The following is a 288358-nucleotide window of genomic DNA, read 5'->3' as shown; positions in this document are numbered from 1 at the left end:
GAAATCCTCCTCTTCGAGGGGATGTTGAATTGCTTGAAAATGAAATTCTTATACCTCCTTGTGAATTTTTGCTCGCCTCCACATGGAATTATGATTTTATGAAGTAGAATGAGGGTCTCCTCTTTAATACTTGAAATCTTGACTCTATAGCTGCTCCCAAGCTTGAAGGAAAACTGAAAATGCTCAATTTCTCTTGAATGCTTGATCTCTTTTATGCTTGAACACTTGATGTAATTTCATGATATGTCAAATGAGAGGGGAAATCCCTCTTATATACTTTCGAGTAGGATTAATTGAATGATTTTTTGACTTTAGCCGACATAGGGGGATTTTCCCACTTCAAATTTGAGTTAGGTCCAAGGGAGGGGATCAAGATAGGCCCCAATTAAGGGGTCCCAGGGTGCCACACCCTGGTCTTGCCCTAATTTGGGGCAGGATCAAGGTGGCCCTTGAGTGTATTACTGAATTGCAAGGTGTTTTTGGAGTGCATGAGCATATTCAAGTCTCCAAACAGGCTGAGGGGTGCAAACACTAAGGTGAAGACCCAAATGCAGTCAAAAATTGCAAGGGGTGCAATTTTAGGATGTTAAATTTAGCCCCCACTATAGCGGGATTATGAGCTTACACAAATACTGTCGATAAAGTACAAGGAATTCAAATTGAAAGAATTTCACCACGTTAAGGAGACAAGATTCACCAAGCCGCCAGTGGACTTTGGAATCTTACGACTTCAATGATAAGTTAAAAGGGAAGATCACGAGAGAGAAAGTGAACCATGGCTACAACTAGTAAGGTTCTCTTACTATGAGTCATGAAAATAATACATGAAATTACAAAGCAAAGACAAAGTTCGCTAAGCAACTTTGAGTATCAATAGACATAATCACGAGTGGAGTGTATGTCCCCATGTTAAAGCAATTGAGTACGCCTTGTTGGGAGCAATTTCTTTAAGGTAGGATACAACCCAAAGAAGAGAAGCACGTTATCACAATAATTTATCCCCCAAGAGAGGATAAATCAAAGGATAATGAACACAAAACACAAAGTACGAGGTGGTTTCACCTAAATTTGGAGTCAGTATGATTTTTATGATAACTCATGTATATTATGTATATGTATATGTGCATAGAATCTTCCTCATCCCCCAAAGAAAGGAAACCACCATGGAAGAAGGGAACACATGTCTTTTGAGTCAACATGGGAGAGACCAAAAGAGATCTCAATGCTTTGCATCATCCTCAAGTAGACAACACTAGGGGCAACAAATAGAAGAATAAGGAGAACAAATAGAAGAATTTCACAAATAAGCAAGAGAGAGAGAGAGAGAGAGAGAGAGAGAGAGAGAGAGAGAGAGAGAGAGAGAGAGAGAGAGTCTATGGTGCTAATGAAGCTAATCGAGCACATTATCCTCCCCTCGATCTTGTTGATCATTATTTCAGGAAGGTGGATAACATGCAAGAGGAGCCACATCAAGCACGATAGATGAAGTTGTCGCAAGTTCCAAACAAGGACCATGCTCTAATGATAAGTCACTTTGTTCATGACTAGGAGCTAGGATTAATGCTTTTGAAATTTTTGCAGATAAGTCATGGTCAACATCAACATATTCATATTCATCATTAGAAATATTAGGACCTACATTTTCATCATTAATAACATTCTCACCTATTTCTTGATCAAGATTAATAAGAATAGGAGCTCTAATAGGAAAAGGACTTGAGCCATCATTTGTCTTAAGCATTTTGCATCTTGGAGAATTAGGTTGAACATCTTGTTTAGGAGAAAATGGAATTATGTCAATTGTTGGTGTTTTAGGAGAAGAAATGGTTTGGGAAGCAACTTCACGAGCTCTAGCACAATGTCTCCATCGGCGTTCTCTCGCACAACGATTTCATCTAGTTTTGGTTGAAGGTTGAGAAGGTTTAGGTTCATCAAATAAAGGCTTTGTCTCTTCTTTTAGGGAAGGATGAATGGGTTGAGGTCTTTTAGGTTGGACAATAGGAGAGGCCAATTCCTTCTCTCTATAAGATGAAGGAGGAGGAACCACATATTATAAAGGAGGAATGGGAGGTGTAGGAAAGAGACTAAGTCCATCATGAGGAGAAGGGGTAGGTCTATCCTTAGGAGGAATATATTGTTGTTTAGGAGAAAGAGTTTTTATATCTTTGAGAGGAAGAGTGGACTCATCCATAGGAGAAGAGAGAATATCTCTTTTCTTAGGAGAACGTATACTCTTCTCTTTAGGAGAAGGAATAGATGCCTCTTTGGGAAGAAGATTATTTCTTTCCTTAGGAGGAAGAATAATCTTATCTTCAAGAAGTGGCATATGATAATCAAGAGGAATGCTAAGTGTTGTATTTATAGCTTTAATTAATGAAAAAATCATTTCATTTTTCTAGTTTTGATATGATCTAAAGAGAGCATCACTTCTAGGTTGAAGAGGCTTGAATTGTTCAGACCAAAAATAATCAAGACAAACATCTCCGTGCCTCAGTGTAGGTTGAAATATGATATGATTAATAGTTATGATTTACCAATATGAGGAAATTTTAAACACTTATGAATAGTAGAAGCGATTTCTTTCATGGAAGAGAGCCAATGATGTCCCAACTTCACACGAAATTGATCGGATGTAGGAATGATAACAAATTGAACATCTAAGATTTTAGAGCCAACATCAATAGGAAGTGTTATAGAACCAATAGTAGGACAAGAGAAGCCATCAAAAACTTTAATTATCACATCAATATCATCATATATCACTTGATGCAATTGCAAAGTAAAAATAAATTCTCTAGTTATCACATTAACGATGCAAGTATGATCAATAAGCACTCCTCTAGAAGGTATACCTTTGACTTTCACACTTATGTATAATGGGTTATTAGGTGCCTTAATGGTCTCACTAGGATCAAATGTTATGCACAAATCCTTAGGGGGTTCTTGTTGAGCTACAAGGTTCACCACGTTATTTGTTTCAAGGCCAACATCATTGGGAGAGAAAGAGAGATGACTAGTCTCAATCACATTAGTGGAATGGGATCGTAAAGGATTAGTGAAAATTTGAAGGTTCTGATTAGGAGGAGCTACATATTTGTCTCATTTATCATTCACACCTGCCATAGATATAGTATTGTTATCAATCAATTCTTGAATCTTACTTCTCAATGAAAAACACTTTTCAGTATCATGACCAGGCTAACGATGATATTGACAAAAAGATTTAGCATCAAAGTAATGTGAAGTTGTCTTAGATGAGTCAACTGGTTTGATTTGGGGAAGTTTTAAAACATTCCTTTGTATTAACTGAGACATAATGCTATGTAAAGATTCATTCAAAGGAGTAAGCTCTTTCTCTTTTAAAGAATTTAGACAAAGGAGGCACACCTGTAGTGGGTGCTACTTGAGTGTTGTTGTTGTCATTAAACATTGATGAATTCTTTGTTTGGTTTGAACTTTGCAAATGGTTGTTGAGCATTATCACCCTTATCACTCAAATCCATGGAAGGAGATGATTGTTCCAATTGACTCGCAATTAATTGATAATTGTGAAGTGCCACACACAACTGCGGAAAGGAAGTAAATTCCGTTAAGATAAGTTTATCCCTAATATCTATAACTGAGGACCTAATTCAAGAGGCCCAATAAAACCCTAGTTTCCAAAAACTCATGCGAAAACTTATAGAATCCGACAAGGGAAAATACTTTCTAATGTAGGCAAGCAAAGACGTTAAGATTCTTGTGTATTTTGATATGGACCAACTAACACAACAAAACCATGAAACAAGAGAAGAGTCAAGAACACCCAACTATAATACCAACGACCATGATACTAATGATGGACCAAGGAACAATGATAACGAGCCCTTAAATGCATTAACATAATAAATCCAAGATCTTCAACAATAGATGCAAGACATGCAATAGGGAACAACAAGGTAATATTCCTTGGATGATATTTTCCCCTATCCATTCGATCGAAGCTTAAACATGATACCGTTTCCACCCAACTGTGAAATTCCCAAGTATGACAAATATAATGGCAAAAATGACCCCCAAGATCATGTAAGAGAGTTTTGCACCATGAGTTTGTAATTCACATACAATGACACCTAGCTAATGAGATTATTTCCAAGAAGCTTAGGGGGGGAACCGTGGAGTGGTTATCAAAACTTGCACCGGGCATAAGATCATTTGAGGAGTTAGTAAACAAATTTGTATCACAATACTGCTATAATATCCAACATGAGATAACCATGCTCGATCTTTGCAATACAAAACAGAAAAATAATGAAACATTCATGACATTTCTACAAAGATGCAGATAATTATTTTCTAGATATCCTCATCTAGTACTTGAAAAATAAAAGATGGATGTCTTTATTGACAATCTAAGTAGCGAGATGAGTTATCAACTCCAATTGCAATGTCCACCTAGCTTCCAAAAATTAATCGTAAATGGCATCAAAATTGAAGAACCTTGATTAAAAGAGGAATCTTAAAATTCTCTAAAAAAGGTACCGAATTTTCAATAATTATAACCATAATAACAATAATACCAACAACAATGTTGACAAGTCCAAATTCTAGACAATAAACAAGATCATCGTCAATGATGGTGTATTTGACATTCATAATGTAAAACCAAAACAACCAGTGTTGAACTTATTAGGCACTACACCAGTCAACAATACAAAAAACAACAAACCAAAACCATCCCCTATACCATATCGAAGGAAGTTCACACCTTTGGGACACTTACTTGAATTAGCATTAAAAGAACTTTTGGAAAATAAACTCATAACATTACCCAACACAAGAGATTTTGAACCACAAGTCAAACCACCATGGTTGAATGACACACATCATTGTGAGTATCATCGAAACAAAGGTCACCGCACTAATGATTGCCAAAGATTGAAGAACTTGGTTCAAGATTTACTAGACAAAGGTGACATAACGGTGGACGGACATAAAACCAATGATGATAATGAAGCGTTCAAAAATCCCCTTCCTAATTATGACAAGGGAGCATCATCTTCATCAAACAACAAAGGGGCCAGTATCAATCACATTTATGACAATGTTATCAATCACATCTCAACATATGACAGCCAAATCAATGTCATTAAGATCAAGGATAAACAAGAACATCTCCCAGTGAATGTGACCGCACGAGTTCAATCTGAGTATGTATTGAAAGGAAATGCATCCAATACACCTATTCATCCTAAAAATCAATACAATTTGGTAGATCAATTGCAGAAAACATCGGCCCACATATCAATATGAGAGCCTCTCAAAATTTCACCAGTGGACAAAATATTTTGGAGAGAGCTCTTGTAGACACTACAGTTCCAAACGATTTGGATATTGATCAATTCAAAACCATGGTGGGACATTTAACTATGCCTCACAATCTATCCTTTGCTGAACATGATAACGTCTCTTTGAGTCATCTGCATAATACTCCTCTCCATATTGAAGTTTTGGTCTATAAACATCGGGTAAAACATGTACTAAAAGATGGAGGAGTTGGCCTAAATATTTATACTCTGAAACTTATCCGTACATTGGATTTCTTAGAAATAACCATTGATCCTAAGAAAAAGATAACAATTAAAGCATATGATGATGAAGAAAGATCATAAAAAGGGCTAGTGGCACTACCCATCCAAGTAGGACTAGTTCACAAGGACACTCTATCAAGTCCTGGACATAGACTTGTCTTACAAAATACTCTTGGGTCATCCCTGGATCCATGAGATGTAGGTGGTACCATCTACATACCACTAGTGCCTAAAATTCCCATACAATGGACAAGAAATTTCCATATCAGCAGACACTAATCCTTTTCAGTACTGTGACAATATCAAGGGAACTCAAATTGTCCTTGTACCACACAACAGGGAAGCTCTTGCTTCCACATCACCAGATAGTAAAAACTGGCTCAAAAATCTATCCATAGATTTTGAGAAAAATATGTAGTTAAAGGACAAAGGCAAGGGAGAATACTCTTTTGAACCATCCTTATGTCTATCAAGGTTGCCAATTTCACCAAGGTCTCAGACAACCATCAACATCCAAGAAAAAAACTTCACAACCATCAAACTCTTTGATGGTGCGTTTATTCAAGAAGGAACATAATTAGCAGATGAAACAAAAGACAAAGATGCCTTGAACTGGCTATACAAAGATGAAGAGGACACACAAGCAACAATGTTAAGTGTCACAATCCCAACAAAATAATATGGCAATGGATTTAGGATCATGCAAACGATGAGATACATAGGAAAAGGTCCTATTGGCAAAAGAAAAGAGCATATTCTAGAACCCATACACCTTCCTACTCCAAGTCCTAAAGATAAATTAGGAATAGGCTTTGGCCAGAATATCCCAGTTTGCAGGGGACACACAAATCAACAACAACATTAACAACAAGAATCTGCATGGCAATAAAATCAGCAACAAGAATCTGCATGACAAAAATAACAAAAACAAGAAAGGGCACAATAATGAGAAGAAAAAGAAACAATCCAAAAGTGACAAGAAGAGGGATATGCACAATGACAAGAAGAACTTGACATTAGGAAGGCATAAGTGACTCAAAATTTCTATGAGCAATTTCGTAAACTACTGGCCAGTTCTGAAACAAACTCAAATGAGTGGGAATGAGATTCTTATTCTAATGAAACCTGACATTGATATAGATGTGGTTCATACATATACACCAAAACTCTTCGAAGGAAAAATCTCAAGGTCTCAATCATTTGAATTTGGACCACATATCTATGATTCTAGTGAGAATGAGTATATTCGATACGAGATAGGCAATCCTGAAGAGAGTACAATCATAGGCCTTGATCTTGTTATTGCCAACCTTGACAATGTTTCCATCACGACTCTCACAAAATTAGACCTTAACCCACCTAACGATTCCTTACCCCTCGGATATCCCGAACTCATTGAGTGGGAACAAACTGAACCCTTCACTATACCCATCTTTTAAGATGATGTTATCCATTACCTTTGTGCAGTAAACCCAGAAACATGCTCCACTAGTGAATCTCCTAATGATGTCTTCAACTAGGGGAGTGCCAAGTCTTTCAATCATAAAACAAATAAAGACCAAATGGATCTAATGGTGAAAACCATCTAATGACAGTGTTAAATCCTAAAAAAGTAAAAAGAAAGGACGTATCCAATGGTGAAAACCTGTTTGAGGCACTGATGGATGAAATATTTGACACTCTTCCTGAGCACTATCAAGAGAGATCACGAATATTGATTGAGTCGACACAATCAATAAATATCGACACTACAAAAACAACAAAGACATTACATCTAGTGACATCCTTAACAGATCAAGAGAAACCAAGTTTCACAAGGTTTTTTGAAGAAAATAAAATAAAATTTGCTTGGTCATATGTAGATATGGCAGGGATAGATCTAGAATTGATCATGCACCATTTATCCATCGCTCTAGGAGCGAAACCTGTCAAACAAAAGATGAGAAAAATGAATCCACATGTGGCACTTCTAGTCAAAGCAGAACTTAAAAAACTATTGAATGTCGGTTTCATCCAATCAATCGACTATGCAGAGTGGATCTCTAACATAGTACCTATTTCTAAACCGGAAAAAAGTATAAGGATATGCACCGAATTCAGAGATTTGAATAAGCATTGCCCTAAGGATGATTTTCCTTTACCCAACATCCACACAATTGTAGATTTAACATCAGGACATGCCATGTTATCACTTGTGGATGGTTTCTCGGGCTAAAAATAAAATCAAAATAGCACTGGAAGACCAAGATATAACAACACATACATGTCCATGGGGTACCTACTACTGGAATGTCATGCCTTTTTGCTTAAAGAATGTAGGAGCAACCTATCAACGAGAAATGACCACAATCTTTCATGATATGATGCACACATTCATGGAAGACTATGTAGATGGCCTATTAGACAAATCATTTACAAGAGAAGGACATCTGGAGATTCTTGACAAAATCTTTCAGAGGCTAGAACAATTCAATGTGTGACTAAACCCAAAAAAGTGTGTCTTTTGTGTAACATTCGACAAACTATTGGGATACATACCATCAAGAAAGGGCATCGAGGTAAATCTCAAAAAGTACAAGCAATCGTGGAGATTCCACCTCCTAGAAATATTAGTTAGTTAAGATCTCTATAGGGATAGCTACAATCCATTAGAAGATTCATCGCTCAACTAGCCAACAAGTGACTCCCTTTCACTCACCTACTCCACAAAAATGTTCCTTTCAGATGGGAGGACAGATGTACAAAATCATTCCACCAATTAAAGCAATACCTGATGAATCCATCCATATTGGTACCACCAATAGTAGACAAACCTCCACTTCTCTACATATCGGCCACCGAGGTATTTTTAGGAGCTTTATTAGCACAAGAAGATTCAACAAGAAAGGAGAGAATGATCTACCACGTCAACAAAACATTGAATGGATATGAGATCAACTACACGTTCATCAAAAAGGCTTATTTACCAGTGGTGTTCGCTTCCCAAAAGTGGCAACACTACATGCTAGTTCATACAATCAAGCTAATATAAAAAATAGACCCATTGAAGTATTTACTCAGTAAGGCTACTTTAACAGGAATACTAGCCAAATGGGTAACGATTTTGAGAGAGTTTGACATCCAATACACATATAGAAGGGAAATCAAAGGTCAATAAATAGCAAATCAGTTGGCTGGGGCACCATTAGAAGACAATCATCCACATCATATTGAATTTCCAAACACAGATGTCCTATCCATCACAACACAACTGTAATGCCCTGCCAGGAACCCTAAAGGAAAACAACACAACTAGGCAACTAAAAGGGTGAAATAATTTTTTTTTAAAGACTAAGTGCACTAACTAAAACCATTGCACGTTTAATAACACAACGGAAGTCTAACATATGATTTCCTAAGGGTAACCAACAAAGATTAATTTCGTAGATTATATTAACACCACAGTTAATCCATTTAATTAGATAAATTGAAAACTTAAGTTTAAAACTACACATACATCCAAATTTCATAATAAAGAAATAAAAGTATTCCAATGTATCCAATTTCCATAAACCATTTAACCATAAGATCAAAACAATAACATTCATTTCACCGACATAATAATATTACAATATCCATAAATACATGGCTTCCAATAATACCACTGGTTATAAAGATACAATATCAAGGTTACATAAAAGTCTGATACAATGGCCACAAGGTCTCAACTGAACAATGATCTCGAACAAGAGCTGGTACATAAACCACAAACCAAGAAACACTAGCGAAGCCTTTCCTCGCCTGAAGATACAATCCAGAACATCCGATGGGAAGTGGCACTACCACCCAACCATGTGATCCCGAAATGGAACCACCCCACCGTGCTAGGAGATAGTAGAAAACCCTCAAGCAAGCAAAGTAAGACAAGTACGAAAGGACTACAAGACTCTGCAAACATCCATGTGACTCAACTCACAAAACACTAGTGACTCTAAGAAGAGAGTGTCATCGCATAGCTTGATGGTTACCATGGTACAACCTCCATAGGTCCCGGCCCCCATACTCAGGTTTCTCCTGGTAACCTCTCCCGAGCCTCCGGTTCCAACTAAGTCTCATGCGGACCCTACCAATCCTTTCGTGAAGACAAGGTGGTAAGTTTTCCATTCCAGGCCTTCTCGTAACATTATGAGCCCTGTACAAGCACTCACCTATGCACGAGGTACACTTATCTTAATTAATGTTTATCTCACTCCCACCCAATATATTATTATGTTATCACTTTTTAACTAACTTTCGACGGGTTATCCTGTCATCCACTTCGGGCACAACCCCCACTCGAAAGCCACTCTCTCTCCTAGGACACAAACAGGAAATGTTTCTCTCTACGAGAACTCTATGGCGAAACAGACAACCATAAACAATCTTGACAAGCACAGGTGAAGGATACACAAATACCAACCCAAGATTGACCATTTGGACAAAACACACAATGGCTCACATCAATAAGGTTATACAACAACACCTGACCAAGGAGAAATAATAACATAGGACACAATGACAACTCAACAAGAATTGCAACGAAATTAAGCTTGACTGCAAACACCATTTACACAAGATCCTAATACAGACAATCTTTTCTTAAAACAACCAAAAACATAAATAACTTGCAATTAAAGATTTTCCAGACAATAAGAAAATACAACTGTTTTAATACAAAGAAATCAATCTGTCATTTGTCCAATAAAGTTAAATAAAATCACATTAAAATTAACCCCTTAATTATATGTTCATGATTAATTTACAAATAAACCCGATTAGATTATGTAGTCACATAAATCTGTCCACTTAATTAAATGAATACTTAGTATTTATTTGATTATTTAACCATCAATTAATAATTAATTAAATTAATATTTAATTAATTCATCTTAACCCTATTCTCCTATTAAATAAATAAATTATTCAATTTATTTGATTTAATTCACTTAACCAAATTCAGACCATTAATTAAATAAATAAATCATATTTATTTAATTAAATCTTCTCTCACATTTAAATAAATTAATATTTATTTAAAACCCCCAAAATCCCACCTCTCACATTTAAATAAATAAATCATTTATTTAAATCACCTTTATCCTCCAACCACTTGTATTTTCCTACAAAAGCAAGTTGCACAACTATTTTAAATAAATTATTTATTTAAAATCCTATTTATCCTCACCCAGTTGAAACCTTTAATGGTTTCCCTTAAAGTATTCAAACTTGATGGCTTTAAAGTCTTCAAACTTGATGGCTTCCTTCTATAATCTTCTTAAGACTTTAATGGTTTTCCTTAAAGTCTTCAAGCCTTTAATGGTTTCCCTCAAAGTCTTCAAGCATTTTAATGCTTTATCTTCATTTTTCTCATTTAAATAAATTAATATTTATTTGAATATTTATCCAAATGCAAATTACACCATTTAATTGAAATAAATGATTTTATTTTAATTGAAAATACCAAAATTTCTCCCACTTGCATTTTCCTACAAAATCCACTTGTATGCCTAAACCCCTTCTAGATTCTTCTAAACCCTTCCTAATTAGCTTAATCCATCCCCTAATTATTGTCACATTCTTAAGCAAATTGGAGTCACTTCTCAAAGACTCCAAAGTCTTTGAAAAGCAATTAATGCTTTGTGTGTTCAACAAATTAACCCTCAAAGTCTTGGATAACCTTTTGAAAGCTTTCAACCTTCAACCACTTAATCTCCAAAGTCTCCAATAACCATTAATGGTTAATTCAACCCTCCCACATGGTTAAAACATTTGTTTTGACTCAACCTCTACCCAACCCAAAGGTCTCATCAGGCCATTAATGCTTTGACCATGATTATCTCTTAATCATTTGCACAAAGGTTTATCCTTGCATTAACTCCTAATCCAGTGGGTAATCCTAATTTAGACTTGACCCTTACCTTCTAGATAACCATGAGGTCTTCTCAGACCTTTAATGCCTCCAACCTCTTCTCTCAACCCAATCCTATGTTAACACTTGTCACCATTTTATTGGTGCCAATTGTGCACATGGATCCCCAACTTTCAAACTTGGCCCTTGATTAAACCATTCAATCTTAACCCTTCATTTCCCCATTTCTTCTATAAATAGAACCCTTCTCCTCAAGCAAAGAGGAAGCATTTTAGAGTATTATTGTTATACTGGCATTAGCATAGAGCTTTTTCATAGCATCACTATCTACTCTTGCATAGTATTTGCTTATCATATTCAACCATCTTGAATCTCCATATGGCATCCATGGCTAGTGCTAAAAGCTGAGAGCTACACTCATTTGGGACTTGGAGAGGAGAGAAACAAGGGAGAAGCATCAAAAGGCATCATGGAAGCATCTTAGGGAGGCTCTTCTCCTTTCTTTTATTTTGTTAAACTTCTTTCATGCTTTTTGAAATCTCTCTTGATATGTTTGGAATGGTTTTTAGTTCTTTGTTTTGTTTTTATGGTTGAAACTAACTTATTAACATTGAACTTTGTTGTTGCCTTGTCCCCATTTCCATGACATCAGATTATATTAATAATCTAAATTAAATTCCAAATTAAAAATTATATATATAATAATATAATATAATAACATAAATATATATACTCTACGAATATAATATTATACAATTATATCACATTAAAATATATAATAAAAAGAAAATTTAATTTTGAAATATCTTTCATTTCCAAAATAACATAATTAAAACCACGGAAAATACTATATATATATATATATTATTATTATTAATTTAATTTTTTTTTTAATAATTAATTTAATTTATTATTATTATTTTTTAACATACAATAACCTAAAAACCAGTAAATTCTATTTTCAACCAAAATTTATTTCCAATCAAATTTATTAAAAGGGAAATTAATTAATACATAATTTCTCCAAAATAATATAATAAAACAAATTCCCTTAACTTTTAATAACACAATAAATTTAATTAATGATTAAATTTATTTCTAAAATAACTAAATAATTTCACATAGATACACAAATATTAAAAAGGACTCCCATAGCCAAGTATCGAAACAAAAATCAAACAAGAGGGAATATTTTTTCTAAGAATCCCATTCCTCCCAAATCTTGCAATTCTCCATGCATCATAAAATCTTGATGAATTTTATATAATAATTTTCCTAATTTTCCCAAAATTACTTTCTTCCTATAAACTAGAAATACATGTCAGGCATGGATTTCAAAACAAAACTTGAATTCATCAGAAGAGGGTTTGTATTCGACAATAATTTAACACACACACATCAATAAGAGAAAAATAGAAATATTTACTAAAAACCCACAACTAAGAATTCATCCAACCTGGTATTGCTTTCCTGGAAGAAATTTGTAGACACGCCCTAACTTTTTCAATAAGCTCCCAATAAATTCCTTCACCTAAATTCCTGACCTGTTCCTGTGTATCTAAAACAATGACCTATTCCCCTATTTAAACTAAAATTCTAGGTTCAATAGCTTTTTCTCAAAAACCTAAATTCAGAATAAAAGTAATTTTATTTTATTTTCTAATTTTATAACAAAAGATAAGCTAACATGCAATAATTTAAAATCATTATTCTTTCTTTTCTTTTCTCATGCAATTAATTAATTTTCTAAATAAAGAATTAAAACAAAACTTTAATTCTAATTAATTAATTTTCTAAATAAAGAATTACAACAATACTTTAATTCCAATTAATTCTTTTTCTAAATAAAGAATTAAAACAATACTTTAATTCCAATTAATTCTTTTTCTAAATAAAGAATTAAAACAATATTTTAATTCTAATTAATTATTTTATTCATTTATTTATTTACTCTTTTATTTATTTATTCTTTTATTTATTTATTCTTTTATTCTTTTGTTCATTTATTTATTTATTTATTCTTTTATTTATTTATCCTTTTATTTATTTATTTATTTAAAATTCTAGGAAACAATAAATATAATTAATCTAATTTATTTTTCCACTAAAATTTAAATAAAATATATTTCTAATATCATGCAGCTTGCAACTTAATTTAATGATTTTTTTTTAATTAATTAAATTTATAATCTCAATGCATACATAATTAAAAAATGAGATAATTTCATAAACTTAATTAATTAATTAATTAAATCCACTAAAAACACTCAAATTAAACAACTCTCGAGCAATTACCCATAAAAGATAAAATGACAAAATACGAAGACCGAACTAACTGACAAGACGACCAACTGACAACACTCATACGAGTGTAATTGAATAAAATAGGGTCAACTACTATCTCCTCTACTTCCATTGGAAAATATAAGGCACACTCAGACCTGTGAAGCCAGGTGGAGACGATACCCCGTACCTACCCGATACTTGTACCTGCAATATCCTGCATCACTGAACCACACATGTATATATATACAATATAGGAAACACGACATACACACCGATGAAGGAGAATCGCGACGTTCCCTGTCTCACCGAAATGAGCGAAGGAAAATCGTCCCCTTGCATCTAATACACTTGCAAACACACAACATATAATTACACATTGCATAGATAAAGTAAAATGTTAGTACATAACAATAATCCATAAAATGCCATAAATCACAAATACTGAAATACTGCAAATAAATTATACATCTCATCTCCAAATAAAGCATAATGTCATAAAAATCTGAATAAGAAATCATGGTAATGTATCCACTGAAAACAACCAATAATAAAATATGAGTTTAATAAGTTCAAACAAGTAGGGGTACGACAACAACCATGGGTCTTGTACTTTGATGGATCATACACTCAACATGGATCAGGTGCCAACATCCTATTCATCACCCCATAAGGACACACCATGCCAAGATCTTACAGATTAATGTTCCCTTGCACAAACAACATAGATGAATGTGAAGCTCTAGTCACAAGAATCAAAGTTGCAACAGAATGAAAGATCATAGAGTTACAGGTCTATGGAGATTCCCAATTGGTCATCAATTAGGTAAATGATGACTATTAAACCAAGGATGAAAAGTTGATGCCATATAAAAGGATGATGAATGACTTCAAGAAATACTTTGTGGATATCAAATTTGAGAAGATTCCCAGCCTGGATAACAAAGCTGCAGATGCCATGGCAACCATTGCCTCACTCCTACAAATACTAGAAAAACATAGTTGTTATGAGTTTTTGGTGGAGCAATTGTTTATTCCTGCCCACAACAATCCTGAATCCCAAGTCATATGCCACCTAGCCGGCTCTGACTCTCCACTCTATGGAAGAATCTATACTTACTAAAAGACAATACCCTTCCACTAGATTTATCCTAAAACAAGAAACACAACTTTATACGTCAAGCAACCCATTATACCCTAACCATTGATACACTTTATCGATGAGATCTTGATAGTACTCTTCTTCATTTTCTTGACAGTAACGAATCTGAAACCACCTTGCAAGAAGTTCATGAGGGTATTTGTGGTATGCATTCAAGTAGTCCTACTCTAACCAAGAAACTTCTAAGCCTAGGATACTACTGCCCAAACATGGAAAAATAATCCTATCAGTTTGCTAAGAAGTGTTAGAAATGCCAAAACCATGGTAATCTTATACATACACCATCACAAGAATTGCATCCGTTCACTACATCATGGCCATTCTGTCAGCGGGGACTCGACCTCGTGGGTAAGATTCATCCCTTCTCCTCAAATGGGCACAAGTTTATAATCTCAATTGCTGAGTATTTTACAAAATGGATTGAAGCTATTCCATTGATTACTGTTACCAGCAAGCAAATATCTTCCTTCATCCTAAACTATATCATTTGTCAATATGGTATTCCCACTTCCATTATCATTGATAATGGTAGACCTTTCAAAAATCAAGATGTGCAAGAACTTTGCTAAAGATTTCATATCCAACATAGCTTATCCACACCTTATTATCCTCAAGGGAATGGCCAAGCGGAAGCTTCAAACAAAACCATCTTGAAAATCCTAAAAAAGAGAGTGAATAATGTTGGTCGTGATTGGCATGTCCAACTAAATCCTACTTTATGGGCATACTGCACTAGCATCCGCACACCTATAGGAGCTACACCATATGCACTTGTATATGGCTCAAAATACATCTTATCCATTGAGGTTGAAATAACTTCACTCAGAGTATCATTGATTCAAAGGACTTATCCCAAAAGAGGAATATCCGGTAAATAGACTACAAGAGTTGGAATTGCTAGATGAACACCACCAACATGATTTTAATCATCTAAAGGCATATCAAAAAATAATGTCCAGAAGCTATAAACACAGAGTGAAGCCAAGAATATTTCATATTGGTGACTTAGTACTAAAAGAAAATTCCCGCAATCAACGGGATTGAGAAAAGAAAGGCAAATTTGAACCAAATTGGCTAGGTCCTTTCGTCATCATATCAACATATGGATCAGGGGCATATCAGCTATCTACATCATAAGGGGACTTTTTTTTATGAACCTATCAACAAAATCCATCTCAAAAGGTTCTACACATGAGCCATCCAATGCACGAAAAAGAAAAAAAAGAAAAAAAGAAAAAAAATACAAAAAAAAATCATAAAAATCAAAAAGTGCAAGAAAAGAAAGTAGTGAAAACCTATCAACAGGCACTATTTGTGATAGATCATCTCTCCTATCTATTTATACATATGTCATACCTTTTACATCCATTTCATCTAAGCCATCAATTAGTATTCACAACTTACAATGGAGTTCAATTTTGGATACCCTTAGCATAGTCACTATTTGTAATTGTCAAAACAGTCATCTGCATAATGACTCACCATGGCTTGGTAATTAAGTATATATATCCATATCAAAATTTGTATCTAATACTGGGGGCACAATCCTACACTCAGTAGGGGCAATCCATTTTTAGGCTCTAACAAAACAGACAACCAACAATAGAGAAAAACACATCATATAAATCAAAACACAACTCAATGTCAAACATAGAAGCACACATTTCAAATCAATCGTTAGACTCAACTTCAAGATCGATAAAGAAAAACAAGATGGATGATAGATTCTGAATCATGGTTTGATTATTGTAGCATGAGGTTTGATTGTTTGTATCTTGATTTTTGGTTGTCAGATCTCCAGAGCAACTCAAGGATGTCTTGAACTAGAGAAGCAAGGAAGGGGTTTGATATTTTGTTTGTCTGCTATTTGTGAGTGGATCATTAGTACTATGCCAATTGGTCACAAGACATGATTGGAAACATATCATTGCAGACATTTCAGATTTGCATATACCGATGGTTCACTCTTGCCTATTTTTACGCAAACAACACTCAGGTCATCTTGGTTCAGTTATACCTTGACGCTTGTGTGATTTTGCAAAATCAAAATCCATGTAAGTTATACTCAGGTCATCATGGTTTAATTATACCATTGATGTTTGTAATAAACTTCCAACATTTTAACATCTCCATGATGATAAAAAAGAGCATTGCACAATCCGAGCAAAAAAAAAAAAGAGCATTACACAATTGGCCAATGGAATGACAACATTGCATAGATAAGTTTGCATGGTTACCATAATTACATATCATTTAATCATTATCTTTAGTTACATATCATTTAATCATTACTTTTAGTTGCATATCATTTTAAATCATTATATATTAGTACATTTAGTTTCTTATTGTATAGATTGCATTTAATTGCATTTGTCATCATCATTTACACATCATTCAAATTCCATTTAGCTACATTTATCATTATCATCACATTAGTGCATACGCATAATTTATCCATACCATTAGGGGTATTTGCATCAACATCATCATACATCCATACATCACATCAACTCATAAAGAAGAGGCATCCATTCATAACATTATAAATATCATATCATAGAACATTATACACATTCATATGCATTAATATCATTCACACAACATCATTATTTGCATAATCCATCATCATACATGAACATGAATCAACAAATCATCATATAGGCATATTCAACATATATCACCTTCAAAACATATAGATCACATCATCATGAAATCACTCATCCAATAGAAAACACACAACACAGACATCATAAGCATCAAATCATATCGATATGCATATAAGCCCTTTAGAGTATAAAGTAAGATGCATTCATCCATACATAAACATAAACATCATCATACATCAAATTTATGGAAATTATCATAATTCCATATAAGCATATGCATTAACACCATCATAATACATGCATATCACAGGAAGATCATATAGCTCATCGTAAAAATATCATAACCATCATATGCATTCATAAACATAAATCATGACATATAAACATCTATAAGCATATAAGATAGAAATCATGACATCCATACATATGCATCATCATATAAAATCACATTATCATATACAAGTACCTCATGTGGATCCAAGGAAAATCGCTACTGCATCTCATATAAATCTCCAAAATCATGTCAAGAAGAGTGGATAATCCATACCTCTTGATAATATCTCTATCAGCCTGTGACAACTGAGGAATCAATGTCCATGTCTCCGAGAATCACTCCTGAGATTGAAGGACACCTAACCTCTCCTGCATACTACCAACATATCAAGCCTATCAAAATCAAAACACATTAGATCATGGACATAAATAAATCTATTAACTTTACCAACTCTATCAAAATCAACCAACAATCAATCAATTAAACCATATAAAAAACAATCAGATCCTGAAAACTGTATCAATATCAAAATCAAGGAGATCACATTAAACAATCAATCCAAACAAATCATCAATTAAATCAATTAAAAATCAAGAAGATCAATCCAATCAATCCGAGATTAAATCAATCTCATTAAGCATCATATTGTAATCAAATTGCACCATATCAAAATCCAAATCAAATTACACCATATCAAAATCCAAATCAATTAGATAAAAAAGAACCATATCGAGATAAAAAAGACCCATATCGAGATCTAATAGATCCAGATCAAAATCAAGCACAATCAACTTGCCCCATATTAAACATATCAAAATTAATTAACCCATATTGAGAACCATATCGAGATCAAAATATAGAACTCAATCAATCCTATCTAGAACCATATCAAAATATCAAAAAATCAAACCAATCAGACCCATATCAAGCAACATATTGAGATCTAAACGACCCACATTGATACCCATTGATCCAAATGACCCATATCAAAGTTAATCCATATCAAAATCCATAAACTCAAACAAATTTTATATATTTCGGTCCAAAAGCACTAACACAGAACTTATATGCACTAAATTGCTTCCCATGCACTGTATTCCATGTCAAATGCGCTAAAATATACTGCCAACGTGCTAAATCACAATAATGCGCTGAAATTCAACATGTATGCGCTATGCTGATAATCCAATGTGCTACATTTATATTATGCGCTAATCTATGATATCAAAGTGCTACACTATCCTGCGTATGCACTAATTTGAGTCTATGCGCTAAACTATTATGCAGATGTGCTAACCTATTCATCAAATGCGCTAGAGTTGTGCCCTAGCTAATCTATGAGCTAAAATCGCTTATGTATGCACTAAACTCTAAACCTAATGTGCTAAACCACGAAAAATATAGGTCAAAAATGTGAAAAACGTGCGAAAAATTATCAAAAATGTAATAAATAGGCATGGTTTTCGAGCACTTACTAGTGTTCCATACATGGCGGGTCTCTGGAAGCATCCGACTCGCTCAAATTGGTGGGTGTGGTACGGAATCAACATTTTTCTCTAGAGCTCTATTCTCTAATCACAAGAGGACAAATGTTCAAATGAACTTTCTTTTCACTTTTTACCTTTTAATAGGGGTAAAAAGAGGGTTATTAAGCGAGAGTGCATTTTCCCACTTATTTAACCTAATTAATCGACAACCTAGATCATTTTTTTTGGGAGATGAATCAATCTAGACATTTTGAAAAGATTAAATATCGTAAATCTTTTGAAATATTCAAAAAGTCATCATAATTTTCTCAAATCTCAAAAAATCCCCGATTAGAACCAGTTGGAGGCGAGGGTTTGATGCATTAAGGTGGGCAACTCCATGTGGCCATCGTGTAAGTGTAATCAAACAAGTCTCACATCAGGGGTTAAAGGTCTGATCATGGCCTAAGACTTAGGAATTGGTGGATTTGCAATGGCTTAAGAGTATTCCTTTAGTTTTTTTGGTGAGTTAAGGTTTGTGTTTACACACTCCTTTGTAAAATAGGCCTAATTGGCCTATACTGGTCTCCTAACCAAAGTAGGGTTTGGATTCTTGTGTTCCCTACCTGTAAGAACCCTTAGGATATGTTTTGTAACTCCCAAAAGGGTATCCAAATCTGAGATTTTTTGTCTAGTCTTTTGGAGAAATAAAGAGTTAAGTGTGGAAAACCGGTCTGGCAGGGCTATTAGGTTTTGTAGGCCTTGTTGCAACAGTTACTTAAATCAGTAGAGGGAACCCAAATTCAATGATTGAAGGAGGTCTCCCTGACATAGGGGACTTCAAATGAAAACTTAAATAGCCATTGCTGCATTGGAGAATGGACCAAACCATTGTTGACCATAGGGTCCTTGTATCGGTCAAAGAAAGAGACCTTGTACCAATAGTATTTTGTTTGAAAGAAAGGGATGTGGGACTTGTCAAACTGATATTCCTTAACCCCTGGGAGTGTTGTGTGATTGCTAGGGTCCTTGGTGTGTACTAGGATTAGGGGAACCTATCCTATACCTATATCGAGACTGCGCATCAAATTGGTATTAGAGCATAGGAGGAATCCTTTTGGGAAGAAGAATAGTACATGTTAGTAGAAGAATCAAAGGGTGAGGCTAGAAGAATGCCTCCAAAGATAACAAATGTGGAACTTGCGAGGATGGTGCAAGAGAACAGAGAAGAAAATGATCAGCTTAGAAGGTTGATTGAGAAATTGGAAGGCAGGCTAGAGAGAGGACCTAATGGCTCAGAGGAAGTGGGAGAAGAAGAGGAGAACCCACAAGGGTAGGAAGAAGAGGAAGTTCCTGCAGAGCATATGTACCTGGTCAATGCCTTGAAGTCTATGGAGAGGAGAACCATGGACCATAAATAAAACCTTCCTATTTTTCAGTGGGAAGATGGATGCCGATGGAGTGATGGACTGGATAGAGTCCTTGAACATTTTTTTTGAATGTGAAGACATTTTTGACAACCAAAAGATGAAGATTGCCAAGTAAAAAATGCAGGGAGCAACCCTGACATGGTGGAACTTTGTGCAAGAAGAAAGAGTAAAAGAGGGAAGAGGAATGATCACCTCTTGGAAGTAGATTATTACAAAGATCAAGGGAGTATATGTACCTGAGGACTATGAAGTCCAATTACACAGGAGAAGGCAGAATCTCAGACAGAAAGAGATGGATGTGTGTGCATATACTGAAGAATTTTAGAATTTGAGTATAATGTCTAAGAAGGTTGAAGATGAAAGTGAAAGAGTGGAAAGGTACCTAAACGGCCTAAGGTGGAACATACAAGAAGAGTTGAACTCTTGTGCCCTGACACTGTTCATAGATGCTATCAATTAGCATTAAAGGTAGAGGAGAAGCTCAAAAGAAGACAAGAGAAGAGAAGTACAAGAAGAGGTAAGCAACCAAGAGGAAGGAGCAACTTCAGAGGAAGAGGATCAAATTTTGAGTTTCAAGGAGAGAGCAGTCAAGAATCCTCAAGGAATGAAAACAACAACAAACGCAACTTCAGAGGTATAAGGCCAAATTTTAGAGGAATATCACCAGGAAGAGGAGAAGGACCAATAAAATGTTTTAACTACAACCAAGAGGGACACATTTCCAGTAGATGCCTGAAGAAGATGGGGTATAGTTCCCAAGGAGAAAGAAGAGCCAATCTAACCCAAGAATCAGATTACCAAGGTAGTAGTAAACCTAATTCATATGGTTATCCAAAGACCGAAGAGACACTAATGTTGAGAAGAACCCTCTTGAAGGTACCAACACCTATGGAGCCACCTCAGAGGAAGTCTATCTTCCACACCACTTGCCAATCAGGAGGAAAGGTATGTAAAATCTTGGTTGACTCAGGGTCTACTGAGAATTTTGTGTCAATAGAAATGGTAGAGAATTTGAAATTGAGGATGATACCCTCCATACCCCTATAAGGTGTCTTGGCTAACAAAAGGGCAACAAACACTTGTAGAAGAGCAGTCATGGGTAGAATTCCAGATAGGAGCATATAAAGATAAGATTTGGTTTGATGTTGTTAACATGGATGCTTGTCACCTTTTGTTTGGAAGACCATGGCAGTATGACCTCAAAGCACACCATGATGGATTTAGGAACACCTACTCCATCACAAAGAATGACAAGGTCATAGAGCTACTACCCCTAACTGAAAAACAATGAAGTGCAGAAAGAAACTGAGTCCAAAGTGATGATGATGGAGGGAAAACCATTCCTCAAGGAGATAAAGATGGAAGAAGGAATATGCTTTGCATTGCTTCCAATACCAACCTCAAAGGAGAAGCCTATTGCAGATGACAAAGCAGAAGGAAATGACAAGGATCTCAGTCCAGAAGTGAAGGAGATCATTGGTAGATACCAAGGCATAGTTGCAGATGGAGTGCCAAGGAGTTTGCCACCAATGAGAGAGATCGGTCAATGTATTGACTTGATCCTAGGGGCTACATTGCCTAACAAGTCTGCATACAAACTCACACCACAACAAAATGAGGAGATGGCAAGGCAGATTCAAGAGTTGTTAGACTCTGATTTGATTGGAAAGAGCCTTAGCCCATGTGCAGTACCTGTAGTTTTGGCACCCAAAAAGGATGGAACATGGAGGCTTTGTACTAACTCAAGAGCTCTCAACAAGATCACCCTAAGGTATATATTTCCAATGCCTGGGATAGAGGATTTGCTTGATTGTTTGGGGGGTGCAAAATATTTTTCTAAAATTGATTTAAAGAGTGGATACCACCAAATTAGAATTAGGCCTGGTGATGAGTGGAAAACAACCTTCAAAACAAATGAAGGGTTGTATGAGTGGAAGGTTATGCCATTTGGCTTGTCTAATGCCCCAAGTACATTCATGAGACTCAGGGATGAAGTTTTGAAAGAATTCATAGGGAAGTTTGTAATAGTGTATTTGGATGACATCCTAGTATTCAGCATGACAAAGGAAGAACAATTGAGGCATCTAGACATGGTTTTGAAAAAGTTGAGTGAAGAGGAATTGATGATCAATATGGAGAAGTGTTTGTTCATGCATGAAGAGCTCATCTACCTAGGATTTGTGATCTCCAAAGGTCACTTGAAGATGGATTAGGATAAGGTAAATGCAATTCTTTCTTGGCCTACTCCTAAGACTATTGGTGAAGTTAGAAGTTTCCATGGATTAGCCACATTTTATAGAAAGTTCATAAGAGGTTTCAGTTAGATATGTGCTCCAATGTTGGAAACCATAAAAGGTGGTCAAAAGTGTAGGTTTTCTTGGACAAAGGAGGCAGATGAGGCATTTGAAACTCTCAAGAAAAAGGTAGCTCAACAACCAGTACTTGCTTTACCTAATTTTAACAAAGTGTTTCAGATTGAATGTGATGCTAGTCATGTGGCCATAGGATCAGTCATAAGCCAAGAAGGCAGACCTATAGCATTCTTTAATGAAAAAATCAATGAGGAAAAGAGGAAATATTCTTCTTATGACCTAGAAATGTATGCACTAGTTCAGGCATTGAAAAAATGGAGACACTATCTGCTACCAAAGGTCTATACTGACAACCAAGCCTTGAGTTTGATTAATAGCCAAGAAAAGCTAAGCCATAGGCATATGAAGTGGGTAGAATCCCTACAAGCCTATACCTTCTCCATAAAACACAAGAAAGGAGTAGTCAACAAAGTGGCTGATGCACTGAGTAGGAGAGTGCTAACCATATCTAAAATCCAATTAGAAAGCATTGGGATTGATGCAATGAAAGATATGTATGTTGCAGATGAGGACTTTAAGGAGATTTACAAGGCATGTACTAAATTTGGTGAAAGGTATCATGTGGATTTTTCTGATTTTCTGATCCAAGATGGACTTCTTTTCAAAGGTGGGCAGTTGTGCATACCAAAGTGCTCAATGAGGACTAATATCATCAAGGAAAAGCCTAGTGGAGCTATGATAGGTCATTTTGGTTTGGACAAGACACTTGAATTGGTAAGAAGGCACTACTTTTGGCCCAAATTGCAGGTTGATGTAAGAAAATTTGTAGATGCATGCACCATTTGCCAAAAGGCAAAAGGAAGAAGTACCAATGCTGGTCTCTATCAACCCTTACCCATTCCCTCAAGAACTTGGGAAAGTGTGTCAATGGAATTTGTAATGGGTTTACTTAGGACCCAAAAGGGGTTTGACAGTGTATTTGTGATAGTGGATAGGTTTAGTAAAATGGCACATTTCCTGCCATGTAAGTCCACTAGTGATGCATCTTATATTAGAAGATTTATTTTTCAGAGAAGTAACAAGGATTCATGGAATTCCATTGAGCATAGTGTCTAACAGGGATGTCAAATTTGTTGGCCATTTTTGGAGAACTTTGTGGAGTAAACTCGGCACCAATCTGTCCTTCTCATCAGTCTATCATCCACAAACGGATGGGCAGACATAAGTAGTAAACCAGTCATTAGGGAATTTGTTGAGATGTCTTACAAGGCATCATGGTGAAAATTGGGATTCAATCTTACCTTAGGCTAAGTTTTCCTACAATGACATTGTAAACAGAAGCACAAGGAAGTCACCATTTCAGATTGTGAATGGGTTTCATCCAAGAGGGGTATTGGAGTTGAGAAAACTGCCCCATATGGATCCCATAAGTGCAGATGGTGAAAGGTTTGTTGAAGCCATAAAGGAAGTTCATGAGCAGATCAAAGTACAACTTCAAAATTCATCAGAAAAATACAAAGAACATGCAGATCAAAAAAGGAGAGAGGTACAGTTTCAAGTTGGAGATTTGGTTTGGGCAAATTTGAAGAAGGAAAGGTTACCCAAGGGCAAACACACTAAGATCATGTAAAGGAAAGTAGGACCATGTCAAATCTTAAAGAAGTTTGGCACCAATGCTTATGAAATTCAATTACCATCAGACCTAGGCATATCTCCTATTTTTAATGTTTGTGATCTAACTCCTTTTAAAGGTGACTCTAATGTAGGTAACTCACAATAGGTCCTAGAAGAAGCAACAAATATAGATTTTCCCAAACATGAGCCACCTAAACTTGAAAAAGTGTTGGACACCAAGATTGTAAAGAAGACCAAGAACAATGAGTACAAGAAATACTTGGTCAAATGGAAAGGAAAACCAGACTCTAAAGCCATTTGGTTGGATGAAGATCAGATCAAGTAGCATGACACTACATTACATGACCTCATCTCAAGTGGAGTTGAGATTCATTCACCCTGGGAGTATGGTGCAGAAGCACCTCATGACTAAGATAATAAGAGCAATAAGGGCTAAAGGGAAAACATGAGAATGTGACCTTTCAATCTATGTAATAGGGTAGTCTTGTTTGTTTGATGTTTGATTTGTTTGTAATAAACCCCACCTTGTTACCCAATGACATGGATTTGACAAATTGATAAGCCACCATGGGAATATGGGCCTAGGGGTATTTGGTTGAGTATTTTTCTAGGTATTTATGTGTTGGAGATGTCTTAGGAAGGTTTAGGACACGTTTAAGCACCTCTAGCTAGGCAGATTTAACATATGTCAAAAGTTGCTCAAACTTGACAACTTTTAATGACAACTTCTGGTTGCAAATATCAACTTCCTTCCAACGGTCACCTCGGTTAAAAAGGTGGCTGATAACCATTGAGGAAGGTATAAAATTTCATCCCCAATCATCATTTGGAGGAGAGAATGACTTTGTAAACTTTTGGTATCATTGAAGTAATATATTTCTGAGAATTTACTGCAATTCCGTTATTCTACGCGGTGTACCGTACTGTATGATCATTTTGGAGTTAGGAAACCAATGGGATGTGTTAGAGTGGCCAATCACCTTTTAGAAGCATCAAGTTTGAGGTCCTAATTCGCCAAGACTAGGAAGAAATTGGCAAATTTTTGGAAGTGTTCTAGATTTGACAGTTTTGTCTAGGGTTTTGCAAAGAAATGGCCTTACCTTGCCGATCCTTCATTTGTGGTTCACGGAATTGGAGGGGATGCAAGTATGGACAATTTATTTTAGGATTTTGAACTCCCTTTGCAGGTTAGGACCAGTTGGAGGTGAGGGTTTGATGCATTAAGGTGGGCAACTCCATGTGGGCACCATGCAAGTGTAAGCAAATAGGTCTCACATCAGGGGTTAAAGTTTTGATCATGGCCTAAGAATTAGGAATTGGTGTATTTGAAATGGCTTAAGAGTATTCCTTGAGTTTTTTTGGTGAGTTAAGGTCTGTGTTTACACACTCCTTTGTAAAATAGGCCTAATTGGGCTATACCAGTCTCCTAACCAAAGTAGGGTTTGGATCCTTGTGTTCCCTACCAGTAAGAACCCTTAGGATATGTTTTGTAACTCCCAAAAGGGTATCCAAATACGAGATTTTTTGTTTGGTTTTTTGGAGAAATAAAGAGTTAAGTTTGGAAAACCGGTCTGGCAGGGCTACTAGTTTTGTAGGCCTTGTTTTAGCAATTACCCAAACTGGTAGAGGGAATGATTGAAGGAGGTCTTCCTGACCTAGGGGACTTGAAATAAAACCTTAAATAGCCATTTTTGCATTGGAGAAGGGACCAAACCATTGTTGACCATAGGGTCCTTGTACCGGTCAATGAAAGAGACCTTGTACTGGTAGTCTTTTGTTTGAAAGAAAGGGATGTGGGACTTGTCAAACTGATATTCCTTAACTCCTAGGAGTGTTGTGTGATTTCTAGGGTCCTTGGTGTGTACTTGGATTAGGGGAACCTATCCTACACCTATATCGGGACTCTGCATCACTTGCTTTCTCCTAAAAAAGCCACTTGCATGCCTAAATCTCTTCTATAATATTCTAATCCATTCTAATTAAGAATAATTACCTCTTAAACATTTGCACAATCCTTAAGAAAAGGGTCACTTCTCAAAATCCCTTAAAGTCTTCAATAACCATTAAAAACTCTTACATTGGTTAACTCAAACTCAACCCTTGGTTAGAGACTTTCTCTCTAGCTTAACCATTCTTTAACTCATGGGTCTCTTCAAGCATTCATTTTTTTGACCATGGTTATCCATTAACCCTTGCACAAGAGTTTATCCTTTGGACAAAAGGATTATCCAATAACTCAACCCTAACCTTACCTCCTAGGGTAACCACCATGTCTTCTCAGGCATTTAATGCCTTTTCTCGCTCCTCTCAAACAATATCATGTTGACAATTGTCACCATTTCAATGGCGAAAATTGTAAACATGGATTGAGGATCATTCAATCTAACCCTTATTAAGATTATTCAATCTTAACCATCCAATTGCCTATTTCTTCTATAAATAGGCCTCAATTCTCTCATTATCATCATCCAAATTATAGTCTATTTCATCAAGCATTGCATCTCTTTGTTGAAAATCATTATCTTAATAATTTATAAGTATTTTATTATATTTTACATATATCATGTTAGCATAACTTGTTAGTTTCATTATCATAACTAATCTTCATCCTAGTAATTTCATCATACTCATATAGATCTTAGTTGTATGTTGCATATTGGATCATTTTTATCCATTATCACTCGTTCTTGGAGTTGTCATTCCTAAGGTCAGTTGCTCAATGATTTGAGAGCAACCATTGACTTGAGGAATCCTATGAGATAGAGAACAATGATACACCTTTTGAAGGATTTACTTGTTTAACTAGTGTACCAAGTTAGTCTTTATAGTTAAAGTTTCATTGGTATGTTATTTTCTTATCATTTTGATTAATCAATTGACACCACTATTCAGACGTGCAATGATAATAACATTGTTAAATTTATAAACAACATTTAAATTAAATGGCCAATAAAGGATTAAAGATGAGTTCACCATTTAAAATAAGCGTTGACAAATTTTTTAAATAAAGGACAATTTGCAAAATTAAGGGAGGATATTAATTAGTCAAATATGTTGTAATGATGATAAGATTGTTGAATTTACAAATAAGTTTGAAAACAAGACTTGTAGTACAGGAGAGTTCTTGCCAATCCTGCAAGGATGATCCCTCAATTTACAAGTCTCTAATTGTAGCGTATTATGCAAAATGAATACAAGTGCAAATAAGATGAAAATTTGGTCTCTTTACAACCTATCATCTTAGTTTTTGAATTAACTTTGATTGTGGTATGAAGTCATTGAACATACAAGGAAGGCCCAAAAGATATCCAAAGAAGCAATGGAAACCACAATTAGAGTATCCTATTCCCAATGTTGTTAAAACTGAAACTCCTCTAGACCAGCTTAGATGCACAATCAATAGTTAGAAGAAAAAATAATAATTTCCATGAGGCTAAATATAGCCTATGGGATAGACCCCTTAAAAAATCAACTTCCGCATTACAACTCTTTCCTAGTATTAAGTGGGTTGTCACTCTCGGGTAGTTAGGTGTTAGTTGGTTGACGATTATGTGCCTCTTAGCAACCGTTAGTTTCTTTAAATATATTGTGGACCACCAAGGAAGGTAGTGCAGTATAGCTGAACCTATTGTAATCCTTGGCCGACCATCTCTGGTCTTCTTCTTTGTAATAATTAAATGTGCAAATAAAGATATATTTTACTATCATGTCTAATGTGCATTGTCATGTACAATATTATTTCTTATATTTAATTTATCAGTTGTACCAAAAAACATTTTGGTATCGTTGCCTTAAAATAAATTGGGTCAGCCTTGAGTGATTCATGTCCATAGACCCCATTAAAGGTGAGAAGAGGCCATAGGCTGGTCAAGACCAATCGATTAGGTGATCTGCCGACCCTCGGTTGGAGGGAGCACAGAAACGAGTTGGAACTTGGAAGTACTTGGAGTGTTGGGACACTGGAGGTGGATGTGTAGAGGACACACACGTGCTCGAGAGTGCAAGGAAAGCACTAGAACGTAACCGTCAGAATATTCCATGAAAGTGTTGGGGATGCTGAAGGTGGACGTGTAGAGGACACCTGTGTGGATGAGAGTGTAGGGAAAGCACCAGAATTTAGCAATCAAAATAGTCCACCCAGGTCCAACAGACAAGGCAAATACACACGGTACCTTCTGAGTGAAAACAATGGTGAACACCCAAGAGAAGTAGAAACTGTCGAAGTTCACAGGGGATGGATCAGAGGACCCCGTATGACATTGTAAGACATCTATAACAATATGGGAGGTGAGTAGCCAATATGACAAGGACTACTAGCTGAAGGCATTTCCTGCAACTCTTTGGGGGATTTCTATTGACTGGTACATAGACCTTGATGCCCAACACAATACGAGATGGAGTGATCTGAAGAAGACATTCCAGGAGGAATTCAAACTCCTGAGGGATGCCAATGAGATCGTGGCCAAAATATATAATACCAAGCAAGGGAAAAATGAGAGTGTATGCGCTTACAACCCTAGGCTCAAAGAAATGTTGAACAAGATGGAGAACCAGCTAGTCGACGGGTTGAAGAAGAGGTGGTTCACAGAAAGATTGATGCCCTCACTATGCAAGAAGATGAAAGAAGTGCCTTTGTCCTCGTATGCTGATGCTTACAATTGGGTGATGGACATCAAGAGTGAAAACAAAACCTCCTCCCAAGAGAAGAGGAAGACCGATGATGATGAGAGCACCAAAGGTAGCAATAAGGAAGAATCCAAAATTGTACAAGCCCTTTGACGGGGTATGTTGAGAATGATAAAAGAATTGAAGGTTGAGAAAGGAACTAGCAAAGAAGGTAATGAACAATGGTGTACTGAGTGCAAAAGTGAGGGGCACACGAAAGGGAATTGTCTTGGAAATATGTTTTGTGAGATTTTCCAAGTGCTGGGGCATTCAATCAAGGAGTGTTCGTACAATTTGAAGATGAGAATTACACAAGTACTCTTCACACAGGGAGAGTCTAGCCCATCGAAATCACATAATGTATTGCCAAGCGCTTATTGAAATCATTAAGGGCGAAACCAAATATACTATGACTCTAGAGGACATCTTATCATATAGTGCCAACAATGTAGTGAATGTGGACACTTTGCGAGAGATTGGTAGAACAAGAAAGACAACGTACAATTATTATGCAAATGGTGTGGATCGAGTGACCATGAAGACACCAACTGTCCAAAGAAGAAAGGGGTAAATATGTTGGACATCAAAGAGCCAAATGAGGAGATACTCACAATCATGAGGTTACAAAGCAAAAAAGAAGTGTACCCCAATCTTGTACGGAGAAGGAAAGACTCTAAGAGGCAAAGGCGGATGTTGAATGGGAAATGGCAGAGGAGTGAAGAGCCTCACATGATGCCACCAGTACTCTACCACAGTTCGAGTTTGAGAAAACTATCATAAAACAAATGTTGCAAGCTACTGTAACAATACAGGTATCTGACCTTCTACAGACTATGCCACAATTGAAATTGTCCCTCACAAATATAGTTGGTGACAATATCATGGGCTAGGAAGGTTACGAGCCAGCGAAAAAATCACCTGACACATCTACCATGCACCAGCCAACGATAAAACCATCTGGCACATCGTTCGTGTAGCCCATGCTTCCCACTATGAGCATTAGTCAGGAGCCAGCTATAGCAGAAATAGAGATCATGGGACAAAAGCTAACCAATACCATCGTGGATGGTAGCTCTGGATTAAATATATTTATAGAAAATACATGAAGGGGTCTAGCATTTGAAGAAGTTCGTACAACATGAAAATATAAATATGTATAAGGAGTTCGTATGTTGATTGGAGAAGCATGTATGATTTTCAAAGGGAGAAATCATATGAGCAATGACAACTGAGGAAGTTCTTACAACATGAAGCAAAAACCGTGCATGGGAGTAGTTTGTAGAAGGTTGTATGGGTTCAATATAGGAGACATCTTGGCAAGTTGTACACATAGAGAAGGCAGAGAGAATCGTACGACTGATTATATACACTGTGAAATCTTCATTTTCTGGCTTCATCAATGATGTTTTTGGCCTCTTAAAAAATCTAAAAAATGATTTGCATAATGGATTTTTGTATGATTTTGAAGATCTAAATTTGGTGCCGCTCCAAGACCCTGTGAGGGGTGCTGCCCCTCGATCCCATTGGGGGCATTGCCCCCAAACCCCTATTTGATTTGGCAAGTCCATTACAATTTGGGGTTGTCCAATACAAGTCATTTCCTACACTCTTGTCATTAGTCTTTCAAGGTGTTACTTGATGTTTACTTGTCATCTGGAAGATGACTTTTTCTTTTAGGGGGGATGATGTAGTTGGCATAAACTACTTATTGTCATATTTGATAATATTTTTTATCTACCAAAGTATTAATTATTTGTATTAAGTGGGTTGTCACTTTCATGTAGTTAGGTGTCTGTTGGTTGACGGTTTTGTACCTCTTGGCGACCGTCGAGTTATTTAAATATATTGTATACTGCCAAGGAAGGTAGTACGATATAGTTGGACCTATTGTAATCCTTGATTGACCATCTCTAGTATTCTTCTCTGTAATAATTGTATGTGCGAATAAAGATATATTTTACTACAATGTTTGGTATGCATTGTCATGTACAATATTATTTCCTGTATTTAATTTATCAGTTGTACCAACAAACAAGGCACACTCTTTCCTCCCAAGCTTCTTTCGGTCTTTTCCAATGCCCATTTTCACATAGGAGCTGCTGAGAATTAGTTTATAATTGAGCAATGAGGATTTTGGCTTTCCATGATATATTGGCCCCTATGTACGCTTTTTGATGATGGTTACAAGAGAGGTAAAAATCTTCAATATAGTATTTTTTATTTTTCTCTAGATCCTTACCCCAAGTCCACTTGTGGAATTTATCTATAACATAAGCCTTTATTTCCTTACTATTCATGGGATACATGTTCAAGTATATATCCCATTCTCTAAATCATTTGCTTTTTTGTCGCATCTAGGTCTTCTTTCTTTTGCATAATGTGTCATTGAAGACGACCTTAGGCCATCAACCCTCTTCCATTTGTTCAATTCTTTTCAAATAATTAATGAATCTCGCTAAAGTGATTGCTTCCATCGGCACAACCCCCACTTCACTCAACATGATATCATAGGGGGCTAAACTTTTGAGTTTGAACTTGTTTGTAATCAAGCATTTTTTGATTTTCTCAATTTGTTTCCACTGTAAGTCAAAGGTGCAACTGGCCCACACTTCACAACCATAAAGTACAACCGGAAGCACTAAAAGCCTAAAGAGAGTTTTGGTAGTGTTCCAATCCCATAACTCTGTCTCTCTGTACCTATTTTGAAAAGCATAAAATGCTTTCCAACTTCCCAACATTCTCATCTTTTTGCAACCTTCCCAACTTAGATTTTTGTTGAAGTCAATTATGAAGTACTTGTAGTCTGCCACTTCTTCATGAACAATGCCTTCAAAGGAGAACTTATGTTGGTTATACTTTCTTTTGTTGGAGAAAACAATCACTTTCGTCTTGCTAATGTTGATTTGCATACCTATGGTTCTACAAAACTGCTCAAGAGAGTGTAAGTGGTTTCGTAAGCCAAGAGTAGACCTAGCAATCAAAATAATGTCATCCGCATACAAAAGGAGCCTTATCACAAACTCACCCAATTGAACACCATCACCTTCTTGAAGGTTCAACCATTCTTCAAATTTGACATTGTCTAAACCGAAGAGTGTAGGGGACAAAGGGCACCCTTGCTTGACCCCGATATCACTCCTGAAACTTTCAAAGATGCCAACTGAAGTTCGGATTTTGACTTTAACCTCCTCATACAACCAATGAACAACTGCTCTAAGATGTATATGAACCCGTATTTCCTCCATTCTTTGCCAAAGCTTATCTCTAGGGACCGTTTCAAAAGCCTTTTTGAAATCCATAAAGCATCAAAAAGATTCCCCTATTTGCTCCCAAACTTTTTCAATGATGTGCCTTATGATCAATTGTGTAATTCTTAGGTGTAAAACCTATTTGCCCTTTAGCACGTTTATCACTTTTTTCCACTCACTTGTTGACTATGTTTTCTATCATACTGCCAAATAACTTCACAAACAAAAGATTTATCATAATGGTTCTGTAATTGGAGGGATTATTGACATCACCACTCTTGAAAAGAGATTTTGCTAAGCTAGTTGTTCAATCATAAGGGAACCATTGTTGAATGATGTTATCGAAATTTTTTGTGATGTGAGGTGCAATAATTTCCATACCCCACTTTAGATACCTCGCTTGAAGTTCAACTAGATATTTTGGTTTACCAGCACCCAACTTCTTGATACCCATCTTGATCTCTGGAATAGTGAAAAGCTTAATTGTGGTGTTGACCAAAGGGGGGAAGGCAACTTGTGAATCCTGCTCATAAAGCTGCTTTGCATAATCGAACAAACTGTTATATAGGCAACTGCCATTTTATGTTGTTAACCAAGCACATGGCCCGATTAAGGAAACATATGGAAAGAGAATGACATAAGGAGAAGAGGAAAACAACCAAAAGGCTGACGCATTTGTGTGACACCATTAATTCTTCATGAACACCGCAATTTGTCGTTGAGAAGCTTCTTCACAATGTATGTGTTGTTGATCATGGCCACCAATCTTGAATAAAAAGGGATTTATATTCCCATTCAGGTGGATCTCATATGTTGTTTCATAGAGTTTGAAATTCAATGATTTTTTTCTTTTCATCGTTCTTCATTACAAAATTCAAACAAAAGATAACTCAATTTCATTAGAGATGGGTACTTTTTTGTGAGTCACGTAGTCAATGGTGGAAAAAGTTATATACACAATCACAGGATTCTCATAATCAATCAGACCAATTCAAGGTTCATTCATATTTTCTATCTTCAAGATTATATGATAACATAATTACAAAGTTGACGAGTAGTGTTTAAATTCTATAGTTTAGGTCTATGAACAAACTTATGAACTCTTTCAACTATTCTGATATTATTGTGATATACTTTATATGCTGCAAAAGCTTTTCTATATTCTACAGAAGAAAAAAAAGAATTAGACAATTAGGCAAGAAGAGGTTTTTAAAAACTTAGCAGTTCAAAAAGAACTTCCTGAGAAATAATATGAATCGGATGACATGCTTGCTGGCAACGAAGTGTGGGAGAAAATTTTGATGTAGCAACCTACCACCAAAAGAAAAGTGTTGGGGGAGAGGTCTCTGCTATAGCACGTACTAATGTCAACTGGAAAGAGACTCCCGATGTGCATGTTTTCAAAGTAGATCTCCCTAGACTGAAGAAACAGGACATAAAAATCGAGGTGGAAGATGGGCGGATTCTACAGATAAGTGGAGATCATATGAAAAAAGAAGATGGAACACAGATTGCAGAAGACAAATATGAAATAGAGAAAAGTCAAGTTAAGTTGCCAGAGGATGGTCATGGCAAGAATAAAGTAGAGGAAGAGCATAATCCATAACAACAACTGTATTTTGCATCACCATAGCATGATGAAATGCTAGTTCCTATGAAGGAGCAGAGGTTTGAATGAAATCGGCATGGTGATGGAACCAGTGAATATCGATACAATGAACCTGATTGATTTGGGAGTGACGTGTTGAGTCTTTGTGAAGATTCTGGAGAGTGCAGAATGAAATTTCCAAATTGGACGAAGATTCCTCCACTTGCGTTTGGCCTCTTGACACTTTCAACGGATGCTTGCTGACTCGAGTATGGGCCCTCACAGTCATTTAAAGGTGTTGAAGTCAGATAGTGCTCTTGCACCATTTTCTCTACTCAGAATCATGCAATTGCAGCCATTGCTTGTGATAGTGCAGCTGTGTTTGCATGGAAAGTAGAGACCCTTTAGGAGTACTAGTGGTGCACAGAAAGGGCTTTGGATTGGGGCCCTGGTGGTGATCCAGATCTGATTGTGGATGATGGGCGAGATGCTACACTGCTGATTGATGAAAGAGTTAAGGATGAGGAAGAGTATGCCAAGACTAGGAAACTTCCAGACCCAACATCAACAACAAATCCTGAGTTTTAGATTATTTTGGGATTAATAAAGGACGGTCTCAAGGAGGATCTTCTCAAATATCACAAGATGAAGGATAGGTCGGTTGGCGTATCTAAGGAAACAACTAATGGTGTTCACAGGGGGAGAACAAGTGACCGTGATGGAGGAAAGTATTTTAAATCAGAAGAAAGTGGTGTTCCAAATTATGGATTAACGAGTGAAGTAGTACGAGAAGATTTCTTTCACTCTGATTTGACATGGAGAAAGCTTATTCGAAGTGTTCATGAACAAAGTTTGGCAAAGCTCAAATCTTCTATGAGTCTGATCATAATATGAGTTTAGCAATGAAAATGCAAGGATGTTATGGTGTTATGTCGGTTGGATTTCAAGGGGAGATAGTTGGGAATGTGAAGCCCAACGGTCATATGACCTTTCGCCTTCCCCATCTCTTCATTTGACAACTGAATATGAATGTATAAATGACTGGGTGCAATCTCTGTATGGTGTAGTGAGATATTGATTAATAGAGAGAGTTTCCTGCTTGAGAGTAGATGTAGCCTTCATGGTGAACCACTATAAATTTCATTGTTTCGTGTCTTTTGTTTATGTTATTTTTTTTCTACTGTTTTGTATTAATTATATGTTCTTCTCTGCTCGTTTAAATTAACAATCTTAACACTCACGAAACCAATTTTAATTTTTGACAACAAGTAAATAGATTTAAAATACTTGTATTAACAAAGTGAAGACATTTAAAGTGTGGAAAGTAAGAACTAGACTTTGTTTTGAGTAGTGACACCTCCCAAAGCTCCTCCATTTCCCATTCCCTGATCATCACTTTTTCTAGAAAAATTTCTCTTAGCAAATGATAGTAGGACGTATTCATGATAGGTGGTACACAAGTGACTAATAGGTGGTTGGCCAATAGCCCTTCATGAAACCTTAAAAAAAATTTGATTTGTAATTTTTTGACTCTTATCATCTTAAGAAGGCCACAAGTCACTTGGTTTAGCTTGCATTGACCTTTACTATATTTACACAATTGATCCCACCCTCATGCCCTTTAAAGCCAAAGGTAAATTTTAACATTTAAACCGAATTTTTATTTTCTATTGAATTTCTTACACGTGAGCATTACAATAACATTTGGTGGGTATTTTAATAGACTAATTAGAGAGAAGCTTTAACCATGAGTTGTTTGTTGTAGATTTAGTATGTTTCTTGTATCCGCAATACCATGGCAACATGTCTATTTCCTACTATGATGGTGGTGTGGCCGTATTTATGTATTTTTCCCCAAAAATATAAATTAAAATTATATTTGGTCATATTTATGCACTTTACCCTTAAGTATGATGTAAAATTCTATTTCTTTAAGGGTTGATTTTTTTCATCGTTGTTTACCCTCTTCTGCTTTTGTGTGTCTCGTCTTCTTCTCGTCTCAAAGTCACATGTTGCCATTGCTCACATCTACTTGTAGGCTTTCAAACAATACATCAAATTTGTATGTAGGGTGCTTGTGGGTAGGGCTTTGGTTTGCAATTGTTTCTCACACAATAATGATTTTATTGCTCACCATGCTAGGTCTCGTTAGGACCAATGGGTTTTTCCCCTTCACATTTTATCTCTCTTCACAAATCACTTTTATATATTGGGGATTGTTAATTGTTAAGTGTAATATGTCAACGAAGAATTTATATTTTGTAATGTCTTCACTTTGAAATAAAATTTAATGGGAAATAATAAAATTAAAATTACAAGTATATAAATTAAATATTAAAAAAAATATAAAAATAAATTTAATTAAGTTAATGAATGATCAAAGGCATGAAATGATAAGTTGTGACTCATTCAAATATGAGATATAAAAGGGAGATGAAAACTCATTTAAAGAGGGGGATAATTTGGGAATCAGAAGTGTAGATCTGATTTAAATAAGTAATGTAGATTTGATTGTGTCCATTCCAAAAGGCATAAATAATGAAGAGTTGCACTCTTTCAAAGGGTGCTAATGGTGAAAGGGTTCGTCTCTTGCCAAATGGAATACATGATGAGGAGGTGTGACCTCTCCCTCACATGTAGAGATATAAAGGAAAGGAATAAAAGCACCTCGGTGACATCACCATCAACCAGATCAGAATTGTTATTAAGTTACATGCAATAACATCCTTGTTCTTGGTGTCATACTTAATAAAAGACTAATAGGAGTCTTGAATTAATTATTGATGCAGTGTCCTAAAATGCGCCTAGTGCATTTATGACACTTACACTTGATGCCTAGTGCATTTATGACGAACCCATAATCAAAATTATGTTATTTTGGCATCATGGGCTCGAAAGACAAGGTTCCTTGAAATGCCTTGAAAGCCCCTTTGGCCCTACTTTTTGATGGACATCAGTGTGATGCGGGGATGTCCGCATGCCACACCAACGCCCAGAAAGATGGTTGAATCTTGAATTTGGCAGAGAGTCAGACGTTGGCCGATGCGTGTCCTTTGGCTCACATTTCACCGTAACGGCTCTTCGTGCCCCTTTCGGGTTTAAGAACCCTTCCTCACTCATTTGAAGGGTTCTTGATCTTGGGTTCTTGGGTCTTGGGTCTTGGCTCTCATTGTTCTCTTGATATCTTGCTCCTCTCTTCATGCTCTTGGACATACACTCTACCAATATCAAGCTACAATCATCTCGTGGTGGCTTCTTACCAACAAAGCGATCAAGTGGGCTTCGTCATGCTCTCGAATCCAAATACGAGGGGTTTGGTTTCATGCTCATTCTCTCTATCTTTTACCAATCTCTTTTAAATGCAATGAATCCTTTGCATTGTTAAATATTTATTTCCAATATTCCAATATCTTCCAATATTTATTGCATGCAATAAGAGTTAGCTTCTTTTAAACGAAATTTAGTTTCCATTTGCATTTATTTTCCAATTTACCAAGTTCCAATTTATTTTTCCAATCTATCTATCTGGTTGTCTATGGTGGTGGAAACACCTAAACGAGGGTCTAATTGAGGCAGGCCCCTACACAACCCCAACAATTTCCCTGTCTCGGTGTGTGCAGGTGTCATACAGATTCTACGCGTAAAGAACTACATGCAGACTTGTTTTTGGGACTATCTCTGTCCACGGGCCGTACGGACTACAACACGTCGCATTGGTGTCCGCGCCCCGCGTTGGCGTCCTAAACTCGAGAGCTCCCTGGTTGGAAGGTATAACCTGTTTCTAGTGTTGAATCATTCTATAAATCCAATTTTTACATATTTATCATTTCTGTGTTGTAATTCTACATTTTAGTTAGTGTAGTTACTTGCTATCCCCTTGCTCATCTTAGTGCTTGTTCGAAGAGGTAGCAACAGATAGATTTTCCTTCTAAGATTTGTCATCTTGGAGGGGGAAAATCTCCTCCCCTACAATTGATATTCACATTTGATTATGAGCAACCAATAATGATTGCAAATTATGAATATCGCTACCTTAAGGGAGGAAAATCAAATTGAAGAAAGATTAGTTAAGTTAATCATAGAATCTTCAAAACAAAATATAAAAAAATGATTGACACACCTAAGCAACATCCATAAAAGGAAAGGCAATGACCTTTTAAAGGGGACGTTGCCACTAAGAAACTCATGACCACTAATTGGTGGCCTTCCACCATGGAGGGAGGGGAATAAATAGCCCCAAACATTTGAAGAAAGAACATGGAGAAGGAATCTACTCAAACCTAAAGGAATAAGAATTGAAGAAGGGAAGAATACTCCAACAAAATCAAAACACATAAAAGGGCAAGCAAACTATAAGAAATTTCCATCATCACATTAATAGGCATCAAACAATTTTGGAAGAAGAGAACATAAAAGGAAAGATCAAATATGCAATTATCATTAAGACAAGGTGATACTCTAGTATGAGGTTTATGTGCATATATTTGATGATACTTTCTGCATATTACTATTTGATAGCAAATAGTTGTTATGATTATTCAATATAGTATACAATATGTTATCTCCAATCTGCTCATTCATACTATGTGATTACTTATGGCTATTTAACATGGGATATGTGATATCATATGATGCTTTATATGTATATATTTATTCTGTCTAATTATTGTAATCAACCATGGTTGGGAGATGAAGGATAGCAATAGGGAGAATGGTGTTGGGGTCACCTCTAAGCATGCCATCTCATATGTATGGTAGGGTCCACATGAGGCCAAAGGGGGGCGAAAGTGCTATGTCTTTGGGATTAGGAGGGTTAGACTTAGGACACCCTATTGACGAAATGCTTGTCCTCTCCATATGGTGATAGATGGGATCATGTGAGTTGGAGAAAGTGGCTTGATTGCAGGATAACAATTGAAAGACACACTATCAAGTGTGGTTTGATTGAGGGAGAATGACTATTAAGATACCCTATCAAGTGTGGCTTGGTTAAGGAAGAATAGTTGTTAAAACACCCTACCCATCCTAGTTTTCAATGATTGGTATTTCTTTAGTTATGACCTATGATTCTAATCTCTATATTTACAGTTATTTGTAATTGTAAATTGCCTTATGTTTCATCATAATCATCATTCTTTACTTTAGGCATCATCATATTTAGTATGTTTGTAACTATTAGACACTTATATGTTATAATTGGTAGATTAATTTCCTAACTTGTTTGTAGGGTTTTTCTATTAAAGAGATAAAGGTATTCCTTCTCTAACCCACCCTTAATAGCTAAGAATTGTATTATAGGATAACCTAGGCCATTTTACACAAGGCGACATTACATATTTGTTGTTGTTCAATATTAAAAATGTTGTGTTTGCCTTTCTCGTGGATATAACCAGATTGGTGAACCACATAATTTGTGTGTCATTTTTGTTTGGGTGCTCTTTTTGTGGCATTTAATTCATTTTAAATTTTCTCAATTATTTAACAATTGCTATTAGAGCCAAGGAGAAGTTGTGGAGAAGTTGAGGAAGATAGAAAAAGTAGATAAATGGAGAATTGAAAAATTCTCGGGGTAAAACTTCAGAATGTAGAAGCTACAACCAGAAGCATTGCTAGTTCAAAAACACCTTGTAATAATGCTCAAAAGAAAAGCAAAGAAGCCAATTGCAATGTCTGATGAGGAGTGGGAGAAATTGGAAAATAAGGCTAAAAATCAAGCAAAGGAAAAGTAAGTGAATGCTACGTACGAAGAGGATGTAGGTGCTCTTGTTTTGTCCATAGGAGAAGTTACAACAAGTGTTGGATTTTGAAGCTTCTTTTTTTAAGATATATGTGTTGTCATTGATGTCAATCTAGTATACTTGTATAGAAAAGGATTGTTACTGTTGAAGATGTTGAGAAATGTCTAGGATCATGTTTGACATAGATGTTTGAGAGAGATGGTTTGATATGTGATCAACATTATTGAAGATAGTCTGGAAGATCATCAAATGTGTCCACTATAGTATGACAAACAGTTGGTATGCACTTGGTTTAGTTTGTTGCACATGCTTCATACTTTGGGTGAGAAATGCAATCACTTTAATTCATTTCTTTTTGTTAAGAAGACAAATGAAGGTTAGTTATGCCTCTGGTATTACTTGTATGGCTATGTCAATTGTCTAAGGAATAAACAATGTGTTTTTCCTAAGTCTATGAGATCATATTTTGATCTGCATTCTACTGCCTTGCATCATCTGGTTATGTGGTTTTGGAGTTAAGTGTTGGGATTGAGGTGTCTTAACCATAGAGTCCAAACATGTTTATTTTATTTATTTATTTTATTACCACCCACTTTGGAAGTCATAAAAAGAGGGGACTAGTGTCATAGGTTGCTATGTTGGAACTATGACAATTTCTTTTATCTACTGTGACAACTACCAGTTTGATGGAAGAGTCATGGAGGAGTTATTATTTGGGAATTGGTGTTTATAGTGTAGTTCACTTTTGACAAGTGGTGTGAGGTAGGTGTTGCATATGGCAAGGTGACTGTTAGGGATGAGTTATTTTTTGTTATTTTGGAAGATACTGTGTGCAATGTGTCATGGGTTTAGCAAGTTGTTGTTTATGACACCACATAACTCTTTGGCATTGGAGTTGATTTTGGAAACCATGGGCGCTTTTCACTTGTGTTGAACTCTATAAATTTGTGGCTTCTTAGTGTATTTTGTATGATAGGTTGGATATCTTCTAAGAAGCTTTTATGTATCAGATATTCTCTAGATTTCTCTACTATTGGATTTACTCCTAAAGAGCATAGACTTTAGACATTGTATTGCAATTGTTGGTTTTTGCTGATAATACAATTGAGTCTGGCTTTTGGAGGGTGGGTTTTTCTTGAAAGGGTTTTCCCACATATATCTGGTGTTGTGAGTTTATTTGTTTAAATATAATTTTGAATGTGTTTATCTAATTTGTAGCAATTAAGGGTTTGTAATATTTTTATTGCATCATCTCTCTTGTTAGATTTAGAATTTGGAAGTGTTTATTCTACACTTGGCTTCCTTTCAATTTTAAGTCATACACATTTCTGCAGTAAGAGTTATAAGTGTCTATTCTCCAAATTAATGTATATCAGAGTTATGTATCTCAGAGGCTAATCATAATTATTTGCATTCCTCCAAATGGATAGTTTTTATCATACAGACTTGGGAATATGTTCAGGAAGGTATAAGGGTTCACTGATATGTGTTTTAGATGAAATGATGCTCCACAATGCAATATTCATTATGTTGAGGTGTACGAGTCAAACCGATTTGCCCTATTTCTGTTAATTTAATGTGTTTTTTGTTTGTTCCAACACTTAATGGTTAATTACTTCAAGGGAAGGTTGTAGGGGTGTTGTATATGGCATGCATTGCTTTCATCTTGGTCGGCATGATGATTTTGGTTTCTCCCTTGTGTTGTAAAGATAAACAGTTAACAATTTTGACAATGATGTTGGTGTTTGGATTGACAGATTGAGTTCCTTCAATTGCAGTTGATCTTGACCTATCTTATTATCTTTGAAGAATGCATTGAGATGTGTTTGGGGTTCAACCATGTCTTTGGTTGATCCACAATCTAATTTTGTTTGTGATACATATGTTTCAGAGCTGACCTATGTGTTACATCATGTTTCTTCTATAGGTCCTATCAAAGCTGATCTAATTGGTATTTTGAGGCATTGTGGAGGATATATAGGGAAGGATAGATTATTTGTGAAATAAGTTGGATGGAATGAAATGGTGATGTGTAAGTTGAATATGAAGTGTGTGAAGTCAGTTTGATGGAGTAATTGTGCTACAAAGGGACAACAACATTGACATATGTTAGAGGCTTCTATAGCAATTCATATTCAGGTTTTCATTGTAAAATTTGTGTCTTACTACCAGACAATGAGTCTCCTTAGCAAGTCCTTATTTCATTGTATCTTTCTTTGTAAGTTGTTTTCGAGAGTAGTGAGCTTTCTTGGCCAATGAGCCTTAGAACAAATATTGTAATATTTATTTCATATAGTGTGAGTTAACTCTCACTGTGGTTTTTCCCTCATTGAGTTTTCCACATAAAAATCTTAGTGTTCTTGTGTGGTGTATGCTTTGTTTCTTTTATTTCCTTCAATAGATTTGACTTTACTTTTAAATGGCTAATAGATGTTTAAGATTTAGCTAATGGTGATTCATTGCCTCCCCCCTCTCAGCATTTGGGTGTAATCAACACTTTTCATGCCACATTATACAAAGAGTTCTTTAAAAACTATCAAAAGTTTAACTTTGGTAAGGTTTATCTTGGTGACAATGAACCTTGTGACATTGTCGACAAAGGCAATTTTTATTAAATTAAAAAATTGAGACATATGGGTATTACAAGATGTTAGACACACTCCTCAACTCAAAATGAACATGAATTCTACAAGACAATTGGATACTCAAGGTTGTAGCATGCCTTTTGAGTCAAGCACATGGAAGGTGACAAAAATGAGCCTTGGTAATCACAAGGGGATGAAAATAAGGAACTTTGTATGTGCTAGAAAATCAAGTGTTGTGAGAATTGCAATGTCAGTTGCGGATAGTGACACAAAACTTTGGCAAAGGAGGCTTAATCATATGAGCCAAAAGGGCCTTGATATTTTACACAAAAGGGATCAACTTCCAACTTTGAAAGTAGTTGATTTACACTTGTGTGGGCATTGTATCTATGAAAACCAAAGGAGGATCAAGTTTTCTACCAAGGGACATGACAAGAAGACAAGACTGTTGGATCTAGTGCACTAAGATATACTTGGCGCCATGGAACTTACATCAATTTGTGGGTCTAATTCCTTTGTTGCTTTTCTAGATGATTGCAAAAGAAAAGTTTTGGTTTATATGCTAAAAATAAATTTGAAGTGTTTAGCATATTCAAAAAATTTAAAGCACTTCTAGAAAATCATACCAACAAAAAAATTAAATGCCTAAAAATGGATATTGGAGGTGAATTTTGTTTGATAACATTTGATCAGTTTTGTGTAGAAAATGATATTATAAGGATTAAAATTGTTCCCTTAATAAATCAAGAAAATGGTGTAATTGAGACAATAGATAAGACTATTTTGGAGAACGCACAAAGTATCCTCTTGAATGTCATTTTGGGAAAGGAATTTTCGGCTGAGGTTGTTAACACAATAGCATATTTAATCAATTAGAGTTCATCTCCTTGGTTGGAGTTGAATGATTGAATGAGTTTTGATGATGTCCATGAGACCATCAGTCTATGGGACCAAGAGTATTCTTGTTAAAAAAATTTAAATTCTTTTCATTGTTGCTCTTCTATTGTGTATCTTGCTGAAGAAGCTTGATGTTTTATGTAGTCTTGTTTCCTCGAATAACTCATTTAGACCACACCCTTGCAAATTGTCTTCACATTGCTTATGAATATCCTTGTAAGTAGCACACTCAAAGATGAAATGCCATTCAGTTTCCAACACCGCTTTGTTTCAAAAAAGACAACTTATTTCACCCCAATCCTCCTTAGGGACAACCCATCTACTCGTCTCACATCTAAGATGGTGGGACCGAGTGTTAATTTGCGCAACTAGAGATCTAGCCTTTCCCTTAATTGTTGCCCTTAGATATATTTTTCACCATTCTCTTAGAAGGGGTTCAACTCTTTAATATAATGTGCTTTGTTCCAACCAACCTACTTTGTACATATGACAGTTCTAAATTTTTCAAACACACATTTTTTATCTCATCATTATTGTTGGGACAATCTTGCATATCAATATTTCACTTGTTGATCCAATTGTTGTTTTCTTTCATCTAAGTCTTCTTCATCCATTTTAATTCATCCCCAACAACCATTTTCGACCAGTGTTGCTTGTCCATGTTTTTAACTTTTTAAAATAGCTTAACAAACAAACTATTGTTGAAGCCTCCATTAGAGACATTCCTTCTTTTGTCAAAACAATCTCATAGAGGACTGTTGACTTGACTATGAGACTACTAATGATTAGATGCTTTGGGTTTCTTTCTAATTGCCTCCATTTGTGGTTTGATATGCTACTCCCCAAAATCTCACAACCATAAAGAACAACTAGCGTAACCAACAAACCAAAGAGGGCTTTCTTGGTTTTCCAATTCTACAACTTTGTCTTCCTACATCTATTTTGCAATAGATAAGAAGCCTTCCATCCTCCGTGTATCATTTTAGACCTACAAGTTTCCCAATTGAGCTTATGATGAAAATCAATTCCCAAATAGTTGTATTCTTCTACTATCTCCAATGAACAACCATAAAACAAGAAGTTAATTTCTTGTTTCTTTATTTTCAAAGAGATCGTGACTTTAGCCTTATTGGCATTAACTTGCATTCCAACCTTTTGACAAAAAATATCAAGAGCTTTCAAATGTTCCTTCAAACCGTTCATAGGTTTTGCAATTAAAATAAGATCATCTGCATACAAAAGAAGCTTCATCGCATAACTTGCAAGTTAAATACCTTCTACATTATTATTGTTTATCCACTCTTAAATTTTATCAATATAAAGGCCAAACAAGGTCTAGGGGAGAGAGAACACTTATGTTTGACCTCGAAATCACTACCAAAGCAGTCAAACATTCCATCTTTTGTTATGGTTTTTGCTCTAACCTGATTATAATGTTTATGGAATGTAGCTCTAAGTTTGTCAAGGATCCCAAGTTCCTCCATTCTACCCCAAAGCTTGTCCCTGAGGACCAAGTCAAAGGCCTTCTTAAAGTCAACGAAGGAACAAAAGACTTCTTTCCCTTGGGAATCCCATATCTTCTCAACGAAGTGTCTAAGAGTGATGCAATGATCAATGGTGGAGCACTTTGGTTTGAAACCTACCTATCCTTTTGCTCATTTACCTTCTCTTTCTACCCAACTACTAATTTTGTGCTCTATCATAATCCCAAAAATATTTTTGAGAAGCGAGTTGATCATAATAGTATGATATTTAGAAGGATTGTTAACATCTCCACTTTTGTGTAAAAGAATCACAACACTTGTCCATTTAGCCAGAAAGTCACTTTGGGTAACTTTGTTAAAAATTCTTCTGATGCGAGAAGCAAAGAGATTTATTTCCCAGTTTAAAAATTCAGCTTGCAACTTCTCATTGTATTGAGCTTTACCACTTGCCAAGTTTCTTATACCTTGCTTGGCATCTTCAACCAAAAAGAGCTCTTTTGAATAATATATTGTAGGAGGTTTGTCTTTATCATGGACCCGCTCAGAAAGGAGCTTTGCATAATCTAACCATTGAGCATCTGTGATTTTGTTCTTCGTTTATTTTCTTTCTTGCTAAAGCTCCCTCCAAAAACATTGGGGTTGTGTTTCCCAAAGAGATTAACTCTCCCAGCTATCACATAGTTTCCTTTTTTCCATTTTATCAAAATATCATAATTTGTTTTGCTTTCCTTGTTTGAAATGTTATCTTTGTAACATCTTCTAGCTACCTTGCATTCCTTGCCAAACTAAGGATTAGCTAGAAAAGAGTTTACAGGCCCCTTCTTAGGTTAAGATCTTTTGCACCCCTTTAGTGTCATGTGGATTAACGGGATCATCATACTATTGTTGATGTAGTCCTCTTCTTCACTATTTTCCTTGCATGATATGTTATTATTTTTGTTTGAAGGTGATGTTTAAGAGCTACAATGAAAATCTAGTGATTCTTATGGTTCACAAGAATTTTACCTTGCAAATGTACTTTTTTATACTTGTGCACAATCTGCTCTATCTGTTGGTTGTTTGTATGGATGGAGAACTTAACAAAGAGGGACAAATGATTTGATTTCATCCCAATATGACAATCCTCAATAGTGAACTCCATCAACCTATGAGTAAACTTTTGTGAGAAAATAACATAATCCACCACACTTTGCTCGTTGTAGGTTTTGCATGTAATACCTCTAGATCTTGGTCAGTTTTTCATACTTGTTAATAACGATATCATATAAGTTGCATAAATATAGCAACTCCACCCCAAAATGAGAGACACCTCTATTTCCATCTTGTGAAATCCTTAAAGGTTGATCCTCATTTTCCTCTAACCAAAGAGGGTTGTTGTCATCCTCTTCTCTTCTTCTTAACTAAATTGACTGATTATTAGTTGTTGTTGCATTAAAGTCCCCCAATAAAATTATTTCTCCTGAAGAGTTAAAATCATAAATGTCTTTTTTCAATGTTGCATAGGGATCTTCATTGTCCAGGTTCCTCTTTTTGTATATTCGTGAACTTTTTGGAGCAAAGTAACATGCTAACACCCTGATAGTAACCTCATTGTCTACTATTTTCATCCATATATATTTCTTATTGCATCTTCTTTCTCTACTTTTACTACTCCATCCCACATTTCTTTTACTCAAACCATGATCCTTCCATGTCCTTTACCAATTTCAGTCCTTTCATTTCAAACTAAAATTTTATTGAGTCTCTCAAAGTTTGGCAGTCTACATCATCATGTTCATTTCTTTCTATGAGAATGATAACGTCCTTCCCGTCAGTTATGGGCCCCAAATCCGATCCTCTCCTACACAAGTAACTTCTACAATTTCAATTTATTATGGGAAGGAAGTCCCGTGGGGATCCAACTTCCTATTTGTTGTGTGGTTGGTGTTCACTGATTTGAGCCTTTCCATTTTCAGCCGCGACTACTTTCCTTCTCTCATTGTCCACTTTTTCCCACTCCTTCCTTATTTCATCTTGTTGGGCAAGTGTCAATTCTTCATAAAAGTAAATATGGCTACCTCTAAGCAACCCTCTATTCTTTAAGATTGCATTCCTATCTTGCATTCTTTTGAACATAACTCTTACATGTCTATTTCTTCCATCTTATGTTTTCTTTTCAATCCTGTTTGCTTGTTGTATACAACCTATCCACTTCAATTGGTCCTTCCTCCTCCATAGTCCTTCAGACCATTCATGATGGTGTTCATAGCTTTGACTTTTTTGTCTTTTTCCTCTTTTATTTGTCTCCTAGTATGTTCTTAACGATTTCCTTTTGATCATTAGATGACCGCTTGACAATCTGTGTCCAGGATTTAGCCTCTTCTATTTGAGCTCTTAGTTTGTTTTCCCTTTCCTCCATGCTCAAAATTGCTATTTGAATATTTTCCATTTGCATTATGCCACTTGCATTCATTGCTTGTTCTTTGTTTTTGCTTCTTTGACTTGTTCTAACTCATGTTTTATAGTATTTTAGCTCTCCTTGTTCTCTTTCCATATTGATTTGTAGACTTTTTATTTGCTCTTCGAGCAACCTATTTTCTCTTTGAAGATATTTGTTAGACTCTACAATTTGCTTCAATTTGATATTCTAGAGAACAAATGACAAGGAAATCAAATTTCACTTGCAAGTGTTAAGGAAGCATTTGTTCACATTTGACAAGATAAAAAAAACAGTTGGATGTAGAGTCAAAAAGGTGTATTTTTGTTGGATAAGTCGATGACAAATATTGTTATTGGCTATGGGCTCTTGCTGAGAAACAGGTTACTCACATAAAGCATGTAATTATCAATGAAAAAGTGATGCCAAGTTTGTTGGAATAGGGGAAGCCTATAAAAGAATACGTTCCATTGAATGGAATCAGAGATGGAACAATTGCATTTAAACCACAACATCATGCCCACTTGTAGCGACAACAAAGAAATCATACATAGGAGAATCTTCAATGTTTATTCCAGGGTCTTTAGAACCATCATGGAATATGGGAAATTCTTGTTTATAACATCATATTTATGTGTACTAGAGTTGATAGGCTTATCCTCATATAACACCTTCGCCCTACTCTCATTGTATTCCTTACAACAATAGATATCTACTGAGTTCAAAAAATACAAGTTGCTTGCTCTAAGTTGTGTTTAGTTTTCTGTTGTATCGATTTTAAAGGTTATAAACAACTGCATTACAAATCTTGAGACATGCAGAGAACACAATGATTAAGTCTGTAATTTCATGTCTCACAGAAAAAGGCATGCATGGTAAATAAATCTTTTCATAACATAATAGATGTCATCAATTTCAGTCCTAGTATGTTTTGTATATGGCATCCACAAACACCTAAGCCAATCACAATGAAATAAAATGAATTTTTAATTACTAATCACTAAAACATTCACATCTTCCAAATCCCAAACATCGGAACAAAAATGGTGATAAATATGAGGTATTAAAGTCATGGAACGACATGAACCATAATATGTAGTTTATTAGGTGAATATCCAGTTCTGGATTTGGATACCTTGGTGACTACTGCTGGGCTAGTGACGACCTTCTTGCGAGTGAGACTGCTTTGCCCAGACCCTTTGCTGGGATGCGTAGCTTTGCCCGTGTGGCTAAATCTACTGCCCAACCTTCTAGGGGGGTTCGTCCTCTTCCTTGTGCCAAGACCTCTCCTGTTGTGGTTTGTACCTGTGAGGTTATGGAGAATGTTGACTTCTATCAACGCAGTGCTTTGGTTTGCAAATTTACTAGGTTTTGGCCTTCCCTCTCGAACCTTCATCGCTAGGTGAGTGATTCTTGGAAGCCCCATATTTCTTATGGCATTGAGCTTTTCCCTTGTGCTAAGGGGTTTTTTGTTGCTTCCTTTGCCTCTCGTTTTGCTATCGAAGGTGTTTCTCAACGGGTCACCTTGCTTCTGATTGTTCTCTCTCTCGCCGCAAAGGTGCTGCTACTTGGTGGAAAGATGCTACGGAGGACCACTTGACGATTAATGCTTCAAATTCTATTTCGGTTGATTCATCCCAAGATGAGGTGCCCCTTACAACTGATGAAGCCCTGGTTGATGTTACTATTGTTGTGGCCCCTTCCGCCCCCTTGGATCCTCCTCCTGTTGCTCCTGCTTCTCACTTTCACTCTGCTCCTGGCGTTCCTTCTCTTGTTGTTGCTCCGCTGCAACAACTTGTTGCCGCTCTGCAACAGCAGTCTAGCAGTGACTGTAGGGTTTTCCCCGCATGTTTCTGCTGCGAAAGTTCCTACTGATAGTGTTGCCTGGACGGTGGTTTATCGTAGGTGGAAAGGAAATTCTAACCACCTTTCCCAAGCCCTCTTTTCTCAAGAGTCGGGGTTTTCTCCCCCCTCTTGATTTGGTTTGGGTGTTGATGGTTTAACTGGTTGGTTTAGCCGGTCCAACTTTGTCCTTTTGGGGTTTGCACCCTTGCTTGGTCTTTAATTTTGTTAGCCTTTGGCTTTGTAATGGGTCACCGACCTTCTTAACGCTACTTTGTTTCAAAAACAATTAGCAATAGTCAACACTAATCGTTGAGGGATTGAGGTCTCTTTGTATTGGGTCAACACCCTTGTTAACGCTGCTTTTTTTAATAAAAAACAATCATTTATAACTACCCTGTTTGTTCTTTAGTTTGACAGAATCAAAGATTAATCTTCATTGCTCGATGCCACCATCAATACTTATTTATAAAGGATAACAATATCAATCAAATAATTTTTGAAATCACCCTTCATAAGTTTAAATATTAGGTCTTACACTTAAAGAAAAGGAGAGGATGAGGTCAATAGTCAAAAGATAGTAATGTAATAATTAAGATAAAGATTTCTTTTAGTAAATTGGCCATCATGATTTAACATCAACATCAACATCAACATAGACATCAACATCATGAAATATGATATAAAAAAATAGTTTAGTTTAAGGAAATGGAAGGTGAGTTCTTTTAAAAGATATTTTTATATAATGTCTTAATATGATTAATAGTGTCATGTGACACAATCTAGCTTTAATTTGACTTATCTCCTAATTCATATCCATTCACGTTTACTTTCATACATTTCTACACATTTTATCTTATTCCCACTCTATTTGTACTTATTTTCATGCATTCTCGTCATTATTAGCACATATTTTTATATGCATTCTTGATCCCAAGGCCTTGCATTCCTCATCCTAGGTCAATCTCATTATGTGTGAGATAAATTCCACATGGCACACATTTGATTCAATATTCAATTTAAAAAAATCAAACTTTAGCTTCTCACCATTACCTTCTCATTATTGAGAGTTGGCTTTGTATGCATATATACACATTTTTATTATGTCTTAATTTAAAAATATTTATTTCTACAATAGTCCAACAATATATAACCCCATAAAGCATTCTTTCTATCACTCCTCCATTTTAGGCCCTATTACCAATTGGAAATCAAATAGATAAAATATTAATAAAAATAAAATAAAGGGTAAAGAAAGAATTAAAAACCAAAAAGAAGAAATGAGATGTATAATGGCATTTAAGCTAATGGCCTAACAAAGGAGACAACCTAAATTAAATGAGCAATGAAAGGGATACCCACCTTTGCCTCATCATGTTATCCTTTACTTTTCTCTCTCGTCTAAACTCTCATAACTTTACTTTTGCTTTGGGGAAAAAGTTTCATAACAAGTACGCGGGAGGAATGCTTATGTTTTATTGTTAATTTTGGAGTGGAAGTTTCTTTTGTTATTACAAGTTTTAGGTAGTGATATAGAATGAATGTATTTGAAACTCTATTGCTTTACCTAGGTATATTGTTTGATTGAATTGTGCTTTAACACTTTATCTTTTTGGGATGATTTCACAATATTTTGAGGTTCATTAGAGTGATTTGTGAGTCATGTTATAAAAATGGGAAATGTTGAGATCGCTTGTTTTGATATCACAAATGAATGATTTTAGATTTCAAGCCCATTTTAGAAACGGTTATATTTTCAATTATAAAATAGCATTTGGATGAGTGCAAGATCATGATGGGCCAGACTATACTTTTAAGTAACAATCAAGGTACATAAAAATTGAGAAGCAAATTCACATAAAATTTTAAATAGGTTATCAACATAATTGGAAACTATGTGGGAATATAATTGTTGCATCACTTTGCAAGATTGGTACTAGCTGATGTTTCACTGGCCAATGGACACTTACTAGCTTTTTATCATTGTGGAACCCATGTTGCTATCACGACAATCCAAGAGGAAAGGTTAATAGGGATTAAATTGCTAACATTATGATCACGCTTCAAATAGGATTCAACCACTTGATGCCAATGTGTTTTCTAATTCAGCTCATATTTCAAAATTAAAAGAGCAAAACATGAATGGTCAAGTTTCCAAATATAAAAGTTCAAAGAGTAGAGTTAGTAACTTTTGGTAGCAAAAAATTTCAAAAAGCATTGACAATTGCAAACATTCAAGCAGGGTTCAAGAGGATAGGAGTACGACCATTTAATCTTGATGCACTTATGGAGTATATGCATCATAGTGACACATTTTATTTTAGTGTATAGGATGATACTTCTACACTGTAGAATATTTCAAGTCATTTAGGAGTTGTCTTGTATTTAGAATTTATAAACAACTTTACATTAGAGATTGCATGTGAATGAATACTTTCTAAAACACTTTGATCGATTGATAGATGAAATTAATTATGCAATAACAAATATTTCTTTGGAGATTAAATACATGTTGGCATGGACAAAACTCAACATGGTCAATAAGGACTTAATCTTCCCACTTGACCAAGAAAACAATTATGGTTAACGGAAGGAGCTATGAGTTTGGTAATTATCTTGTACTACCACAAAGAATAAGAAACACTTTCTTTGCCATCTTTGCGATGAATGTTGAATGTGTTAAGATGGTACATAAATAGATTCAATGTTGAAGATAATGGTATAGACTTGAGAGAAAGTTAGGAAAATGGTGGGAATTCTAGAAAGGTTCAACATGAAAGTCATACAAAATAAAATCAATTATTAGGAGCCCAAACTAACTCAAACACAACCAATTTGTTAAAATTGTTATTCAAATTGTCAAGGAATGACCAAGGAATAAAAAGGATAATGGAATTCAATTAGATTAACAATCTCAACTTCTAATAGTAGATGATCACATGAATAATTTGATGTAGTTTGATTGGAGATTCCAATGGACTATCCAACCATGCAACCTAACATCAAAACAAACACAAATAACAGAAAAATATCATGGAAATTTATTAAACATTCTTATTTGTTTAGGCTTGCATGATTATCACCATGATTACAAATTCTCACTTTGTTGCAATGGGCCCTCTAAAATGCAAGATCACAACCGTTTCCTTATACTTATTATAAAAATTTATACACAAACGGTACTATAACTTAAATATATAATTACACTAATGATCTTTTCTACACCACATTATTATCTCCCTAAAGATTGCATTCCATGTCATACTCCTAGATCTCTACTCATAGCCTTGATCTTGGACCTCATAGTCTCACTATAATTTTGTTCTACCTCTTTGCTTACTTTTAAACAATCAAAACTCATGTATATATAACACTCAATACTTTTGTATGATTTGCATTGTCTACAAGATGGCACTAGCCTCAATGCTGCATGAACAATGTTTTCAACGAAAAAACAATTTTTCAAAGGGCATGTGCACAAATACGACAAAAGATTAGGAACCACCACCTACTATGTTCAACAATGTAACACCTCCTTATGCGTCCACGAACGTTAGGATTCCTTCCTAAGTCTTTTATCTTGCCTTTTTTTGCTTCAGTTCATCCTTCTATGCTCTCTAGTCTCTCGAATAATTCTCTGGTAGCCATTGGAGCGTATTGCTCTTATAGACATTTTTTTGGTATTTTTGCATCTTCGTCGTGCTATCACCAATATCGTAGCTTTGTGCATTTGGGAGTTCTATGTTGCTTCTTCACTCCATCAAGCTTTCGCTTCTCTAGTGTTGAAGGAGAGTTTCTTCCCTTTCGTTTAGGCCATTTCCATTATCTCCATTAGCATATCATTTATCTTGATTTTGTGTGTGTTTCGTTTATCACTTTATCTATCTATCTTGGTTGTTCATCGAGGTGGAAACACTGAAATATGGATCTAATAGTGGCACACCTCTTAAACACAACCCCAACATTTTCATCTCCACTTTGTTTTGCGCAAGTTATTGAAGAAGATTCACATACGTTGGACGCTTCAAGTGTTGGGTGTTTGTGAGCTTCTTTTATCCCTTTTTGCACTTTTGTAAATTTAGTTTAGCTATTACTTCCTTTCATTATTTTTATTACATCTAGTTAAAACTTGAACTCTAGTCTCATTTGTATTTTCTAGTACGGTCTCCATACTCTATTTGTATAAGACACCAACGCATCGTGCTATCATCTACAACTTGCACTTGTCTCCTAGACAAAGAGCTAGCAGAGATTACTAGAAGTTTTTATTTATTTGTATTTTCGAGTTCTATAGTCAAAACATTTTTATCTATTGGCACTTGACAACATTCATGATTTGTGCGCTTGTCTCCTAGACAAAGAGCTAGCAGAGATTACTAGAAGTTTTTATTTATTTGTGTTTTCGAGTTCTATAGTCAAAACATTTTTATCTATTGGCACTTGACAACATTCATGATTTGTGCTTATCCTAAGTAGAGAGGTAGATTAGTGAGTCCTCGAGAGGCTAACGCATGCCTTTCAAAGTGGTTCACTTTTTCCCCCATCCACACCAACCTATCCATCAATTAGTGACCTATGGCCTTTTACGATTTCCCCAAGAGTACTTTGACATAGATCTCTTTTGACATCAATGATAATGATGGCAACAATTTTATTTATCAATATTTGCTCTATGAACTCTAACATCAATAACAATATGTCTTCTCATCTTTGACATCGATGACAATATTTCCAACACCTACATTTATATCAATTATCTTAGAGATTTCCATACCAAGCGACAGTAATATAAGAGCCCTAAGATCCATATGCAAGAGTATGACCTTAGACTCCTCAATTCTAATGGCATTCCCTAAGGGGGTTAGCAATTGAGGTAAGAAAGCCCACAATAGAGGAGGCACATTTTTAACTGTCACCCACCTAGTGTAGGATAACATAAGCACTTCCTCACTTAGGGCATTCGATGACTAGAGTAAGGTACGAAAAAAATAATTCCCTGTTTCCAATAATGTTTGTCAATAACAACTTGCACTTTATGATCTTTAAAGGAAAATAGGAAGAGATCATGGTAGATCATCCAACAAAATGAGACCAAGACTCCCATTTCCCTAGCCCATACATTATTCATCCAAGAACTTTCTTGTAGGTATCTTGCTACTATCTAAGCCACCAAAAAAATAGCAACATTTTTAACCTAAATATTTCATTGTTTAAAGCAATAAGCATATCAGACTTAGAAGAATGACTAATTTCCTAGGGCTGGTGGGAGGACACTTACCTTGACCCCCTCACTTGAATGCTCCTTCATCGCCTTCACCATTTCCCTGCAAGACAACCTTTGCAATGACTAAAACTTTCGTTTTCTCCTCTACAACCACATCACGAAAGGATTTTACTTTGTCTTTAGTTCCAAATGCCCCTTCTAGGCCATCAAAAGGGCCACTAGGTTTGCTAGTACCCACCTCTAGTAATGACTTGTAACTCAAACATTAATAAATCCACAATCCTAAATGTAGCAAATAGATAAAACAAATTGAAAGCAAGCAGATAGCAATCAAGAAAAATCCAACAAGAATGAGGAAAAGACCAATAAGGATAAAGATGGCACCAAAGAGTGAGGATCACCAAACCTTAATGGAGGAGAGCCAAAGCCTCCTCTACCAAGACCTGCTTTGCAAAAACCCTAAGCCGCTCCTCTCAGCTGGAAACCCTTTGGATGTGAGATTGATATGTCACAACCTTTTGAGGAACCACTATATCATTTATCTCTCCACCATATTCCTTGTCTGACACTTCAATGCCTTTCTTTTTCTTTTGGCTTTCAAACTGTCACAAAAAGAAGACACTTAAAATGATGCACTCGTTACAATTCTTCATAACCCTGTGAATCGCGAGATTGAATTGATTCAAGGTATTCGAACCAGCAAAAGGGTTTTTGAGTCAATGAACTCTGTATTAAAAAAAGTTGTTATCTTTGCGTTTGTTGAATGTAAGTAATATTAGAAATGCCACCAAAATTTAATGTTTGTTTATTAGATCTGTATTGTTAGGGGATATCTATCCATTCATTTTTAAAATGTCTTCCACAAAAAGTTACAGGTTTTATTATCAAGAGAGATCAAAAGTGTGCCTTTAAAGAATATATTCATGAATTGATATTGTTTCTGGTTATGTTGAAGGTCTAAATAAAAACTGTGATAAACTTTCGCTTAATTTATCTGCGAAGGTTTCACAGTACATTTCTGCAGCTAGTAATAGTGAGTTGTTTCAAAGTTAAGAGGTTGGTTGCTGACATGTGTTATTATTTCTCACATGTTACAATGCTTCTCGATATCTCAAAAGAAGAATTTTATAAACTAATAAAACATGGTTCCATAAATCGCTCTAAGGATTATAACAAGCATAAAGAATTGTGGCCAAATTTTAAAGATGAGCAACCAACTGAAAACAGGTTTGAAAACAATATTAACTCTCCTTGCAATGGCATAAAGAAAAACAAAACGGTTAATGATGATGGCCCAGATGATTGGATATGTGATGATTAAATGGATGGTAGAATTGAACAATTGTATGTGGACCATTTCTTTATAAAAATGCTGGTTTTTCTTCGGTTGACCAAGCACATGATAAAAAGGCTAGAACAAAAATATGACTAAGATTATTATCATATTCTAATCTCTAATATATACTATCGATGATACTTCAGATGTTTTCTGATCTATTTGATTTTGACTGCTGCCATTAATTTTGATCTTGTGATCCAAGGTGCTGCATGTGTCATAACTATGATTAGTAGCTTCTTGTTTTAGCATTGCGGCTAATATTTTGTAACCCTTTGTTAACTATCATGCAATATTAAAACAAATGTTTCAGAACTGAGAACTTACAACTTTCAAGATGGAAGTCTCCATACTTATACTACACTTTTACCATTCTCTTATGCACAAAGAATGCAATGTCTAATTAGAATGATGTCAGATGGCAAGGGATTAATCAACCATTACCAAACTTTTGACAAACTAAAAACCATTCATGAATTTGTTACATTCAAAAAGCATGAAAGGTGATGAAGCTAACTTTCAACATGGAAATCTTCATACCTTTACATTAGTTCTACCATTTTCTTATGCAAAGGCAATGACACGTAGATTACAAGAAAATATGAAAGCATAGATGATGTTGAATGACAAAGGATAAATCAATAATAAGTAAAACAAAATAAACATCAATCCATGAATCTATCCTGTTCAAAAAGCAGTAGGTGATGAAGCTGCCATATAACTAACTACATCCTATACTCAGAATTCAAAAGTTCGTTGGATGGAAAGAATCAGGGAGTATCACATGTTTCCTTTGTAACGAGAAATATTTAATGAACATATGATACATAGATTGCTTGCAACCCTGTACACATTGCATCGTTTCATTAGAACTCGTTTTTTAAAAAACCCAGCTCACAGAACACTTTAACAACAAAACAACATTTGGATGCACCATTCTCATCAAATATTTTGAAAGATAATAATGGTGCTGATGTACCCTATACCATACAACACACCTGAAAAGCAAAACACATTATGAACTTATGTATCTTGCTTCACTCCAAAACAAATATAGTTAACATCTGTATTATCTGATAAGTTCCAACTGTTCCTCAAAGGATCGTAGGTAAGCCCTGCCATTTCCTGGACCTGTTTGTGTTTGCCAACATAGTATTACATAACAAGTAACATGGATTCGAGAATAATGATTCCCAATACAATATAATTTTTCATGCAACCACATGGGATGGGTTTTTATCCTTACCATAATGGAAGCATGCTTCATGAGCAAAACAAGTTCATTTGGAGTAATTAGATTGGACCAATCATGTGTTCCTCTTGGCAGCTGCATGAAACAATTTCCATGTCAGTAATAGACAACATAGGAAATCTATGTTAATTCAACAGTATTCTATCATTTATATACAAGCTTGAAAAAGGTTCTAGTATTAATGATCTAAGAATTTACCTCTTAAACATTCTAAATATACATTCTCTATATTTCTGAGTTTCAGTGTGGTATTGGTACAAGAGTTCATAGTTTGAGGACTTTGTGGACTCACCGCGGACTATCCAAGATTCCCGAGTCTGTCGGCGGGCCAAGTCGACTCGCCATGGACTTGTGAGCCAAGTTAGGGAGGGTCCAGGACAAAGACTCCCGAGTCTGTGCTAAGGACTCTTGTGAGTCTGGTGTTAGGACTCCCAAGTCCTGATGAAGGACTCTTGCCACTTGCTGAGAACGCCCAGTCAAGGTTAAAACATTTTTTTTTTTCACTTTTCCTCACTTTAGACATTTGTTATTGCTAAAAGCAGGAAGATGTGGTCTTTTTATTTGTTGTCTTTAACATTTGAACATATCATTATATGTAATTTTGTAAACATTTGTAAACATTTATAAACTTATGCTGCTGCTAAACATTTTAAAGTTTGAAACTCTTGAGTATGAATGATGAAATTTCAAATATTGAGTCTTTGGAGATCATATGACATGTGTAATGTTTCAATTATGGCTCTTACGTTCTCTAAATGCATTAATTTCTTTTTACTTTTTTGTAAAACTATGGTTTTCTTTTATGCGGAGTCCTTTCCTAAGTTTTTTTCCGAGTTTGAGTCCGAGTCCAATTTTTGGGCTGCTGAGTCTGCTGCGAGTCCGAGTTTTCCAACTATGAGTTCAATAGCTCCCTAATTTTTCTTTGTTTCATTTAACCATAACAGCACAAATGAAGGGGGGAAATCATCTTGGATCCTAAGCTGACTCTCCATAGATGCACAAAGAAGTTGAAGACTATGATAATCACAAACTACCTAAGTGGAAGAATTTGTCAAAATTCTACGAGTTAAGGAACAATAGTATAACGTCAAGAAATTAGAATATAACATGTGTTAAAATGATGTTGGATGATGTTTGCAGAAGCCCACATGCCAACCACATTCCGAAAAGAAATTGCTTGTTTGTAGTTCTCACACAATACCAGACTGTCCCAAACCATGGCCAAGACATCTTTAATCTCCTTTGCAAGTAGCTATACATGCCAACCACATTCCAAAAAGAAATTGCTTGTTTGCAGTTCTCACAGAATACCAGACTGTACCAAACCATGGCCAAGACATCTTTAATCTCCTTTGCAAGTAGCCACAATAATTAACTCTAATACCATATCAAGAATTTTGAAGTTTGATACCTTTGAACAATGAAATCAGACATCCAAATTATTGTTGTTAGTGTCAACTGTTATATGACTTATATCAATAACTATTAATCTGAATCCTAATATATTTAATGTTGTTTTACTACAGTTGTTGCTATCACTGCTGTCATGATTAATTTAATTGTTGGTATTGTTGTCACGATATATTTATTGCTGTTGTTACGACGCTATCATGTTATGCTACTATCATGTCTTTTTTTTAATGTTACGAACAATTGTTTTTAGAAACATTATAAATAATTACTTCACTTTAGGGGACACCTTGTTGTCCCTAGGATGGTTGAGGGATGTTTGAGATGTCCCTGGCTGCCTGAAGGATGGCCACACACCCCTAACTATTTCCTACAATCCCCTAAATGAGGACCTGTTTTTGAGACATTTCCAAAATTTGCATGTTGGGAGGCACAACCAAGGGACATTCCTTAAGCATTTTGAGGATGTCCTCTGTCATCCCACCATCCCTGACACACCTAAGGGATGGGGCCCAGTGTTTGAGGAGTGGAAACACGTTCCCACATAGCACAAGGTTAGACTGATTATTATAGAAAAAATGCTCAATAGCTGTAAGGCACACAACTTAATATAGTATCTTATACAAAAGATTTGGAAGTAATGAACTATTTATTCTGGCCACAATTCTTCACATTAATTGCAAACTAAATACTGAAAATAACCAAGGTAACCCGGGGACGCGTCCCCAGCCTGAAAACCCCCGTCCCAGTGCTGGGGACTTGGGGACGGCCAGGGGATGTTTCCCCCGTCCCCAAATTGTCAAGAATTTAGAGGGGACATCCCCGAAACAGGGGGACATCTGCCCTAGCTGTGGTGGACGTCCGTACGTCCCGGGGACGGCTGGGACGTCCCCAATCCGTCCCAAGGACGGTGAGACGTCCGCCACATCTAAGACTATTAAAAAACATAATAAAAATAAAAAAATGTCGTATTTTCAAAACAAAATTTAAATTTTCTAATATGGGCCCCTATTAATTCAAATTGTTATTTAAAAAATTAAAAGGCAACATTAATTAAATTTTAAATTTATTAAAATTTAATTCATATCAAACGTTTAAAATTAATTCATATTATAAATAGAAAATATTAAATTGTTAAACATTTAAAAATTTAAAATTAATAAATAATAAATTATAAATAGGAAATCAGAATAATAGAATATTAATTCATTAGTACTATTTTGATTTTCATATCGTAATTGACAATGAAACTATATGGCAGCAATGTAGCCTTTGGGCATTTTGACATTTTGTATGTTACTTATTTAATATCTATTATGTATGATATGCATATTGACAATGTGAATGAATTGAAATTCTGAATTATGAATGCATAATTACATATCGAGTATTGACAATGTTGTATGTTTAGAATTTACATTCTAAAAATGTTTTCATAGTATCATACACATGCTATATCCATGTTTTCATATGAATATAATGTATATATACATGCTTTATCCATGTTTTCATATGAACATTTAGAATTTTCCTATATATTTTAAATTTTCCCTATATTTTATAAAGCCGTCCCCTTTGCCATCCCCCGCCGTCCCCAAATTTGGCAAAAAAATTTGCCGTCCCAAAAACGCGTCCCCTGCCGTCCCAGGAAACGCATCCCGTCGTCCCCTGTCGTCCCCATCCCGAAAACTCAGGGTAACATAGAAAATAACTAAAACTAGTTTTAGCAGCGAGCCTTCTAGAAAAATGACAAATACTAAATCTGGTGGAGTAGCACACATAAACATAGAAAGCAACTAATTTTTAATGTCATGACAACATAGCCATACAGACTTACAATACCTAAATTATCAATTCTAAGCTTGTATTGTTTCTAGCAATAAACAACACAAGTAACTACAATGCCATTAATAACAAGATTATTTCATTATTGCTGCTCACCTTGAGGTGGTGGTCACCTTGTTTCTTATTATAGGTATCTTTATGGAGCACATGGAGCACTTTGATTCCTTGATGGTACATGTGGCTATAGGGATTGTTGCCTTGTTCACGTTTGAAGTTACTTGGCTCCCCCTTATGTAATGTGTACAAGTGGGAGAATGTTATGAATTAGGTTTTGTACATCCTACATAATGTTTATGATGTTTAATGTATTATCATGTTGTGGAGCACCTAGTGGATCTAGTGATACATACATCACTAGGAGTTAACATTCTTGGGGCCACTTTGTGTTGTATGTAACATTGGAAAATTTATTTGATGTGGGGCCTCACATGGGCAATGTATTTAATTTAATATTGGGGAAATATTAATAAAGTACCCAATATTAAATAAGGCATCAATGGTATTGTAATCACATGGTTTTAGTCAATAGTTTTATGCAATACCGCTTAGTGGTTTAGTGTGACTTATTTCTATAAAAGTAACCACAAGGAGAGTTGTCTGAGGTTGGCTAGTTGGCCATTTTGAGTAAAGGGTTGAAAGCACAGTTGAAAAACTCGGACTCGGCAATGACTTGGCAAGCACAAAATATTTAAAAAACGTAAGATTTGCAAAAACTCGGGGTAAAACTCGGTAATGACTCAGCAACTTTATCGAACATTTGAAAGTATTTTTAAATATTCTTCAAATCACACATTTATATAAATTTAATGTCATTAAATTTATTTTTTAATTATATTAGAATAAACATATATTAATAGAAAACTATTTAAGTCATAATAGTATTAATTTGACATCATAGTATTTAAAATTCATGTCTCATAGTATTAATTTTACATTTAAATATGTTGGGTTTTTATGTCTACAAGTCTTTCCGCAAGTGACTCCACTGAGCAAATGACCCACGAGTACTCGTAGAGTTTTCCAACTATGGTTGAAAGCATCTCTTGTTTAGCATTTGTGAGGATTTGAATCATACCATCACATGAATGGTTACATGCTTGTAGAGAGCTTGTGTTTCAGAAGTGTTCATGGAGGACTCTCAAGATGTATTATAATAGTTTCATTGCTCAATAATACATGAGTGATAGATGCTTTTCGAGACTAGGCATTTCCCTCTTGAGTGTTTTCCCAAGGTATATCTTGTGTCAGCTTTGACAATATGTTGCCTATTCTCTTGCATATGGATTCAGCATACTTCTTTGCATAGATTTCTCTTCTAGGTTATGTGGAAATTGTCATCATATGGCTGCAAGTTTCCTTTCAAGATTTTAATTTTGTCACATTTAGGCTTCATGTTGAAATTTGTGTGTTTAAATTGCATTTGAACATCAAAGTTTGTGTCATGTCCTCATCCATTAATCAGATAAACAATTGTACATAGTAGTAATACTTAGGTGTATGTTATAACAATCGTAGCATAGACACATTGTGGAAAATTGTCTTATTCCATAAGACTTCACGATTTTCCTATCAAGCCTCTAAGTGAAACATAGAGAATAAGAAAAAGCAAACTCAGTAATTGTTTAGGAGGAAGGTCACCGATCATATTTGCTAAGCAATGGAGCAAACACATAGTGCTAGACTAGATCTGACGCATGTCAGATCTGTCTACCTTTGCAACAATTAATTACTAATACAGGTATAAAAGAGACAAGAAAAGCTGCATTTAAGATTAGAAGATATAATAACTAAACAAGGTGGTAGATCATTATAAAAAATGTATGAATTTCACATTAACATGCACATGGTTATGAACAGGTATCTTATGATAGCGATTAGTAACAAATGGTTGAGAATTAAGTAAATATCGATCAGCAACTAACCGTTCCATTGGTTAGTCATCCCAGCTAATGATTTAGATCAAAACAACTACAAATGATCATAAAGGTACGATTTGAGAGAAATAATAAAGAATTGTGGAAGGCAGTGATCCACTCCAAGGGAGATGAATGAAGAGGTGAGAGTCTTGTAATGAAACACCACCTATGAAGGGATATGGTCATAACAAGGGGCAGCCGTTGGAATCTATAAAAGTAGATGGTAATTCCAAAGAAGGCAAGAGACGAAATTAACTGGACTATTGACGAAATTCAGATCTGGTTTGTATTGAATTGCAAAGGATTTGCATTCTGGTCTTGTGATAACAGACTGGTATGCTGTGCTGACTTATCCAAAGATGCTTTCTTATTATTATAAGATAATAGGATAATAAGATAATAAGATAATCAGTGATATAAATCAGAATGTCTAAATTCTTTATAGATCAAGCGATATCAATGTATTCATAGCCTAAGTACTTAACAAATTCTAATTCTTCCCCAAGGAGAGGCATGGTGTTGTTAGGGAGAGGTGGAGCAAATCCATCCAAAAAATAGATGAGCCCCAAGGGTGAATGAACTGGTGATCCTGAAATCTAGGCTGTATTATGAGCTCCAAGGGTGAATGAATTGATGTTCCTAAAATCTAGGCTGCATTATGGAAGTGGTGTCATCACGCCCTAGACAAGTAAATCCTCATCCAAGGTTGACAATTAGTGGTATATTCCTCTTAATTTTTGCAATAAGAGTTACAAGCAAACACCATAACCCGTTAAGGTTAGAGAAATAATCGAAACTAATGAAAGGGAACCCTTCCACCTTTTGTTCACTGAGAGCCCAATCTGGGAGGGTGAGAGCATACGGTGTTCCGAGCATTGTTAGCACCATAAATCAAACTGAAATTACAATGCATAGGTGGCAAGCCAACCCCTTCTGCTTATCCAACAGGATAGAAACTGAACTCTTGGCGGTAAACCAGCCAAGGGAAATAATGAGAAACTGAAACTCAATCACTCTACCGCGTATTTCAGCAAGAGGACATTACATTAAGCTATCACTCTACCACATATTTCAGCGGGAGGACAATTGCATAAAACTTATCACTCGACCACTTATTCAATGGGAAGACTGAGTACATAAACTGAATTACAAAGCAAGGAAGGCAGCTAAGCCAACCTCTTCCACTTATGCAGTGGGAACTACAAATAAGAACAACAAGAATGATTGATCGATACTACTGAAACAATCTTACAAAATAGAGATATGAGATAAGATAAGAAGCTTAATGCTGATCTCAAACAATTCACTATCAAAAACACACCACACTTGAACTCTACTGCTGTTCTAATTCTGCAAGCTAGAAAACACACTATCCAGCAACTACTAGAAACACCAAAACACTCATAACTTTCTCAAAACTAACTGGAATCACACCAAATAAAATGCAAATGACTAATATAACATAGGCAACCAATCCAATACCTCAAACTCGCAACTTGGAAGCCACGAATGTGTTGCACGCATCCCAAGTAAGTCTGAAAATGGCGCTACAGCAGCAAACTTCGATTTGCAACCAAAAATTGTGATGACCACCAAAAGCCACGCCAAGATAGGAGAATGATTGTCTTCCCAATACGCTTCCAAAGAGTCGATACCCAAAACGATGCAATCACTTGGTCAAGAGGTATGAGCAAAATATGGTTTCAGCAACTCCGCGACCAGCAACAAGGAAACACTCCAAAATCCACACAAAACTCTCCACAATTTGCAAAACACTCACGAACAGCACTGGAATTACAGGAACACAGCCAGGTACTATCTTCCAAGTACGAAACTAAGACTTATCTAGGAAGCCACACTTCAAAGCTCAGATTTTCAATCGCCAAACCGGCAACATAACAATGCAATTTCATAAGATAACCAAAATGAAAGCCCAAGGCTCTTATTTATAACTTCTTGCTCCACCAAATTCAAATATGAATGCACACAAATACACCCAAATTACATGTCCTCCAAGGCTCCTAACACATTTGAATTCATTAAACATGTCCCCTCAAAATGGCGTCCACTTATTTCCAACTCCCTAGGCAAAGTTCGAACTTTTGCTAGGTGAACAACTTGCAATATTAAAAGAATATAAACTTGACACGTTTAATCACTCTCAATGCCACCTAACTAAGGGAAATAATAATTTTAGTAGCATATATTTATCCTTTTTCCTAAGTCACCCAGAACACCATTAATCAGTAATAAAATAATTAAATATTAAACCTTAGGATAAGGAAATAATATTTAATTCAATAACTTTTAACTCTGGTACTGATTAACATCAAAATCAAGGACGAAGTTGTGCGACGAAGACCATAGAATTGCACTGAATCGGGTCCCTGTTCGAGACTACTAAAAATAGAAATGCTCAATACTGCCACTGTCTAAAAATAGTAAGTCATGAAATACTTCTCTAAAAATCATGATCTTTGCACCCAAAAAAAGAGCTTGGAAAGCTCAGTAAAACAGCATCATCCAAACAGCCAAAGCCTAACTTACTAAAAATAGTAAGTTCTCACTTCACCAAAGAATCCAATGCATGTTATGCTACCCTGGAGCTCATGAAATACCCAGAAGGAAACCATAGACAAAACTGAAGAATTCCCTCCTGATAAACCCTAAAAAGCTTGAGCAGAACTCCACAAAAGTTGGAAACCCTAATTCTCCTTTCCAAATAGCCTACGGGTCTCTGGAATAGGCCAATGGACCACTGAACTAATCACTGCGAAGAAGGGGACATTACAGTTAGAAAGGATTAAGATTAGAGCTTGAATAAAGACAATATCAGTGTACTATAAGCAGCCATAGTTATTTAATATGTAATTAATATAACATAATAAGTAGTAATGTATGTTGCTCTTTAGGAATTGGTAGCCTCTTAATAGAGGACATTAAAGTTTGAGCTGCAAGCATGCAAAAGTTCTAATTATATGATACTTTTTGCATGATGTAAAAGTGGGATTGGACACTTAAGTTTCAAAGTGCAAGTCTTACGAGGTTTCGTTTGGGAGTTTCTTTTTAGAGGTTGCAAGAAGGGAATTGGACTCCAAAGGTCAAGTTACAAGTCCAAGTTGCAAGTCCATGTTGCAGGCCAAGTTGCAAATCCAAGGTGCAAGTGCAAGGTACTAGAATGTCAATTGCATGACTTGCGGTTGCCTCCAAACCCTAAAGCCCAAGGATAGAATTATAAAGGTCAAGCTTTAGTTGTCTCTTTGCATCTAACCTAGTATTATCTAGACCTCAAGTTTTCGAGAGAATTTTTAGTGGAAATCTCAAATCTTTGTCAAATCTTAGTTTTTGTTCTCATCACTATGATCTAGACCAAAACTCGCCCATGCTGCTTCATATGCTGAAAACGTCAGAAAAAAGAGTTCAATTCATCATTTTGTGTTTTCTAATTTGTTGCTAAGGGGAAAAAAGCCCTCCCAAGCATTTCCAATCTGATTTCCATCAATCCTTGTCAATTACAAGTGGATTTGAAGAGGATTTGAGGTAGCTTTTAAAGCAAGATCACATTCCCAAGTAGGTTTTCTGATTGTTTTTTCCTATATTTTTTAAAACATCTTGTTTTTTATTTTTTTTGCATCTAGATGAATACAAAATCATTCCTAAGTAGTCAAAATTGATTTAGTCATATGAACAAGATTTAACACCATTTTTGACAACTTTTTCACTGTTTTTTCAAGAATCTCTAGTTTTCAAAAAAATTCAAACCCTAACAGTTTTTTATTTTTATTTTTTGAACTTTCAATGATGTCTAAAATTATTTCAACTAATTTAAAGGTGTGCTAAATTTTTGTAACTAAAATATTAACTTTGTCTTTTCAATTTGTATGTGTAGGTTAAAAGTTAACCATTAATTTATAATGGCAAATATAGGTGGTTAAACTTTAGCTCCATCTTCAGGGCCTTCCCTATCAATAGATGCATGCCCATCTGGATATGTAGGCACCCATCCTAAAGGTGCAAGAGATAAGGCTTGGAAGTATGCCTTTGAAGGACCGGAACTTGGGTCGGTGATATGCATTAAATGTGAAAGAGTATTTCATGGAGGCATAAACAGCCTCAAATACCACCTTGCAGGCATCGAGAAGCATGATGCTAGGGAATGTCTTTGGGCCAAAAAAGAAATAAAAAGAGATGTTAATGCTATACTTGCAGCCAGGGAAGAGAAAAAGTTGCAAAGGGAGAGGACAAAACTAGCCATGAGAGCAGCCATAGCTAAATCTCAAGGTGCTTCAATTGACCTTGAAGAAGAAGAAGAAGCACTTCAGGGCATAACGGGCTATCCTTGTGGCCCACATATTCGCAAACCCAACACCACCTTGGCCACCACTTCTTCTTCTAATAGAGCACCTATTGCATCACCAACAATACCACTATTTTGTGCACAGGAACACACCTAGAGCACAACCATCATTAGAGGCAATTGGATGGAATAGGAAGGTGCATGAGAAAACAGACATTGCATGTGCTGATTTTTGGTACTTCAACAACATCCTATTCATTGTGGCAGACAATCCTTATTGGCTTAATTTGGTTACCGCATTGACAATTTCAGTAAAAGGATACAAGGCCCTTTCTCACAAGGACTTGGGTGGGAGGTTAGTAAATAGTCCACTTGATTTCATTTTTAACTGTTTTCCTTGTTTATTGAATCAAAATTGTGTACTAAGACCTAATTTCACTTTGTACTTGTAGGTTGCTCACAAATACAGTTGATAGGGCAAAAGAAGTGGAGGACCAAAGAAAAAGAATGGAGAAAATATGGCTGCACTATTCTTTCTGATGGCTGGACAAATGGCATAAATCGCACCATAATCAATTTTTTGGTTGCTTGCAAGAACAATGTGGTGTTCTTGAAATTGGTGGATGACTCCAACAAGGTGAAAAATGCTGAAACTTTGGTTCTAATGTTCGAGCAAATTGTCATGGAGGTGGGAGTTGACAATGTGAAGCAAATAATCATGAATAATGCAACAGCATATGTGGCAACAGGTAGAATCCTCCAAGATAAGAACCCCACTCTTTTCTGGGCACCTTGTGCAGCACATGTCCTTGACCTTCTTTTGGAGGAAGTAGGAAAACTTGATTGGGTGACACCAATTATAGAAGATGCAAAGAGGATCACAAAATATATTTGCAATCACCCTTGGGTTCTTCACTTGATGAGAAACCACACCCAAGGGAGAGATTTGGTAAGAGCACGGTCACAAGGTTTGCAACGATTTTCTTGACATTGCAAAGCATTCTTGGTGCATTGACGGCTTTGAAACAAATGTTTGTGAGTCAAGCATGGCTAGACTCACCTTATTCAAAGAAGCCTGAACGAGAGGGTGTTGCATGCATAGTCTTCGACAACCTATTTGCACAAAGAGCTGCAGAGATTGTGAAGGTAACTTCAAAACTTGAATATTAAATTATTCTTGATTCATGTCTCTCATTATTAATTTGTAACTTCAATAATTAATCTTTTTGTAATTTGTATTTTTCAATTGTAGGTGTCAAAGCCCTTGGTTAAAGTTCTCCCCTTGATAAATTGGGATTTTATGGGGCATGTTTATAAGCCCATGGATAGGGCCAAGGAGTCTATCAAAAATTACTACAAGGGGAATAGACTCAAATTTGATCCCATTTGGGAAATTATTGATAAAAGGTGGAACAATCAGCTCCACCAACCCATTCATGTAGTAGGGTGCTACCTCAAACCTCATTTTAAGTTGGAGGATTCTTACTCAAATCCTAATGGAGAGGTCATGGAGGGCCTCACTACATGCATTCAAAGGATGATGCCTGAGGTTGAGGTGAGAGACCTCATTGTGGCTGAACTCCAAAATTATGAGGAAGCAAGTGGTGAGCTATTCTCTTCAAAGCTGGCCAGGAGAGGAAGAACCACTCAAACCCTAGGTATAATATTTGCCATTTGAATTTTGGAGTCTAAAGTAATTGATAATTTGATAAAATATGTTTTCACTCTTCACTTTGCATTCTAACTTTTCAATATTTATTTTGCAAATGCTTGGTGGCAAAGTTGGGGTGGAAATACCCCAAAAGTCAAAATATTTGCCCTCAAAATCTTATGTCAACCTTGTAGTTCATCTAGTTGTGAGTGCAATTGGAGCAAGTTAGCTCAAAAACACCACAATGACCTTGTTTTGTGCAATATAATCTTCAATTGCACTTAAGGAAGGTAGAGGAAGCATTAACTGGTTCAATTGATTTGGAAAATATAGATCTTTTCAGTGGTTGGACATTGCAAGAGCAGCCTCCATTGTTTACTGAGGATGACATCTATGAATTGGAGAGGCAGGCTATGGAGGAGGAAAGGGGTGGATTTGGATTCACACTGGATGACATTGAGGAGGATGAGGATGATGAGGAGTCAGTGCCAATGCCAGGAGCAGCTAGAGACAGAGCTAAAACAAGGATGGAGGTTGAGCCACAACCTGAGCTAGTCATACCAAGCGAGGAGGAACGACCACAACAAACTTCTAGGACTAGGCCCTCTAGTTCTACCTCTCCTCTAGTTTTTACTAGAGCTACAAGGAGGAAAATGTAATTGTATTGATATAATTACTTTTCGGTTTACAAAAACTATTTAGTATTTTGCTTCCAGCCATCAACATTCCTCATGAGGATGCGATTTTGTACCCACTTTGCATTTGAATCAATTAAATATATCTAGACTCAGCTTGTTTCTTTTGTGTTCTCATTTATTGACTCGTTGGTGCATCTCCTCATTGAATTTTGCAAAAAAAATGTTTAAGCAATTTTTTAAGTTCTCGAGTTTTTTGCAGAGTTTTCAATGATTTTTTGCCAAGTTTTTTTTTCAGGCCTTGGCGAGTTTTTGGTTTTGGCAAGTAATTCAACTATGATCTACACCATGTCCATGTAAGTCTTTTACTTGTGTCACCATAGTTGGTACATTGTTGTGTGTTTTGGTGTGTTGTTGCATTGTGTCGCAACACCTTGATTATGTAGTAGATGTGCAATGTGGCATGTTTACCAGTTGCATTTGTGTCATCCATTCATCTTGTATCCGTTAACACCTAAGACATGAAATTGGGGCATTATACCTTGTCCTTAACCCTCTAAAGCAACCAATTTCTTTATTCCATTTTGCATAGTTTCTTGAGGGAAATCCTTTGACTACATGAGGAACTACTCTTGATCAAATGAGGTGAGTAACAACTTAGGTCCAAACCATTAGGAACCCTTATAGATTCCAACAAGGTAGCATGAAGATCACAAAAATGCCTAAGAAAATAAACAAGAACAATTATGGAAACAAATGGTGCCTACAACTCCACTCGGCCTCCTAGTCATTTAGAATGCTTGGCATCCTACTCATTTCAATTTTATCTACTACTTTTGAAGGATTGTTGTGGAAGAACTAGTCACAGGAGACAAAATTAGAAACGTAAACTAGAGATGTTTGGAGACACAACTAGGACATCTCCCATCACTACGAACGTCCCATTCTTGTCTCTAGTACGGGAAATGCGTCCTGATATCCAAGAAGCATCATAATGGGGTCAAAGACATGTCTCCCTCCTAGTATGGAAATAATCTTTAAGGAGAACCAGCATACTATCATCACTTATTTCCATAATCAAGTATTGTTGTTAGTCTTTTGGACACTATGTTAAAGCCATTTATGCATTCCTTGGCTCTCAAAAAACTTAAAAAAGAGGTTTCAATGGCTCAATATCAAATGCGAGCATAGCAAAAACTCCAAAAAGAAGCAAAGCATGCACCATTTCTCACTCAATGCTCCTTCTAGTCCAGCCAAAAAGTGGCACACATCATTTTTGTAATCTACATATCTTGTTAACAAGTAAGGCTCTATTTATCAATAAGAAACAAGTTTTCATTTTCTTCAATTTTAAAATCAAATTATCTACTTAAGTTTTCAATATAATTTATTTAAAAAGAGAAGATTTTGATACACGTATCTTTTCAAACATTGTTTTCAAATTTTACATTCTTAATTTCTTCTTAAATTTTATTTTAAATGCTTTATATTTTTGACATCCTATAAGGTTGTTGAGACTTAATTCAACTTGCAAACAATTGTCTTGAGACAACCTATGAAGATGTGAGAAGAATCATGCACCACGGTTGTCAGCAGCCTTTGAGTTGTATAGATGTGATCAAACATAAAGAGAACCCAAAAAATGAAAAAATATATATTAAGTGATGATTGGTGACTTGATGTAGACTATTTGTTAAGTTTGACAACGTCCATAATGAGTATGATCAGATTTATTAATATGGAGCAACCATGTTTGGCTGAATTCTATGATGACATTGATTTGATAACTAAAAAATACAAGGCATTCTACTAATGAAAGAGCAAACATCATTGGAAACACTTTCAAGCAAGTGAAAAAATCATCATTACATGATGGAAGAATATGTTCATCTTTACGCATTTCCTTGCCTTTGTTCCAACTCCAAAATGTAACAATCTTGACATTCTTTCTTCAGGCTGGAGGGTTTCACCATGCAAACATTGAAGTTGTTGATAAGTATAAGGTAGCACTAGCTACACTTCCTTGACTCCAATATAGATGACATTCTTGTGTGCATAGTTATCAGTCTCGCTAGAAAATTCGGAAGTATCCTAACTCATGATCCAAAAAAAACTAAACAAGGCCTACCTAACTATCTTTCAAAATCCAATGAATCTGTCTAAACTTGTGAGCTTGGAAGAATAGCCAGTTTCTTCTAGACTTTCGCAACCCACTAGGAAGACTCAGCCAGCAAATATAAACATGAAAGAACAAAACAAATACCTTGATTTAACGCAAAACACCTCAACCTAGACCTAATATAATAGACAAAAGATACATGCACAAAATAAAAATAAAAAAAACAAAGGTGATTTTTGAACAACAATAGACAACAGAAACAACAATCAAAGCCCATCCAGTGCATATAGAGTAGTCCATTACGGATTCAGAGAAACAAAGATTTAATTTGAAGGAGCAAATTAGACGAGAAACAAGTGAAACAACAAGAGAAAAGTGAAGATATCATATTCTTCTTCATTTTGCTTCTTGTTCTATAATACATTCTTTATCCTATCTTTATATGTGTTAATCAACAAATGTAAAACTTTGACCTTGATTTTCTAAGATCATGCTTGCAAATTGTAATGTCCCAAATTAGAATATGTGTCAATCATGACAATAACCTGATATTCTTGTGCAAATTCTAGCACTATTTGATCACCGAGAACCTAGAAAGGGTGGGTTAAGAGCATACGATGTCTAGAGTGTGAACAATATTAAAAAAATGTACACTTACTAGTGGCAAGCTGCACAATTTAAGATGCATGCAATAACAATTATGAATATTAAATAGATTATTTTGGTAGCTAGGTTATCCAAAACCCCATACAGAGATCAATAACAAAATGCAAATTGGCAGAGAATCGCCTATGTTTATACATCAATATATTAAACCTCTAAAACACTTTAATATCAACAAGGAAAGCAACGAACTAGTCCATAAAATGCTGATATAATGTGTAGTTCAGCACTGATATATAGTTACATGATACATCAATCCCAAAAAATAATTCTGAATGGAAATGAAAGCAGTGACAAGATTTTGTAACTAATTGACTGAAAAGGAAATGAAGTTCATATTCACACAACAGGATAAATACTCAATGAAAACCTGCACAGCAACGTCTGAGTGGTAGAGCCATTGTAAAGGGAGGTACAGCAATGAAATAAGGATGCAATCAGGCCTAAAATGATACCACATGCATTTGAATCTTCACAAAATTGCTTACAGATGTACAGCTGTCACGAAAATCTTTATAGAACTAGTGCAATAGACAATCAAACTTCCCAGATGGGTTACGACAGGTCCCATGGGTTCATGTAAGGTAGGTTTGAGATAGGCCGCTCCTTGAAAACTTGTACTACTCCTTAAATTGCATCAAATGTATTGCTGCAGATCTGTATGGTTGTACCCAAAGCATACAGAAACTGTGAAACTTATGCAGACAATTAGAAGATAAAACCAGTACCCAGAATGGGATGGCATCAATCAATCATAAACTGCAGGCTGGTATTCACCTTAATAAGAGTACAACAGGAGTTACAATGCCCCTAACTGCTGCAATTCCCAACAAGATGAACAGATGGACCCAAATTCGGGATGATTGGGATAATATTCATAATGTGTTGTCATTTGACCATCATAATATGTACAGTAGACAACATAAACTATGCAACATAAATATTGATTTAATATTAATCCCTTCATAAATAAAGATGGATCTTTCACTGAAAATATATGATGAAACACTTGAATAATGAACGTCTAGAACTGCACAAGAACAAACCAAATTGAAATAAACATCTAGAACTGTAGTAGTAAAGATTACTATAGCAGCGATATGGATTACTGTAGCAAAATTCATAACCTTAAAAATCTTCAGTAATACTCAAGAAATTGGAAAAATCTTCCAACTTTCAACACACGGGTGTGGAATCACTCATGTGAATCAAAGAGCTTTTGTCCTTCAATCCACAACAAAAATTTGGAGGGTTTTCATCCTCCTTATCTCTAGCCAAATGGATTTTCATCCATAGGCAGAAAGACGAATACAAGGGTTTCTTTACAAACAATGGATGCCTCCTCCTTTCCAAAATCTTTCATTTTATAGACTCTTTGAGGGAATATAATATTTTTCTTTTCTTCCCTCCAAAGTTTAATCTTACAAGTGTCTACAAAGGCCTTTAAACAAAACTTCACTTTTGGCCCATTTTCCAAACGAGAGTTTATTAGGTCCACTTTTAAACTAGACCTTTCATATAAAGATAATAAGAATAAGCTGCCAATTTAGCAATATTATAAATTGAAGTCATTAGGAAATCAGTACAACTTATAATATAATTTTGTTTATTTTCTTAGCTTTATTTCAAAAGAGGACATGACACAAATAATTTGATTCCAATAAGAAATGACACTTTGTAATGTCCCCTTCTTAAGCATCAGCTATTTCTAGAAGTTAGCTTATGACTTTGGTCCCCATAGGCTAACATGCTTAGCAAAGGACTCTTCTAAGGTTGTTCTATGGCTCTTCAGCTGACCTTTTGGTGGTTATCTTGGTGTTCATCAACTCAGTATCCCAGTTTATTTGTGGTGTGCCTTCTAGATATCATTCATGACACTTTGATTCACACTTACTTTTTTAGTAAGTCATTTGGATGTATTTCACATATTTACAATTTATAGTAAGTCATCGGGGTGGTCAACTGGCATCATATCTATATCTGGAAAGTGGATAGTCTCATGAATTGTTATTGGCATTTATCGAAGTATAATGATTTAATTTAATTTAGTAAAGCCTTATCAAGCATTTGAAAGACTTGGCTTTCATTTACAGGAAATCAAAAGACGGAAACCCTTGGAGTTTCTTAGTGGTTTGGACGAAAACCCAAATCCATCTTTAGTGTGGATTCATCAAAGACTCAACATTGTGCATCATTTTTAGATTTGGAGGTTTATGAAGGAAAATCATATCAGCTAGGCTTTGAAGTTTATTTGCAAGTAGAAGACATAATGCTTCAGATTTGGAGTTTGGTGTGAAAATTAGTTTATTTTAAGTTCTTCGATCCTATTGTTGAAGACATCCAGGGATAAATAGCTTTGGGAAAGCTTTAATTACATAATTGGTGAGTTAAAGGTGATATTTCTCTATTTACCAGCAGCCCCTGCATTTTCTTCACTCAGAAAAGCTACAGCAAACTCCTTAGCTGCTGCAATGCCCATTTTAAAGGGAGTTCCATTGATATTGAAGCTGTATAACATATTCTGAGAACTTGTATGGTGATCATTTCAGTTGGAGGTTGCATTAATGCTCTATTGTTGCCGTTGAGAGGTGGATTCCAAGTTCTGAAGGTGCATTCTTATTGCTGTCCATATTCTGCCCTTGGCACTAATCTACACTGTATCGAAGGGAGTTGAAATACTAGAAGATTTCTGTTACTGCAAAGCAATATCAGACTTACTGTATCTTATGACTGTAATTGGCAAATACAAGGTCAGAGATTATTTGTTTAAGTTCTATTCTGAATCTGCTTTATGTTCAAATGTGTTTGCTTAAAATATTGTTGAATCTTTAAATTTATTAAGCACAGTATGAAATTCCAAAACATATTGCAAATTTGGACACTATTGTAAGTTTGAAAACAAACATTTAAACAATCGGCAACTAAGTCTTTTAGGAGTAGCAAGTTTAATGTCTTCACCAGTGAATGCATGACAACTGTTTGGTAAAATTCCTACATAGCTGAGTGGTTAGAAGAGTGTGGAAAATTTTACTGGCAAAACTGGGGTGGGACATTTCACATTTGTTCAAAACATGCCACAACAAGTGCTAAGAAAGAGGAATTAATTTGCAATCATTGCAAACATTTATTGGAGGTATTACTTGCCTAAAAATCTAACTCACTTGTATACCTAGCTGAGACACTTCTTTCTACACATAAGCTACATTGGAAGATGTGTAAGAATGCAAACTCAGTTAAACACCTTTGAGAAAAAGGAACTTAAAAAAAGGCAAAGAGAAGAGATGGTAGCCATGGCCAAGAAGATGCTTCTACTTCTAAACTCTCTCCACTGTCTTCATGTTTGACAGTTTGACAGCTAGCGTTGGCCCTAGAGTTTGTGGATCAAGATTGAATTCCTATATATTATCACACACTTCTCTAAGTTCCCAACCATCATTTGAAAAAATGGGTTGGCCCTTGGCATAGAGAAAAACAAAAGGCAGCAAGCAGTGCTGATTGAGATTTTCTATTGTTCAATTGCATTTCATGTGGTAATGTAATCAGTTATGATTTTTGTTTAAAACTATTTTTTTTTAAATGAATCATTTTTGTTTCTTGATTTTTAAAAGTGAATTCTTGATATTTTTGTTTTATTTCAGATCTCCTTAATGCTAAAATTTAGTAGATGCCATTAGTGTTGAAGCAGTGCTCAAAACCCCTAATAATGAAGAGATAAAGGGCCCAAGTTTGAAAGAAAAACTAACAGATGTCAGATGGATGAGCAGCACGACATAGGTTAGAAAAAGGCTTACAGCATCATTTCCAATGCTTGCATTTGGTAGGAATATTCAAAACCATGACGCCATCAAATTTCCTTGTTTCTTTCTCCAGTCAAGTCAATGTTGTGCAAGTTAAAAATGGACTTCTCATAGAGAGACATCCATTTCTATTTTGGATTCCATTTCAACTCATTCATTTGACCTTATATTGGAGGATACTAGAAAACTTCCATGGGTCAAACCTATTGTGGGTCATGGTTCCAATATCTACAAATATATATACAAACATGGTTGGGTACTTAACTAGGTGAGAAACCATATAGATAGGTTGGCAGTTTGTCATAATGTGACCTGTTTTGTCACCAATTTTATCATGTTGTGGTCTTTGCTTCAATAAAAAAGTTGATTCTAAAAGTGTGTTTGCTAGTGAAAAGTGGTCCCAACCTTCAAACTTGGGAACCGATTTTGGAATTAATGTTGTGGATTTGGCATATAAAGAGCACTACCTTTGGCCTTCAACAAAAAATCGTAGATGATGTTAGTTTTAGCAATCAGATTAGCAGTATAGAACAGAAAATCAGAATGCAAAGTAAATAATATGCATAACACACATCTACCTTGGGAAAACCTCCCTCTTGGAGGTGAAAAAACCCAGCAACAACTATCTCAGATTGTATTATATTAACCATAGAGCAGATTCACAATATAGCCTTCTAGGGCACAAGCACAACTTATCTGAGATAGAAGAATCAAATCCCTGTAGCTCAATTTGGCAGCCCAGATTTGAGTTCGCTGTCTTTGTATGAAGTTTACTCAGCCTTGCAAGATGTTCACTCAATCTTGATAGGGTTCGCTGGGCTGTAACTCTACTTCGCTTGCTGAAGATTGTAGATCAGAACACAAGGGCAGATCGCTGACTAGTAGTTCGCTCCCAGATGGAAGGAGTTCACTGACCTCTAGATTATGTTCGCTGATCTTCCAATCAAGTTCGCTGACTTCTAATACTGATTCGCTATCCTTTAGATATGGTCGCTGTCTTCTAAATGAGATTCGCTGATCACTGAAGATAATTTGCTGATTACAGAAGGCAATTCGCTACTTGATGAAGATAGATGATATTCGCTGAATGTGTGTCTTGTGACCTCAAGTCACTTCCTTTATATACATGCCTTTAACCCTTATGCCTAGGTCGGCCTTGGTGCCAAATTACATAGAACCTACTCCAAGTTACAAGTTACATATTCAATAGGTCCTGACCTATTGAATTACAAGTTACACAATGAATAGGTCTTACCCCATAACCATTATAGGTTACATAAGTTGAGTGCCCAAATAGGGCCTGCCCTTAACATTCACAAGTTACATTGATATCTATTTGGGCCCAACCCAATTGCAAGATATCCAAATTGGGGCTCAGCCCTAAACATTAATCAATTATATCAATACAATTAATTTTAAGGCCAAGGGCCACATTAAAATTAATTACGCTAGGGGTTCGACCTAGCTACATTTCAACACTCCCTCTTAGCTAGGGAGGATCGCTTGAATAATCTACAACGTGACCATGCTTCATGGACTCTTTCCATGATATCCATCATGCATTCCCACAGAGGATGGTTCCAAGATACATCATGGATTCCTTCCATGATATTCACCATGCATGCCCGCAGAGGATGAATTCAATATACATCATGGACTCCTTGCATGATACCCATCATGCATACCCACAGAGGATGGATCCACCTTGCATTGCCCGCAAAGGGTGGAAGAGGTCTTTCACCTCAACTTCTCCCAGAGAAGAATACAACACCACCTTGCATTGCCCGCAGTGGGTGGAAGAGGTCTTTCACCTCAACTTCTCCCTGAGAAGGATCCAATGTCACCTTGCATTGCTCGTAGAGGGTGACTCCACCTTGCATTGCCTGTAGAGGGTGGAAGATGCAACTTAGTGCATCACTGGGACTGAGACTCTGTAATGTTCTCAGTTGGGGATTGGATTATTTGGCGTTCAAGTCCTGAAAACAAACGTTAGTATACAAACAATATGAAAGATAATTAAACATATATATTTATTTGTGCAATTATACAAGAAAGAATGCTATACGTTATTCTACATATTTAACAAATAATGTTAACTGATTTATTGTATCTATAAAAAAAGATACAATACTCAGTTGGACCTTACCTGGATTGACCCAACCCTCTATTGAGAAATATTTCTCAGTTAGGAGCAACCCAGGATGTCGTCCTCCTAAGGTCTCTATTTGGGATCTCTATTAATGAGTGAAATCATTAATGTTCTCAAAGCTTGGCAGAGATCCCACCCTTGCTCAAACTTCTCTATCTCTAACATATGCATATGGTTAACCTCTACAATATAATATATATTGTCTCTAAGAGATTCCCTATGAATCTCTCTCTGGATTCCTCTTGGAATCTTGGCATTCAATTATGCCCTCTGGTCTCTATGGCTCCTTTAAAAGGAGCAATCATCGTAGACATTATCAGGGACTTAAATATAATTCTTCTCTGAAATGCCTCAATGATCCCTAGCTCTGTAAATTGCCTCTGAAGCAATCTCTATTTCCTCTGTTTTAATTCTGAGTGTATCTCTACAATCTTATGGTAATTGTTATTTAACATCACTAATATATCACTATTATATTATAATCCTGAATGTATCTCTGTCTCTAGAAGTGTCATTACAATTCTGAGTGCATCTCTATTATGCTAATTCTGAATGTATCTCTGCAACATTGAATCTAAATGCATCTCTGATATATTAATTTAGAATGTATCTCTGTTATTTACCGGCTATTCTACTTTAATCTATCTTGCGGTATGATTCGAATTCCACGACATTATTCATTAAGTATTTCCTACGGTTTAGGGCAAACCACTCACCGTTCACTTGCCGGTGGTGTATCCTAGATATGCTGGGTACGCTCTACTCCTTCCACGGTTTTTGCTTCCAACGTGGCTATCCCTATTAGCACTATCCCCCTTTCTTCTTTATATCTCTCAATGTGAGGGAGAGGTCATACCTCTTCATCATGTATGCCCTTTGGCAAGGGACACACCCTTTCACCATTAACACCCTTTGAAAGTGTGCAACTCTTCATTATTTCTGCCCTTTGAAAGGGACACAACCTTTCACAATCAGACCTGCACTTCTTATTTAAATCAGATCTGCACTTTTGATTTCCAAGTTATCCCCCTCCCAAATGAGGTTCTCTTCTCCCTTTTATATCTTATTGTTGAGGGAGTCACAACTTTTCCTTCCATGTCTTTTAACCATTCATTAACTTAATTAAATTTTAATTAATTATATTCTTTATATTATAATTTTATTTTTAATTTTTATTATTATTATTTATTATTAAATTCTATTTCAAAGGGGGGACATTACAGACTCCCTCTCAGCCAAAACTGTGTTCTCAACAACTCCAAGTTTCTCTCTGAAGTATTCAAACTTCACACGAGCTAGAGGCTTGGTGAGAACATCTACAATCTGCTCATCAGTGCTGACATATTTCAGCTGAATGGCACCTCTTTGTACCATATCACGAATATAGTGATAATGAGTTTCCACATGTTTTGACCTGTCATGAAACATGGGATTAGCAGACATCTTAATACAACTCTGATTGTCACAATGAATGAAAGTGGGTTCCCAAGGTTGTCTGAACAACCCAGCAAGAAGCTTGCGAAGCCACATTGCTTCTCTTGACGCTGCCCTTGACGCAATGTACTCAGCTTCTGCAGTACTTAATGCAAGTGAGGACTATTTCCTGCTGGCCCAGGAGATAACAATAGAACCTACACTAAAACAAATTCTTGAAGTGCTCTTTCTATCAGTTGCACTTCTTGCCCAATCAAAATCAGAGTAGCCTTCCAAGGTGATGACAGTGTTGATTGGATACTTCAACCCGTAGCCAACTGTGCCTCGCAAAATATCTTAGAATATGCTTGGCTGCAACAAGATGAACATGCTTCGGTTTGTTCATGAACTGGCTAAGGGCACTCACTGCATAACAAATATCCGGTCTAGTGTTAACTAGATACATCAAGGATCCAATCAATTGTCTGTACTCCGATGGATCTGCAAAATCAAAGTTAGTTGTAGAAACACTGCAATCCATTATTCAAGATATCAATTCATTGGATCCTTGGCATACTTCTAACTCTAGAGAGTAATACATTAGGCCTAGTTTTATTCCAAATTTTGAAACTAACTCTTTCTAGTTAGAAATCGTATGTAAATCGGAATTAGCATTTCAACATTAAGCCGATAGGATCAGCATCATGCTTACAAAATCCTAAGCTTATAGAATATTGTCAATCAAAGCATTTTACTGAGGATTGTAGAGAACATAGAACTCTCTCTTAATCCTTAATATAAAGTTGTGACAACCAGATCTTAAGAATCCACTAAGGAAAGCAACCATCATGAGTTTTCATAAGTAAGAATGAGAAATGCTAATTTTTATTTTCCCTTACTTTCACTTTCTACGAAAAGGACCCATAGCACAATCATTGTGAACATGGCATACCTTCAACCATCTTCTCAAGTGAAGGAATCAGCTGAAAGCTTGTATAGGCTCTCATGTCTATTCCCAAGCTCCCTCTGAAGCTTGAAGCATAATAGTTCAAGACTATCTTGAAGAGAAACATCAATCAAACATGATTCAACATCCCAATAGAATGAATTAATAATAACATGAAAATTCATGAACATGATTCAAATATAAGAGAACTTATCTCTTTATTGGCTAGACTCCCACACAATCCACCAACGTTCTTAAGTTGTTCCACTTTCAAGCCCATGGATCTCCGATGGCTACGTGGCCTTCGGCCCTTGCCATCACATATCATCTACCTTCAGCTCAACGACGACATATTGAGTTACACGTAAGGGTCACTTGAAACTTCACCCTTCAACCCTGTGAATTGCCTTAATTCAAATTTGGTGGCTCTCTAGTCACCAATCGCTCTTCCTAAATGAGGCCGCTGTGATATAATATAATCAATTCGAATACCTTCAATCATAGTATAAAACTACACAACATTCTGTAAATTGTTGAACAAATAACAATAAGATAATCGTGCCTGTGCAAAGAACTGAAAAATGTCATATGTTGAGCACATTTGATCATATTATTGTATTATTGAATTGCAAAAATAATGACTGATCAAAAGAACTAAAACAAATGTATGTCTTCAGAAAAACAGTGTACATAAGCCAAGTTGTCTTTCTAGCCAATGCATAAAACTAATCAGAAGGAATACAGGATAATTATGTAAGCACCAACCACTTAATTGAAGAGACACATTGTATAGTTGAGCACAAACATATGATTGATAAATACCAAAAAGAACTGAGGCCAAAAAATCTCCATGGTGGGAGCGCCCACATCACTCTAACTGAATAATGTTTGTTCAATAGGTTAGATACTTTTATTCTGCATTGTTCTTAGGTTTCATCATCAAGAAATTGAACAAAGTCTAAAGTATATTCTGCTTTAATGAAAAGAAATCAAAAACTAATCAAGCATTACTATTTAATAAATGTTTACTTCAAAATGTAATAGGGAGTGTTCCCCATACAAACTAAATACCAAGCATATGAGCCACGATGAATGAAGAAGAATAGACCACTATATATTAAATGTTTCCAACTTTATGATATATTTAGATCACCGCATCAAAGCATAATCAATATTCAGATAAATAACATCATTGCATATTCCTCATAGCAAATCATGGATTTGGGTTAAGAATAATGTTGAGGTATGCATACTTAGAATAGAGAATAACCGAATACCAACTTCCATAACTCGAACTAGGGTTGGAACAAATTCTTAACACAAAGACAAAGCTTGAACTAGGGTGATAGTCAAGAACCCTAGGATGACAATTATACAAACCCTTAATAAAATACAAGGAATACTAGGGTTTGAAGCTAGAAGAAAACAAATGCACAAAACCAACATATCTTTGATGAGATAGTTAACAAACAAGAAAACCCTGTGTTCTATTTAAGACCCCAAACTAGGGTTACAGCTAAAAGAACTAATACCAATAAGAACAAAGCAAACATATACAAGTCCTCAAACTAAGCAAACCCTTCTTAACAGAAGTAAACAAAAGAGAGTAGAGGAATAAGGACACATGTATTCTAAGATTTTATTTGAAGACTTCATACTCTTGTTACGGCCCCATCGATGCCCTCAATCTTCAAGCTGTTATGTTGTTGTAGAACTATTTGATTCAATCGATTCCCAATCATTCATGCTATACTTCTTCAGCCCTAGTCTGCAAAAAGAATACAAGATCTGCCTTCAAGCTATTCGGCTTTATAGAAGGAACCCACTCTGATACCATGTTAGTTTTAGCAATCAGATTAGCAGTATAGAACAGAAAATCAGAATGCAAAGTAAATCATACGCATAACACATGTACCCTGGGAAAGCCTCCCTCTTGGAGGTGAAAAAAAACCAGTAACAACTATCTCAGATTGTATTATATTAACCATAGAGCAGATTTACAATATAGCCTTCTAGGGCACAAGCACAACTTATCTGAGATAGAAGAATCAAATCCTTGTAGCTCAAATTGGTAGCCCAGATTTGAGTTCGCTGTCTTTGTATGAAGTTTACTCAGCCTTGCAAGATGTTCGCTCAGTCTTGATAGGGTTCGCTGGGCTGTAGCTCTACTTCGCTTGCTGAAGATTGCAGATCAGAACACAAGGGCAGATCGCTGACTAGTAGTTCGCTCACAGCTAGAAGGAGTTCGCTGACCTCTAGATTATGTTCGCTGATCTTCCAATCAAGTTCGCTGACTTCTAATACTGATTCGCTATCCTTTAGATATGGTCGCTGTCTTCTAAATGAGATTTGCTGATCACTGAAGATAATTTGCTGATTACAGAAGGCAATTCGCTACTTGATGAAGATAGAGGATATTCGCTGAATGTGTGTCTTGTGAACTCAAGTCACTTCCTTTATATACATGCCTTTAACCCTTATGCCTAGGTTGGCCTTGGTGCCAAATTACATAGAACCTACGCCAAGTTACAAGTTACATATTCAATAGGTCCCGACCTATTGAATTACAAGTTACACAATGAATTGGTCTTGCCCCATAGCCATTATAAGTTACATAAGTTGAGTGCCCAAATAGGGCCTGCCCTTAACATTCACAAGTTACATTGATATCTATTTGGGCCCAACCCAATTGCAAGATATCCAAATTGGGGCTCAGCCCTAAACATTAATCAATTATATCAATACAATTAATTTTAAGGCCAAGGGCCACATTAAAATTAATTACGCTAGGGGTTCAACCTAGCTACATTTCAACAGATGTAAGGTCTTATTTCATTCCTCTTTTGCCTACTTTACTAGTTTTGTGCCATTTTAATTTGTTTATGATATGTTCTCTTCTTTAATCTCACTATTTATTTATATTCTTTTTAATAATAAGCATCTTTCATGTTGTTGACCAAGAGAAACCCAAATATGGCCAGTGTATAAAGGCATGGAAGAGGTGAAGGAAGCTGTTTCAGCCATCTATTGTAGCTTGACGGCACATATTGCCCATGGGCAAACATTTTTCATCAATAGCACCATCAACTTCATAAGTCATTACATACAAGTCAATACATGGTGGTGCCTGAATTTAAGTATACATGTACTTTCACCTCTTGCATCAAATTTTTGTCATGGGCATATATTTTAGCTCTCTATTTATTTTTATTATTTTTGAAATATTAGAAGTTTTACTTTGTATTTATCAGAATTTGCAAAGTAGTTGAATACTCCATTTGCATTATAGAAGGAAATTATACATGAGTATGACTGCAACCGTGTGCTTTATCTGGCACTCACGGGTTTAACAAATCACTAACAAACTAAGTAGATATGCTAAGTTTACAATATTATAACAAACATAAAACAAACACTAAATAGGACAAACCATACGGGCAGTGATCGAATATCCAACAGTATTGACTTTGCTTCAACTGGTCCTTTTATTTTAAGAACAACCAGTTGGCAGTCAAATAAAGTAGAAAAATCAGTGCATCTGCATTCCAACTTGAGCTTCACATCATATGAGCAAGTTAAGTCCAAGGAATGAGGAGGTGTTTGGATGTAGAGCAAGAACATCCAAACTTGAATGTTTGCTTGCAAATAATTTCTGAGTTGACATTGGTATAGAGGGCATGAGACTTGACCCTCTAGACAACTATAGATATTTATCTTTCGTTGAAGAATGCATTAAATCATCAAATTGAAATCCATATGTAGACGTTTAGTTTTTCCAAAATATAGAGCACTAAAGAAAAGTGGTGATGCAATAAACACTAAAATGAGAGAACATTCAACTAACAAAAAACAAAGAGATGATATAACAGCACACTAGTCTATGGGAATAGAATAGATATTTCATCATAAACTAAGAATTAAAAATTTCTCTGAATATAATTTTTCATTTGTGTCAAGACCGCATTATCACCATCATAACATTCATTAAAATGGCAATCAGCCAGTTCATATTTAAGATTAGCTCACAATAATTAAATGGAAAACAAAATAATATAAAAAGGATGCTAAAACATACCCAACCTAGGATATACTCAGCTGCAACAATGGCTGCAATATATGATCGTATTGTCCGATTAATAGTTGAGATAAATATGGCTCCATTGTTAATAGTCAATGCTGCCAAATATTTGCAAAATTCCTGAGGGTTTGCAACATGCTCAATCACCTGCAAGGAAATTAAATTAGTTGTTAGCAAATCTTGTGATTTGAATAGTGTGCATGTTAAATTTCTTGTAACTATGGCTGAGAAGGCCATCACTCACATAAATATCACTGCACCTGCCTTCAGTTCTTTTTCATTCGAATAAATCCATTTTAATGGTCTAATTGTGATTTATTAATTTTGTTTTCTGGAAGTTGACCCTACTTAGAGTAAAGATAATCACTGAGTAAATATAGAAATAATTCATATGATGTTTCACATGAAGCAGTTACATCCAGTGAATAAAATGAGGTGACACCAATATCTGGGGTAAGAGAGTGAAAGTGGTCAAATTAAAGGTGATCATGCTTGATGAAAACATAATCACTGAACAAATGCATATATAATTCATAAGACATTTCTTATGTACTTAAATCCAAAGAATGAAATGAGGTTATACTGATAAATAGGGTCACAGAATAAAAGCAATTAAATTAAGAAATTCAATCTGATCCAAGCATGTATTATAACTTCAAATAGTGTAAATTTCAATTTTTATGAGAAAAGTGCATATTGAATATGTTAACTATAAATGATAGGTTGACAACCATTATCTACAGAGATGTCACTGCACTTATCTTCAGTTCTTTCTCATTCAAATTCGAAAACTGTTCTAGTCTAGTTGTCACTTCCGAATTTCATTAAGTGGGAGATGATGCTACTAAAAGTAAAGACAGACATTAAAGATTACAATGACAATTCATATGATATCTCTTATGAAGCAATGAAATCAAAAGGATGAAATGAAAATCAAGACAGAGAACTTTAAGTAATATGATCACATGCAAACAAATCATACATTGTATGCTATGAATGCTCAATTTATGAAAAGAAGAACAAAAACCTGCAAACCATCATTCACACAGATATCACTACATTTATTTTTCTATCCTATTTCATTTAAATCAATCATTTTTTCTAGACATTACTTCTTTATTGCAGTTCCTACGAGACAACCCTACTTATGTTGAAACCAAAGATCACACAAAGCAAAATGAAACCTAAAATTTACATCATGAATAATATAAATGAACACAAAAATATTTTATGCAGGGTCATTTACATCTTTCCTACAATGGCTTAATATATGCCTCCATTTTCAACCACCCAAACAACATCCCAAGAAACCACCAATCTAACTTCTTACACAAACCATCCACTAACAAGACTTAACATATTACACACACTAGTATTACATTGCAAACACAAAACAAAGGTGATAAAAAGTTAATACTAATACACTCATTCCTATCACAACACTTAATACAATACAAAATAAAACAAGTTTTTGGATCACGCCAACCGCAAAAGCCAACCAAACACCCCTTCTCCCCTTCACCCCAACATCCCTTGACACTCTCTCAGTCCCCCTTGATCAAAAAAGGGTGAACAAAAGATTCTAAAGCATATTTGATAGCTATTTTGCAGCTCCACAAACCTACTTTCATACAATTGGTGCTGGTCAACGTGTGCCTCTCACTTGACATGATCATTTTGAAGTATCATCCACTCAACCTGCCTTTGACCATTTAACCTCCATACTGTGAGAACAACATGTGTTGCTCAAGCACAATGACCCTATCTCCTTTGATCAACTTGTAACTATAATTATCAAATATATCAATATAAGATTACATAAACCTCTTGCTCCACATCCTCTATGGCCAACATTATCAAACTATATTGATCACCAAAAGCTCCCCCAATAGTCATGATAAAAAATGATATGATAACATATACACCATCTCCAATCTTTATCAAAGCTTAAGAAAAAGAGAACCAAAATCGGACACACTGGCAAAAGAAAATTACAACATGCATTGCAACAACTATAATCCACAAATGGAAACACCATCTTCTCCTACCAAAAATGTCGTAGTGTACCCATGTAATGGCTGCTTTTTATGTAGTAAACATGCGAGGGACCCACAAGCCCATTTCTATATTTCTCACTAGGTGGGAATGTGGGAATGGATTAAAGAGAAAATAGATAAGAAGCTTAGGAGGTGGAATAGACACTATCTTTCTCTTGCTGGGAAAGTGCAGGTCTGCCAAAAGATTCTCTCATCCTATAATATGTATTATACCTCGGCCTGGCTCTTCAGCAACTATCAGTTCTGTCACATACAAAAGCAAACTAGGGAATTTCTATGGTCAGATGGGAAAGGAGGCAAAAAGAGGCATGCTGTGAAGTGGAAGTGGTGCATTATGAGAAAGAACAAAGGTGGGTTAGGTCTTAAGGACCTATGGTGGCAGGGTATCTCTTTAGCGGCAAAATCGATTTTCAAAGCTTTACAAGGGGATGAATCTTGGAAAATTGTTATCAGGCACAATTTATCTAAATTTGTTCCCAAAAAATGCCTTACCTGGAAGGGATTGTTGCTCAGTGACATCATAGCTGGGGTATTTGATGTTAGGCTGTCAGGTTCAATTCTTTTCAAGTTGATCTAGAAGGTGTTATTTTAAACCCTAGGTATGTTAACCAGATTTATCTAATTGATTATGCCCTAGGTTGTATTCAGATTTGCAGTATTTTAGTAAACCAACATAGATTAAATTGTGCTCTAGATTGTGATCAGATTTGCAGTATTTTAGGAAACCAACATAGATTAAATTGTGCCCTAGATTGTAATCAGATTTGCAGTATTTAGTAAGCCAACATAAATCAAAAATAGCACAGAAGACAAACAAGCATACCCTGGGAAAACCTCCAAGGAGGAAAAACCCAGCATGAAAGATCCACAGGTCAGATTATATATTCTCCTCTAAAATATAAGTACAATACTTAGCTCGAATCTGATCTTCATATATCAGATCTGTCCTTGTATGCTTCAATGACTTGCATCAAAATCTACCATGTCCCTTTGGACAATTTCGCATCAAGCTGAATAAGTTCGCACAGCAGAGCTAAATCACCTTTTGATATGATTAAACTTAATTGAAATGACTTGCAAATTGTCATTTACTTATATGCATCTTTATTCCTTTTAAGTCGGCCTCCTTGTAAATCGGCCTCCTTATTATTTTGGCGCTAATGTTTATTTTGGAGTGTATTTAGCGTGGCATGGAGAATAAGGATGGGGTCACGTTATTTTAGGGTAGGACCCAGTCCTAAAAGGGGTTCGGATGTTGCCTTAAGGCAATCCAAACCCCTATACCCCTAGTTACAATCAACAGAAGGCTTGGGAGGTTGTGAGACAATATATCTCTCATAATGACATTATATGGGAAGATAGGGAGATATGTAGAGAGAGATCTATATGGTGGATCTTAAGTATAAGGACAAACCACTAGCCTTGCTCCAAGAATGCTCAACCAAGGTATAGGCCTTAAAGGGGATGGAAAAACTCTAAGATATAATCAGAGAAGGAAACTTACTGAGCTGGAATGAAGACATTCAGAAATATGATGTCCCATTACCCGCTGGAAGACATATACTGTGCTTAGGGAGGCATTTACTCCTCTTGCCCTTCCCAAACCATGCATTGTAAACAACTCCAGATGTGTTTCCTTCAGATGGCTTGATGGATCCCTGTTGCCTAACACTAAAACCAAATCCATATACAAAATCCTTGCAGATGATGAGTCTATTTTCACCCATGTTAATGCATGTTGGAAGATGAACCAAGATGCGGCCTTTTGGCAGAAAGTGTTTAATACCCTATGGTGCAGACCAATTGAACCAAAAAAAAAGTACTTCTTTTGGCATCTCATCCTTCACAAACTCCCAACCAAGAAACCTAACAGTGAGCCCAGCATTTGTTCCTTCTGCAGACTGCATGAATCTGTCAATCACTTTTTTTTTGAGTGCCTGTTTGCCAAAGAAGTTTGGACTATATTTGGTATTTGCATTGGCACTAATATTATTGTTTCTAAAGTTATAACTGGTTATGTTCAGAGCCTTAAGAAAAATATCAATGTTTTTTGGTCTGTTTTTTTATTTTTCTTTAGAAATACTATGGCTAATTTGGAGATTCAGGAACGATAATGTGTTCAGTGGCAGGGATTGATCTGTTACTGAGTCTCTGAGACTCATTTTTCTTGATATTGACTTGTACGTAATGGTGGCCATGGGACTGGCTAGAAGAAAGTTTGAGAGACTATTGCAGGAAGGCACAACCAGGGTGTTCACTTGGGAGATCTCCAATGGCTTTCATGGACCAGGCAAACCAAGGAAGGATCCCCCTTTGAGATTGGATTAGGAAACTTCATTAGAGATCTTAATGAGCAACGGAAAAAAGAAGCACAGGAGAAAATGCAGGATATACCAGTGGTAGAGCCTCTCATCTACCCACATCTTGACCCCATTATGTGGGGTAAGGTGCTGATGTGGAAAGATGGACCACATGGTTGGACTGCTTGGGTCGATGTTATTGTGGACTCCAGTTCTCCTGATGGGGAGATTCTCTATGAGTAGCATGATATAGTTTGTTTTGTATAGACTGTAATCATCTTTTGTATTCACACGTTCTATTTTGTATATGCTACCAGTATGTGTTGTTAATAATTGGGTAGGGATGATGGGGTATGGATATCCTCTAGTTATGGTTATGATGCATATATTGATCAATGGTTCAAACTGATACTACAGCCTTTTTGTATTGTGCTTATATCATATTTCTCTCAAAAATTACTAGAGATATATATGCCAGCAAGGATTGGTTTCATTTCTTTCTCAATACTAGTTTTTGGAGTTTTGGACAATTTCCTATATTTTATGGTTATTTCCTAAGTTCTAGGATGTCAATTAGAGGTGAAACCTATTGTCCTCGTTTTTTACTATGTCACAAAAACAGGATAACCCCTACAAATTTTGTCCAATTTGTAGCTCATGTGCTCTAAGCACACTTTTTGAGGTAGTCTTCATCCCCCCTCATGCATGATTTAGGACCCTCGATTCTCGATTCAGAGGTTCTAGTCCTTTTTTGGGTCTTTTTAGTTTTTGTGTTTTGGTGTAAATTGGATTTACAAACCCGAATTACACCTCTTTTATGCACACAAGTGTAAACCGGGTTTACAAACCCGAATTACACTTCCCTTCAAATTTTATAGTCAGGTGCAAATTGGGTTTTTAACCCTGATTTACACCACTTCATAGCCAAGTCTCTCATGTCAGGCGTAGGTCGGGTTTATAAACCCGAACTACACCTAAGCCTTAGAAATCTAAGACACACCTGTTTTTGGTGCAGGTCGGAGCTATAACCCCAATTTACACCAAGTCCTATTTCGGTGCAAGGCAATGTTATAACCCCAACCTGCACCAAGTCTGCCCATTCTGGGGTAGATCGGGGCCATAACCCCGCCTTACACCAACATCGGCAATCAGCAGTGCTAGTAGAGGTATATATCGAGGTCGTATCCCTGATCTACACCGAGTCTCCCCATAACGGTGTATGTTGGGGTTATAACCCCAACCCACACCGTTTTCCTTTTGCATTTTTTGCCAAGTGCTAAGAGTTGGTGCGAATCGAGGTTGTAACTCGAACTTGCACCATGATTCTTTCTTAGGTGTAAATTAGGGTTATAACACCGATTTGCACCAAAGACAGTTTCTTTCCTTAGTTTTTTGTATAAGTGCATTTCGGACTTATAAGCCTGATATGCACCTATATGATTATTGACCCTCTCCAAACGCAAATCGGACTTATAAGTCCAAAATGCACTTCATGAATCACACCTTTGGTCTTTTTTGTCCAACTTCGGGAATTCTTCAAATGCATTTCTGCAACTCCAATCAAGATGCCAGATTCAGCACATTGGGATCAGATGACTGTGAAATACAGGCTACCTTGCGACAATATGAAGATTTCTTGAAGAAAAATGGAGACAGCAATGAACAAGACGAGGCTCCAGACACTTGGTCATTTTTATGCATCTCTAGTTTAGTTTCATTTTGTAATCTCAATTGAGACCTCAAGTGTCATTTTGTATTCATGCTTTTGCATCTAGAACATGCACGAGTTCTAAGTCAAATAGGACTTATTTGATTTAGTCATAGTTTTTCCTAGATTATCTCATTGCACCTCACCTATATATATGAGGTTGCTCTTTGTAATAGGTAGCTAGGATCTAATATCTTTAATCTATATGCAACAAAACTCTGTCGAAGCAAAGAGCATATGTGAAACTTTGTGTTCCTATTGCTATTTTGCAAACTTATCAAATAAAAAGAAAGCTTTGGCATTCAGACTTTGCATTGGATTCATTGTGGTTTATGGCAAGAGTGTTCTTATGTCATTCTTGTTGTAAATTCTTATTTTGCTCAAATAAAAGTATAGTTGAGGACATATTGTTCAAGAGTAGAAACAATTGTTGGTTCGTGAACTTTGTGTCATATCTCAACTCTTGTTAATAAAATTAGGAATTGGTGAATGTGATATAATTTTGAAGACTTTGAACTTCATATTGGTATTTTCAAGATAAAACTTAGGTGAAATATAGTAAGATAGCACTTCGAAGACTTTATGCTTTATTGCGCCATCTTGGAAAAGGAAATCTTAATTTGAAGACTTTGAGCTTCATATTATTGTTTCAAAAAAATATTATCAGAAGTTGTAATAAGGAATCAGATTAAAGACTTTGTGCTTTGCTTTGATTTTCTTAGTTAACACATTGGGTTACAAAAGTATTTGTAAAAAGGTTGATAGGATAGCAGTGAGTTTTAAGACTTTGAGCTTAAGCACTTTTTCCAGTCCCGGAGAAGCAATGGAGGACTTTGGGCCTTTATAGAAACTTTGCTTCTTTACTTGTTTGTATTTTAATCATTCCTACAATTTGAGTTAATTTGTAACATTGAAATTGTGAGAATTATTGCTGCTCTATATTGTAAATTCTTTCCTAAAAAAAAGAGGAGAGAATAACATCTATTCTGAAAAAAGAGGATAAGATGATGCATCACCCAAGTTTAGATTAGAAATTGAAAGTTGTATCTTGTTAGAAAGTAGAGTAGTAAGTTAAAGGGGGAGTCTTCCCTTAGAAATTAGAAGAGATTTAATGTCACGCACTGTGGTTGAAACCACAATTTTGTAAACTCACCTAGTTTGCAAAATTTTCAACCAACAAAGCCCTCCCCATTAGTCTCCTCATGGGGAATTTACCATATGGGAACCTTTTTACTATATGCATTCTTAATGCCCTAGAAGATTTGAAGTGTACATCTCTATTATAAGTGCTCTAGGGAAAACTTGTTCCCATTTCCTATGAACTTTTGAAGGGCTATAAAGGATAAGACCATGCTACCTAGCCTACTATTGGATTGTGAGTGTGAGTCAATTAATCATAATGCTTTAGCTTAGGTCTTTTTGGTGATTGGTTCTAAAAATATGATTGATATATTAATAAGCATGCAATATTTGTTGGTTATTTGGGCAATTTAATGTTATGGCACTAGTGCTATGTTCTATAATACTTGATTATTAACATTAAATTTGGAATATTGTTAATTGTTCTTAATTTCACAAGTTCATTCTATGCTCATTTCACACATTTCAGACCTAGCGAGGGTGGCTACATCAAGTAAAGATCATGTATCAATTGAAGGGCAAATAATAAACATTCATTGATCCAAAGATCAAAGGATGAAACCCTTTTGGTTTCTTGTGGGCAATCTCATCTAGGGATTACACTAAATTAAAAGCAATCTCCTTTCTATTATTGCTCTAGTTTGTTGCAAATGTGGAGCAGTAATATAGTGTACAATTAGTTCTGATTTATGAAAAGATCTTCCACTATGTGCTTGAATTCCAATTAGTTCCACATTATTGTTAGAGATGATACATAGATCATGTTAGAGTCACTCAAGGACTCAAGCTCCCATGATCACCCATAAAACCTAAATATCTTTCCACAAGCAAGAAAAACAAGAGCATAAAATTGCAATAATGGATGCAAAATATATTTAGATCGAATATGAAAAATGAATGTGCATTATGCATACATACATGTAAAAATGAGACCTTGCTTAAGTAGGCAAGGTGGAGAGTTAGGATTAACTAGGATGATGGTAAGTGTCTTAATCCAATGTCATGTGATAACTAGGGGATAAAAATCATGTCTACTAGAGACTTCTACAAAGATTCCTAACTCACTATTTGACTTAACATGTGAAAATGTGTGAATAGGGCCTAACTAGGAACTAGTTCGATAATGTCCCTTGTTCACATAACGAAGGGAAAAACCGGATAAGAAATACGCCTATTCTCACCAATAATTATAATTACTCTATTGATGTATTCTAGCGAACTTTATCAATAAAATGTGATTCCAAGGTTATTGTTAGGCTTTACTTTGTTTATGTGGTACATTCTTATTTTCTTCCTAGCATCATTCTGATTTATTTTAAATAAAAATAGATTAGATAAACAGCATCACAGTGTACCACAGCAAATTTTATGGCAATCTATCAACCATGGACAAAAACGAGATAGCTCTAATGGATTAGGAAAGAGTTGTAAGAACCCCTGCCGATTCTGCCTTAAATTTTTGATTTTGACCTATGGGCATTTTGGTAAACAATTTGTGTGCAAAGTCTGATTTTTTGTCTTTGAGATCTGATCCATGGTTTGAATGCTTATGCTTTGTTACCACTATAATGACTCGGTCTAGTTTGTTGGGTTTGACATTTCGTCAAACACATTGCATGAATTGACTGGTTTTATGGTTTCTTGTTTGCTGTTTGAATTTGAGGGTTTATATTCGATGCCAACCACATAACAATGCATGGAAATGGAACCAACACTTGCAAATAATTTAGACAATAGAAACTTAAGGAAATTGCATCATGATAAGCTTAAATCAGAACTTAGTGTTCACTAAATTAAGACTGCTACACTTCATTTCAGACAGTAACTTCATACAAGAGAGTTCATCATCCAGCAATATAAGCATAATCAGTTCTTTACATACCCGTCTGTTTGCTTGCAAATGTGTCATCCCAAAAAGGGTTCAAATGCAACCCGATATGAAAGTAGAAGGGTCTGCAACTCTAATGATGAAAATCTGAGACAAATTCTGACCCCAAAACGAGAGTAATGGCAGCCTCTTCGAACTTCTGTCACCTACGTGTGTTCCTTCCAAAGTAGCCGCTCAATACCTCAATTATAACAGTGAAATCCTTTGCCATTGTAGGCCGTTTGCTGCAGACCGACCCAAATATGGTTAAGGTGACAACTGTTCCGAAAGTCGTGGCTGAAACAAGACGTCTTCAGTAAAAACGAAATCCAGCTCGCATAATATGATGGCTCTAACTCCGTACTATAAATTTGTGTCTGGTAACTGGAATGATTCTGAATGGCTGACCTGGGGCTACATCAAGATCCTATGACTGCTAGGAGAAACATCCTAGGATTTGTATGCCCTCAAAAAAACTTTCACGGAAAAGAGTGAAGAAAAATATGTCGAATGAATTTCCCATAACTCTTTTAATTCCTCCTTATATCGTGCCTTTTCTCATCCACTAAACATATATATAAGGTTAAAGTGAAAATCAGAACTCCTGATGGCATCTCAACTAGTTTTAGGAGTTATATTGGTGTCAAACAAGGGTGTCCTCTTTCCCCTACCTTGTTTGGCTTATACATTGACAAACTTGAAGAATGGTTAAACATGCAGAATGGTGATGGTATTCAATTGGGTGAATTTGTGATAAGGCTGCTCCTTTATGCTGATGACCTCATTTTGCTTGCTAATTCCGCCCTTGGTTTGCAAGAGCACTTATTTGCCCTTGAGCGCTTTTGCAATATTGTGGGAATGCAAGTTAATATCAGCAAGACGAAAATCATGGTTTTCTCAAGTAGAAGGAAACAAGAGCAACATAAGTTTTACTTTGAAGGTAGCATTCTTGAAGAAGTTGCAGATTACAAATACCTTGGAATTGATTTCAACAAGAGTCTTAGTTGGGAAGGTTGCAGGAAGAAGAGAACTCTAGGCGGCTGGAAGGCACTCTATGCACTTCAAAATAGATGCAGAGAGGCTGAGCTTTGGGATTGGAAAACCATCCAAACACTTTTTAGGCTTTTGGTGTTGCCGGTTATTCTATATGGTTGTGAAGTTTGGGCCAGCAGTACCTTTGATTCTCAATGGAAGCAAATTGAGAGAATTCAAAAACGTTTGATCACAAGCAAGTTCAAAATTAAAAGCACGGTCCCATATGATATCATGTTAAGTGAAATGGGTGCTGCCCCTATTGAGGCAGCTGCTATGGTGCATCTCATTAGCTATTTAAAAAGAACCGAGCAAATGGGAGAAGATAGATGGCCTAAGGTTGTTGTCAGCGACACTTTGTGCAAAAGGAAGAAGACGTGGATGAAACAAAACATCAAATGGTTGAAAAAATGGGATATTTATTTGAACTCATGCCCCACAAACAACAAGGAGATAAAGGTCTTCGTTATGGAAAAGTTTTACAAGAAAAATTGGAGTATTGGGTTATGAAGGAAGAAACAATACTATATTAATGAGTTCAACCCCAATTATGATCATCTTCAAAAAGTCTATATAGGGGCTAATATATCATGGAAGGCTAAAATTCTAATCGCACAGCTTAGAACCAACTCTCACCAACTTCGGTGTGAGACCGGGTGGTGGAAAAGGCCAAAAGAGATTTGGGAAGAAGGAGTTTGCCCGTTTTGCGTCAGCGGGAGTGTGGAAACTGAAAAACATTTTATCTTGGAGTGTGAAGCACTTAAAGTCAGCCGGGAGAAGTTTGCCAATTTCCTAACTGCCAGCACTTGGTATAACCTGTTCAGCGAGGAGCATATCGTGAAGATGGGTGCTCTCATCATCAGCCTGAATAAGCAGAGATCAGACCTTAAAAAACTGATTCAGCTTGATCAGATTGTCCCATAGGCTATTCTTAGCCTCGTGGACGTTAAAATTCTTTCTTCTTCTTCTTCTATATATATATATTAACATTTACTTTGATTTCAGCCGTCCAACATATATGTCTTTATCTGAGGCTTATGATAAATGGTTCGCCCAATGTGCTAGTTGCCCCATTCACAAATGACGTGACTTAAGCTTTAAGTATAAGAGTCACCCACGAAATATTAAATATTTCAACTTAAGCCTTCTTTAAAATAAATCTCCCCATGACACATTAGAAGAATCGACTTAGGCACCAATATAGATTGCCTTATAAAATTTAATTGGCCCATATAGATAAGTCGGTCCCCATTAATAAATTAACTTAGGCTTTAACATGATGGGGAGAATTGAATAATAAAATACTATTATTTTAATTTTCCTTTGTTTTCTATTCCTCCCGATTAAATAATATTTCCCCTGACTTGAGGGACCTTATCTCTTTATAATTAATTAATTAAATTAATCAATATTAAGTCATCTTAATATATTTGACTTTAATTTTAGACAATAAAAAATTAATTTAATTAATTTGTCACTTAAAATTGGGGACATTACAAGGGCATATTTGTTTCAGAGAATGACAGCAAATGACACCAATGTTATGGATTCAAAGTAGCATGCCAACTACCATTCCTCCACAAAATCAAAACCATATTCTAATTAATACATTTTTAGAGATGTGAAATCTCAACATTACATAGCCGACCAGTGGTTGTTCAAATGTGTCCCCATACATTTCAAAGAGGGGAAAGCTCAACTTAAATAACTAACCAACAATTGGTCAAACAAGTCCATACATTTCAGAGAGGGGAAAGCTCAACATTACATAGTCAATCAATGGTTAGTTAAATGAGTCAAAACAATTCAAAGAGGAGAAAGCTCAATGTTGCAAACCAGTCAGTGGTTGGTCAAACCAATCCATACATTTCGAAAGAGAAAGGTCAATGTTGCATAGCAGACCATCAATTTATCAAAAGGTTTCCATTCTAAAAGCCATTAAGCCCATCTTCATATGAAGGAATAAATAATCAGATTCCTAGACAATTACTTTAAAGGGGTTAGATGTACTCTTTATGGAGTATCAAAGGAAATCAAAAGACATCAAGGCTATGGAGTATCATGGATAATCATGAGATTTCTAGGCTATAGAATCCATACAAACAATCAAAATAATGATAGGAGAGATTTGCAACGTAAATTGAATAAACTTAATCCTTGTACCTTTGATGGCAACAACAAAATATCCAATCGAGCATGGTTTGAAAAGTTACATAATTTTCATTCAACCCTATTGTGGAAGAGGATATCATTCAATTCCTACATTGCATTTGGAGGGCGTTACCTATGATTGCTGGTACCATGGTTTGATTACCTATGGGCATAGCCTTCTAGAGACATTTGATGATTTAAGCCTAAGATCGATGGACGGCTTTGAGGGTAAGGATAAGAAGTACTCCAAGGATCTTGCTAGAATCAAACAAACTTTAGTGGATTCATATAGCATTGTATTTCAATGAACTGTGGTCATGGTATCCAAATGTATTGAAAAGGAGAATCAAATTTCTCTTTATTGAGGTTTATTTGAACCCCTCAAAGGTCTAGTTAAAGGCATTGTGCCCTCTTCACTATAAGATGCTATTACTAGGAAACTAATACTTGAGCCTTTTATACTTGGAAGAATATTTTCATCTCAACCTAGAAAACCTACAATGGAGCAGCGAAGAGGAACATTTCACAAATAACAAGAAGATGGCAAGTTTAATTCATACTCTCAAAGAGCTACACTTCCACCCATCACAATTAAAAAAATAATGAACAAAGTTGTGCCTTATACACAAGAAGCATTGAAAGCCAAGTCACATATGTACAATAGAACCACTCTTCAAATTATAAGGAGAAGCTCCCTTCAAACTTGTAACTAACCTAAATTGCACAATATGTACTTTCTTATTCACAATATTTACAATGTTTTGTGGGATGATTTTCAATATATAATACCAAGAAACTAAACAAAAACCTATCTTTTTGCTTTCTTAATATAGACAAGGCAATTCAACACCTCAGCACTAGATAAGAGGTTTTGGGCCTTTTTAGCAAAACAAATCCCTACAACTACATGTGGGCATTGTTCAACCATATAACAGGACTGAACAATACAAGTACACATATAGATTGAATAGACGGATATAAGAAAACATGATGGCTTTGGCAAAATAAATGAAGAACTCAATACAAGGCCACAATATCCAACTTCAAAAAGACTTGTAATGCAAAGCTTGCAAATTTGGAAGAAGCTATTTGATATACCACAGCACACAACAAAACATCACAAGAAGATAAACATAATAAATTATATTCTATGAATAAACATTACATTTTGGATTAACAATCACCAATAGTTTGTGAACAACAATATGCAAGCTTAAAAATTACCATAAGAAATCTAAGTACAAAATAGTGTTAGAATTAGTTATCACTGATGTGAAAGGGAATCATTGAAAGAACCAATTAAGTTTGGTGCCAAATTAATGGCACCCATAATGGTGAATTCGCCCATTCACATCGCCCCACCTGGTGACATTGCTATAGCAAAATCAAGTTATATTTAAACAGTATTATGAGCAACTCCTCTATGAAGTTTCCGCCCTCCAAGGAAAAATAAATTAAATAAATTTATTGTTTGCTAAGGGCCAACCACACAAGTATATAGCTCGCATTTAGTGTTTTAAAAAATGAAAATAAATATTGTTCATGAGGTCAACCTCATTTATAAAGTCGTCTTATTTGGGAGACTTAAAATGAAAAATTTATCTTCTATTTGGCCAACCTCTTTGGGAGATTCACCTCTGTTGGGTGAGGAGGCATTTGATGGGGTATAAAAGAAGGTACTTTGGTGGTGTAGGCAGCAAGCGATTAATGAATATCTTTCCTATTTAAATCAGACTTAAGTGAAATCTAAAGCAGACTTTAGAGCAGATCTAAGGCAGATTTTTACCAAATACTAAAGCTGATTTAAGGCAGACCTTCAAGGTGATTTAAGAATTAAGCCAGATTTGTAGATCTTTCAAAGCAACTTATAGTAGATTTAAGCCAGATTTATAAGGAGAATTATTCTCAAAAAGACTAAGACTTCGTTGTGGTAGAGGTTGGTGCCTCTCAATAGAAGAGATTGGTGTCTCTTGCTAAGTTGGTTCTTAGTAGTGGGGATTGGTATCTCTAGTGGGTTGGTGCCTAAAAAGATAAGCAGGGATTGATATCTCCAGTAGGTTGGTGCCTACAAAATTTGTCAAAGAAATTTCTATAAGCAATGGTTTTTTTCCCCGAATGGGTTTCCATGTAAACCTTGTGTTCCTCTTATGCTCTTATTTGTCAAAGTAGTATGATTGATATTATTGTGATTGTTAAATTGAAACTGTGTGCGCAACAATTGGTATTAGAGTTTGTTCCCACAAGTATAGCCTGACTGCTAGAAGGTAGATCTCAAAGAGCACACATGGCCTATCAAGAAGAATTCTCCTCAAAAAGAGCTCCATTATTCAATGGAACAAACTATGCTTTCTCAAGCATAAGGACGCGCACTTACCTAATGGCTCTTGGGTTTGATATTTGGCAATCAGTAGTGGATGGTTATGTTGCAATGCACTTTTGTGTGGTCTATCACAATTGGAGTTTGTCAAGGTGATGCATTGTGTATCAGCAAAAGAAATTGGGATCAACTAAAGAATATCTATGAAGGAGATGATAAGGTGAAGAAATCTAAGCTTCAAACACATAGAAGGCAATTTGAGAGTTTGAAAATGAAGGATGAAGAAAATATTGTCACCTATCTACTTCACATAGATGAAATTGTCAACACAATAAGACGTCTTGGTGAGACGGTTGAAGAAATAATGATTGTGCAAAAGGTATTAAGGTCTCTTCCCTTCAAATTTGATGCTAAAATTTTAGCTATTGAAGAGATAAAAGGTCTTAATAAATTCCCAATGGGTGAATTGCATGAGATCCTCATAGCATATGAAATGGAGATCAAAAAGGAGAAATCATCCAAGCAAGAGTGAGCCTTCAAAGCCTTAAAGAAAATGTAGAATGAGGAACCCAAGCCAAGTGATAGTCCCCATGATGAATTAGACGAAAAGGAAGCTAATTTTGTGAGGAAGTTAATGAAAGGATCCACCAAATATAAGGGTAAGTTGCCTTTTAAATGTTTTAGTTGTGTAAAAGTAGGACATTTTGTTGTTAAATGTCCATATAAAAACAATTGATGATGAGAAAGAGCATAATGTGAAGAAAGATGGAAAACGTCATAAAAATAAAAGGGACTACAAACGTGGCAAAATGAGAAAAAGAAGAGCTTTCAAAAGAACAAGAAAAGCTTCTATTCAAAAGAGGGAAGTAGTTCATCCATAGAGAGTTTCTTCGCTAGCAATAAAGACGAGATTCTATTCATGGCAATACAAACAAAAGATGACATCTTGAAAAATGAAGACAAAGAAATTGAAGGGGAAGAGAATGTCAAAATAGATGGGGAAGTAGATTTAGAGGGAGAACTCATGTGTGCCCTAAGTAAATTAAGAAACTTAAGAAGGAGAACCTCAAACAAAAAATTCAACTCCAAGAGGAAAATAAATCTAAGGCAGAGTTATCACAAAGTATTATAGAGGCAGAACGGATTATCATAACTCTAAAAATTCAAATTGAAAAAGAAAAAAGGATTTAACAGAACACAAGAATTCAATTGAAGAAAAAAGAAGAAAATTGTGAGAGCCTCAAGTCTGAAATTCTTTCCTAAAGGAACTAGAAGAAACAACCTCTAAGTTAAACAAAAGTGTCAAGTTTGAGAAGAGTACCAAGATCTTAGATGATATCATCAATGGACAGAGGTCACCATTTATCAAGATAGAGGTCCCAAGGAGCCACCAACAAAGGCAAATGAGGAAAACCAAAGATCTATGCTAATATTCTCAAAAGTCCTAGGTATCACAAAATATCATCACTATATATTTTATTCTAACAATTTGTGGAATATGCATGTTAGGGGTAAAAACGTATGTTAGTATGAATAATAATTATAAGTGTGTTATGTGTGGTTATGTTTTGTTGTTGCCGAGAGGTTCCCGTCAGGTAGTTGGGAGTTGGTGACGGTTGGCAACTTGACCAACCGTCGGGTCTATATATTGTTTGGTTGGAACCTCGGCAGGGGGGATTATGTATGGACAATTCTGGACATTCGAATAAAGATATAACTTTCTGGTCTACTTATTATCATTTCTCATTTATGTTATGATTGTTCTGTCCCATGAATACTTGGTACGTGCAGGGAATATTGTGTTATCTGATCATTCACCAACTATACATTTAGGACCAAACATTTTGGCGTCGTTGCTTGAATGAACCTGGAGATAACCATGGTTGCAGACGGAAGCAATTAATGGGCCGACCATTTAACCAGCAATTAATTGTCGTGGACAGCAACATGCACGAAGAGAGTACCGCGGAAGAGGAACGAGAGGATCAGTTGATGGCAGACTTGGTGGAGTTGTGGGACATGTCGGTCACGCAATACGTACGGCGAGAGGCTCAGGAGAGAGCCGTCTCGGAAGGTACGGTACGTGGTGAACTCACCGTCAGCACCCCCGTCTTTGACCTACTTATTCCAAGGTTACTCGCCAAGAATTTGATTGCACTCCAAGAACAAAGGGAGGAACCGGCAAAGGAACTTCGGCAGCAGCAAGTTCTCCGACGGTACGAGGAACGGAGTCGAAGGGAGGAAGAGGAGAGGGAGGCCAGTCAGTGTCGTACCTCTGGCAATTGATGCCCCTACGACCGAACAAAGACAGACGTACCACTGCTACCGAAGGAGTAAACGAGGGAACTGTATGACGATCTCTCCGCATAAGAGAACAGGTCGATAGGAGACGGCGACTAAGAGAGGTTGCCGACTCGAGGAGTCCGGAGAAACACAGCAGAAGTCGGAGTGTGAGTCGGAGTCGTAGTCGGGAGAGGCAAAAACCGTGTATGTGGAAGGAGTTGGCTGAGGTCACCAGGAACCTGCCACTTCCAGACGTAGTGGAGGAAGATCTCGCCGACTAGGCCCCACACTTAAAGTCAAGTGAAGAAGACTCCAGAACCGAATCACAAAGAACCCAATCGGAATTTTCCGAACAAGGAGAGGATGCGGTACGAGACCTGCACGAGGAAATTGCCACTATTTTTGAAGCAACATTGTCCGGCATTAAAAACTTGTCCTTGTTGGAAGGCATCAAAATAGGAAGATCGGATCCAAAAACCCCGAGAAGGAGGGACTATAGAAGTGAAGGTGACCAAAGCCCGGTTGGCAGGGGCCCAACCAGACCAGGAGCGTACGGTACCCTCCGAACACATAGTACCTTCCCGGCATATAGCCATTTCCAAACCAACATAAAACCGCACAGAAAAGAACGATGGCACACACCACAGAGAAACAAAAGCTTCCAAAATTCATGGGCGACAGGTCAAAGGACCCCGTACGGCATTGCAAGACACGCGTCACCATCTGGGAAGCAAATGGCTAGGACGACTGGGACTACTGAGTGAAGGCATTTCCGGCCACTCTGTGAGGAATAGCTATTGACTGGTACACAGACCTTGATGCTCAGCATAAAACATCCTGGAGCAATCTGAAGAAGGCCTTCGAGGAAGAATTCAAACTCCTACGGGATGACAACGAGATTGTGGTGGAAATTTATAACACCAAACAAGGAAAAAACGAAAGTGTGCGCACATATAACAAAAGGCTGAGGGAATTACTTAACAAAATGGAGAACCAGCCGGCAGATGGCCTCAAGAAGCGGTGGTTCATGGAAGGATTGGTACCATCCCTGAGAAGGACGATGAAAGTAGTCCCTCCGCAATCATACGATGAAACATACAACCGTGCCATGGATATTGAAAGTGAAAACAAGACATCCCGGGGGAAGCAACGAACCAGTGATGGTGACAGCACGGACAAAGACAGTGACGGGGGATCCAAAACTGTGCAAGCACTCCGGAAGGATATGATGAGGATGATGAAGGAGTTAAAAGGTGGCAAAGAAAGTGGTAGGGAAGGAAAAGAACTATGGTGTACTGACTACAAGACTGAAGGACACACTAAAGGAAGTTGTCCCCGTAAAGTTTTATGTGACATCTGCCAAGTAATGGGACATTCCACTAAGGAATGCCCGTACAACTTGAAAGCACAGAGCACACAAGTGCTCTACGCCCAACCCAACCAAGCCACACCGTCGACGACACCGTCGAAGCCAACACCAAACTATGACGCCTCACCTGGAGGGTACAGAAACAATCGGGGGGGTAACAACATATCCAATAATAACACACCGAGGAGCAGAATTCAATACGACGGGAAGGGGCGACCCATGATTCAGTGCAGGAAGTGCCACGAATGGGGTCACTTTGCTCGAGAATGCCAAAACGGAGGTGATGTAGGAAGTTTGTTGTGCAGATGGTGCAGTCCAGGAAATCACGACGACATAGATTGTCCAAAACAAAAAGGGGTGAACATGCTCGATGTGGAGGGATCAAGAGAAGACGTACTAGCAATCACAAGGTTACAGAACAAGAAAGCCATGTACCCGGACCCTCGCACAGAAAAAGAAAGACTCCAGGAGGCAAGGGCGGATATCGAGCGGGTGATGGATGGAGACTGGAGGGCCTCGCACCTGGCTGCCGATACACCAATCCAATCGGAACCAGAGAAGAATATCATCAAGCAGATGTTACAAACCACAATACCCGTACGGGTGTTGAACCTTCTACAACCATGCCACAGTTAAGGATGGCTCTAACAAATGTAACCGAGGACACTACCATCGGTCAAGAACACCAAACGATGACAAAGTCTGGTACAAACCCGGTACGGATGCCATGAACCCTATGCTACTAGCGGTGGGCATCAGACAAAAACCCACAATGGTAGAGATGGATATATTGGGACAAAAGATGACAAACACCATTGTTGATGGTGGGTCCAGAGTTAACATACTGCCAGAGGAAACTTGGCGAAACCTCGACAAGCCGACTCTATGGCCACCAACCTTCCACCTAGTCGGTGCGGATCAGCACGACATCAAACCCCTTGGCACCCTCATGGCACAAAAGGTGGTAATTGGGACGCAACACTTCCTTCTGGATTTTGTAGTCATCCCTCTAGAAAGGAAAGCATACGACGCTCTTCTAGGAAGGGGGTGGCTGATCATGGCCAAAGCTAACCACAATTGGAAAAGGAATACGCTTTCAATCGAGAGTGACGGTCATAAGTATGTAATCGATCTAAGGAACCAGTCCGTTAGCGAAGAGCTCACGTCATCGGACTCCGACTCAAAAGATTCAAATAGATGGGAGTGGGGTTCTACAGGAGACAGAGGGAAAGAACCCGACGAGGAAGGAGTGTTGGAACTGGACGAATGTTCCAAGGATGGAACCAGTTTACTGGCGAGACTTTTTCATCGGCAAATGGAGGACTATGAGGTCTTCCACCCAGAGTGTCACATGCTTCAAATATGTGAGATAGGAGAATCAAGCAGTGGGATGGAAGAACAATCCTTTTCCTCGGAGTGCGGTAGATACCAAGAGGGAATGGCACGGATGGACGACACGCCAACCCACCAGTTTGAACGGGATAAACCCATCAAGTACGAGGAAAGGGATGTGAAAAAAATCAATCTAGGCAAGGACGAGGACCCGCAGGTGATACTCGTAGGGGATGACTGGAACCCCATACTAGATCACTTGTACGACATACGTCAGTCGAGGGAGTGTTTGAGTTATTTGTACAGCGTACGGTCGACAAAGAAGGGAGAGTGGTAGTGTTTGAGTTATCTGTGCGGCGTACGGTCGGCAAAGAAGGGAGACTGGCATAGCCTATACGGTGTATGACCTGCAAGAGGAGGAATATCGTACGACGGAACATTGCACCCACAGGAAACTAAGTCATACAATCTTGTACGACTAGCAACAGATAAAGGAGAAAGACCGTACAATCAGAAAAACAAACATATCGTATGTGCAAGATCCGTACAATCCCCTCCTTCGTGGTGTTTGTACACGCAGGGAGTGGTTGTATGAAAATTTTGAGGGTATCTGTGCAGAGATTTGTGCCATCCATGTGAAGTTGAGTGAAGAGTGGGCACAGGTTGAAGAGGCCGTACGACTAGGGAGTGGAAGTGCACGAGTTAATCCGTATGATGTAGAGGCAACAGTCGCTCCAATGGTTTGTACCAGTATAGCAAACCAGACAATGGCAGAGGAGGCCGTAATAGTGAAAATAGAGGCTGTCGTACAAGTAATTGGTACTAGTACAACATGTTCAGGTACTGGTACGACTAGCACTAGTACAGTACCTGCAGGTATTGGTATGGTTCCAGTAGGAACTGGTACGTTTCCAGCAGAAACTGGTACGGTGGCAACAGAAACTGGTATGGCGGCAACAAAAACTGGTACGGCGGTAGTATAAACCGGTACGGTATTGGCAAAAACTGGTACGGTGCCAACATGTACTGGTACGACAGAAACTGGTACGGTGCCAACATGTACTGGTACGACAGAAACTGGCACGATGCCAACAAGAACCGGTACGGTGCCAACAAGTACTGGTACGGTCCCAACATATATGGGTACGGCAGGAATTGGTATGGTGCCAACAAGAACTGGTACGGTGCCAGCAAAAACTGGTACGGGTGACTTGGAGGCAGAAATCAGTATGGTACCAGCAAAAACTGGTACGGGTGACTTGGAGGCATTAGCAGCCCAAGTGGCAAAGCTCACCTTACAACTGGAACAAAAAAATAGAAAGATACTGGAAGCTGCTCACATGGTAAAGAAAGCACGGGAACGACAACTGCTGGCAGAAAAGAACCTAAAACTTCAAGCCGGACAACAACCTCCTCCTGCGGCAACTACAGGAACGCCTCCTCCCTCTTCTAGGTCTTAGCTATGTTTTATATAATTCAGTTTCTCTTGTCTGAGTCGTCTAGAAGACGACTACGTTTTTGGGGGGGCTAATGTTAGGGGTAAAAACGTATGTTAGTATGAATAATAATTATAAGTGTGTTATGTGTGATTATGTTTTACTGTTGCCGAGAGGTTCCTGTCAAATAGTTGGGAGTTGGTGACGGTTGGCAACTTGGCCAACCGTCGAGTCTATATATTGTTTGGTTGGAACCTCGGCATGGGGGATTATGTATGGACAATTCTAGACATTGGAATAAAGATATAACTTTCTGGTCTACTTATTATCATTTGTCATTTATGTTATGATTGTTCTATCCCATGAATACTTGGTATGTGCAGGGAATACTGTGTTATTTGATCATTCACCAACTATACGTTTAGGACTAAACAATGCAATATATAAACTATGATGCTCTAGTTCTATTATTTACATTTATGACTGCACACTACTAGAGACGACAAAAAACCCATCCTAGATATTTTATTCTAACACTAGAAATAGAATATCTAATAGCCCTTATCTAGACTATGTATGCTTTGTAGATTTCATGATATTATATGTATAAGATAAAATCTATACATTTGTTTTGATGATGGCAATGATAATAATAGTTAAAGTTTGATTAGCATATTTAAGATGTAATGATTTAATTATCACTATTCATTGTCTAAATTACACAAGTCAACATTCATTGTTTATCGTGGCATTTATTGTTGACATGATTCCAAGGATGTTTTATTTTGGAGATAGTAAATTTTTTTTATTGGGATGAGTAGTGGCCTCAACATATACTTGATAACATTGTTTGCCATTTTCATGTTGATTATAGGATTTGTTGGAATGGGCAATGCTTTGAGGAGCATATTGTTTTTGTTGTACAGTACAGAGAGGTCCATGGCATTTATCGTGTTATTTAAACTTAAATTATATTGTTCAGCAATCGAATGCACTTGAAGTGGCAATTATAATGCAAATCTAAAAGTAAAGGGTATTTATAAAGGCATGGAATCTGTAAGATTCCCTTTCTACCCCGAGTTGAAATTTTCTGATTTTGGTTTGTTTTCTTGTCTGATTTTCTTTGACCAGTGGAAGAGAGTGCTTGGATTTGGTTTGTATTTTGAGTTTTATGATGCCAAACAATAATACAATGTTTGAAATGGAAACTAAACAAAACAATGACACTTTTTTGGAGTTTTCTACTATAAAATAATAGACAGATAAGGAAATCAGAATTCTGATTTTTATTGCAGCAAACACCAATAACAACAAATGGACAATTTATAACATCCAAAGTCACAATGGGCATACCAGGAGTCTAGCACTGACCTGGAGGTGTACTTTTATTTGACTAAATGGATGAATAATGCAATGTAGGAGCTTCTAGAGGGTTTCAACTGCTCCAAAGTGATTTATTCTTATCAACTACAATTATCTTAAACTTTTATTGCTGAAATAGGTAGATCTGGATCAAATCCCAAAAAGCTGCCATGCAACATCTCTGGATTTTGACTAATTCTCCCACTTATTTGCTCATATCATCCACCTGTGTTGTGATAACCCTGAAAAGGACATTTATTTGCTTATTCCTGCTGCTAATAATGGATTTCTAATCAATTTCAAACCCTGATCATTGCTGATTTATTAATTTGTCATCCCAGGAGTCTCCAAAGTGCATGGCCTGCCTGGTCTGATTTGCAATTTAATTCATCATTTTTCATCACTGATCTGTCCTTCCACAACATTAATAATAATTACCACAACCTGATCTGCTAATATCAGTCAACAAACAACACCAAAAATGACCCAAATTGCTTCCTGTAAGCTGAATTGGTCGCCAAATAATATCATGTAGCCAGATTGGAGGAACGTCCAACCTATTTCCTCAGAAGTTTTCGTTCTTAAGGATGAATCTTGCCACAACTCTCAACCAGAGATCTGCTTCAGATTTACCAATGAAGAAAAATAATCAAGAATGATGAAAAATGACCTCCAAATGCCTTTTCAAAGGCTCCAAACCCTAGGTCGTCACTTTTAGGGTTTCTATGATTTCACTTTATTATTTTTAAAAAAAATACAAGTCTTCCTCTAAAAATCGACCCCTTATGCATTATATTTTATTATTATAATGTTTTCCCCTTCTATTAACACATTTTATGCCTCAAACGGCTAGGAAAAAGGGGGCCAACTTTATATAAGTTATTTTATTATAAAGTCATTATGATATCACTTTAATATAATTTATTTAAATCCATAGCTTAGGTATTTCCTTATTTACTCATAAAATGCAATCCGGGACTCAAATCTGAATTTCGTTTGAAGCATTGTAGCCACTGATGCCACCTAAGTCCTGCAAGCTAACTGGTAGTTCCTCCTAAAAAATAGGAACATCGCTCCAAACTCCAAAAAATGCTCAAAAGGCTCCTGCTCTACTTTGTGGTCCCCCGGATGGTCATCCAGTCAACTGCCAGTTCTCCCTAGAAAGTAGGAACTGTCGTGTAAATGCTCAAAATAGCCCACAGAGCCCCTGCAAAGCTCTATGCCCCTCCAAAAGAGTCCCCTAACCATCTAGTTGACCTATGAGAACTCGAGTGATAGGTCAACCCTTTGCTCATCTCCTGTCGCCTATAAAGGGGACATTACAGAATCATAGTTGTTATTTCCCTTCAAATGATTGTCATTTTTGTAAATAATACAAGTATATTTGTTGTAGTTGCATTTTAAAACTTTTGTGTACCAAGTTACCTAATGAGATGATGTGGTAGTGTTATAAGTAGTAATGGTGTAATACACAAAGATGAGACAAAACATGGCGTGTCTTTGATGTGGCATGGTCTAATGTCCCCTACTAGGACTTAACTCAATGTGCCCTAAATTTCTCAATTAGGGTTTGAATAATACTTGGGAATGGGAATTGTTACTTTAGTATCCTGATGTAGGTCCAAAATTGCCCTAATTTGCCCTAAGTAGGGTTTAATATGATGTTCGGAATTGATATTGTTGTGTTAGTCCCTTAATCTTGAACCACCAATCAGATTAGTAACACAAAATAAACATAATATTCAACAATGTACACATATAATTTCCATGCTCATGATATTCAATTAATGCCTTTGGAGCTCCATCCAATCAATCCATTGCTATTGTGAAGTACCCTGAGAGATCACACAAGGCGCCTTTCAACCAATCCAACAGGTTCAAGGACAATGTAATTACAACCATCTTATTTCCTCCTGCTTAACTCTTTGGAGTTCAGGGATACAGAAGCACATCCATCATATGACCTCCTACTTAACCCAGTTGAACCTTTGGCTACTTGCCCTCCTATATTGTATTGTATCTCCCCTCCACAACAAAATGTTTGATTGGTTGGGGTTCTAAATAATTTATTCATTTTATCTTATTAGGTAAATATACAAATTTAGAAATGTATAATCAGACTTAATAGAGCAGAGATGACATTATTAAGGTCATATGAAGACTATTTTACAAATAAATGTATATTTACTCACAATGTAGATCATACCACCAAAATTAATATGAATACTCAGATTGCTGATAAAATGATTTGTATATCTCTCTCTGAAGGGTATGTGATTGCTTCCCTTGCTGATAACGCAGATATTTCGATGCTGCTCTAGTGCTCAATGCTTTGGAATTTTCTTTCTCTTCCTCTCCCCTTTGATGCTAATCTGGACTTGCCTTATATAATACCTCTTCACTTGGGATGAGAAGTCATGTCTATTCCCAAGAAAACCACTGTTCCCAAAGATGTGTCCTTTCATATAGGATCGCTGCTTGTTAATTTATTTAGTTATTAACCTTAACAAATTGCTGACTACAAGTGGGATACTTGATCAACTAATGAAATATTTATTGTGTTTGTTATCGCTGACTAAGTAATGATTACTATTGCCACCCAAGGTAATTGTTTCGTTGTTGCTGATCGCCCAAGTCTTTGGCTGTGATTTGTATCCCATGCTTTCGCCATCAGTCCATCCATCCATAAAGGATATCTCAGACTGCTGAAAATGTATGTCTTGCTGGCGTTTAAAATTGTTAAGTCTTAATCAATGAATGTGGTGATTATATTCCTCATAATATGATTGGGATCACGACATTTTCCTCCCTCGGTTATCTTCAGATTACTACAACTTATGAAATTGCGAAGTCTTGCTGTGCAAGACAATTTCATATGCAGATTTGTTGGGAAGTCCGATTGGGGATATGAAGCATGGAATTAAGAAACATGAGTGCCATAAGCATGCATATCAGTGATATCAATTGGCAAAGAGATTTCAAACTTTCAACAATCACAATCCTAGCATCATTCTATATTAGGAAAAAAAAATTGAACATTCTTTCCCTATTTCTTTGCTTTCTTCTACAACAAAATCACGATTACAACCGCTTCTGACTCGAGCATCATGGATAGGACTCTGATATGTGATCGTAACCATTATATCTTACTTCATAGTAATTTGCCTTCTTTTTAATGTTAATGATGCAGAATACTCACTCGCTTCGTGCCCACTTTCATGAACAAGGAATCATAAAAGAACCCATACTGAATTTACCATTATCTTATTATAGACAGAAAAACCCACCTCAAGTGAAATTACAGCATCAAAGTGTTCTTCCTCTTGTACCAGCTGCTCTGTCCAAATAATATGCATTAATGTTAATTTTCTATAAGTTAATTTTCTATCATAAGCTCAAATATAACTATTGTGTCACCTACGTATTTAAATGATCGAGATAAAACAAACTATTTATTTCTCAATCTGCTAGCATGTTACTATATCATCTAATAATAAGCAATAAAGTTTGTGATTAAAATGACAACCAAAATTAGACAATTTAGGCATACTATTAGAATTAATGACTATCACCTTTTAATTGGAAAACCAAGTACTTGTATTAATATAGGTAATTTAACTACAAAATAGCAGACCATATCAGTTTTGCTAAAGACACATCAAAGAATTAGGTGCATCTAAGAAAAAAAAACACCCAGATGTGACATACATCAAAATCTAATGCATATAAACTTAACAAAAACGGTAAAACTGAATAAAAGCCATAGAAACCCCAAAAGTTGCAACAAACCAGACGAAGAACAACAATTTGTTTTAAACGATATAGAGGGTAACTGACTATCATGAAAAAGGCGCAATTGAGGATGGCGTGTTCATTCTTCTACTTAAAGAATTCAATGTTTGATTTTTCTCCTGTAATGTTTCAAGAATCTTTTTGTCTTGTTTTATCAATGTTCTCACAAAATTGCATCCAAACTTCATATGAGCATAATGAGCAGAATGGCATATGAAATGAACTTGAATTAATTAATTATATTAACGTATGCATATGACCAGAAGTTATTCCAAAGGGCTAGAAAGTATATGTAGTTATAATAGGAAAGTTATACAGTAGAAACAACACTCTTGGGTCTAGGAAGGGAACCAAATGCTACAAGCTTAAAACATTAAGCCAATAACTCATGTAGCCATTTAAAGGGACTTGTGGAAAACAATGTATTAAATATTTTGATCATCTAAGTGATTAGAAAAATTAGTTTCTACACACTTAAATGAAACAAACATTTGTTTACTCTATTTTTTATGTATTAAATGTTCCAAGGCAAGAAAGTGATCGCAAATATACTGGCATCTAAGAAAACAAGCTCCTTTTCTCAATAAACTCCTCATTATGCTAACACCCTACTATGATTGAAAAAGCATAGTTTCAATAGTTGTCGAGTACTTGCAAGCTTGACAACTATGCCCGACTGTTTTTGTAAAACAATAAACTAATGATCAAACTTATGTCTCTAAACAAACAAGTTTCAGCAAGTACATGTTATAGACTTGCCACATCTATGTAATGTCCTCTACCGGAAGGCTTCCTGTTTTCCAATAATTATTAAGCATTATTATGTCTTAAACTAAGTTATTGAGATTACAAAACATCTAATTCCTCATAATACAAATAATACTGATTAATTTAACGGTTTGCACACAATTCTTCCCTAACTCTCAAAGAGGATGGTGAAATTACTGTGCTAGGGCGCTTGGAAACCGTTCAAGAACACATGTTCATGCCCATCTTGAGACTCTCCCTCAAGGCTTTAGAAATGTATGTCCTTACCCCATCTTGGCACTTACCAGTCTTGTGACAGAATTACTCCGCCTCTCCCTACACAAACCAACCCATGCTTACGAAGGCATTAGCGAAAGATCAATTGCTAGACTATGAGTATACTAATTTCTCATCTATTATGAATATATATATAAAACTAGGTATGATTGTCATACATATTGCAGTCTATATTAATATTACTATTAAATTCTGCATAAGAACATTATTAAGCTTCAACTATTAAGCACATCCCCATGCATACCACCGAAAAAAAGGATGTTAGTTAATGACAGTTCTGATCTGACCAATGGTGATGTCACTAGAGGCTTTTCAGTTTTTTCCTATATATTTCTCAATGTGAGGGAGAGGTCACACCTCTTCATCATGTATGCCCTTTGGCAAGAGACACACCCTTTCACCATTAGCACCCTTTGAAGCAGTGCAACTCTTCATTATTTCTGCCCTTTAAAGGGAAACAACCTTTCACAATCAGATCTGCACTTCTTATTTAAATCAGATCTGCACTTCTGATTCCCAAATTATCCACCTTCCAATGACGTTCTTTTCTCACTTTTATATCTCATGTCTGAGAGAGTCACAACTTTTCATTTTATGTCTTTTGACCATTCATTAATTTAATTAAATTTTAATTATATTTAATTATATTCTTTTATATTTTAATTTAATTTTTAATAGTTTAATTTCATTATTAAATTATATTTCAAAGTGGGGACATTCTAAACTATTTGACAAATCTGCCATATGAACTTGCCAAACATTGCAAATCCATGCAATTTTGTTATTTTAAAGCATATTTACCCATGCCATTTTCTCACATAGCATTTGCAACTTTCCTTGAGTGAATTCAAGCAAGTTCAATGGGGATCGCAATGGCAAATTTGTAAAATTTCAGGAATCGAAGTCAGAATAGTTTTCTATTTTTATTTGTTTTTCCAAGCATCACAAATATATTAAATCTTTTCAAAATGTTATACTTAGGTTTTAAAGAAAGTTTTGAAAGCATTGAATTTGATTTGTATAAGTTTTAACAATGATTTAAGCTTTTGTTTATGAATTAAATTGTTAATGTTTTTTCTAGGTAGCATTTAGGGTTTATGGTATACTAAGTTACTGAATCACACAAGCTGCCCAACAAATTTGGGGTACAAAACATCCCAGAATCGAATTCAGCTGTGAATCACCTATGGATGCGCACAAGGCTAAGATTTGCCCAGACCGAACCGTTTTTGTGTGTGCCCTCAAGTTTTCGAACAAACCCGTCGTTAACATTGCAATTCTGAGATGAATCCAAGATGTCTCAATGCAGTAAAAAGGTAGAAAAGTTGGGAAACCCCTAATGATAAAAACGCGACATGATTATTTTAATTTCATTTTGCACACATTTCTCAAGCTGATGAAGCAAACACCAAAGGGATTACAGGTTGGTTTCGTCAATGGGGTTGACGGTTTATTTTTGTAGATTTTGTGCCTTTGCATTTTGCATAGTATTCATTTGTTTTGTGTATTGTTCTACGAATATACGACTTTTGATAAAAAATAATGTAGTACTTATAAATATAAAAACAAAACACTACTATTATTTTCTTTATAGATTTTCATTTTTTTCCATTCAAATGCCTCTACTGGTATCACTATTAAATATTAATTTATTAAATATTTTAAATATTTAAATGATAAATAAAATCTAAAACTAATTTATTTCCTTGTTTTGGTCTCGTAAAATTCAAATATTATACTTATATTAATAATTTATTAAATATGTCCAAGGGGTTGAGCTTAACTGGTTAAAACATTGGGTTCTCACTGTGGAGACCCAAGTTCAATTCCCAATAAGGACATCTAAAGTGGAATTCTAAGCTGTGACTCGACCTTCCATAGAATGGGGAAGGTCTTGGGTCAAATCTAATCAAACATAATAATAACAATAATAATAATTCAAAACTATTGCGGCTACGGCCTATTACCTATCCAAAAATAAATAAATAAATTATTAAATATAAATAGTATATTGATAAATTTTATTAAATTTAAATATTAAATATTTGTAGTTTATAGATATTAAAATTATATTAATATATTTTAATAAAATTGTTGAATAATATATTTAAAATCTGTTAATGGTTATAGCTGCAAGAGACATCATTTTATTTGCTTGGTTGTTTTACCATTTATTATTTGTTCTTTTGTTCTTTTGTTCTTCTGTCGATTCTTTATTTACTTCTTTTAGTTGCATATGTATTGGTTTCTATGCTTGCATATCTATCGGGTTGTATTACCTCTTCATGTCGTCACCGATCTGAGTATTAGCTAGAGTGCGTTTCTTTTATGCTCCGTCGAGTTTTAGTTTCTTTTGCCTTGGTGGCTTGATTAATGTTTCGTATTCCTTGTCCCTACCATCTTAAGTGATATTCACGTGAAGTATTGTCATATATTATTTAACCTTCGCGTTTTCATTCTTGTGTGAGCTTTTGATTATTTTAAGATGTCGTATGAGATTGGTTTTGCAGGAAACAGACGGGTGTAGCTCAGAAGAATATATATATATATATATCATTATTCAGGGGTGATTTGATGTATGTCTGAAGATTCATAGTTCATATCTTCTTCAGCAATTTCAGCAATTTCATTTGCTCTCAGACGTGTTAAAAGCTTTCAGACTGTTGTAATATTCTCGACTTCTTCTCTTGTTTCTCAAGTGCCATCAATCATGATTAGATGATTGATTATTAAGCTTGATAGCTTTGTATCTTAAATTTGTATCTTCAATAAAGCTTGATTTCTAGTGTGGCTGGGTTTTTCACCCTCAAGTGGAGGGTTTTCCCAAGATAAATAGTTGTTTATCTTGTCTTCATAAATTTTCCTTGATGTAGTTATCTGTTTTTAGCTTTCTAGTTCTATTTTTTAAATTGGTATCAGAGCAAGTCTAAAGAAAAGATCCAAAACCAGATTGCTTAGTTTTGAATTTTTCTTTGTTTGAAGCTCTAGTCTGTTTATTTCAAGTTTTTCCATCATGGTGAATGGACTCAAAGTTGAAGATAGATTGGATGGTGCAGCCAATTACACTTCATGGAAATTCAGGATTCTTATTGTGCTAGAAGAGAATGATCTTCTTAACTATGTGAAGTATGTTGTAGATGAACCTTCAGATGTCACCGAGAAAGCTCAATGGAGGAAGAATAATCTCATGGCTAAAAAGATTCTAATTGATTCTATTAAGGATCATCTAGTACCTGTTATATCCAAGTTGAGTTCAGCCAAAGATATGTTCGAGTGCACTCAAAGCTTGTATGAATTCAACAGTACTAGTAGAGCTCTAGCATTGAGACGTCAACTCCTTCATATCAAAATGGATAGAGGTGAATCTGTTGTTTCTTTCTTTATGAAGATTACAGAATTGAAGGATCAACTCAATGCTATTGGAGATTCTATTGAGGATAAAGACCTGGTTATGCTGGCCATGAATGGCCTTCCTCACTCTTGGGAATCTTTCATTCAAGGTATTAGTGGAAGAAATGAGTTGCCCAAGTTTGATCGATTGAGAGTTGATTGCATTCAAGAGGAATGCAAATTGGAGGCAAGAGGAATTGGACGTAAATCTCATCATGAAGAAGATCATGTTCTTGCTGCCCATATGTCTAAAAGAAAATAAAGGAAAGGAAAATTCAAAAGGAACAGAGATAGAAATTTTGATTCAGCTCCTGAATCTAAGAGAAGAAAGAACCTCTCCAGAGTACAATGCTTCGAATGTGACAAGTTTGGTCACTTTGCTAGAGAATGTCTTTCTAGACCCAAACCACAAGCTGCAACAACAAATGTTGAAAATGTTTCTTCTCATAGAGAGTCTAGTGAAAATTCAAAGGGATTCTTATTTATTTCTGCTCTCTCCAATAATATTCCTACTGATAGTGATACATCCCTTATTGATAGTGGAGCCTCCCGCCATATTACTAGTTATCGTGAACATCTCTCCAACTTGAAGGAAAAAGATTCTCATCTTCAAGTTATCATTGGTGATGATGCTTGTTATGCTGTGAAGGGTGTTGGTTCTACCTCCTTTCAGTTGGATTCTACTATTCCTCTTCTTCTGAGCGATGTTCTCTTTGTTCCTGGTATTAAGAGAAATCTGATTTCTATTTCAGCATTAGAAGACAAGGGGCATCATGTTGCTTTTGCTGATGGAAAAGTTCTTGCATGGAAGAAGAACACCAGCTTTCAGTCATCTCGTGAGATTGTTGTTTGTCATGATAGTCTTTACAAGCTTTCAGCCCGTCATATCCAAGCATTAGCTCATGATTCTTCAAGTTCAAGTGAGTTGTGGCATAAAAGATTTCGTCATCTAAATTCAGAACTTTGTCTTCAATGGAGAAGGTAGCTGTTGGTCTTCCAAAGCTGAATCAAAACCATGAAGGTGTCTGCAAGGGATGTGCTCTAGGTAAGAATGTTAAGAGTACTTTTCATAGTAGTGAAAATAGAGCAAAGGATATTCTAGAGTTAATTCACTCTGATTTGTGTGGACCTATGTCAGTTGCTTCCCTTAGTGGTTTTTGGTATTATGTTACCTTAATTGATTACTTTTCTCATAAGTGTTGGATTTATTTTCTTAAGTCAAAAGAATTTGATGAAGTGATGTCCACATTTAAAGAATTTAAAGCACTTGTTGAAAATATATCTAACAAGAAGATAAAGGTTCTAAGATCTGATAATGGGGGAGAATATGTTTCTGGTTTATTTCATAACTTTTGTGTTGAAGCTGGGATTAAGAGGGAGTTATGTGTCCCTTATAATCCTCAACAAAATGGTGTGGCTGAAAGAAAGAATAGGACAATTGTTGAGGCAGTGAAGGCTATGATCCATGATCAAAGTCTTCAAACATTTTTATGGGCAGAGGCTTGCAGGACAGCAGTATACATTCAGAATCCTAGTCCTCATCAAATCCTAGACAACATGACTCCAGAAGAAGTTTTTTCAGATATCAAACCAGACATTAGAAACCTCAGGAGTTTTGGATGTCCATTCTATATTCATGATCCAAAAGAAAAAAGAACTAAGTTAGAACCTTTAGGAAAGAAAGGCATCTTTGTTGGTTATAGTGAATCTTCAAAAGCATACAGAATCTACATTCCAAGTCAAAAGAAAATTGAAATCAGCAGGGATGTGTCTTTTGATGAAGATTTAGCTTGCAAGAAATTCAAAGAGTCTAACATGGAATCTGAAAGAGAAGACTTTGAGCATCCTCAAGACATAGATATGGCTGATCCGGATTCACCTTCAGAGATTCAAAGGGAGAATACAGATTTAGATGACTCTGTTGATCCTGTTGATCCAATTGATTCTATAGATACTTCTACAGGTCCCAGTAATATTTCAGCTAATAAGAAAAGACCATCATGGGCTCGGCACACTATGGAAGAGGCTGAAAAATATGCACCCCCTCGTGGTACCTTCAAAGAGAGTAAAAGGCCTCATAAGTTTGCAGGATATGTAGCTTTGATGAGTCACTTTATAGCATCCGAGCCATCTAATTTTGAAGAAGCCTCATATCACCAAGTGTGGAAGGATGCCATGATTGAGGAGTATCAATCCATTATCAAAAATGATGTGTGGGCTATTGTTCCTAGGCTCAAAGGTAAATTTGTTGTTTCTTCTAAGTGGTTGTTCAAAATCAAACATGTAGTTGATGGGAGTGTAGAAAAATATAAAGCTAGATTTCTAGCTAGAGGTTTTTCACAAAAAGAAGGCATAGACTATGAAGAGACTTTTGCACCTGTAGCACGTTACACTTCTATCAAAACTATTATTGCTATTGCAGTTGTTAAAGGGTGGAAATTGCATCAGATGGATGTAAAGACAACATTCTTGAATTATGTAATTAAAGAAGAAGTTTGTATTGAGCAGCCAGATGGATTTGTGATCCATGAAAAAGAATCACATGTATGTAGATTGAAGAAGCCCTTGTATGGCCTTAAGCAAGCTCCACATGCTTGGTATGAAAGAATTGATCAATATTTGTTGAGCTTGGGTTTTCTCAAAAATGATGCAAATCCAAATATCTATTTCAAGGTAATTGATGATAAAGCCTTAATTTTAGGTCTATATGTTGATGATTTATTTCTTACTGGAGAGGATGATCTCATTGCTAGATGTAAGAAAGAGTTAACTTCTGAATTCGAGATGAGAGATCTTGGTTTAGAAGTGTGGCAAACACCAAATAAAGTCATATTGAGTCAAGGGGAATATGCCATTGATCTTTTGAAAAGATTTGGTATGTTATATTGCAAGTCTATGGCAACCACCATGGAAGCAAATCTGAAAAGGTTACATGAGGTCGCAGCCAGTTCAGACTTAGTTGATCCTACTATGTATAGACAATTGATTGGATCGTTGATGTACTTAGTTAATACTAGGCCTGACATATGTTATGTTATTAACACTCTCAGTCAGTTTATGAGTGAGCCTAGACAGATTCATTTTGTTGCAGCTAAACATATATTGAGATATGTGCGCGATACAGTGGGATATGGTCTGAAATATACTTCTTGTGGAGGTCTGAAATTGCAAGGTTCTTTCTGATTCAGACTGGGCAAGATGTGTACCTGATAGGAAGAGCACTTTCGGTTGTTGTTTTAGCTTAGGTTCAACTATGATTTCCTAGTGCAGCAGGAAGCAATCATGTGTGGCCCAAAGTACAGCAGAAGCTGAATATGTTGCAGCTGCTACAGCAGCTAGAGAAGCAGTATGGCTTCGCAAATTGCTTGCAGGATTGTTTGGACAACATTTGTTACCTACAGTGATTCATTGTGATAACCAAAGTTGTGTGAAGCTTTCAGTTAATCTTGTTTTCCATGATAGATCCAAGCATGTGGAAATAAAATATCATTACTTGAGAGATATGGTTCAAAGGAAAGCAATAGAACTCAAGTACATTTGCACTGAAGAGCAAACAACGGATATTCTCACCAAGCCACTTCCTAGAGTGAAGTTTTGTTATTTTCGAGACGAGCTTGGTATTGTGGAGAATGATGCTCTTGATGAGACAGAATCTCAACTGTAATGAATCTTTTATATGTTGTTAATGAGTTCTTCTCTGTGAGAGAAAAGTTCAAGGTGCAATCCCTTGTAATACATTTTTCTCTGTGACAGAGAAATTTGAGGTGAAAGCCCTTGAGGCTCTTTTCACTTATGGGAGTAGCCATAGTGAATGTCATGTTATGAGACTCCATGACAACATCACGTTGAGTGACTCCGTGATGAGAGCTTGTGTTATTTCACTCATGGGAGTAGCCATGGTGAACATCATGTTGAGTGAATCCATGATACCTATCACGTTGAGAGAATCCGTGATTAAATTTTGTTGTTTTCATATTGTGTTTGTCACGTTGAGAGACTCCATGACTTGAATATATGTAATAGATATCTCCTTTGCTAGGAGGGAGTGTTAATGGTTATAGTTGCAGGAGACATCATTTTATTTGCTTGGTTGTTTTACCATTTATTATTTGTTCTTTTTATTCTTATGTCGATTCTTTATTTACTTCTTTTAGTTGCATATGTATCAGTTTCTATGCATGCATATCTATCGGATTGTATTACCTCTTCATGCTGTCACTGATCTGAGTATTAGTTGGAATGCGTTTCTTTTATTCTCTGTCGAATTTCAGTTTCTTTTGCATTGGTGGCTTGATTAATGTTTCGTATTCCTTGTAACTGCCATCTTAAGTGATATTCACATGAAGTATTGTCATATATTATTTAACCTTCACGTTTTCATTCTCATGTGAGCTTTTGATTAGTTTTAGGATGCCATATGAGATTGGTTTTGTAGGAGACAGGTGAAGCTTGTCAGGAGTCGAGTGTAGCTCAGAAGAATATATATATATATCATTTCTCAGGGGTGATTTGATATGTGTGAAGATTCATAATTCATATCTTCTTCAGCGATTTCATGTGCTCTCAGATGTGTTAAAAGCTTTCAGACTGTTGTAATATTCCCGACTTCTTTTCTTGTTTGTCAAGTGCCATCAATCATGATTAGATGATTGATTATTAAGCTTGATAGCTCTGTATCTTAAATTTGTATCTTCAATAAAGCTTGATTTCTAGTGTGGCTGGGTTTTTCACCCTCAGGTGGAGGGTTTTCCCAAGATAAATAGTTGTTTATCTTGTCTACATAAGTTTTCCTTGTTGAGTTTATCTGTTTTTAGCTTTCTGGTTCTATTTTTAACAAAATCAATGTTTGCCCTCTCAGGTGAATAACTTAGAACATAAAGCACGTAATGCAGAATGATAACGCCATAGATATTAGACAAGTATAAGAGATGTTATTCCATTCATAATTTGTGTGTTGCAAGTTACATTCTGAAGTATATAAAGATACCGAGGGGGTGCGAGCGCCAACCGTCGCACTGCAACTGCCACCCCTCGGTTGCCAGCTAACCAAAACAATTACACATAATTAACTAGTCGTATTTTCGTATACAATAATGCTGCCAACATCATCCCCCCCAAAAGAAAAGTCGTCTCCAGGCGACTTACAACAAAAATGGAGATCATGCAACCTATACTATATACATATCAGAAAAACTAGTGAGGGGGCTGAGGAAGCGTCCCTTAAGCAGAAGGCTGAGATGCCGGTGTCTGGGCCGCCAAGCAGGTGCGGAGCTCATACACCTGCTGAGTGTGTACAGTCACATCCCGCTCTGCCACCAATACTTTCTCCAAAGTTGTCTTCACTATGTGTGCGGCTTCCAGCAACTCCTCCTCTTTTGTATCCGCTACCTCCGTCGCGCAGACCAACCGAGTCTTCAACAGACTCCTCTCGGTACTGACGGCATCCAACTCCTGCTGCACGTGGCTCCTCACACTCTGCTCAGTCGCCAGACGAATCTCTACCTCGGCCTTCTCTGCCCAGGTCTCAGTCGTCTCTGTGTGGGCCACCTCTAGCAGTGCCAACAACTACGCCCTCTCGGCTGCCCATGAGGCCTACTAACTGGCCACCTCCATCTCCAATGCTGCTCACGCAGCCTCGCGGACCGCAGACTCCTGCCGTGTACGCCTCAATGTACAATAGGCATCCCGGTAGACCTACTCAATCTCGCGGACAACTACCATCACCCGACTCTCCACAACGGGCTAACGTAGCCTCCAAGCCTGGAGCATCTCCTCTGTCTCAGTAGTCAGCCAACCCTGAGACTAAAAGTAGGTACCAAAGGCTGTCAGGCAGCCCACCCGCATAAACTGTAAGACCTGCTCTAGCTCCACCACCACCTGCTGCAATGCTTGCGTCTGGGCAACGGCCGCTACCCGCCTACCCCTCGTCACCATGTCAGCCATGTCAGCTAGATAGGTCTCAATATCTTCCCCCGTCTGTGCCGAAGGCTGTGAAGTCTTTGGTGGAACGGACACAACCACATCCTACTGTGAAGGTACCTCCTCTGCCACCGAAGGTGTACCATCCCCTGGCGCCTACCTAGCAGAGGCGACCTCCCCTGCCTCGTTCCCAACTACGAGTCCATGTGCCTCGCCCGATGAGTCGTCCAAGTCGACTACCTCCGCTCTAGTCTCTCGACACGGTGAGAATACAACAGCTCCCTCCGATTGTGCCAATGTCATCTGAAACCGTTGTGTGAGCCAGCTCTGCATAGCCACGACCGACGGGTCGGCACACATCTCTACGACCGGGGGATGGTTCGTTGTCGTCAGCTCCTCCAACAAAGAAGCAGACACAGTCACCACTGCGTCACTCCCCACAACGTCCAACCGCACCTGAGGCTCTGTATCCACCACCTCCCTCAGCCCCTCCTCAGCGACCTCCTCCGTCCTTGACTCGACCATGTCCTCGGTAAGTGTCGTCGTGGTTGGGCCCGGTGATGCTACCCGTTGTTGTAGGGGACCAAGTGTAACTGGCGTGCGGCTTTGTCCGAAGACCGGAATATAGGTGTCGCCCACTCCAGATGATGGCATCGGCGTGCCCATCGGTAGCAAGGGTGGGGCAAACAGGACCCACTCTTGCGTCGCCCTGCTGCTATCATCCTCCTCTTCCGCTTTTGATTCCTCTGTGCTACAAGAATCCCTCCCGCTGTCAGGCTCCCCTGAGGTCGAGGCTGTATCTACCGCCCGTTTCTGCTTCGCGGAAGAGTGCCCAATGTCCAAGTGCCTCCAATACATTATTGGAGGCTCACCCGCTGCCAACAGTCCCTGTGGCCGTACCTCCAACTCTTCCTTGGGCACTACTTCTCGCGTGACCTCCAGGAACAACCCTATAGCGTAGTGTGGCATATAGAATGTGCGATGCTGCAACGTCAAAAACTCATACATGCAATTTACGAGTAACATGGCCCAATCATACACGATGCCATTCATCAACCCATTCATAAGCATAATCTGAGGGAGGGCGATGTCCAACGCCCTACCCAACCCTGTCAATCTGCTCTTGATGACATCCATAATGCATCGCCAGTGGCCCTTTGCAACAAAAGTCTTACGGATTCCTCGACCCTTAGTAGCATTAGCCATGCTGTCCAACTTTGCTGTCGTCAAGTTCCTGGAGATTAATTTAATCCACCGCTCCTCTTCCCGCTTCATCTTTTTAGACTTCAATTCTATTTTCTTGCCATGTCTGCCTGGAATGCCGAATACCCTCGTGAAGTCCCCTGCTTTGAAGGATATGGTAACATCCCTCCCGAGGTATTCGAAAGTGCTGGTGCATGTGTGCCTGTCGAAGGTGTCTACCATGAACCGTAGGGCACCCTCATACTCGCAGATAGGAAATACGGGCATCCGAATAGCCCACTCCACTTGTGCCTTTCGGAGGTTTTGCTTCACCAGATCATCATCAGGAGTGTCCTGCCACCACTTCCGACATTCTAACCCATTCAAGCCTTCAAAGCTGATATTTTGGGGTGTTAATATATTTTTCGCACTTATGGCAGCCTGTGGTGCTTTCTGCTTTTGCTTCTGTCGGGCGCTGGCATCCATGGTGTTGCCTGCAACACATACGCTTGACGCTAAAACCCTGATATTGCTATCCCTCTGGCTGCTACTGGAGGAAGCCTGCAACTGTTTTTTCCAACTTCGTTTCCCTGTTGAATCCATTAATCTCTGGTATAACTGAATTCCGGTTAAAAATCGTACGGTCGTTGGACACCTTCGTAACGACCTTCTCCTTCTTTTCCTTGTGTAGGTTGTGTGGTCTACTTGTGTGCGTGACGGTGTTTTTTCCCTCGCGTGGTTGTGTGGTCTACTTGTGTGCGTGGTGGTCTTTTTTTTTCCTTGCGTGGCTGTGTGGTCTGCGCGGGCGTATGCGGGCTTCGTCTTTCTTTTCGTTGATTTGTTTTGCATTTAATGCTGCGTGGGGGGGGGGTTATTTGTACGGGTGACCACCGCCGATGTGGTCACCGTACGGTGGCCCCATGTCCCTTTTTTTCCATACCGTACGGTTGTCGTACGGACCGTACTTTTTTTAAAAAAATCTTATAATAGACTGACAAACATCCAGACTAGAGGGGCCAAGTTCCCTCCGTTCGTGATAAATCTTTGATTTCGATCCATTGACGGCGTCTAGCACCTCCTTCTCGTCCAGCGTCCACAACTTAATCGCCCTATTGGTATTGACCTCGCGTACCTTGAAGGGCCCTAGCCATTGCACTTTGAATTTCCCAGGTTTGATTTCGTTCCTTCCATTGAATTTCAACACCAACTGCCCGGGAGTAAACTTCATTCGCCGAAGATGCTTGTCGTGCCAAACCTTCCGTCTTTGCTGGGCTGTCTCTGTTGCCCACTGAGCCATCATCCTTCGTTCATCCAATTTGTTCAAAGCATATAGTCTCTCTCTCAGGCTTTCCATGTCACCAAGTCGATTATCAATGGCGATTCGGAGACTCAGCACCATGAATTCATCTAGCACCATGGCTTCTTGTCCATACATTAGCTGGAAGGGAGTCTGCCCAGTAGTTACCTTGTAAGTTGTTCGGTATGCCCAAAGTACCGACAGTAGGCGCTCCTCCCAATCATCCTTTTCCACTCCGCAAGACTTATAAATCACCGACACGATTATTTTATTGGTCGCCTCGGCCCGCCTGTTTGCCTGCGGATAGTAGGGGCTTGATAAGGAGTGGAAGATTTTGAACTCGGTTGTTAGCAATCGGATTATATGATTTACAAAATGTCCTCCTCTGTCACTCGTCAATTGGATTGGAATCCCATACCGTGTAATGATGTGTTCATAGATGAATTTTGTTGTATTGACCGCCGAGTTGTCTGGCAAGGCCCGAGCCTCAACCCACTTGGTCAAGTATTCTGTTGCCACTACAATGTATCTACACCATCGGGCTCTACTTGGTTTTAATGGTCCGATAAAATCCAATCCCCATCTCTCAAACAGTTCCTGGGCATTTGATGGGTTGAGGGGCATAAAATCCCTCTTCAATGGCCGTCCGACCCATTGGCATGTGTCACAGCTCGTCTCCCACTCTCTAGCGTCATTATGTAGTGTCGGCCACCACAGTCCTACCAACAGAACTTTCCTGGCCGTGGTGTCGGGCCCCATGTGTCCACCTGCAGGCCCTTCATGTGCTTCCCTTAGGACACCCTGAATTTCCTCTTCGAGGACGCATCGCCGTAGGATCTAGTCGGGTCCCATTTTGTACAAGAGGCCATTAATGAGTTGGAATGTCCTGCTCCTCAGTACTAGTTTCCTTCTTTCTCCTGGTGGCTTCTCCCTCGCAAACCGTGATGTCGACAAGTATTCCCCCATGCTTGCATACCAGGCGGGGAAGACCGCAATGCGAAATAAGTGAGTGTCTGGAAAATCTTCATTCACTCCTTCGGCTGGTTCTCCTGACTGGATTCTCGATAGCTGGTCAGCTATCACATGGCTCTTCCCGGGTCTTACGATAATGTTGAATGTAAATTCCTGCAGCAATAGCAGCCATAGGCTGATTCGTCCTTGGATAATTGGCTTGTTTACCAGGTACATTAACGCCTGGTGGTCCACATAAAATGTGAACAGGGTGGCTAGCAAGTAATGTCGAAATTTCTGGACGGAGTACACCATCCCAAGGGCTTCCCTTTCTGTGGTGCTATAATTTTTCTCTGCCTTCGACAGGAGTCTGCTTGCAAAGTAGACCGGGTGATCTAGCCCGTGATCGCCAACCTACGCCAGTGTGGCCCCTATGGCAAAATTGGATGCATCAACGTGTACATGGAACTCTTTGTCCCAGTCAGGATATGTTAGGATTGGCGCACCCACCAACCGTGACTTTAGTTCTTGGAAGGCCTCTTCCTGAGCCGTCCCCCATGTGTACTGTTCACCTTTCCTTGTCAGCATGTCGAGAGGGTAGGATACTCAAGCAAAAATTTTGATAAATCGCTTGTAATACCCTATGTGTCCTAGGAAGGATTTGACTCCCGTGACATCTGTCGATGCCTCCATTTCCACTATCACCCGAATCTTGTCTGGGTCAGTCTTGAGTCCAGCCTTACACACTATGTGTCCTAACAACTTCCCTTGAGGCACCATAAATCTGCATTTTTTGGGATTGAGTGCTAGGTGGGCTCGCCTGCATCTCTCCATGCATTCGCCAAGTGTGGCCAGATGTGTATCTCGGTTACTGTAGAAGGACGAGTCGTCAAGGAATGCCCTGAAGTTCCCTACTGACATCTTTTCAAATATGTGAAGGATTATCCGTTGAAATGTCGTTGGCGCGTTGCATAATCCGAACAGCATTCGATTATACGCGTACACGCCATCCTCCACTATGAAGGTGGTTTTTAATATGTCCTCTTCGGCAATGGATATCTAGTTATACCCAGAAAATCCATCCATAAATGAATAAATTTCATGACCAATCACTTCCTCCAAGATGCTATCTGTAAATGGTATTGGAAACGGGTCTTTTATGCTGACCGCATTAAGGCATCTGAAATCCACGCAGATTCGGATCTGGTTTGCCCCCTTTTTAAGGGATATCACTATGGGCGACACCCACTCGCTGGTCTGCACTTTAAAAATAATCCCGGCTTCGAGCATACGTTCAATTTCATCATTCACTCTCGCCGCATAGTTTTTATTCATTCTGTAAGGCCTCTTCCGTACAGGTACGGCCCCAGGTACAAGTGAAATTTGGTGTACACACAATTCTGGCGGCACCCCTTTGAGGTCCTTATACGTCCAAGCGAATACATCCTTGTACTCCATGAATATTTTAAACGCGGCAGCTTTCAAGACTGGATTCCAGTTGTTGCCAACCAGGATGTTCCTTGGCTCTGCTTCCGTGCCGAGGTTTGTAGGTTTTACGAACTCTTCGTACCGGATTGGTTTCGTCATGTCAAACCTGTGCGCTGGTACTTCGTTGACTGGGGCATCCCCTCCGGTGTATTCCCCATACGCTGGCGGAAATTCGTTCTCGTCCGATTCCTCGTCAACCTGCAACATGTTGCACCCATACAACAGCTCGTAGTCCTCCATTTGCCAGTGGAAGGGCCCATTAAGGGAATTGGTCTCGTCCTCGGAACATCCTTGGATTCCCAAGACGCCTTCCTCGTTCGGTTCCGTTCCGTACTTTCCTCCGTCAACTCCGCCCTCGCCATCTGATTCCGATTCTGACGCAAGTTCTTCACTCACAAGTTGTGTTTTCAGGTCGATAATAAATTTTCGCCCGGCTTTCTCCATTGACAACATGTTATGCTTCCAATTGTGATTCACTCTGGCTGCCACCAACCACCCTCTGCGCAGAATGGCATCGTATCCTTTCTTGGCGAGCAGAATCACCACGAAGTCGAGGACAAATGGTTGTGTCCCGATGGTCACTTGTTGCACCATGAGCGTTCCAAGGGGTTTGATACCATGTTGATCCGCTCCCAGTAAGTTGAAGGTTGACGGCCATAGTGTCGGCTTGCCAAGCTGCTTCCAGGTTTCTTCCGGAAGCACATTCACTCCGGACCCGCCGTCGACAATAGTGTCAGTCAAAATGGTGCCAAGTATTCCCATTTCTACCACCGCCAGGTGCCGGCCACTATATAGTGTCAGGACCAATGGGTCTGTAGGTGTTCCACCGAAAACATCCGTATTCCGGGTCGCCTGACTGTGCGGAGTTACTTGCACCGTACGTAGGAGTGTCGTACGTAATTGTGGCATCGTTTCCAGGAGGTCCTCCATCTTCATAGGTACTTCAATCTGCAGCATTTGCTTCAGGATATTCTCCTCGGCCTCAGAGCGGAAAGTACTTGCTACTTCCTGGGTGTTCCCTTGTGCCAACATTTCCTTCGCTACTTCAGCCTTCGCCTCCAGCGCCCGCTGCTTCTCCGTGCGGGGGTCCGGGTATGTGGCATTCTTTGCCTGTGGTCGTGTGATTGCCAATACCCGTTCCTCCGTCCTGTCAATGTTGAGCAGGTTCACTCCAAACTTGGGCAAGTTCCATCATCGTGGTCTCCAGCCCCACACCATTTCCATAGTTTTTGTGGAGTTTCTTCTGAGGTGCACTCCCCGACAAAGTGGCCCCATTGATTGCAGGCTCGGGACTGGATCATTGGCCGTCCCTTTGCATCATATTGGATCCGGCTCCTATTATTATTATTGGTCTTCCCCCCTCGCCGGTTGTTCCAGTATCCGCCAGATGATGCACTATTGTTGGCGGTTTGCGAAGTTCCGACAGCTGGCTGCTCTTGCATGAAGAGAACTTGTTGGCTCCTGGTTTTCATATTGTAGGGACATTCCTTTGTCAAATGTCCCGCAATCTGACAAATGTCGCAGAAAGCCTTCTTGGGGCAGGTCCCCTTGGTGTGTCCGTCACTCCTACAGTCGGTACACCACACATCATTTTCTTCAGTCTTACTTGTACTCCCCTTCATGGCTTTGAATTCTTTCAGCATTCGTTCCATGTCCTTTTGGAGAGCGTGCACCTTTTTACTCGATTCGCCACTGCTGCTACTTTCCCCGTCAGAGTCTTCATCATCGTCAGATGAATATTTATTACTTTTCTTCTTCTTTGATGTTGTGTATTCACTCTCTAGGTCCACCGCCCTATTATAGGCGGCGTCATATGATGTCGAGGGTACAATTTTCATCTTTTTTCGTAGGGAGGATTTCAATCCTTCAACGAACCATCGTTTCTTCAATCCTTTTGCTGGTTGGCTTTCCATTTTACCTAGCAATTCCTTCAGCCTCCTGCTGTATGCCCGTACTGTCTCCTTGGTACCTTGTTTGGTACTGTATATCTCCATTACAATTTCATTGTCATCACGGAGCAACCGAAACTCCTCCGTGAATTCCTTCTGTAGATTGGCCCACGTGGCCACTTTTTGCTTGTCCACATCGGAGTACCAATCTATGGCAACTCCACGTAACGTGGCTAGGAACTGCTGTACCCAGTCATCTTGGTTTGTCACTCCGTTGGCGGACCAAATGGTTTCACATGTACAGAAATGCCGTAAGGGGTCTTCCTTGCCGTCCCCTGTGAACTTTGGCAATTTTTGTTTACTCGCCATCTTGGGTCGTCTTCCTAGGGGTGGTTGTGCCTATGTCTATGGCCCTGCGCTGCTTCCTCTGGTGGCGTCAGTGTTGTGTCCTGCGTGGGCAACTGGAGGTACGGTGTTTTGCCTGTCGTGTGTGGCACCTACACCCGTACGATTGCCCTCCCCTTCGCTCTCACCCGTGCCCACTCCTGGTTCCCGTTGGTGATCTTCACTCCGTGGTGTAAGGGATAAGTTTCTAAACCAATCCCGAGTCTCCTCGACTAGATTTCACCGTAACCTTGTTTCTTCCAAAAACTCTTCATGGCTCCGCGTCCTACGATGCTTTGGCAACGCGTAGAAATTTCCGTCGGCTTCTGCACCCTCCGTGACACCTCCTTGGTTCCCCTCGGGCCACCCTTCGAAAGGTCTTCCTTCGGCAAGTTGCCTCAGCCTCCATCTACGTTCTACTTGCTGCTCCAGAATCAAGGCCCTCTGCACGGCCTCCCACTCGTCCGTTTCTGCTTTTTATTTCTATCTTTATTCAATAGGTTGGGCATTAATTGTCGCACATTTCCATAACTCACAATACATAAATCAAAACACATCTTTATTAATTCATTTCCTCAAATACAACTCGTGTCAATGACACTTTTATTTGAATATATAGAAGATTCAAGGTTCAATTCCTTCCTGGCCTGGCACCATCCCGTTCTACTTCCCGTCGACTATTATCTTCGTACTGTTGAAGGATCTGTTGGCGTCGCTCTTCCTGGGCAATCTCCTCCAGGCGAGCCTATTGTGCCAGCGATGCCTGTGCAAGCAACCGGGGAAGATGGTTCATCAACCGATTTACTGCCGAGCTCACCTCCAACGCTGTCCGCACGGCACTTGGTGGGATTTCCGCCTCCATCGCCTCTCGTCGAATGTAGGTCTGGATGGCTACCTGGAGCAGAATTGAAAATTCTCTCGTTGCGGTGTCTTCTCCTGTGTAAAGTTCTGCTCGCGCGTCGTCGGCCTCTGGGTTTATTTCACCAACGGGTAGGCCCATCGTGTCCGTATGCCATCTGCGTCTTCCGTTCCCGAGTACGTCTAGGCAACGGTGCCAAATGTTTGCCCTCTCGAGTGAATAACTTAGAACATAAAGCACGTAATGCAGAATGATAACGCCATAGATATCAGACAAGTATAAGAGATGTTATTCCATTCATAATTTGTGTGTTGCAAGTTACATTCTGAAGTATATAAAGATACCGAGGGGGTGCGAGCGCCAACCGTCACACCGCAACTGCCACCCCTCGGTTGCCAACTAACCAAAACAATTACACATAATTAACTAGTCGTATTTTTGTATACAATAATGCCGCCAACAATCAAGATATCAAGAGATATTATAGAAAACTAATTTTCGTATGATATTCAAAATTTGAAATTTGTAATGGTTTTGTTTAGGATATGTATTAATATATCACATTCTAAACTTAATTATGTTTTATATATATATATATATATATATAATTTTATTTAATTTTTGCATAAACCTACCCAACCCTGAAAAAGAATTTTGTCATACCAGAGTTTCATACCCTCATACCCATACCCGTTCCTATACTTGATTCGATGACTCAGACAGTACAAAAACCTATAATTTTGCTTCAATTAGAAAATCCAATTGCACTATTCAACTGTGTTTCAAATGCATTTTATGCTAATCAGATTCAAAAGGCTATTTCTTAATTCTCAACGCTTATTTGTACTTCAACATGTTAGATTAAAATTTATTGTCAGCATACAATGGCATCAACAGCAAAAAGTGGAAGCCAACCTGCAAACGCCACTTGGAAACATGACACACCTAGACAAGTCCTAGGAAGTATTATTCGCAATTTACGTAGCAAGAAGCTTCGTAGAGACATCAATTGCCTCAAGTATCAATCTCAAACACATTCCAATCCACAACATCAAGCCTTGTCCCAATGCCATAATTGAGAAACAATGAAAAATGCAAGCAACCTTTGCAAAGTTGGATTTAAACAAATAAACAAGGGTGAGGGAAAACACAGCCATAGGGACATACATTAATCCCAACTTGCCAACATAAAAAAATGTACATATGATAGATATTGTGAGCCCTAATTGGTCCAAGCGTTTGTTTGAAGGTGTCAAAGCCTTTGGAGAGCACATTGTGCTTGATGGATGTGTAGCAAAACCCAATGTCATATAATTATTAGGCCATGGGAAGGGCAAATAAGACCATCCAAAACTACTACAAGGGAGAAAGATAAATGACGGAAAAGGAGAACAATCAACTCCAACCTATTCATTCAAGTGGAGTAATACCTCAATCCCAATTTTCTCATCTCAATTGAGTTCAAAGATATTAATGGGTTGTTATGGATGACCTCTCAACATGCATTGAAAGGATGACACCTAAGGTTGAGGTGAAGGATCCAATTATTTAGGAATTGCAAAATTACAACTAAGTTAGGAGGACTCTCTTTACTTCACCACTAGCTATCTACCAAATATTCACCCAAACACCAAGTTATATCTTAATATTATTGCTTATTTAAAAACTTTTAAATATCTTATTGCAACTTCTAGGTGAGAAGATTGGAGTAGAAAGAACCCAAAGTTGGCCCTTTGTGTTTTGTCTAAACCTAGTAGTGTTTCTAGATGTCAGGGCACCTATAGTTTGTTTGAGGCCATTCAAACAAAAAGTGCAAAAAGTTGCCTCAAAGATGCTTAAGGACCTAGATTTATTAGGAAATATGGTAGTGTCAAAATAGAAGCCAAATAATATTACACAATAACAGTACGTGTTTTTCCTTCTTCATTCAAATACATAACAAATTTATAGGATATACGGATCCTATATTATAGGAAACTCCCACAACTAATTATCTAAATTTATTGAGTTGTTTTAGCAACTCAATATATTCGTATCATCTATTCAACAAACCTCTCAACTTATTATGTTTGTGTTTTATGTGAACACTAATTATATATTTCCCAACATTCCCCCCCTTAGTGTGAACATGGTAAGAACTCACACCCTACATCTATAGTATGCACACCCCTGTGGCATGTCCAACTGACTCATGACCTTGATCTAGAGAAAGGCTCTCTCCTCCTATGGTTTTGAACAAGCTTACCACAAACCTTGACGTGAACAGGAACCTCCACCATCTATTCACCTCATGCGGTTTTCTGGATCCTCCCACAAACCCTTTCAAGATCCATGAATTGACTTTCATTGATGCTTACATTACTCCAACATCAGGGGAAAAAATAGGAAATGCAACTCACACAAAACAAAACAAGGAATGATTTCACATTAGATCTATGAGAACCAAATGTTCTCAATCGCAGTCACTGTTGTCGACTACTGCCACCTGATCTCAAGCAACATGGACAATTGCCACTGCCACTAGAAGATACCCTTGACTTTAGTCATTTAGGCACGAAATGGGAATGGAAAATTGGTTATTATCCCCCCCACAATGTGAAATTTCCACTTAGTCACACAACCAAGAACATTGAAAAGCGAATCATATCATGTTGCATACTACTGTCTGGATCTCGTTGTCTAGATCTTGCTACACATGATCACCATTGCCAATGAACGTAATCATTGAACAATCATCTTCCAACGAAGTACAATAGTCAGAGGACATCTACAGTCATCTGCTCTCCAATACAATCATTTTTCAGCATTCTCACACCCTACTGAAAAGAATAGAAAATGAAATGTCACCAAGGCTGATAAGCGACACCATCATTGGTGACTAACGAGAGGCCGTTGATTGTCCTCCTTCCTCTGTTGCCTCGTTCCTCCAATTATTTGCTACTTAGCAAATTTGTCTTTTGAGACTCGTTTCATCAGTTGTCAAGAAAGAATATATCATCCCCCCCTTGATGTAAACTTTGTACAAGGAGTGTCAGGTACCACCGACCATGCACTCCAATTGACACAATTTTGTTTATTTTAAATTTTTAACACTTACGTTTTGATAGTACAATAATAAACACTATTGTCAAAAAAGATAATACAACTTGACTATGACATAAAACATTCCCTTGTGAACTAAGAACAAATGAACAATAAATAAAAGTCTACTACTGTAAAACTAATAAAAACTTGACTACAATCTAAGATCTTTTACCCCTTTTGATCATCTACGATCAAGATTTTCACTACCAAACACTTCAAACTAGTGCTCAAGTACATAATTATTAACTTCTTTCTTTAACACGAGCTCAAAATTGGTAGTGAAGAAATCTTCCTTTTCATTAGTGTGCCAAGTGAAATGTCTCACAAGTTGCACTTGATGTTCTATAATATGAATGCCAGAGAGGATTCAGAGATGTCCTCCAACATGGTCAAACACTCCAAATATTCATCAAAATAGCTGAATGTCGATCCTATAGCATGTACCCTTCGACTTGTCCATACACAAATCAACCCTTAGCTCATGGTAGACGTAGCATGGAACGGACAATTTGAAAAGCCTAGATAAAATAATGATTGCACAATCAAGGAATTCTTCAATTTGATGTATCATCCACAACCTGGCCACAAGCAGATCGGAAAGAAGCAATCACAGACATACGCCCTCCAACAACATGCATATCAAATTATAAAGAACTTAGCTTGCAATGCATATAGTATCTCCTATGATGATGTGCTCAAAACTCACGCATACCACAACAAATCAAACAACGCGTCACTTTTGATTTGACACAGCCTTGTCTATAGCAGATCAATAACAATATACACACTCAGAGGATAATTGCAGGCGCTTCCCTCACGAAGCAATGCATCGTAGAGCGGAGAATTATCTGTATTCAAACGCCTCTTAAGTGATTCATCAACATGGTTTGCAATACTACTCACCAAATGATCCGCAAGACGGGCCACACGACCCTCATGTTCCCGTGCCTAGCATAGAGGTTGTCAGTGAGAGTTGCGTTCCAGAATGACTTTCTTTTACAAGAATAATCTTTTTGAGAGATTGATATTGAAGGATTATTTGAAACCAATGTTCCACGGGGATGCGTTTCCCCCCCCTTTTGCGCCATGTCTCAGAGACAGGGACGTTTCCGGGACGGGGGGGCAGGGACGCAACGTCTCCCGCATCTCCTTGGGAGACCCCCAAGCGTCTCCAAGTTTCCTTGGGAAACTCCCAGGTGTCTCCAAGTCTCCTTGGGAGACTCCCAAGCGTCTCTTGAGGGGTGTGGAGACTTGCAAGACAAGAATCTCCCATCCGACGTCTCCAAGACTCCTTGGGAGACTCCCAGACGTCTCTTGCGAGGCAAGGAGACTTGCTGGAATCTCTCGTTCGAACACTTCAAACTCAAAAAGCAATTGAAATCCTTTTTTTTTTAATTTTGAGCGATTTGAGCATTTTGCCATTTTGTCTTTTGTAATGCTATTGCTATTTGCTACTCATTGTAATGATGTATCATGTAATCATCATTATAGACTTTGTGATATCAAATATTAATATGATATTTTAATAATAGAAATCTCCAATTTGACAATTTCATTTGTCAAATTTTAATTAGCAATTAGTGTTCAAGAAATCTTTGTATTTAGATTTAATATTTCAAATTTTGCTATTTCGTAATTTTACTAATTTCCTATAGTTCATTTGAAATGTAATTCTTATACTGTTATACTTCTTTTCACAACTAGGTTTTCAAGTACTATAAGTATATGTATAACTATATCAGCACCACCACCTTGCCACCCCCCCACCGTCGTCCCCAAACTTAAACCCTTTGTCCCCCCGTCCCCAAAACCCGTTCCCACGTCCCCGCGTCCCCCCGTACCCGCTCCCCCCCATCCCCAATGGTCGTGGAACACTGTTTGAAACATTCTATTCAAAGACTTTACAATATAGCAAAAGAAGATGTTGATCCTTGTTCTCACGCGAGACTAAAAAGCTATAGATTAGTCATGAGAGAAAGCAATGAGATCAAAAGCAATGCCCAACAAAGTATTAAACGCCTCCTCTAAGGCATATAAACCATTTACAGACACAAATTAATCACAAGCACTAAGGAGATAAAGGATGCTCTGAAACCATATTAGGAAATATAAGTGTCAAAATAGAAGCCAAATAATATTACACAATCATAGTACATGTTTTTTCTTCTTCATTCAAATACATGACATATTTATAGGATATACAGATCCTATATTATAGGAAACTCTCACAACTAATTATCTAAATATATTGAGTTTTTTTAACAACTCAATATATTTTTATCATCTATTCAACAAACCTCTCAACTAATTGTGATTATGTGCTTTATGTGAACACTAATTATATATTTCCCAACAAGGATTTTGTGTAATACAACCTTTGGTTTCCCACATGAAAGTTGAAGGACATAGCTTTTGAAGTGCCTCTAGACTTGGATGAATCGATCCACACAAAGACTAGATTGCGTAGGATGAAGACAACACCTTGTTTACATAAGATGAGTTTGTTGATTTCAAAAGGCAAGGTATGGTGAGGATAGCTACAAATAAAAGCAAGAGACACTGAACTAGATAGCATTAGTGAAATTGATGTTGAACATGAAGCATAGCAGGAATCATTGCCATCAATTTTTAGGGTAGAGCCATAGCCAACTACAAATAATAGGCTCTCACCCTAGTTTTTATCTAGAATAGGGAAGAGGAAATTGTAAATTGTTGTAACTTGCATAAAGAGTAATTTATCATAATGATTTTCAATGACAATCATCATAAATTCATAATGCATATCATATTTATTGGTTGGCTATTGTATTCACATGGCAATGAGATCGTGTACTCTTTTTTGTATTTAAATCTAATAGAAAACACTTCCCCAATGTTTAAAACAATCATTCCATAAATTTTGAACCTACTTTGTGCATTAAATTTATGTTTTTTAAGCACTTTTAAGTATTTTGTAAGTTGAGTTTTATTGGGATCTTAACTCTCAATCAAATTTGGTCTAATGAGTTTCAGTCCAAGATTTCAAACTATAATTGTATACGTATTTAGTGATAGATCATTCCTTCTCTACAACAAAATAACACATACGACTTTTGTTGATACCTTCCAAGCTTATGTTAGCATAAAGCAACAATTGAGCTCTAAAACAAACTACAAAACCTCTCCCTCATAAGTCTGCCTGCAACCATACAACTGGTGCTATTATTTATGATAAAATACACCACATATTGTAGCTCAACCTCATTCACAACCTCCTCAAAAAAAATGAAGAGTGTTTGTCATGATTTTATTATATCAAATGTATTACACATTTGAAGTGACAATGTGCCACTATGTGATTCCACAGGAATTAATCAAGGTATCATTTAAGCTATTTGTTTACCCATCAGACATAATGGCACAACCACTCCTTACCCACACTTTACAACGTTTAGAAGGAAGACCACTCACATCTTGCACTAGTTCTCTCAAAATGCTAACCTCCAAAATTTGTATGATTAAATGAGAAAAAAAGGAAACCACTTTTTGTTGGCACCAATAGAAGGATCTTTGGAAGATGTGTCAGTACAAATCTAGGAACCCTCCAAGGTATGATCAAATCTCTCCCAGCACTCACCAGTGGGAAGTAACTAAGTCTTTTAATTTCAATGTAGCATAAGATGCAGTTTTGCAGTGTCGATGTCAATATTCTTCCAATATGAATGTACCAAAAAATCTGTTACACCATAAATTATATAATTAAAAAAATGCTGCATCTCCATTAATGTTAAAGAAAAGATACTAGATGAATAGATGGAAGATATTAGTAGTATTCAACCTTAGCAAATTTAAAGTTTTTCACAATATGCGCCACTAACGACGACTCAGCACATACCAGCTGTGGTGCACCGATAATCTATTGATGCAGTCAATGGATCTCTCATCTGCATGATAATAGAAAAAGTTTAATAGTCAGCTCCATATCAAAAACCTAGACCAAGTATCAAGCATCATTCAAATTGGAAAGTCTAGAAAGAAAATGCATTGTGAAAACTTTCAATGGCAAGCAAGAGTGTAATTATTCTCAGCACTAACAGTAAACCTAATGTTGGCATCTGCTAGGATTTTCCCATGAACTGGTAGACCCCGGATATGCAAAGCCTGACACACAATAGCTGCACCATTGCAAACAACAGATCTGATCTTACCAAATCTCTGCTGAAAGGACAATCTACCAACAGCCAAGGAGACTATGGATTCCTCACATGTCCACAACCTCTCAATGCCCACAGCCTCTCAATGCCCACATAAACTCAAAACTTCAATCAAGCCCTCAACCCTGAAACAACCTATACTTCTGATGAGAATTTACATGGATTTGTCATATAACATGCTCAAGAAATAATCTCAAAACCCATTCTCCTTTCCAAAAAAAATGAGTAATGTTTGATGATTAATAATCACGCAAAAATCAGTTTTAACTTTTTGTATGGAAGAGATGGTATATTGGTTCTGGCTTCTCAAAGGATTGAACCTAATCTGTATTTTTATTGCAAATGAAAATTGGAAGCCTACAAGATGAGTTGATCTATTATTGCTGCCCAAGTGGTCCCTGGCCTCTTCACAGAACATGGATACCTAGCCTTCAACCTAACATCAACTATAATGCTGATCTAGGTAAGACTCTCTCAAATACCAAATGAATACTGGTAGTCAGCAGGCCTTCAAAAATTAGGAAGGGGCCATTTTAAATCAACAACAATTCTATTCAAAGGAATACAATTAATCATCATTCTTGTTTTCCCTATTTTGATTTCAAAAAGACTATGAACAATAAAACATGAGCAAGAGTACTGAGAAAATGATCTTATAAAATCTATTTGTTGAAGTTGAATGACCTGATTTCGTAGTTCAGTATCATCTTCTTTGTGGATCACAACATTCTTTTTCCTTGGACTAGCCAATTGTCTATGGTAGGATTCTCAGCATTGAAAGGGACGTTCTATACATAACAGCTCAAGTTTGATCTTTAATTAAGCAGCTTGGCACTCAACATTGACTGGAATAGAAAACTGCAACTGAATTAGGATTTGGCATAACTGTTTGGCCTTATTAAATTGTTGTTCTTGCTAAATTGTGTCTCTGATTGAAGGATATACCCATTGAGCTTTAAGTTTATCTCTTACAATTGCTTGCTGAAGCCTTGGCATTGTTTAGAATGGCTCTGGATATTGTAAACTTTAACAAATTTCAAGACTATATGGACAAATATAATCCATGAAAAGACCTGCTAGCCTGATATCATATCCAGAAGCATCAGTCTGAACAATGTCTGTAATATGTAGATTCATCATGATTTCCTATAGAAATCAGAACATTACTAACGAAACAATTCAAATCTCTTCTACCATTAATTCTTTATACAGGATGTGGAGAAGGATAATAAACCCAGTTCTTGAAGACATGATTCAGTAAATTTCAGCATTGCACCTGTCTGTAGATGCATCAAACTTTTGAAAATATATGTTATCCTCAACTGCAATAAGAACAGGTACATGTACAACAGCTTTGGTTTGCATTAGTATACTGATTTAATGCTACCAGTGCAAAAGGCTATTGGCACATTGAGAGGTGACTTGATATGCTGGACTAGAGATTTTATAAAATGCTGTCAGGATATGGAGTTAAAGCCTTTGGATTTTGGACGGATCATACCTGGAAATTGTAAACATTTCCCATTCTGATCTTGAATTGCTGTCTGAAAAATACTAAAAGACTATTTAGAGCAACTTTGTTATTCACTCTTAAATTATCTTTCCACTGCTTTGCACTTTTTCCCAATACAATATTGCGCATAGTCTTCATAGGCTCTTTCATCTTCTTCCTCTTTCATTTCTTCACTTGAAATGACCATAAATTCCCCTACCACGATGACTTATTTTGTCTTTGGTAGATCTGTTTCATCAATATTGGACTGGAGCGTAGATCTTGATATAATTCTCTGTATGTTTCTTCAATCTCAAACAATTCTTGAACTCCCACCAATCAAAATTTTATTTTATATCAAAACAAGCTTTCACCTATTTAGGAGTCCTTTTGGCACAAGAATGAGCCTAATGCCCCTTCTGTTCATAGGCATAATGTAATAACCAACCTAGATTTTTATTTTTTTAATGAAAATATATTCAACTGAAAGTAAGATACAAACAGAACTCCTTCTCACTTTCTAATCACACAAATCACAAAATAGGCAAGGTGAGATCATACAGTGTTCCGGATTACAATTAACTGAAATGCGGTGTTGAAAGAAAAGTACGAGGCTGCAAACCAACCAATACAAATTATTCAGTAGGGTACATATGCATTACAAGAAATGTAAATAAGCAACTTCCTCTTAATTTAGTGGTGAGCATAGGAGCACATCCGCTTATTCAGTGGGGAAGGTTCAGCACATCCACTTATCCAGTGGGGAAGGTTCAGCACATCCACTTATCCAGTGGGAAAGCTTAATACAATTAAACTACTTGTTCACTAAGGTAAGTACATCAACAAGAACAAATTTAAAACCACTGGCAAAACTACCATCCAGTGTTTACAAAATAAAGTGCAGAGAAATGATTGCTTTCCGTGGTATAACCATCCAAAGCATTACAAGTTAACACATATCCATTGTGTACATCAAATAAAAGGATTCACTGTTGATGACAAGTGTTGATGTAAATAAGAACTGCTGAAACACTCCACAACGGTGACAAATAATGTACCTAACAACCCAACTATGAAATAACAATGTGATACCTTGATTGGACAAATAGGAAGGCTCGTGTAGGTCCAAAAAAGCACTGAAAACATGCTGCTACAGGTTTCGGCAGCAAGCAAGATACCTAGAAATCTCACCTACACACATCTAAGTTTCTAACACACACCCAAGCTGCAACTTCACTCATAACACTCCAAAATCACTTCAAAAGTTGCCCAAACAGGAATTCTGGAAAGATATAATAAGCTACCATAGTAGAACCGCGCACACACTAAAGACTACTCATTACAAAAATTTGTCTAAGTTTGGAAAGGTATAAGTTCCTCCAAAACTAGATTTTGCATTGTGACTCCTAAAGGTTTGAAACCCATCTCAAACATCATAACAATATACGTAAAATATAGCTTAAAGTATAAGAAAGGAAATACACAAACTTATGCCTATATGTTTATGTCATGTATAGCCTCCTATGACCATGATAGCTCTACACACAAACATTTATCCACCCCAATGAAATATGAAACCCTCAAATGGAGATGGGGCAATCCCAAACAAGAAGAAAAAGGCACCAAAACCCAAGCGAACAGCCCTAGGATCCTCACACCCAGCCCAAGATGGTATGGCATGTACCAAATGGTACAGCCCAGCAAACACCTTACTGTTTCTTTCTCAAATGTACAGCCTACAAGAGCATACACAAGCATCCAAAAGGCAGAAGTAATATCATTTCAAAACACCATTATACCTACAATATGATGTACGGCCAGATAATGGAAGTGTACAACTTGCACAAAGTCCCCAACTCTTCACTGAAATATCATGAGATAACTACTCAGAAGATCGACAAACAAAACTTCATCACAATACATCAAAAAATCTATCCCTGCAACACCAAAACTGAAACTTCGATTTGAAGCACAACCGTAATCCCTGGATTAAATTACCAAGACCAGCCAGGTGGGTTTTCATCCCCAAAACCAATTACTCCAAGAGAGTTTCCGTCCTCAAGAAGCTTTAGAATAACTTAGATTCATTCCAACACCACAACAATATCATATTCTCAAGTCTATCTCCAAAATGAGCCCCAACACCTCCTTAAATAGCTTTTTAGAAGGAATTATTAAATTTTAAGAGAAAAAAATCACTTTTTTCCTCTCAAAGACCTTTTTGAAATAATAATAACATTTCTTGTGCAAAAGCCCCCTCTCAGCATCCAAATTTTAGAACACTTAATCACCTATCCAACAAGCTATTACACTAAGTTGTCCTTTTATTAATTCCCAACATTAGACAACTTTAATGAATCAGTTAAATAACTCAATTACTCACCCAAGTTGTGGAAAAACAAAAGCTGCAATGAAATCAAACTCTGATCATACCAACATGATTCTTAAAACATGGGATGATGATTGAAGCCGACTGGGTGACTTACTAAAAATATACTGCTCCTCCAAGAAGTTTGGAGAGCACACAAAAGGTTGGAAATTGATTTTGAAAGCATCACTAGACTCACCAAGGCCAACTAGAATCATTGCCATAAACCAAAGTCACTGATGGCCAACCTTCAGCACTCCAAGAAGTTAGGAGTTTTTCCCAACACACCAAGAAGGCTTTGGAAGAACTTGAAATCTAGCTAAAAGTTAACAATTCAATATTACTAAAATTTAGGACATTACACATGACATGTTTTTAGTTCTTTTTGTGACTTTGGTTGTGCTTCGCTATGGAAACTTTGGAATAGCCTGAGCCTTTTAGCTCTAGAAGATCTAAATCTAAATTTGGCCTCCTTACCGATTGAGGTCTCTTGCATTCATCAAGCATGTATTTCGCTACAAGTAGAAACTGAAAACTTTGGTATAACTTGTGCTGTTGTAGTGCACAGTCATACTATCTCATTTCTAGATGCATCAATAAGATTGCCAAAGTATAGAGTGGAGATATATATACCTTGCACATTTATTATTTGGTTTATCTAAAACTATGTTTCAAATATTCTTTGGGAGACAACTAAAGTATTAAATTTTTCATGTTTATACCTTTCCAATATTAAAGAACAAATATTTTGTTGGTATTCAACTGAAAATTTCATACTAGGACAAATGACAGCATTTCATGCCTGGAAAGAGAATTTCATCTTATTTCTTCTTTTCCTCTTAACTGGAGACAAATTCTGCAACAATAACATTTACCAATCGCTGAAGGCCCACCCCTAATGTACTAGGCATGGCAACTTCGAGTACAGCTTCATTATCAAATTATTCACTTCTTATAGGGTATAAGAATGATTTGTCTGTAGTACTATTATATCTGATTGGCTTGGGTTCCCATCAATACTTGACAACAGTGAACAACTTCTATTGTTTGGAATCACGTTCCAAGATAGAGGGGAAATAGCAGTTTGGCAAACCCTTCAGCTTATATTTACATTATTTACAGTTGCTTGGAACATGTGCAGTTCTGATTCATTCTTTGACTGCTAGCATGTTATAAGGGGAAACAAGGACAATCCTATCTTTTTGGAAGGAACAGCTGATGGCTTGTTGATTAAAGCAGAAAACTATAGCGATATTATTTATAAGTAATCTTTACAAGACTGGAACTCCAAATTTCAACATATTGTTTTTTAGCCCCTTCTATTTCTTTCTGTTCACTCTTCTTTTTTGTCTCTAGATAATAACTCAAAGCATCCACATTGTGATTGATTGCCTGTAAATCTGATTCTACCACACTGGCTTTGTCAAACAATCCGTTAATATTAGCTTCTGATAGACTGTCCAATTCACCAGATAATTAAATAGCCTTAACTTCATCTTTCTGATTTGATGAAATTGTTGAATCTCTACCCAAATATGACAAATCTGCTCTTGAAGGTGGTTGTTCTTCATCAGGTACTGAAGTGCAGAAGGCAGTCTTTGGTTGCCATTTCCCAAATGTAACAAAAATTTTACTATTGTATTTCCTTTGAATAGAAAGTGAACCATCCAGTTTAGAATTCCCAGATGACTCAGCAACACAAAGAACATTTTTGTCAGTGTCACCACTAAACAAGATTCTAAGTTTTATATTGGTTGTATGCTAAGTCACAAGGTTCAAATTCAATTTCAGGTTCGGCAATGATGAAATTTGGATGAAGTTCGGCAAGGACAAGAAATTTGGAAAAAAAATCGAAATTAAATTCACCTTACATAAATTTTATTTTTTTAAAACTAGAAGAATATACCCCCCAATAAATTATCAAATTAGTTTAACTATTATTTTTGAAAGATAAAAGATCTTAAATTTAAATTTGTTATAATTAGATATTAATTTTTTATTAAAAATAAATATAAGTAAAATAATATTTGAACTCTTTATTGACGTCCAAGTCAATATATAAATTAAAATACAAATTTAACAACATACTTTTATTTTTTTATAGAATAAGAAAACAAAACAAAAAAAAACTAAAGAAAAAGCAATTTGAAACTTTCATTGAAAACCCAATACAAAAACGACAAAAAAAAAAAAAAAAAAAAAACCCAAATAAATATCTAAATTCAGACTCTTCAAGAGTTGCGTGGGAGTTGCAGCTGCGACCAACTTGTTGGGCCACACTAGAAGAGTGTCCGCCCTCTGCTCACGTTCTCAGCTTGCACCCACGACATCACCTCTGAGAAAACCCTATTAAAATAGCGCCTAACGAAAAATAATATTTAATAAAAATTAACAAAAAAAAATTCGATAGATTTTGAACTTCACATTTGAAGTTCACTGAATGCTGTGACTGAGGTTGTATGTAACTATGTATGGCAATGCTGGACAACATGGATAATTATACATTTCTGTGTACATCACAATTAAGAGAACAGGTTGCCATGGGAGAAGTATGTAGATCTATTGTACCAACATATCACGTAATATATCTAGTTTTAAGTGATAGCAATGGTTTCCTAACAGGAAGTGCCCATAAACTAGCAGATTCAAGATATTGTTTAACTAATGGATAGCCTACAGAATTGTCTTCTGAAGCAACATTTCTTACAATGATTCATCCACTTCCCAACAAAATGATATTCCTGATAGCCAACCCAATCAAATTTAATGATGACATAACGAAAGAAGCTAAATGAATGTGTTTGGAGTCTTCAGACTCTAGGATGTTTGTGAAGCCCAACTGATAGATTTCTTGAACACTTGTACATTTGATGAATAAAGTGATCATCTATACAAATAGTTTTATGTTAAACATGACACATAGACACTACATGCAACTGACCAGGTACTAATGCAGGACCCAAGATCAATTTTCAGATTTATTTAGAAATAAATTTGAAATTAATCAATTATTAGTTTAACTATTTGCTATCTGGCACTGCTTCAATTACACCTTTTTGCATCCATTGTAAGGCACTGGATTTGAGAAATTGGTAATCAGTTGTTTCTTGTATTATTATTCAAGCAACGGAAGCTTATTAAATAGCCCATATTCAAAGCAGTTTCACAAACTGTTTACATTCTCCTCATACATAGTGAACCTGTAATTTTACTCTTTAATTTTGTCTAGGCTGACAAGCTCTTTAGCCCACCTTTGCACTACTGTTTCTCTCAGTTTCTGGGACAGCGGGGCAGAGATTTGGAGATGGCAAAAAATTGCCTACATTTTGGGGACAGCAAAAATTTTCCTATATTTTTGGAAAGGTAAAGGGACGGCTTATAAAATTATCGTAAAAAATATTTAAAAGTAAAACCAGTTTACAATAAAAGAATGAAATGATTCTTTGCGAGTGTAAATTATTTTGGGATGGCTCTCGGACAGGCTGTTGTAATCCCAATTGTAGAAATAGTATCCCCAAGGAACATTATACTAACCACTTCATACAGCAACTGAGGGCGAGGAAAAGAGAGTGTTCTTGCATAGAAAAATATAGACAATGTAGAGGTGTAACATACACGCTTATCTTTTTTTCGTTTTGTGTTTGACATGTTTGATAGAAGAAGACAAAGATGCAGAAAGGGTTTGTTCTACAATAAACACACTTGCAGCAATACAGAATATAAAATAACTTATAAAAGCACAATATTCATGAAACCCAACAACTTGAGATGATTCAGATTTATTCTCAGAACTGAAACAAGAATATATAATAAAAATAAGTGCAACCCAGATCATAAAATAACATTACAATGCCATTTCTAACATACCCAAATAATCTGGTTGACTTTGATAATTAACTGTACTTTGAGCCAGCTACTGCAAGCTCACAAAACTAGACACCACAGCCAACATAAATATTCTTTAATCACTCTTCTGATTTCCAACACTAAAGATGCCCTAGACGTCTCTCCCTTGGGCCACATAAATTCTGCCCAAACCCTGAACTAGTACCCAGTAACCCTCACATACCTCTCCAGGAATGGTATGTCCAGATATGGAGAAGGTACGGTGTAGTACCCCTACCGTAATCGATCTCTAACCTTGGTTTAATCTTGATTAGTTTATCGTAATATTATGTTATAGTCAGATGTTGATTTTACGCATAGCTATTGATGTGGTTCTCACACTAGTTGTATGCAGGTTATTCAGTGTACCTATTTCGTGATATTAGTATCGGACTAATGCTCTCATTAAGTTATCATACATGCATACATATATAATAACTTAATGAGAGCATTAGTCCGATACTAATATCACGAAATAGGTACACTGAATAACCTGCATACAACTAGTGTGAGAACCACATCAATAGCTATGCGTAAAATCAACATCTGACTATAACATAATATTACGATAAACTAATCAAGATTAAACCAAGGTTAGAGATCGATTACGGTAGGGGTACTACATTCTCCCCCCCTAGGTTCCGACTTACTCCTGGAAGTCGTAAGGCTAGATGGAGAACATGTCGTACGCATCAGCCCTGAAACTCATTCAACAAGATCAAATTGCACATAGAAAACTTTCCATAAATAAATGAAATATAATTGCAAAATCCTTTACAAACGCCATTATCCATTGGCAAGATACATTTAAAACCATACATTCCTTAAAATATTCTAGGAATTATCCACAATCATAGCAGAGAAACAAGAATTTTCTTCCTTTTATTACACCAAATTAAAGCATTACAAAGAGGTACACAACAATTACCATAATCATTGACCAAAAATGACAAGAAAACCTGCCATAATGATCAATTTCCTTTACCAATCCATCTTTTCATAAAATTTTAAATCATAGAACTAGCTCAAAATGTCAATTTCTACAGACAAATTAACTTTCATGAAATAGGAGCAACAAAATAACTCAATTGGTTACACTTGCCAGGCATAAGAAAACCTTTCCAAAGACTATGTCCCATAACATAGCGACAAGTTAACACAATTTACTCCATGATACAAATAATAACCATCCACATAACTGGAATGCATAACAGAAAAGGCCACATGTGAGCATGTCTAATGCTCGGTCAGAGGTAACATGCATGATCAGCATCTCTATGCCTGATCTCATAACCACAATATGATCATAAAAATCCAATATCTCACTTGTCCCTACGTTCGCTAGTGTGTTGTCGTTTTGTCCTGTTAGGAGTACCTTTGTGAGTCGTCCTTTTGTCTCTGCCCTTGTGAGTGTCGGTTTCATGTTAGACCTTGGGTGGTGATGGCTCAGTTTTGTGGATGCTCTCCTGGACTCTTGTTTTAGCTTTGATTATGTTCAGCTGGATCCTGTACTTCTCAGGGATCGTTTATGTATCAATGGACCGATGTGGTCGTTTGTATATCGTTTATGTATCGCCTTGATGGCTGGATTGTATGGTGTAACCTCTTGTATTCTCTTATGTTTCCTATATCCAGCTTCATCATGTATGATTTACTTATGTTAGAATGGTTAAGTGGATAAATGGAATTAGCTTTATATGCTTATATTCAGTTCTTTCTTGAATGTCGTTGATCGAATGCCTAAGTGGTTTAGATGATATTATCGTAGATGCTAGTATGCAATCGTCTTTTGAAATGCAATAAGTTGGAATATGAAAGAATGTAGTTTAGAGTAATGAATTATGCTCAGTTGTTGTTAAGGAATTTAAATATGCTTGGAAAGATCTCTCATGTTATGATGAAATCCTAGTGTATTAGAATGTTAGATGTATGGATGTAATTTTAAATGAAAAGCTTGAATGAGAATCATGAATGGATCTTAATGGATGAATCTTTGCTTGTGAATTGTATTTCCATCTTTTGAAAGAAATTATCCTGATTAAGAATTATCTCGTTGTTTAGATAATTAGCTTATTGGATTAATTGTGTGAGTTAAGTGAATTGTGAAAATTTAAGTAATCTCGTTGGGAAACTCTCTAGGTGTTAGTTGAAGTCTTCCGCTATGTAATCTGAATCTTTGATATCATGTTGCATCTTATGTGTTATAACTTTTTAAAAAAAAGAAAATTTGCACTCTATTCTTGTAATTTTGGCTTATCCCTTCGGGGTTTCCTGGCGGGGCATTACATACGGCCAGCAAGATGAGGTACAAACAGCAAATAATATTCTTCAATCTCCCTCAATTCAACCTCCCACCAGTCTTCTCTAAATGTACTCTGTGCAAACTGAAAATACAAATCACCAATCAAGCCCAACCATGGTCTTTGTATGAATCCACCAAATAAATCTTCTAGATTGTATCTTTCACCAATGTAGAAAATGTTCCTTGCAAGGGTTTTCGTCCTTACAAATCCACAAGATGAACAATCCAACCAGCAAGAGAAATCTCCAAAATATCAAATCCCAACATATCAAAATGAGCTCAAAAGACTTCCTTTATAGCCTCCAAAATCTACACCCAGCAAAGGAATACCTTTTTAATTTATTAAAAACTTCTTATGCCTTCATAAAATAGGTGCCCAACCCAATAAAATCATTTACTTAATATTTAGCACTTAATCTTTTTAATTTTAACTTTGAGCGCCATATATTCAATATTTAAATAGACAATAAGTTAAATATTTAATTTAACTTAATAATTTATCGTTATTTATATTAAAAGCACTAGACTATATCACATATCAAGATATCAATATTAACTGCATCTATCGACAAATCTTAAAATAGTAATATTGACAATTGGCTTAGTCGGTGCCTGAGCTGACTTATTAAAAATAGTATGGGAACAAAACCACTCCAGAAAAGGGCATTATGCAAGTCTCAACCATCTAATCTCAATGAAACACCTAACACTGCCAAAAGCTAGATCATATTGTCATCATGAGTCCCCTAACCCTAGCTTATTAGCCTATGGGAACCCACTAAATAGGCTAACGGTCCACCAGGCTGAAGTGTTTAGGAAAGGCACATTACAAGAGGCATCTAGTTATAATGAACATTTTGAGTTGTGTTGGATATTTTATCATTGATGTCAAAGGTTGATAATCAAGGTCATACAAAACTTTGGAGGATTACTTAAAGTAACAAAGAACTATGGCACAAAAGGTTATATTCTTCCGCTACTTGGTTGTCTACTTGAGTTGGTTGCTTATTTGCTTGTGCTACTTGGCTACCTGATTGAGCTACTTGGTTGTGTGCTTGAGCTACTTGGTTGCTTGGTTCAGCTACTTAGTCGTGTGCTTGAGCTACTTGGTTGCTTGGTTAAGCTACTTGGTTGTCTACTTGAGCTACCTAGCTGTGTTTTTTGAAAGATCCCCAATCCAATTTTTACCAGGTCTGATCCAAAATTTGAGGTTATGTTCAATGTTTATCTACTGATAAGTCTTTGGCCAACGTATATTTGGATGGGTTTGATTGGTCTTTGTTTTTGTTTTGGTTGGTTTTGAAGTTTATGCAAGATTTTTTAATATTACATAAAAGAGACTACTGATTTAACATAACAAAATGCATAACACATAAGGAAGATAATCAAGAAACTTTATTTTTGCTTAAAAGAGCAATGAACATACCAATGAAGCAAGTCTGCGAAAAATCACGATTATACCCAATTAATCCTGAATCCTGGAGCTAGCCGATTTATTCCCCAAAAAAATCCCGATTCATGAAAAAATCGTTGACCAAGCGTTGACCCAATTGTCAAAGATTTTTTGCATTTAAATCACGTTAAAATCATGTTAAAAACCCCAAAATGGCAAAAAAGTGAAAAAAATCATTGTAAAAACTTGCAAAATCCTAGAAAAACACATGAAATAACTGAATTGCTTAGAAATTGGGTTGGTCTGAGACAAAATCAGAGTCAATGTGGAATCAACGTTGAAAACGTTTGTTATTTTGTCCATTTTTGGGGGGGTTCATCATTCCCCACACTTCACTTGTTCAAACCCACGAGCTCAATGGCCCTTGGTGGCTACCTCACCAATGGAGTTTTCTACCACAACACTAAATGTTCAAAGACATATTTAATATATGTAGATATAGATATATGATTTTTAATTTATAATTGATATAGTTAATTTTTGCTCAAACAAAGACATACAATTCATTATGTGAGCAATATATCTAAAGTGCTCCACGAAATAAATCTGAATGACAACAAACAAGCTTACATATATATAATAAAAGAGCCTCTGTAATGTCCCTACTAGTTAGAGATCACTGTCCTACAAAACAGATTGTTAGAATACCACAAATATATATATATAACTAATCTAATTTGCAATTTAACTTAAATTACTTAATTAACACTATTCACAATTCTTATCTAATAAAAGGATACGAATGCCGTATGGAGATATGTCCTTAGGCGGCTGTGAAGCTCGCCTTCTTGGAACCCATCTTGGTTCCAAGCCATCTAGGAAATCGAGGTTAATTCGATTCCTGTCTTGGGTGTAACTTCTTACACCCAAGCCATCCAGGAAATCGAAGGTTAATTCGATTCCTGTCTTGGATGTAACTTCTTACATCCAAGTCATACCAAGCATCATATCTGATCAATTCCTTGCCTTGGATGATGCATCCCATCATCCAAGTCTACCAGAGAGGACCGGCCAGATCCATCTCTTCTTGGATGAACTTTGTCAACCAAGCCATACATATATGCATATAAATATTTAGTATATACTGCCTACCAGGGATTATCATAATCCCTCCATTAGGCTAAGGGAATTTGCTCCTTATAGCCTCCATCATATAATCACATTTTTACATTACAATTTACAATTCATTATCATTTTCCATTCCATTCCTAACTTAACATGAATTCCATAACATATATTCAGAAAACTAATCATTAACATGTTTTCAGGAATATTCATTAACATATATTCAAAAATATCCATTATCATATATTCATAGTTATTCATTAACGTATATTCCTAACTATTCATTAATATGTATTCAATAACATATATTTACACATATTTATCACATATCCATTAACATATTCACACATATTCATTAACATATTTATAAGTATTCATTAACATATGAAAATCATTCATTAACATATATATTAAAATATTCATTACTTAACACATATATACCTCTGTGAAACCACTTACCTGTTTGCAACCCGCAGTAGTAGCTTCCAATTCTGTCGTTGCCTTTTGTTGTTAGCAGTGTCCTTTTTTCCCAATCACCTCTTTCTCCTCCCCTCCCTTGGGCTGATGCACCTTTTTATATACCTCATGGAGGGGAAAGGTTGCATCCCTCCACGGGTTCCTTTCCACACGAAGGGATGCGATGGTACACTTTGTGCGGGGGGGAGGGGGGGGGGGGGTCGTAGTTTTTTAGTATTTTAATTTAAATATACTTTTTTTTTAATATATTCTTTATGGTGTTTTAACCATTTACTTTATAATACTTTTCATTATTATTTAATATATTAAATGTATTACCAATTTAATCATTTGTTTAATAATACTTTTCCTTTATTGTTTTATATATATTAAATCTATTAATATTTTAATCATTTATTAATGTTAACCTTATTTAATTAATCCATATTTAATGATTTATTTCCTCTTAGTATATTAATATTATTTAATAAATTTACATCGGTGATACTGTAGGGGTTATCACAGCCTCCAACACACAATCATTAAAATTTGTCTCTACCTAAAATAGTAGTTGCAAGCTAGGTATTGCCAAAACCAGTGGCTTGCTAATCTTTTACTTCAGCTAAACAAATGCATTTTGTTGAATTCTACCCCATATAAAAGACTTAACAATTGCCATCAGGGAATATAAAGCATTGCAACTATGGAATATGATTTGATAAGTTTTCTCAAATATTGAACTACCCCTAGAAAACTCCTTGCCTCAATCACAATGAAAGTCTTGGATCACTTCAAAATGGCTTCCACTTTTACTAAATTCCTAACAATTGTTTGATCTCTGTCTGATAAATTTTGATCTCAGCTACTTCATAGACTCAGCTAATCTTTGATCTCAAACTTAGACAACTATTTGGTGTATTTGGTGACTGCCCTTTTAAAAAGTTAAATGAATATTTGCCTATGTAATCAGCAATATGAATATAAACAAAAATCTATTTTCTACAATTCATGGGTTAAACTCCTTGTCTCAATCACAATGAAAGTCTTGGATCACTTCAAAATGGCTTCCACTTTTACTAAATTCCTAACAATTGTTGGATCTCTGTCTAATAAGTTTTGATCTCAACTACTTCATAGACTTGGCTAATACCCCTAGAAAACTCCTTGCCTAAATCACAATGAAAGTCTTGGATCACTTCAAAATGGCTTCCACTTTTACTAAATTCCTTAAAATAGTTGAATCTCAGTCTAATAAATTTTGACCTTAGCTACTTCATAGACTTGGCTAATCTTTGATCTCAGACTCAAACAACTATTTGGTGTATTTGGTGACTGCCCTTTTAAAGAGTTAAATGAATATTTGCCTATGTAATCAGCAATATGAATATAAACAACAAAATCTATTTTCTACAATTAATGGGTTAAACTCTATTTTATTTACTCTCTATATCTCCATGCTATGGAAATACCCTTAAGTTTTTTTTAAGAAGTAGTTTATGCCTATTTTTCTACAAAATTTTACGATTTTTAAAAATTCAATTTCTTACCCATTTTTTCAAAAAATCTTATACTTTTGGTTTGCCGATTTTTTCCCCAAATGATTTTTGTTACTATGATATAAAGCATTGCAATTGTGGAATATGATTTGACAAGCTTTCTAAAATATTGAATTAACCCTACAAAACTCCTTGCCTCAATCAAAATGAATTCTTGGATCACTTCAAAATGGCTTTCACTTTTACTATTTGTCTGTTAATTTTTTATCTCAGTTACTTCATAAACTTAGTTAATATTTGATCTGACTTGGACAACTATTTGGTGTATTTAGTGACTGCCCTCTTAAAAAGATAACTGATTATTTGCCTATATAATCAGTAATATTAATATAAACAACAAAAAATTATTTTCTACAATTCACGGGTTAAACTCTATTTTATTTGCTCTTTATATCTCTATGCTATGGAAATGCCCTGAAGTTATTTAAAAAAATAGTTTGTCTCTTTTTCAACAATTTTTTATGAGTTTTTTTAAATCTGATATTTTGCTGATTTTTTCAAAAATTCTTATACTTTTGTGTAAATGATATTCAAATTTATGTTCAAGTGTGAATTTATATATATTATTATTTCTTTACTAATATTTTTTGTTTCTTATGTCATAGATTTCTGAAGATTACATTAATTATTTCAATGCATCCTCAGCACTTCATTTGCATATACTTATAGTTCTATGCATGCCTTGATCGGTCATGTCTTTTAGACATGCCTGATCAAGACATGTCTTGATCGGTGCATAGACACCGTTTCAATTAATATTACCACTTATCATATGTTAATGTCGATAACTATCGGTCACGTCATTTCTCTTTACCGTGAGTTATACCGATAGTTATCAGTCACGTTATTTAACATGCCAATAACTATTAATAATTGGGGCAACATGAAGTAATATAGTTACCCGATAAATGATCGGGATAAGTTGATCATAGTCAACAGATAAATGATTGGTATTAACATGCATTTTAGAATGATAACTATTATAGTTATCATATGATAGCATTAATCGATGCTATCATATGATAGCTATGGTAGTTATAATTCTGGTCTAATCACAACATGAGTAATATTATCGATTATGCATATAAGCTGGTTATAACACTTTCATTTATTTAATCATGAGGTCTATACTTAAATTGTAGTTATATTGATAAGGTAGATGATTGAATGACAGATAAATGAAGTCTCTCATTCAATCATTTATCTTACCGAAGCTACTAAGTTTCAACATTTTGGTTTACTAATTTTTTCCCTAAACGATTTTTGCTACTATGGAACATACCATTAACATGTGCCCATAGGTCTGATGTAAATTTCCAGCCAATAGAAATATAGAAATTAGCTCTAAATAATGTTAAAGCCCTAAATACACTCTAGGGTTTGAAATCTTTCAACCCAAAATGGAGCGGCTGACTAAAATAGAGCTGAAAATAGATAATAACGACCTCTGAAGGTCTGCCCTGCAACCAATTGTAGAAAATCTGCCCTCCAACTGATAGATCAGCTCATAAATCCCCAAAGAAGGCTGCCATATGCACACTGAAGCTGTATTCTGATGGAAACTGATACTCAAAGAGATGGGTTTTTGTCCAAATCCCCCAAATCTTCCAGAAGTTGGCGTTCCTGGAAGCCCAAAGCTGCTGAAACCCTCATGCAAGCTGTTGATCTGAAAATGGAGAGGTAAGAATGAATCCAAATGATAGGCAAAATGCCTTTTTATCTATTTTGGGGTTACTATTTGGCCTTAAAATCATAAAATATCCTTGAGGGTCTAATTTCTCATTGTGAACTTGGCCCCCTTTTAAAAAACAACTTAAGTTACTAGGATGGGGGCACTTTTCACTATTCCTCTTATGTTTCTCTATTACTATTCACTTTTTACTATTCACATAAGGCCAACTTTAATATTTCAATTTTAATCATGGTTTCAACCCAAAACTCCAAACTGAAAGGCTCGTAATGCTCCCTATTGTGCTCCACAGCCCTCGGTTGGGTCCCCAACCTACAGTACTGGCCTACGGAACCCTAATAGTAGGCCAACCTCCACTATAGTTTGATATGCCTAAGGAAGGGACATTACATGTTTCAGCTACTTGGTTGGCAATTTGAGTTGGCTACTTGTCCAAGTCAGCTGCTTGCTTGCTTTTGTTATTAGCCAAGTCAGTTTGCCATGTCATCGTTTGAAGAGGCAAGTTGATTAATATGGGCAGCAATTGTTTTTGGATTATAAGGCCAAATTTAATATGCCTTTATTCCATATATTCTCAATGGTTTCTAGAAAGCATCCAAATTTAAAAGTTTGGTGGTCTTGTTTATTCATGGTGCGAAGGCGTTAGGATTTTCTAATTTTTTTCCAAGTTTGGTATTTCTGACGGAAGTTGGATTTGAATTTGAAAAGTCTCTTTCAAGCATATCATCGTATCTATTCAATGCTGAGCGTTTTTTTTAAAACTTATGTTGTGTGGTTATTGTAAAGGAATCGTGACTTACCTTTATTGGCTGACAGATAAGTGTGTCATCAGGTTTTCTTTTATTAAAGTAATGGGCTGTGAGACTTCTGTCACAGAAGTCTTCGTGGTCTCCTTGTTTTGGCATTGATGTTTGTGGCATGATATACTCGTCCTGCCTCATTTTTTGGTTATTTTTTATTGGGTATGCTCACGTTGTATGATTTCCATGCATCATGTGAACTGTGGATATAAGGGAGTATACAATCAAGTGAAGTGTACGGTGCGTAGAATATGATTGCACTGAGTGCTATAGAAAGAAGGATTGAATATAGTTTCTAAGGTGTCTAACATCATTTTCAGAGCACGGAGCTTTTATTTAAGAGGTACTTAATGGAGCTGCATACGTGGATATGATATATTTCTTTTTGGTGAAGATCTTTCAAAAAGTTTCAGTAATTTATGAGTATAAAAAGAATTGGAGTAGGTGTTTCAGCAGATTGAAGTTGGTACTTGAAGGGGAGTAGGTGCTCTCAGTGAGTTGGTGCTCACTTTTGTAATTTAGATTGGTGCCCATATGTTAATAAAAGCTATTGTGTTATGGTTTTTTACCCGAAAGGCTTTTCCACAAGAAATTTGGTGTTTGCATCCTGATGTTTGCTCTCTTAGTATTTTCTGTGTGCTCTTAAAGCTATAGAAAGAAATTTTTCTATAAAACTGACCATTTGTGGCCTTATATATTAACAATAATAACAATGAACGTACATCCAAAATTAAGTAAAAGTGGCAATGATATATGCTATGGCACGAGAAGGCAAAACAAACTTGCAATGTGAAACAAAAATTTAATTTTAATTACACTGTTCGAGAAAACAAGGTAACCATTAGTGGTTGGGCAAACCTTAGATTGCCAATAAAGAGCCATTTTAGAAAAAACCTAGAATCTCTCATGGTCACAGAGATGCAAAAAGAGAGAAGACATGAAACATGCTCTCAAAATGGGGTACAATTATCAAAATGGGGCACAATGTGCATATTTTCACTTCAGAAGTTAAATCTAAAAATGTTTACAGAAGTGAAAATAAGAAGGGTTAAATGAAAAAAATAGGATGGGAAATGAATAAGCAACTAAATAGTATTTAGTAAATAAACCAAAGCTGAGAAGATGTACAACTGATCATGAAATACAAATATAGTTATTTGAATATGCTCACAGCATGCACTGATGCTATGTTAATATTTTTCTCCACTGCATCAATTCCTGTCACTAGTGCTCCCATTCTCGCTAAGGGCTGCAAGTTTTAATTAAAAAGAAAAAGGCCAAGTTAGAGTGAGTTCACTAGAACTTAAGATTATCATGTATAATAAGCATTCATAATAACTTAGATATACAATACATTGCTTAAAGAACCAATTTTAGGATTTAGAATTTACACTACCTAATAGAAGAATTTTCTTGTTCCGATCAACTTTCTCTTCCACAAATTTCAAATTTTATTCAATACATTTAGACTTTAACGCACTGTTACCCTGAACTTTCTAACATTATGTTACATAGAACATTCTTGTAATGTCCCCAATTTTACGCCATCTTGTCCTACGAACGTTGACAGTTTTCAAGGTTTTCCATTGGTTTTTTGATGCGCTAGTAGGATTTCAATGTTCTTAGCAAGCTCGGTTCTCAGTTTCACAGGGAAGAATTTACTGCTATTTATAGTAAGTGCTTGCATGACACCAATCTCTTTAGTTTCCTCTGGGTTTGTTCTCTATGGTTCTCGAAGAACATTGCTATTTCTGGTATGTGCTCGTGTCGACATCTATGTTTCAGCTTCTGCTGGTTCCAACATGTTCAATTCTCTATTTCTAGTGTCTTGCCAAGTTTCCTTAAGGTGATGGAAATTAATTTAAAATTTTCAGTTAAGTGTTTTAAAAGTGACTTTTTAATATATAACTAGTGTTAAATATTTCGAAAAAACAATCTCCAAATTGGACGCCTTGGCTAGAGAGGGGGCATAAGCTGTTTTTAAAAAGTTATATGGGGGCCTTTTCCAAGGGAATTAAAGACTCACATACTTGAAAACCCCTAATTTTTCCTTCCAAGCTCTTCTATATGTTGGAGTTTGGGCTCTCATTTTGGAATATAGGATTTGCACACATTACAGAATGTTGTTGGAGTGAACAGAGAAATTTCTTCTGGGTGTTGTTGAAAACAAAAACCCTTTTTAATCTGCTGGTTTCGGTGGTGAGCAATCCACCCTAGTTGGATTTGGTATTTTTCATTCAGGAAATACATTGTGTTTCAGAGTTTGGAGATTCGGGTCTTTAGAAAGATGAAATATTCATGGGTTTCTGATGGCTGTTTGGACCCATATTTATTCTAAATTTTCTGCAGTGTTTATGGCATTGGTTTTGGTGTATTTGATTTAAGATTACAGAGTTATGTTGCTGGTCAAACCCTTGTTTTCAAGCTGGTTCGTACACCTACAATCTCAAAGCCCTAGTCGGTGGGTTGATCCCATGTTTATGAGTATTGCTTCAAATGATTATGCTATGCTGTGTGACCACTTCCCATGAGAATTTGTCAAGGTTTCAGTTAAGTTCAGATCCACTTTCCATTGTGGATATTTTGATCTGTGTTGTTGAGGTGCAAAATTCAGAATTGATAATGCTGTTGTAATATCAGACCTGCACAAGCTTTTTTCAGACTTTTCTTGGAGCGGCAAATCAGTTGGAGACAAACTTGTTTATTATGACAATGGCATTATAATTATCATCCTTGGAAATGACTAGGTCATTATTACACATTAACTTGTTGAAGGCTTCACACACTCCGCATTTAGAATGTTGCACTTGCGCGTTTTTGTGAAGCCACAGAACAATCTTGTTTGACTTCTTCAGCACTATATGAAGGAAGAGAGCACACTACATTCTCAATTTCGATTACATGGTATTGGCATATTCATGGCTTTGCCATCTTGTTGAGGTGCAAAATTCAGAATTGATAATGCTGTTGTAATATCAGACCTGCACAAGCCTTTTTCAGACTTTTCTTGGAGCGGCAAATCAGTTGGAGACATAACTGCTATGTTGGTGATTACATGGTATTGGCTTGGAGTGTTTGGGAGTTTATTGCTGGATATTTCAAGCTGTAGCTGAGGGTATTCATGCAAGTTTCAGACCTGTTTCTTTCTACTCAGTGCTTCAGACCTTAACGAGCTGTTTATGATGCTTATATGAGGTATTTCATGTACTTGTTTATGTCTATTTCAATACTATGAAATGACTCTATGCTTGCAAATGACACTTCAATTAAAAGTTGATATAATCAGCACTTACAAGATTCAAATGACATTATATTTATTACAGCAGTGACATATTACATAGATGATGTTTATTGTTAAGTTACCTGGCAAACTTTTTTAAAAAATCAGGGGTGCATATTAAAATTAAAGACTGCATTTGAAATCTATGTCAATGCTAACAGTATAGGTTTATGATACCTAAAATCCTATATATTCTAAAATAATTTCAATTTAAGAACTCCCCAAATTTTAACAGCCACTAACAATTATTCAAGTTTTATATCATATTTATAGCAACCCAAGCAGTGTTAACCATGCATGAGCAACATTAAATGCTTAAAAACTTCAACAAACTATCTAGAAACCTTTGAAGATGAAATCACCAGCCCATCCATAAAGCATATGTATGCTCCTATACCAAGTCTGCCGTAAAGTTTCATACTGCAATCTATCCACTTTCACACAAAAAAAGGACAAATTGAAAAGCAAACTAACTTTGTATACAACAAGAAGGAGCCTTGTTTTTCACACAAATCAGTCATTTTCTGCACATTTACAATGATGATTAGTTCTTTCCATTTCAACCATCATAGACTTCAGAATCTTAGATCCTTTCACTAGGCACCTCTCATTACAAAAATAGCTCTTTTAGCATGGTAATAAATTACTGCCAAACATAACTTTTTGACTAAATTGAAGCATAGTGGTCTTCAAGGTTCGAAGAAAGTTATGCAAAGTTCAGAAATTCCCCAGCATCAATTACCCTGATATACCAAAATAAACAAATAAAAAATGCTGAGTGTTAAAAGTCCAAGGTGCACCCGAAACCCCATAAAGTCTCAAGTCTCCAACCAATTTATTGTTTACATGTAATCACAATTTTCCAAATAAGGCAAGTTCTTCCAAATAACGTTTCTCTCAAGAACTTAAGTTTAGAAAGAGTTGGATCCCAAAGAAAAGTGCCAAAAGCCAAGTTTAAGAAAAAGTTGGGTCCCAAAGAAAAGAGCCGAGTACTAAGTAAGCACACCTAACATATGATAGTATAGTGTGTTAGCATTTTAACTCATACTTTTGAATGCAACGCAAAATGGAACAAAAATGCAATAAACTCTTTGAATTAGACGGGGAAGGTAACCCAATATAAACAATATGTACTTGCTATTTACAATTTGTATAGTGTTTACTACGGCGGCTCACACAATCAACAAAACTAAAGGTGTTTTTTTAATATTCGACTAGGGAAAAAGGTTGATGCGCTCATCAACTTCACAAAAAGGATTTTATGTTTTTTTGTTTAAAAATAAACCCTAAAATAACTGTGTGCTCAGCAGAGATTGAGCACTCCAAGTACACATAAAGCTAGGTTTTGGTTTCAACAATAGAAACAACTTACTACATTAGAAGAGAGGAATTGCATACAAAGTTACAAGACCCACTTCACTACAACCTGCAATACAAAGCCTGTAGCTAGTAGTAAAATCATTCAATTTATTTTATCTACACAATACACAAATTGTTAAAGGAAGTCGGTTATTGGATTCAAGTTCTTCAATGAAGCAAGTGCATTGAGCGATGTTCTTGAGATGTGCATGGAATTCCTCCAATTTTTCAATGCCATGTGGCCAACAGACGTTGATATCATCCATATAATGCTTCCACCACTTCGGTTTGAGAGGGAAGTATCGGAGGGCAATTTCTTCAAAATGCTCCATGTAGAGGTCAGCTATGACAAGAGAGAGAGGGGAGCCCATAGCCACACCATCAACTTGCTCATAAATAACACCTTAGAAGGAAAAAAAAGTAGATCTTAGGCATAATTCTACCAAGTTGTCCAACTCCACAAAAGATTTGTGCTTGACAATTCAATGGAATCAGGAATTTGCACTCTAATCTTATGTCCTTGACAAATTGGACAAACTGGTAAGAATCTTTGATGAAAGAGTTAAAATTCCATGTAAGAGGGGCGATCAAATTAGCCAAGTGAGAGTTTATGGTAATCCACAATGGTTCTGAGACGAACACCTACTTTGTGAATTTTGGGAACTCCATAAATGTGAGAGTCACCTCTTTGGACAACAAGCGACACTTCTCGGTTGCATCATCAAACAAAAAACTGCCAATTATGGATCTAACTTTTCTTAGGATTTTCGAGCAACAATTGCAAGATATGATCTTGTAGCTATTAGAATCATATAGAAGGTCAAGCATTTTAAAGACGTAGTCAAACTTGCTTATTATGACAATGGCATTATAATTATCATCCTTGGAAATGACTAGGTCATTATAACACATTAACTTGTTGAAGGCTTCACACACTCCGCATTTAGAATGTTGCACTTGCGCGTTTTTGTGAAGCCACAGAACAATCTTGTTTGACTTCTTCAGCATTATATGAAGGAAGAGAGCAAACTACATGTTGGCGGCAATATTGTACACGGAAATAAAACTAGTTAATTAAGTTGTAATTGTGTTGGTTAGTTGGCAACCGAGGGGTGGCAGTTGCGGTGCGACGGTTGGCACTCGCACCCCCTCGGCATCTTTATATACTTCGGAATGTAACCTGTAAAAGGACACTTATGAATGGAATAATATCTGATATATTGCATCTAATATCTATGGCATTATTATTTTGCATTACGTGTTTTATCTGTATGCTTTAAGCTATTTACCCGAGAGGGCAAACATTTGGCGCCGTTGCCTAGACGTACTCGGGAACGGAACACGCGGATGGCGCACGGACACGATGGGCCTACCCGTTGGTGAGATGAACCTAGAGACCGACGACGCGCACACGGAACAAGAGGCGAAGGGGAAATTGAACCCTATAATAATCCCGACACAATGTTGATATAAATTGTGGTCGAAAGGGAAAAATAAAAAATAAAAGAATTGTGTACATGGTGTGTGCTTGCTATGTACGGAGGTGATTTATGCCAAATATATTAAATAAAGACAGAAATAAGAAAGCAGAAACGGACGAGTGGGAGGCCGCGCAGAGGGCCTTGATTCTGAAGCAGCAAGTAGAACGGAGACGGAGGCTAAGGCAACTTGCCGAAGGACGACCTACCGAAGGGTGGCCCGAAGGGAACCACGAAGGTGTCACGGAGGGTGCAGAAGCCGAGGGAAGTTTCTACGCGTCGCCAGAACACCGTAGGGTGCGGAGCCACGAAGAGTTTCTAGCGGAAACAAGGTTAAGGAGAGATCTAGTCGAAGAGACTCGAGATCAGTTTAGAAACTTATCCCTTACACCACGGAGTGAAGATCACCAACGGGAACCAGGAGTGGGTGCAGGTGGGAGCGAAGGGGAGGGCAACCGTACGGGTGTAGGTGCCACACACGACAGGCAAAACACCGTACCTCCAGTCGCCCATGCAGGACACACCACCGGCACCACCGGAGGAAGTAGCACAGGGTCATAGACACAGGCACAGCTGCCCCCAGGAAGACGACCCAGGATGGCGAGTAAACAAAAATTGCCAAAGTTCACAGGGGACGACAAGGAAGACCCCTTACGGCACTACCGTACATGTGAAACCATTTGGTTCGCCAACGGAGTGACAAACCAGGATGACTGGGTACAGCAGTTCCCAGCCACGTTACGTGGAGTTGCCATAGATTGGTACTCCGATGTGGACAAGCAAAAAGTGGCCACGTAGGCCAATCTACAGAAGGAATTCACGGAGGAGTTTCGGTTGCTCCGTGATGACAATCAAATTGTAACGGAGATATACAGTACCAAACAAGGTATCAAGGAGACTGTACGGGCATACAGCAGGAGGCTGAAGGAATTGCTGGGAAAAATGGAGAGTCAACCAACAGATGGGTTGAAAAAGCGATGGTTGGTGGAGGGAATAAAGCATTCCCTCCTAAGGAAGATGAAAATCATTCCACCTACATCATATGACGATGCCTATAATAGGGCGATGGACCTAGAGAGCGAATACAAAACGTCAAAGAAGAAGAAAAGTAATAAATATTCATCTGACAATGATGAAGACTCTGACGGGGAAAGCAGCAGCAGTGGCGAATCGAGTAAAAAGGTGCACGCTCTCCAAAAGGACATGGAACGAATGCTGAAAGAATTCAAAGCCATGAAGGGGAGTACAAGTAAGACTGAAGAAAACGACGTGTGGTGTATCGACTGTAGGAGTGACGGACACACCAAGGGGTCCTGCCCCAAGAAGGCTTTCTACAACATTTGTCAGATTGCGGGACATTTGACAAAGGAATGTCCCTACAATATGAAAACTAGGAGCCAACAAGTTCTCTTCACGCAAGAGCAGCCGGCCATCGGAACTTCACAAACCAACACAACGGCATCATCTGGAGGTTACCGGGACAACAGATGCGGTGGCGGAAGAAATAGCAACAATAACAATAACAATAACGGAAGCCGTATCCAGTATGATGCCAAGGGCCGGCCAATTATCCAATGTAGGGCCTATAATCAGTGGGGGCACTTCGCTCGTGATTGCACGAAGGAAGCCACCCCTCAGCACCTCTGCCGATGGTGGGGGCCAGGCGACCATGAGGATGCAAATTGCCCACAGGCAGGGGTTAATCTCCTCAACATTGAGAAGATTGGTGAGAAAGAAGTATTGGCAATCACCCGCACCCAAACGAAAAAGGCCACTTATCCCGACCCCCGTACGGAGAAGGAGAGATTACGGGAGGCAAAGGCCAATATTGAACGTGAGATGACGGCCGAACGACGGGACACCGAGGTGGCGAGTACATCATCCCGTACGGAAGCGGAAAATAACATCATTGGGCAAGTACTGCAGATGGAAGTACCTCTAAGGGTAAAGGACCTTCTAGAAACAATGCCACAGTTAAGAACCGCCATTTTTAATTCCATACAAAACACTACGCAGGCACCTTTGCGGGCCACACGGGCGGAAGTTCCAGTCAACCCCTCAGCTGACCCAATGTTGTTGGCCTTAAATAGTGGTCGACATCCTGCTGTAGTAGAGATGGGAATTCTCGGGGCTATCCTCAAAGACACCATCGTGGATGGAGGTTCGGGGATGAATGTACTGCCAGAGGATACGTGGAAGAAGCTGGGGAAGCCAAAACTATGGCCACCCACGTTCAACTTGGTAGGTGCAGACCAACACGGCATCAAGCCACTCGACACGGCATCAAGCCACTCGACACCCTGATGGCCCAGCCGGTCACCATCGGCACACAACCTTTCATACTAGATTTTGTGGTAATCCCGCTCAAGAAGAAGGGGTACAACGCCATCTTAGGCAGAGGGTGGTTGGTTACAGCAAAGGTGAACCACGACTGGAAAAAGAACACCCTTTCTATGGAGAAAGGGGGGCAGAAGTACACCATTGATCTGAGGACCCAGGTTGTTGACGAGGAACTGGCATCATCTTCGAAATCGGAGGATGAAGGAAAAGGCGACCCAAGGGACGAAGGATGGGGCTGCAGGGAGCCCAACGACAAAGGGATTCTCAAACTAGGAAAGTGCTCCGAGGATGAGACAGGGTCATTGAACGGGCTCTTCCATTGGCAAATGGAGGATTATGAAATGTTCCAGAGCTACAGGCTCGAAGTAAAGGAACCAGAGCAAGTAACAGAGGAGGCGGAGCAAGTAACAGAGGAGGCGTACCTGCCAGAAAACATAGAATATTGGAAGGGAGACGCCCCAAACCTCGGTGACGTAGATAATCCGAAGATCAATTGTGTCGGCAACGATTGGAACCTTGTGTGGAAGGCCGTAGCTTTCAAAATCTTTATTATTCTTCTTCTTCTTATGTATGGGAAGGAGACCGTGGTCCCTGTAGAATTTGTGGTTCCAGGTCTTTAGATGGCCATTGAAAATAGATTGGCCACCAACGGGCCCAAATTGAAACCCTACCATGCGAAGTGCGTAGGGGACCTGAGAGGCTGGACGGACACCCGAGAGCCCGGAGGGGGACCCGAGAGGATGGAAGGGGACTCGAGAGGCCGGGCAGGCGACTCAAGAGGCACAAGACCACAGCAAGAGACTCTCGGACGAGGAAAACTGAGAAGGATGAAGGGTGATCCCAGCGGCATGGGACCCGAGCCGAAGACTCTTGACAATTAGATTATATATTTTAAAAAAAAAAAAAACCACCGTACGGCTGTACGGCTGCAAAAAAAAAAAAAAAAAAACTCGTACGCCAGGTGACCGTACGGCATTAAAAAAACAAAAAAGGAAAAAAGGAAGTCATGGGGCCACCGTATGGTGACCACACCGGCGGTGGAACCACCGTGCGGTGGTCACACCGACGATGGGGCCACCGGCGGTGGAACCACCAAAGGTGGTCACACCGACGGTGGGGCCACCGACGATGGATGCCACCGTGCAATGGACACCCGCACGCCGCACTTAAAACAAACCCCTGCACCACATAGCCCACGCAAGGAAAAAGGAGGAGAAGGAAACCCCGCACCACGCCAAACAAAAAATGGACGAAGAGAAAAAAAAAAAAAAGGAGAGACGAGCACAGTAACGCAGCACCGCACAAACAAACACAGACACAGTCGTACGATGGAGGGGTGTTGACCGCACGGGAAGGTGGCCGTACGATTGGAGGTGTCAATGTTGTTGTTGACCATACGAGGAGGTTGTATGGCCGGGGTGCCATCGGGGACAAAGGAAACTTAAAAAAAAAAAAACGACAACGATTAGATTGAAAAATTATTCAATGACATCTGGAGTCTGGACACTGAAAATATTAGTGTAGAAGAAGGGTTTTGACATCATAAAACATCACAGAAATGATGCGCGCCATGGACTTTCGTGTGGTTCTGAAGGTTGTAAATTGGTGTTGGCGGCAGGGGTGCTACCCCTCGACACCCCAGCTGGGCGCTACCCCAGACCCCGCGAGGGGCACTGCCCCTCGACCCCGCTGGGGGCGTTGCCCCCAGATCCCCAGTTTATTTTTGAGCTACAGAATACCACGGGAAGTGTTGTGGTTGTCCGTACTGTGAGAAAGAAGCATGCAGCTAAGCATTGGTGGGGAAGCCATAAGCCGTAGAGGGAGACAGATTTGGAGGTTGGGAACAAACAGAGTTTGAGGGAAGGCATTGCAGGTCCGCGCAGTTGTATGACACCAGGGAGTTATTCAGTTCAGTTTTTAGCCTTTGGGGAATGTGATGGAGGATTTGAGGTGTCTCCTAGCCTTTGTGCCAAAGGGTTGTGGCCACCTCCAGGTAGGAATGGTACGCTTGAGGAACTTGGAGTATGTCTCGGCTGGACGTGAGGTTGCCTTGGTGGATGCAGAGAGGGCTCGGGAGGAGTTGACCACCAGGTTGGAGGCAGTACTAGCGTGAGACATCGCCCAGCGTACCCAGGAGTTGGATGCCGAGAGGGCAACGCGGGTGGCTATCGAGGACAAATTGGCTAGGGAGACAGTATCATTTGAGTAGCAGTTGGTGGAGGCTGAGACTGAAAAGCGTGTTTTGCAGACAAGTTTGGTTTAGGCACAGGAGAACTGTGATGTCAAAGAGGCACTTGAGCATCGGATGGTAGCAGAAAAGGGTTTTCAGGCGAGGAGGCAGCCAGTGTATAAGTTCTGGGCTCGACTGGCATTAGCAATTCTGTTTAATGTCATCTCTATTTTGTGTTAAGTCGTCTGGAGACGACTTCTTTTCTTTTGGGGGGAATGATGTTGGCGGCAATATTGTACACGGAAATAAAACTAGTTAATTAAGTTGTAATTGTGTTGGTTAGTTGGCAACCGAGGGGTGGCAGTTGCGGTGCGACGGTTGGCGCTCGCACCCCCTCGACATCTTTATATACTTCGGAATGTAACTTGTAAAACGACACTTATGAATGGAATAATATTTGATATATTGCATCTAATATCTATGGCATTATTATTCTGCATTACGTGTTTTATCTGTATGCTTTAAGCTATTTACCCGAGAGGGCAAACACTACATTCTCAATTTCGATGAGGAAATCAAAATGGGAATGGAGCAAGGTGTCACGGCAAAGCCAAAACCTCACTTTAGGAAGTTGAAAGAAAGCAGATCTAAGAAGGTCGTGGATAGGATGATAGCCAATTTAAAGTTCCAATCCCAAAGTTGAAGAGAACATGGAAAATGAGGTGATGGATTAGAGAGTTGGGTGGTGAATGGAGCAGAAAATATAAGGTTGCAAACTTGGGAATGCAGCAGAGAGTGGGACAGCATGGGGTATTAATGAGAGGTAGTCAACCTTGTACATGGAGTTCGTGATATGATTGAAGTGAAGAGAAAACGCCTTAGCTATGAGGGATGTGTAGGGAGACCAAGACATGATGGGGGAAAGGGATGATAATGTGGTTGATTGAGGATTCAAGTCGGTAGTAATTCGAGGAAAGTTGGAATTCGCAGACAAGAAAGTGAGCTCATTAATGCTAGGCATTGAACACACCGGTTGCAAATTAATAACTTTAGAACACATACCTGACAAAGCTAGTGATGAGCTTTCAATGAAGCTTAGACCTAATGATTTTAGGGCAAATTATGAACAAATAATGTCGGCGCACGTACTTGACTAGGCATTGTAGGATAAATGTTGCAACACGCTAGCCTATGCATGGCCTCTAGATTGGACTGAAGAGCACACAGTTATACTGAGAGGCGGGTTGAATCAATATAAAAATAAACTTTACCAATTTAAACTTTATTAATCATCATAGCATCATTCACTAACTTTCAACACTCATGCACATAAGAACACAATAACACAATGTATTACGTGGAAACCCAAATGGGAGAAAACCACAACAATTTAATGCTTTTACAAATATCTTCTTTTGCAATGTTCGTAGGCACCAACCTACTAGAGGCACCAACCCACTGGAAGCACCAACTCCCGCTTCTGAATTTGTAGGCACCATCCCACTAGAAGCACCAACTCTGTAAAAAGACATCAAGCTCTTTTCTATGAGGCACCAAACTCCAAATCAGAACTAGATTCCACCTTGCTTGTTGCTTGTTCAACGGATGATGGACTATTCAATTTTTTAACACTTATTCTTCCCTTCATAGATCTGCTTATAATATTATTCCTTCAAAAACTACACAAATTACCTTTTAGAATTGCATATACCTTCCTTTCAAATCTGCATATAACTCTCTTCAAATCCACACATATATATGCTTATATATCTTCTGCCATATACTCAGAAATCTGTCAAAACTGATCATCTATCTGCTCCACAGGTCTGTTTATTATCCTCTTGTAATTCTGTCAATAAATCTGCAGATATACTTCTCACAATCCTATGTAAATAACTGCCCTTTAAAGCATATACACATAGAGCATGACACCCTCCTTAAATCTGAAACTGTATCCTCATATACAGATTATGGTGTATAGATTTTTCTTTTTCAATATTCACACCACCATTTCTTTTAGTCTGAATTATAATCTAAGCATCATATACACCTCACATTGACACCTTTCGAATTATGATTTCAGCATCATCTTTTCAGTATCATACACAGTCTTATTTTCTTCCTTATAGTCACAGCATTGTCCACGCATTCTGCTCTTGTTCATAAATCTGAAATTTCTTCTTTTTCTGAGTTACAGTTTTAAATTATATTCTACTCTCCTTTTTTTTTTTACTATCAAATGTTTTCTTCTTTATACGTGAAACTCCTGGTGCATATGAAATGAACCTTTTTATTATAATCTCACACTCCTTTCAAAACACCAATTTCCTTCTACATATCAAAGCATTTGCCCAATCAAGGGCATGCTAAACCATCACATAACCCTAGCTATAAATTGAAAGTGTTTGGCAAAATTAAGGATTTTTCCTCATTGAAACCCTCAAAATCTACAAGTCATCAACCGTTATCTTGAATAATGATCACTTTGAAACCTTAAGACACTCAGCAACAACATGAGTTTTGGCATTGAAAAAAAAATTTGTTGCGACTGAATTGTGAATAACTTGCTGCGACAGTAACCTATCATTCATATGTGAATATCTGAGAATTGATCAACAACCTAGTGTTTATTGTTGTATCTGATAAATTAAATACAAAAAGTACCAAAAGAGATGACAATGCATACCAGATACAAGAGTAAAATATATCTTTATTTGCACATGAAATTATTATAGAGAAGAAGACAAGAGATGGTTGGCCAAGGATTCCAATTCATCTGACTATACCATGCTACCTTCATTGATGGTACACAACATATTTCAAAGACTCAACGGTTGCCAAGAGGAACACAACCATCAACCAACCGACACATAACTACATGAGACTGACAAAAAACTTAATTTGGACAATTACCACATTGTTGAATAACCAATATTATCAAACATAACAATAAGCATTATACACAAACTACATCATCCACCCCAAAAGAAAAAGTCGTCTTCCAGACGACAAGCATACATCAGGGAATATTCGAGAAGACTAATGACAAGAGTATAGACAATGACTTGTACTTGGCAACCCCAACTTGTAGTGTACTTGACAAATCAAATAGGGATCTAGAGGCCATGCCCCCAGTGGGGTCAAGGGGTAGCACACATGATTTTTGTGATTTTTTAAGATGCCAAAAACAATGCTAATGAAGCCAAAAAATAGCAATTTTAGAGTGTTTAGCCAACGTATGTGACATGTAATGAAGAATCCTATTTGTTGTACAGTGAAGAAAAGACATTGTCTAGTGGTGAAAGAATTTGTTTTCTGCCAATGAGGTAGTACACTAAGAAATGTATGGAGAATGTGCCTCGATTGGGGATGCCATAGGCAATCAACTATGTCAAACCATTCCCTACCAAAACAACTCCAAGTGTGATGTTGTATGGTGCAAGTATGATGTTGTATGGTGAAACAAAAACAATGACATGGTCATACGGTGGACAACTTAGCATGTGTCGTACAAAGCTGCAATGTGAACCCCGTACGCTATTCAACTGTACAGAAGTAAGAGAATGATACCATCTTCTACTTGGTCGTACACGATGAGGAATGAGGAAGTGGATGTTGTACAAAAGGCTGTCATACGTGGTTAAGAGATGTTGTCCTCATTTTTTGTTTTCAAAAATGAAGGACCATTACATAAAAATTTTATGAAAAAATGAAAAATTTTACTCTGTGGCATGCTTCCCAATGCAGAATTTCGACTAATCCTTGGACTGGCTTAATCCTCCATCCTCGAACTACGTTTCGAATTTCGTCGCATTCTGGATTCGTTTGCTATGTCTTTCCTTCAATTTCGGGTTTTTTCTCCCTGACTGCAGATGGAGAATTTTCCCTGAACTGCAAGTTTTAATGATTTCCATTGTTTTGGTCTTTGTAGGGAAATTTTTAGCTTATTACATGTGCACTTTATTGAGAAATTAAAACTTGTAATTTGCTTTAAATTTCCCCTTTATAGTTTTTATTGTTTTTGGGCTTTTTCAGTTAAAATGGGGATTTTTTGGTTAAGTTACAAGTAAACTTGTAATTCTCACGAAAAACCCCTACTTAAATGGTTTTTACATGTAATAGAGATTTTAAACCCCTATTACATGTGTGCAAGTGATTTAAAACTTGTTGTGGGGATTTTATTTCCTCTTTGCAAGTGATTTTAAACTTGTAGCTCTCTCCAAAAAAACCCGATTTTGCCTTGTAAATGAAAAAGTGACATTTTAAACTTGCACTTTGTCTCCAAAAACCCGATTTTGCTCATAAAGTGCATTTTTGACATTTTAAACTTGCTATTTGGTTAAAAAATCCCGATTTTTGCCTAACATGTTGAAAAAGTGAAATTTTAAACTTGTTATATCTTCTAAAAAACCCAATTTTCATTGTTTCATGCATTTCGAACTTGTTATTTGTTCCAAAAAACCCGATTTGCAAGGAAAAACGTTTTTTTGAAGATTTTTAGCAATTTTTTGTGGAGAATTTGTTGGAGGAGGAAGGCGTTTAGGATTCCTTCCCATTTTTATGCATTGTTAGACACCTTTCACGCCACATGGAGGATAAGATTGCTGGTTTTTAGCTTTATAAAAGCAAACACGTTTTAACTTTTTTCCAAAACCACATTTTTTGCTATTGGAAATGCCACAAATCTTCAATCTTATGAATCCTTTTGGCTTGGAGTGATAAGGCGTTGAGCGTTCAAGGAGATTCAAACATCTTTTATGCCATTTCCCTTGCATTTGCTGCCACGTTTTTATACATAAGGCATTTTTGCAAAAACGTGGCTAGGGTTTAGCATTTTGGATTCTCTCTATTTATTGGTTTGTCTTCTTCATTCCAAGATTGATTGCATTTTTGGAGAAGCATTTTCAGTTTTATGCAAGGTATGTTTTCCTTTCTTTCTTTCTTTGTTTTCCTTATTTTCTTGTTTTCTTAGTTTTCCCTTCTAATTATAATTTTGTAAATATGTTGTTCTTCCCCCAAAAATCGGTTTTTGTGAGAGAGATTTTCCCCTTGATATGCAATTTTTGAATTGCATTGTTCTTCCCCATTTTCCCTCTTTACTTGTATTCGGGATTTTAAATCCCAATTACAAGTTGGCTGGAAATTTTTGTTCTTCCCTACGGTTAAAGAATTTAACCATTTTTTGTTAAAATTCCAAGTTGAAAAGATGTGAAATACCCCCCCCCTTTTAAAATCGGGTTTTACAAACCGGATTACATGTTGAAAAGTTCTTCCCATTTTCATGAAAATGACATTCACGGATTTTCCCATTTCTATCCATTCATGTTTCCCATATCCGTACTTTCCATTTTCGTCATTTTCCATCCATTTCTCCATTTGCAAATTTACAAGTGTACTTGCATTCAGGTTTTAAAAATCCGATTGCATGTATGTTCTTTCCAACTTGTATACTTGCAAAAATTTCCCCAAGATCCGAAATTGGTCAAAGTCAAGATTTTCCCATTTCCATATATTTCCCCTCTCTCTCTCACAAAATTGTGAGGTTCAAGAATCGAAGTTTTTCCCATTTGAAGAAGCAAGAATGTTATTTGCAGCTGAATATGATGTTGCCTTAACACTTTTAAGTCTTCATCACAGTATTCCAGGTTTTCAATCAATGTCAGATTTGTCGTTATCTCCAGTTCGAAAAAAGATGAAATACAAATATGACAAGTATCAGAACGAGGTTGCACCTTCCCAAGTTTCTTCCCCTTTGGATCGTATTAGAGACACGGAAAAAGGGCATGTGGATATGTCAGATTTTGTCAAGAGGCTGGAAGATCCACAAGATAACAATATGCATTGGCTGTTGGACAGCCATATCAATCATGCATCTTCTTTCCCAGTGGCTGCCCTATAACCTGAATTTGTTCTCGCTTGTGCCCATCATTTTGACAAGGAGACGAGTCATCAAAAATGATGATGGTGAAGCAATAATTCATCTTGATGCAGATACAATCGAGAAGGTTTTCAGAATACCTCCTGCACCTGTTTACATGGAAATCTCCAAAGAAAGTGCAACTGAGTATTACGTGAAGAGAGAAAAAGATTGTTCATGACATATCAACAGGTGGATCCAAGAGCCACAGGCCTCCTTCTCAAGGTGGGCTAAGTTGTACCGTTGTGATTTCAAATGGGAGATAGGAGACACCATAACCCTTCTCAGCAAGATGATGGGCCTTGAACATTCTAATGTTTTTGAGCCCTAGATGTACCAGTTCATCATGTTCATAAGGCAGTCTCATCAGATATCATGGGGAGAAGTCATCAGCGATGCCTTGTGTGAACAACTTGAAGTAGTCCCTTCCACCACAACTTTCTACATTAACTCATATTTGGTATACTTGGCAGCATCACTTAGACACTTTCCAGGTCTTTCTACCAAGGGTGATCGCTCACTTAAACCAGTTTGGGAATATTATGATCAGTTGCCTTTGAGACCCAACAGACTGCATTTCAGAAGAGTCCAAGATGCATTATTCGGATATTTCATGTGTTAGTTTGAAGAACTCTGAGGAACAAAAGGATATCAAATGAGACATGGGAAAGGGTGAGCAAGTATGGATGCTTGTTTCTACAGTTCTCCACCTTTACCTATATGAGAATCAGATGCTATAGTGGTCAACCATATATGCTTCCTAGATACCCAACTGATAGGATCATTCTTATGGAGTTGGGAAGACAGATCATGGTTGTCCACACTCATCAGTCTGCTAGACACAAGGTTGGAATGGAGATCTTTACAACAAACCCATTAAAAATTGGCTGATATTCTCTTGTCACATCCGTTAAAGCTAAGGCCATGGAGACTGAAATGCAGGAAATTAAGCTCAAAAGGTTTAAACCTAGAGCTGATTTTGATTACCGGGGTATGAAGGAGAAGATCAAGAAATCCTTTGTGCACGTGCATCGCATTGAAGACATCTGGGTATATCTCCGCACAGAGGTCGAGGTTCTAAAGATGGATTACTGCAGGCTCACTGTTGAGCAAATTGTTGATTTGAACTTGGTGGATATCCCACAAGGGATGATTGACGATGGGCATGTACTTGATCCTGAATATATTTCCCGAAGGGTTGAGGAAGCTCCACTTCCTTTGATCCAATGGTCACACAAAGAGTGCATATCCATTCTTGAGAGATTACAGCCTATCTTGGCTAACACCAACGCATGGCTGAAAAGTAATGTTGTTAAACCCATAAAAATCAAGATTGGAAAAGAAGATGATTCTACGGGGCCTCTTGGACGTAAGTCTGAGATTCAGGTTGACAACAAGGAAGGTGCATCATCTTTGGGCACAAGGATCAAGTTGCGAGTTAGTAGGGCAGTAGTGCTTCCTCCTGAGGAGACGACAGTTCGTGGGAAGGAAAAATCACGTTTTCATGTTCAGGTGGTTGATCTAGATAATCCAGAAGAAGGGCAGCAATCTGATGATGCTCCTAAGTCTCCAATTTCAGACTCACCTCATGAGATCATTCCCCCAGTTTCCATTGAGACACCTCTTTCTCCTCCTGATTTGCTTGTGGATGAATCTCCTCAGAATGCTATTCCCATTTCAGCATACGAGCCACCTCCTGATCATCAACAAAAGAGTGTGTTGGAAGTTCCTGAGGATATTCCTACTTGCATCCAGTTGTCAGAAATTGATACTTCCACTTGTGATTTTGAAGAGTTTATGAGGCAATCTCCATGCCCATTGGTAACTGAGCAAACCATGGTCGCTGTCCAAACAAATATTTCTCCAAGGATGACCACGGTGATTCAAACAGAAACTGCTTCTCCTTTGCCTACAGCTACTACTGAAGGGGAGTTAATGACTTTGCCTCCATGGCTTAGCTCTTTTACTCCAAAAAGGAAGAAGCAAGAAATCTCACCTGATGCCTTTGATTATCAACAACTAAAACAGTCTAGATCCAAGGCTGCTAAGAAGACCAAGACTATCTCCAGAGTAACCGTAGACAGTAACAAGATGAAGGTAGCTGAAATTGTAGAACCCATTGCAGATAAGCCACTTGAAGAAATGTCAGTTGTTGATTATAAGGTTACAAGGATAGAATTGGGCAAACAAACACGTGAGGTCATTAAACATGATGCTCAGTTTTCTGTAGCTTCGCTGGTACAAAGGTGTGATGAACTTCTAGCAAAGAAAGACAAGCTAGAAGAGGAAATCGGACAACTTATGGCAGCCGTTCATAAAATCACAAAACCTGTTACTAAAGGGAGTAACTCCATAGGTTCTTCTGGGTCCCAAGAATCAATTCGTGGAGTGGAAAGGGCTGCTCAGAAGGTACAAGCACTAGATTCCTAGGTTGATCAACTTCATGATCTATGTGCATAGGTGATAAAAGACATTTTTCAGATGATGTCTAAGTTGGAAACCATTGAGGAAAAACTGGATCAGACTTCCGATACTTTCAAAAAGAATCTAGAAAGTGTTGAAGAAAGTTTGACAATCTGGCCTACCATGCCCCAACAACAGCTGAGTGTTTTACAGGAGTATGCCATCATCTCTTCAAGGGTCATGTACTTGGAATTTGAAGAGCTTCTGGAAAACAAGGCCCTTGTTCTTAAATCCCTCATTGAGGAGATCGGTGATACAAAGAGATTCCGGGGTGAAGTTCTCCAAGATATTGTCTCACATTGTGAAAGGGCCTCTTGCAACATATTAAGCCAAGATAGAGAGCTGATTCCAGAAGAAGAAGTTCTTGCTGATTTACGGATGAGGATTCATAATGAATGTTGGAGCGAACAATACTCGGCCGCTTCAATTCAAATGTTGATGAAACACCAAGTCTTTTTGCGTGAAATCCAGTCCATCCTGGATAAAAACAACTCTGCGCTCCTCCGATGTCATGACACTATTGTGAAGACCATGGTTGTTGCCAAGAACACCCATGAACCGAATCTCGAGGAACTACAAATGAGCATCCAGAAGTTTAAAGGATTCGTGTCTTCGCGTGCTACAACTTAAGTGTTTTTCAACACTTAGTTGTATTTTTTCACTTTTGTAATCTTTAGTTGTAATTTTGTTTTGACAAGTTACATGTAAAAGTATTTTTTGTAAAATGCAAACTTAACTCATTTTCTTGCACTTTTGTAATTACATGTTAAGGCAACTACAAGTTGTTTTCAGTTAGGACTGTAGTTGGAATAAGTCTTAGTTAGTTATTAAATAAGTCTTGGTGGTTGAGAGAATTTCTCAAGTTAGTTGGGATCCTCCCACCTTTTTCTCATGACTCCTCTCCTATAAATACTTGAGGGGGTCTATTGTAATTTTTTATCTTTTGGAAAGCAAGCAAAAACTCTGGCAAATTTACAGCAAAGAAGTCTTTGAGTTTTCATGTGTAAATTTTAAAATTGAAAGGAATAGAAGAAAATTGCTCAAGCTTTGAGTCTTTGTGCTACATACTTGAGTTTGTGTTCTATATTATCTTTCTTGCAAGTGTTCCTTAAAGAGCTTAATCACATCTGATTTGTAGTCTTTGTGCTGCAAGTAGTTGAGGTTAATATAGATTAAAATAAATATTTTGTTGAGAGAAGCTGCAAGTCTTTGTGCTTTCACTTGTTCTTAGGAGAATTTAGGAGTAGATTTTGTGAGAAATAGCTGCAAGTCTTCGAGCTTATACTACTTCCCATGGTTTTAAGTAGAAAAGAATAAGATATCCCTGTCTTTGAGCTGTTATAATTTGTTCTTTATGGCATTAATATAGAAAAGGGTAGATAGGACTTAATATAATCAAGTCTTTGAGCTTGATATTGATGTCCTATACCGAAGGAAGTGACGGAAGTCTTTGTGATTTCAGTAAACTTCATTTCCTTTCTCTCAATTCATTTGAAAGTGGTTACTGCTGTTTATATTCAATCGCTATCCTTTTCTGTGAAGAGAAAAGGATATTGTCTTTCTTGAAAGCAGAAGAAAGATTGTTGTCCCATCCTATTTTACTTTCAAAGTTGTAGTTAGATAGGGGGAGTCTTCCCTTAATTAAGAGAGTTTTACTCACACGCTGTGGTTGAAACCACAATTTTGTATATTTCCCCAAGTGTACAAAATTTTCAACCAACAAGAGAGTTATGCCATATGTGATGGGAGAGATGTTGAACTTGGTAGGTAACAAGAGGTTGTACATGGAGAGACCGTCATACATAATGGAGAGAGGGCTTGCTAAGGTATACAAGGATGATGCCCAAGAGAAGCCATACGTAGGGCACCACTTCTAATTTTTTTAAAATCTTTTTTATTTTTCGCCATACCTTAATTTTTTAATTCAGCTCTCAATAAATTTTCTCAACATTTGGCATTTGCACTGATTCTAAAATTCTAATGAAAATTTTCTATTTTCTCTACTTGCCATCATTTTTCTTTTTAAATTTAATTTTTCTTGACCGTAATATTTTAATAACTCCTTTTTTAAGATTTTATCTCACTCGTCAACCCCCCAAGTTTTCCATTTTTTTCCAAGTCCATTATTTTTTGTTTTCCATTTTCCAAATTCCCTCTCTTTTCCTACTATTTTTTGCTTAAGTTAATTTCCCTTCACGATTATTTATATGCTCCACATTACATATTTTTATCTTTGTACTCTTGGATGTATCGTTGATAACTTTACATGCTTTCAACGATTGCTCTTCACTAAAATTTATGGCTTCAAGAAAATTACATGTTGACCGAAATACCTCATAGTCCTCCATTTGCCAATGAAACAGGCAATTTAGGGAACTCATCTCTTCTTCGAAACAGTCTTCCAACTCGACCAACCCTTCATCATTGGGTTCTATACCTATCCTCCCTTCGTCCATTCGAGACTCTCCATCTTCGGATTCTGATTAAGATGATGCTAGTTCTTCGCTCACTACCTGATTCCTCAGATCAATCACGTAGTTCCTGCCATCACTCTCAATCGAGAGTGTGTTGCAGTTCCAAATGTGATTTGCCTTAGCTATGATCAACCAACTCCACCCAAGGAGTGCATCGTATGCCTTCTTCAGCAATGGGATGACTACGAAGCCCAAAATAAATTATTATCTCTCGATCGTCACTTTTTGTGCCATCAACATTCCCAATGGCTTGATGCCATGTTGGTCGACACCTACCAATTGGAAGGTTCACAACCAGAGTGTTGGTCCTCCGAGGCATTTCCAAGTATCTTCTGGTAGTATGTTTACTCTCGAGCCTCCGTTAACAATGGTGTTTGTCAGTTTCCTCCCCATAATTTCCATCTAGACGACAGGTGGCTTCCTCTCAATGCTCACCATCAGCAAAATTTGATCAATGGCCTCATTCCCTTCACGTGGTGGTTTCCACGTCGATTCCTCTTGTAGTTTACATTGTTTCTAGTTGACTGTCTCGTCACCAACCGTGTTGGTAATCGCCACTCTTAGTTGTGGCATAGTTTGAAAATGTCTATCACCTTGATGGGTACAATTGTTTGTAGCACCTACGGAACTATGTCCTCTAACTCTAATCGCAATGACGTACTTGTAGTTTAGTTGGAGCTTATTCGTTCCTTCGCCAACACTTGTTCTACTTCTACTTTGGCTTCTCGAAATCATTCTTTCTCCACACAAGGATCCAAGTACACTACCTTCTTCATCTATGTTCTCATGATTGCCAGAATTGCCTCATCTTGTTCTTCTACGTCCAACATATTAATACCCTTTTGGTTCGAGTGGTTAGTGTTTTCATGGTCACCTAGTCAACACCAGTTGCATAATAAGTGTACATTGTCTTTCTTATTATGGCAATCTCTTGAAAGTGTCCCCATTTGCTACATTGTCAACACTATATGATAGAACGTCCTCTAGAGTCCTACTGTATTTGATTTCGCCCTCCTCGTTGATTTCCATAACCACCTAGCAATACATTTTGTAGTTTTGATGGAGTAGACTCTCCCTGTGTGAAATGTACTTGCATACATCTATTCTTCAAATTATATGGACACACCTTTATTGAATGACCCATCACTTGTCAAACGTCACAGAACATCTTTCTAGGACAATTACCCTTCATGTGCCCCTCAATTTTGCACTTAGTCCACCATAGTTCATTAGTTTCTTTACTGGTTCCTTTCTCTACCTTCAATTCTTTCATCATTCTCATCATATCCGGTCATAGGGACTAAACTGTTTGTATTCTTCATCGCTACTACCTTCGTTGTTCTTGACATCGTCACTCTTCCTCTTCTAGAGAGGATGTTTTGTTTTCACTCTCGATGTCCATCGCCCGATTGTAAGCTTCGGCATATGAGGACGAAGGCACTGCCTCGTAGGATCCTCTAACCCATTCCTCGTGAACTTCGATAGTCTCTGTCAATCCACATTTAAACTTGCTAGAGCAGTCACCATCTTTCTCGCCTGCTTACTCCCTTGTGTGCCTGACCTGGGTGGATTGTTCCAACCGCTACGCTCTGGTGCTTTCCCTACACTCTCAACCACACACACATCCTCTACACATCCACCTCCAACGTCCCCAACACTCTAGGTACTTTCAAGCTCTAACTCGTTCCTGTGCTCCCTCCATTTGAGAGTCGATGGTTCAGATCCTCCAATTCTTGGTTTGCCTAAGATTGATATACAACGAAACATGTCTGTGAGTTCGAGATTTCCCTCTTCGTACACCTCATCCAACATTGACTGTACGAAGAGATGGTCTGATCATCTGACTAAATTTTCCTCAATTGTTTCTCATAATCTTCTTCTTCGTTCTCTTTGTTCGACAATCCTAAAGATCACCTGATCGCTTGGTCTTGACCATCATGTGGCCTCTTGTCGCCTTTATTGGGATCTAAGGGCATTTATCACTCAAATCTAACTCGATTTCTTTTAAGCCAAGGGCACCAAAATGTTTACCACTATATCTGATAAATTAAATACAGGAAGTAACAAAATAGATGACAATGCATACCAGATATAGGAGTAAAATATATCCTTATTCACACATGAAATTATTATAGAGAAGAAGACCAGAGATGGTCAGCCAAGGATTCAAGTTCATCCGACTTTACCATGCTACCTTCCTCGATAGTACACAACATATTTAACGGAATTGATAGTTTCCAAGAAGACACAAATGTCAACCAACTGAGACATAACTATGTGAAAGTGACAACAAATTTAATTTGGACAATTACTACTGTAATGTCCCTTACCTGATTAACATAATTAATCTATTTCAATATACTAAAATAGATTCATAGACTAATCATGAAGCCAATGATTGACATTATTCAATTTATTAGTTAATAACAAGTGCCTATTTATTTTCCTCATTAGATGATTATTTTCATTATTCATAGTTCTTAATATAGATATCAAACCCTGCTACTACTTCAATTTTAAGAGAGAAGGGCCTATGTATGTTATCAAAGCGCTTAGAGACCAAATACAATAGGTTCCCTCAAAGTTTACAGATCCAAGCCCTTACCTATCTTGGGTCTATCCTCACAAGGCTTATGGGTCGCTTATCCCCACCCTATCTTGGGACTTAACATATTGCTTGAATTTAGACTGCCCCTCTTTGAAACATCTCATCCCCATCATCTTAAATACTGATAATAGCAGCAAAAATGAAGTTGTATTTACAAATTCCTCTTATTGTCTATTATCTTAAGAGTTTTTCCTAATTAACAGTCTAATATTATTATTTTTTTACGGTTCATGACATTGTTTGTGTGTCTATACACACACACACACACATATACATACATACATACATACATATATATACATACATACATACATACATACATACATACATATATATAGATATATATAAATATATATATATATATATATATATATATATATATATATATGTATATTTCAGATATAGTTTCAGCAAATTATTCTTGGAATAAAACATTAATAGTGTAACAGTAATTTGGCAGCAAGATGCAATTCGCTGATTTCCCTTGACTCGGCCTTTCTTCCTTTTTATCCTTCAATGCCTTTCCATGTTGGAACGCTCCCCTTATAAACTCCTTCAAGGGTCTTCTTGTACATGGCTCTTGGCTTATGACTTTTTCCCTTACACCGTTTAATTGTTAGGAGACGTGCCTTTTTAATTATGAAGGCAGATACATTATGGCTGAATATTTATGCTTTGGGGTTTAGGATATTAAAGATCATAAATTAATATTTAGTCATTAATTTATTAAATATTTAGACATTGAATTAGTTTATTAAATTAATATTTAGACATTAAATTAATTTATTAAATATCAGTCATTGATTAAATATAAGATAGAAAATAGAAATTTGTTACATAAGAAAAAAAATTAATAAGGTAAGAAATAAGTCAACTGGTTATATATATCAAAGGAAACATTGGGAAAGAATAGGACCTAAAGGTGCAAGAACGAGGAAAGAAAGAAGAATCACTTGTTTGCGATTTGTAGCCTACAAGTGATCACATGGAAGGCAAAGATCAGTCATCATGTGGGATTCTTAAAGAAGGTGAGAGCTTGTTCACAAGCTCACTTCCACCATATGAGAGTTTGGATCAAGAGGAGGCACCAAAAGAGGATGACAAATTGTACAAGGAAACAATGATCTTCAATGGAGAAGAATCGCTTGGTTCATCCATAAGTAAGGTTTGTAAAAATCTCTATGAGGAATTTAATAAGCATGCTACAAGAGATGAAGAGGTGCTTGTGAATGTTGAGAGCATGACACAAAGGTATGACATCCATTCTGATTTTTGCAACAGCAGTTCTAAATCCTTGCTTCATCATGAGCCAGCATCCATTTCACATAAAGATGATGGTATTGTTGAGTCTTCCCATGTTGGATTTCAAATTGAAGGTGTCAAACATGAAGTATATATTGTGGATTCAAGCCACAAAGGTTCTAATTTTATAAATCATACCATGGAAGATTTTAAAAGGAAACAAGATATGTGTAACAGATGGTTACAAAGAGCTAAGCAAAACAGCACCTACAAGAGATCAAGGAACGATGCAACCAGATTGATAATGCAAGGTAACAAAGGGAATCATACATTAGATCATTATTTCTTCCAAAAGAAGATTGTATACAAGTGAGGCATGCAAAGGAAGATCTTCTTGAGGTAAGCAAACAAGAAGAACATGTTGATGTGTGTGAACAAGAGAAGAGGTATGATTCTGAAAATTCAGTTTGGGCATTTAGTTTGCATCATGAGGTTCATGAGTTTCCTCTTTTAAAGAGTCCTTTAAAGATTTTGTTGAAACTTAGTAGCTTTGGTAAGATAGATTATTGAATGAGAAACTTCATTTATCTCTCATTCAATCATCTACCTTATCGATATAACTACAATATAAATGTAGACCTCATGATTAAATAAATGAACTTGCTATAATCATCTTATATGCATAATCGATCATATTACTTATGCTGTGATCAGATCAGACTTATAACTATCATAGCTATCATATGATAGTATTGATTGATGCTATCATATGATAACTATAATAGTTATCATTCTAATCGCACATTAATACCGATCGGCTGGCTGACAATTATATTTGACTTGACCCAATCATTTATCGGATGACTTTATTAATTGACGTGCCCCGATTATTAATCGGTTTAACATGTTAAAAGACGTGACCGATAGTTATCGGTATAACACACGTTGATATGGCAATCTTAAGTGAAGCGGTGCCTATGCACCGATCAAGACATGTCTTGATCGGGCATGTCAAAAGACATGACCAGTCAAGGCATGCCTTGATCGGTGAGCATAGACTATAAGTATATGTCAATGAAGTGTTGTAGATGCATCGAAATAATTAATGTTATCTTCAGCAACCTGTGGCATAAGAAGGAACAGAAAACATCAGTAAAAGAATAATAATAATATATATAACTTCAGACTTGAACATAAATTTGAATATCATTTACAGATTTAAAACTATGATGATAATGGACACACTTGGTGGACCAGCCACTAGTGTTATACCTATTTGTGTAGAAAGAAACATTATTGATTCCATTTTAGTTAAACATGCATCATCCATAACAGAAAAACATTTGCTAAGATCAAATGAGGCAGTTTGTCTTAGAGAGCTGATTATAGAGACTAAGAGATTGCCTAATAGGAAGATCTTACGATTCGATAATGTTCCGTGTGTTTTGCATACTACACCATGGAGTTGGTTAGTAATGAAAAACAGATCAGCTTTAGCAGCTAGGAATTTATGTTACTTGCAGCAGGACACACCTCATAGACCAGCACTCATGGAGAAACAATCTTCCCTCAAAAAAGATACAAGAAAGAACAATGAAAACACCTTGGAAAAGTATGAGCATAATTCTGTTTTTTTGAGTTGGGACAGCAATTTTGTGACATCACATAGGCACAAATCCAAGAAGGATAGTGGTGACAAGAAGTGTAGAATGGTAGACATTCATGAGTGATAGATAAGTATGAGGTAATAGTTGAAACCTCAATTTTCCAACAATATGATTTTATACCAGCAGTTGAAGGGCATGAATCAATTTCTGATGTTGTTACCTTGATGGAAGCATGATGATGACATAGCTTCAAAACATGAAATGCTACAAGATAGGGCTGCCAAGTGTATGCAAGTGTACTCTAGCATTGAAAACTTCGAAGGGACCAAAAGAAAAGGTACAATCAGTCCTAAATCTCTGATTAAGGACAGCAGCACTATATTCCTTTACACTCATATGAGTTAGCTCCCTATACTCATGAAAAAGTAAGTGCTATTGACTCTCCAATTAATGGTGTACAAAATGTACAGGTTAGACATAATATTTGTGATGATGCATCCTATGGGAGGACTGAATTTGTAAACATTGGAACAGTAACATTAAATCAGTCCCAAAGAATGAAAGAAACTTGGCTGGTGAAGGCAAGGAATGCCAAGTTGATGACTCATCAAGCCAAGCCTCATCTTCAACAGGATTGTGATTCACACGACTCCATAGATGATGAGAACTAAGAGCTCTCTAACATTCAAAATTCTGAGTTATCGGTGATACATTTAGTGGATCAACCACTCATGGTTTAGCATTGGGTATTAATGGAGACAACTACAATACAACTATGGATTTGTCACCTATTTCATATGCTTATGCAGCCTATTTACCTTAGTTGGAAGAAGGAAGGCCAGTGTAACCAGGTGAGCCACCTCCCTGGCGCTGTTTACTGCCAGACCAGCATGGGTGGGTGGGAGAAAGAGCTATTCCCCTGAACGGCACTTTACAGCTGTTTATTGGTTAGGTTGTGACATAATTTTCATGGATTCATGGTTGACACGTGGCTATCCTACATGGTTATACATTGCATTTTCAGATTTATCTGGGTCTACATCAGATTTTGGGTTGCATTAGAGTGTGTGGAGACTTGTTCACTTAATAGGTAAGGCGTATGATATGGGTTTCTTTCTTATGCATGGGTATACAGACATCATTGACTTCACTTTAGTTGCTGGTCTGATTTATAATTGAAGCCTTGAGGTGGAAGTCTAACAGCTCATGAGAGGAGTTTTCAGTATGTCACACACCTTGGGACAGCAGCCTATGATAGCATCTATGAAGGCAAACTTGGAAGGTACAAAATAAAGATGGGTCTCATGTTGATGATCAGCCATCCCCCATCTTTACATTGTTTCATTCATCTTGTTGTTACATTGCATGCAAGGTTTGACACAATGCCTTTGTTTCATAACAATATCATTTCTTGATCACACTTGGAGAGTATATTTGGTGATGAAGAAGACATCATGGAGCATGTAGAGGACAGTAGTACTTCATGTTCGACCTTTGGGTTTTGAGTTACATCACAAGGGTAGAGGGCTGTTCTACATTTCTGAGCATGGAATTGTCAGCCATAGTTCATTGTGTTAGAGTTCTCACAATGGTGATAGATGGTTGTTTCACATTATTGATCACAAAGACTTCAGTTTGGTCCTTAAGAACAGCAGCTGGTTGGAGGATTTGGAAAGATTGGGATCATTCTTTCTTTTTTGGAGGTTGGTATAGCAATGAGATTCCATCATCCTTTGTCATTGGAGGTACTTGCTGCATCATTTTGAGTGGGATTTCTAGCAGCATGTGGTAGATTGACATGACTGATTCTGCACTTATAATGATCATTTTTCACATCCATGGGAGCTCATTCAGATTTAGATGGGCATTTGGCATTCGTGGCATGTTAAGAGACATCTATTCCTCCACTTTTCTTTCGTGTGATAGCGTGCTGATTTAGGATTGTTAGCCCCAATTAGAACCTGTCAATATTTTAAAAATTTTGGTGTCAAACTATTCACATTGATAAGCTCATGGTCAAAAGAAGTTATAAATAAGGGTTTTCACATTGACAAAGTACAATGTATCGGCCTTCTCACCTACTTGCCAAAGTAATCTAAATTATCGATTGGTGTTATCAAAGCATGTTAGAATAACATTTCTTTATTCTGTCAATGGTCAATAATGTAATTAGTAGATAGACATCTTAAATGTCTACAGTAGCAAGTAGTTAGAACTAGAAGTAGTTGATTCCATTAATATCTATACTTCTTTGTACTTCCTATATATTGTAATATTTTCTAAGCTAATAGACATTGTATTTTACCAATGAATCTTTTATTTTCACATGGCATCAGAACCTTCTATAGGTTTTGAAAAAAATCTTCTTATGTAAAATTTTCATGGCTTTTTTAGAAGCTTTAATTCGAAATTTTTGAAGGTTTTTTTCCAGCTCCTACTTCGTGTGGATTTCGGCCATTCGTGGGTTTGTTCGAGGGCATTTTTACCCTACCCAAGTCTTTTTTTTTCAGCCACGATTTTTGCCCTTGACCCGCAATTTTTCACGATTAAATGTGGTATCCGGTTGGGGTTTTCTGCAAATACATCGCGATTTTTTCGCACATCTGTTTTTTGGTTGTATTTTTTGTGCGATTTGTGGTTCGATTTCTTATTCGGCAGCCATTTTCACCTAAGTTTTTTGTTCGCGGCAATGCCTTTCTGTGTTGTGCCTACGCGACGAGGGATTTTCACAATTTTCATGCGATCGACAGTCTTTTTTCACGCGCTGCGACCTTTGGCTTTCTACAACCTACACGACGGCTCTCTGCACGCAATTTATTTCACACGACACGGACTCTGCTATTTCCAGCGATGGATTTCAGAATGTATTTCCGGCGACGGCTTTCACCGTGTATTTTGGTAAGATCTCTGTGTTTTTTGACGACCAGGGTTCAGCCAACTAGGGTTTTATCAAAACCCTCAAATTTTCTAGTCAAAAAAAATTTTAAACCACAGATTCTTGGTGGGTTTTTCGCAAGGTTTTCTTGGTCATCATCAATTTTTTGGGTCTTCCAACAAATTTAAGCCTAGAAAACCGTGCTAGGGTTTCAATTTCTACCTTCGAATCCGAGTTGCAGATTTTTTTTAAAAAACCCTCTATTTTCATCAGTTGGTTTTTGTGCATTGGAATTTGTGCCTTCACCAGTTCGACATCGGGGTACATGATGGCATCTTTGGCAAACATTATGCTCGAAAATAGCCAAAAATTCAACAGCCGCAACTACAACACCTGGAAGCAACGCATGTTCACAATTTTTGAATACCGATGTCTTGATGCAGTTGTTCTGGGCATGTCTCAACATCCAACTACTGCCAGAAAAGATCAAGAAAAATGGGATGAGCGCAACTAGGAAGCAATCATGCTCATTAAACTCTCTGTCACTGATGAGCAGCTACCTTAGGTACCATCCGAAAAAACTATGAAGGAGATATGGGATCATTTGAAGAGTGTTCATGAAGCCTCTAACAAGAGCAGAGCATTCTTTCTGAAGAACATGAAATGGATGAGAGGACACCTCCTCAAGATCACTTGACAAAGATCAAGGATATTCATGATCAACTTGAGGTGATTGGTCGCACAATGGAGAAAGAGGTCATGGTCGTCATCACTCCAAAGAGTTTGCCCAAATTTTATGAGCATTTCATTGAAATGCTCAATATCACTTCCACTAACATCGATTTGAAGTTTCCCGATCTTTGTAACAAGCTTTTAGAGCAAGATCGGTGGCGACAGCAGTTTGGAAGTAGTACTAGTTCTACCTCCACCGAGCAAGCGTTCTCTGCCAAATCTTTTGCTAAGAACAAAGGGAAGGCTCAATCTTCTCAACCTTAAGGCTCTGGTTCTTCTCAGGACAACAAGAAGAAGAAGAACGTTCAATGCAATCATTGTCATAAGTTTGGTCACATGAAGGCCAAGTGTCGAATTCGATTGGCTTCTAAACAAAAGAAGCAGGGAGGGTCTCAACAAAAGGCAAATGTCGCAGAGAACTCAGAGCAGAAAGAATCTGCATTCTATGCTTTTATGGCCAAGAGAACAGCAAATCCAATACACTCTTCTGCCTAGTATATTGATTCAAGGGCTTCGCGGCATTTTACTCATCACTGGGATTGGTTCACGAAATTTGAACCATCCTTGGATTCAGTAATCTTCGGAGGAGAAGAGTACACAATTGCTCGTAAGGGCACTGTCCAGATTCACTCAGGAGGTAGAAAATTAATTTTTCTTCATGTCTACTATGTTCCAGGCATGGAACATAATCTTCTCTTCGTCAACCAGATCATGAAGTACTCTCCTCAATTAGATGTTGTCTTCAATTCGTCCACCTGCAAAATTGAAGATAGGGAGACTCGTACTACAATCACTAAGGGACTTGAGGATCATGGTTTGTATAGACTTGCTGATTTTGGCGATTCTTAGGATCACACTCTGGCTGCTAGAAGTACATCCATCAAAACAATTTGGCACCGGGGTTATGCGCACTTAAACATGCACTATCTCTCTCAATTATCTCAGGATGGTTTGGTTGCTTGTCTACCTGAGATCCAACCTCAAAATCATGGGGTTTGTGGAGCCTATCAAGCTGGGAAGCAGCATAGGACACCATTCTCGCATGGCAATTCTTGGCGAGCCTCCAAGGTCCTTCAATTGGTTCACATTGATGTATGTGGACCAACAAATACACCTTTTGATACTGGTTGCAGGTACTTCTTGTTATTTGTTGACGATTTCAATCGAAAATGTGGGTGTACTTTCTCCAGAATAAATCAGATGTGTTTAGCACATTTCTGCAGTTTAAGGCCTTACTTGAGAAAGAATCCGGTTCTCAGATTGTCACTCTAACGTCAGATAATGGGGGGGAGTTTTGTTCTAATGACTTCTCTACATTTTGTGCTACATAGCATTAAGCGCCAACTCGCCACACCATACACCCCTAAGCAAAATGGTGTTGTTGAACATAGAAATCGCAGCATTACTGAAATGGCTCATTCTATGATAGAGCATAGAAATGTTCCTAAGAAATACTAGGCCGAAGTAGTTTACAAAGCAATCTACCTCCTGAATTGGTCACCTACACATGTTGTTAAGAAGATGACTCCTGAAAAAGCCTGCTCAAGATGCAAGCCTAAAGTGGGTCATTTGAAAGTCTTTGGTTCTATTGCTCATGTTTGGATTCCTGACGCCAAGTGTGCTAAGATGGATTCAAAGAGCCAAACGCTTGTGTTTACTGGTTACAGGGACAACCACAAGGCCTACAAGTTGATTGATGTGGAGATAGATCATCTCATTTTTAGTCATGATGTTGTGGTTGATGGGACTACTGGTCCATTTATGCCTACTACTACTCCTTGTCCTACAACTCAATCTGTGCAGACTTCTGATGTTGGTGTTCATCTTCCTCTTGGTTCCCATGATGGGAGGGCTTCAGAGAATTCAGACTCTGAAGATGAGGAATCTACCGATCCAGCACCACCTGATTTTCCACAGGATTCACATCCAGATGACTTTGTTCTGGAAACTCCAAGGGATGTTGTTCCTCCAATGCCAGATGTTGGTAGTTCTACCTTTAGGCCTAAATGGTGGGCCAAGACAATAGGAGATTTTCGTGATGATGAACTTCTAGAGGATAGATCAGTTCGCTGAAAGATAAAGCAACAGAATATAGTCAACTTTGCACTTATGGCCAACATCCACAGCATCCATGAGCCCCAAACATATTCAGAGGCTAAAGGCATTCCTGAGTGAGAAAAGGCTATGGAGATAGAATACCATAGTCTTCTGAACAATAACACTTGGGTTCTTTTTATCTGCCTCCTGGGAAGATACCTATCAACTATAAATGGGTTTATAAAGTCAAGTATCATACAGATTGTACTTTGGATAAGTACAAGACCAGATTGGTTGCTCAGGGATATACACAACGGGAGGGTATTGACTACGAGGAGACTTTTGCTCCTACTGCCAAAATGAGCACAATTCGTCTTCTTCTCGCCATTGCAACTCAGTTTGGATGGAAACTTCACCAGATGGATGTTAAGAGTGCATTCCTTTACGGTGAGTTGCAAGAAGAAGTTTATATGACTCAACCTCCTGGCTTCAAGGTTCCTGGTAAGGAACATTAGGTTTGCAGATTGGTAAAATCTCTCTATGGCCTGAAGAAAGCCCCTCGAGCTTGGTACTTCAAGATTGATCAGTATTTGGTTGAACATGGTTTTTAGCGCAGTCCCTTTGACACTAATTTGTATGTCAACTTCTCCGGTGATGATATCCTTTTTCTTGTTGTCTACATGGATGACTTGATCATTACTAGCAATTCAGCACATTTGATGACAGCCATCAAACAGGACTTGTGCCAAGCTTTTGACATGACAGATTTGGGGCTTCTCCATAATTGCTTAGGTGTCGAAGTGTGGCAGACTGATGATAGTATCTTTATTTCACAGTGCAAGTATGCCCGCAATTTGCTTGACAAGTTTCGAATGCAGGATTGTAAACTTGATTCCACGCCTATGGAGAAAGGGTTGAAGTTATCAGCCAAGTCTAATTCACCTACAGTAGACAAAACCAAATTCAAGCAACTAGTAGGCAGCCTCATCTACCTCACTGCCACTAGACCTGACATCAGTTTCGTTGTCAGCTACATCTCTCGCTTCATGACGGCCCCAAAAGTTGATCATTGCATTGCAACGAAGCGAGTGCTGAGATATGTTAAAGGCACTTCAAACTATGCCATTTTGTATAGCAGGTGCAACGATCCAAAGCTGATTGGTTATAATGACTCAGATTGGGCAGGATCAATGGATGACAGAAAATCCAATTCTAGGTATGTATTCAGTTTGGATACAGGTGTCGTCAGTTGGAGCAGCAAGAAGCAACAGGTTGTGGCTCTTTCCTCGATCGAAGCCGAATATCGGGGAACAGTCAAGGCCGCATGTGAGGCAGTTTGGCTCCAGAGGATGCTCTCTGACATGCAGATGCCGCAAGCATGTCCTTCTCCCTTGTATATTGATAATAAAGGGGTGCTCGAACTGGCCAAAAATCCAGTCTTCCATGAACGTACCAAGCATGTCGAGCTTCATTGTCACTACATATGCAAGCTGGTAGAAGACGAATCAGTTCAGTTGCAGTATGTTCCAACAACGGATCAGACTCCGGATATTCTCACTAAATCTCTGAGCTCGGATAAGTTTGTAAAATTTGGGGGGGCAACTTGGTGTTTTTGATAGATTGACAATTAAGGGAGGGTGTTAGAATAATCCTTTTTTATTCTGTTAATGGTCAATAATGTAATTAGTTGTTAGACATCTTAAATGTCTACAATTAGCAGGTAGTTAAAAGTCGTTGATTCCATTAATATCTACAATGCTTTCTAATTCCTATATATTGTAATCTTTTCTAAGTTAATCGACATTGTATTTTACCAATGAATCTCTGATTTTCACAAAGCAAGCCAAAAGTTCAACAAGACATTGTTTGTGGAAGCTATCGGCAAGTTTTTGCACTTTGTTAAAACACCAATAAGAGTTGTGAAGGAGCTCATGTGGATGATATGCTATCGGTCTTTTCAATGGACTAACTAAAGCAATGATGAACCTTTATTAACAACACCTCTAAGTCGCACATCGGCATTTTTGCAAAGTGTTCTAATTGATGCAGTTGATATGTGGTTTGAAGGAAAAGCATTATTAAAGGAGGAAAAAGTGAAATGAAGATTCATTCTAGACTTGTTATTTTGAAAGAAACTTTTCCTTCAGAACTTGAGAACTTTAACTTGCAAATTCAATAAACCCTAGGACAGAAACCCTAGAGGTTTTGGCTATTTGGACAAAAACCTAGATCAGCTCCATTAGTGAATTCATCTCAAGATTTACAGTTGCACATCACTAATCAGTTTTCATGCAGCTTCGATGATCCATCTTGCAGATCTTCAGAGGGTTTGATATCTTACGTATGGGGGCACTCCGAGTATGTGTTAAATGATGGCATTATGCAGTTTCTGACTTGTAACACCAGCATGTGTTTGTAAACACCAATACATTTCTAGATCAAAAGAATATCAATTGGCATATTTAGATTCTATGTATTTCATCGATTCATTTGCTTGGAAATCTATATTGTTCATCTTGCATGCTTAATCTGCATGCTTGCACGTTACAATATTACATTATGCTGAAATAAAACATGAGAAAAATACAAAACCTATATAAAAATTGAAGCAATATCTAAGTTTTGGATATTACAAATTTGCTAATGGAGGATACGAGGCAAACATGGATCAAGATCAGTAGTTCTATTGTGATGGATAGCTGAACTCATAGTCACATGCCCAATTGGTTGTTATTTGCTTCGAGTCATGGATTGTTTAGGGAATCGTAAGGATGCAAACTTCCAATTTAGTATTTTGAGAGAGGCCATAGAGGAGTTTGAAGCCTCAAATGTTGTATAGGTGGTCATTGATTCAGCATGTGTGCAAATTGGTTGACGTTGGAGGGTGCTTACAAGCACATCTTTTGGACCCCACATGTTTGTGCATTGAACAATGCATTGAAAGACAAGGGGAAAATAGATTGGGTGAAGCAAGTGGTGGCAAAAGCTAGAGACATTAAAATGTTCGTTTGATACCACCACACCTCGCTCTCTTCAGGATGTTTTCAAAGGAGTTCCTCAAACCTGTTTTGGTAAGATATACCAATTACTCCATTTTGTTAGAGAAGATGCTTGAGGTGCATAAGCCTCTACAATTGATGATGGTGAATTCAAAATGAAGTAGATGACCTAATTCAAGCTCTACTAAAGGAAGAGGCATCAAACAAAGGAACCATGATGACGACCGTAGGTGCACTATGAGGTAAGACATTGTTGATTCTATTAAGTATTAAATTGCAGATTTTCATATTAAATTTGTAATTTTAATATTTTAATTTTACTATTGAATGTTTCAACTTTGAAAGTTTCTAACTTTTCAGTTAACATGTCAATTAATTCTTTTGAACTTTTTGTTTGCATTTTGCAAATATGTTTGCTCTTTCATCTCCCCTGTTGTAGATGTCATTAGATATGTTGATATGGACTTGCCTAGTCTTGGAAAAATATATGAGACATTTGATAGTATGTTTGGAATTATAAAGTAAACTATTTTGGCTAAGGATATTACCTTAGGATTATATGAGCAACATATTAAGCCCACTGTAATGCAGAAGTGGAACACAACGAGCACCCCGCTTCATGTGGCAGCCATGCAATCCCAAAGGGTATGCACCAAAGGCTTGAACGTTGCCTCCTAATGACAAAGAGGTGAAAGAAGGGCTAATGAAGGCCTTTTGAAAGATATATTCAAATGAGTCTACAATACTTTGCACACAATGGCTTGCCTTCACAAATCTTCATGTGCAACATTCAGTAAGCCATAGGCAAAGATAAATAGAGCTACATTAACTCAAACTGACCCTATTGGATGGTGGCCATGGCATGGGAAGGATACACCAAAATTGAAGATACTTGTCATTCGCCTTCTTTCACAAGTTGCCAGTTCCTTTGTTGCAAAGAGGAATTGGTCCACATATGACTTAATCCACTATATCCAAAGGAATAGACTTACATCTAAACGAGCAGAGAAGATAGTGACTGTGCATAGTGCTCTTCAAATTCAAAATCGTTAGACTCCAAAGTATCAACAAAATCCAGCTTTACGGTTGGATATTAATTCTATATGTGTTGCCTAGATTGACGAAGAGGTACTAGAGGGATTGGTTCGTATTCCGCTGGATGAGGCAGACCCTCACAGTGGTAGTGACTCAAAGGAGGACTCCAATTATGATGCAGTATTAAGAGATGCAGATTAGGGTCAACAGTGTACTCTTCTTCTTCTTTTTTGTATTACGTATTATAATTGAAAGTGAAACTTGTAGCCTTTGGGCATTTTGTTGTAACTTATATGCTATTTTTTAATATCACATGCATATTGACTATAATTCAAAAAGCAATTTGAATAAAGTTTGAGTTTGACATTTGGCATTTGCTAATTTGTTTAACTTCATCCCCCTATCCCTTGTCGTCCCCATTCCCCAAACTTGGGCTAACATATATCAGAACTACAGAACTGTTGAGGAACTACAAGAAACCTTCAATTTCTCAAGATCTTTAGTGAATTTTTTGCAAATTAAAAGTTTGAAGTTGTGCCCAGAAATCTTGATTCCAAAGAATGTAAAATACATCTTAATGCTTTTCTTCCAATACTATGTCAATGAATCCATTCATCGTTTCATCTCGTCTATTTTCCTCGATGTATTTGTAGTTACTCCCAAAAATCTAGGTGAATAGTTTTTTTGGCTAAACCATGTCTGTTCTCTAAAATCTAGGTGAATTTTGAGTAGCTCACTTGAAGGATTTGAATATAAAGATTTTCCCCTCTTATCAGAAGTTCAGAACCATTAAGGACGTACGACAAACTTCCAATTTCTCAAGGTCTTAGAGAATTTTTTGTCACTTGTGATCAGGGGCAAATTAGAAGTTTCATTCTGCCCATAGTTCATGATTCAGAAGAAGGTAAAATATGTCTTAATATTTTTCTTCCAATATCATGTCAATAACATGCATTCATAAGTTCACCTCTTCCATTTTTCTCTATGTTTTCTATAGTTACTCCCAAAATCCTATGAAATGCTTATAAAAATCTATTCTCATATCCAGGCATTCTGCCCCATTCAAATGTGGAGGAAATCCTTTTCAAGATTTATGTTGCTCATTGAATCTTTATGCCCATCTCTTACACAGACTCCATATATTTCGCAGTACACATATATGGGATTACAATTAGTACCTCAATCCCAAAATTCATTTCCACTAGGCCGTACACTATTTTTTTCCATTTTTCAAAGCATCACCCCATTATGTAAACTACTAGAAAGAGCAGAAAATTTCATAAAATACTCCTAGCACATTTGTAAACATTTTTGACACTGTCAAGCTACCATCTAGGAATTTCCAAAACTTCTTGCATGCAATATCCATATGCTATTTTGGCTTGGATGAGATAGCAACTCATTTTTTTTCCATTTGAACATTATTTATTAGCATGTATAACCATCCACATAAAAAACATCATAAATAGTGTAAATATATATTCTAGCTTTCAATACAGTGAGCATCTCCTTAAAGTAGAGATAGGTAGTTTTGCACACCACAAATAATATATTCTGTTGGCCAGACAAATTAAAACAATAACAAGAGCATAACATTCATCAAAATTTCAGAAAAGTGAACCTTTTAGTCCCACGAGATCTTGTTAAATCCACTTGCCTTCATTAATTAGAGGTATTTATCCAGTTATCATCCTCAAGGAATGATATGCTCTATATATCATTATACCACCAAATCCATATAACATTTCTCAACATTTCAGAAATGTGACCTCCTTACAGTCCAACTACAACTTTATGACTGCATTTACAATCAGCCTTAAGATGAAATTATCCAATCATCATCCTTCAAGAAATCATTTACTCTATCTATCCTGACAAGCATCAAATCAGTATAATAATTAGAAAGGCAAAAGTTCAAAAGTACCTCAGAAAGTAAACCACCTCCACATCCAATGTCAATAATTCTCAATCCTTCAAAAGGCCTTGCATTATTTGGATCTTTTCTGAAGAAAAAACAATGGATGGAAGGAATCAATTAAGTACAAAGATGTTTTACCAATTGTTCTAACTCTAAAACTATATAACAGATACCCTAATTCATAGTAAACCTGTACATAGATTTATTGTAGGTGGCATACCTTTGTCAGTGTCAAAAGTTAAAACATATTTCTTGCTATGGATATAAAATTTCAAAGTTACAGATTCATTGAATTAAATTGAAATGTCAAATCCATCAAAGCTTAAGTGCAATAGGTCTTTTCTACTCTGGTCATAGTGGCTAAGCAAGTCTTCTAGAATATAATAGACTTCTCTGGTGTAAAGTAGAAATCACTAGCACTAGTCAAGGACTACAACTTTGACGAGTTGGCATATTTATCAGCATGTGGCTTCTGACAACATGATACAGTAATATAGTTAACATGCATATTTAAGAGTCTTTATTAACAATTACAAAAGAGCATTCTTATAAATTAAAATCCTGTGAAAAAAGGTATCAAAATGCTTAGCTTTCATACATGAATATGGTCTATGCTACTTTTGAAACAACTCATTTATGGCTAGTACAACCAACAATCCACTCAGCATTTATGCCTTTCATATATAACATTGCATGATCAGAATCAAGACAACCATATTTATAGTTTAACTAGCCAAATTAGTTACATATACAAAAACATTACCATGTGCCATACAAGCCTCTTCGTGTGAGCTTAAGTAAGGTACAGCACAATCAGCCTTTCAATAAAGAACTGACAAGTATTTTCACTGCCCAATGAGGCATTTTAAGGTTTCACATTTGCAAACTGATGTGCAATTTACTTCTTTGTGTGTGTTGTGTTGCCTTGATATCTTCCATTCTCACATAGATGTAGTATATTTTTTAAGTAGCAAAGTTAAAAAAACGGTGATGCCAAAGCAACTGCTATGACTGACACTGTTTACTACCACCTTTGTATGCAGTTGCTCAGTCACTGGCACAAATTGATTCATATCTCCATATAAAAAGGGGGGATTGAAAGTTGGAACCTGAAATATTTTAAATTAGGACTTTCATATCTTTGATATTAGAAAGGCTAAAAATTGGCTAATAATACTAGAAATGCAATATAAAGAAGATATTCAGAGTGCCAATACTTCTCCCAATAAAAATGCCAAAAAAAAGGGAAAATGACCCAAAAATGTAAACTCAAAATAGTAAAGAGGAAGCAATCTACCAGAAAGAAAAAAATAATGAAGCTAAAGAAGAGGAAAGGCTCTCATAAGAAGATCAATCCTGCTGCCCTGCAGAAGCACTCCTAACATTCTGCAACCACAACAAAAATTAATGATAAGAGCAATCTATAATTCGAGATTGAGGAAATCTCAAACTCTTTAACATATGTATAATTTACCCAAGAGGATTCATGAGCTTATTGCTTAAGGGGAAATATGAACTTGAGTTAAATTCAAACTTTCTTAAAAGTGGTTCTCTATGTTGGATATAGTTGGTCATTGCTGCTGCTAGGATATGTTGTTGTCATTGATATCAACATATTCTTGTGATTTATTCCAGTGTCATTGGGAAGATTTTCTGATCCGGTTTTGTAGTTTGGTTTTGCTGATCATTGTTTTGCAAAGGTTGATATTTCCTCCGGTATATTCCGGTGTGATTAGATCTGGTGCTGAGACTTTGGGATATTGTTTTGGTTGGTCTTGTGTATCTTCAATTCAGATGGTTCGTGATTTGGTGCTCCGCAAGTTATCTTTCCTCGTGACAGTTGCTGATTGGTTGTGTTCTTGAGCTTCTAGACATTGACAGATGAAGATTTGAAAAGTGGTGTTGGTGCAACTGTTCCAGATGATTCCTACGTGCTTGTTGGTGTTTCCTAGTCGTGTCCTATTTGTTTTGGTGATCCGCATTGATCGTTGTGCGAGTTCTTGGTGGTTTTCATCAACCAGTATTGATTTTCGTGTTATGCGGTATTTCTAGTGGTGTAGCGTGTTGTGGTTGATCTTGGCGTGATTTCCGGTGGAGTTGATCGTTTGGAAATTTGAATTAGGTCCACATTATGTCATGTAAATCATTATATTGGTCCAATGATTGATCTTTGTATCGTGTGATGTAATTTTGTAATTGAGGGTTGAGGGTTTAGCCGACCTTGTTCTCAAGGTTGATGATTTGTATATATAGGTGAGTTATTCATGTAGTTTGGGTGTTCATATTGTGTCTGCATTATCAGAAAGAGATTTGTGTGCAAACAAGTGATTTATCATTCAGTGTTGTGTTTGAGGTGAGATTGATGTTGCAGGGCAGACATTTGTGCTTAACCGGAACTCTAATCAGGCATTTAAAGATGCTATTCCTTCAGTTCACTTCTTCCGGATTGTAGTCCGACTCTTATTGTAGTCAGTGGGACTTCCCTGAGGGTTGTAGCCTTCCGGGCATATATCTTTTGAGCAATGAGCTCTAGGCAGTGTCCCTGAATGCATGTGCATTCCCCATTGGAATTTATATGGCTAACATGTTCAACAGAAGGGCTCTCTTTTTTTTCATATACATATAACAACTCTCTTGATCTGTTGGGACGTGCCAAAGCCTCATCTTGGCTATAAGCCTGTTGTTGATTTTGTAGGCCCACATATTTTGTGCTATGCTGGGTTCTCACTATTCAATTCATATTTAAACATCCGTTACCTTTGCCAACAGAATATATCTAAAATCCCAACAAATTTAAAAAGGATGCTGTATCAAAAAGATCTGCAGTTAGGCTCTTCTGCACATGATTTGTTTCTTGTTGGCTCTAGCTTAAACTTCTGGTAGTTGTCACCATTCCTATTTTACACACAATATGGCTGAGTGACAGCAACAGAGACATATATATTCCTTCAGCCAACAAAGGTCAACGATAATGAAAATAAGGGAGTCATGGAGTCTTTGTGGAGGGAGATTATTTTATATAAGACATTTTTAAAATAAGTTCCATCTGTTTTTTAGAGGAACTGCACTGGTGTTATTTCATTTAAGTAAAAATTTAGTTATTATTCATGTTTGCCGACCTACATGTTGGGCCAAGTCCTATCATAGAAGAAGATTCATGAAGTGTTTAGACTTTAGAGATGAAGTAAGGATTTCTGGGGCTGCAGGTCTGAATTATTCTGTTAAATTTTAACATTCTGAGTATTAATTGTTGAGCTGAAGCCAGAGGTAGCTAACCTTTCTTGTTTTTTTCCTCTAGAGGATTCATATTGTTGATTAATCATTTAAAGTTGTTAATTTATGTAACACTAGTAGATGTTCCAAGTACTCTGGTAGTGAATAGTTACAGACTTCGTCTGTCCTCAAGTAGGCACCCAGATCTGACTGCATTATTTGGTACAAAGCAGCAGAATGTCTTGGCCTACTGTGAGTTTCATCTTGAAGAGCCTTGAAGAGTTTGTTGCAGCAAAGAAGAAGAGTACCACTACATACTGCGAGTGAATATAAAGAAGCAGCAGCAGACCCAACTGGTCAAGGAGGGGAATATATGAGCACGCCCTTCATAAGGGTTATGTCTCCTATCAGAAATTTATCACGGAAAGAAAATACATGCTGTTATGGGAGTTTAAATACAAAAGAGTTGACAGATTGGATTTCAAAAATGGAAAAATACTTCCGAGTTTGAAACAATAGAAGACCCAAAGAGGGTGACGTTGGCAAGCACTACGTTGAAGGGAGCATCCCTTTAGTGAGATCATGTAGATCAATAGAGGAAAGGAAAAGAGAATATTTGGTCATGGAATCAGATGGTGACATAGCTAAAGTCAAATTATCTACCTGCAAATTATCATCTTAATTTGTTGAAGCGACTGCAAAAATCTAAAGTAGAGGAAGCTAAGTATCAAAGCTGACAATAAAAATTTTTACCAACTCAACCTTCAAGCTGGCCAATGTTGAGGATAATGAAGAAAACGTAGCAGGATACATTAATGGACTCTGTTTGGCTGTCCAGGATGACTCTAGAATGATGCGGGTGAAATCAAAAGAAGACTACCAATGTGCCTTGAGAGCTGAGAAAAAGCTAGATTTGAAAGGAAGAGAATAGGTCAAACTACTAAAGGAAGAAAAAGCTTCGGAAGAGGAAGAGGTAGAAATTTTACTAGCTACTAACGTGTAGAGATTGGCCATTGGGTCTTTGAGTGTCTGCAAGCACCACAAGATCATCAAAGAAATCAGGTTGTGGAACCCAACATAGAGCTCTGAACAAGGAGAGGCCCTCATGATGAAGAGGGTATTGCTGAAATCAAAAAAAGAACATCACCAGCACAAAGAAAGAATCTTTTTATGACTATTTGCAGGTTCCAAATTTGTGATTGACAATAAGACCAAGGATATTTCAATATCCAATGAAATGATGGAGAAGTTGACGCTGAAAAGAATCTCACATCCTGGGCCATAAAAAGTATCTTGGCTGCGAAAAGAACGCCAACTAATAAATGAGCTATTCTTAGTTGAATTCCACATAGGAGCTATCAAGATGACATATTGTGGAACATTATACCTATGGATGCTTGTCATGTTTAGCTTGGTAGACCATGGCAATATGACAAAAATTCTATTCACAGTGGCAAGAAGAACACCTACACATCATCAAGGACAGAAAAGAGTACACAACAAATCCATTGAAGGATAGAGGACAAGTGGACAGAAGTCCAAAGGTATGCTTATTTCTGGAAAGATAACTTTTATATAATGTCAAAGAAGAAAGAACGTCAAGATAAGCGGTTTCTGGATTCAATTGTGTACAATATTTTATACAATTGAATCCAGAAACAGCTTATCTTGAAATTATGGATTGTTGAAATCTGTTATCACTGGAAGAAAGAATGTAACTCGCAATTATTCCTAAATCTACAGATGTAAAAACAGCAAGCAAGCAAGAAGAGATTCCATTAAAAGTGCAGAAATTTCTTGGAGAATATGCTGTTATTTTGTCCCATGGGTTGCTGGAATGGTTACCACCAATCAAAAATATCAGTCACATCATGGATTTGATCTCTAAAGAAAGTTTACTGATTAAGGAAACATCTAGAATGCTCTTGAGGAGGGGTGCAGTCTAAACAAGTTATTTGAGGAGGCAAGACTCCACAAAACAGCAGGCTTCTTGATCAAGATCCACAACAGAAGAGTCAACAATGAAAAGAGCTTGAAAATTGATAACAACAATGCTCTTGGTCCAACAGACTGATGATCTCGTGGACGTCATTAAAACTCATTCATTCAGTCATTCAATGACACTGTGTTGGTAAATAGATTTGATGCTACAATATTTCACTACAAATACTGTAGCTGGTCCAATGGGCAGCAATAAATGCCTAACTATAATGTCACTTTTTGGGATATTCCTCATTTTTAACCTAAAACAATAATTCTTACTTCAAAATGATAATGGCTTTATCAAAAATCAGAAATTCAAGATAGTAATCAGATCAACAAACCAAAGCAAAATCCTCAAAATCAATCAACATGTGAATTCTTTGGGAATAGACTTGCCCAAAGCATGAAAGGGTTCCCATACCTTCCCACTCCTAGCCCCAAAGCATGAAAGGATCCCCATACCTTCCAACTCCTAGCCCCAGAGCATGAAGATGTCTTCGTCCTTCCAACTCATAACCCCATAGCACGAAATGATTAAGTCCTTCCAACTCCTAGCCCAAGAGCATGTACTGTTCCCTTTCTAGAAGACAAGAGATGAGCAGAGGGTTGACCTATCACTCGAGTTCTCGTAGGTCAACCAGATGGTTAGGGGAATCTTTCTGAGGGGCATAGAGCTTTGCAGGGGCTCTGTGAGCCATTTTGAGCATTTACATGGTAGTTCCTACTTTTTAGGGAAATCTCCTATTTTTTAAGGAGAACTGGCCGTTGACTGGATGACCACCCGGAGCACCACGGAGTAGAGGAGCCTTTTGAGCAATTTCTGGAGTTTGGAGTGAGGTTCCTATCTTTTAGGGCGAGTTCCTATTTTTTAGGTGGAACTGCTAGTTAGCCTGCAGGACTTAGGTGGCATCGATGACCACAATGCTTTAGACGGAATTCTGATCTAAGTCCCAGATTGCATTTTATGAATAACTAAGAAAATATTTTAATATTTCCTAAGTTATGGATTTAAATAAATTATATTAAAGTGATATTGTAACCAGTTAGCCTGTAGGACTCAGGTGGCATCGGTGACCACAATGCTTCAGACGGAATTCAAATCTGAGTCCCAAATTGCATTTTATGAATAAATAAGGAATATTTCCTTAAGTTATGGATTTAAATAAATTATATTAAAGTGATATTATAATCACTTTATAATAAAATAACTTATAATAAGTTGGCCCCCTTTTTCCTAGGCATTTGAGGCATAAAATGTTGTAATAAAAAGGGGAAAACATTATAGTAGTAAAATATAATGCCTAAGGGGTCAATTTTTAAAGAAAGGCATAGATTTTATTTAAAATAATAAGTTGAAAATATGGAAACCCTAAAAGTGACAACCTAGGGTTTGCAGCCTTTTAAAAAGGCATTTGGAGGTCATTCTTCATCATTCTTTTGATCATTTTTTATCTCTCATTTGAAGAATAGCAGCTCTGTGATCAGATTTGCAGCATATAGGTGTTGGAGAACGAAAACTCTTCAATCCCAAACAAGCTTGGAAGAAACCGCAAGCCATAATTCAAGGAAATTCACTCAGGATTTCCATTTGGGCTTCAAGATTTAGTCTTAATCAGCATTCGCAGACCTGCAAAAGCATGGAGATTATACATTGGAGGCAATTAAGGGCAACAAATAACAATTTTCAGCTCCAAGAGGTCATCCTATGCTGGTCGTACCTTCTTGGTGACATTAGCGAGGTTAGAAAAATAAATCAGCAGCAATAAAGGTTTGAATTCTGTAGGAAATTCATTGTTAAGGGTAGCAATCAGCAAATAAGTGGTTTTATCACACTTTCTCAGGCTTATATGAGCAGTGTGAGCATTTCTTTGAGAATAACAAGGCAGATTCAGTGATCTTGCCTGGGAGACTGAAGGAATTAGTAGCAGAACTACTTGATTGTTCAATAATTGTTTTTGATAATTATAGTGGAAGCAAATAAATCTCATTGGAGGTATTGTCTCAGCTTGATAGCTCCATATTGTTATTCCTAGTGAGATCCTTCAATAAAAAGTGCACTTCCAGGCTAGGCGTTTGGACTCCTAGTATGAAATTTGTCTCTTGTGGCGAAATAAGCACATTTATTGAAATTATAGTTTCCTGTTGTAAATTTCAGAATTCTAGAATTAATTTTCAGTCAATTCATTTCCTTGTATTTCGCATTCATTATTCATTCCAAGCCAAAAAACACAAAAAATCAGAAAAACATCAAAAACAAAATGAAATCAACAAAATCGCTTTGCTGGCCAAAGACAAAAATTGGAAACAAAATCAGCAGATTGGATAAGATTTCAATTCAGAATCTTACAGAGCGTGAAACGATCACGTCGTACCAACTCCTACAAGACAATTCCTCCAATTCAAATTGATTGTTTGATAAATTTCTTGATGGATTGACAAGTGAACATGCAAGTAAGACTTGTAAACTTATTAATAGATTTCTACTTAGATAAAATATATTTACAGCTGTATGTATTTCTGATTTTCTGCTCTCAATTGTGGATCTGCTACTCAATATATTCCTCTAGTAATACTTCTATATCCCTTTCTAATTGATATCTTGGATGATTTTCACTCTCCATTTTATATCCTTAAATGAGAGGGAGTCACAACTCTTCATTGTGACTATTACCTTTGCAAGGGATACATCCCTTCATAAATTAAGCGCTGCCTTTTATGTGTTATTTTCTGCTCACTAATAACCTTAGATTAATCCCAGTCGGCCCTCTTAAAATAAATGGCTAATATTTGAATGTTTCTTATGTACTTGCTGATAATTCCCCTTAATCTAGTCAGCCCTTCATTTAAATAATCCCTCCCATTTTTAATTTCATTTATTCTGGATTGACCCTTCACATTTATTCAATCACCTAGGTTTTATTATTTATTAATGCAGGCTGAGATCTGTTTTTATCTAGGGCTGCTAACCCTACTTTGGCAGGGTCATGACACTACAATAGTTGGAGAAATCACTATTGGATTATTGATTTTCCTCGTTCAATAAATGGCTCCCTCATATGATCAATTTGGTTTTTTATGTGTTTTTTTTTAACCAAAAAGCAAGAAAAGCATAAAGAAATAAAAACTAAATAAAAGGAAACCCTAGATAGGCCGAGAATCTAGTCTTTCCTTGAGAGATGCAAAGACTTTTAGTAAAGAGGCACAAACTCAAAGATTTACTCCCTTGAATGAATTTTAAAGAATATCTGCAACTGGGATTTCAATGAAAGAATGTTATCTAACATGAGGAAGATATATTTTTACAGTTTTCAGACTCATAGATCATAAAATAGCCTTGCTATTTCATCCATTATTGCATAGGATAAATGTATAAATAGAAAGAGGCTGATTATTTTCACCATATAAGACAGAAAATCCAAAGGCTGCAAAATCAACATTAGAAAAATTTACAGCAAACATGCAGGCTTATAGACCAACAATGTTCTTCTTTATTTCATTTCTAGAAAAGCTCTAATGACTCTTTCTGTTTCTACATAATGTATAGGAGAATCAAAAAGTCCTTTGTAGAGGCTTTGCATTTCAAGACCACTTTACAGACAACTTTGTGTTCAAAACTTAATAAAAATAAAGTAAACTTGTTTTTTTCCTAAAATAAATTTCAACATTTATATCACTTTATTAAGTCATCATGAATGACTTAATTTACAAAAATCAACAAACTAATGTGACGGCAAAGAAATAATCTTACAAAAATCAACAAACTAATGTGACGGCAAAGAAAATAATCTTCAGATTTGTTGAGGAGGTGGTGATCTCCTTTTGGAACTTTGTTTTTCTGAGGCTTCAAATTGTGGGCATTGTAGTTGTTGTGGAGAACATCTAGTCTTGTAACTCTTAAAATTTGCCATAGCTGACACTATAGCTTTACCCCCTAGTATTGTGGTACCAAGGTGGTGTCATTTCCAAGTTAACAACGCTTACCTTATCTCCTCAATTTTTTCATTAAAAACTAAAATATCTTTTCAAAATACTATCAAAGAGGATATACCGCTTAAATTTCTCATGATGTTACCATCAATATCTTTTTAGTAGAGTTCTAACAAAATCAGATCTTTGAATTTTCCCATGATGGTGAAAACACCAGCCAACCTGGTTTCATCTACTTTAATCATGACAATTCAAAGCTAAGCAATTAGCCGAAATTTCAGACATTACTGAATCACGGAACCGTGTTAGTCATTTGAATTCCATTATTGATTGCTTCAAAATCATTAATTTCAATTCTACTCCTTTAAACCTTGTGATATATTCATTCTCTTTGGCCATATTAAAACCTATCTCAAATACAAAAATATTTACGTCTACCTTCACCGTTCTTGTACATCATTGATTATCAATTGCCATACATTCTATTCTTTCTTGGTAGCTTCTAGTTCTAATTCTACCTCCCTTTTTCTTGTCTCAACATTTTCATATAATTTTGCAACTTATTTAATGTAGGAAAGGCCATAAGAGTGATTCATTCCACCCATGATTCAGTCGCGCTGCCATAAGCTTGATATCTTGTGACTTTTTCCATAATCTCACTACTTATCTCTCCTAATGATGAGCTAGAAGACATTGCGGAAAAGTACCAAGAGGTTGTGCAGAAATTTCTAAGATAGATTTAACACACAAGGTGAACACATACACTACTCTTCAAATTGTATCCAAACTAGGGGAAGTATCTAGCAACAGTAGCACATTGTAACCCAAGCTCCAAGTAATCTCCTATCAAATATGTTGAGTATTAGGAACTATCAGTTCCTTCCATATATCTTGTGCATGCATTTTCTAGAACTCTCAAGCTTTATATATTGGGTACTTAAATCACTACTTGTGGCATGAGAGTGCCAATTTGGGAAAGTAGGAGAACCTTTCCAAAAGTTTGGAATTGTTTACCTGAATCTTTTCAAGAAACTCACCTTATGCACCTAATCTCACAATGTGATTTTAATTTTCTCTCTATTGAAGAGACTAATAGGGGCCATTCTAAAAGTTAAAAGCATCATATTTTCCAATAGGGTTAGCAAATATGTATGTTTCCTAAAAAAGAAGATATCAATCTCAAGGAATGTTGTCTTAAATCTTATGGTAAGAAATATCAAAATAAGTTTTGGCAATTTTTCATTATTTAAGTCCCTTATTGAGCAAGCTATCAAGCAATGGCTTTGGGCAATTATTTCATCTCAAATGTCCTATATCCTAGAATGCTACTCAACTACTCCAACTTCAACATCAAAATGCACTTCTCAGAGGAGATTTCTGTTATAATAATTCAGAGTTTGATATTTACAAAGGAGACAAAAGACTCCTTAAATAGAGAACACAAGACGATCTTTCCATAACAGAAACGATCGTAAATAGAAACACGGAAGGCATAAACGAGAGTTTCTAAATCCTAACTAAACATCAAAGATGGCCATCATAGAAACAATAAAATATTTTAATACTTGCCCTTAATGGTCATCATTCTAACTACCCTACAGAAGACGTGACAAAATCCATAGGTCTTTTGGTCACGAATGCAAAGAAGGCTACTCTGCGACATGAGCCTGCTACTAAGACCCTCCCTGGTTTTGTAGAACCTCTAGAGATGACCAAGATAACCACAGTCTTGATATTGGATAGCAAGGTTGTCCCTCCCTTATATCGAGGTACACGAAGATCCGGTTCGCAAAAAGTATTAATTTTTGTTGACAAAAAATCAGCTATAAACTGAAACCACGATTTTGGGGAAAAATCACCAAACCCTCCATTGCCGATGAGCACTATGATGAACCCAAAACAAACTGCACAAAACCACGATTTTTGTGGAAAAAATTGGAAAACCCTTCCATGACTTTTTTGGAAAAAAATCAGAAAACCCAAACATGATTTTTGAGGAGAAAATCGAAAAACCAAACAATAAATTATTTTGGAAAAAAATATAAAACCCATCAATAAATTTTTCAGGGAAAAAAAATTATAAAACCTAGGGAAAAAAAAATTGGAAAAAATTATAAAACCCAAACATAATTTTTTCTTAGGATAAAAATAGAAAACCCATAACACCAAAAATCGTCCAAAACTCGGATCAAACGCACAGAAAACCCTCGATTTTTTTTAAAATCATGTAAAACTTTTCCCTTTCAGAAGAAACACGAACAGGAGCCAAAAAATGACCAGGTCGCGCACAATCACAGTGCTGAAAAAATGCGCTGCATTTCAAAACCCTCGTTGACAAAAAAAACCAAGGACTTCGCACATAAGAACACCAAGTTGCGGCAGGAAAAAACATGCAAAAAAAACCTTCATCGCATGCAAGAAACTGCAATTCCTTTCGTGCAAAAGAAAAACAGCAATTCACAAAATCCGTCTAGCAAATGCACAGAAAGAGAGCTACAAGATTAGTAGACCCGTCGTCATTGCCCAAAGGTGAAAAACCTTTGCAAAAAAAAGTATGCATCAGATAACTAAAAAAATTAAAAATTAAAAATTAAAAACCATACAAACGTCATGCGAGCTTGAAGAGCCGACACACATGCCCTCATAAACGCACCCATGCAAACACACAAGAAATCCGTGCAAAGATGCAGAATTTAAGCCGCAAAAAAAATACTTCCTTCTGACACGATCACAAACAAACAAACCCTCAACCACATAACACAGCAAAAGGAAGAAAGCCACGAAAAAAGGTGACTTCTTCAGACAGACCCGATGGAAATGATCTCTTACGCGAAAAAGATCCCCTCAATCAAGAACCACTTGCGATGTGTGTAGTGACGAAACACAATTTTCAAAAAATGGTCATCAAATAAACCCTTTAAAAAGAATCCACAATTCCGGATTTCCTCACAGAAAACCTTCGAAAAAAATTTGATTCTTTTAAAAATAAAAATAAAAACGAAAAAATTATTTTGAAAATTTTAGAACCAATAATTTTATTAAAAAAAATTGACAAAACTTAAAAAACCTCATCGACCCACTTTGATACCATGTTATAATAAATCAAAGATTGATATTTACAAAGGAGACAAAAGACTCCTTAAATAGAGAACACAAGACTATCTTTCCATAACGGAAACGATTGTAAATAAAAACATGACAGACATAAACGGGAGTTTCTAAATACTAACTAAATATCAAAGATGACCATTATAGAAACATTACAATATTTTAATAATTTCAACGCTATTTCTACATATTCAGAAAAACAGGATCGTTCAAGTTAGATGACTCAATCGAAGTTGGATGTTAAGGCCTTTTTTTGCATATATAGCCTTTTAGATACAATGCTTTCTTTCAAGATGACAAGAGGAAAGGCTTTTGTAATAAAGCAAAGCTCCTCAATCATTCTTTAAAATTAGTGTCCTAAGAATGAATGGTGCTACAAGTCATCTATTTTCCCGCTTGCGGATTCTATTCACTTTCCTATTTACTGCATTTTTCTTTGGATTTTCATCTTCCCAAACATCCATTCAAGTTTTAACTGATGTCACTTCAGCACCAAAACTTCAAATGGTAGTTTCCTAGTGCTGGGAAGCTTGTCCTTCAAATAGTTCATTCATGTTCCACTTTTCTCAAAAATTGAAATTTGTACATGTTTGTTTTCTTGCAATAAGGTTTTTTTTGGCAATATATTTGTTTCTAAGGCTTTGATTGATCAAAAGATAGCTACTATTTGCTCAAATACTCACATTTGAAGGCTTACAAAAGAATATGAAGGTAGTTCCACCATCTTCCTATACTGAAGCATACAAGCAGGCCATGGACATAGAGAGTGAAGATAAAATTTCCTCATGTAGAAAAAGAAAAACAAAAGATGGTGAGAGTTTGTGTGATACTAGTGAGAGTGAATTAGGGACAAATACAATACAAGCACTACAGAGAGACATGCTACGGATAATCAAAGAACTAAAGACAAAAAAGGCAAACAAAAATGAGAGCTAATAATTGTGGTGCACAAAATGTAAATATGAACATACTAAAACTAATTGTTCAAAGAAGCTATTTTGTGAGATTTGTTAGGTCCTACATGAAGAGCACACTAATACACTGAGAGTAGGGGGTGAACCGGTATATCAACAAACTTTTACTTTTCAAACTTGACGAGGTACAATAGCAATACTTTATAAACTTTAATCAACCACACATGCAAGGAAGAACAAAAAGGAATGCAAATATTACGCGAAAACCCTAATGGGAGAAAACCACGGCAAATTAATGCTTTTATATAATTCTTCTTTTACAAAGATTGTAGCCACCAACCTACTAGATGCACCAACCCCTTATTTAATTCATTAGCAAAAACTCGCTAGAGGCACCAACTCCTTGTTCTACTCGTCAGCACCAACTCACTATAGGCACCAACCCCTTATGCAAACTTCCACCTTGTCAATGTTGCTTCTATAACGGATAATGGATGATCTCAATCTTCACAAATTTTACTTAGTTATGTCCTTCAATTTGTTGTAATTACCTTCAAATTGATCACAAACTTGTCCTCAATCTCCCTTTACAAGTTTTCTATTGTGTTTCTCTTATTACCTCCTTTAAATCAGCCTCAAAAACTCACTTCTCGATCTGCTAAGAATCTGCCAAAAAGTCATGTCTTAATCTGCTATGAAGTTGCTCTTCTTTTGCCTTTTAATCTGCCAACGACTCACTTCTTAATCTGCTGTGAAGTTGCTCTTCTTTTGCCTTTGAATCTGCCAACAACTCGCTTCTTAATCCGCTCCTGAAATGATGTGCTTGTGTAATGCCCTCTTTCAATCAAGTGTGTATTTCTATCTCTGCCTTTTCTCAACACAAAACACACTTCTCACACATCTCCTCATATACTACTCCAACGTACCTCTTCACCCTCTTTCAATCAAGTGTGTATTTCTATCTTTGTCTTTTCTCAACACAACACACACTTCTCACTCATCTCCTCATATACTACTCCAACATACCTCTTCACCAAGAGAGGTGACTCTTCACGAATGTGCTTTCAAATTTTTTTTCCTCTACGGTAAGATTGACCTGTATATATCTTGCACACTCACACTTCTAAATTAATCATACTTCTCTTTAATCCTATGAAGAGATTTATCCCTTTTGAAAAGAGACATCTATCTAAGAAGACATGACTCTTTGTTATTATAATTGATGCGTTCTTAATTGCTGCTCAATAACTAATTACTATTATCTTCATATATACATATAAAAATCTGAATTACGCTTCGTATTCTCTGCTCTTTCTTTCCCTTTATATCTGCTCTTTACTCCTTGAATAGCATCGAATCATGGAAGTGTTCAAGAAAGAACCGGTAAATTAATTCACTCATTAACTCAGTGAATATTACAATATATACAAGTTATCAAACACTGTAGATATTAATGATGTTACCTACTTCTAACTACCTACTACTGTAAACATTATTGACCATTAACAATAAAGAAATATTATTCTAACACACTCCCCTAATGGTCAATCTATCAAAAACACCAAGTTGCCCTTTGAATTTTACAAACTTATCCGAGCTCGGAGACTTGGTGAGAATATCTGCAGTCTGATCCACTGTCGGAACATACTACAACTGAACTGATCCGTCTTCTACCAGCTTGCGGATGTAATGACAATGAAGCTCAACATGCTTGATACGTTCATGGAAGACTGGATTTTTGGCCAATTTGAGCACCCCTTGATTATCAATATACAAGGGAGAAGGACTTGCTTGCGGCATCTGCATGTCAGAGAGCATCCTCTGGAGCCAAACTGCCTCACATGCGGCCTTGACTATTCCTCGGTATTCGGCTTCGTTCGAGGAAAGAGCCACAGCCTGTTGCTTCTTGTTGCTCCAAGTGAGGGCACCTGTACCCAAACTTAATATGTACCCAGAAGTGGATTTTTTGTCATCCACTGATCCTTCCCAATCTGAGTCAGTATAACCAATCAGCTTTGGATCGCTGCACCTGCTATACAAAATGCCATAGTCTGAAGTGCCTTTAACATATCTCAGCACTTGCTTCGCTGCAATCCAATGATCAGCTTTTGGGGCCCCATCATAAAGCAAGAGATGTAGCTAACAGCAAAACTGATGTCAGGTCTAGTGGCAGTGAGGTAGATGAGGTTGCCTACTAGTTGCTTGAATTTGGTTTCATCTACTGCAGGTGAATCAAACTTGGCTGATAACTTCAGCCCTTTCTCCATAGGCGTGGAAGCAGGTTTACAATCCTGCATTCGAAACTTGTCAAGCAAACTAAGGCCATACTTGCACTGTGAAATAAAGATACTGTCATCAGTCTGCCACACTTCGACACCTAAGCAATAATGGAGAAAACCCAAATTTGTCATGTCAAAGGCTTAGCACAAGTCCTGTTTGATGGCTGCAATCAAATGTGTTGAATTGCCAGTAATAATCAAGTCATCCACGTAGACAACAAGAAAAAGGATATCATCAACGGAGAGTTTGACATACAAATTAGTGTCAGAGGGACTGCGCTGAAACCATGTTCAACCAAATACTAATCAATCTTGAAGTACCAAGCCCGAGGGGCTTGCTTCAGGCCATAGCAGGCTTTTACCAATCTGCAAACCTGATGTTCCTTACCAAGAACCTTGAAGCCAAGAGGTTGAGTCATATAAACTTCATCTTGCAACTCATCGTTGAGGAATGCACTCTTTACATCCATCTAATGAAGTTTCCATCCAAACTGAGTTGCAATAGCGAAAAGAAGATGAATTATGCTCATTTTGGCAGTAGGAGCAAAAGTCTCCTCATAGTCAATGCCCTCCCACTATGTAAAACCCCGAGCAACCAATTTAGCCTTGTACATATCCAAGGTACCATCTACATGATACTTGACTTTGTAAACCCATTTACAGCTGATAGGTTTCTTCCCAGGAGGCAGATCAAAAAGAAACCAAGTGTTATTCTTCAAAAGACTATGGTATTCTGTCTCCATAGCCTTTTCCCACTCAAGAATGCCTTTAGCCTCGGAATATGTCTAGGGCTCATGGATACTCTAGAAGTTGGCCATAAGTGCAAAGTTGACCGTATTTTGTTGCTTTCTCTTTCAGTGAACTGATCTATCCTCAAGAAGCTCATCATCACGAAGATCTCCTATTGTCTTGGCCCACCATTTAGGCCAGAGTGTAGAAGTACCAACATTTGCCATTGGAGGAGCAACATCCCCTGGAGTTTCTGAAACAAAGTCATCTGGATGCACATCCTGTGAAAAATCAAGTGGTGCCAGATCGATAGATTCCTCGTCTTCAAAGTCAGAATACTCTGAAGCCCTCCCATCATGGGAACCAAGAGGAAGACGAACACCAATATCAAAAGTCTTCACAGACGGAGTTGCAAGATTAGGAGTAGTTGAAGGCATAAATAGACCAGTAGTCTCATCAACCACAAAATCACAACTGAAAATGAGACGATTTGTCTCCACATCAATCAACCTGTAGGCTTTGTGGTTGTCGCTATAACTAATAAACATAAGTGTTTGGCTCTTTGAATCAATCTTAGCATGCTTGGCGTCTGGAATGCATACATGAGCAGTAGAACCGAAGACTTTCAAATAGCCCACTTTAGGCTTGCGTCCTGACAAGGCTTCTTCAGGAGTCATCTTCTTAACGGCATGTGTAGGTGACCGATTCAGGAGGTAGACTGCAATGTAAACTGCTTCAGCCCAATATTTCTTAGGAACATTGCGATGCTCTATCATAGAACGAGACATTTCAATAATGGTGTGATTTCAGCGTTCAACGACACCATTCTGTTGAGGGGGGTACGGTGTGGTGAGTTGGTGCTTAATGCCATGTGTAGCACAAAATGTAAAGAAGTCAGTGGAACAAAACTCCCCCCCATTATCTGACCTTAGAGTGACAGTCTGAGAACCGGATTCTTTCTCAACTAAGGCCTTAAACTACTGAAATGTACTAAATACATGTGATTTATTCTTAAGAAAATACACCCACCTTTTACGACTGAAATCGTCAACAAATAACAATAAGTACCTACAACCAATAACAGACAAAGGGTTCATTGGCCCACATACATCAGCGTGAACCAATTGAAGGACCTTGGAGGCTCGCCAAGAATCACCATCCGAGAATGATGTCCAAAGCTGCTTCCCATCTTGACAGGCTCCACAAACTCCATGATTTTGAGGTTGGATCTCAGGTGGACCAACAACCAAACCCTCCCAATATAACTGAGAGATAGTGCACATTTAAGTGCCCATAACGCTGATCCCAAAGTCATCTGATGGATGTACTCCTAGCAACCAGAGCATGCTCCTGAGAATTGCCGGAATCAGCAAGTCTATACAAACCATGATCCTCAAGTCCCATAGTGAGTGTAGTGCGAGTCTGTCATGTCCCCTCTTTAGCTCTGTCTAGCAGAGACATGTGAGTCAGCTTATTATGGGGTCGTGTAGGCTGACAGGGTTGGACAGAGACCCGGTATGGTTATTCAGTGTTGGAGACTTGGTGTTCTAGCAGTTATTGATCAATTGGGAGACATTCCTTGTTTTTAGGAGGCAGTTCCTACTTTTTAGGAGGTTTGATCATGCCCAAGGTTGGGTCTCCATGAGATGCCTCTTTGGGTTCAGTTTCAGAGAGATTGGGCTTGTTTCCTAAATTTTAGGAGCATCCCTAGATTTTAGGGATGAGACTACCAGTGAATCCTTGATTTCCGACTTCAGTCACAGACAGGTGACAGGATGATTTTAGGGTTTGTAATGTCAGTTGGGCATTTTATGGCTATTTGGGTTATATTTTTAATATTTCCTAAGTTAGCGTTTAATAATTAAATAAGGCTAAGTTGTTAGCCATTTTGGAGTAATAAGGGGATTTTTGGCCTCATCTGGATGTGCACCCTATTGTGTGATAGCTCGTTGGAAAGATCTTGAAATTCTTTAAATCTTTCTCTTTGGTCTCAGGGCAATTCAGTGAGCGGATTTCTGTCTATGAGGAAAAAGGTCATTTTCTAGTAACATGACCACTTTAAAATAAGAAATTATAACATTTCCACTAGACCATGCCACTTGGAGATAATTAGGGTTCGATTTGCAATTGAGAGGGGTTATAAGGGGATAGGAGCTTCATTCTATGATCATCTTTTGCATATTTGACAACTTGTATGAATTTGCTCTGGAGAGCGATTTCTAGACTGGGACGCAAACCCCAGGATTAGGATTGGCTGGGACGTAGCCCTCAGCAATCTTTGGCACCGGACTTATAAGGCATTGTGCGTGGTGATTAAGGACAGAGGCATCAATTCTCAGTAGGGTTTCAGCGTAGCCTACCATCTTTCCAGTGGAGACGTGGTTCATTGCAGCTGGAGGAATGCCATTTGCAGCAAATACACCACGTGGTGTATAGGGTATTGATTGTATTCACTTCCAGTGTATGTGGGTTTGGAGAACATTCTTCATCTTCCAGTTTGACTTCGAATTTGTATGAGAGCTTGGGAAATACATTGGATTCATTGTTTGGCTTTGTAATTCAGACAAATCTGCCTGGTACGATTTGCAATAATTCTGACTTTTGCTGTATAACTCATTTATTTCAGTATGGCTTCATATTTGCTGTTATCTATTCCTTCCTATGCTATAAAACAATCAAAAACACAAAGTAAACAACCCTTTCTGCACTTCTGTCTAGTTCTGTAAGAAAAACTTAAATAAACAGGAAAACAGAATTAAAAATAAAAAATTACAGCAGGTTAACAGCAAAGATCTATCAGGGATCTTTCAGAGTCTTTGTATCAACTATGTTGCAGGTGGATGAATTGAATATAACATCTAATTAAGGAGAATGCCTCATGATTTGGCTGACGGAGAGGAGATTATGTTCCATGCTTGCGACATAGTAGACATCAAGAAAAAGTAAATTTCTACCTCTCGAGTGAATCTGGACAGTGCCCTTACCAGCAGCTGTGTACTCTTCTCCTCCAAATATTACTAAATCCAAGATAGGTTCAAATTTCGTGAACCAATCCCGACAATGAGTAAAATTCCGCGAAGCCCTTGAATCAATATACCAGGCAGAAGAGTGTACTGGATCTGTTGATCTCTTGGCCATAAAAGCATATAACGCAAATTCTTTCTGCTCAAAGTGTTCAACAACATTTGCCTTTTGTTGAGACCCTCCTTGCCTCTTTTGTTCAAAATCCAATCGAATTCGACACTCAACCTTCATGTGACCAAACTTATGACAATAATTACACTGAACGTTCTTCTTCTTCTTGCTGTCCTGAGAAGAACCAAACCCTTTCGGCTGAGAAGATTGAGCCTTCCCTTAGTTCTTAGCAGAAGTTTTGGAAGATAACGCTTGCTCAGTGGAGGTGGAACTAGTACTTCTTCCAAACTGTTGGTGCCACCGATCTTGCTGTAAAAGCTTGTTACAAAGATCAAAAAACTTCAAATCTACGTCAGTGAATATGATATTGAGTGTTTCGATGAAATGCCCATAAGATTTGGGCAAACTCTTCAAAGTGATGACGACCATGTCCTCTTCCTCCATTGTGTGACCAATCGCCTCAAGTTGGTCGCGGATGTCCTTGATCTTTGTCAAATGATCCTGCAAAGGTGTCCTTTCGTCCATCATAATCGAAAAGAGTATGTTCTTCAGAAAGAATGCTTTGCTCTTGTCAGAGGTCTCATGGAGACTCTTCAAATGATACCATATCTCCTTCGCAATTTTGTCGGATGGTACCTGAGGTAGCTGCTCATCGATGACGGAGAGTTTAATGAGCATGACTTCTTCCCGGTTGCACTCATCCCATTTGTCTTGATCTTTTCCAACAGTAGTTGGACGTTGAGACGGGCCCAGAACAACTGCATCCAGACATCAAAACTCAAAAATTGTCAGCATACGTTGCTTCCAAGTGTTGTAGTTGCGGTCGTTGAATTTCTGAATGCTTTCGAGCATAATGTTTGTCAGAGATGCCATCACGTACCCCAAGGTCGAACTGGTGAAAGCACTAATTCCAATGCACGAAAACCAGTAGATGAAAAGAGAGGATTCTTAAAAATTATGCAATTCGACTTCGAAGGTGGAAGTTGAAACCCTAGCACGGTTTTTGAGGCAAAAAAAAATTTCGAAAGACCCTAAAAATTTGGACGACCCAGTTGAGGTTTTGAAAAGCCCACCAAGACATTGGCAATCAAAAAAAAAATCCGCCATGAAATAGAGGGTCGAAACCCTAGGTGAAGTTGCAAAAACCCTAAGAACTGAAAAAGTATAAAGGGTTGATGAAAAACCCTAGGCGTTGCCCAGAAGCCCTAGTCGCAGACTGGGTCTGTGGCAAAAAATGGAATGACAGCAAACCCTAGCACAAGCAAACCAGAAGGCCGAAAAAATAATATTTGTCACCCTTTTCGTGGCTTACAAAGAGCCAAAAAATGGCACCAAGGAAAAATAGATATCGCACAGATCATGCAAGCATAGGGCCGCAATAGAAGAAAATCGCGAAAACGCAAAAAAAAGACGCGCTACACAGAAATTGCGCAATAGAGGACACAATTCGCACCTAAAGAAAAATCCTAACAACGCAAATCGAAAAATCGCGGGAAGAAAATCCAAGAAATAAACACTGTTGTCGCCGAAAAAAATAAACCCTAGATCGCGCAAAAGAAAAATTGCGAAAAATGAAAAACACGGGACAGAGAGAAATCCCAGCAAAGCCCAAGAACACCGCTCAGAAAAAAAATGCAAGTCGAAAATAATGATTAAACCTTCACGAAAAAAAACACACGAACAGAGACAGCTTTGGGGGTTGTAGACACGGAGATTCAAATCGCGCAAGCTCAGAAGAAGAGCAAACAAACTATGAGCACGATTTTTCCAGACAGGAAACAAACGTGAGTAGGAAGAAAAAAAACCCCCAATGCAGACCCACAAAAACAGACAAAGCCCAAAAACCCTAGATGGGTTTTTTCAAAACTGGAAAATAATTTCAAAAAATTGAAAATATTTTCACCTATCGCTCTGATACCATTTTCAGGAAAGAACTGGTAAATTAATTCATTCATTAACTGAGAGAATATTACAATATATAGAAGTTATAAAACACTGTAGATATTAATGATGTTAACTACTTCTAACTACCTGCTACTGTAGACATTATTGACCATTAACAGTAAAGAAATATTATTCTAACAGGAAGCAACTCTATTCATAGGACGTGACCTCTTACCAAGGAAGCAACTCTTCATTAAATATATATATAACATAATCCAAACAGATCACACCTTTTGGAAACTAATTAAAATCGTACCTTTCATAGACTAATTCAAATAACAACTGTTTTATTAAAACAATTGTTATGGAATCGTTCCTTTATGAAAATCTTGTTTTGTCTTTTACTAATTTTGTCTTTTTCTTGTTTTCTCTTATTCTTCTCCTTTTTTTTCTGTTTCCTTTAGCAAATAAAGTCTGTTCCATGGAATAGATATCTTTAATTGATGCTTTTGTTGGGTAAAATAAAATCTCTGCCATTAAATGATTGGTGCATTATTATTAAATAATTACTGCAAACAAATTGCTAAAGCTATGATTCCTTCCAATGACCTTTAATTATGGAAATCTCTGCATAGTTATGATTCCTTCTAATGCATAATAATTATGGGTGATAATATTGGTTAGATCACTGCTTCCATAAACTTAATCTGATTATTTCTCCCTTATTTGCTGCCTTCTTGTCTGTTGTAAACTCTATTGCTGCATTCTTCATATCATACATCAACCCCTTATATAAATCTTTACCTTGCAAACATGTTGACATATCCATCATGACAATGAGATCATGCTTTCAAACATGTAATTCTTACTTTGTCAATTATTACAAATCGTCATATACCCTTGACATCAATAAACATCATTTTCCCACTACTGACATCAATGACAATTTCACCCTTTGACATCAATAACAAACTTCAATACTCTTACTTTCCCATCTTGAATGACAAATAATTCCAACACTACACCGCTGAATCAAAGAATGTCCATACAACTTGATGACCACAAGTACACAAGTATTTTTACACAATGAAAGTATTCTACTCCATTGAAATGACATAATGCATCTCTAGCCAATTATCGAAATCGAAGAGTGCATCAATATCAAATACAATACAACCCCAAAGGATGTTTGATCATACAATGTTGACAATGTAATGAATGTGGACAATTTGTGACAGATTGCCAACACAAGCGGGACAAATTGCAATTATTGTGCAAATGGTGTGGACCTAGAGAACATGAAGGCATCAGATGTCCAAAGCAAAAGGCCAATGTCAACATGATTAATGTCAACCATAATGAAGTATTGGTCATTACTCATGCCCAAGCAAAGAAGGTTGCCTACCCAGACCCATGTACAAAAATAGAAGGGCTTCCTAAAGTAAGAGCCCAAGTGGAGGATACTATGACTAACAAACACCACACAAATGCAAATGCAAGTACGATAACAAATCAATTACAATTCAATACAAATATTAATAGGCAAGTGCTTCGAACTAACATACTAGTTAAAGTAGCGGATTTTCCTCAACTTCGAAAGGCTATTGTATCAAAGAAAGGTGAGAGAAAGCATGTTATTGACAATTAACATGACAACAAAACTAGTGGTGGTGAATATGGAGATCCTTGGAAGGAATCTCACTAATAAAATTGTTGATGGCCAGTCTAGTGTGAACATACTTCTCGAAGACACTTAAAGAAGTTTATAGAAGATAACCATTTGGAGCCAAACTTTTCAACTAATGGGTGTAGATAAACAAGGTATTAGCGCACTTGGATTTTTAATGGGCCAAAAGGTAATTATTGGAACCCAAATATTTTTGTTCGATTTGGTGGTCATTTCACTATAAAAGAAAGCATATGATGCATTATTAGCTCAAAATTGGCTGGTAGCAACCAAATCTGATCACAACTGGAAAAAGAATACAATCTCCATCGAGAACAAGGGTCAAAAGTATATAATTGATTTGAAGAACCAACAAATCAATGAGAATGCATCTTGCTCAAATTCATGAAGTTAAAACTCTAAAGAAGAATGGACGGAGAAGCAAGAACAAGGTTCAATTAAACCAAACAATGAAGGGATTTTCAAATTATATTCATGTTCAGAGGTTGAAATAAATTCTCTATGCGACCTATTTCACTCACAAATGGAGAACTGATGCAAGAGCATCCATGGTGGATAGAAATTTTTAATTTAAAATTGGCATTTTCAAGCACCAAATATGGAATATTTCCCTCTTGGGTGTGGGAAATGGGAATTACAACTTGTCCTAAGTCAAAGATACTTTCCATAAAGCTAAAAATTCAAAATGGGTGCCCAAGAAAGAGTTATTGCGCAGTTTCTGTTTCGGGGTCCTGTTGAGTAGAGTTGATGGTAGAGTAGACTAATATTCTTAGCAGGTTTGGAGGTGAAGTTGACAAAGCATCCAAAAGCTTCAAATAAAGTTCTTAAATTGGGAAGATCCCTTTCCCTTCTTTGGGCATGACTTTTGGGAAGGTTACCAAATAGGATTTTTGGTAACTATGGTGATTAAAAGGCAAGTTTCAACATTCATTTGGAGGATTCCCAATTTTAGATTTTTTGGGAAATTTGAAGGGAAGAAAAAATTTGTCAATTGCATATTTGAAGATGAAGAAGAAGAAGAAGAAGAAGACTTTTGTATGAAGCCATGTTGAAACTTATTGTAATGTCCCCTATTAGGACAGGACTTAATTTGCCCTGGAATTCCTAATTGAAGTCTGGATTAATGCCTTGATTTAGATCCCGCAATCTGGTTAGTCATCAATAGAAAAATAAACCTATATTTCAACAATGTTCCTAAGGGAATTCTACTCACCATTGTAGTACTCTAAACATACATGAGATTCCCTTAGGGATTTTCCCAGCATTCCATCCACACTATGAAGCACCTTGGAGATCATACAAGGTGCATTGAGCCTATCCATCAAGCCCAAGAGCTCATTAATGGCACCCGCCATTCGGCCTCCCATCCCCACTTGAGGTTACCACTACTTGAATGGACCTTTTTACTACTTGCCCTCATCATATGTCCTACCTCCCCTCCATAATGGGATGCTGGATTGGCTATAATTTTGAAGGAATCTTCACTATAATTTATTATGCATTTGGATAAGAATTCTTTCCTTTATCATTCTATTCCTTGTTTCAGATCGGATGCTATACTATTTCCATTTTATTGATCCTCCGTGGATTCAATTCAGGTTTCCTTCAACCTGCAGATTCTACGTTTCAAATCTGCTCAACAGTATAGATTTATGTTTGTGGTAATAATATGTTTTTGTCTTTTGTAGTGCTATATTTACATATGCTGTGATGATATGTTTATGTCTGATCTGAATATACCCTAGTCTGTTTTAATAATGTTTATGCTCTGCTGTAATAATCATCCTCTACATAAGTCTGCTCATATATTCTCTGATTCCACCACACAGAATCTGTTCTAGACTACTGTTGATCTGCTTTCATTCATATGATCTTTCCTTCTGAACTTCCTTTCTTCATCTCCCCTCTCAAATGAGGTTCTCCTCTCCCTTTTATATCTCATGTTTGAGGAAGTCGCAACTTTTCATTTCATGTCATCTGACCATTCGTTAACTTAATTAAATTTTAATTATATTATTTTATATATTAATTTAAATTTTATTTTTATTATTTTGTATTTTAATTTTATAATTATTATTTATTATTAAATTCTATTTAAAGGTGGGGACATTACACTTGTCGCAGGTTGAAGGTTTGTAAGAGATTTTGCAGCTGAATGCATACTTGAAAGAAATTATTTTTTTCTGAGAAGTTATTATTTGTTATGTGCAGATTTATATCAATTTTGTATCAGATTTTGGAGTGATAATAAAGCCTATAAGGCTTCCATACTTTGTATTTTTCAGGTTTTAAGTCAAATCGTTTGTGATTTGCCTGTGTGATTTTGGTTGGGACTTTTCCTCTCTTCATCAAGGACTACGAGGTATTTTCATCGAACTATAATTTTATTAAGTAATAAAGATTAGCAAAAAGTTGGAGAGTTCGTGTGTGCCGAGTGCAATACAACATTTGCAAAAGATAACACTTTCAGTACCAGCAAAGCCACCAGACTTACCAAAAATCACAAAATTAATGACAATACATCTCTGAGTACTAATAGTAAAATGGTTAATTTGCAGCGTACAGATACTTATTGTCAAGTCACATCAACTTCACACCCAATTATGACAAAGGGAAAAGTAAAATTTTTCACCAAGTAAAAAATAAATAGAAGATGAAAAAGCAAACACTAAAAGTACAACCTTTACTCTTAAAAGCACAAAATGCTCTTGAGTTAGTTTCATGCAATGCCCTCCATTGCTCATTGTGCACCTTTATAAAACATTCAACTTCCATTATCCTTGTTGGATTTAGCCAAGATTTGAAAGCATGAATTGGTATCTTTCCACAAGTGAACAATGAAGCACAATATTATGTCTATCAATATACAAATGAAGAGTGTATAAAATGTACATAGAGACCTTGCTTATATAGGCAAGCATGATGAGGTGAGAAGGTAGAACACGATGACGGACTACCTCTCCATAAGAACAACACTTGTGAGCTCACTTGACAACTGTGTGAACAACTGTCAAATAAGCATGCACTAGGTGTCTCAACTGATGAGAACACATGTCTCAATGCTATGAGGTAGACAAAAGCATAAAATAGCCCAAATAAACTTTAGCTAGGTGTGAATAGGTCAATACTAGAAAAGTGATTTGCTAACTAGTTGTATAATGACTCTATTTACACTAACAGCCCCCCTTAAGTGCAAATTAGGGAGTAATGTATGCAAGATGATGACTTCCAGCTACAATGCCATGTTAGGTACTCATGCAAAAATTTCTCATAAAGTGGAGAAAAGGGGAAAATCCAAAGGGAACAAAACTCCTCTCCAAAAGAGAAATGATACAATAATTAAATGTACAAATGAAGAAGAGTAATAGACGGAAGGACACGTGACGAACCCCCAAGGACTACTTCAAGCACAATGTACAATGAATGTTCCACCCATAATGGAGAAAGTAATGAACGTTCCCCCCATAAGAGAGAAAGTAATGAATGTTCCCCACATAAGAGGGAAAGTAGATAAGGTCTATGTGACCCCCCAAAAAAATGAGAATACACTCCATGCAAAGAAATGTATCCTCCCAAAACTGATAGGAGAAGAGAAAGCACGCAACCTCCCTTCAAAATGATGCTTCTAGTGATGGTAGATGCCCAACATTAGATATTGAAGATGATCCATGAATGTTGAACAACATTTCTCCCCTTGGGAAGAAATAACACCACAAATGCGTGCAAAATGACTTCCCATACCAGCTAGGAATATGCAGGAAGTAATATGAATGTCTCTAAATTCTGAACATGATTCAAAGACAAATATGATTCCATGATGTTCTTCAAAATCTGCTCAATGATCTCCAAGCCAATGCTGATATGTGACAAATATTGATAAGATGGATCAGGCAAAATAGAAGATTCGGGAACAAGGAACATGGATGTATGGCAATAACTGGATTGTTAAGAATCTGATATTGTTGTAGATGATGATGACAAGATTGGATTATCATTAAACTCATGAAGATCGGCACAATTGTCACTATAAAAGTTGATGTCGACGAGGCAAGAGCAAGATCAAAAGATGGACATGAAGTGACAACAATGTTGATGTAAATGTCATCAAACAGAAGACCAATGTCCTCAATACCATCTTCCAAATCTACAATCTGAGATTCTACAAACAAAGATGTGATGTCTAGTAGATATGCATCCCAATGTGGCAGATCTAAAAAGACAATATCAATGTCTTGATGCAAAGAATCATTGGAACACATGGATGAGTCAACATTGCATTGAGATGTAGCATCAGGTGTTTCAGATTTGGCAATCCTAAATAGAAGTTGGAAGAGATTATGTGAGAAATGAGGACAGAATTCATCCCCATGTCGATTAATCCCACAATATGTGCACTTCATTTTGTAATTTCTAGACATGGTCTAACTATATGCTAAATCAATGTGAAATGCAAGTATTCCCCCATAATGATTAGTGTCGAAACATAGAACCCCCAAGAACAATCTGCAAGAAAAATTACAACTTGAGTGAGCACTGGATGCCAAATTGACCATTATAATGCACAATGATTTTTACAAAATGGGCAATCCAAATCTTAAAATTACAAGCACATGTGAATTCCTTGCAAAATTTTGATATGCATCAAAAAAAAAGCTTGCTAAATTTTAGTAATCTGGGTAAAAGTTATGCCCCATCAAAATCCATTTACAACTATGACTTCGGAGGCCAAAAAATGTTTTAAAACAACACAACATCAAATGTCTTGATGCCAAAATGTCAACGACGGAACTAGCTTCCTATTGACTATTCACACTTGAAAATTCAACTCCCCATTTAAAGTTATGGCAAAATGAAAACAACCCCCCCTTTACAAGCTTCAAAGATAATCTGATAGTTAATGAAAACCACTTAATGGTTAAAGCTAAGGGTTAGTCTAAACATTAATTGCTAGTATAAACAAGTTAGTTTAAACAATTTGTCAATTTGCATACATTGTTGTCGACAAATGTCACATAAAAATTCTTAGTCGTAGCAATTAATGTAACTTGAAAATGAGGTAGGCATGAACTCTTCACTACTAGGTGGGAAACTTTGACCAACTCTCTTGATGCCATTGAAACAGGAGATAAATGCAGCACTCAAAGATCAATAAGAGATGATAGCATAGAGACCAAGTCATGCCATTGAAATAGGAGATAAATGCAGCACTCAAAGATCAATAAGAGATGATAGCATAGAGACCAGTCAAATGCCTTTTTGTATGTGTTGGACAAATGCGCACCGAAGACACATATAATGTTGACACTGCCTAACAGATGTGAGGGTGTCGTGTAGAGTTGGTGGAGGTTGTGAAGCGATTGTGAGGGTTGCCATGGAGAGATGAAGAGTGCTCTCTATGACAAGTCCTTTACAAGTCATAGAAAGATGACATTGACCGAGCCCTAAACATCGCCTTCTCTTGCAAAAAATTGTTTCAATGAAGAGCTATGAAGCATATGGATTCAAATATCTGAATCAACATAAGCAACACCTCTTGCTAACAAATGAGGTAGCAAATGTTTCAACCATTTGTAGGAATAGACACCAAAAGAAGCAAGTTGATGTGAGCAAAGACATCAAAACTCAAGGCAACACAAAAACTTGTAATGGAGGTTGCTTATACGGCGTGAGGCAGGCGTTAATACCGTGTGCAAAGAGTGAAGTCACATCCAACCTTTAAAACACACAATGAACCCTAGAATCGCAATGTGCTACTAAACAAGGCAAAAAAATTGCAAAATACATTGCTATGTATAGGGTCGCACAACTTAGAATGAGGATAAATATTTTTATGATCACCTCACCTCAAGAAGTGAAGCCTTGCTCGCTAAAGCCGATAATGATACAAATAAAGCGTCGCTGCAATCCACAGGGATATTAGGGGATTGTAGTGCCTATGTGAATGGCCACAAAGAAAAACTCAAACAATTGCCTCAAAAAACTATAACCTTACAAATTATTTTGATGAAGAAAAAAACTCCTCCAATTATTAATGGTGGCCACAAAGACTCATAAAGATGCTGAAATAGGCAAATATTTTCTTCAAAAGCCAAATATTTGACCAAAATAGATGGGCAAAGGGTCATTATGGCCCAGTGCTAAAAACAAATTGTTTTCTACAAAAATTCTATACATTTATATGGTTCCATACGGATTTGTACAAAACAATAAAGTACAAGAATTAAAAAAATGTAAGAAAATGAAAGTTACCGAGATTGGCGAAATGAAATGTATTTCTTTGTTTCTCAATCCTTCCAAACACAACAGCGATGTCCATTTGGTTCCATGAAGCTCTAATGATAGGACTATGTGTGGAAGTCACCTTCATGTGAGGAGAAGGGCAAACTTGGACAAAGAATTGGCATGCAAAAAGCCAACAAAATCAAGCAATCTTTACTCAAACATTGAACCAACACCTTCAACCAAAACTAGCTCTAATACTACACTAGAATTAGCCAATATGTGAAAGTGTGAATTGATAACCCCCACAAGTGAACAATGAAGCACAATAGTATGTCTATCAATATAGAAATGACGAATGTATTAAATGTAAACAGTCAGCTTGCTTTATAGGCAAGGATATTGAGGTGAGAAGGTAGGAGGCAATGACTGACTACCCCCCCAAAGGTGCAACATTTGTGAGCTCACTTGACAAGTGTGTGAACAATTGTCAAATATGCTTGTACTGGGTGTCTCAAGTGATGACAACACATGTCTCAATGCCATGACATCGGAAAAAATCATAAAATAGCTTAAGTTTAGTGTGAATAGGTCAATCCTAGAAAGGTGATTTTCTAACTAGTTGCACAATGACTCTATTTACAGTAGCAATCTTGGCACACCATATGGCCTCAAACAAGCACCATACAACCTACTTCATTTCCCACTACCATACCACTCCATGTGCATCATACAACCTCCTCCACTAACAACCATATGATTCAAACAACCAGCTATACAATTCAAACAACCAACTGTATGATTCAAACAATTAGCCATACGATCCAAAACAACAAACTATACAACCCAAACAACCAACCATACGATTTCAAGTAAGTTCATCACTTGTATGACATAGCATTGCATTGTATGGTTTAAGGGTTTACTATATGCCATACACACCTACAGATTTTTGTCATACAACCCTAATCAAATTTTTCATATGCCCTTCAATTCTTATTTCCATTATATGTCAAACCTTTCTCAATATTGTATGCCATTCACTACTATTGTATGTTACTATTCAAATGTCATTGTACATTCCTTGCTAGGTATATGAACTCCATTATACACCCTGTAATCTCTACTCCTTACAACCATAAACCTCCACTCCCTATTCGACTTTCACTTGGTATAGAGCCAGTCTGTCATAAACTTCACTATCAACACAGTTCGCCTCAAGCATTGTGCAGTGTGAAGCCCAAACCAAACACACCCTTGCTGCAACACTATTTGAGCTCACTGATATATTGGGTGCCACGTTCTCAGCTTTCCGTCTGCAACCAATTGGGGTCTCTTGGTTGGTTGGTCCAAATTATTATTTGCATGCTCGCATATGTTGGTTAAACACTTCAAAAACTCTATTTTTGGCTTTATAAACATTGCTATTTGCTTCTGAAAAAATCATGAAAATGAGCTGCACCATGAAAGTGTTATGGTAAATCGATGTATTAAACAAAGGAGACGAAGGATCCTTTGTTGAATTTACAAAGACAATGTTTCTAAAAGAAACAATTATGAAATTGAAGACAGAAAAGGAAACTTCTTAAAGCAACTAAGATGATCATTAAAGAAACATTACAATATTTTAATACCCTCCCTTAATGGTCATCATTCTAACTACCCTATAGAAGACATAGGTCTTTTGTCTTTTGGTCACAATTGCATAGAAGGTTGTCCCATTCTCGCCACGAATGCATAGAGAAAGATGCCCCCTTCTCTTTAGAACGCTCTACAAAATGAGCTTGTTGCTGAGATCCTAATTCTGCAAAACTTCTAGAAATGACAAAGACAACCAAAACAAACTGAGATTCATACAACCTAATGGTGGGAAACAAAATTGTCCCTCCCTGTAGCCAGCGTACCGAGAGCAGCTTCTCAAACTGAAACTGTGATTTGGAGGAGAAAATCACCAAACCCGTTTCGGCAAACCCTTGTGCAGATTGTTGTTTTAGCAACTCTAGGTGCGACCCTGAACAGCTGCAAGAAACCACAAATTTTTAGGGGAAAAATCGATCAAAACACATAAATGAGGTTTAAGGAGAAAAGCGCACAAAACCCAAAAACTGAAACACCAGAGTAGCTGGCACAAAGTCCGAGACATGGATCAGCATACAAAATTTTGTTTTTGGGGAAAAAACGATAAAACCCTTCCAGAATTTTTTAAGGAGAAAAATTATAAAAATCCACCACTAATTTGGAAGGAGAAAAATTAGAAAAACCAACACTAATTTTTTATGGAAAAAAATTAGACAACCTATGCAACCAGAGAGCCCTCCCAACCTGTGGAAACCCTACCTAGGGCATACAAGAGCAAACACATAGCTGAAAAGAACTCGAAGGACTCCATGCGGGTTGCAAATTCTAAGAAAAAACTGCAGACAGAAGAGCCTAAAAATCCACATTGCAGGCAACAAAGAGAAAGCTAAACAAAGATAAGGATGCCTTGATATGTCTTTAAAACGCGGCCTTTGCCAAAAAAACGGCACGGGATTCTAGAGAACAACTCACAAAACCTTCACTCGAGCAGAAAAAAACTCGAGCAAAGAAACCACGTAACAAAAAAAACCCATCACGAGCACAGAAAAGGAGGGTCGTCACGCACAACATGAAATCCCATCACGAAAATCAAAAGGGTTGAAACAAGATCTGCTTCATCCAAAAAATCGCTCGATTTGGTGAAAACGACACCCAAAAATGGAAGAAAACCAAACAAAATTGCGGATGCAAATTGCGCACAAGCTGTATAGAGAAAAACCGACACCTCAAATGCCTACCAAAAACCCTTGCCTCTGAGCCACAAACCAACAGCGTGGGTTTGCAAATAGAAGCCCACGAACACAAAAAACGACGCTTAAACAAGCTCCAATGAATATTTTATTTTCATAAAAAAATTGAAGAACAAATTTCTCGAAAAAATTCTAGATAAGAAGAGGCTCGAATTTTTCTTAAATTTAATGAAATCCCATCAACCCGCTTTGATATCATGTTATAATAAATCAATGTATTAAACAAAGGAGACGAAGGTCCTGCTGTGACGTATTCACACATCGCCCCATTGCAAATGGGGACCCCTACTTTTTGCTTTCTAGGGTTAGTTTTCTTTGCTTAGTTGTCTAGTCTTGGCTATTAGCTTGTCCTTGGAGAGGGTCCAGAGCGAATTTCATTATAGGGTCTGTCCTTAGAGAGGATCCAGAGCAAATTTCATTATAGGTCATGTCCTTGGAGAGGATCCAGAGCGAATTTCATTATAGGTCCTATCCTTGGAGAGGATCCAAAGCGAATTTCATTATAGGTCCTATCCTTGGAGAGGGTCCAAAGCGAATTTCATTATAGGTTCAGTCCTTGGAGAGGATCCAGAGCAAATTTCATTATAGGCCCTGTCCTTGGAGAGGGTCCAGAGCAAATTGATCCTAATGCCTTCTTGTTGATGATTTAAGGTAAGAAATGCTATGAATATATTATGTATACTTAATCATCTTTTGCTTGTTTTGCAGATCAACGAGACCAAGTTGGAGGAAGATCAGGCCAAGACAAGGGCGACCTCTTCAAGTTTCATCATCATCAAGGACACTTCAAATGCATGGAGGAGGACTCAAAGTGCTTCCAAGTTGGAGGACTTCAAGTGTTCAAGAAATTGCAAGCAATGGAGTTGACCATCCTCAAGGACCTCATTCTACCACATGGAGAAATCACAAGATATCAGAAGAACGATTTTATAAACACTTCAAGGCAAAATGAGCTACTAGAGAAGGTGACTTGACCAAGACTTCCTATCACCATAATGCAAAATTAAGGAGGCTTCATCAAGCACATGAGAACCAAGGAGGTACATCATTCATCGAGTACATCGAGGACGCAGGAGGATCAACCAAAGTCAGTGCAAGGGTACGTTGAAGAGGCAGATAGTTTTAGAAGAGTTAATCAAAGTTAAGCTTCTCATTGAATATCAAGAGATACAAAGTTCCTTGACCAAACACAAACGCAAGACAAGGTGGCATCCCAGTCATTGTTCCTCCAGTCAGATAGGTCCACATCAACATGTCCAGATTCAATGTACCTGACTCACCAGTGATGGCGCAAACTTCGAGGCACCTACACCGGTTTCCTATTGGTTCACAGGCATTAAATGTAATTTTCTCATTGGCTAAAGGAGTTTGTTATAACAAACCCTAATTAGGGTTTTGTTGATGTGTTTTTCATGCACATGCGAACACAGAATAAAATACCTAAAGGTACCTTATCCTCTCTTGAGCAAAGTTTCCCGACTGCTGAAGATATCGCAAAAAGGATCAGTCGAGGCAACTCCAAGGTTCTTGTATGTAGGTTCTCTACTCGTGGATAAGCTCTTTGTGGTATGATGTGATTTTGCTGGAATCACAAGGGGACTTACACTTGATGACTAAACGTTTGATTTGCTTTGAATATTGTTGGAACACAAGATTTCACTAGTCTAGATTTTGAAAAAAAAGGAAAAGGATGAGGGCGAGGAAAAGATCTAATTATGACACTAAGAATGGAGGAGCAATGATTGATCTTTGATGAAATTCTAACTAAGTCTTGTTTTGACATCCCAGGACCATCTGCACAAGGTTAGTACGATCTTCGGAGGAAAGCTTTATGATGTTCAGATCATCACTACAGGCATAGACACCGTCAGGCTGATGCATATCAGTGAAGAAGCGACAATTGAAATTAAGCTTGAGCTGAATGATTCCAGTTGACTACACAAGGCAAGTCTGCAATCAACAAACTGCTAGTAGTATGGATATACGAATCTCACCATCAATCAAACACATTTCTTCCACTCATCTAATAACATGAAATCAAATTTGAGAAGTATAGAGACCATGCAAATTGTTGAATCGACCCATAGATTTCACCATTTCTTCAGTGAGGTTTTACAAGTCATTTACAACAACATCTTGGCAACAATCTTTGCCTTCTCTTTCTATTCTACTCTAATTGCTATTCTATCAACTGACTATTCACTATTTCTAACTATTCACCCACTATCAACTATTGACTAACTATTAGCCTTTACAAATGAGGAGCCAGGGCTTATATAGTGCCCTCAATACAATTCAATGGCTCAGATCAATTTGAGATCAATGGTCGAGATTTTACAATGAAAACCCTAATTAGGGTTAGTTACAACAAACTTAATTCTGACCAATGAAATAATTGCATTATTTGGACACATGTCTTCTCTGGAATATTCGACCAATGGATAGCCGGGGTAGGTACATCGAATTTAGTGCCATCTTTGATGAGTCAGGTACATTGAATCTGGACATGCTGAAGTGGACCAACCCGACTGGAGGAGTGATGACTGGGATGCCACCTTGTCTTTCCTTCAAATGTTGGACTGGAAGAGGTCGTCCTTGATGAGGTCGGGCTGGAGAAATTCGCCCTTGTTGATGCTGGGCTGGAGCAGGTCGTCCTTGTTGATGCTAGGCTGGAGAAGGTCGTCCTTGTTGATGCCTGGTCTTCTTTCATCTGCCAAAACAAACCAAAAGATGATTAAGGACACATGATAAATTCATTTCAACATAGCATTTTCAACTTAAATCATCAACAAAAAGATATTAACATGAAACTTGCCCAAGATTTTCTCCAGGAACAGACCCTATAAGAATTTCGCCCTCGACCCTTTGGAAGGGTCAGGAGCGAAATTCCAACTTTAGCTCAAAATTCACATTTTTGAAGGTCAAACATCTTTCCAAGGCATTCCAAATAGCTTTTCTCACCCTAGTCCAGGTCTAACTTAGCAAAAAATTTGGAGAAAAGGATGGTTTTAGTGTTTTTCGCTCTGGACCTTTGGAAGGGTCAAAAGCGAATTTCTTGTTTGTAGCTCATTTTTTTCATCATTTCAACTTCAATCCACCTCACAAGGCAAGGAAACACTTTTCTTCTCTCATCCAACCCAAGTTTATCTTGATTTTGCAAGGCAAAATAGGTGATTGAAGGATTTTCACCCTGGACCCTTTAGAAGGGTCAGGAGCGAATTTCCTCTTCTGGCCTAAAATCATCACTTCTAGAGACAACCATCGACTTAAGGGCAATCACAAGGGCATCTTTTACCTTGGTCTAGGCATAGCTTAGCATAAGTTTGAAAGGAATAGGTAGATTTTACGATTTTCGCTCTGGACCGTTTGGAAGGGTCAGGAGCGAAAATCTTGTTTTAGGGCTATTTCACCATCCTTTCAACTTCAAATCACCTCCAAGACTTAGAACACCTTGCCTCACTCCTCTCCAGGTCATAAAAACCAAAATCTAGTCTTGAATTGCAAGGAAAAAGGTGAATTTTAGAAATTTCGCTCCGGACCCTTTGGAAGGGTCAGGAACGAAATTTTCATTAGGCTTTCAAATTTGCATTCTTGGCAACCAAAATCTACTCTAAGGCAATCCAAATGCCTTCTCACACCCTTGTCCAAGCTTGGCTTTACTCAAAATTTGGAAGAAAAGATGTTTTTAAGGATTTTCGCTCTGGACCCTTTGGAAGGGTCAGGAGCGAAAATCACCTCTAGGCTCAATTCCTTCATCTTTCATGGTCTCTAGCAACTTAAAGTCACTCTTAAGGGCAACTTCCTCTTGATTTTGCCTTATCCCACACTTGACCTAGCAAAAACTTGATAGCAAAAAGAAGTTTTGAGAAAATTCGCTCTGGACCCTTTGGAAGGGTTAGGAGCGAAATTTTCATTTTTGACCCAAAATCATCATTTTTTAAACTTGAAACTTCTTTGCAAGGTAGGATTTCATCCTTCATTGCCCTAGGAACAAGGTTTCATGTCCAAGAAAGGTTAAAAAGTAGGCGTATAAGGAATTTCGCTCTAGACCCTTTGGAAGGGTCAGGAGCGAAATTTCCTTTCCTAGCTAAAATCCTTCATTTTCACAACTTCCAAACACTCTCAAAGGCAAGATCATGTCCATTTCCCCTTTCAACATCCTTTGGACATCACAATTTGGTCAAATAGGGAAGGAAATGAGGTCTAGGAGGATTTTCGCTCTGGACCCTTTGGAAGGGTCAGGAGCGAAAATCATGATTTGGGCTTGATTCTTCCTTTTTCCAACTCAAAATCACCTCAAGAGGTCACTAAACATCATCCTTCACCCAAGGGATAAGGTCTTAAGCCAAAACAAGGTCAAAAGAATAGGCTTGCAAGGAATTTCGCTCTGGACCCTTTGGAAGGGTTAGGAGCGAAATTCACCTTCTTGGCTAGAATACTTCACTTTTTCAAGGCTTTCAAACATTTCCAACGTCCAAACATGTCTACTCTTCCCTTCAAAATGCCTTGCAAATCAAAATTTGGTCAAATAAGGCAAGAAATGAGTCTTAGGTTGATTTTCACTTTGGACCCTTTGGAAGGGTCAGGAGCGAAAATCTTGATTTAGGCTTTAATTGCTCATTTTTCAAACTTCAATCTTCTCCTGGAGGCAAATATAGATTGTTTTCCACTTGAGGAACCAGGTTTTAAGCCCATTCAAGGTAGCAAATGAGGATTATAGTGAATTTCGCCCTGGACCCTTTGGAAGGGTCAGGAGAGAAATTCCTATTCTTGGCTAAAATCTTCATCTCATCCACCTTTACTCACCTCCTAAGGTGAGAACATGTCAAAAATCCCCCAAACATGCCTAAGGAACTATGAAATTGGTCTTGACAAGTGATAAATTGAGGTGCATAAGGATTTTCGCTCTGGACCCTTTGGAAGGGTCAGGAGCGAAATTCCTTTTTTTGGACAAGATCCTCACTTTTCAAAACACTTCTCAAGGCAAGAACACATCAAGACTCACACACAATGCCTAATAAACCCACACCCATCCAAAACAAGGAAGGAAAATGAGGGTTATAAGGATTTTCGCTCTGGACCCTTTGGAAGGGTCAGGAGTGAAATTCCTCTCCCAGGCTAGAATCCATCATCCCAAGGTCTAAAATCTCTTCTCCAAGGCAAAGTTGTATCAAACCTTCTCAATTATGCCTCAAAAGTCTACAAACTTGGTCAAGCTAAGGAGAAAAATAAAGGAAATATGAATTTCGCTCTGGACACTTTGGAAGGGTCAGGAGCGAAATTCACCTTAGGCCATGATCCTGACTTCATTTTTTCGCATTTCTTCATTCAAACAAGTGCTTTTGCCTTCATTCAAGCCTAGGAATGCATTAGTTCTAGGTTTTGGTCAAAGTAGAATGTCTTATGGAGAATTTCGCTATGGACCCTTTGGAAGGGTCAGGAGCGAAATTTGACATTTTGGACTCTCCGTCAGGATCATTTTATGGAATATAACATTTAAGTATATGAACTTATACTTTAAGTTATATTCCATATATACTTTCAGGATGTTTGAGAGTGGTTTCGGACCTCCAGGAGTTATATTGCAAAATCTAGTTTTTGGAGGATTCTTCAGTTTTCCAGACTTAGTCAAATTTCAGGATCAGGACATTCCAGACTTAGCCAAATTTCAGGATCGGAGCATTCCAGACTTAGCCAAATTTCAGGGCATTTGAAGATCAGGATGACATTCCAGACTTCATCAGCCAAATTTCAGGGCATTTGAAGATCACGATGACATTCCAGACTTCATCACTCACTAACTTGACCTAGCTTGGACCTTCAAGAATGATACCCACTCACAAAGCAAGACACAATTAGCAACAAGAGCAAAACCAGGCCCTAAGGAAGACTCTCAAAGAAACCCTAATTCTGGGGCCCTGTGGACTCACCTTGGCTCAAGCAAAGCCTGCAATCCAACGACCTCCTCGACAACACTCATCCTGCAAAGGCTAACAGACAAAACCCTAGAAGACCCAGAAAACAAACCCTAGAAAGCAAAAAGCAGGGGTCCCCATTTGCAATGGGGCGATGTGTGAATACGTCACAACAGGTTTCCATCTTGTAATCCTAGCCATTGATTGTAAATCAATCAAAGCCATTGAAATGTAAAGAGCTCTCTATATAATGCTTTGGCTCTTCATTTGTAAAGGTTAATAGTTAATAGTTAGTTAATAGAGGTTAGAATAGCTAATGATCAATAGTGAATAGTCAGTAGAATAAACAATTAGAATAGAGTAGGGAGAGAAGGCAAGAAATTGTTGGCTAAATTGTAAATGAACTCCATTTTCATTGAAGTTAAGGTGAAATGTGTTGTTTCTTGCAATATAAATGGTTTCTTGTTGAATCTTCGTTTTAGATGGTAAATGTTTAGATTGAATGAAAGAAGTTATTGAATGCACTCGTGTGGAATCCGCCTAGTCCAAACCACTAGCCTCTTGCTGATTGTAAGGGCGCCCTGCGTGGTCAACTGGCATTGAATGAGCTTAATCTCGAATTGTTATACGTCTATTGTTCATCCATTAACTTGAATGGTGATCAGTGTTTGACGGTGGTGATTTGAACATCTTCAGAACTACCCTAGAAGATCGCACTGAGTTGGTGTTGAATTGTTCAATTCGATGGTGAGACCTAGCCCAGTAGGACTCCACCTAGTCGTTCATCTATCTTCTTGCATTCTAGGTCCTAGAATAGATTTCTTGAACCCTCAATCTTTTGCTATTTCTTCATTATCCCGATGAGTAGATAGGACTTGAGTTCTAGTAGATTAAACGCTCAGGCAATCAAACGTAAGTCCCCTTGTGATTCTAGCATAATCACATCATACCACAAGAACTTATCCACACGTAGAGACCCTACATATAAGAACCTTGGAGTTATTTCGATTGATCCTTAAGCAAATCTTCAGCATTCGAATAACTTTGTTCAAGAGAGGATAAGATACCTTGGTATTTTATTCTGTGATCGCATGTGCATAAAAAACACATCAACAGGTTCTTAAATAGATTTACAAAGACGATGTTTCTAAATGAAACAATCGTGAACAAAAGACAGAAAAGGAAACTTTTTAAAGCAACTAAGATGATCATTAAAGAAACATTACAATATTTTAATAGAAAGTTAATGTGATTTTCAAAGTCTTCATTTGGCCTTTGATGATTGGGGCTCAACCCCACCCTCTATCGCGATAAGGAACATAAGAGCACTACCCTTGAACCCTACAAGAGGCACTTCCCCCAAACCCTTGTGAGGGGTGTTGCCCCAAGACCCCCAACACACTCATTTGATTTGCCAAGCACACTCCAAATCTAATTTTGCAAGCAATACTTCCACTTCGTCTATGATATCATCATCAAATTCGTTAAACTTCACTAGTGTTACTTGATGCTTACTTGTTTTCCATGTCATCTGAAAATGAATTTTGTTTTTGGGGAGGGGATGATGTAGTTTGTGTACAATGCCTATTGTTGATAATATAGTTCATTAGACCATGTATAAATTGTTTGTCAGCTTTGGGTAGTTATAAGCATTGGTCGATCAACAGTTGTGTTCCTCTAGGCAACTGTCATATCCTTCAAATAGATTTTGTATCATCGGGGAAAGTAGTATGATCTAGTTAAGTCAATTTTGATCCTTGGTTGACCATCTCTGGTCAACTTCTATAATAAACTTGGTTATGATAAAGATACATTTACTCCTATACTTGATACGCATTATTAATTATGTTCATTATTTCAAGTATTCATTGTATTAGATAGGAGAGTAAACCCATGATGTCTCAATTAGCGTTTCCTTAAATTATTATTTTTTGTTATTTTATCTTAAAGCATATGAAAATTTAATATATAGGAAAATTTATTTGTATTTTTTTGACTGCGTGGACATTTCTAAGATAGAACATACCAAGGGTCCCAAAAAATTACAAATTTTACTTTAATCAGCTTTACCTATCAAAAAGAAAATTTGACAATATTATTTTCTGAATGTTTAAAACAGCAATGCTTTAATTATACAATATTTTAACTCTAGAAATTGCCAACAAACATGATTGAAGAAATGAAATTAGCTATAAACTGAGTTCATCCGTGACTATCATATAACTATACATAGTGAGAAATATTTGCAGGTGCATGTTCTTAACAGTGCATGAAAGTCAAATTCTGTAGTTTAAGTTCAATTTTAATTCAGAATTCTATTACGAATGTTTAGCTTCAGAATAATTTTTCTCATCTCATATTTTCTTTTAAAACACAATATATTTCTCTAAATTGAGAGAGACTCAAGCTTATCAATAATACCACTAGAAAATAAAATACTTAAAGAAAATATTAAGATAATAACAGTTCCAATAAGGAGAGAAGTACGGAGCTCCTAAATAAAAATCCACCTATAATAAAAAATGATATGTGCAAACCTGAAGTGCTGACAAAGTGCTGAGCGAATAAAGGATATTCTAGTAGGGTTCATCAAATGCAGAGGTTTGTATGGCCCTTCATAATCCCACCTAGGCATTATACAACCAACAACAATTTGTAATAATATGAGAAAACAAGAAAACAATACACAACATTCAACATCTCAAGCACAAAGGCAGCCTAATGTATCTTTACAGTCTGAATGATGTTTTGAGTATATAAACACTTCAAATTTGTAATTATATAATAATCAACTACTAAACTTAAAAAAGGAAAAAAATTAGACCACACTATATCAAGAACTAATTTAAATTCATGTAAAATGTGAAATTGAGGAATATACCCACTCACTTAGCCACAACGGAAATTAGTAGATGAAGGTTGCCCAAAGTGCAGCATGTGAAGCAATAACATCAGGTAACCATTTGGGATACATCATTTTTCTATTTCCTGAATAAATATAGATAGATGCCACCTAAACCTTATTAAACACCATCAGGCATTGCCGTGGTTATTCAACTTGAACATCTCATTTTTCAACCATCATAGAGTACACCACTCAAACTATCTTCCCATTCGTCATTTTTTTTCTTCTAGAGCATCCCTGATTATTATAATATGATTTCTTATTCCATGTCCTGATTATATTTTTGATGACGTCTTTTATTACCCTCAACAATCTCCATAAACATTCTCCTCTTCTCCATGGCAAGGAACATCTTCAAATTGTGCATTCAAATAAATTGATTTATTTGGAAAAGCCAAACAATAATAATGCATGTAAATATGTTAAATATATACAGGATTGGGGGCCCTAAGCCTTGCAAATAGACATTTCCAATGGCACGCTTCTTGAACTATCAACACACAGCAAGCAATCATATTGTAAAATTTTCTTATGACAACTCTTTTACCATATGGATGTGTAATATTGTTCTCAGCATATGAATTTATCATGATTTGTTAGGAACAAAATCTTTTCAAACCATCCTATTCTATTGCATGCTTGTGAAAGGAGACAAGATTAAGAAACAATTAGTACAAATACATGATAACACAACTTTACTGTTGAGCAGAATTTGCGGGGTCTTTTATGAACAAAACCCAAATAGTTAATGAATGCATAGGTATATATGAGACCAGGGATTATTGTTAAGGATATAGCTTCATTCGGATTGAAGCAATCTGTATATATATTACTTTATATAATAATCGATATGGTTCAGAATAATCCCGATAACTATCGGGGTCGAATTAGTTAGTGAGCCTGAGCACCATCATTGTTAACTAATGAACATCAGTGGTGAACAAGGGACGGAGGGTCATGTCCCCGTAGGGTCATGACTCTACGTGACATAAGCCACATAGAAGTCATGCCCCTACGTGGACATGACTCTCCATCCTTCTATATGCAAAGGCGTCGACAACTTGCTGGTGATTGAAATCAATAACAGTGGCAATCTCATGACCCAGCAAGCTGTCGACATTATCGTAGAAGATTAATATAACAGAGTTATATAGATACGCAGTGGAGGAAAACATATTCATTGCAGTGATCTCATTAAAGTCCATGCTTCCTAAATATTATCAAACTGTTATCTTCTCTATCTCTGGTCCAGATTCCTTGACATGGTATCAGAGCCAAGTTGGTAGAGAAATAATAAAAATAGAAACACCTCTTTTCCAAAAACAAATCAGACTTGCATTCAAAACAATTCAGAACAATTATGGTGAACAGTGTTAGAGTGGAGGATAGACTTGAAGGCGCATCCAACTTTGTCTCATGGAGAATTCGAATAACAGCAATTCTTCAAGAACTCGAACTAGATGCATACATAGAAGAAGACACTAAGATGCCCGAAGACGAGCCAGAGAAAACAACCTGGAAAAGACACAACAACAAGGCTAAGAAAATCATAATTGATGCTGTTAAAGATCACATTCTCCCAACCATCTCAAAACTAGCTACAGCTTATGATATGTTCAAGACCATTCAAAACTCATGAAATAAATAATGCAAGCAGATTGCTCACTTTAAAGCAGCAATTAATGCATATCTATATGAACAAAGGTGAAACAATTACATCCTATTTCATGAGAATTTCAAAGTTGAAAGACCAATTATCAACTATTGGAAATAATGTAGATGATACGAAGCTATCTCTAATAGCACTTAAGGGATTACCATCTAGTTGGGAATCCTTTATTCAAGGCATTAGTGCTCGTCTGACACTACCAAAATTCGATCAACTCAAGAATGATTGCACTCAAGAAGAATCTCGACTAATCACAAGAGAATTGGGTCCAAACAAAGAGGGAGAAATTCAAGCACTACATGCTAACAAAAGCAACAAAGGGAAGAAAAGGAAGTTCAAACGGAAGAGAGGAAATAACCACAAAAGCAAAGACTTCTCCAAGATCCAATGCTACAAGTGTGATAAATTTGGACACACTCACTGATTTTGTCCAGAAAGAAAGAAAGCTCAAGCTACCATAGCTGAAGTCAAGGAAGTAGAGAATCCTCTATTTTTCTTAGCCTTATCAAGTGAACTAAACTCAAACAAACATATGTGGATAATCGACAGTGGAGTATCACGACACATAACCGGATTTAGAGATCAATTCGAAACCTTTGAAGGCCACTCAACTGAAGAAGTTACAATAGGAGACAATTCTACCTATCCAGTGAAAGGAATTGGGACCTTCTCAATTCAATTAAGAACAAGAGTTACATTACAATTGAAAGATGTTCTTTTTGTACCAGGTATCAAAAGGAATTTGGTCTCTATTTCAGGACAAGCTGATCAAGGATATCGTGTCACCTTCCATGAAGATAAAGTTCTACTCTGGCCTAAAAATTCAAACATAAAGAATGCTATTTCTATAGGATCTAGAGATGGTAGTTTATACAAATTATGTAATATTCAAAAACAAGCACTAAATCATGAAGTATCAAACTCTAATGAAATTTGGCATAGAAGATTAGGACATCTTCGATTTAGTGCCCTACCTTCTATAGGAAAGATTACCACAAGATTACCCAATATAAAATCTTATCATGTTGGAACTTGTAAAGGATGTGCTCTAGGGAAAAACTCAAAAGGGTCCTTTCCCTCAAGTGAACACAGCAAAAGTTGTACTAGAACTTGTCCACACTGATTTGTGTGGTCCAATGTCATTACCATCACTAGGGGGATTCTTGTATTACGTGATATTTGTTGATGACTACTCTAGGAAAACATGGATCTATTTCATAAAACTCAAGGAATCAAATGAAGTATTATTAAAAATTCAAAGAATTTAAAGCCTTAGTGGAAAATCAAACTGGGAAGAAAATAAAGACTCTAAGATCAGATAATGGGGGTGAATACATCTCTGAAAATTTTAAAGAATTATGCATTTCTGTTGGGATTAAGAGGGAGTGTACTGTACCTTATAATCCTCAACAGAATGGAGTTGCAGAAAGAAAAAACAAAACCATCATCGAATCCGCCAAAGCCATGATGCATGATCAAAATCTACATATCTCATTTTGGGCTGAAGCCTCAAATACAGCTGTGTCTATTCAAAACAGATGCCCTCATTCAATCCTAGAGAATATAACACCTGAAGAAGCCTTTACAGGAAATAAACCAGATTAAAGCCATCTAAGAATCTTTGGTTGCCACGTGTATATTCACGTTCCTAAAGAAAAGAGAACCAAATTAGAACCCTCCGGGAAGAAAGGCATATTTGTTGGCTACAGTGAAACCACTAAAGGATACAGAGTCTATATTCCAGGACGAAGATCTATTGAAATTAGTAGAGATGTCAAATTTGAAGAAAATGCTGCTCATAAACTCTCTCTAAGTGCAGAAGATGATCTAACCACAGAATTAGATGAAAATCTTACAATTGAGAATCAGAGGGAGAATAGCATAGAAAGTCATGAACTTCAATCACCTAATTTCGAGAATGCTGAAAATCCTAACAAGAAGAAAAGACCACTATGGGCAAGAAAGATGATTGAAGAAAATAAAGTGGAACCTGACGAAATCTTCAAAGAGAACAAGAAAACAAGAAGTCAATCATGCTATGTTGCACTCATGACCGAACTTACAAAATCTGAACCATCAAATGTTGAAGAAGCCTTAACATGTCAAGCTTGGAAAAATGCACTGATTGAAGAATACCAATCTATCTTAAAGAATGATGTCTGGGACATTGTACCTAGACCAAAAGACAAATCAGTTGTCTCATCAAAGTGGTTATTCAAAATCAAATATGCACCAGATGGAAGTATTGAAAAACACAAAGCCAGATTCGTTGCCAGGGGGTTCTCTCAAAAGGTTGGCATTGATTACGAAGAGACATTTGCTCCAATTGCCCGATATACTTCTATGAGAACCATCATTGCCATTGCAGCTTCTAAAGGGTGGAAGATACACCAAATGGACGTAAAGACCGCAATTTTGAATGGTATTATTGAGGAAGAAGTATATATAGAACAACCTGAAGGCTTTGCTACACATGATAGAAACCTCTACTAAAAAAAGCTCTCTATGGCCTTAAGCAAGCTCCCAGGGCATGGTATGAAAGGATAGATAGCTATCTCTCCAAACTAGGATATTCCAAAAATGAAGCAGATTCTAACATATACTTCAAAATATCGAATGGTGACATGCTAATACTTGTTCTCTATGTTGATGACTTGTTGATAACAGGAGATCACCTCATTGCAAAATGCAAACAAGATCTTGTGGTTGAATTCGATATGAAATATCTAGGTCTACTGCACTATTTTCTGGGCCTAGAAGTATGGCAAAAGGAGAATTATATTTTCCTAAATCAAGGAAAATACACTACTGATATCCTGACCAGATTTGGTATGATGGATTGTAAATCTCTCTCCATTCCAATGGAAACAAATCTTCATAAGCTCAAAAGTGAAGCAGTAGATTCAGAACCTACGGATCCTACATACTATAGACAAATTATTGGATCTCTCATGTGCCTGGTAAACACTCGCCCTGATATTTGGTACGCTACCGATGTGTTAAGTCACTTCATGTGTGAACCTAAGAAGATTCACCTAATGGCGGCTAAGCACATTCTGAGATACTTGTGTGGCACTATTGGACTTGGCCTGAAATATAAAAATGTTGAGATACAACTCCAAGGGTATTCTGATTCTGACTGGGCAGGCAGTTCCATTGATCGTAAAAGTACAATGGGGTGTTGTTTTAGTCTTCGATCAGCTATGATATCCTAGTTTAGCAGAAAACAATCAGCAGTTGCTCAGAGTTCCACTGAAGCCAAATATATGGCTGCCTCCATGGGAGCACGAGAGGCAGTATGGTTAAGGAAATTGCTAGTTGGACTATTTGGGAAACCCCTAGACCCACTGTGATTCACTATGATAATCAAACCTGCATCAAACTTTCTGTATTTCATAATCGATCCAAGCATATAGAAATCCCATACCATTACATAAGAGATATGGTAGACAGAGATGTTATCAAATTGACCTACATCAGCACTGAAGCTTAAAGTGCCGACATATTCACCAAACCTCTTGCAAAATTGAAAGTGGAATACTTTAGAGGTAAACTTGGTATGACTAAATTATAACGGAAATTTCTGATATTAATATGATTCATGTGTAATTTGATATATTCATGAATATCTTGGATGCAATATTGCATGTATGTGCTATGTCATGAAAGTGTAAGATCGCTATTGTAAGGTGACGACTTCCACAATAGCCTGGTCTATTGTCAAGATTGACTACATTAAGTTGTTGTCCCAGAATGTGCCAGAAATCTTGATACTAACTTTTTCTATGACGAGTTATTGAATTGTTATCATTAAATGGTTGTTCCGAAATATGTTGGAAATTATGATAACAATCATATCATTGATTGACTACATTAATTTGCTGTCCCGGAATGTGCCAGATATCATGATACAAAAATTATTTCACCTATGATAATGACAATGTTACAATTGTCACTAGAATCAAGGTTGTAATCTGATAAGACTTCAAGTAGTTGTTGTCCCAGAGTGCTGGATATCAGATAATCCATATCTCCTTGAGATATGAAGTATTTCACTAGTAAGTGTTACTGAGTGAATGATCATGTCAAATGAATATGTATATCTAGAAGGTTGTTCCTTAAAACACAATTATGAAATTCAATCCTCTTTTGCTAAGAGGGAGTGTTAAGGATATAGCTTCATTCGGATTGAAGCAATCTGTATATACGTACACACACACACACACACACACACATATATTACTTTATATAATAATCGATATGGTTCAGAATAATCCCCATAACTATCGGGGTCGAATTAGTTAGTGAGCCCGAGCACCATCATTGTTAACTAATGAACATCAGCAGTACAAGGGACGAAGGATCATGTCTCCGTAGGGTCATGACTGTACGTGACACGTGGACATGACTCTCCATCCTTATACATGCAAAGGCGTTGACAACTTGCTGGTAATTGAAATCAATAACTGTGGCAATCTCATGACCCAACAAGTTGTCGACATTATCGTAGAAGATTAATATAACAGAGTTATATAGATACGTAGTGGAGGAAAACATATTCATTGTAGTGATCTCGTTAACGTCCATCCTTCCTAAATATTATCAGACTGTTATCTTCTCTATCTCTGGTCCAGATTCCTTAACAATTATAACCCTTGCAAACAGACATATGCATTTGCATACCTCATTACGTGACCGGCCACAGTAAGCAATCAATTGTAAATTTTTTCACAACAGTTCTTATGCAACATGTGTGTAGTAATCTTCCAATAATGCTATTTAATCAATATTTTTTAGGAACAGAAGTCATCAAAATATTCTATGTTGGAATTGTTTGTCATTAATGTCAAGATGGGTAACCTGTTGACGTGTCTGAAATCGCATTACTATGGTTTCATCCAGCCAACGCAGAATAGAATACTAAGAATCCTATCCTCTCTTGAAATAAGGAAATCCCTAGTGTTGTTTTTAATTGATCAATGGGGATTACCTCAATGTTTCGGTTGTCAAGTCTTGACTGTAGGATAACTTAGTGGTTTGATGTGTTTTGCTAGAAACACAAAGGGGACTTAAGGTTAGATGAACGACTTCGAGTGAGTTCCCTAAAACTTAATAGTCCTATATCAGTTGATTTCAATTGGATTGATACTATCTCAGCTTGGCTATATGGTTTCTTCTTGGTTAAAAAAAGGAAAAAAAAGGAAAGGGAAAAAGAGATAGAGAAAATCTGATTAATTAATCTAAGATAACATGTTCAGAAAAGCAGACAGAAACCTCCAAAAAACTAGATTTAACATTATCAGCTAAAAAGGCACAATGCTGTAAAAATCTAGTGCAATCTTCAAAGGGAACTAAATTTTCATGCTACTAAACATAAATGCAGAATTTTGACATTCATTCACTTGATGTTTAACAACCGAACTGAGCATATAAATGGGTTCAGACTAACCATGCAGGGGGAGTGACAATTAGCCAGTCCTTAATGGTATGAACACCAAAGCTTCTATCAAATGTTTATCTTAAAAATGCTATCTGAAAACAAAATACATAACAGAATTATTGAATGGTGAAGAAGGAGACCATGCACTCACAAAGAAATGAAACAGCTTTAATTTCCATTAATCCTGCATAAATTTCGCCAGAGCTTCAACAACAATCTTAGACTTCTTACAAAAGATAAGGGAAAACCAGTCCCTTTAAATAGAGTTTCAGAATTAGATGAATGGCCAAGATTTAAACAAAACAAGTGGCCCAGATTCATCTGTACAACATAGTACCCATGCCCATCAATAGGAGGTAAATATCAACAACCACCCAAGGAGGAACAATTACTACCTAAAAAAGGCAATTAATAACTCCCAACAGCAGCTCAAAAAATGCACATGCACAGAGCTCAAAATTTACCGCTGACTTGGCAGTTAAACATGAACTTTATGGCCAAAAGTGTCTTTTTAGATTTTTAAAAGAATTATGCACTTTATGAAGGCACTTTTTCTTTTTCTACTGCAGACCCCTTCTCTAGAAATTCATCCTCAGCATTCAAATATTCTTTCCGGAGGTCTCAACCTGCCGCACGTTCTGCTCGAACATACTCTTGAAATCTGATGCACAGCTGGTACAACACCGTGAACTGAGGCATAGGAGGATGACGTATCTTATATTGCATGCCCTCTAAATGACGATCTACATGCTTTAAACCATCTTTCCAGTCGGATCGATGAGCTTCAAAACACAAAATGTCCGAATATAACCCGTTGGCAAACTCCAAGTCCTCCATGGAGTAGGTGACCTTATCCATCCTCAATCTATCCTCCCAGTCCAGCTGCACTTGGTCATCGGACAAACTATTTTTCCAGCCAAGAACCATTGATCGGAGGATCCTTCCACCAAGGTCCCTCATGTCCCTCAAAATTTCCTCGCATGTCTCTTGCTCTTTGTTAATGGTATCTTTTGTTTCGCTCTTCATGGTGATGGTCCAATACCATTCTTTTAAAATGCTGGTATTATAGGGATCCAGGATGGCGGACAATGTAGGAATCTGCGCTTGGGTCCAAAAAAGAGCCCTCATGAGGGGAAGAGTTGTAGCAACGACCCCATGAGCCCTGAGGCATTCCCGCTTTACCTCGAATAATTTGACCAAAATGGTCTCTCGGTGGTGGGCCATTTCCTTTACATCCTCAATGATCAGCTCTCCCCTTTCTTTAATGTCTCGAATCCATTCTTTGGCAGCCTTGGCGGTATCCCGTACTCCTTCGAACTCTGTTGTAGTCCTTTGTGCCAATGCTGATGGGGGAACATGGGATTCAGGGGCATTATGCAACGGTCTCAGCAAGAGATCAACGTACCCCTCGGCCTGCTCAGCACGAACTCGATACTTGTTTCTCTCAGCAATTATCTCGTCGAGGTGCTTGAGCATGTTTTGCACGGAGTCCTTGAACTCCTCCCTTTCCTGCTCTTTGGTGGTTCGTCCTATTGGGATGGTTGTAATGCTATAATCGGCCAGCGCAATTTGATCTGCTGGCTTATCGACAGGCGAGGTGGCGATATGGATGGTGCAGTTCCTCTGCTCATCCTTGGTTATTCGGGAGTAGGTCTTAGGCTTTTTCTTCCCTTTGGATCTTGTTTCCCCTATGTGAGAGAAAATGTCCTCCAAGTCAATAGGTGGCTTGGTGGCTACCTTCCGCTGTGCACGAGCAACTAACCAATCTTGAGGTATGGTCTGCCCGAATGCTATGGTCAAATTCCCACTCTACTCTTTAATGCTTTCAGCTGGTTCATTGCATATCCGTAACTGATCTGTTATAGGAGGAGTGGAGGAAGTGTCCAGTCCTTTGCTTACAGCTGAGTTCTCCCCTACTTCACTGAACAACTGTCTAGTATCCCCATGTGATGGTTGCTCCTCAGTTCTATCAGACTTGTGGGTCTCATCCACCCTTTGTTCTCCTTCAATGGTGGTGTCATCTTTGCCGGTACTATGCAATTGTAACTCGTGCCGACTCCCCTGGGTGAGTTCATGTACATCAGCCCCTTGATTGGACAGAATTTCTCCTTCCTCAACTTGATTTTTAGGTTTGCCAGAATCAATGATCTTCACCTCTGTATTTAGCTCGTCTTGTGCCGGAGGATTATCATCTTCGAATGCATCAACATCACTCTGGGAGGGCAGAGCAGGTATATAATCAAGTTCAACTACATCATCATCGAAACTGGGGTCTTTTGATGATGAAGTGACTTCTGGTCTTCTAATAGGGATTTTCTCCCTTCTTGTCCTTTTAGACGTCTGAGTGCCTCTGCTAGCTTTGGCCTTCTTCCTTTTTTCGAGCTTCTCAACCTCTTCCTTTGGTGCACTTGAGGTTCCCTCATATTCAGAGGACTGAGAATCAAGACTACCCATCATATGGTATGTGAATTGAACTCCCTCATGGGTTAGTCTCTCAATCTGCTAGTATAACCATTGATCGGTGTACCTTCCCGGGGCTGCCATAACTGCCTCAAAGTCAGTGATTGGATCCTGTGACCAATCGATGCCAGGTAAGAGATGTCTTACTGCCTCAAACTCCCGAACTTGCAAGCAATTTCCAGAATCTGTTACCTGATCCGAGACCCGATGGTATTCATAAAGTCGCATTTGCTGCACACTTAACCTTGAATATTCACGTCGTCAGACCTCATAGTCATCAAAACAATTCTTCCAATAGTCTTCAATTGATTCCTTTGCTTTGTAGCGCCTGCCATAGGCTATCTTTGCCAAATTGTCATGATCAAAACATTTCCTTGGAAAATGTTCTTGTAGGCCATAAGAGGCTAACTCAACAAGTGACTCGTCGGCATGTGCTGGATTCTTTAAATGGACATCGAGGTTACCCAAAATCATAGGGAAGGTGAATTCGGACTGCTTCTTGTCTCTGAGTAAACTGTTCACCGGACGTGCTTGCCTTGCAACTTCTAGAAGAATTACTTTGTCTGTTGGATAGCGTGGAAGTCGGAATGGAGCTCCCTCAAAGCCGGCTATCCGGATATAGGAGAACCTAGGGAACTGAATAAACCAGGCAACGTACCTTTGTACCAAAATGGTAGCTTGCTCTGAGAGCCTTATGTGTAATCCCCCCTGCATCAGCCTGACTAGGCACATTATGAAGGCGTCATTGACACGCTCATATTGATCAATAGCATAAGCAGGGTTGTTCTTTTCCCTTTGAGCTATGTCATGATAATGTAGTTGCGGATAGCAGTCGTACACCTTTACCTGATTGGGCCCATTCCCAATTTCACCCTTCTTGATCAACCCTAGCAGTGGCTGGTGTCGAGCGAACATATAAACTAGGTAAGAGGTCATGGTGAAGTGCTTTTTCTCTACAAGTTCGACCAACTGGGTATGGATATCGTCACTGATGATTTGGGCCCATTCGAACTTGGATTTCCCAGCGAAGACCTACTCTGTAAAATAGAATATCCACTCTTCAAAAAAGTTAGATTGGAGGAGTCCCATAACCCGGCTGAGCAAGGTGACTATATCTTGTTAATATATAGCCCTCGTGAATCTAACTGATGGTAAATCGGTTATTATCTGGAGAGTGATATATTAACAGAGCATACAGTTCGGAAATTAAACATAAACAAACTAATTGTTATGAACGGTTGCCTCCATAGGGGCATGTCCATACGTGGCAACTGCCACGTATGGACATGTCCCTACGTAGGCAACTTTTCCTCTTGTATTTAAACCGGATTCAATGATGGAGACGATCAATAACTCACGGCAATCAGTCTTCCAGAATCGCTATCATTATTCTTCGATCCATATTTCACAACATGGTATCAAAGCTAGCATATTAAGAGAATAAATTAGACAGCCATATTACTCATAAGCATTTATCGGAAGTAAATAACAAATCGACGCAGAGGCTATATACGCAGAGGATATATCAGACTAAGAAAATATTCAAAATGTCAAGTAATATGAGAGTGGAAGATAGACTCGAAGGAGCCTCCAACTTCGTTTCCTGGAAGATACAAATCGTTGCCATTCTTGAAGAACTAGAATTAGAGTCTTACATAGAAGAAAATCTAGACATGCCAAATGATGAACCAGAGAAATCTACCTGGAAAAGGCGTAATAATAAAGCAAAGAAAATAATTATTGACTCAGTCAAAGATCATATTCTTCCATCTATAGCCAGACTGCCCAAAGCATATGAAGTTAACAATGCGAGCAGAATGTTAACCTTGAAACAACAACTTTTAAACATAAAGATGAATAAAGATGATACAATATCTACATACTTTTCAAGGATATCTGAAGTAAAAGACCAATTACAAACTATTGGAAATGAGGTAGATGATCAAGAAATCTCTCTCATAGCCCTGAGAGGATTACCAATTTCATGGGAATCCTACATTCAATGTATTAGCAGAACACCCCCCTTACCCAAATTTGAACAACTTAAGAATGAGTGCACTCAAGAGGAATCTCGGCTAATCTCAAGAGGATTAGGGCCAAATAAAGAAGGAGAAATCCAAGCACTTAATACAAATACCTTCAACAAAAAGAAAAAGTTCTCCAAACGGAAGAGAGGAAATAAAAACCATCAGAAAAGAGATATGTCTAAAATTCAGTGTTACAAATGCGACAAATATGGGCACACTCACAAAAATTGTCCAGAAAGGAAGAAAACACAAGCTACTCTAGCCGAAGTCAAAGGAGAAAACTCACTTTTCTTCTTAGCCCTATCAAGCGAAATAAATACAAATAAAAACACTTGGATCGTAGACAGTGGAGCATCAAGGCATATAACTGGATTCAGAAATCAGTTTGAAACACTTAACGAGCACTCAAGTGAAGAGGTTACTATTGGAGATAACTCCACATATCCTGTGAAAGGAATTGGGACCTGTACTATCAAACTAAGAAATGGAGTATCTCTGATTCTCTACAATTAAAGGATGTTCTGTTTGTACCTGGAATAAAAAGAAATCTAGTCTCAATCTCAAGCCTAGCTGATCAAGGATATCGGGTTACCTTCAATGAAGATAAAGTTCTACTCTGGCCTAAAAATACAAATATCAAAAATGCCATAACAGTAGGTTCAAGAGATGGTAGCCTATACAAACTATGCAGTGATCAAAAGGAAGCACTAAATCTTGAAGTTTCAAATAATAATGAATTATGGCACAAAAGATTAGGACACCTAAGATATAGTGCTCTATCCAACATAAAGAAGATTACTTCAGGACTGCCCCAACTAAAATCTGAACACACAGGCATTTGCAAAGGATGTGCCTTGGGAAAGAATGTGAAAGTTTCTTTTCCTTCAAGCAAGCACAAATCAAAAGTTATTTTAGAACTAATTCACTCAGACCTATGCGGTCCCATGTCAACACCATCCCTAACTAGATCCTTATACTACATAATCTTTGTTGACGACTACTCTCGAAAAACATGGATATATTTTCTAAAGTGCAAAGACTCAAATGAAGTACTATCTAAGTTCAAAGAATTCAAGGCACTAGTAGAAAACCAGTCAGGGAAGAAAATTAAGGTGTTAAGATCCGACAATGGGGGAGAATATACATCTGACAACTTGAAAGACTTTTGTAATTCTGTTGGGATTAAGAGAGAATATACTGTACCATATAATCCACAACAGAATGGAGTAACAGAAAGAAAGAACAGAACCATAATTGAAGCAGCAAAAGCCATGATGCATGACCAAAACTTACACACTTCATTCTGGGCAGAAGCTTCAAATACAGCAATCTACATTCAAAACAGATGTCCGCACTCAGTTCTAGAAAACATAACTCCTGAAGAAGCTTTTACAGGGAACAAACCAGACTTAAGTCATTTAAGGATATTTGGCTGTCCTGTATATATACATGTTCCTAAAAAAAAGAGGACAAAACTAGAACCATCTGGAAAAAGAGGTATCTTCATTGGCTATAGTGAAAATACTAAAGGATATCGCATTTACATTCCAGGGAAAAAATCTGTTGAGATAAGTAGAGATGTAAAATTTGAAGAAAACACTACACTCAAAGAACCTGAGGATGATAACATTACTAAAGAAGAAGAAGATCACATAACTGAGATTGAGAGGGAGAATATCATAGAAAATTCTGAACCTTCAGACACTGAGACGGAGGACATCATAAGAGCTTTTGAACCTCGTGTTGATGAAAATATTGAAACACTCAATAACAAGAAAAGACCTCTATGGGCAAGGAAAATGATTGAAGAGAATAATGTAGAACCAAAGGAAATTTCCAAAGAAAATAAGAGAACAAGAACTCTAAAATGTTATGTTGCACTTCTAACCGAACTCACAAATTCTGAACCAACAAATGTCAGAGAAGCCTTATCAAAATAGGCTTGGAAAGATGCTATGGTTGAAGAATATCAATCTATACTAAAGAATGATGTTTGGTGTAATGTCCCTGTGTTGCCTAACTTGGTAAGTTGGGACAAATACCTAGATTCCCCTTCTCACTTTATCAAATGATTGTAATTAAACCAAGTGAAAGATATTACACAAATTATCAACTGTTATTTCTTACAACGTATGCAAGATTGATATGGAATTGATAGCAACGTCTGATATACTATTATGAGATATACTAGAAATGAGATCACTTAATCACTAATCGTGATAAAGGAGTGATGCTGGTCTGATGTATGATATGCGATGTTTACTCTGCCTGATATATTAATCTGCTTACGCCAATGTACAGGTATTGCTAACAACGATATGTTTCTGTTCCGGAATTCATTTTTCTTCCCTGTACTAGTCTACCTTCGCCCTCCGATATATATATCCAATAATATCCTCATACCCCCCGAGATGTGCTTTGAAACTTGTTCTTAAACGTCCTAAATAGGAACGGTGGCAACCTTCGAGGGTTGACTAGTCACCTCCGTTCGATATCAAACTCTCCATAAAAACAATTAGACTTTATTAATCACCATCCTTAGAATTCGTATATGATCATCAATATACTGATCGCATAATCGGTTCATATCGTTCCTTCATAATCATTCCTTAGCGGCGTTGTATGTTTGTTTGGAGGTTATCAATATTTGCGGTAGTAATCTGGAAATTGATTCCTACCCAGGAGTCTCGAAACTTCCATTTGTATTTGCATACTCAGGACGAACTATTTATACAGCAGCGGAAGGTTAATTTGGCTCAAAGTCTAGTATTTGAGTCTTGTTACCACGGTGCCCAATATTGTATGTATTTCGACTCTTCACAAGGTAGTCGGTGTCATCCTTCAGCGCTGTCATATATGGTTCCGAGCGCTATTCTTAGTCAATAGCGATAATATGATGCTTCTTTATTTTAGGAATCCATCTTAGGAAAATAGTCTCATTTCATGGTTTCATCGTTAACTTCTTCCTTTTTATGAATTTGCCATCAATCAATCATCGCCTTTGCAAACATGAATCGCTGTCACAGTGATTTCGAAGGTCACCTTTGTAAATGAAGGCAGGTTGGAAGTCTTGCATATAGTCTTCCGAATTGCAGAGGCCCAAAGTTGTTGCCTCCAATACAGCCAAATGGTGAAATTGCCGCCTTAATGAAGATCAATTGGAGACTTAAGTTGCTGTCCAAACATGAACACAGAGATCGCATTATTAAAATCGCGCAATTTCAATGATCAGCTGCTGTTGTTGAATACGAACCTTCAACTACAACAGAAGATGAGTTCGTTGAGGCTTAAGTCGAACACAAAGCAAATCGCCTTCCTTTAATGATCGATTACCTGTTCTCTTCTGTTAGATTTTACTACTGTATCAGGGCCTTTTCCCAGGTTTTGTATCTGCTCTGATACCATGTTGAATTTATGGTGCTCAATTAACCACGGGCACTGATTTGCCCTCTCAGCCATAGACAATATACAATTGTCTCCCCCGAGCGCTGCTTATTCTTAATATGAGTGTTATATCTATTTTATGTTTTAATAGTATTTTATGGTAAAATTTCTTTAATAGTTAATATAATATTAATAATTGAAATATGAATGTTACATTAAAATAAAACAATAATAATAAATAGTAGTCATAACAAATAAACATTAATAATCATATATTAGAGGAAAATCGTGAAGTCTCATAAATGAGACGATTTTTTTAATATTATTAAATGTTATTTAATAAACATTTTAATTATCGTATTTATTTAATCCAATGTCCAAAGAGGGGTTATGACATTTGGGATATACTGCCTAGACCAAAAGACAAATCAGTTGTCTCATCCAAGTGGTTATTCAAGATCAAATATGCATCTGATGGCAACATTGAAAAACATAAAGCTAGCTTTGTGGCCAGGGGATTCTCTCAAAAAGCAGGAATTGATTATGAAGAGACATTTGCCCCAATTGCCCGGTATACGTCAGTAAGAACAATCATTGCAATTGCAGCATCCAAAGGATGGAAAATTCACCAAATGGACGTAAAGACTGCCTTCCTAAATGGTTCAATTGAAGAAGAAGTATATATAGAACAACCAGAAGGATTCACCATACGTGATAAAAATTGCTATGTTTGTAAACTAAAGAAAGCTCTCTATGGGTTAAAACAAGCACCTAGGGCCTGGTATGCAAGGATAGACAACTATCTCTCCAAACTAGGGTACTCCAAGAACCTAGCAGATCCCAACATCTACTTCAAGGCTTCAAATGGCAATATGATTATATTGGTCCTTTACGTGGATGATCTTTTGATAACAGGAGAGGATAATCTCATTGAGAAATGTAAGCAAGATCTGGCAGCAAAATTCGATATGAAGGATCTAGGGCTTCTACATTATTTTCTGGGATTAGAAGTATGGTAGAAGAAAAACTACATCTTCCTAAATCAAGGAAAGTACACCACAGATATTCTAACTAGATTTGGGATGATGGAGTGTAAGCCATTAGCTACACCAATGGAAACTAATTTGCACAAGCTGAAAATTGAGGCAGAAGATTCAGAACCTACAGATCCCACACTCTACAGACAAATCGTCGGTTCACTCATGTATTTGGTAAATACTCGTCCTGATATCTACTATGCTACAAATGTATTAAGTCACTTCATGTGTGAACCTAAGAAGATACATCTAATGGCTGCTAAACACATTCTAAAATATTTACGAGGCACAATCGGACTTGGCTTAAAGTATGAAAATGTTGAGATTCAACTTGAAGGATATTCTGATTTTGATTGGGCCGGAAGTACCACTGACCGTAAAAGTACTACAGGGTGTTTCTTCAGTCTTGGTTCTGCTATGATATCTTGGTTCAGCAGAAAACAGTCAGTAGTTGCACAAAGCTCCACCGAAAAAGAATATATGGCAGCCTCCATGGGAGCTCGTGAAGCGGTATGGCTAAGAAAGTTATTATTTGGATTATTTGGAAAAACTCTGAATTCAACAATAATTCACTGTGATAATCAGAGCTATATCAAGCTCTCAGTAAATCCAGTTTTTCACAATCGATCCAAACATATTGAGATCCCTTATCACTTCATAAGAGATATGGTAGATCGAAACGTCATAAAACTAGTGTACATCAGTACTGAAGAACAAAATGCTGATATCTTCACCAAGCCACTTGCAAGATTGAAGATAGAATACTTCAGAAGTAAACTTGGTATGACTAGATTATAATTGAGATTATTAGGATGAAATTCCTACCATGTGTAATTTGTTCATGAATAAATTAATAAAATGTATATTGCAATATTCTAACTGTGTTCAAGAAGATGACGATCTTCTTATGTTTAAGGTTACTATTTCAAGGTAAAGATCTTGACAATAGTTGACCAAGTGTCAAGATTGACTACATTAAGTTGTTGTCCCGGACTGTGCCGGATATCTTGATCCTAAATTATGTGATCATCTCATGATTGACTTCTTAAGTGATTGTCCTGGACTGAGCCGGATATCATGATATTGAGTTTATTGTCATGACAAGACTATATTAAATGTTGTCCCGAATTGTGTCGGAAGTCATGACAGAATATGCTCCCAAGAAAATTACTTAGATCCACTCCTGCTAAAAGGGAGTGTTAATATATAGCCCTCGTGAATCTAACTGATGGTAAATCGGTTATTATCTGGAGAGTGATGTAATGTCCCCTACTAGGATTTGGTCTAATTAAACCATAATTAATCTACTTTCAAGTGCTTACAACTTAAACTAACTTGATCAAGAGTCAAGGCTATCTTAACATGAAAACAAATCTGAGACATTCTTTCTTTAGTCGATCAAGTACTAGATAATTTAATCTTATTCCGATTCATTTATAAATCATTTACATTTATTAAATTACCAGTTTTATGAATTATTATATATTATTATAGAGTCGTTACTAAAAGATACTACATTAATTATATTTATTGTATTAATATTTGTTATTATATCAATATCCATATTTATAACCCTTATATTATTCCTTATTGTGATTTGAGTATATATATATATATATATATATATAAAATAATGTTAGCAATAATTTATATATTTGCTAATAACCTATTATTAACACTGCCACTACAAAACATTGTTAGTTATGAATATATTTAGTGGCTGGGAATGGCAGACAGATTTGACGCATGTCAAACATGGTCTGCCACTGTCATGAAACTATGTGTTACTATAATACATATTTTAAACTATGTTAATATTATTGTTAAAATTATGTATAAAGACATTATCGAGCTTCATATACTAAGCATGCATATTAAGCACATCAACATGCATACCACTAGAAACAAGGATGTTATGCCTGTAACTAGATAACAGTTCTCATCTGAATTGATCGATAATAATTTCATTTTAATAAGCAAAGATTATATATCTCCCTCCCTTCCCGATACACTATCTTCCCTCTCTAAATACCTATTGAATAGTTGCAATGTCAAGAGTGATATCTTTTCAATAGAATGGTTTTCTCTAACAGCCACGTCCTCCTCTAAATATTATTAGTTAATTTACTTAATATCATTTCCCTTAAACATACTTCTTCGTAAATATTTGTTATAGTCTAATCATAACCATAAGTTATTAATTGTTGACTATGTCTTACGTGTCTTAATTGATATTTGTTTGATAACATAATCCTATTTAAACTTATTAATTGGAATTTGCTTAATCATATATATATATAATGTCGATGTCTTCTGGATAATTGCTGGATGATATTGGTGTTGATCGCTGATTTTCAACATTTCTTTGATGACACCTGAGTTGTTAATAATAGGGGGACCATATAGTTCAATGCTTTGTCAGTAATTATTTGACATGTTTTGTTGTTTGTCTTAGCACTTCCTTGGAGACTATGGATCGATATAGGACAAGAAGGATTGCTAGATCTTTCAAACCATCCATCTAGTACTTCTCAAACTTAATGGATGACTAATACTAAATAACACCAATATCGTTTTTGCCACTCATTGCTAGATTAGCACCAAAATATGCATCGCTACCTTCGATATCATAGTTATCTTTTTTTCATATTCGTGCTTCCCTTTTGGACATAATCCTTAACATATTGTAGTCTCTTTCCTTACGACTTGTCCCTTCGATAATGGAAGAAATATAGAACATTAAGATGTAATATTATAAGATAAAACTATAAAGTTTAATAATAAATATTAATAAATATATTAATTAAAAAATAATAATATTTAATCATTACAAATAATCTTTGGTTTCATAATTATCATATTAATTACTAATAATCACTTTATTTAAGATATATATATATATAACGATCAAGGAGGGGATATGACAGTCTTATTATAATATTAATATTATTTTTATATTAATGAATGATTAATATTACTATTAATATTATTAATTACATAATAAATGATAATTTATTATTATGATGAAGAATCACAAAATCTATTATTGATTACATCACCAGGATGTGGGGTTATGACAACCCTCTCACTTTAGAGGAAAATCGTGAAGTCTCATAAATGAGACGATTTTCCCATATTATTAAATGTTAATTAATAAATGTTTTTATTATCGTATTTATTTAATCACGATAATCCAATGTCCAAAGAGGGGTTATGACAAGTGATATATTAACAGAGCATACAGTTCGGAAATTAAACATAAACAAACTAATTGTTATGAACGGTTGCCTCCGTAGGGGCATGTCCATACGTGGCAACTGCCACGTATGGACATGTCCCTATGTAGGCAACTTTTCCTCTTGTATTTAAACCGGATTCAATGATGGAGATGATCAATAACTCACGGCATTCAGTCTTCCAGAATCGCTGTCATTATTCTTCGATCCATATTTCACAACATATCTCCATGCTCATTGTGAAAGTCACTTCTGGGGGTCTTTTTCCCAATTCTAATACTCGGAGACCTTCTCTCCTTATACCACTCCTCGTTTATCAATCACCTGCATTTAGCAGGGTTCATATCATATGCAGCTTGTGCTTCATCTATAGTTGTCGCAATGGGGTTATCCGGGAAGGGGATGTCGAATGCGTCGCCAATGGCCTCAGGAGTGAAGTCAGCTAGGACCATATTCTCAAGAACCACTAATTTGGTATTTGGCTGATAATGTCGGGCAGCCTCAACTACCAGCTCATAATTCTGCACTGATGGAAGAAATCCTGTTGCCTAGGCGATACCACTTTCCATCATCCGCCTAGGCCTGCCATAGGCGTTAGGGGAATATACCCGGTCTCAAAAGTCCTGAATGTCTATATGGCCCAGGTCAGTATCGCCTATGTTTTCCCATATGCTCAGGACCTTTGACTCCCTCAATCCTCCTCTCTGGTACTGGTATTTCATCTTCTCGCCTTTGCGAGGGATGTCTGATTTAGAAACCCGAGATGTTTCGGCTGCACCAAGTGTCTTTGAGGACTCTACCGTAGATTTAGGCATCTATCCTGCACAATGGACGCGGATTACGAGACGATATGAAGAAAACAAAATAGGTTAGATAAAAGGGATACGTTAGCGCATAAGGATCAATGGAAAACCAAATTTGAAGGAAGCATGATACTTCAGCAAAAGAGCTTGATTAATTTGGACATGAAATATTATTAAGCTCTTTGATTAAAAATTTACTATTCGGCTGCGGTTCAAGGACTTAGGCGTTTAATGATCGCTAAATTTGCACTTAGCCTTTAAGTTCAGTTTCAAAAAAAATGGACGAGGTTCAAAATTCCATAAGTCTGAAATTTGCATTCCTGATTAACTTTTGGACAGACTCTGATTTTAACTGCTTTGCTTGACACCTTTCAAATGGGAAAAGATGCGGTTTACAGGATTTAATCATTTAATCAATTTTGCATAAACACATCTAACCAATTTTGCATGCATTTTAAACGATTCCAAGGGAGACAAAGGAATCTTACCTGGCAAATATGGTGTCAATCCGCACAAACCTAGCCTGCAGGGTTGTTTTCCTTTGAAATTTGAAAATGCCCCTTCCTATGCCTTGCGTTTTTTGGGAAAAAATGCATAGCTCGCGATTCCTAAGAAGAATGACGCTTTTCTTCAGTTTGAAATTTACCTCGCGATTTTGAAGTTTCTAATTCTTTGACACTTCCTCCTCTCCGCCGAAATTTTGAGGGTTTGGGCTTCTACGATTTTCAAATCCTAGCGCTTTGACACTCTCTTGTTTCACGCCTAAATTTGGGGAAAAAATACCCCTCTTTTGCAGACTTTAGCGATATATGACCCTGGTTGTCGAAGTTGGGCGATTTAGCTTGGTGCCGAACTTCGCGTTTTTTGACCTCTTTCAAACTTTTACACTTCGCGGTTTTAATCTTGGATGCGAAGATGGGGTGTTGTGGCCTCTTTGCAAGGTTTTATACTTTGCGATCTCCTTCTGCAAACCCTTCAAACTTTGCGATTTTCCTATGGCGAACTTCAGGGATCTAACGTCTCTACGCAAGCTTTAACTTTTCTTCACATTCAACCTCCTATGCAGAAGTTCGACGTCTATGAGGATTCTGGCAAACTTTTATACCCTGCGATTTTTGCTCTGTCGCCGAAAATGGGGTGTTATATACCTCGCGATTTACTTGGATGCGAAGTTTGGTGTTTGTGGCTTATTTTCAAGTTTATGCCAAACTTCGGGGCTTTGGGGGGGATTGCAAAGTTTTAATTTTTTAACCCTTATGCACTTTATTGCCGAATTTTGGCGATATTTAGTCTTCTGCAAGAATTAATAGGTTTCACGTATTTTCTACGCTTTATGTGAACTTCAGGATTTTCGACCCTTTTTCAAACTTTTATATCTCATGATTTCCTCCAGGTGTGAACTTCGGCGATTTTGGGGCTTTTTCAAACTTTGGACATTTCGCAATTTCCTTTATGCAAATTTCGGCGAAATAGATGGTTTTTTAAACTTTGGACATTTCGCGATTTTATGCCTTAGCTCGGGAAAAAATGGAACTTTGCAAAGTTTGACATTTTAACATTCCGTGCCTTTATGTCGAAGTTTGGCGATTGGTGATCTTTTGCAAACTTTAAACAAACTTCACAATTTTATTCCTCAATGCGAATTTCAAGATCTGAGAGCTTTTTGCAAAGTTTTGACACTTTGCGATTTTCTCTTTTAGCTGAATTTCGGCGATTTTCACTAGTTTGCAAAGTTTTACACTAACACTTTCAACCTCCGGTGAAAATCGGCACTTTGGGTCCTTTTGCGACCTTTAGACGTTTTATCATTTTTAGGGGATTTTGCAAGCTTTTGCACTTCTGCATACATGTCCCCTTTTGGCGAAATCGGGGGTTTGGCCCCCTTTTGTAAAATTCAACTTTCTCTTTTGCATTTACCCCCCACTTGGCGAAATTCGGGCTTTCAACGTCTATTGCAGGGTTTTAACTCTTTCTTCACTTGGGCGATTTTGCAAGTCAAAAAAAGGACTTTTGCAAAGCTTCAGACTTAAGCATTTTCACCAGTTTAAGCGATCTTTTGAAATTTTAACGCTTGAGCGTTAAACTCACCTTGCGGATTCCCAGGCTTACGCTTATGACGACATTGTCCTTTGGACTGATTACGGGCACACTCAAAAAAGACGCGAGACACCCTGCGCAGAACTCAACAGGGCGAAGGTTAAAACCAAAAAGAGGGGGACCCTGTCGGCAATAGGGAGCGTGTGCAACGCACAACATAACCATTGATGTCAAATTAATGATGTCATTTATGCAATGATGATTTAATATATGAAGTTAATAAATGCAAAGAACAGATTGAGAAAATGGATGGCACCCATTGTAATAACGGCAGAGACAATCTTTGCTTTACAAAGCAGCAACAGTTGACTTCATACAACCAAAGACAACGACTTTATACGTGGTGCAAGGTTTGTTCATATGATTGACCAATCCATAATGCAGATAAAGAATGGTGCTGCATAAGGAGCAATAATACAATACAGTGATCAGAATTAGTTCGATTAAAATAATGATATATGTTCAAGGCATATTAAGATACAGTACTACAGAGACAGCAATCTGTATTGAAGTAATTAATATCTACATTCAGCGATCTCCTTGTTATCTCATGAGCATAATACTTCAGCAATTCTATTGAAGATTAATGTTAATACAAAACCAACAATCATTGAGAGTTCATGCTATGTTATAATGGTGATTCGTTACAAGGCAAAGGTGGCAATACAAAGTAATGATTATAAACAGTAATTTGATACACAGCAAGCTATAGGCAATGATTACACAGCAATCAGATCTTTAATGGTGCATACAGAATGATAGAGTCAATTTAGAGGGCCAATTGTAGCAAGAGGGTTATACTACTATAAAACAACAATAACAAATTATTTATTAATGAAAGGTGGCAGAGAAACGACTCAATATTGGATTTGTTGACTTCTTTAATTAGCAATTAAAACTATAAAGAAGACAAGACATCGATTAAAAAGAAGTCTGACTCTCATTTATGAAACGAAGGCATTATGTGTGAAGTCAATGTATTAAAGAAAGAAGCAGGTTATTAAAGGAATGTAATAAAAAATTTATGTACTGCAATTTTATTGAGAGAATTTCACTTGTTATACAAAGTGATTATAATGCAGCAATTAAGGATATAGTCATACCCAATGACTGTATAAGTTTGTGGATGATAAGTGAAAGGGACAATAACATTAAAAGCAGTGATGGTAGTCACAGTCAAAGAAGGAGACAGTAGAAGTCATAGCTGAAATCAAGAATCAGAATTAAAGTCTAAATCGAGATCATTGTTTCCTAGGTGCAAGCCTAAGTCACGGTGTTAGATGATACAGGTCAGCAATCCAAAGGTTGCCACATTGGATAGGTATGAGAACAAACCAAAATGGTGCGATGTGATTAAAGAACAAATGATTTGTTAATGCTTATAAAAGAATACATAATTTGCTAATTCAGAAAGGTGCAATTTGGTCTGATCCATATATAAGAGATAATAGTTAAGTGCATTTTGTTCATTAATATGTGTATTTAAAAGAAGAGGTGCGATTAGGTGGAGAGTTATATTCGTTCATGAAAGAAGATGTCCTTTAGCGAATCATCCCTCTTCGAAGGATATAAGATAAACATTGAAGTTAAAGAAGTACGTTGGTTGAGTGTGTGTGAGAGTGGTGATGCGAGGTTCAAGAACATAAAACTTATGCACCAGGATGTAATGTCCCCTTTTGTCATTCTTTATGAAATAGGGAACAATTAACTAAATCAATCAATTGCAAGAGACTTCTTTCCTCAAAATCTCAAATAACACAAAGGATGTTCCTCTATGATACCACTTATAATGTTTATGCTATGCAAAGGATGTAATATAAGAGACACTATCACTGCTATCTCTGATTCAATCAATTAAATGTATACAAGATGACTTGTTCTATACACCACTGCTTAATGCACAATGGTAAGATTATCGTTCAAGTATGTAAAGTTGATCTTATGACAATAATAATAATGATGCTGGCCTCCTTGATATGATTATGGCAATTGAACAATGGCTGTCTTTGATATTCAATATGACATAAGCTCAATAATATATGTTCCAGTCGCTGACCAGATTGATGATCTGTTGCTCCAATTATGACGATTTGCTCATGCAATAGATAAAAAGATGAAGTTGCCTATGGCAATCTCAATGCATGCAATTTCTGATTAGTTAAGGTTATCAATATCAATCTCTTATGCTGTTTCTGATGTATATGTGAGGATTTATGCAATGACTGAGATGTTGCAATTTGCTGATTATAGAGATCTTTGCTTTTCCTTATGTATTGATGAGATATGTGCAATATAACCTACTTCTAAGGACAAAAATGTTACTATAATGCTGTGTCTGATATGGCAAGAATAATGTGCTGGGAATCTTCTCCTAACACCTATAATGATGTGGGACCGTTGCTGTTTCTGATTTAGACCTGGAAAATATGCAAAGTGTTTGGTGCTGTTTCTGAATATGACCTTCGAACTATGCAACCTGAATATGCCAAAGGCAAAAATGCTCAATAGAGCTTATATCCAATCTGGATATAGAGAAGGATTAAATACCAATTCGATGATTGATGAGGTGTGATCGATGCCCCACTTATACCTTGCAAATCAAATGGTTACATCTCTTGAATGTGTAAGAAACATGTCTTTCCCTCTTTCCTTAACCGTGTCTCTCCCCAACAGATTGCATCTCATCAATATGCTAATGATTATTGTTATCCCTTAATTGATGTCACCCCAATTAGTGCTTCTTCTTTTAATTATTATATCTTTATTACTGTTAACATAATTCTCATCGCTGTTCTTGAGTCTCTTCTCAATATTGCTCCCTCCTCCTATTGCTGACGTTATCATTGCATACTTAATCGCTGACGTGCAAATTTAATATTATGATGATCTTTATTAATTTGCTGATGTTGTTTTATCAATTGAATAGAGATCGCTGACTACCCATATCTCTTGCGTAAACTAGTTTGAGCACTTCCTTTAATCGGATTAACTAATGATGAACGCAAGGTCTTCCAATGACGACCCCATTATCCACCCTTATTGACGCGGACCTAAGAACAACTTCTCAGTGTCGTGATAGGTTGCTTCTTCTTGTTTGATGGAGGTTTCATCCACGATAACTATATTGTTTGCCTGCGATAGACCTTTGTTGTGCGAATCACACACCCATCCCCGTCTTGGACAGGGACCCCCTGGTTTGTGCCTTTCTGTCTTTGCAGAAGAGGAAGGGTATATGAAGGGTCAAGTTGGTGAGTGATAGAGCCTGGAATGTCATCTTGATCTTCAAATGCCCTGAAATTTGGCTAAGTCTGGAATTTCCTGACCTTGAAATTTAGCTAAGTCTAGAATGTCCTGATCCTGAAATTTGACTAACTCTGAAAAACTGAGGAATCCTCCAAAAACTAGAATTTGCAATATAACTCCTGGAGGGCCGAAACCACTCTCAAACATCCTGAAAGTATATATGGAATATAACTTAAAGTATAAGAAAGAAGAAGATATATTCCATAAAATGATCCTTCAGCGAGATCTAGACAAACTCGTCCAAGTGCCCAAGCTCGCACTTCTTGAGAAAAACGTTTAAAATCGCTAAAAACCTCAATTTCGGACCTTGGGGCTAAAATGTGAAAAAGTGAAAAAAGTTGCCAAAAGGTGCTTTAGGTCCGAATTTCACTTAAGTTGCCAAAAGGTGCTTTAGGTCCGAAAATCACTTAAAACCTCAATTTCGGACCCTGGGGCTAAAATTTGAAAAAGTGAAAAAAGTTGCCAAAAGGTGCTTTAGGTCCGAATTTCACTTAAGTTGCCCAATTTTGGACCCTGGGGCAAAAAGTTGAAAAGTTTAAAATGTTGCAAAAAAGTTGTTTAAAGGTCCAAAATTCCCTTAAAACCTCAATTTCGGACCCTAGCTCCGAAATTTGAAATTTTGGCGAAATTGCAAAAAGGTTCAAGAGCTCCGAATTTGCCAAAACGCATTTAGGTCCGAAAATTACCCTTCAGTTGGAATAAACTCCCCATGCTCTGAAAATATCTCCAGTTCGCAAAAACCCCAAGCGCTCCGAAATTCGCCAGAGGGTTAAAAATCACGAAGTTCCAAACATGCCCAGTGGTCCGAAGTTTGTTATAAATTTGCAAAGAGGGCTGAAAGGTCCAAAGTTTTTCATAACTTGCAAAAAACATTGAAAAGGTCCGAAATTTTTAAGTTCGCAAAATATGCTGAGAGGTCCGAAAACGCCTGGGTAAAGCAAAAAACGCTAAATCTCCAAAATCGCAGAAAGCATTAAAACTCCGTAATTTGCAAAAGGGCGTGAATGCTCCGAAATTTGCCATAAACTTCAAAAACTGCAACGTGAAGAAGCAAAGGCAATTCTCGCGAAAACGCAGAGTTCATAATTTAGAAAATGGAGACATGAAGTTTAAAGTCTACAAAACCCCCCTCCATTCTCCGAAATTCACCAGAAATGCATGAGTGTTAGGATTTTAAAATTTGCAGGAGCTCTTCAAACCTCCAGAATCGCGCTTAAGAAGTTTTCAAAACGTCATAAACCCATTCAAAACGCCCAAGACTCCAAAGGTAAAATCACGCAGAAGTAAAACGCCCAAGGATCAGATTTCACATTCGAAGAGAAAGGAGAAGCATTTTCAAGATAAATCTCACAAAGAGCTTCTCAAACCAGACGCCATTAAATTTAATATTTGTTAAATTAATTAATTTTTCAAATTAATTTAATGAAGTGAAATTGGTTGATTGATCGCAGGACGTCATTAAAAAACCAGGAGAAGGCCTCAAATGCAAATCAAGGAAGGATCGCAATCCAAAGCCAGACGCTGAAGATTGGAAAAGAAAAGATGCAAGAGCGCGAGAACAACCGAGCATTGGGAACTGTGCCGCTGAACAAAGATGAAGTCCACCACCGAGACCAAAGACCAAAGAACACTCTGAATGCTGCAAGTTTATGCCTTCTCGAAAAAAGCACACAGCTGGATTTAAGTCCAGAAACTCAGTTTTAAAACTGAAAAGGCTTTATTGTAAACTGCCTATGGGTCCTGTGCAAGATATTTTTGTGGATAACTATTCCCAACCACCAAGAAGATTGGATAGACCTGAATTAAAGCCAAATAGTGGCAAGTGGTTGAGATATTTGTTGGTTGGATAACTAAGAATTAATTGGGCATGGGTTAAAGCTGCCATCTTCTGGAAGACAGATCAGGACCCTTGGATGCAGTCCATCCTAGCCTTCGATTCATTATTGTAAAATCTATAAAAGGCAGAGGCCTTTCTTTTGTAAAGGGTTAGATAGTTGGAGATTTTTGTCAGACAATTGGTTAGAATTTTGTAGTTAGATCTTAGAGGTTAGAATAGGTTAGATCTTAGCAATAGCATAGAGATGTTGCAGAAATTGTTGTAATAGGTAGATGAGATCAATATATAAACATTGATTTGGTGTTTATTGTTTTGTTTTCATCCTGTTTGCATGGTTTCTTTCAGTATTTTAGATAGATCTTTCTGTTTTGGATGTGCAGGTATTTGATAGATTCGGGCTCATACCACTGAGGATATACTGATTGTGTATCCTTTTGTGTGGTTAACCTGAGCCTTCGATTGTGCTTAGTTCAATTGCAGATGTCCGTCTGAGCTGCACCAGAATTGGGTGCTTGTGCGTCTCCAGTCTGAAAATCTTCCAAGTCCCTTTGAAGATTGCACCGTTCCTGCAAGGTTGTGAGCTATTCTGGCCAAGCAGGAATTGGTTATGTTGAATCTGTCTACCCGCATGCCCGTGTTGTTAGTTTTAGATCTCCTAACCCTTTCCTTTTGCTCTTTATTGCGTAATTCGAGAATCACAACAGACTAGCTTGTTGCAAATCGTAAGTCCCCTTGTGTTTCCAGCAAAAACACATCAAGCCACTGAGAGATCCCGCAATCAAGACCTGACAAAAGAAACCTTGAGGTAGTCTCCTTTGATCAAACCTAGAAAACAGCATTAGAGACTTCCTTATCTCAAGAGAGAGTAGGATAATCAGTTGGCTATTCTATTCTGCGTTGGCCGTATGGAGTTTGCAGCAATGCGATTCCAGACACGTCAACAACCTTTTGATTGTCTCATCCTCAATATCGTTGTCTTCTACCTCAGCCACATTAGTTATAATGTCTCATGGAATCGCTCAAATACTTATCACATGGTGTGATGGATGCATGGTGATCTTATATTAAACAACATACTTGTTGTATCATCTTTATATCTCTTTCAATGACGACCCCATTATCCACACTTCTTGAGGCAGACCTAAGAACAACTTCTCAGTGTCTGGATAGGTTGCTTCTTCTTGTTCAATGGAGGCTTCATCCACGATAACCATATTGTTTGCCTGTGATAGACCTTTTGATTGTCTCATCCTCAATATCGTTGTCTTCTACCTCAGCCACATCAGTTATAATGTCTCATGGAATCGCTCCAATACTTATCACGCGGTGTGATGGATGCATGGCGATCTTGTATCAAACATCATACTTCTTGTATCATCTTTATATCTCTTAGTGCCACTAACGAAAATCATCTTATTTATAAGACTTCACGATTTTCCTGATACAACTATCTACTTGCTATGTACAACTTACTTCTAACTATCTTCCAAATATATGATGGTGCTCAAGGTCTGCCACTCCTTGACCACATAAGGGTTTATTGCTATTATATTATAATTGCAAAGATGGGGACATCATACAAGAGTCTGTGATAAGGAGATAGACTGCAGACTAAAAAAATTGAGTTTAAAGTTTCATTATATTTTTATAACTCTAACTCTCTAACTTTGTCTCAATAGGTTGCCAGTTTGTCTTCATCTAACATGAATTGGAGTAAATACTCTTTCATCTACTCAATAAAGTACAGCCAATTGTCATCAAAAAAGGTAGAGGAGTTAGTTCACATTCATTCCAACTTACATCTTCTTTTGCACAAACAGAATGACTACAAGGAATAGTCCACAAAGTTGTGGGATATAGAGCCAATGCTAGCTGATTTGGATGCTTCCACTGTCCAACAATTTTCAGTTTTCAAGAGTCAAACAGCCTACATATGTATAGTGTGAATGCCAATGGCACTCCTTGTGGTTCTTCTAATCTGCCGATAGCATATAAAGCAAAGAAACGGGACTCGGACTCGGGACTCGGCATCAGACTCGGCTCCAGACTCGGCTAGACTCGGGAAAGTGAAAAACTCAAGAAATTTAGAGATTTTTAAAGATTTTAAACTTGTTTCAGGCACCCTTTATTGAATACATCTTAAAGGCACAATAACATCATCAAACTCGGCTCATTTGATTACATACACAAGTATACATCAATCACATAAGCATAAACGCAAATTGTAGCTGAAGGAAATAACAAACATAGATATATAAATATTGTCAAATATATACAATATTACAAAACTCATGGAATAAAAAATCCATGTCATCATATGATCATCATCAAATGTTTCATACAAATACTAAAAGTAAATACAACTACAAGCCTATGGCTCAGAGGAGCCTGCACCCTCTAGCCCCGGCCCCCTGCGAAGGTGTCTAAGGTAGGTCTTGGATGATTCGAGAGCCATAGCCGCTCCCCGTGACACCATGCCATGCTCACCAACATCAGGAACATCCGTGTCACTATCTGCCTCTGAATCTCCTGTCTGTGCTTATGCTCTTCGCTCCTCCTCTGCCATGGCTACAGTCTCAGCCTCTATATCTACCTAGTCAATCCAATCAGTGTTAGACTCGGAGCTTAAATTTTCCCTACTTCTATCGACGCAGTTTCCCCCCATATTTTTTGACGGGGGTTTGGGGGCAGTGCCCCCAAGGTGGGGTCAAGGGGCATCGCCCCTTGCGCGCTCCCTGTCGCGATATAGGGCGGGGTCAAGGGGCAGCGCCCTGCGAGGTCAAAAAAACTTATTATTTAATAAAGGTGTCACGTGTTATTTTTCTATTGGCTAACATGTTGTAACCCTAATTTTTCTCATTCTCAGGCGAAGGTTGTAGTGAACAAAGACGATACCATTCATTTAAAAAAAACTTTTTAAAATGTATTTTTTTTGTCATTTTACTAACCCAGCCAGTAGCCGAGTTTGGGGCTCGGGACTCGCCGAGTTTGGCGAGTTTGAGCCAAACTCGCCAACTCAGCGAGTCTGGGGAGACTCAGACTAGTCCAAGTCCGAGTCCCAGAGACTCGGCGAGCATGACTCGGACTCAGACTCACCGAGTTTAGGCGAGTCCGAGCGAGTCCCGTTTCTCTGATAAAGTCAATAATGATGATGATGATTTTTATAAAGATCAATATGGCATTGATTGCTGATTTCATTGTTTTATTATATAAAAATGAATATCTATCATGATACTTAGTTTGACAACTTAACCTCACAGTACTATTTTGAATTTTAATAGTGGTTTTGTTTATTATATGCATGCTATGTGGTACTTGTAATGTCCCCTTTTTTTAGGTGACATGAGATGAGCAGGGGTTGACCTACCATTCGAGTTCCCGTAGGTCAACGACATGGTTAGGGGACTCATTCTGAGGGTCATGGAGCTTTGCAGGGGCTCTGTGAGCCATTTTGGACCTTCGGACGAGGTCTCCTATTTTTTAGGGAGAACTGGTAGTTGACTGAATGACCACCTGGGGGACCAAGGAGCAGAGCAGGATCCTTTTGAGCAGTTACAGGTGTTTGAAGAGAGGCTCCTACTTTTTAGGGAGTCCCTACCTTTTAGGAGGTTGTGGCAGTTTTCATATTTGAGGTTCCACGGGACCATACTATGGTTTCAATTTCAGGAAGATTGGGTGTGTTTCCTAGTTTCTAGGAGCATCCCTAGACTTTAGGGATGGGATTGCCAGTTAGCTCAGCTTTTCCGGCATCGGTCACAGATAGGTGACAAAGTTATATTCATGATTGTTTGGTTATTTTGGGTTGTTATTAGATATCTGGAGATATTTTAATATATTTAAATATTTCCTAAGTTAGCGATTTAATAAATTAAAATAAGGCTATGTATTTAGTCATTTCGGAGTAATAAGGGGTTTCTAGCTTCATCTGGGTTGATATGCCTATGTGTTATAGCTCGTTGGAAAGGTCTTGAACTTTGCTACATGATTCTCACCTTCCCGAAACTTTTTGGATGCCTGGCGCTATTTATTTGCAATTTAGTGTTATTTTCCTATAGTTGACGCCATAATTAGAAAATAACACTCTTTTCATAATGCGCCAACTTTACTCCCTTTTAGGGTTTGGCTTGGAAAGGAAAGGAGATATAAGGAGATGAAGACCTAATTGTTCATTATCTTTTTACACAATCAAACTTATTTTGTGAATTTGCTCTGAGTGAATGATTCTTCATCTGGGACACAAACCCCAAGATCTGGACTGGCTGAGATGTAGCCCTCAACAGTTATTGGCATTGGATTCTTCAGGCAAAGTGCATAGTTGACAGAGATTGAGTACGCCATTCTTCATTGTGGATTCAGGTTGCAGAGTAAGGGTTTCAGCATGGCAAATTGATTCTTCAGCTTGGGCATGATCCTTGCAGCCTTAGGGCCGCCATTTGCAGCAGGTACATCCCACGTGGAATGTAAGGAATGCATGTATTCAGCCTTAGAGGTATTCTTGATTCATGATATATTATTTTGTGAAGAACTTGGAAGTTGCAGGTCTGCAATTTACAACAGCAAGCAGGTTTGAGACGAAAAACCTCAGATTTGGTCTTCAGGAGGACGGAATCCCTTCTACATGAGGCACGTAGAACACATCAGAAGCTTGTTTCAGGCATATTGAGGGTCATTTCAACAAGCAAACTCAGTAATCATTAGCAGCAAGGTCATTAAATCAGATCTGAGCAAGAATACATTCAATTTCAGTGCATTACTTATTTCTTTTGGCAGCTGTACTGTTTCCCAAGGGGGTCGTACCATTACAGATGGTTGTGGAGTGATAATAAATAAAATGGAGGGTTTTAACTCCATTTCTTGTTCTTAACTTCATTGTTAGGATCAGCAAGGACTGTGTAGAAGAAATCACAATCATCAGGCTTGAATTGAGATCAAGGTGAGCAAAACAGTGAGGATTTAAGGCTAAAATTGTATAATTTTGCCTAGCGGAATTTGGATTTCCAGGTGGTAATTGGGTTTTTGGTCCAATTTGTTAATGGTAATTCATTTGGAGGTAGTATAAGTGTATTGGTACATCTGGACTGCCCTTGTACCTTCAACTCATGCTTGTATCCATTTCTGGATAGCAAATCAGCAACAAACCCCAGCGCTGGATCCGTGGTATGTTTCTAATTGTTTTGGTGAATGTATCTTCACTCCTAGTTGAATGTAATCTGCTGTCATAAATAAAATCAGAAGCTGATATCTTATTTTGAGTTGAATTCTATGTTATTATTGGTTAATGGTTGCAATCCCCATCACCAAAAAATAAACAACACTTTCTGCATCTTCTGTCTTGTCTCTAAGAACACCAAAAGGCTCTGAAAGATAGTTTATTAATTAAAACTTATCCAGGGCAGCAAAAAACCCATTTAGGGATCTTTCAGTACTCCGAACTTAAGTACTATTTTTAGGCTGCAAATATGTACATAATTACGATTTTTATATTTTTTTTGTATGAATGACCCAAAAATCAACTCAACCTCCAAAACAATTGTCATACAAACATACCCAAACCCAAGACCCATACTGGTATCTTAGTGTAATCATGTTTTGGCCATTTCCATGTGAGGGTAATAAGGACATATCAACTCATAATGTAAATGTATTGTTTACCCATAATTCCATCTCCAAATGTTTATGCCAAGTCATAGGTCCCATCAAAATAATTTTATTGGCATGGAGAAGCTATAACAGCCCAAGTGACATGTTAATCAGATCCTTCGATATTCTTTTGATAAGAGCAAAAATCAGGGAATAAACGCAATTAATCTAAGTTACCAAGTTCGAATTCAAATTCAAATTCAGCAACAATAAAATTCAGATGAAGTTCAGCAAGATAAAAAATTCAAAAAAAAAATCGACATTAAATTCGCCTATATAAATTTGAATTTTTTAATATATAAATAATAAATTCATTAAATTGTTAAATTATATTATATTAAATTTAAAAACTAATATAAATATTTTTCATATATTAAATTAAAATTATTAAAAATAAACAATATTATGAATTTTTAATACATTAAAATAAATTTGAAAAAACATTATAATATTAATGTATTTAAAATTTTAACTATTTAATTTATTAATATATAAATAATAAATATATTAAATATTATATATTAAATAATAAATATATTTTAAGCTTGCAATGGAGTTTTGCATCAATGGTGAGCTTAAAATATATTTATTATTTAATATTATTCAAGTATACATCGCATTTCGAGAAAACATAGCTTCGAAGGCATTTTTCGTGGTGATATTTATACCCTACAAACACGGCATTGTTCACGACACCCATTCTCTTGCAAACGGGCAGCCGAAAGAAGGTTCTTATTGCTCATGGCTTCAGAAAATTGTTGCACTCCACACGCGCTAATGGAGGATCCTCCACCCACTGTGGAGGTGGCGTACCCCGAGATCGTCTGTGGTTAACAGCCCGCCCCCCTCATACATTTGATCTACTAACGGCCCTAGCTTTCTTCCGTACAAATTTTTGGCCGAATTAGAACAAAATTTTAATATTTTATTGAAATTCGCCAAATTTCGAATTTGATACATGAAGTTCGGCAATGCAGTGACTTAGCAATTAATCATGAGCCCAAAACTAAGGCAATTCAATCGAGACCAAACTACCTACTTTTATAAAATCTGTATTTTCAAAATACAATTAAATTGCAGATTAAACAGGTAATTTTCATTTTTGTCAACAATTTTCTTTCCAATTTATTTCTCATGTGTACACATTAGATTTGGATTTCTCTTATGCACATCAAAGCTTCGAACTTGCATTTATAAAATAAGGCATGATTTTTTGGGAAACTATTAATCCTAATTATCAAGCTCTAATTACAATACCTGTGAATTTTTTGAAGGATTTACAGCTTGGTTAAAAGCACTAAAATTATGAAAATTGAGATGCAACATAAAGACCATGGTTGCCTTTAAGGCCATAGTTTGGGGTTGATGGTGGAGGATTCGTCTATCAACTCCACCCTTTATTGCAACAAGGAAGGAACTTCCTACGGATGCCGCCCCCAAACCCCCACTTTAGTTTTATAAAGAAAAAATAAAAATTGTTTCGGTTTGAGCTGTTGATTATAATTAGGGATGGCCGATTCCAATTGTCGTGGGCAATATTGGAATCTGCCCAAGGGGGCCAGCCCCTTCCCCAACGTGTAGGGTTGGGCCCTATACCTCACGGCATCAAATGAAGATCCCACGCTACACTCAAGCCAACATGCCACCATGTATTGGGCCAACCCTATCCTAATGCTTTCGGTTAAATAAATTAATTAAAATTCATTAAATCATAATGCAAGTCGACATGATTAAGGTTATTGTTCCCCATATAAATAAACTCCAATTGCACCCTATCATTCACTCATTCAGTTTTCATCCATGCGAAATATAAGTGCCTACCAATGCGAACTTAAAGAAGAAGACTACATCTGCAGTTAAAGCGAATTATCTCTGTCATATCAGCGAACTACACATGCTAATTGAGGTGCGAAATTCATTCATGAGAAGAGTGAACTAAGGGATAAGGTTGATGTCTATCAAAGAGCAGAAACCAGATGCAAACATTGCAGACCTAGGGTTTGAACCTGATTACAGTCAAAGGGGGCAGGCGTGTTAATTTGATGCTTGTGAAAGTGCAGCCTTGTGACAGACATTATCAGCACTAAGTACTTGAGATAAGTGTTGTTACCTTCATATGAATTCAATCCATAATCAGATCTGAGGATCTTTTCTGGCTGGGTTTTTCCTCGTAGGAGGTTTTCCCAGGGTAATTGTGTCTTGTGTCTATTTTGTTTTTTTCTTGGTTATGCTTAAATCTGGAAAACTATAAACTATTCATTTAATCAATTTAACTAGTAATTAAATTCTGATTTTCTGAGTTTACATTAATCTGAAAGTGCTAAAATTAACATGGTATCAGAGCTATAGGCTAGATCTACTTTTTGCTTTCAGAATTTAGTACTCCTTTATTTCCAGATTGCTGTCTATTCACAAGTCAGGTCAATGGGGCTGGAAGTTGAAGATAGGCTTGATGGGAATCTCAATTTTACTACATGGAAGGTTCGAATCAAGTTGGCCCTAGAGGAAGAAGATCTTCTTTAATTCATAGAAGCAAAAGAGCTAACTGAACCTACGGATGCAGCTGAGCTAAAACAATTCAAAAAGGATGTTGTCAAGGCAAGAAAAATTCTCATTGATTCAGTTAAAGACCACCTAGTCACCTCTATTGCCTCATTCACTACTACAAGGGAAATGTTCAGCCATCTTCAAGGTACATATGAAATTAACAATCTCAGTAGGGCAATTACTTTAAGACAGCAACTACTTAATATCAAAATGGCAAAAGAAGATTTTGTTATTTCCTACTTTATGAGAATTTCAGAACTAAAAAATCAGCGAGGTTTAATTGGACATAACATGGAAGACAAAGACCTTGTCATGATTGCTCTAAATGGCTTACCCCACTCATGGGAGTCCTTTATTCAAACCATAAGTGGTAGAACTAAGCTACCTTCCCTTGATCGCCTTAAGAATGATTGTATTCAAGAAGAGTCGTGCCCGATCACAAGAGGGCAAACCAAAAGTCCTCATGTAGATGACCAACACATGCTTGCTACTCAATGCAAGAAAGGAGGAAATTGGAAGAAGCATTATCCAAAGAGAAATAGGGAATTCAGACCATCTAGCTCTCAACACCCTTGGAAGAAACCAAGAGATATATCTCATGTTCGATGTTTCAGATGTGACAAATTTGGTCACCATGCTAAAGAATGTTGGAATGATCCTACTCAAAAAGAAGCCAACCTAAATGAAGTCTCAGAACAAAATGATGACCTCTTATTCATCTCTGCCCTGTCAAGCAACATACCTTCAGACTGTAATACGTGGTTGATTGACAGTGGTGCTTCCAGACACATCACAGGCAAACATGATCACCTTTCAGACTTAGTAGAAAAGGATTTCAGCCTGCACGTGGTAATTGGTGATGATGTTAGATATTCGGTAAGAGGTTCTAGCTCTACTTCTTTAAATTTAGACTCTGGTATTTCTCTGCACCTTAGTGATATCTTGTTTGTTCCTGGAATTAAAAGAAACTTAATTTCCATTTCTACTCTAGAAGATAAAGGTTATCAAATTGCATTTTCTAAGGGAAAAGTTCTTGCTTGGCCTAAGAAATCTAGTTTTAAATCTGCTCGTGTAATCAGTAATAGATATGATAGTCTTTATAAGCTCTCTACTAACCCTGTTCAAGCCCTCATTAATGAGGCTCCCGAATTTTGTGAGCTATGGCATAGAAAACTTGGACATTTACACTATCAAGCTCTTCCCTCTCTTGAAAAGTTAGTCAAAGGTATGCCTAAACTCAGTCAAATCCATGATAATACTTGCAAAGGTTGTGCTATAGGTAAAAATGTTAAATGTCCTTTTCATAAAAGTGAAAATAGAGCTAAAGATAAATTAGAACTTATTCACTCTGATTTATGTGGACCTATGTCTATAGCATCTCCTAGTGGATTTCTTTATTACGTAATCTTCATAGATGACTTCTCTAGGAAAACTTGGATCTACTTCTTGAAATCTAAAGAATCTGATGAAGTCTTAAGTAAATTTAAAGAGTTTAAGGCATTAACTGAAAACTCCTCTGGTAAAAGAATTAAATGTTTAAGATTTGACAATGGAGGTGAGTACACCTCCGGTAGCTTCTATGATTTTTGTGTTGAGTCAAGAATTAAGAGGGAGTTTTGTGTTCCATACAATCCTCGGCAAAATGGAGTTGTTGAAAGAAAGAATAGGACTACTGTTGAGGCTGCAAAGGCTATGATTCATGATCAAGATTTGCAGACCTTTTTATGGGCTGAAGCTTCTAGAACAGCCATATATATCCAGAATAGATGTCCACACCGTGTTCTAAAGAACATGACCCCTGAAGAAGCCTTCACAAGATCCAAACCAGACATCAGTCACCTCAGAATTTTTGGAAGTCTTGTTTATGTTCATGTGCCCAAGGAAAAGCGAACCAAGTTGGAACCTTCCGGAAAGAAAGGCATGCTAGTCGGATACAGTGAATCCTCCAAGGCCTTCAGGATCTATATCCCTGGTCAAAGGTATGTTGACGTAAGTAGGGATGTTACTTTTGAAGAAGATATTGCCTTTAAGAAATCAAAAGGTTCTTCTGTTATTGATGAAGCTAATGACAATCAAGATATGAATGTTGATACTAACCCTGAGATTCAAAGGGAGCCTGTTGAACCTCCACCTCAAGAAGAACATAATGATCCACCAAAGCCCATGAATCCCACTGACATTCCTAGTGACATTGTTGTTACCAAAAAGAGGCCACTTTGGGTAAGAAACACCACTCAAGAAGCCGAAAGATTTGTTGCTCCCAGTGGCACCTTCCGTGAAACCAAGAGACCTCAAGTATTCTCCAACTACGTTGCATTGATGTGCAATCTCATTGAATCTGAACCTTGCAATGTTGAAGAAGCTTTGAACCATCATGCCTGGAAGCTTGCTATGGATGAAGAGAATCAGTCAATCATCAAGAATGATGTTTGGGATATTGTGCCCAGACCCAAAGGTAAATCTGTTGTCTCCTCTAAACGGTTATTTAAAATTAAATATAATGCTAATGGTAGTATTGAAAAATATAAGGCTAGATTTGGAGCTCGTGGTTTTTCTCAAAAGGAAGGCATAGACTATGAAGAAACATTTGCTCATGTTGCTAGATATACTTCTATTAGAACTATAATAGCTATTGCTGCTGCCAAAGATTGGAAGCTACATCAAATGGATGTTAAGACTGCCTTCCTTAATGGTGTCATTGAGGAAGAGGTCTATATTGAACAACCTGAGGGTTATGAGACTCAGGATAGAATAACTCATGTGTGCAGGTTGAAGAAAGCTCTGTATGGCCTCAAACAGGCTCCCCGTGCTTGGTATGAAAGAATTGATAAATACTTGTTGAGCTTAGGTTTTTGTAAAAATGATGTTGTCTCTAACATTTACTTTAAGTTATCTAATAATGAAATGTTAATCCTAGTTCTATATGTGGATGATTTATTTCTTACTAGTAAAGATGAACTTATCATAAGATGTAAGAAAGAACTAGCTTCAGAATTTGAAATGAAAGACTTAGGTCTAATGCATTATTTTCTAGGTCTAGAAGTATGGCAAAGATCTAACAAAATTTTCTTAAGTCAAGGAAAGTATACTATTGATATTTTGAAAAGATTTAGAATGGTGGATTGTAAACCTATGTCTACTCCTATGGAATCTAACTTAAAGAAGTTAAGTGTTTCTGTAGCTAACTCGGATTTTGCAGATCCATCAGAATACAGGCAGTTGATTGGATCACTGTTGTCTCTAGTTAACACTAGACCAGACATATGCTTTGCAGTGAATGCTCTCAGCCAGTTCATGAGCATGCCCAAACATGTTCATCTTATTGCAGCCAAGCATATCCTAAGATACTTGCGAGGCACGGTTGGTTATGGGCTGAAGTATCCACTTAACACTTCAATAACCTTGGAAGGTTATTCAGATGCAGATTGGGCTGGAAGCGTCAAAGACAGGAGAAGCACTTCCGGCATTTGCTTCAGCTTAGGATCCACAATGGTCTCTTGGGCTTGCAGAAAACAATCCTCAGTGGCACTAAGTACTGCTGAAGCTGAGTATATTGCAGCAAGTGTAGCTTCTAGGGAAGCAGTATGGCTTCATAAGCTTCTTGTTGGGCTGTTTGGTCAGCCTTGAGATCCTACAGTTATTCATTGTGATAATCAGAGTTGTATCAAAATGTCTATCAATCCAGTGTTTCATGACAGGTCAAAACATGTGGAAACTCATTATCATTTCATTCGGAATATGGTGCAAAGAGGCGCCATTTAGCTGAAGTATGTCAGCACTGATGAGCAGGTCGCAGATATTCTTACCAAGCCTCTGTCCAAAGTGAAGTTTGTGTACTTCAGAGACAGACTCGGTGTTGTGGAAAATGAAACCCTAGTTGAGAGGGAGTCTTAACCTCAGTGATACATTGTGTTGTATCAAACCACCCTCTGCGAGCAATGTAAGGTGGTATTGTAATCTTCTTAGGGAGAAGTGTAATTGCTAACCATCCTCTGCGGGCAACATCCTCTGCGGGCAATGTAAGTATTGTAAATCTTCTCAGGGAGAAGTGTAATTGTTAACCATCCTCTACGAGCAATGTAAGATGGTATTGTAATCTTCTCAGGGAGAAGTGTAATTGTTAACCATGCTCTGCGGGCAATGTAAGATAGTAGAAAAGATCCTCTCCACCCTTTGTGGGCAATGTAAGGTGGATCCAGTCTAGGCTTGTGTGCAAGCTGGAAGATTATATTATGTAGTTCCATTCTTTGCTTGTGTGCAAGATGGAAGATTTTGGTTGTGTTTTCTCTTCCCTAATTAAGAGGGAGTGTTGATTATAATTAGGGATGGCGGATTCCAATTGTCGTGGGCAACATTGGAATCTGCCCAAAGGGGCCAGCCCCTTCCCCAACGTGTAGGGTTGGGCCCTATACCTCACGGCATCAAATGAAGATCCCACGCTACACTCAAGCCAACACGCCACCATGTATTGGGCCAACCCTATCCTAATGCTTTCAGTTAAATAAATAAATTAAAATTCATTAAATCATAATGCAAGCGGACATGATTAAGGTTATTGTTCCCCATATAAATAAACTCCAACTGCACTCTATCATTCACTCATTCAGTTTTCATCCATGCGAAATATAAGTGCCTACCAATGCGAACTTAAGAAGAAGACTACATCTGCAGTTAAAGCGAATTATCTCTGTCATATCAGCGAACTACACATGCTAATTGAGGTGCGAAATTCATTCATGAGAAGAGTGAACTAAGGGATAAGGTTGCTGTCTATCAAAGAGCAGAAACCAGATGCAAACATTGCAGACCTAGGGTTTGAACCTGATTACAGTCAAAGGGGGCAGGCATGTTAATTTGATGCTTGTGAAAGTGCAGCCTTGTGACAGACATTATCAGCACTAAGTACTTGAGATAAGTGTTGTTACCTTCATATGAATTCAATCCATAATCAGATCTAAGGATCTTTTCTGGCTGGGTTTTTCCTCCTAGGAGGTTTTCCCAAGGTAATTGTGTCTTGTGCCTATTTTGTTCTTTTCTTGGTTATGCTTAAATCTGGAAAACTATAAACTATTCATTTAATCAATTTAACTAGTAATTAAATTCTGATTTTCAGTTTTCTTAGTTTACATTAATCTGAAAGTGCTAAAATTAACATGAGCCAGATAAAAAAGCTTTGATTTTGATTCCATAAACCAATGGATACAAGCTTGTTCCTAAGTTTGACACTAAACAAGCAAGCTTACCAAATTAGTCGCCAAAACGAAGTAAAATTTAAATGACTTGCCTTTTATAATGTTGTAATTTTGATTTTATGCTTGCTTATGTAAGCCTTTAAATAAAAACAAAGTGCATAAATTGTAAGCTAAAGTTAAGCCTATCATACTAAAAAGGAAGGCATGGGCCTCATTAAGCAGTAATTTTACAGTTAAATGTATCTTTATCCCTACAAACTTTATCAAGCATGAAATAACCAAAAACAAAGTTTATTTCCCCTATTTTGATCTTCTTTAGTTTGCCAATTTTTCCCAATTGAATCCAGAGGAATTGAAATCCATGTAGACTTTTAGATTGTCAAGTCAATCCCTAGTCCCAATAATGCTACAATGCTTTTGAATATAAAGCATAAACCCTAAATAAATTAAAGATTACATGAGGCTTGGTTTTCGTTAAAGCATAATTTGCAGTGTTCCACGGGGACGCGTCCCCCCCCTTTTTGGGTGCGTCCCCCCGTCAAAAACGTTTCGGGGACGGGGGGACGGGGACGCGACATCCCCCGTCGTCCCGCCACCGCCACCCAAGTGCTGCCGGGACGCGAAGACGTCTCTGCATCTCCTAGGGAGACGTGGAGACGTGGAGACGTGGAGACGTCTCCTGGGAGACGTCTAGGTGTCTCCCCGTCTCTCAAGAGATGCCCAGACATCTCTCAAGGGATGGGGAGATGCCCAGGCGTCTCCCACGTTCCCATGTCAAAGCTAACCAAAAAAAGCAGTTTTTAAAAAACATGTGACTTTTGGGGGGGTTAAGGGGTAACCCTAATTGGATGTGGGCCAATAGAAAAATAACACCTGACGCCTTTAGAAAATAATAAAAGTATTTTTGGCCTCGCGGGGCGCTGCCCCTTGACCCCAACTTGGGGGCGCTACCCCCAAACCCCCGTTGAAAAATATAGGGGGAAACCGCGCCAATAGAAGTAGGGAAAATTTAACCTCCCAGTCTGATTAGGCTCCATATAACAACACAATTAGCATTGAAGAAATCTTGGTATTTAGATTTAGTATTTCAAATTTCCTATAGTCTCATTTGAAATGTAATTCTTATACTATAATACTGTCATACATCTTTTCAAAGCTACTTTTTCAAGTACTATATGTACATGTATAACTATATCAGCGCCACCCCCCCGCCGCCATCCCCCCGCCGCCATCCCCAAACTTAGGCCCTTAGTCCCCCCGTCCCGTCCCCGCGTCCCCCCATCCCCAACGCCCATGGAACACTGATAATTTGTGACTCTTCAAGTCTAGAGGAAAGCCAATGAGTCCCAAGTCAATTAAGCGATACCCAATCCAGTTGACTTGACTTCGAACACTAGCAACTCAAAAATAACACACCCTAAATTAAAGGGCAAAAACCTGAATGCTCAAAATTTCCTGTGTCTCCTCTTTTCCTCTTTTTAACATGTAACTTTTAACTAGCAACACGTACAGGAGAAAAGGCATAATTTAAACAGTTGGGGCTCTTTGTAAATGATTTTTGTCAATTTTGAGGTGATTTTTATTAGATTTTGACATTTTTTTGCGCCAGCGTTTCCAACGCATTCCAAAATGGACCTGCTAGGAATACCAATACTGCATTGAAATACAACATCCATTTCTAAACAATAGCGATTGGACCCAGCGCTTTGCTTGGGAAGACCATTTTCTCTTACCCTTAAACTTATCACATTCAACATCCCTAATCATAAACCTTTCTTTGTATGTAATAACTAATAAGGCATGGCCGTGTAAATGGGCAAAAGCATGAGATTAAACAGTATGTGGAGAGAAGTGTAAAATTACCATTTGTCCGCCATTGCAGCAAATTTGGCAGCTTCCGCCGCTTTCAAAGAGCTGTTGAGCATAGAGGAAGGCGTGGAAGCGTAATTCTTGCTGGTGTTTTGGTAGAAAAGAAAAGAAAAAGAGAATATGAATACCCTTCCTCTTCCCATTATGATCCTGTGCATCGCCATTACTGCTTGAAAATGTAATCTAAAACCTCAATTCTGTTTAAATCATAGTTTAGTAAATATCTTAACAAAAATATGATATTGACCTAGTGGGACTAATTATTTAGGATTGGTGAATAGCAATATCAACCAATAGCAATATACTTAGCAATTTATTACAATATCATGAGTTTGAAAAGAAATATCGTTTACATTATTGGTATGTGGAGAGAAGTCGTTAATTGCAAAAAATTAGGCCTTCCATTATGTCCAAACTATGTTAATACCTCCTACTTCCCGGGAATACCAGTACTATTTATAAACTAACACACCCTAATTTTTTTATCAGTGACCCATTTTAATTTTACCCTAATCTCACTAAACTGCAATTCATATTGATATTCAAAAATTCTGCACTAAACTAATAGCGATTAAGGTTTATAGCTATCATTAAAGATGTTAAACTTATCGCATTCAACATCCCTAATCATAAACCTTTCTTTGTATGTAATAACTAATGAGGCATGGCCGTGTAAATGGGCAAAAGCGTGAGATTAAACGGTATGTGAAGAGAAGTGTAAAATTACCATTTGTCCGCCATTGCAGCAAATTTGGCAGCTTCCGCCGCTTTCAAAGAGCTGTTGAGCATTGAGGAAGGCGTGGAAACGTAATTCCTGCTGGTGTTTTGGTAGAAAAGAAAAGAAAAAGAGGATATGAATACCCTTCCTCTTCCCATAATGCTCCTGTGCATCGCCATTACCGCTTGAAAATGTAATTCAAAACCTCAATTCTGCTTAAATCATAGTTTAGTAAATATCTTAACAAAAATATGATATTAACTCACAGTGGACAGGAAGAAAGTAAGGACAGGGAAACACACAAAACGAGTTACTCACCAGAAGAGAGGTTTCTTGCCGAAAGGGTAAAGAGATTAGTTGATCAAGTACAGAAAGCAGTCGAACAGCAACTCTCAGGAGTCCAGGATCATGTCAACTTCAATCTTCGGAAAGCCTACTTCAAGTGCGCTTATGACTGCTTCGACAGGCAGAGAAATCAACAGGAAATAAGTAACTGTATAGAATACTGCAGTGTCCCTGTTGTTCAGGCCAATAATGCCATTGAAGAGGAGATGTCAAGGTTTCAGGAGCGGTTGCGACGGTCTTTGATGGTTTGTCAAGATAGATTAGAGGCAACCAAATTCATTAATCAAATGGATGTTTCACACACCAAAGAATTTGAATCATGTGTAGACCAGACAATTAAGGAGCAGATTCAATTATTACATCATGTTCTTGATCGATTGAAGTTGGCACTGTCCAAGAGCGGAAACCTATAATCTCACTTTACTTGTAATAAGGCTATGTTTAAACAAACCTTAATTCTTACGAGAAATTTATACAGATGCCTCAAGAGGAGTTAATCCCCATTTTTTGGAAGCATGCAAAATGTCATCGAAGTTCACCCTGATATTCAACATGTATAAGTCCACCATTGCCAGCTGCTCATGAAAAGCAAGATAATGCACATGGATTAAGTGTACTTTGAATCGTATGGCAATAGTGCATTCACCATACCTTACTGTCTTGCTTAGGGCAAGTGATTATATCATTTAGTCTTCAATTGAACTAGACATCGTTGGGACTCTTGTCAAAAAAAAATTATATATATAATATTGACCTAGTGGGCAATATCCCCTATTTTGATTAGTTAAAATATCCCAAAACTTTGAATATTATGATTAAAACTAAGTGGGTTTCCTTCATAGTTAAAAATTAGATGATACTATCATTAAACGGATTAATTTACTAAAGTCTAGTTTATATTGCCATTCAAACTAGAAAAATAAAGCATAAAAAATGGCATAAACCAATATCGTCTAGTCCCTAGACCAATCTCTATTGTTTAGAAAATTATGCATAAAAATCAATTAGATGCTCTAGACTTAGCAAAATATCAAGGCAAGAAACCTATTCCCCTCCAACATCCATTTCTAAACAATAGTGATATTGCCAATATTAACCAATCATATATTTTTTAATAGCGATAGCAAAGCAATATCGTCATAATAAACTAGGGAGAAAAATCTTACAATTGACTCAACTTCGAACACTACCAAAGCATAGTATTGGTCTTCCTAGCAGGCTTACCCAGATACTAATGTTAGTGAATTCTTTTAAATGGTAATGGCGATATGGAAACCTATTATTAGTTTATAAATACTAAATGAATGACAATAACAACAACAATAATTAATAAACCCTGCAGGTGTTTTGGACTAGGGACTAGGCGATATTAAGGATTTTGATATTAGGAATATCCAGCATAAGTTTAATTGTAATAATAATAAATTAATTAAATATGTTGATAATTAGTTTAGTATAAATTAATAACTAGATTTAATAATTTAGGTTTACCTAAAATTATCACTAACTTATCAAGCATAGATATCATATCAGGGTATGAGCATATCATGAACATTAATTATGATATGTTCATATCATTAACATAATGCAAATAATATCCAGTAATAATAATATAAAATTGATAATAAAACATATATCGTTCAAGCTTACTGTCTAAATTGGGTAATATCATACGATTAATTAAGATTGTCAATATATTTATATGATATAATTGATATGATTTATGGATAATTTGTGCCAAACTTATTGTCCTATGGATGCTAACAATTTAATGGATAACCTACTTAGTTTGACATTTAAGCGATATTAAATGCTTTATTATTATAGATAATTGTTATCTTTTAACTAGTGAGTTGTTGAGCATAGAGGAAGGTGTGGAAGTGTAATTCCTGCTGGTGTTTTGGTAGAAAAGAAAAGAAAAAGAGGATATGAAAACCCTTCCTCTTCCCATAATGCTTTTGTGCATCACCATTACCTCTTGAAAATTTAATTCAAAACCTCTGTTGTCCTCATTTTTGTTTTCAAAAATGAAGGACCATTACATTTTTTTTTTAAATGAAAATTTTACTCTGTGGCACGCTTCTCGAGGCAAAATTTTGACTAATTCTTGGATTGGCTTAATCCTCAGTCCATCCTCGAACTATGTTTCCAATTTCATCGCATTCTAGATTCGTTTACTATGTCTTTCCTTCAATTTTGGGTTTTTTCTCCCTAACTGCAAGTGGAGAATTTTCCTTGAACTGCAAGTTTTAATGATTTCCATTGTTTTGGTTTTTGTCGAGAAATTTTTATCTTATTACATGTACACTTTATTGAAAAATAAAAACTTGTAATTTGCTTTTTATTTCCCCTTTGTTGTTTTTGTTGTTTTGGGGGCTTTTTTAGTTAAAATAGGGATTTTTTGGTTAAGTTACAAGTAAACTTGCAGTTCTTTTCTAAAAACCCTACTTTAATGATTTTTACATATAATGGGGATTTTAAACCCCTATTACATGTGTGCAAGTGAATTATAACTTGTTGTAGGGATTTTATTTTCCCTTTACAAGTGATTTTAAACTTGCACATCTCTCTCAAAACCCGATTTTGCCTATAAAGTGCATTTTTGACATTTTAAACTTGCTATTTGGTCTAAAAAACCCGATTTTGCCTATAAAGTGCATTTTTTACATTTTAAACTTGCTATTTGGTCTAAAAATCCCGATTTTTGCCTTATAGTTGAAAAAGTAAAATTTTAAACTTGTTATTTGTTTCCAAAAACCCGATTTTCACAAGTGCATGCAAAATTGAACTTGCACTTCTTTTCCAAAAACCCGATTGAAAGGAAAAAACGGTTTTGAGGATTTCAAGCAAGATTTTGTGGAGGAGTTTTTGGAGGAAGAAGGTGTTTGGGATTCTTCCCTATTCTTGTGCATTTTCAAACATCTTTCACGCTATTCTAGGGTTTGGGGAGTTTGATTTATTACTGGTTTCTTGGTGTCAAAATGCAAACATGTTTTTGCCAAAAACCACGTTTTCTCCTCCAAGGGTGCAACGAATCAACAATCTCCCAAGTCGTTTTTGCATCTTATGCTAAGGCGTTGAGGTTAGAAGAAGATTCATTCACTTTTCATGCCATTTCTTTTGGATTTGCTGCCACGTTTTTTTACAAAAGGCGTTTTTGCAAAAACGTGGAAAGGGTTTGCATTGTGGAATGTCTCTATTTATTGGATTGTCTTCTCCATTCTAAGATTGTTGCATATTTTGGAGAGGCATTTTCAGTTTTATGCAAGATATGTTTTCTTTTTCTTTCCTTCTTTCTTTTTCTTATTTTCTTGTTTTCTTAGTTTTCCTTTCTAGTTGTAATTTTGTAAATATGTTGTTCTTCCCCCAAAAATCGGTTTTCTGAGAGAGAGATTTTCTCCTTGATATGCAATTTTTGAATTGCATTGTTCTTCCCCATTTTCCCTCTTTACTTGTATTCAGGATTTTAAATCCCGATTTCAAGTTGGCTGGAAATCTTTGTTCTTTCCTTACGATTAAAGAATTTAACCATTTTTGGTTAAAATTCCAAGTTGAAAACATGTGAAATACCCTCCCTTTCAAAATCGGGTTTTAAAAACCGGATTACATGTTGAAAAGTTCTTCCCATTTTCATGAAAATGACATTCCTGGATCTTCCCATTTTTATCCATTCATGTCACCCATATCCGTACTTTCCATTTTCATCATTTTCCGCAAGTCTAATTCTCATTTTCCATCCATTTCTCCATTTACAAATTTACAAGTGTACTTGCATTCGGGTTTTAAAAATCCGATTGCATGTATGTTCTTTCCAACTTGTATACTTGCAAAAATTTCTCCAAGATCCGAAATTGGTCAATCAAGATTTTCCCCATTTCCATTTATTTCCCCTCTTTCTCTCACAAAATCATGAAGTTCAAGAATCGAATTTTTTCCCATTTGAAGAAGCAAGAATGTTATTTGCAACTAAATATGATGTTGCCTTAACACTTTTAAGTCTTCATCACAGTATTCCGGGTTTTCAATCAATGACAGATTTGTCGTCATCTCCAATTCAAAAAAAGATGAAGTACAAATATGACAAGTATCAGAATGAAGTTGTGCCTTCCCAAGTTTCTTCCGCTTTGGATCGTATCAGAGATACAAAGATAGGGCATGTAGACATGTCAAAAATTGTCAAAAGGGTTGAGGATCCACAAGATAGCAATATGCAGCGGCTGTTGGACAACCATATCCATCACACATCTTCTTTCTCGGTGGCTTCCCTAGAACCTGAATTTGTCCTTGCTTGCACCCATCACTTTGACAATGAGACAAGAATCATCAAAAATGATGATGGCAAAGCAATAATTCGCCTTGACGCAGACACAATTGAGAAGGTCTTTAGAATACCTCTCGCACTTGTTTACATGGAAATCTCCAAAGAAAGTGTAGCTAAGTATTATGTGAAAAGAGAAAAAGATTGTAAACGACATATCAACAGGTGGATCCAAGAGCCACAAGCCTCCTTCTCAAGGTGGGCCAAGTTGTACCGCTATGATTTCAAATGGGAAATAGGAGATATCATAACCCTCCTCAGCAAGATAATGGGCCTTGAGCATTCTAATGTTTTTGAGCCTTGGATGTACCAGTTCATCATGTTCATAAGGCAGTCTCATCATATATCATGGGGGGAAGTCATCAGCGATGCCTTGTGTGAACAACTTGCAGCAGTCCCTTCCACCATGACTTTCTATATGAATTCATACTTAGTGTACTTGGCAGCATCACTTAGACATTTTCCAGGTCTTTCTACCAAGGGTGATCGCTCGCTTATACCAGTTTGGGAATATTATGATCAATTGCCTTTGAGACCCAACAGATTGCATTTCAGAAGAGTCCAGGATGCATTCTTTGGTTACTTCATGTGTCAGTTTGACAGAACTCTGAAGAACAAAAGGGTATCAGATGAGGCATTGGAAAGGGTGAGTGAGTATGGATGCTTGTTTCTATAGTTCTCGACCTTCACCTATATGAGAATCGGATGCTACAGTGGGCAACCATACATGCTCCCTAGATACCCAACTGATAAGATCATTCTTATGGAGTTGGGAAGACAAATCATGGATGTCCACACTCATCAACCTTCCAGACACAAGGTTGGAATGGGGATCTCTACAACAAACCCACTAAAAATTGCCTGGTATTCTCTTGTCACATCCATAAAAGCTAAGGCCATTGAGACTGAAATGCAGGAAATTAAGCTCAAAAGGTTTAAACCTAGAGCTGATTTTGATTACCAAGGTATGAAGGAGAAGATCAAGAAATCCTTTGTGCACGTGCATCGCATTGAAGACATCTGGGTAGATCTCCGCACAGAGGTCGAGGTTCTAAAGATGGATTGTTGCAGGCTCATTATTGAGCAAATTGTTGATTTGAACTTGGTGGATATCCCACAAGGGATGATTGATGATGGGCACGTACTTGATCCTGAATATATTTCACTAAGGGTTGAGGAAGCTCCACTTTCTTTGATCCAATGGTCACACAAAGAGTGCATATCCATTCTTGAGATATTTCAGCCTATCTTGGCTAACACAAACGCATGGCTGAAAAGTAATGTTGTTAGACTCATAAAAATCAATATCGGAAAAGAAGATGATTCTACGGGGCCTCTTGGGCATAAGTCTGAGATTCAGGTTGACAACAAGGAAGGTGGATCATCTTCGGGCACAAGGATCAAGTTGTGAGTTAGTCAGGCAGTAGTGCTTCCTCCTAAGGAAACAACAGTTTGTGGGAAGGAAAAATCACGAGTTCATGTTCAGGCGGTCGATCTAGATAATCCAGAAGAAGGGCAACAATCTAATGATGCTCCTAAGTCTCCAGTTTCAGACTCGCCTCATGAGATCATTCCCCCAATTTCCATTGAGACGCCCCTTTCTCCTCTTGATTTGCTTGTGGGTGAATCCCCTCAGAATTCCATTCCTCTTTCGGCATACGAGCCATCTCCTAATCATCAATAAGAGAGTGTGTTGGAAGTTCACGAGGATACTCCTGCTTGTATCCAACTGTCAAAAATTGATACCTCCACTTCTCATTTTGAAGAATTCATGAGGCAATCTTCATGCCCATTGGTTACTGAGCAAACCGTGGTCGCCATCCAAACAAATATTCCTCCTAGGATGATCACGGTTGTTCAAACAGAAACTGCTTCTCCTTTGCCTACAATTGCTACAAAAGGAGAGTTGATGGCTTTACCTCCATGGCTTAATTCTTTTACTCCAAAAAAGAATTAGCAAGAAATCACACCTGATGCCTTTGATTATCAGCAACTAAAACAGTCCAGATCCAAGGTTGCTAAAAAGGCCAAGACTATCTCTAGAGTAACTGTTGACAGCAACAAGATGAAGGTAGTTGAAATTGTCGAACCCATCACAGATAAGCCGCTTGAAGAAATGTCAGCTGCTGATTACAAAGTTACAAAGATAGAATTGGGTAAGAAAATGCATGATGTGATTAAACATGATGCTCGGTTTTCTATAGCTTCATTGGTACAGCGGTGTGATGAACTTCTAGCAAAGAAAGATAAGCTAGAAGAGGAAAATCGACAACTTATGGCAGTTGTTCATAAAATCACAAAACCTACTGCTGAAGGGAGTAACTCCATAGGTTCTTCTAGTTCCCAAGAATCAATTCATGGAGTGGAAAGGGTTGTTCAGAAGGTACAAGCATTGGATTCCTGGGTTGATCAGCTTCATGATCTATGTGCACAAGTGATGAAAGACATTTTTCAGATGATGTCTAAGTTGGAAACCATTGAAGAGAAACTGGATCAGACTTCTGATACTTTCAAAAAGAATCTAGAAAGTGTTGAAGATAGTTTGAAAATCTAGCATACCATACCCCAACAATAGTTGAGCGTTCTACAAGAGCATGCCATCATCTCTTCCAGGGTCATGTACTTGGAATTTGAAGAACTTCTGGAAAATAAAGCCCTTGCTCTTAAATCCCTCATTGAGGAGATTGGTGATACAATGAGATTACAGGGCGAAGTTTTTCGAGATGTTGTCTCACATTGTGAAAAAGCCTCTTGCAACATATTAAGCAAGGATGGAGAGCTGATTCCAAAAGAAGAAGTTCTTGCTGATTTACAGATGAGGATACATAATGAATAGAGGAGCGAACAATTCTTGGCCACTTCAATTCAAATATTGATGAAGCACCAAATCTTTTTGCATGAAATCTAGTCCATCCTAGATAAAAACAGCTATGCGCTCCTTCGATGTCATGATACTATTGTGAAGAGCATGGTTGTTGCCAAGAACACCCATGAACCGGATCCCAATGAACTACAAATGATCATCCAGAAGTTTGAAGGATTCATGTCTTCACGTCCTGCAACTTAAGTGTTTTTCAACACTTAGTTGTATTTTTCCACATTTGTAATCTTTAGTTGTAGTTTTTCTTTTGACAAGTTACATGTAAAAGTCTTTTTGTAAAACACAAGTTAACTCATTACTTGCACTTTTGTAATTACATGTAAAGAAACTACAAGTTGTGTTCAATTAGGACTGTAGTTGGAATAAGTCTTAGTTAGTTATTGAAGTCTTAGTTAGTTATTGAATAAGTCTTGGTGGTTGAGAGTATCTCTCAAGTTAGTTAGGATCCTCCCACCTTTCTCTCAAGGCTCCTCTTCTATAAATATTTGAGGCGTCTATTGTAATTTTTATCTTTTGGAAAGCAAGCAAAAACTCTGCCAAATTTACACCAAAGAAGTCTTTGAGCTTTCATGTGTGAATTCAAGAATTGAAAGGAATAGAAGGAAATTGCTCAAGCTTTGAGTCTTTGTGCTACATACTTGAGTTTGTGTTCTATATTGTCTTTCTTGCGAGTGTTTCTTTGAGAGCTTAATCGAATTTGATTTGCAGTCTTTGAGCTGCAAGTATTGAAGATTAATTTAGTTAAAGTAGAAGTTCTATTGGAAAAAGTTGTAAGACTTTGTTCTTACACTTGTTCTTAACAGAATTTAGAAGTAGATTTTGTGAGAAATAGTTGTGAGTCTTTGAGTTTACACTACTTATCATTGTTTTAAGAAGAAAAGAATAAGAAATTCCAGTCTTTGAGCTGTTATAACTTGTCCTTTATAGCATTAGTATACAAAAGGGTATATAGGACTTCATATAATCAAGTCTTTGAGCTTGATATTGTTGCCCTGTCCCGAAGGAAGTGACAAAAGTTTTTGCACTTTAAGGAAACTTCATTTCCTTTCTCTCATTTCATTTGAAAGTGGTTATTGTTGTTTATATTCAATCACTATCCTATTATGTGAAGAGAAAAGGATATTGTCTTTCTTGAAAGAAGAAGAAAGATTGTTGTCCCATCCTATTTTATTTTCAAAGTTGTAGTTACATAGGGGGAGCCTTCCCTTAATTAGGAGAGTTTTACTCACATGATGTGGTTGAAACCACAATTTTGTATATTTCCCCAAGTGTACAAAATTTTCAACCAACAATTTTTTGGTGACTCTGCTGGGGACACAGACGCATTTGAAAGCCTCACGCTTTCATTTGAAGACTAGTGTCTTGCTGATTTTAAAGAAGAAATAAATTTTCTTAGGATTTTCTGTTGATGAGAGCTTGGAAATATTTTGATTTCTTTAAGATGGAAGGTTTGCATGTTTACGTTCATCGGAGGAGAGGTGAACATCCTAAAGAAATATCTCCTGTTGAACAAGCTAGATTCCATTTTCTCACTAGTACATCCTCCCTTTCACGAACCACAAGTTACCCTCCTTCAAGGAAAAACAAGTCTATCCCAAGTGAAAATTCCTCTTTTTTTTAAACCACTTATATTTTCATTATCTAGTATGGCTAATCCACCTCCACCTCCTCCTCCCGGTTCATGGGGAGTAGCTTTTGGTCCTTTGGCCTTAACCCCGCCTCTTCATCCACTTCCACAAGGTTCTCATAAAAATCTTCCCAAGTTCTATGGAGATGGAAAGAAGCATCCCGATGAACATGTCAAATCTTTCTATATGGCATGTGGTGTTCTTGGAGTTGAACATCAAGATGTTGATGTTCGTTTGTTCATAGAGACTCTTCAAGGTATTGCAACCAATTGGTTTTTCAATATTGCTACTAGTTCAATCATTTCTTGGAACTCGTTGAGAGACAGGTTTGAAGAACGTTTCAAGCTTGTGGAAGATGAACGTGCCTTGCTGGGCCAATTAACCCAAATGAAGAAGGATACACATGAAGGCATGCGTGAATTCATTGCTAAGTTCAATAAATTAGCAAATAGAATTCCTATCAATTCTAAACCTACTCTTGAGAATCTCAAGTGCTTTTTCATTAATACTCAGTTGCCCGAGGTCAGTTTCTTCTTGAGGTGAGTCTCCCCCGTTGATTTAGCTATTGCTCAATCAATGGCTACTGAAATTGAAGATGATTTGATCCTAGCTAGTAAAATAAAAAAAGGATTCTAATCAATCTAAAGGAGGTTCTCATATGGAGAGTTCATCTTCAGGTTCTACCGACCCAATGGTACAGAAATTAGCAAATGAACTTCTTGCTTTAAAGAAGCAAGTATTCAGAATTCTTATCCTACACCATACAAGGCTATCCCAGGACAGACGTATCCTAATGCTGCTGCCAGTTATGCTGCTAAAAATCAACCCAAGTTACCACCTCCTCTTGAGAGGCTTGCGCTTGAACCACCACCTTCAAAGGCAGTAGTTGGATATTATGAGATCGATCAAAATGAGTCTTCTTGTTTTGATTATCATTCTGATGATGTTGTTATTCCTCAAAAAGAAGAAGAAGAAGAAGATGTAACTGGCGACTCTACTATACGCTATATGTACTATGATGACTCTTATGTTGCTAAAAGGACTCATAGTCAAGCATTTGTCGTGATGACAAGATCCCAGACTCGGTTGGCTCAACAAGATGAAGCTGCAAAAGTTGCGAGTGATTTACAAACACCTGATACTATTTCTAAAAGGGGAACATCGTTGCCCTACATTCCAAAGGATGCAGCAAAAAGTCAAGTAAGTAACAAAAATCCTCCTTTTGCTTCATCTATTGATTCCAAGCCCAGTATGCCTAACCCCAGATCATAATTAGACAATGTTAATCCCTCTTCAGCTGGTTCATTTCAAGCTTTTGATATTATTGACCATGCTAGGAAGACCAAGATTCAAATTTCCAAAGTTGAATACTTACAAGCTAATCCTGATCAATTTGATAGGTTAGTTGACTTTGTTAAAAGTGAAGAAACTCATCCTATACTTGAAAATATTGCCCCACAAGAACCCAAGAATTTGCCCAATCATTTGGTGACCATTCCATATACCACCCAAGGAAAGATAGAACCTTTTTACATTTCCCTATTGATCAATGGTTTTCAATTGAGCAATTGTGTCTTGGATTCTGGTGCTTCTGATAATGTCATGCCTGCAAAAGTTGCTCAAGCTTTGGGGCTGACCTTGACCAAAAATTTTGGTCATTGTTATTCTATGGAAAATAAACAAGTGCCTCTTATTGGGAAAATCAAAGATGCTCAATTTGCATTTGTAGCTTTTCTAGATAATAAGATAAAGATGATTGTTTTGGTAGCTGACGTTCCCGCGTCATAAGGAATGTTACTTGGCCGTAATTTTTGCAAGGATGTTGGAGGTGAACTCAATATGGATATGATAGAAGCAAGAATACCCGTTAAAGGTGTTGTGCAGAAGTTATTTCCTGAAAGAGAAACCAAGTACATAGTTGTCAAGTCTAATGATCCCCATGCTCAGATTCTTTTTGAATCTTCAGGTTTGGGGAATTATTTTCTCCATATAAATGAAATATGATTTGCTGAAGATTGTCCTTCTAGCAGCTCCGACATTTCACTACTTTTAGCGAATGAAAAATCTATTGATATTGATCAAGACCAGGCATAAGAAGATGGATCTTCCAATTCATATATCATGGTTGAAGAAGTTTCATCTCTTGTTGCTGATGAAAGTATTCCATTACCTTCTCGACAAGAAGAGTTTCACTCTTCTCCTACACAATAGGAGAGTTCATCTTCTCCTATGGAAGAAGATGATAATTTTTCTTTTGATAATGCATCTGTTTCAGATGAAGGCAGCTCTAATCATTCCAATGAAAATGACAGTTCAAATGATGTGTGGACTCTTGAGTTTGATGGTAGTTGTGCTACAAATGGATCTGGAGCCGGCGTAGTTCTCATATCTCCTAAGGGAGAGATCTTCCCTTATTCCTTCAAGTTGCAATTCACTAATACTAACAATACGATTGAATATGAATCGCTTTTGTTAGGAATGAGCGTTGCATTAAAAAGAGGAATCAGAAATCTTCACGCCCAGGGTGATGCAGCATTAGTAGTTTGTCAAGTAAGGAGTATATATCAGACTAGAAATGACAGACTCAAGCATTACCGTAATTTGGTATGGGAAAATATTGAAGATTTCGATGCTTTTAATATTGGATATAAATAAATATCATAATAATACTTGATAAGGTTTATCAATAGAGCCCTCAATTCTTTTATATTAACATGATATTGGCTATTCATTAAAATGGATAATTGACACGTACATTCTTTTTAATTAAAGAATGTAGGAGTAATTTAATGAATATAAAGTAATATTTTGTATTTAATAGCAATGACCTAGTATAATAATAAACTTATTTGGCAAAAATTACTAAGATTTAATAATAATAACAATAACAACAACAATTGCAATAGCAAGGACAAGATTTTGATTTTTCTCTGGGGTTTTAATAAATTTAGAATTGGGGTTTTGAATTACATTTTCAAGCAGTAATGGTGATGCACAAGAGCATTATGGGAAGACGAAGGGTATTCATATCCTCTTTTTCTTTTCTTTTCTTTCCTACCAAAACACCAGCAGGAATTACTCTTCCACGCCTTCCTTTATTAATGATTTAATGGGAATGTTTAAAATATCATAGTTGACCTAGATATTGGGATAATATTGAGGTTTATTAATATCCAAAATACCTATAAAGGATATTGTATAAATTTCATAGTTTTGAATACCGTTTTTGAATGATATTCCCTTAGACTTTTAGATTGAAGGAATATTCATGGTGTTAGGTTCAGGCCTACTTATCAAATTATATCTATTCAAAAATATGCGTGTAAAATTACTGTCTATAAAATCTCACTAAATTTTATAGCTATCTTGAAGGTGTTACTAGTTTCTTTTGTTTGTATGGCAAATTTAAAATTGAGAATAGTTAAAAATGAAAAAATACTATTGACTTATATTGTGTGTCTATTTTTTAAGATCATTAAATATTAATAAAAAATATGTATTGAGATAATTTATTTTTCTTTTGAAGGGTAATAAAGTGTGAAAATAATTTGTTCTGAAGTTATGAATATATATTTTTTGTCTTAATAATGACTAGCACGAGTATTCATTAATATTCACTTTTATATTTATTATCAATATTTAAATGATCAAAGTTTATTATTATTACTATCTTCTTCAGTGTAATCATTTTTGTTACCATGACCTACTTTTTCTTTCATTTTTTTGCTAACTTTTCTTGAAATTTTTGTTCATGATGCTCTAGACTTAGCAAAATATCAAGGCAGGAAACCTATTCCCCTCCACCAAGGCCTAATTTTTTTGCACGTACCACTTCCACCTGGCCCTAATCAAGGTAGGAAACCTATTCCCCTCCACCGAGACCTAATTTTTTGCTCATACCACTTCCACTTAGCCCTCTACCCACCTAGACAGCTCTCAGTTTCTAAAGACCAAT

General features: G+C 37.2%; 2 protein-coding genes across 6 annotated transcripts; one reads left to right on the top strand and one right to left on the bottom strand.

Annotated features, from left to right (window-relative positions):
• Positions 1-56262: 56262 nt before the first annotated feature.
• On the bottom strand, positions 56263-276267 carry LOC131075944 (ubiquinone biosynthesis O-methyltransferase, mitochondrial). 5 transcript variants are annotated; one of them, XM_058012921.2, is made up of 11 exons: positions 275550-276265; positions 275241-275443; positions 274508-274663; positions 231605-231694; positions 191253-191331; positions 153884-153961; positions 135327-135375; positions 109461-109510; positions 83817-83966; positions 56895-56975; positions 56263-56779 (listed from the first exon to the last, which is right to left on the bottom strand). In XM_058012921.2, exons 2-11 carry the CDS (start codon positions 275408-275410, stop codon positions 56672-56674), a joined length of 1011 nt encoding a protein of 336 aa, XP_057868904.2. In that variant the 5' UTR covers positions 275411-275443; positions 275550-276265; the 3' UTR covers positions 56263-56671. The 5 variants fall into 5 exon arrangements, with proteins under 5 accessions (XP_057868904.2, XP_057868905.2, XP_057868906.2 ...); XM_058012922.2 differs by having other exon boundaries at positions 275241-275396; XM_058012923.2 differs by lacking the exon at positions 135327-135375 and having other exon boundaries at positions 109461-109505; positions 275550-276267.
• On the top strand, positions 275483-275989 carry LOC131075913 (uncharacterized). Its single transcript, XM_058012862.2, has one exon. The coding sequence runs from the start codon at positions 275483-275485 to the stop codon at positions 275987-275989; it is 507 nt and encodes a 168-aa protein (XP_057868845.2).
• Positions 276268-288358: the final 12091 nt, after the last annotated feature.

The sequence above is a fragment of the Cryptomeria japonica genome, chromosome 9 (assembly GCF_030272615.1).
Source record: "Cryptomeria japonica chromosome 9, Sugi_1.0, whole genome shotgun sequence".
Taxonomy (NCBI): Eukaryota; Viridiplantae; Streptophyta; class Pinopsida; order Cupressales; family Cupressaceae; genus Cryptomeria; species Cryptomeria japonica.
This window is presented reverse-complemented; position numbering and strand designations above follow the sequence as displayed.

What these genes read in the sequence shown, in the direction of transcription:
- LOC131075944 (XM_058012921.2), bottom strand. Translation starts at nt 275,410, where the DNA reads ATGGCGATGCACAGGAGCATTATGGGAAGAGGAAGGGTATTCATATCC. An exon ending in GCTGCAATGGCGGACAAATG is followed by an intron (nt 274,664 to 275,240) that starts GTAATTTTACAC and finishes GGCGATGCACAG; the next exon opens with GATCATAATGGGAAGAGGAA. An exon ending in TTATCGGTGCACCACAGCTG is followed by an intron (nt 109,511 to 135,326) that starts GTATGTGCTGAG and finishes TTATTTGGACAG; the next exon opens with AGCAGCTGGTACAAGAGGAA.
- LOC131075913 (XM_058012862.2), top strand. Translation starts at nt 275,483, where the DNA reads ATGATATTAACTCACAGTGGACAGGAAGAAAGTAAGGACAGGGAAACA.